General features: G+C 37.1%; 1 protein-coding gene across 1 annotated transcript; it reads left to right on the top strand.

The window, feature by feature from the left end:
* Positions 1–56330: 56330 nt before the first annotated feature.
* On the top strand, positions 56331–281376 carry ALMS1 (ALMS1 centrosome and basal body associated protein). The gene is made up of 24 exons (XM_081264701.1): positions 56331–56717; positions 87304–87429; positions 107330–107525; positions 115299–115416; positions 117033–118003; positions 118910–119028; positions 119275–119418; positions 122951–123110; positions 155414–166783; positions 167875–168008; positions 179447–181248; positions 197249–197487; positions 206264–206389; positions 215413–215583; positions 221593–221727; positions 223484–223687; positions 228992–230151; positions 266438–266555; positions 267638–267841; positions 268175–268416; positions 269017–269170; positions 270066–270126; positions 279989–280088; positions 281025–281376. Exons 1-24 carry the CDS (start codon positions 56337–56339, stop codon positions 281067–281069), a joined length of 18480 nt encoding a protein of 6159 aa, XP_081120827.1. The 5' UTR covers positions 56331–56336; the 3' UTR covers positions 281070–281376.
* Positions 281377–288358: the final 6982 nt, after the last annotated feature.

Below are 288358 nucleotides of genomic sequence, written 5' to 3'. Positions count from 1 at the left end.
TCATTTATTCTCCATGAAATATTTATTTGAGTATGTTTTCTAATGCAGGTTTAGTGGTTATGAATTCTTTTAAAAATATTTATTTTTTAGTTGTAGATGGACACAATACCTTTATTTATTTATTTTTATGTGGTGCTGAGGATCGAACCCACGTGTTAGGCAAGTGCTCTACTGCTGAGCCATAGCCCCAGCCCAGTGGTTATGAATTCTTATATCTGAATCTCCATCTTGTTACTAAGATTTGGAAAGTTTTCTAACATTATTTCATTGAAGAGATTGTGCATTCCTTTAGTTTGTATTTCAGAGCCTTCTTCTACCCCAAGGATTTTTTAATTTGGTCTCTTAATATTATCCCAGATTTCTTGAATATTTCTAGTCATGATCTCTTCACATCTTTTCTTTATTGTCGACAGTTATGGTTTAGATATGAGTTGTTCCTTGAAAGCTCATGTGTGAGACATGCAAGGATGCTCAGAGTGAAATAATTAGATGATGTGAATTGTAACCTACCAGTGGATTAATCCACTGTTATGTATTGAATGGATGATAACCAAAGGCAGGTAGAGTGTGGATAGAGGAAAGAGTCACTGAGGGTGTGCCTTTAGGGTTTGTATTTTGTCCCTGGTAGGTGGAGCTCTCTGTCTGCATCGTAGTTGCCATGTCCTGAGCTTCCCTCTGCCGCATCCTTCTGCCATGACATTCTGCATTGCCTTGTTCCCAGAGCTACCTATGGAGTCAGCTGACCATGGACTAAACCTCTGAAACCATGAGCCAAAAATAAACTTTTCCTTTTCTACATTTATTTCTTGTCAGATATTTTGGTCACAGTGGCCAAAAAGCTGACTAAAACATCAACTTTATTTTCAAGATTATATACTTTGTCTTCAAGGCCTGAACATCTATCTTCAAAGTGATTTAAGCTATTGGTGATGCTTTCCATTGAATTCTTAATTTGATTTATTGTTTCCTTCGTTTACAGGATTTGTTTGTTTCTTTTTCAGAATTTCTATCGTTTTATTGAAATGGTCTTTCACTTCCTGTATTTTCTAAGTTCATTTCTTGCATCTTCTTTTAACTCGTTGAATATTTTAACTATGAACTTTTAAAATTCTTTCTCTGACATTTCCTTCATTCTGATGTCAATGGCGTCAGTTGTTGAAGTGTTAAAGGCTATTTGGGGTGGTTTGTTCCTTTACTTTTTTATACTGCTTAGGATGATTTTTTTTTTAATGCAAGGGACTACTTAGTAAGCTTCTTTCTCTTAAGAGTTCCAGGCTGGGTGAATATCCAGGTATTGATACTTTCTCTGAGTGTGTGTCTTCTGCTGTTCCCAGTATTAGCACCACTTTGAGAGAAGACACTGAATCTTATTTACTACAGTCACTTCAGAGCAAAGCCACATACCAATCAGCCTTAGAAGAAACAAAAACTTGTTCATCATGTTCTCCACAGTTCCTCTAATCCAGGTAAGAACTTGTAGTAAGGTTCTGGAATAGGTCAAAAAATAGTTATTAAATATAGTAAAATTACTATAACATTAGACAGGGGCTGAAAAGGGGAGGAGTGAAAAATTGGGCAAAAGGAGAAAAAAAAGAAAAATAAAGATAGAAAAGAATAATGCATTACACATAGAATCTTTGAAAGTATAAAATATAGAAGCAAAGAATAGAATATTGGTTACCAGAGGTTGAGGTGTGGAGTGGAGTTGGGAAACATTAGTTGAAAGACACAAAATTTCAGTTAGATAAGAATACAAAATCTAAAAGATCTATTGTATAACATGGTGACTACAGTTAATAACAACATATTGTGTGTATGTGTGTGTGTGTGTGTGTGTGTGTGTGTGTGTGTGTTTGCATATGCTAGGCAAGTGCTCTATCTTTGAGCTATGCCCTCATCCCAGGACTCTTGAAAATTGCTAAGAGAGTAGATTTAAGCCTTCTCACCACAAATGGCAAGCATGTGAAGTAATGAATGTGTTCATTACCTCAATTTTGCCACTTATCCATGTTCTCCAAATCATGCTGTACTGAAAAATACAATTTTCATTTATTGGTTAAAATAAATAATTAATCAAAAAAATGTAGTGTACCAGAGACTTGATTTTGAAATAATTCATTTTCGAGGTCCTGGAGGAATAGCATTCACTCCAGGGGAGGCAGCCCAAGATGCACCCATTGTGGCCAACTTTGACCAGATGGCAGATGCTGTGGGGCTGAGACTGAGGCCAAGGCTGAGGCTGAATGAGAAGCCGGGACCATGTGCTGTGAACCTTGATTCCTTTGAACTTTAACACATAAGGACAAGAAAATTTGATTTTTGACTTCAAATTTCTTTGCACTTTAACCTACAAGGAAAAAATGTTATTTCCTTGGGAATTTGATGGCAGAACGGTTTGTAGCTTTGTTTTTTTTTTTGTTGTTGTTGTTGTTTTTTTGTTTACAACTGGGGCAACCACCAGTCAGCCTTTATTGCTGAAGAATGCCAATATTCTCATATAGTTTAATTGCAGAAGCTTTAATAGACCATGTTAGACACCGCTAGCAATTACTTGAGATGGGAAATAAGAGAGTGAATTCTCAGCCTTGGAGACAGTGGCCTGGTTGTGGGTTTAATTAACATTTTGTCTAATTCATTTCATGGATTTTTGGTGGCAGAATCTGCATTGCCATCATCATGGTCCTGCAGGATTCTCAAAGAACTATGGCTGGTGTATGTGTCTACAGGTGGGGCATGAAGGTGGGAACAGGGGACAGGCTGTTCTTTTAGTGTAGTTGGTAGCTTCCTTGTTAAACCATGTGCTATACACTAGCTTTATCAATAAAAAAGCAATATTTTGGTTTATTTCTCAGTTGGCTCAGAATCTGGATAAGAAATTAGGTGTTATTTGCAGGTCTCCTTAGAAACCCAACATTATTATGTTGGCTCTGCCCCTGACCCCACCCCTTACTTGTTACTAAAAAAATGGCTCCATAATTCTAGACATTACATCCTTGGTCAAGAAGGAAGAAAGGGGAAGAAGGTGGAAGCAGGACATCCTCTTTCATAAATAACTCCCTTTATCAGTCAAGAAACCACCCCCCACCCCCCATAGCATTTCCCCAAATCTCTTTCTCATCATATTTAGATTATTTAGTCCTCTTAGCTACAAGGGAAGCAGGGAAAATAGGTATCACTTTGCACCTTGGTAGTGCAGAAGGCAAAACAGTAACAGACTGGGATTTGTTGCTAGGTTATCTAGCCAACATCTGCCATATGAGCTTGATATGATTAATATGATTATTCACCCTGCTTGAAGTAAATGTCTCCATAGTGTTTCTCAGGAAGCTTAGTTAGTATCCACATAGCTCAAAATACTTTTCTATTTCATGTATATGTAGATTTCATTTTAGCCACTTGATTAGTCTGTCTGTTGCAGTAGGCAAAATTCTCAGTATTGTCATTGCTCCAGAGACACATACTCTTCAAGCCAAACACTGGACCTAAGGTGGTGGGGCCAGCTCTGATGCTGGAGAGTCACTCCTCATGCAGAGAGAAGGGAAATAGATGAGAGATGGGAGTCACACTACATGGGTTTCAAGTATGGCTCTGCTCTTTGATTTGTAGTGAGTTTCTGGAAAGTCGCCATCTCTACATGCCTGACTATAAAAGGGCCAGGCCTTGCACTTGGCTCCCTGTAGGGGGTGATGGTGAGCTCTCCAGGGCACTTCCTATAGCAGGTCAGATGATTCAGAGGAACTGGATTGTTTCTCTTTAATTTTTCTACTTTGGAGGCATAACTTTCAAATCCCTGCCTCATTCATATCCCGTAGCTTCCCATGAGCACTCTAACCTTCAGTGCATCTCTTCCTTCTTTAACTTCCATAGGATGTGTTTGGATTTATTGTTTCAACCCACAACCTCACATTGTCTTGAATTTTTAGTTCATCCTTTCACAATCTGAGACTCACTTCCCCAACCCATCTCTCTGATGTGCTCCCTGAGGGCAGTTCCATAGATTCCTTTTTTCCTATGCCTCCAACTTTGGTACAGTATCAGTACTCAGTAGACAGTTGATGAACTGAATCCTTGAAATCACAAAGATTAGAAAGAAAAATACCTATGACTTCTAAGGCCATGCCAAGCTAAATGGCCATTGGCACCCAGCAGTTCTCTTTAGCTCTATTGCCTTTTAATTCATCAGGATGCTGGAATTTTAGGGTCTAGTACCAGATGTATAGAAGTCCATCCTGCTCTGTTCATGCAGCCCCAAATTGCTGTTAATGTTCCCAAATGGATCTGCAGCTTAGACTCTATGAATTTCTTAGAACTTTCCTGAGCCTGTTCTCTAACTCAGAAATCATAACTTTCAGCATCTGTGTCCCATTCTGAATCAGAATTCACTTTTGAACCAGGTAGCAGATCGTGATTTTCCTCTGGGTCTATAGCCACTAAGATCTCTGACCATGGGAATTCACTTAGTTTTTCTTTTCTTTTAAATAGTTGCAGATGGATACAATGCCTTTATTTATTTGTTTGTTTATTTATGTGGTGCTGAGGATTAAACTCAGTGCCTCACACATGATAGGCAAGTGCTCTACCACTGAGCTACAACTCTAGACGCTCACTTAGTTCTTTTTAGTCACAATTTTATCAAGTCACAGAATTTGAGAATTGAAGGCTCATTTCACAAAAAGGTACATTTAGTTTTAAGAGTACTGGACTGAGAACAAGGAGAAGCTGGTAGACCTTCTGACCTTGAGTTTCTGCATATAGAGAATGAGAAGACAGGAATAAATAAACTTCAAGATTTCATTTCTCTCTAAATTAGGGAATTCTAGATTTTGTGGTCTGGATTAGAGTGTGAAGTGATTGGTTGCTGTGGTAGTCAGCTTTCTATCACTGTGACAATACATCTGAGAAAAGCAACTTAAGACTTATTTTGGATTGCAGTTTCCAAGGTTTCAGTCCCTAGTCACTTGGCCCCATCACTGTAGGCTTGTGGTGAGGCAGAACATCATAGCTGGAAGGGTATGGTGGAGCAAAGCTGCTCACCTACCAGCAGTGAGGAAGGAGAGGGAGGGGCCTGGGACTAAATAAACCCTTCATAGGCACCCTCCCGGTGACCTATTCCCTCCAACAAGGCCCTGTCTCCTAAATTTTCCATCACCTCCCAATAACTCCATCAGCTGGGGACCAAGCCTGCAACACATGAACCTTTGGAGGTCATTCTAAACCCAAACTATAACAGTTACTAAATCTGCTTTCCCCAGTTTCCTGGTGTGGGATTCTAGTCCTCTTGCTTGAGACTTGACTGTAGATTTCATCTTTGATTCTGTAGCTTTTTCGCCTCTTAACTCTTGGAGCTAGGGCTATGGGACACAGTGTGTTTCTAGACTTTCTCAAACCTCTGGGGACACTGTTTATAGCACTGTGTTCTTTGAAAAGAGTGTTTGCATCTATCATCTGGCCAGAACCTGACAGTCTCTCTCCATTTGCCAGGTGTCTTTTGGAGAAGTTTAAGAACCCAAGATCTCAAGGCTACTGAGTAGGGGCAGAGCTGGGCAAGAAGCCAGGTTGACTGAATTCCAGCCAAAGGTTATTTACGTATAACACTGGAGGGGTTTGGAGGAGAAGATATCATGGCTCAGTTCAGGGAAAGAGAATGTGGAACCAAGGAGACTTGAAGTAGGACTCAAAGGAGCAGGAAGGAGGAGGCAGTTGCCTACCCCTGGCTCCTTGTCACTGCAGCCAGGCTTAATGCCTCGGTTTTCTTTTAGTCACCTGCTTTTTTTTTTTTTTTTAACTTTTTTTTTGTAGTTGTATATGGAAAGAATGCCTTTATTTTATTTATTTATTTTTATGTGGTACTGAGGATCGAACCCAGGGCCTCATGCATGCTAGGCAAGTGCTCTGCCACTAAGCTACAGCCCCAGCCCTCAATCACCTCTTTTTTTTTTTTTTTAATTGTAGAAGCCGTCTGTGCTCATCATGAATGGTTTAATCAGAACAAAATGGGAGAGAGTAACAAGAAAACTTCTGCTCTGCCCCCCTCAGGCACCATCTCAGAATGTACTATGAATGTCACTGTCTGTCATGATCCCTTATAGGTGTCAGGTACTGTGTGTGTGTGTGTGTGTGTGTGTGTGTGTGTGTGTGTGGTGCTGGATATTAAACCCAGGGCCTCGTGCATGTGCAGCAAGCACTCTACCAACTGAGCTATATCCCCAGCCCCCAGGTACTCTTGAATATTGAGGTATAGCCCACAAATTCTCTGTTTGGATTTGGGGTTGAATGTTGGCATCTGGATCATCTATTTGCTCCTTCTCCATTTCAGGATTCCCTCCCTCAGTCATCCTGGAAGTGGGAAAACACATCTTCACTTTTAATAGTGCACAAGTAGATGCCACCTGCCAAGAAGCAGGGCTTCTCGGGAGTTCAGGCACAAAGCTTAGTTCTGAAAAACTGGTGGTGGGGGGCTTTCTATACTCTTTTCTGAAATGGGGCTAGTTAAGCCAACACAGCAACCCCATTCCCCTCCCTCCTGTGGGTTCAGGAGAGAGGGTGGAGCATGGGAGGTTGACCAGAAGGATTACCAAACCTGCTCTGCTCACTGTATGGAGGCAGGGAGTGAAAGAGAATGGAGCCCCCACTTTCACCTGTTATGAAACATCATTCTGCCACTAAAACATGGCTCAAGAGTGTCCTTGGCTTTGAGCAGCTTCTCCTTTCCTAAGAGAGCTAATAACATGGTGTTGCTTCTCTTAAAGGAAAAGACAAATATATGAGGAAAGTATGTGCCTTGCACATGACTTTTACCTGTTAAAGCGATTCTTTTTATTTAGAGCACAGTCCTCCCCAAAGCCCTGTTGAAAGATACAAATATGCCCGAGGCAGAATGTATTATTAGCTGCTGTGTTAGAAGTTGGAGATCAGAGACAGCATGTAGTCTCTGCTCTCCAGGAGATTTCAATCCAGAGTGGGAGTCAGGCAGCCACCTAAGAGTTGAAATATTATTATAAAGCTATGATGACAATCACAATAGCTAAATACTCATGGAACACTTAGTAAGTGCAGATATTTTGCTGAGCATATCACATGCATTATCTTGATTCACTCTCACAATAATCCTACTAAGATAATTAGTTGTCCCAATTTTTAGATGGGGGAACTGAGACCTAGGAGAGGTTAAGCAGCTTGTCCAAGGTCACACACCCAGCAAGAGGCAGAGCCAGGAGTTGCACCAAGCATTCTGACCATAGTCTCGTGTGTAACCACCACATTGCATTCCTGTGACAGAGGACAATGTGGGTGCTTCAGCAGCCCAGATTGCAGAGTTGAGGAGCTCAGAGAGACATATACTCCATGAATGCTTGAGCACCTCTTAGGTAGCAGCTAGATACGTGGGGGAAGAAAGAGGGAGCATTAGTAGGTCAGCTCTGCACAGGAGATCTCAGCGGGAGCAGGAGGGGAGGAGGATGCTGAACAGGGCAAGTAGAGTACAGAAAAGGCTGATGTGAAGGTGGAAGTTCATAGGTAGCTCTGAGCAAGTTCCTTCAGGTCAAGGTTAATCCAGAAGCATTCCATCATGACCCTTCTTGGAGCTAGTTAACATAAAAATATTTATCTCTGAAGAGAACACAAATGAAAATATCTCAGAGAGGAGGGAGGGGAGACATCAGGGCATCAGGAGCCGGAATCTCAACCATCTGGAATCCTACTGAGATTTGGCGGCCCGTTCCAGAGTCTCAGGTACCTTGCCAAAATCTTTTTTAAAGGAGAAAAAAAAAAAAACAACCCACAATAATGTAGCCTGCTATAATAACCCACCAGATACTCCTCACATTGGCATTTATAGACTTCCTGCCAATGACCAGGAGAGAATATAATGGATGGATAGCAAAGGCAGCAAGTGGGGGGAAAAGCAAGTGAGCGATTGAGCTGTGCCTCCTCGGGTTTTATTATCATTGCTGCCTTTAGCCATATGCTCCTCAAAGGCACTGACAAGCCTGGACCGATTTCAAAGGAATTCCTAAACCCAGATTTCATTATCGTCATTACATCTCCGGATTGTCAGTGCTCTGCACAGGAAACACAAATTTATGGAAGTTCTTAAATGTTTCTCTGTAAATGTTGATCAGCCTTTCCTGTCATTACAGGAGATGCCTGGGATGTTGAAATGGATGCTAATAAACAGCCAATCCAGCTTATTGCCAAGTAATGAAATGCAGTTCTCTCACTTGAAATAGGTTAGCTTGCTACTTGAGTAGGTTCCAGAAACTGCATCAGAAAGGGAATAAAATGATTTTGTTTTTAGTCTGTTTGGTTGTTTCTTACCACCCTCACCCCACTGCCACTTTTTAAAACAGAATGAAAACAGACTCAATCTGCTGAGGGCACCAGTGTTTGAGTACAGCAGGGATGGACCCTGTTTGTGCAGCCGCTGTTTGTTGTTCTTTGTCACCATGGGAGATTCCATTTTGGTTATGACTCTCCGTGCCTTCTGGGTCTTTCCCCATCCTTTTTCTTGTCCCCCTTCCACATACCAACCTTGCTCAATTTCACAAACAGGAAAAAGGACACCAGAGCTCTAGAGTCAGATGGTTGATGAGTCAGGAGCAGAGCCTGGAAGACCCTATAGGCAGCATCCCTGACCCCATCTCCATCACAAAGGACAGTATGCTTTTTTACAAAAATAATGGCTTACCGAAGGTTCTGGTATTTACCAAAGGTTCAGGTATTTGGTTCAGACTTGTGTAAAGGGAGCAAAGCAAAGGGATAAATCTTGTGAAAACACAGGAATCTTTCAGGAGTTCTTCGATGGAGTGTGCAGAGATCTGGAGCATGTTGGATATTCCATTCCAAATGAAGGCAAGTTCTTTCACCTAGTGCCTCATATTAGACATGCAGGACTAAAGAGAACCAATGCTTCAAGGATAACTTGGATACTGGAGACAAAATAATAATGTGTTCAAATGTATGATTCAAACACTTGTGTTCATCAGATAACATGAATACAAAGTCACATTCAGCACCTTGAGATGAAAGCACAGGACTATTGGATGTTTTTTTGATCACATATATTGTGTGCCAGGAATTTTCAAATATATGCATTATTTTATTTAGTCCTCACAAGGACACACAGGCAACATGGAAGAGTCAGGATTTGACCCCAAGCCATGTAATCTACAGAGACCATTATTCTCAACCACTGTGCTTTTCTGTGTCATTTTCAGAACCATTAGTTGATCTTGCAATTTTCAGGTGATGCTTATTCCTCATCCAGTCTATTATAATTCCAGCATTCTTCAACCTATGGAATGAATGATAAATTTAACTACCTCCTACACACCCACTTACAATAGTGAGAGGTAGGAACGGGTAAGAGAAAGAAATTTACCATAACTAGTATTTTAAAGGAAGGAAAAAGGGAAAGGTAATTATTCAATCTTCAAATATTCTCAAAGCAATACAGAAATATGCAATTGATTTTGAATATGGCAATCCACACATGAGTTTTTGTCCTTTTTTTCTTCATCACTACCTCAATTAGGAAAGTATGTAATCTACAAAATTTGTGGGTTATTCCAACAACCAATCATTTTTTTTAAAGAGAGAGTGAGAGAGGAGAGAGAGAGAGAGAGAGAGAGAGAGAGAGAGAGAGAGAATTTTTAATATTTATTTTTAGTTCTCGGCAGACACAACATCTTTGTTGGTATGTGGTGCTGAGGATCGAACCCGGGCTGCACGCATGCGAGGCGAGCGCGCTACCGCTTGAGCCACATCCCCAGCCCCAACCAATCATTTTTAAGTTCATATTTATTCCATGTTTTCTTTCAGAATTAAAGCAATCCTTGTTTATTTATTACATGGCCTTGAGTCCTTTCTGGTCATGGTATGATTCTTCCTTTGGCTATACTTCCCTCCTACCTATGTAAGGAAACACCTTGCTCCCAGCCTGAGGTTTCCTCTTCAACCTCTGCTTTCACTGTTGAGTAAATAGAGGGTCCCTAAAGTCAAATATTCAAGGCTTATTCTGTGGAACAAGCCAAATGTGATAGAACAAAATGTTGCTATTATTTTTTAACCCCCCACTTCCCTCTAAGGGTGGTGGGGTCTTTTGTTTGCTAAGTTTAAATAGTCATCATCCTTAGTATACTAATCTTGTACATTCTTGACGATATAATTTAATGCTGGGGTGGGGAGGGAATCTACAATTTTAGATGTAGAAGCTAGAAGAAAGCAAAATTACTGTGTTTAAGGAATAAGGAACTATAAAATAGGGGAAATAATAGTTTCAAGACAGGATTGTTTTGAGAGCTAAATGAGATAATTTAAAGTGTCTGGGCACAGTTTTCAGCACATAGCAAGAGTGGAACTAAAGTGAAAACATTTTGTACTGTTATCATTATTGTTGTTGCTGTTCTTATCTAAGCCTTTCTTGAAAAATTATGCTAATGATAGAAATAGATCAAGAAGAGAATCAAAATAAGAACTGGAAATGATGTTCAGAAGTGTTATTTGCAATATCAATTTAAACAGAGCTAGAAATAAATACTAAAGAAGCTAAGGCTATAGAATGAAATGTACATGTTATAAACCTTAATAATGAAAAATAACAGGTATTAAAAGTCAGGAAGTGGGAAGAAGTTTAATAGTACTAATTTGTTTTAGGTGTGTCTCCAGGATGTAGCAGATAGGTGTGTTTTTTCTTGTAAGCCAATTGGGAAGTCTTTTAGTCTGAGTACCTAATTTTTACTCATTTGCAACAATTAATATGACTTGTTTGGCTTTGTTTCTGTTATGTATTGTTTTATACTTTCTCTTTTTTAGGTTTAAAAACCTATTGTTTTGGCAAAGACTTTCTCAAGGACCCCTAAAACTCAGGAAATAATGCCAAGAGTTAATAAATGGAATGGCCTCAGATTAAACAGCTTCTGCACAGCAAAGTAAACAATTAAGAATATGAAGAGAGAACCTACAAAATGGGAGAAAATCTTTGCTACTCTTCTGACAGAAGATTAATATTTAGAATATATAAAGAACTCAAAAAACTTAACACCAAAAAATAAATACCCAATAAATAAGTGTGCAAATGAATTAAACAGACACTCCTCAAAAGAATATAAATGACCTATAAATACATAAAAATGTTCACAATATCATTAGCAATTAGGGAAATGCAAATAAAAACTACACTTAGATTTCAACTCGTACCAGTCATGGAAGTTGTCAAGAATATAAGCAATAATACATGCTGGAGAGGATGTGGGGGGAAAAGGAACACTTTTATACGGTTCATGGGACTGTAAATTAGGATAACCTCTTTGGAAATCAGTATGGATGTTCCTCAAAAGACTAGGCATGGAACCATTATATGATCCAGCTATACCACTCCTTAATATTTGTTATTTTAAAGAATTAAAGTCAGCACACACTGGGTACTGTGGTGCATACCTGTAATTATAGCAGCTCAGAAGGCTGAGGCAGGAGGATCATGAGTTCAAAGCCAGCTTCAGCAACTGTGAGGTAAAAGCAACTCATTGAGACCCTGTCTCTAAATAAAATACAAAATAGAGATACGGATGGGGCTCAGTGGTTGAGTGCCCCTGAGTTCAATCCCTGGTACCAAAATACAAATAAAAATAAAGTCAGCATACTATAGCAATACATGCATACCCATGTTTATAGCAGCACAATTTACAATAGCCAAACTATGGAACCAGTCTAGGTCTCCATCAAGGGTTGAAAGGATAAAGAAAACCGTGTGTGTGTGTGTGTGTGTGTGTGTGTGTGTGTGTGTGTAATGGAGTTTTATTCAGCCATTAAGAAAAATGAAATTATGTTATTTGTAGAAAAATTGATGGAACTTGGAAACATTATGTTAAGTGAAATAAGCCAAACTCAGAATGTCAAGGGTCGTATGTTTTCCTTCAGATGTGGAAGCTAGAGAGAAAAAAGGAAAAGAGAGTTTGTATGTGTGTGTGTGTGTGGGGGGTTTGGTGTGTATGTGAGTATGTGTGTGAATCTCATGAAAAATCAAAGGGAGATCAATAGAACAGCAGGAAGAGACCAGAGGTAAGAGGATGGAAAGGAGGAGGAAGTGTTAGGGAGTGATATTGGACAAATTACATTGTTACATCATGTACATGTATGAATATGTAACCACAAATCCCATCATTATTTATAAGACACCTATAAAAATGTGGGAAAATAATTAATAGAAAAAAAACCCTTTTGCTTTCTTTTCTTTTTCATGAAAAATTTTGTGGAGAGAATTGTAGATTCACATGTACATTATTTATAAGACACCTATAAAAGTGTGGAAAAATAATTAATAGGAAAAAACTCTTTTGCTTTCTTTTCTTTTTCATGAAAAATTTTGTGGAGAGAATTATATATTCACATGTATTTGTAAGAAATAATACAGAGATCCTTTGTGTCCTTTAACCAGTTTCTACACAATGGTAATGTTTTACAAACTGTAATACAATATCATAGCCAGGATATAGTTCATTTTATAGGATCACCAGTCTTGTTCAGATTTCCTCAGTTGTTTGCTTTGAGTGTGTTTCTTCTAATAATTTGGAAGTTTTGGAAGATTTCTATTATTTTCTAGTTTTTAGTTTTGTACTTTTGTGTATCTTAATTGTTTTTTTTTTGTTGTTGTTGTTGTTGTTTTTTGTTCTGGGGATTGAACCCAGGGAGCAACTCTGAACCACCTCACCTATCCTTTTATTTTTTTTATTTTTGAGACAAGTTCTCACTGTGTTGCTCAGGGCTTGCTAAATCGCTAAGACTGGCAGTGAACTTTCGATCCTCCTACCTCAGCCTCAGGAGCTGCTGGGATTACAGGTGTGCACCACCCACAAACCCAGCTTTATCCTCTATTTCTTTATCCAGAGTCCATTAATTCCCCACTATGAGCAATGATGAAATTAGAATATTCTGTTTTTCCTCTTTCCTCTCTTTCTTCCCTCATCATCTTCTAGCTGATAGTCTCTTTTCCCCTTCTTCCTCTCTCCTCCTCCTCCTCCTCCTCCTCCTCCTCCTCCTCCTCCTCCTCCTCCTCCTCCTCCTCCCTTTTCTTCTTTTTCCTTGCACTGGGAATTGAACTCTGGGACATTCTACCACGAGCTACATCCCCAGACCTTTTTGCTTTTTATTCTGAGACAGGGTCTCCCTAAATTGTCGAGGCTGACCTCTAATTTGGGATCCTTTTGCTTTAGTTTCCCAAGTCACTGGGGTTACAGGTATATGCCAACACACCTGGATCGAGAGTCTTATTTCTCTGGACTTAAACTATGTATTATTAAATATATTTATTTTCATTTGATTTAGCAGCTATATAGCTCAAACTATTAAACATTTATACCACAACATGTTGACATTTTATCCTGCCTTTGTTTTCTCTTTCCATCTGAATTCTATCTAGAAATCTGCTTCATTTGTTTTTAATTTTTTTTTAGTTGTAGATGGACACAAAGCCTTTATTTTATTTATTTTTATGTGGTTCTGGGAATCGAACCCAGTGCCTCACACATGCTGGGCAAGCACTCTACCTCTGAGCTACAACCCCACCCCTCATTTCTAGATCATTTGTAATCCATTCTTCCGTGATAGTCATAGCATGTGTTTTGTCTTGGTCTTCAGTAATATAAACCCAGTCCTCTCTGCCAGTTCTTTTATTGGAGCTTTTCCAGTAATTTCTTGGTAGGTCTAAATTTATTCTCTCACAGATTCCTTCATTAGAACTCATAGAAATTCTCAGAATTCTTTTATGTTTAAAATGGTTTATCTGTTGCCTGTACACTTGAATAACAACTTGGTTTGAAATAAAATAATACACTTATTTTCCTTGAGGCTTTTGTGATTCTTTCTTTACTGTTTTACAGCATTTAGAAGGTTGCAGCAAAGTCATTACTTTTAGTGACAATGAAGTTTTAAGAATATGAAAAATGAGTCATAAAAAGCATAAGTGAATATATTAGGTATGAAAAATACAATAGTTGAAATATTAGATGGGATAAACAGTAGGATAGATTCACCTGAAGAACAAGAAATTAAGAACAACATTAAGAAATTCTTCCAAAAGGAAAGAACAAATGTAACATATAAAATACAAGCTGATATCTGAAGAATAGAAGTTGAAATATTAACATCTAGATGGCAAGACTCAGCATGAAAGAATAAAATAATGGGAAAGTAAAATTTGGAGTAATGATGATAAAGTTCCTGGGACTGAACAGACTCATTACATGTCAAGCTAAATAGGTATAAAAATTCCTACCTAGATACTTTATAGTAAAACTTAAGAAAATCAAATATGAAGAGAAAATTATAAAATCTTTAGAAAATGTAAAAAACAATGAGCCTTCAGAGAAGATCAGCTATAAACAATAAGAACCATATTAATATTGATTTCAGACAGAAAAAGTAGGATCCAAGAAGTCAACAAAGTAATGATTTTGAAGTTTTAAAGAAAAAAATTTTATGCATTCAAGTTATAATCTATATGTAAGACTATTTTAAAAATATTTTCTGGGGCTGGGGCTCAATGGTAGAGTACTTGCCTGGCATGTGTGAAGCACTGGGTTCCGTTCTCAGCACTACATATAAATAAATTAATTAAAGGTTCATCAACAACTAAATACATTTTTTAAAAAAGATTGTTCTCAGCACTTAAAAAATATTTTCAGCACAAGCCTTATAAGATTACCACTTTGGAAAGACTCTAGAAAAGAGTTCAAATAAGTAGAGAAACCAAAAGAATAGTGCAAGGTATTTGGTAAATGTAGGGATGATTAACTTAGCAAATATTACTATTGTTTAAAACTCAATGACCAAGCCAAGCACAGTGGCACATGCCTGTAATCCCAGCAGCTCTGGAGGCTGAGACAGAAGAATCATGAGTTTAAAGCCAGTCTTAGCAATGGCACAGCACTAAGCAACTCAGTGAGACCCTGTCCAAAAATACCCAGTTCCAAAAACAAAAAACAAACAAATTAAAAAAAAAAAAACCTCAATGACCAAAGGGAAAAAAGAGAGAAAAAGAATGTAAAAATCTGGAACTGATCTTCTAGATAGTATCAACACAATCTTGATCATGATGGACATGAAAGTATGCTAGTGTTATTGTTTTGCTTGGAGGGTAATTATTGATAAATTAATAGTAATAAACATGCATATGGAACTTAAGGCAATCATATAACAAAAAGAAGAAAAAGTCAATTTTACCTATGTAGTGGAAAGTAAGAAAGAAAGCAAAGAAAGAGAATGAAGTACATGTAAAAATTGTGAAATTTCCCAGAAAAGACAATAAATATAAATGGGTAAAATTTGTAACTTAAAATCTAGAAACTCTCAAATAAGATTGGAAATACATACAAGATCCAACAATATGCTATCTACATGAGATACACAGAAAGCAAAGATGATAGGTTGAAAATAAAAGAATAGAAAAAGATATGAACAAAAAAGGAAATTGGATAGCAATCTGATGAGACAGACTTTTAAACAAAAGTAATAAAAGACAAGGAGAATTGTTAGATGCTAGGAAAAGGAACCACAGAATATATGGTGTATATATACATGAATATGTAGGCAGAAAAAATATAGCCTCAAAATACATAAAATAACAAACTGATGGTACTCTGAGATAGGTAGATTATCAATATATTCATAGGTTTTAACTACAAATTGAAGGTCAGCAAGCAAAAATAAGAATCTGAATAATACCATCAAAAATGACCAGTTCTTAAATATATATTGAATTCTACAATAGGCAAAGAATACATTATTTTTTCTAGTCCACATGTAATATTTATAAAAATTTACCACATACATACTAGGCAATGAAGGAAGCCCTTCTTAATTTCACAGAATCAATACTACACATACTGCTTTTTGTAAAGGCCCAGATAGTAAATAATATTTGGTTTTGTGGACCAGATGGTGTCTGTATTAACAACTACACCCTGTAGTTATATTACAAAAGAAACCATGAACAATACATGAATGAGTAGGTGTGTCTGTATTCTAGTAACTTTATTTAAAAAAAAAAAAACAGGTGGCTGAAGAGGCCTGAATCATGGACTACAATTATTGAAAGCTTGGTGTAAACTAACACAGACATTCTAGAGAACAATCTGGCAGAACTTAAGCAAAACACATACATTATCACTTGTGGTTTAAAATCTCTCTATTTCTCTCTCTCTCTCTCTCTCTCTCTCTCTCTCTCTCTCTCTCTTTCTCTCTCTCTCTCTCTCTCCATATGTATATAAATAAATATATGTATATATATACATGTATATATATTTTTTAAAGAGAGAGCGAGAGAGATAGAGATAGATAGAGAATTTTTAAATATTTATTTTTTAGTTTTCAGTGGACACAACATCGTTGTTTGTATGTGGTGCTGAGGATCGAACCCGGGCCACACGCATGCCAGGCCAGTGCGCTACCGCTTGAGCCACATTCCCAGCCTATATATATATATTATATATATATATATATATAATATATATATATTTAACAAAGAAATTCTCAAGCAAATCCATAAGGGGACATATTTTGAGATATCAATGCTCTTTCCAGGAATTTGGGGGACAATATAAGTGTGATCACTGGGGAATTGGATAAGTAATGTGCAGTGGATAAATTCCATGGATGTGCCCAAGCAACAGGTATATATATTAATATCAGAGTGCTGATTCAAAAACATAAGAAACAGAATGAGATCCAAAGCACAGTGACAATGATTTTAAAAACATATACAAATGAATACATGTTTTGTGAAACATATAAATTTTATTTATTTTGCAGTCCTCTACCACTGAGCTACATAAATAATTAAAACAAATTTTAAAAATTTAAAAAAGAATTTACTTTAAATTAATTAGAATTATTGCAAGGTGCTGTGGTGCACACCTGTAATCACAGCAACTCAGAAGGCTGAGATAGGAGGATCACAATTTAAGATCAGTCTTCACAACTTAATGAGACCCTGCCTCAAATTAAAAAACAAAGAGCTGGGAATGTAGTTCAGTAGTACAGTTAAGTCCCCAGTACCTCCTATATTCAATCCAAATAAAAAAATTAGTGCCAAATAAAAAAATTCATTAGAATTATTGCCAGTGTGTATAAGTAGGATGGTGATGTGAATTCAGAGATGGACTTTGGGGAATAAACAAACTCAAGAAGTCCCTTACCCCAAACAGGCATGATAATGGCCATGAACTGATGGGGAATGATTAACCCTGAGGTCCAGGATGTTACAGATCAATTATGTTCAAATATGTTCAACAGCCCATTTCTCTCTGAGTGCACTGATGTTTCATCATCTGCCCATTTATCAATTAACTTTGTTTAAGCAATATCATAATGTTGTAATTCATCTTTTGGTAATTTTTTGGTATAGCTATTTTTTGCAAAAGCATATTTGTAACTGGTTAGAACTACCTAATCAATTGATATAATTGATTTGGCTTCTGATGTATCATAGTAATCAAGAAAATATTGTCCAAATTTGTACAACTCTGTGAACAATAAGAAACAAAAATGGTTGAATTTTAAAACTTGATAAAGACTTGTGATCATTCTTAAATTGTATCATAAAAAATTGTCTTTATTTGCTTTTGTTCTGCTAAGATAAGCCCCATTATTCATCCATAGCAAATGAAATTGTTCCTGCAAATTCTTTTAAAAACAGATTTGAGGGGCTGGGGATGTGGCTCAAGCGGTAGCGCGCTCACCTGGCATGCGTGCGGCCAGGGTTCAATCCTCAGTACCATGTACAAACAAAGATGTTGTGTCCGCCGAAAACTAAAAAATAAATATTAAAAAATTCTCTCTCTCTCTCTCTCTCTCTCTCTCTCCTCTCTCTCTTTTAAAAAAAAGATTAAAAAAAACAGATTTGATTTTAGTGTTAAAATATATTTGCTATCTCAGGCTAGGGAAAAGGATCTTATTTGAAGCTAAAGTTATATTATTACCTAGTGGGGTTTCAATTAATGTATTACATATGTGCTAACTATATCATAAAGATCAATGATGAAGTGATACTCAATGAATTTATATAGCTGCAAGATTTCTGTACTTTATGTGAAATAGTAAAAGTTTACTCTAAATAATTTGTGAAATGTTAAATAAGTATATTATAATTGTACAGTAATCACTACAACAGACTAATTTGTAAAAACAACAAAGTTCTAACCAAATAAAGATAGTCAAAAAGGCAATTGATGGCTGGGCATAGTGGCACACACCTGTATTCCCAGTGGTTTGGGAGGCTGAGGCAGGAGGATCCCAAGTTCAAAGCCAGCCTCAGCAACTTGGCAAGACAACTCAGTGAGACCCTATCTCAAAATAAAAAAAAAAAAAAGGCTGGGAATGTGGCTCTGTGGTTAAATGCCCCTGGGTTCAATTTCCAGTAAAAAAAAAAAAAAGCCAATTGATGAATTAAAATGAAATATTATAAAATACTAAAATAGCCCAAAAGGAGACCAAAAAAAGGGGGGGAATTGAAGGGACCTAAGACAGTAGAACTAAATTATTGATAACCATATCAATAATTAGATTAAATGTTGGACAATTAACACATATAAGTCAGTGGAATTGAAAGTCTAGAAATAAACCCTTATGTTTATGGTCAATTGCTTTTCAACAAGTTCACCAAGCTAATACAGTGCATTAAAGAATTGTCTTTAGGGAGCTGTGGTTGTGGCCTAGCTTGGGTGAGACACTGGGTTCGATCCTCAGCACCACATATAAATAAATAAAGATAAAGGCAATGTGTTCACTTACAACTAAAAAAAAATTAAAAAAAGAATTGTCTTTTAGAACAAATGACTCTGAGTCAAGTGAGTATCCACATGCAAAGAATGAAGAAGAGAAAAAGAAAAAAGAATGAAGATGGACCCCTACTTCCATACTATATATAAAAATTAACCCCAAATGGGTAATGGATTATAGAGCTAAATATGAGAGCTACATTAAATTTTAACATAAATTTAAGTCACTGGGTCAATTTCTACAAAGAAGCCAGTTGAGATTTTGCCAGAGATTGTATTGAATCTATAGAAAAATTTGGAGATTATTTCTATCTTAACGGTATTATATCTTCCAATCTATGAACATCATGTCTCCTATTTACATAGATCTTCTTTAATTTCTTTAAACAATGTTTTATAATTTTCAGAGTATAAGTTTTGTACTTTTTATTTTTTGGTACTGGGGATTGAAACCAGAGGTGCTTTAATCACTGAGCCACATCCCCAGGTCCTTCCCCTTTTTTGAAATGGAGTCTTACTAAATTGCTTAGGGCCTTGCTAAGTTGCTGAGGCTGGTTTTGAATTTGCAATCCTCCTGCCTTAGCCTCCCAAGGTACACCTGACTTGTACTTCTTTCGTTAAATTTATTCCTAAGAATTTTATTCTTTTTTTTTTAAAAGAGAGAGATAGAGTGTGTGTGTGTGTGTGTGTGTGTGTGTGTGTGTGTGTGTGTGTGAGAGAGAGAGAGAGAGAGAGAGAGAGAGAGATTTTTTAATATTTATTTTTTAGTTTTCGGCGGACACAACATCTTTGTTTGTACGTGGTGCTGAGGATTGAACCCTGGCCGCACACATGCCAGGCGAGCGCGCTACCGCTTGAGCCACATCCCCAGCCCCAAAGAATTTTATTCTTTTGATGCTATTGTAAATGAAATTGTTTTCTTAATTTTATTTTTCATTATTCATTGAAATGTACATAAATGCAATAGATTTTTTTATATTGATCCTGTATTCTGAAATATTGTTGAACTTATTAGTTTTAGTGTTTTTTTTCAGTGGATTCCTACATACAAAATTACGTTTTATATGAATATATACACATATATATTCATATATATATATATAATTTTCTACATACAAAATTATGTTATATATGAATAGTCATACTTATTCCTATCCAATATGGATGCTTTTTATTTCACTGCATTGCTTAAATACCCTAGCAGCACCTCTAGTATAATGTTGAATAGAAGTGATGAAGTGGACATCATTGTCTTATTTCTGATCTTGGCATGAAAGTAACCATCTAGCTGGGGATTTTTTTCAGAGATATTCTTTACAAGGATATCTTAAAGGACCTTAAATTGTGCATTTAACAAAGTTTCCTTCCAGTCATGGTTTGTTGAGTGTTTTTATCATGAAATTCTATTGAATTTTGTCAAATGCTTCTCCTGCATCTATCGAGAGAATAACCATGTGAGTTTGTCCTTTTTGTCTAATGATATGATTTCTGAATGTTAGACCAACATTACATACCTTGGATTAATCTTTTTGGTCATTGTCTTAGTCATATTTCTATCACTATAAGAAGATAGATCTGAGATCATCAGCTTACAAAGAAAAGAGAAGAGGTTCATTCTGGCTCTTCGTTGTAGAGGTTCTAATCTATGACCAGTTGATTCTGTTGCTTTGGGCCTGTGGCAAAGCAGCACATCATGGCAGGAGGGCATGGCAGAGCAACACTGTTCACCTCAAGAGCCAGAGAGCAAAGAGAAAAAGGGGCCAGTATCCCAAACCTTTTAAAGGCATATTCCCCAATGACCTAAGCTCCTCCTGCAATGCCCCACCCCCCAAAGTTTCCTCAACTTACCAAAATGGGGACCTTGACCAAGCCATTTATACATGGTTTTTGGAGACATTCAAATCTAAACTATAGTAGTCAAAATATATAATCTTTTTAAGGAAATGATTTATAATATGACACCAAAAGTATTAGCAGCCAAATTTAATGTTGATAGATTTTACTTCATATCCATTAAACAACTAAATAAAAAAGACAAACAATAAAAGCATTGGTAGAGATGTGGAAAAAGTAAAACCCTCAAACATTACTGGTGGGAATGTAAAATGGTAAGAACTACTTTGGGAAATAGTTTGGAAGTTTCTTAAAAAGTCAAACATAATCAAATTTATAGAGACAGAATTCGTGGTGGATGGCAGGGATTGGGGGAAGATAGGAATGGGGGTGGGGATTGTTTAACAAGTGAAGAGTTTCAGTTTTGCTTGATGAAAAATTCCAGAGATGGATGGTGGTGATGATGGGTGCACCCCAGTGTGAGTATATTTAATGACACTGAACTGCACACTTAAAATTAGTTAAAGTAGTTAATTTTATGTCATGTATATTTCACACAATTAAAAAAATTAAATGTAGTATTACCATATGATCAAGAAATTCCAATTCCATTTGCCAGATATCTACCCAAGAAAAATAAAAATGTGTGTCCATACAAAAAAAAGTATATGAATGTTCATAGGAGCACTGTTCCTATGATAACCAAAAGATGGAAACAGAATGAATGTCTATCAACTGATAACTGGGGACAGAGAGGTGTGGAGGATGACTTCTAATGGTAATAGGATTTGGGGTTTTTTTTGGGGGGGGAGATGAAAATGTTCTAAAATTAGATAGCAGCAATGGTTTGCACAGTTCTGTGAAAACACTAAAAATGACTGAATTGTATACTTTCAATAGACAAACTGTATGCCCTGCAAGTTATATCTCAGTAAAACTTGTTAAAATTTTGCACATATGTATAGAAATATACAATCTAGAATGACATTTACCAAATGTATGCATTTTGGGGTGATTTGTCACTTTTATATATCTCTTGGGTTTTAAAATAAAAAATGTGAATTCATTTTTGTAAAAGTAAGTCATCAGTTTCAAAGAAGTAGCAGGGTAAATCAATCCAAACTGTAGAGGTCTCAGAACTTGCAAGAAAGGAAATGGTTGTTTGTTAGAAGAGGAGTGGATTGTAGAGAGAAAAATCTTGTTTCCAGTGACTGTTATCTACTGTATCTATGCTTGCTGAAGAAATGCAAACTTCATTAGCATGATTACAATTAGTAACATAACTTCATTTTATGTTCTCCTAGGCTGAGTAATTTTCAAATTAAAAAAAAAACTCTTCATGATGCAATTTCACTGCACTCAAAGAGGATCTGTTGGGACAGATAATTTAGTGACAGAAAAGCCAATTTCAAAGAGGCAAGGACAGAAATATCTCCTTTCCATGGTGTGCTTCTGATTTAATCATGGAAAAGTATGCCTGCAAACATTAACTCAGCAGGCCCACCCATAATTAGAGCTCTAATTTTCTTTTAGGCACTTTCTCCTGAATTGTTCAAGGGATTCAATGAGAGGTGCCTATAACACCATGATAATGGTTCTAACCCTTTTCAGTGCCAGCATACTACAGAGGGAATGAGTGGGAGGCGGGAAGGTGCATGGTGCTATGGGAGAAAGCCACCGCATGACCACAAGGCTTGTATCCAAATTCCTCCCTCTGGCAAGCTTTGCCTGGAAGACCCACAGAACCCCCATAAACACCTTCTATGCAGATACTTTCCTTTGAAGTACCCAGAGAAAGTTTGCCTTGGTCATCAGAGTATCCAGAACAAAAGAAGGTAATCAGCAAAACCAAAAATGTATTGAGCAGGTATTAGGCAACTTCCTCTACAGCAAGACTAATAAGTTAAACCAATGACAGGTCAAAGGACAGGTATATTGATTTCAAGCATCCTTTTCTTGGATTACCACCTCCTATCCTTCCATCAAGCTTGCTCTAATATTACAGTAACCACCCTGAGTTCTCTATCCATTGATTTTCACTGTTGATCAGCTGCTTCATGATCTCACTTCAGTTCTTATTGAGCCTGAGCAGCTAAAATTGAGGGAAGTTATAAATCTAGATGTTTATTTATTTTTAGTTGGCTCATTTCAGTTCACCTACTTACAAAACCAGTTTAAGATGGATTGAAATAGCAATACACCCATGATAGAGCAGAGTATGGAAGTGGAAAAGGAAATCAAGATGATTTAAAATGTCAATCAAAAGGGAACTGATTATGTAATCAAAAGAGAAAACACCTTTTCTCACCTACACTTTCACTATCAGGAAGTGGAAGGAGGCTAGGTCTTGACCAGTAGTTTCATTAGGCTGAGAGTAAAGAAAAAGGGCAGTTCCAAAGACAGCTCCTTACATAACTAAGCAGTGGTTATGAAGAGGTAGGTAGTTTAGTGGGGCTGTGACATGGGGGACATAACTTTACTGGTTTGAAGGCACAAAGAGACAAGGAAGTAAGATCAGCAAGAAGAACTCACATTTTCCAGCATATTGTCAGGTGCTCTTTTTCTTGAGTCTAGGGGCACCACTAAATGGATGTGGTGCTAAGCAAAACCTTTCTCCTTGGCAATGCAAACTTAGACTGACTGTACTGTTTTCAAGAAATTAGTATTTGCCCTTTGAAAAAGTGTGTGTGTGTGTGTGTGTTTCATAAATAATCACCTGTTAAACACCAGGAAGACACAAAAGACTAGCCACCACTTACCATGGGTGGACAGACTCTAAGGTGGTTCCCATAATTTCTGCATTCTGGCATTCGAACTTTTTATAACCCCTCCCTTGAGTGTAGGTAGGCCCTGTGACTTGCCTTCAACCAGTAGGATATGGCAAAGACTAAGGGGAGTCACATTTGTGATGACATTATATTTCATAAAATTTCTTCTTGCTAGCCAACCCACACCAGAGAAACTCCTCTTCCCTGGCTTCGAAGAGGCAAGCTGTCATGAAATAAGTGGTTGTATGGCAAAGAATTCTGGGCAGCCTCTTAGAGATGAGGAGAGCCTTCAGCTCTCCTTAGGCCTGCAACTGCAAGGAAATTAATTCTTCCAACAACCATGAGAGTCTGGCAGTGGATCCTTCTCTGGTCAACCGCCAATGAAGCTGCAGTCTCAGCTGACACCTGGATCGTAGCCTGGCAAAACCCTGAGGTAGAGAACCCAGACAGGTCATGCCCAGATTTCTGAGCTACAGAATCTGTGTAGTAATCAATGTGTGTTGTTTTAAGCTGCTAAATTTGTGGTAGCTTGTTACAAAGCAATAGAAAACTGACACACTTTGGATGGTGTTAGCGTTTTGGGAGGCAGCAAACATGAGAGAAATAGGTTAGAGACATTGTATAGAATAAAAATTCTGTCTTAGTCATGTTAAGCTTCAGCTTCCTGTTATGTATCTAAGTGAGATGTCAAGGAGGCTATTAGATAGGTAACCCTGAAGCTTAAGGAAGAGATAAAACTAGCATACAATTTTGGGAGTCATTGGAGGATGGCATCGAAATTCACAAAACTAGATGAATTCTCTATAGAGAAAGTGGAGTGAGAAAAGGGAGAGGGCCTAGATTGAGCACAGCCCACCAACACTTAGCAGTTGGTCAGAGGAGGAGCGGCAATTAAAGGGGAGAGGAGAAGAGGTTGAAGGAGAACCTGATACTCCAGAAAGAAGGAAGGGTCATCTGTGTTGAAAGCTGAGGTTGAATAAGATAAGGCTAGAGAAATGCTCACTGGATTTGACAACATAGAGGTCACTGATGACCTCAATTAAATCTGGTTCAGTGGAATGGAGGAAATGAAATAAGGGCCAGATGTGAAAGGGAAGAAGAGGGAATAGAATGTGAGGGATTGGTAAGAGTGAGTATAAGGAATTTGTTTGCGAAGTTTTGTTTTGAAGAAACAGCTGGAGGAAGATGTAGGTGGATTTTTCAAAGATGGGAGGTCCTAGGACATGTTTGTAAGCTGATAGGGATAGATGAGTAGAAGGAGAGAAATTAATGACAGAAGAGAACAAAGAAATAGTTGCAGAAACAAGATCTTAAGACCAAATGGGATGGGATTCAAGCTCGGTGGAAGAGTTGAACTTAGATAGGGTTAGGGACCCATCCACTGTGAAAGGAAGGAAGTCAATGTATGGATATGGATGAGGTGGCAGATCTGGTGGTGGAAAGGTGAGGATGTTCCTGTCTGTCACAGTGATTAGTAACATATGTCATGAGGCCTTCAGCTGAGAAAAAGGGGGTGGAAAGGGTGTTGAAGTTTTCAGGAGATGGGAGAACTGTTAAAACAGACTCCTCTAGAGAAGCATCCCCATCTCTGTAAAGATCCCACTGTAGATTTGCACTAGTGAATTTAACGTGCAACAGTCCAAATAGTAAGACAGAAACACAGGAGAGAAACAGGTCAAACAGTATTTTTCAATGCCTCAGGTGAATAAACAGGGAAATAGTTGAGTGTGATCAAGTGCATTGAAAGAAGAGAGGGTCAAGAAATTAAAGTTGCACCTGGCATGGTGGTGCATGCCTGTAATCCCAGCAGCTGGGGAGGCTGAGGCAGGCAGGAGGATCACAGCCAACCTCAGCAACTTAGTGTGACCCTTTTAACGAAAAAAAAGAAAAGAAAAAGAAAACAGGCTGGGATGTAGCTCAGTGGTTAAGGGGCCCCTGGGTTAATCCCTATTGTACACGAACACACATACACACACAAAATTAAAGTTTCTTGCAAACAAGTTTATGTAATGACCATTGTAAGGAGTCTGGGTTCGGAGGTTAACAAGACAAAGGAAAGGAGAATGAGAGAGGGCAGAATCACTCGATTGGATGTCTCAATAGGTCCAAAAAATGCCTTAAGTGGGGTTCTTAAATTGTACCAGAGGATGGGTGGTGGTCAGAGGGTGATTTTTGGAGGCAGCATATTAACTGATGGCAGCTATTTGGATACTTGTCCTCTTGCCTTATCAACTTTCTGAACCTTTGAATTCTTAAACTCATGATTCACACAGACCACAGCCTCCAATTATTTAAGCTCACTCATTTTCTTATTCCTAAAATAGTGGAATCACATCATTCATGTTTTTAACTAATTTAAATTTGGTTCTACAGTCTGGGGAAAAAATGAGAATGGGAAAGAAAGAACAGTTTAAATAGCACAGTTGCCTCACTGCCTTTCCCTTCGAGGGTATGTGCTGGGGAGTGAGGCTGAGGTAGGAGCCATGGATCTGCTGTTTCCTGGGTTGACCTAAGTTCCCTTGCTCTTCTTATTGTGGGAGTGTCTTGTGACCCCTGGTGCGATTTTAAGGTTTAAAGAGCAGTCTCTGTTTCTGGTCAATACAGCCTCTAAATACCTGCCAACTACTTTCTGGGTTCCAAGACAGAATTCTAGGCTAATGTCGGCCATGTGGTTCTTAGTGTTAAACTGTATGTTGGGCGGGGCATGGTGGCACACGCCTTAATCCCAGCAGCTTGGGAGGCTGAGGCAAGAGAATTGTGAGTTCAAAGCCAGCCTCAGCAACAGTGAGGTGCTAAGCAACTTGGTGAGACCCTGTCTCTAAATAAAATACAAAACGGGGCTGGGGATGTGGCTCAGGGGTTGAGTGCCAAAAAAATGAAATTAAAATAAAATAAAATATAAAACAAGCAAACAACAACAACAACAAATTCTTAATGTTGGGGTGTCAGTGCAAATTATGTCTTAAAGCATTTCCAAAGGTAAAATTGACCTCATAAATTTATGTGCCAAGTGTTAGCTCTAGAATCCAATCCCTCCTGTGATGTACTTCTATTATATCCCCATTTTGGCCCTAATCTGAGGCTCACACCCTTGTCTACTCCATTGTCTAGCAAATGAAAATAGTATCCTCAAGCCATGATTAATTTCCTGTTGGATCTGGAACCCAGAATCCTCCTGTTAATCCTTTCCATTTCCCTAAAGTCTCTTGCCTCTTGTTCTGCCAGTGTTCTTGACCTAAAGGATCCTGAGTCTCAGTCAATCTGAATTCTGTTATTCAGCAGAGTGTTGCTGAAGAGATTCATGCAAAAGGGATTTCCAGTCACATTTTCCAACTTCTTTGGGGTCCTCTGTCCTGCCCATGAATACTAAGTGTCAGAAATCATGCTATTTTCCATATCTGGGGAAATTATTCTAACCTCTTCATTTTCTCCTCAAATTCTCTCCCTTACTATCTCTCTGTTAGCAAAGGGCTTGCCTGTTCCATTGGGAATGTTCAAGCCAGCAGATGAGAACTCTCTAACTTCTTTCCCAACTACATACAGACTAAACCCTCTCTCTTTACCCATCCTACCCCCCACCACTTCCCCACTGATTTACAGAAAGGAATCTCTCCATCTGCTGGGCTTGAAATTCTTCTCACTTTCTCAGGAACTTATGCATCACCAGCAATTCTCCCCTCTGTGTTTTCAATTCCTTTTTACTCATAGTGCTTTTCCTTCAGCACTTACTCAAGTCAAGTCCTCTTTGGTTACTATCCTGTAACTCTTCATTTTACAAATAGCTAGGCTATTTGAAGTGTCGTTTGTAAGTACTGTCACCAGTTGTTGCACTCAAAAACCTCTGTGTCCATGTTTCCATCTCCATCATTCCAGGAAACTCTCCTCCCTAACATCACCAGTAACTTCCAGGATGCCAAATCCAGAGGACCATTATCTTTCCTTCTCCTCATTGGAACTCTCTTGTTTTGGTTTCTGTGATGGAAAACCAGGACAGTGTGGTATCACTGGTTTTCCTCCCCACCTCTCTGAACTAGCCTAGCATCTCTAAAATGTTTTTCCTCCTGCTGGTCATGGTGGAACAGGATGCAATTACATTCTAAAAGTTCCATATAGTTGTGGTCAATTGGACCAACATCTTAGGCTGTTGGTTCTCAAAGTATGGTCCTGGACTAGCTGCTCAGCATCATCTGGGAACTTGGTAAAGTGCAAATCATTGTATTTTACTCTAGATCTATTAAATCAGAAACTCTAGAGATGGGGCCCAGAAAATTGTGTTTAAACAAGTCCTCCAGATGCTTTTGATGTAAGTTTAAATTTGAACTTTAGGACTTAACTCCTCTCTCTACTCTCCCAATTAAAATGTCTTCATTTATGTGGTTATATCTTGGGGGGCAATTCTAATTAGTAACTGAAAAATCAATGATTGGAAGGCTCTCTTCTAGAAGAATTTATCATTTTGTCTTTGCCATTATGTTATTTATTTTAAGCTGAGCCTTGGACATTTCATGGCAGCATCTTGAATGTCCATAATTCATCTGGATATTAGCCTGATACATTGACCAAAACAGACTTCTTAGTTGCTGGGTATCCCAAGCAGTCCTCAATGCCTGCTGAAGTGCTTCCTCTGGACTAGCTGGAAAAATGGGAGTCTGGTAGTTCAAAGTAGAGTCTCTAAGGTCTTATTCTATCCAGTCAACAGGGGAGCATATTTAATAACAACAACAACAATAACAGAAAATGACATTGGTTTGAAGTGGCACCTCCAGCGCCATAAACAACCAGTCGTTTCTAAAGATTGCCAGAATCTCCCTATAGTTCATTCCTGACATTTTTACCTTCATTCTCCCAATATAAAACTTCTGTCAGTAGGGAAGTGACAAAGATTTGTATGTGGAAGATGCTCTTCATGGCAATTTTGCTAGTACTCCCCTCTCAGTGGATGATTCTTCCTTGCTGTTGTATCTTGGCTTTGCAATTTACTAACCAGGTGGACTTGGTTAAGTTAATTAACCAATCTGAAGATCAGATTCTTTTTTTTTTTTTGTACTGGGGATTGAACCCCAGGGAACTTAACCATTGGGCCACATCCCCAGCCCTTTTTCATATTTTATTTAAAAACAGGGTCTCCCTAAGTTGCTTAAGGCCTCACTAAGTTGCTGAGGCTGGCTTTGAACTCACAATCCACCTGCCTCAGCCTCCTGAGTCGCTGGGATTACAAAGTGTGCACACCAACCCCAGCTTGAACATCAAATTCTTCATATGTAAAATAGATATAGAAATACCTACTTCTTAAGGTTGTGAGGATTCACTAATGTTAAGCTTTTAGCCCTGTGTTTAACAAATAGTAGGTACTTTGCACATGGGGTCTAGTATGATCATTATTCCTTTTTTTTTTAATGTAAGTCACCTATTCTAATTTATGTCTGGAGATTTTGTGGCTGTGTATCTTTTTTTTTTTAAAGAGAGAGACAGAGAGAGAGAATTTTTAATATTTATTTATTTATTTTGGTTTTCGGCGGACACAACATCTTTGTTTGTATGTGGTGCTGAGGATCGAACTCGGGCCACATGCATGCCAGGCGAGCACGCTACTGCTTGAGCTACATCCCCAGCCCTGTGGCTGTGTAACTTATAGATGGAAAAAAAATCCAAATGCTGGGGGCAAATACAGAGAAACATTGATTTTAAACCCAAGTTTCAGCAAGCCACTGGGAAGAGAATATTAGTAGAGAGAGATCAGATGTGAGAAACAAGATCACACAACAGGAAAGCTGGGAACTGAAACCATTTCAAAATTCAGCTTAATGCTTTACATGGTGGATTTTGTTATTCTGTCTGATTCAGATATCATGGGGTGAATAAAAGATTACTTTGATAGAATTAGAGAATATATAAAAAGTAGTTAATGGAGTGCCAACACAGCTTTGAATAGATTTTCTTTTTTTAAACATTTCTTTTGCATAAGTAGAACATGTTTATTATAGGAAAATCAAAGAACTCAGAAGAGGGAAAAAAACCCCAACAACCCTGTAATCACATTACTCAAGAGACAAATATTATTAATATTTTGGAGAGAATCATTCCAAGTTTATTTGTTTGAACACACACACATACACACACACGTACACACACTCCAAAACATATATCTTTTTCAACAAATAGATTTGTACTAAATATACTGTTTTGTAACCTGATTTTTCCATTTAGCAAAGTGTTGTGAAAGTCTCCTAAAGACATTATTTTATATAACAACCAAGTATTTCACTTCCTGAATATGCCTCATTTTTTTAAACCAATACCATTACTGATGAACCCAATGACACTATGTAAAATGAAATAGTGAATATTTTTGTGTGTACAAATTTTTATAAATAAAATTTTAATTGAGCTATATCCACAAAAGTATAGAAATCATAACTACATAGCTTGATAAACCATCAAAAAATAAATATACTCAGGTAATACCTTCCTGATCAAGAAATAAGACAATCCCAGCATCCCAGAAGCCTGGCTTGCACTCTACCCAAATACTACTTCTTCCTTCTTTCTCAATCTTAAATACTATTCTGATTTTAAAATGTGTCCATTTTATTGTTAATGTGTTGTTTCTAGTTCTTATCTATTATAAAAATGTTCGTGAGTATCTTTTACTGTCTTTTGGAACACATATGTGCACATTTCTGGAGTATAGAAGATGAGAAATGTTGACTCATAATATATTTTCAACTTTTTATTTATTTTCACTTCCAAAAGGGTATATCAATTTAAACTCCCATCAGCAATGTGTGAGAATTTTCATAGCTTCATATTCTTTCCAACAGTACACTGTCAGTCATTTAAATTTTAACCATGTGGGTGGTTATGAGGTAATATCTCATTTACTTGTTTTGCATGAGGTTGATTATTTTAAAATATGTTTATTGACTATTTGTTTTTGTGAAATGCCCATTCAAGTCTTTTAATTATTGTTCCATTAGATTGCCATCTTTTTCATTCTAAGACTTTTTCGGTAATACATATAAGAGATTGTGTTGCAATCTTTGCCAGTGTATGATTTATGCTATTGTAGTCTTTATGGTATCCTTAAGTTAGAATAACCTAAGGTTATATCACTTGCAGGAAATAGGACAGCGGAACAAACTGAACTTCATCATGAATATTTAAGTAACAAAATCCAGACTACCGGTCACAAGGCTTATAAGCAAAGAAAGAATGGAAGTGAAGCATACAGATTAAAAGATGCATGAAAGAATGTCCATAAAACAGACTTCTCAGTCTCTGATCTTAAGAATCCAATTTACTAATCTTTTCCTTCCCAATTAAGTGCTTTTTGTGTACTACCTTAAACATTTTTTGCTAACTTGAAGGTCATGAAGATATTCTATTGTAAATCTTTTTTTTTTTTTAACCTTTTGCATTTAGACCTGTAGTCCACCTGGAATTCGTTATTGGGTCTGGTGCGAGATGGGATCGAGCCTCATTTTTTGGGTGGGTCTATTCAGTTGGCTCAATATCACTTACTGAGAAGACTGCAGCCCTGATTTTGTCACTAATTGATTGTCTATATAAGTTTGGGACTATTTCTGGACTCCATTCTTCTCTGTTGATTGATCAATTGATTTTTTACCCAGATCACACTGTCTCAATTTCTATAGTTTAATAATGAATATTAGGGCTGGTGTTATAGTTCAGTGGCAGAGCACTTGCCTAGCATGTGTGAGGCACTGGGTTAGATCCTCAGCACCAATAAAAATAAATAAATTAAATAAAGGTATTGTGTCCACCTACAAATAAAAAAAAAATTTAAAAATAATGAATGTTGATATTTGATTTTTAGACAAGGAAGAGGAATTCTTACATACTGTTTGTGTGAGTGCAAACAGATACACACACTTTGAAAAACAGTTTGGCTATACATATTGAAGTTTCATACATGTTTTGGTCCAAAAATTCTACTTGTATGTGTATATTTAACAGAAATGTGTGCACGTTTACACCAATAGGCTTGCACAAGAATATTGGTAGCAATGTAATTTTTAAGAACAAAAATTTGAAAACAACCCAAATGTTCATCAACAATAGATGAGTGGATTGCGGTACATTCATAGCCTTTCACATAAATGGGTCCAAGTGTGAGAGAATGCATCCCTCTGTAACAAAAGCTCCTCTCGGGCGGCTCCCTCATAACTTTGGCTCTCTCTGGGCTCCAGTAACACATTTTTCTCTCTCACTTTATAGGCTTAGGAGTGGTAACAACTTCACTGTGAAGTCTGTGAGTACAGAATTCTGCTTACACCCCTGTGTATAGTTCCTTCATTGAATCTCTTCCCTGAACTATATATGGCAAATTCTCTTCTGTGCCAGGACTCTGGATGACATACATGCACACACAAACTTTTCATATGGATGCATACATAAGAACATACCACATACGTAATTGTTAAAAAGCTCCATACCATGCGTGTGGCCCGGGTTCGATCCTCAGCACCACATAAAACAAAGATGTTGTATCCGCCAAAAAAACTAAAAAAAAATAAATATTAAAATTCTAAAAAAAAAGCCCCATACAATTAAATAATTCTAACATAATTCTACTTCTTTTTACTTAAATGATCACTTTTTGGAAGACAGAATGACTTCAAAAATTAACCTGTCTAGTCTCAACTTTGGGTAGATAAACTATTTTCACCATGTAACAGATGGGCTGCCATGATCCAGAAAACTTAAAACTTTTATTCCTAGCCACACAGCTGGATTGGTGAGTTTGGATGTAGAATGTCCCTCAAAGGCCCTCATTTAAAGGTTTAGTCCTCCTATTGGGAGGTGGTAGAACCTTTAGGAGGTGGAGCTAGAGGGATATCTTAGGTTACTGAGGGTGTGCCCTGGAAGAGGATTGTGGGGCAAAGAGTATCTTCTTCGTTTTTGCTTCCAGGTTCATGAAATGAGCCATTTTCTCCACCATATTCTTCCTGCCATTGTCATTCAGGACCCCCTATTATAGGCCTAAAGCAATGGGTTTGCTTGGTCTTGTACTAAAATCTTCAAAACCAGGTGGCAAAATAAACCTTTTGGGGGGGGGGAGTTAATTATCTCAGGCATTTCATTATAGTCGAGTGAAGTTGTTATAGTAGTTACTTCAGGTCTAGAATGTAGGCCCCTGACACTAAGCACAATGAAGTGCCATTCCTCTTATACATGGGTTCTCAAATTTGGCTGCATTTTAGAATCACCGGGTAGCTTTAAAGGATACAGATGGCTGAATTTCACCTTCAGAACTTGATTTAGTTAGGGTGCAACTTAGAAATTTTTTAAAAAAATATTACAAAACACCATAGCAGAGCACTACACAAATCAAATGAATGGTTTAATGAGTTATTTTAAGGTTAATTCCATCTAGACGAAAATTTACCAGCCACTCCAGAAGCCCTTCCATGTAACTCATTCCAATCACAATTTCCCTTCTTCATAAATGACACCATCCTAGCTTTTACAGTGAGCACTTCTTTGCACTTTTCTTATTATGGTTTTATTAACCAAATGTGCACCCATAGACTCTATAGGATACTCTGTTGATCTGTGTTCTCCTCCTCCATTCTTTCTTTGCTTATAATCCTTGTGACTGGTAGAGTCTCCCTCAGTCTGGATTTTGTTAACTTGAATACTTGTGATGAAGTTCAGTGTGCTCCTTTGTCCTATTTCTCATAAGTGATAGCTGATACAGAGACTGGATTAATCACAGGTTCAATTCCTCTGGCAAAAGTATGGGTCTTGTATGGCAAGACTATAGGGAAGCCCACATTGTCCAGTTGTTATTTTTTATGTTAATAGAAACATAGTGTCTATATCTATTATTCATCATGAGGTTCCCAAATGTCGATTTTCTAATACTATAATTTATGTTTCATTTATTAATTGGGTTCTTAAATAAAAACATACTTTACCTTATCTATTGTTTTGTTAAAACTCACATAGCAAAAAAAGAAAAAACTCGTAGAAAATGGAGGTGCTATAGTCTGAATGTTTGTTATGCTAAAATTTTAACCCCCAAAGTGATCATGTTAGGAGGTGCAACCTTTGGAAGGGATCAGGGCCATTATAAAGAGACTCTAAGAGCACTAAGCTTGTCCCTTTTGCCACAAAAGGATACAGAAAGGGGAATTCTATGAATTGGGAAGAGAGCCCTCACCAGAGCCTGATCATATTGGCACATTGATCTTAGACTTCTAGCCTATAGAAGTGTAAGAAACAAATTTCTGTTATTATAAAGCTTCCAGTTTATGGCATTTTGTTCTAGCAGGCCAAACAGACTATGACAGTAGGATAAATGTGATATTTATTCCTTTTTTTGAAAACTATTTATTTTTTAGTTGTAATTGGACACAATACCTTTATTTATTTATTTTTATGTGGTGCTGAGGATCAAACCCAGGGCCTTGCACTTGCTAGATGAATGCTCTACCACTCAGCCACAACCCCAGCCCCTATATATTTCTTTTATTTACCAATTTTTAAGATAATAAATTAGTTCCATATTACCCTTTAAAGAGTGAACAATTCCTTTTCTAAAAATATAACTATGAACTCTTAGATACAGGCATATTTAATGAGTTTCAAAGTTGTAATTATTATCATTATAGAACCTCAAATAGTTCTGTGGCCAATGGGTATGCCTCCTTGGGTTGGCTCCTTTTGACTCTAGAAGTGCCTGGTAATTTCCTTGCAATCTAGTATTGCAAGATACTCCAGGTTCATCTTGTACATTTCTTTCCCCAAACTTGGGATCAGCCATTTCTTTGGAAGTCCTAGTTTCTTTTATTGAAAAATAATATTTCAAGGACACAGTCAGGGTGCTAAGGGATGTTCATTAACTCATGGCTAGTCATTGTCTTGAGGCTTTTTCCATGGACAGAGCCACATAATTTGTGAGTTCATATTCAATATTTGCAATTTCTATTCAAGACTATAGAGCCTTTACTTAGTCTTTTATAGCCTTCTCTATGATGATGTCGTCTTTCTTTTGAGTCAAGAATTTTGGTTCTTGAGGATACAGGGGATGATACAATTAGAACACATTGCAATTACTCATTTGTTTTATCTCATATTACCCATACAAGGGTGTTAGAACCATTTTAATACTACCACTAACATGATTGCTGAAAACATTTTCTCTGTTGTCCTTCCTCACTTAAAAATAGGACTATCAGGAGCTGGGGATGTGGCTCAAGCAATAGGGAGCTCGCCTGGCATGCGTCCAGCCCGGGGTTTGATCCTCAGCACCACATACAAATAAAGATGTTGTGTCCGCCGATAACTAAAAATAAAATATTAAAAAATTCTCTTTCTCTCTCTCTCTGTCTCTCTCTTTAAAAAAAATAGGACTATCAGGACAACTTGGTATTACAAGCAAATGAATGAAGTTGGGTCCCTATCTTATACCACAGACAAAAGTTAACGTGGAGATAAAAACAAGAAAAGAGCTAAGGTAATAAAACTCTCACCACATACCAACAAAGATGTTGTGTCCGCCGAGAACTAAAAAATAAATATTTAAAAAATTCTCTCTCTCTCTCTCTCTCTCTCTCTCTCTCTCTCTCCTCTCTCACTCTCTCTTTAAAAAAAACTCTCAAGTTTCTGCAAATTTCTGTGATCATGGATTAGGTGACAGTTTTTTTGATATGATATCAAGAACACAAAAAAGAAAAATAGATAAGCTAGACATCATCAAAGTTTTTTTTTTTTAAACTTGTGTGCTTCAAAGGATACTATCAACAAAGTGAAAAGATAACCCATCAAATAGGAGAAAATAAGATAAGGGGCATGTAACTATATAAATTATTACTATTCAATAATAAAGACACAAATAGCCCAATTTAAAAATAGGCAAAGGATATCAATATAAATGTCTTTAAGAAAGTGTATAAAGGGAGAATAACACATGCAAAAATGTTCAACATCTTTAGCCATCAAAGAAATGTAAAAACCACAATGAGATACCATTTCATGCCTACTAGGATGGCTATAAAAAGAAAGGATGTGGAGAAACTGAACCACAACTCAATACTAATGGGAACATAAAATGGTACAGTGGCTTTGAAAATAGTCTGACAGTTCCTCAAGACGTTAAACAGAGTTACCATATGACCCAGCAACTCTACTCATAGATATCTACCCAAGAGAAATGAAAACATATCCACACAAAATTTGCTTATAAACATTAATAGCAGCATTATTTGTATTAGCCAAAAGTTAGGATAAAATGTCAATCAGTTGATGAACAGATATATAAAACATGGTGTACCCTTATGATGATATATTATTTAGTCATAAAAAATAAAATGAAATACTGATGCATTCTACAACATGGATAAACTTTAAAAACATACTCAGTGAAAGTAACCAGTCACAAGGAACCACATAATCTCTAATTTCATTTGTGCAAACTATCTAGAGTAGATAAAGCCATAAAGTAGATCAGTGATTGCCTAGGGCTGGTAGGTGAGGGTGAGGGGTTTAGGAGGTGACACCTAAGGGATAGGGAATTTCTTAGTGGGGGGTAAAGAACATATTTTAAAATTGTAGTGATAAATGCATAACTCTGAAAATGCACTAAAAAGACACTGAATTATACACTTTGTATGGGTGAACCATATGGCACGTGAATTATATCTCAATAAAGCTGTTTTTAAAAGGGAAAAAATTTTAAAGTTGTACCATATGTATGCTGTTAGAGCACATGGCCATTATATATAATACTCTTGGTTTCTTAGCTCTCATCTGTTGTGGTTCTGCAGGTAATTATATATTGATTGCCTGCCACCTGTCCCTATATCCATATCCCTCTAGTTATTTTAGTGGTCTGAAGCGTTCTCTCTGATAGATTTCTTGGGAAAGGCTCATGAGAATAATATTCCCCAGTTACAAGTTGGTAACAGACTGTGTCCTCATACTTGAAAGTAATGTTTGTTGGATATGAAAACCTTGTTTCACACTGTCTTTCCTTGAGTATCTTAAATGTTACTCCTTTTCTTTTTCCCTGGCATAAATCACTAATCTGACCACAATCTAATTTTGTCTTGCTTAAAAGTCACATGGTCATTTCTTCTAGATGGTCCAGAGAACTTAAAGTCAAAGAACTTTGTCAGAGTATGGTTGTGGTGTTAGGTATTCTGGGTCAGTAATCTTGGCATGTGGTGTGATCTTTCAATATGCACTTTCAAATATTTTTTATTTTCAGGAAAGATTTTTCTTTTAATTCGTAGGGTTAACATTTATTCCATGTCCCTCGTTTTCTTCTTTAGAGAGAGCCATTACATCTGTGATTGCTCTCCTTTATCTTTCCCTCTTCCTTTTCATCTCTCTTAATTTCTTTTTAAAAGTTTTTTCTCTTTCTAGAAATTTCTCTTCAGGAATTATTTGTTGCTTTTACTTGCTCTTTATAGTTCAGTCTTCACTTATGAAATGATTTATTTTTTCTTTTGTTACCTTTTCTTGAGTTTTGTCACCTAATTTTTGAGCTTTTCTGATTCTGGTTTATGTTGTTGTTTCTGTTTTTTTCTTTTTTTTTTTTTTGTCAAACTATTTTATTGATTGTTTAAAGCATTACATAGCTCATGATATATCATCTTTCATACATTTGACATGTTGTTGTTTCTTAATGTCCTTTATCTTGTCTTGAAATAATAGGTTACAATTTTTAACTCTTTCATGGGCACATCTTTTTTGGCACTCTTTCATTGCTTTGAAGTATGTTATTCTGTTCCATATTCTCTCTCTTTGTTTTTAGTTGTAGGTGGGCAAAAATCTTTGTTTTATTTATTTTTATGTGGTGCTGTGGATGGAACCCAGTGCTTCACATGTGTTAGGCAAGCGCTCTACTACTCAGCCATAACCCCAGCTCCCCTCCTCTCTCTTTTTTAATAAAAGTTTTGTGTGGGATATGATCTTGGTGCTGTTCTGTTTCTTTTGTCCTTTTCCTTTTTTTTCTTAGTACTGGGTATGAATTCAGGGGCACTCGACCACTGAACCACATCCCCAGCCCTATTTTGTATTTTATTTAGTGACAGAGTCTCACTGAGTTGCTTAGGACCTTGCTAAATTGATGAGACTGGCTTTAACTCACAATCCTCATGCCTCAGCCTCTCCAGAGTCACTGGGATTACAGGCACGTGCCACCACACTTGGCTTCTATTTCTTATTTTTGTGTGAAATTAGTTTTTGTGTGACAGCATTGATGGATCTGGAGAAGGTTATGTTAAGCAAAATAAGTCAGGCTTAGAAAGATAAACTCTGAATGATCTCACTCACATGTGGAATTGAAAAAAAAAGCTATCTCTTAGAAGTTGAGAGTAGAATAGGGGTAACCAGAAGCTGGAGAGGTAGTGGAAATGAAGAATGGAGAATGATTGGTTATTGGTTATGAAGGGTACACATTACAGTTAGATAGGAAAAACAAGTTCTGCGTGGTAGACTGATTGGAGTTAACAATTTTGTACTGTATATTTCAAAATAACTAGAAGATAGGATTCTGAATGTTCTCACTATGAAGAAATGATAAATGTTTAAGGTGATGGATATGCTAAGTACTCTGATCGTTATACAATGTATATACGAATTGAAATATCACATTTTACCTCATAAATATGTACAACTAATTATGTGACAATCAAAAATAAAAAAAGAGAAAGAAAAGGCAGCACATTAAAAAAAAAAAAAAAGCAACACTAACAAGGTTCAGGAAAGCTTTTCTAATTTCACAGAGCTCCCTCTTCTGTTATTTTTGTGTAATGCCAAAATACATTCTACTGTCAGGTATATCTAAAAAGAACAAATAAAATAAAAAATATATAAAAAATACAGTGTTTGGCTTTCTGGGATTTTCTGGAACTGTTTCCCTCCCCAATTTATGTCTGGTCTTTCTATTTCCTTGTAAAATTTGGAATATACCTTTATTTAAAATAATTTGTTTACATGAAATTCAAATTTACTGAGCATCCTGCACTTTTATTTGCTACATCTTGCAATCCTACTTGTGAATATTTTCCATGTGCCTTGGTTTTGCTATATAGTCGTTCTGCTGTTTTTCTCTGGAGATTTTTAGAGATTGAAACACTCTGCTGCCGCTGCCATTGCCCCCTTCCCAGAGTCCATCATGTAATTTTCACATTTACCTGTGTTCTTCCCTGTCTCGTGCCCCTCCCTGTAGGCTTCTCCTTTCCCTCAAACATATGACATTTTACAACTCCTCAGATGACCCATGTTCTTAAACCTATGTGCATATTTTCTTGTCTTATTATATTTATATAATTATACACAAATTAAGCATTATATATGGTTTTCTGTTAATTTTTTAAACATCACATAAACTTTTCTTCATCTTTTTTTCCTGATCAACAACAACATGAGGAAATCCCTCCAAGCCACCTTATGGACCTCTTTTTCTTTCTTTTTAATAATAACACTTAAGAGATGTCCCTGAACTTAATTATTTTAACAATATTCTTAGTGTTGGCCTTCACTTTGCTTATAGAATTTTGCTATTACAAAAACATCTGCAATAAATATCCTTACATAGATCTTCACATGTGAGGACTTTTGTTTCCTTAAGAGAGACTCCTAGGAGTACATTTTTTTTTTTTGGGAGGGGTACCAGGGATTGAACTCAGGGGCACCTGGCCACTGAGACACATCCCCAGTCCTATTTTGTATTTTATTTAGAGACAAAGTCTCACTGAGTTGCTTAGTGCCTTGCTGTTGCTGAGGCTGGCTTTGAACTCGCAATCCTCCTGTCTCAGCCTCCACAGCCGCTGAGATTACAGGCATGTGCCACCACTCCCGGCTCTTAGGGGTACATTTACTGGGCAAAAGTGTTTCTGATTGTTGCAGAAATGAAGATTGAGTCACTCCACATTATTTTATCTCTCTTCTAGCGTGCCTTCCCATAGAAGAGAGAGTGGAAAGGTTGTAAAGCCATGTTAGGAGTAGCCATATATATCATATGGCAGAAGCATTCGACTCTGGGTAGATGATTTGTTTTCTTGTTGATGAATTTTTGCCTTGTCTCTAGCCTCGTGTCTGTAAACGGTAGTGGTAGGAATGGGATTTCCACTGAGACCCTCCATAGTAGGTAGAGTAATTCTTGTTATTCTCTTCCTCCTCCTCCTCCTCCTCCTTCTCCTTCTTCATACTGTAGATTGAACCCAGGGCCCTGCACATGCTAAGGCAAGAGCTCTACCATGATCTACATCCTAATCTTGTCAGAAATTCTTAAGACACTATTCTAAAGTGAATATATTTTCATTAAAACATGCTAACATATAGATTCTTTTGGTTAAAACAAAGAACTTTGATCAATATCAGCTGTGATTGCAGGCAGTAATACATCAGGAAGGTGGTTGTGCTTATCCGTTCAGTGGCAGCTGATTGCAGTCAAAAGCTGTGACAATGTATTTAACATTAGGGGATGGGTTGCTGGTAGTGCATCATACATGGGGTGACCGATTATTTTACCTGTTGTCTGTGCTTACCTGGAGAGAAGTAAATACTAAAGACTGCTTGCTGCAATAGACCATGTGAAGGGAAGAAGGAAAACAAAGGTTGCAACTTGGGATGGCTATTTTTAATGGTGCCCAAAGAAAATGAAAGTTTAGAATTTTAAATTCTTCTTCAAGGTTTGGTTAGAGAACCAGAAAGTTCCCATGACTGCCCTAAAAGAGTCTCTTCAAGTAGTCCTACATGGCTGAGGTTAACTAGGTTGCTAGATTAACATAGATTGAATCCATAATTCAATCCATATCAGTTGCCTGATACTTTAGGTAAAAGTTAAGGCACTGATTGGGAAAGATGGTAGGTACCATGGAATTAGAATGGGGAAATTTGGGAGGATCTGTCTAATATAAAGTACTTCAAACCTCACTGAGCCTCTCTTGATAGTACAAACCCTCCCACACCACCTCACCCCACCTGATGTGCCTGTTCATGTACCTCCACCTGAGATGGTTTTCTTGAAAGTGGATACTAATTCTCATTTACTTCTTTTTTTTTCGTATTCTATAAAAATATATAAGTAGAGTCATATTATCCCATTTCCTAGGGATGATTTGTAAATCCAAACCTTACTTAGCAAAGGAATTGCAGGATCTTTCCAATTTATTTCCACAAGGTATGAATAACATATGCGCACACAGAGTCCAGAGATAATGATCACACTTTTATATTTGTTTAATTTATTTAATTTTTAGGGTCTAATTGTTTGGCAGTTGATTGAAAGTTGGTGTGGCTATGTAACAGGAAGTTGAGAAACCAGAAATTCATATCAGAAACATTCTTGCCTGATTGCTATGGTCAATGTTTTGAGGATTATTTTAACTAGGAGTGGTGAGAGTAGACAGACTTGTATTGTTCCTGATTTTAGAGGAAATGCTCTTTTCTCCATTCAGTATGATGTTGGCTTTGTGCTTGTCATAAATAGACTTTATGATGTTGAGGTAAGTTCCTTCAGTCTCTAGCTTCTCCAGAGTTTTTAATATTAATGGGTGCTGGATTTTATCAAAGGCCTTTTCTGCATCTATTGTGATGATCATGTGGTTCTTGTCCTTAATTTTATTTTATTTACTTTTTTGGTACCAGAGATTTAACCCAGGAGTGCTTAACCACTGACCTATGTCCCCAGCCCTTTTTTTTTTTTTTTTTTTTTTTTTTTTTTGAGACAGGTTCTCTCTAAGTTGCTAAGAGCCTCACTAAGTTGCTGAGGCTGGTCTCAAACTTGTGGTACTCCTGTTTCAGTTTCCCAAGTCATAGGGATTACAGGAATGCACCCACCATATCTGGCTCCTTAATTCTGTTTAAGTGGTGAATTACATTTATTGATTTGTGTATGTTAACCATCTTTGAATCCCTAGAATGAAATCCATTTGATCATGGTGAATTATCTTTTTGATATGTTTTCAAATCCAATTGGCTACTATTTTATTAATGATTTTTGCATCTATGTTTATCAGGAATATTGGTCTATAGTTTTCTGTCCTTGATGCATCTTTGTCTAGGTATCAGGGTTATACTGGCGAATGTTTTTGGGAGTGTTCCTCCTTTTAAATGTAATGGAATAATTTAAGAAAATGGTGTTTATTCTTCTATAAAGGTCTTGTAGAATTCAGTTGAGAACCCATCTGGTCTCAGGCTTTTCTTTTTTGGAAGATTTTTAATTGCTATTTCAATTTCATTAATTGATATTGGTCTGTTTAAGTTTTCTATATCTTCCTGATTCAATTTGGGTAAGTCATATGTGTCTAGAAATGCCTTCCAGATTATTGGGATGTAAATTTTCAAAATAGGTTCTGATACTTCTCTAGATTTCAGAAGGGTCTGTGGTGATATCTCCTTTTTCCACCTCTGATTATGTTGATTTTGGTCTTTTTCCTCTTCCTTTTGGTTAGTTTGGATTTGTCAATCTTATTTATCTTTTCAAAAAACAAACTCTTTGTTGCATTGATCCTGTGTATTGTTTTCTTATTCTTAATTTCACTGATTTTGACTCTGATTTAATTATTTCCTGTCTTCTACTGGTTTAGAAGTTAGTTTATTCTTCCTTTTCTAAGACCTTGAGGTAGAACATAAGCTTATTTATTTAATATCTATTTTTTAAATGTAATCTCTCTGTGCTATTAATTTTCCTCTTATAACTGTGAAGTGTGGATTTTTCACTTACCCCCTCCCTTCCTAAATAAATCACCTGAGAGGACTCAGAATATTCCTTTCATTATGGCATAGAAAAGTAAAAATGTAAATGGAAAATGAAAGAATGGATGAGGAATTCTGCTTTTGAAATGCATTCATTGACTTCAATAAGATGAACATATCTTACAGTGGCAGAGGCCTTAGAGTGGCATTTAACCCCGGAGAAAAGTTGAACTTGGCTAAATAATAGGCAGCAGGGCCACAGTGGTAATCAGAATAGCTTGGCCCATAGGAAACTTTGATGTAGTTCACATGGGGTACTCAGGGCCAAAATAGCCCACTAAGGTTCTACCTATTAAATTTTAAAACTAGAAAAAAATTTTACGTGTATGAAAGGAGTTCTGACTTAAGTTATCATAATGAAAAGTCATGGCCTCTCACCCTCTTTTCCATTTCTGAGTTAATTCAATGTCCCAGGATTCCCCTGAATGAAGGAGCAATCAGGACCTTTAAGGAAGGACCCTGTGATACCCACTAGTATTCTTAGTCTTTCCTAAAGGGACTCATGCCTGTTTATTATGATAACTGAACCTGGTGAAAGAGAAATACCCAGAACTCTCAGGAATGATTAGTTACTGGCTCTGAACCAAATTTGATTCCCAAGGACTCTGAATTCCACTGTGTTTCATCATTGAAGGTGGGATTTATGAGAGCTAGCACTGTTCTCACAGTAGCTTTCAGTGGGTTTTCAAATATATCCTGTGTTTATTTTCCTAGTTTTTGAGTTTATAGTTGAAGCTGAGATTTTAGCTACTGATAGAGAAACAGAAGGGGCTAAATAGAAGTATTTGGAGATTCCCTGCTCTACTGAAAATTATGAACTAAAGAAAATTATTCCAGGGCTGGGGATATAGCTGAAGCGGGAGCGCGCTCGCCTGGCATGAGTGCGGCCCGGGTTCGATTCTCAGCACCACATACCAACAAAGATGTTGTGTCCGCCGAGAACTAAAATAAATAAATAAATAAAAATTTAAAAAAAAAGAAAATTATTCCAGATGAGATTTTTGTGTGTGTTTGTGGACTGAGTGGGGAAGATCTGCTCTCAGTATGGGCTGGCAACTTCTAATCAGCTGGGGGTCTGAATAGAATAAAAACAAACAAAAAAACCCCCGATTTCCTCTTTTTCTCAGGAGCTGGGGTACTCTTTTTCTTTCCCTGGACATCAGATCTTACCTTTAAACTGTATAACTTACACCAGCAGATTCCAGGTTCCTCAGGCCTTTGGCTTATAGTTGAAAGTTATCCCATCAGTTTCCCTGGTATTGATGCCTTCCAACTTCGTCTGAGCTACCCTACACCAGCATCCTTGGGTCTTCAGCCTGTTGTGGGGCTTGTCAGTCTCCATAACCACATAAGTCCGTTTCCCTAATGAATGTCCTTATCATCTCTATTTATCCTATTGGTCTGTCTTTCTAGAGAACACCAACTAGTAAACTGACTGAGAAAATAACAAGGCAATGCATTGGTACACAACGAAATTGCTGGTCTTATCATGTAACTTTTCACTCAGAAACATCTGGGTTTATAGAATGGTTAAATGGCTTATTAAGACTCAGTTATTGAGCCAGCTGGGAGACAACCAAGGAAGTCAGGGGAGGGGGAATGGGTGCTGTACAAGTTCTGAAATATATACAGTGCTCTTTCTCCTGCGTTCAAAATTCATGGTTCTGGGAACTAAAGAAATGGAAGTTTAATGTTACTTTTCAATATTATATCAATGATCCATTAGCAAAATGTTTGCTTCCTCTTCTTTGAATTTTTGGTTCTTTTGATTTAGAGTTCTCTGTAACCAAAGAATTAATGTTTCTGCAATTGGACACAAGGTCTTCATGGAACTGGAAGCTGAATTTGTCACCTGATCATTTTGAACTCCTCATATACCTGGATTAACAGGCCTAAAAGGTAGTTTCTATTTGGCTGGGGTAATAGATCCTGATTATCAAAGGGAAATATAAATATTGCTACAAATACTTGAGTGAAGGATGAATATATTTGGAACATAGGTGATCTTCTGGGACACTTCTAGGAATGGCATATCTAGTCATAAAATTTTATGAAAGACTATAGCAATACTACATAAATAAGAGTTGAAGTTTTTGGTCAACAAATGGGTAAAAGACCTAACTCACTGAGTTGCAGAGAAAGAAAAGGGAACATGGAGTAGGAATAGTATTATAGTAATGTTCTATAATTTGTGCCCAGCTGCAGAAATGGGGACTCTTGGACCCATCTTATTGTTTCTTTTATTACACCTATGCATATGTAATTAGATAATCTAGTTTGAAACATATATTTTAACTTTCTTTGTAAGTTTCTTCTATTATTTTTATAAGGTAGATATTTTGGTTATCTGATTAATATGTTAAAACTAACAATTTATTAACTTTCACAATTCTGTGAATTGCCTGAGTAGTTCTGATTTGCATGATGAGTTAGATTACATCTTTCCAGTAAATTTTTTTAAAATTTTTTTTTCTATAGTTGCAGATGGACTGAATGCCTTTATTTGATTTGTTTATTTTTATGTGGTGCTGAGGATCAAACCCAGTGCCTCATGCATGTTAGGCAAGTGCTCTGCCACTGAGCTATGGCCCCAGCCCTAAATTTCTTTTTTAAATTAAGTTTATCCAAGAACTCTCTCCTCCTCCTCCTCCTCCTCCTCCTCCTCCTCCTCCTCTTCCTGCTCCTCCTCCTCCTCTTTCTTCTCCTTCTTCAGATGGGGATTTAACCCAGGGTGCTCAACCACCTCAGCATGCAAAGCACATGTTTTATTTATTTTATTTTGAGGATCTCTCTAAGTTGCTTAGTGCCTTGGTAAATTGCTGAGGCTGGCTTTGAACTTAGTATCCTCCTGCTCCAGCCTCCTAAGCCTCTAGGATTACAGGTGTGCACCACCATGCCCAGCCCTGACAAGTCACTTCTATTGCATATAATCAAAGAATGCTGATACAGAAATTGATACCTGGTAATGAGTTCCAAGCAAATGGTCCTCAAAATGTGATATATTTGGAATTGACCATCAGACTGGATAATTCAAAAGGCAGTGAGACTTCAATTTATATTTGGGGAGAGAAGAGTAATATAGCCTATGGAACCCAGTGGAGAAACTGTAGAGTTCTAGGGAACTGGGGAGCAGGTGTCTACAATGTACTCCAGAGCATGCTCAACTGGTTACCTTAACAAAGTGGTGCTGGTGGCAGGGTTAGATACTCTATGTGAGCTAAAATTTATGGACTTCTCTTCACTAAGTTAGATCTGGTTACTTCCTCTGTTAAGTACCTAGTTGCTGACAAGAGCTGTAAGACAGCTTTAGAGGAGTGAGTTAAGGACATGGGCCCCTTATATCATAGAAGAGACAGTAATTTCATAGTCATAGGAATAGGAAGTTTTTATCTATTCCATGTTGTCCTTATCAGTTTATATTATGTCTATTGATTTCTCTATATATACACAGGCATGGGCACACATGTATGTACATATATAAGACTAAATTTCTCTTTACATATGCCATATATTAACTTTTATAACTTTTTTTCTGATTACAAAAATGAAGCTATTAATGGATTAGTTTAGCCATCAGTGGAAATGATTCATCCTAGGGAGGGTTTGCCACCAGGAGTCAACTGCAAGTCATAATCAGCTTCCCCTCCACCTACTCAAACACCTGGAGATGCACTTCATTTTCCGCCTACTTATTGTCCCCAGGAGCCAGCTGGGAGAGGAAATCAAAAGTTCTTCAGTAGGCAGACATCTATATCAGCTCCAGGGGAAACTAAATTTATTCCACATTCTATTTAGAATCTTTCAGCTAGCCAATACAATTTGATCTCCATTCATTTTATTCAATAGTGTTTACCCAGCGCCTCCTTTCCTTAAATGTCGGAGACTATTTTAGATGCTAGATGTACAGTAGTACCTAAAGAAGACAAACTCTTCTCTCATGGACCTTGCATTCTAGTGGAGGGGAGGGTGATAAACAATAAATAAATAAGTGTTGGGTTGTGATAAGTGCTAAGAAGAAAAATAAAGCTTGAGTTGGGGCATGGATGTACTGGGTTATCACAGAAGGCCTCTCTGATAGAGTGAGCAGAGTCTCTGTGGAGGTTATGTTCCAGGTAGTGACAAAAGCCAGTTCAAGGGCCCTGAGGTGGGAATGTGCTTTGCATGTTGAGGACAGTAAGGAGATCAGCATGGATGGAATGGAGTAAGCAAGGGGGTTGGGCAGTTTATACCTGAGTGGAAAACAGATCACATAGGCTCTTACAGGCCAGGAAACTATGGATTTTGGATTTTATTATGAGTGCATTTGAAAGTCCTTTCAGGGTTTTGAATACAGACATGAACTGTTCTAATTAATGATTTAACCATATTACTCTTGCTCCCCTGTAGGAAATGATCTATGATGGAAACCAGTTCCATGCCCCTAAGTCTTTTCATCCTCAACTACAATCTGAAAATGTAAGCTCCTCCCATTTCCTCTCTGCAGGACCTATTTCTGCAAGTTTTCCTCTCTGGCTCATCATCCATTGCTGACATAATTCCTCCAAATCTGTCCTGCAATTGTAGACAAACTTCCCTGTCCCTACAACCTCTAACCTCCTCCCATGTTTAACTGACATCTGTCTTGCTCCTTTGAACATGATTGTCATTGCAGGGGAAATTGATACTTTTCCAAGTTGGGCTGTGCTTGCTCCTACTGTCTCACTAGAAGCTTCTACACTGTATGGCTCAGTGGTAAGGAGCATAGATTTTGCAGCCAGACAGAAGAGACTTGCCTTTAACACCCCTTCTTACTGATGGGACTATTTTGGGGAAATTATTTGACTTATCTGAACTTTATTTCCTTGTCTGTGAAATGCACTGATGAATTGTGAAGGCAAGAGGAGGCAATACTTGTAAATACCCATGATAGTGCCTAGCACTGAAGAAAACAGTCTTCTTTTTCTTCCTGTTCCTTTGATATCTATATGGCCTGTGTCACCTATCTGAATAGGGAGCAGCAGCTAACTCATCTTCTCTCTATCCAGATAGTGTGTCCATCTTGAATGATCTATTTTTGGAACTCATTCCTATAGCCACACATTGGTCTTTGAAAATCCTAATATTTTAGACATCTGGAGGGACTGGTAAGGGTGACATGCAGTAGGAGCCATAGCTGGGAGGCACCTTTACTTTTTCATGAATGGCAGGATTTTTTTTTTGCCAATTTACATGCAAAGACCTAAGGAGAAGAACGGAAAACAATAAACAAAAAAACCTCCAGTATTTTAGTATTTAGTCAGAACCTCCTCTCTCCCTCCTCATTCCTTTATGCTATTTCTTTTTCCCCTTAGAGATATGTTGTGCACTCTGGTCTCCACATGTCCCTTCTCCAAATTTGACAGCTCCATCCTTGGGTTCCACCTCCTTCTCTCTATGGCCTAGGCTTCATTCTTTGGATCAGTGAGAGGTTTTTGGCTTCAAGCAACAGAAACTGACTCTGGGTAGCTTCAGCAGAAAAGGATCCTGCTGGATGTCATGGGACTCCTAGACAGTGGAAAAGCTGGAAACCAGATATTAGGTTTACCACTTAGCAAATAATATTTATTTCCTTTCTTGTGTCAACCTTCATAGGAGAAATAACATTGGATTTTCCTGTGTGATTTTCTTTGGCCAGTGACTCGTGGGGAGAAGTAGCAGTGTGCTTACAGCCTCGAGCAGCATTGGTGTTCCTACTCACTTCTGTTATGGAAGGAGCATTTTCTGGGTAACCAGAAATGAAAGACTTGTGGAGTAGAGTCACTCCAGCCAACTCACATACTGTAGCCTGAAACAGATTTCCCCAGGCAAGTGACCAGCATAGGAGTAAGAAACAATGCTTTTTATTATAGGTCACTGAGCTATTGTGATTATTTGTTGCAGAGTATCAGTAGGTGCAAGAACTAAGGAAGACTGGGGAGTGGTACTCATAATTAAAGCCATGCCATAGCAACCAGTTGGTGAGAATAACTCATATTACTCTTGCATTGAGGGACACAAATGTTCAAACTATACCAATTATGAATTAATAGCTTTGACAATCCTCATACACAGGATTGGTGTGACTCCTTTGCTTCTTTGATTGTTACTTCTGCTGGACTCCAATTTCTGGCACTAGGAAAATGTTCTGAGCCAGTGCTTTTCAAACTTTAATGTGCCCATAAATTATCTTGGATCTTGTTTCAATTTGGATTCATTAAATCTGACTGGGCCCCAAAAGTCTACATTTCTAATGGTCCCAAGTAATGTCAATAGGACTGGTTCCCAGACCATGCTTTGAAACCAAGATTTGAAGAGCTCCTGCTTTACCCCTTGAGAGTCAAAGTCAATAGATGGGAATGTCCAAAGTGAATTAAATCTAGGTCATATGTACAGGCTCTGGCAACTAGGAGATTCTGAAGTGCGTGGGGAAGTACCATATCCCACTAGTGCTGTACAATGGGAAATAAGAACATACAGAGTCTGAACAGCCAAAAATTTGACAAATTTCTACTCTAGACCCTCTAAATCACTCTAATCTTTCTCTTACACTTGATCTTTCCATTGAATTTGTTCTGTAACTTCTCATCTTAGATCTCTTCTTTGGTTATCTTCTCTACGCCTACAACATTAATTCATTTAGTTGTATTTTCTGAGTTCTCATAATATTCTAGTCATTAGTGATAAATTAGTAGAAAAGAATGACAAAGATGCTACCCTCATGTGGCTTATATTCTAGTAGAAAGAATTAGAACAAAATTAAGAGTAAACCCAGAGTGTTAAATGTGCTATGAAGAAAATGTCATGCTGTGCAACTGGGGGCTGCTCACTTCAGTTAAAGAAGCTAAAATACCTCAGGGAATAGTCCGAGAAGGGCGATAGCTGGGTCAAATGATGGTTCCATTCCCAGCTTTCCCAAGAATCTCCATACTGCTTTCCAAATTGGCCGCACCAATTTGCAGTCCCACCAGCAATGTACAAGTGTATCCTTTTCCCCACATCCTCGCCAGCACTTATTGTTGTTTGACTTCATAATGGCTGCCAATCTTACTGGAGTGAGATGGTATCTTAGGGTGGTTTTGATTTGCATTTCTCTGACTGCTAGAGATGGTGAGCATTTTTTCATGTACTTATTGATTGATTGTATGTCCTCCTCTGAGAAGTGTCAGGACTATTCCCTGAGGACCTTAAAAGAGCGTACTATAGGATACTGCCACATCAATGATCATAGCAGCACAATTCACAATAGCTAGACTGTGGAACCAACCTAGATGCCCTTCAATAGATGGATAAAAAAATGTGGCATTTATACACAATGGAGTATTACACAGCACTGAAAAATGACAAAATCATGGAATTTGCAGGGAAATGGATGGCATTAGAGCAGATTATGCTAAGTGAAGCTAGCCAATCCTTAAAAAACAAATGCCAAATGTCTTCTTTGATTTAAGATGAGCAACTAAGAACTGAGCAGGGAGGAAGAGCATGAGGAAAAGATTAACATTAAACAGAGACGAGTGGTGGGAGGGAAAGGGAGAGAGAAGGGAAATTGCATGGAAATGGAAGGAAACCCTCAATGTTATACAAAATCACATATAAAAGGTTGTGAGGGGAAATGGGGGGAAAAACAAGGGAGAGAACTGAACAACAGCAGATGAGGTAGAGAGGGAAGATGGGAGGGGAGGGGAGGGGGGATAGTAGGGGATAGGAAAGGCAGCAGAATACAACAGTCACTAATATGGCATTATGTAAAAATGTGAATGTGTAACTGATGTGATTCTGCAATTTGTATTTGGGGTAAAAATGGGAGTTCATAACTCACTTGAACCAAATGTATGAAAGATGATATGTCGTGAGCTTTGTAATGTTTTAAACAACCAATAAAAAAATAAAATAAAAAAAGAAGCTAAAATACGAATTACAAGCCAAGAGAATGGCTGTAAGGGGAATGTTCAAGGACATAAAGGAGGCCAGTGCAACTGGTGTTACCGAGCAAGTAGGAGAGAAGTGCCAAATTAGGTTGGAGAAGTAGACAAAAACCAAGAATGCAGGCTATGCTAAAGAATTTAGATTTTATTCTGCACACAACTGGTAGGACTGATGGATATTTAAATAACAGCAAAAGTGAATACATTTGCATTTTGAGAGGTCATTTAGGCTATTGAGGGAAGAATGGATTGTAAGGGCAGGAATGGGGGGCAGGGGACCAAGGAAGAGACCACCAGTGGTCCAGGCAAGAGATTCTTGTGGCCTGCTAGGGGATGCCTACCAGAAGAAAGAGAAATGAAGGTGTATTTGAGATATATTTGCTATATTAAAGGAATCTAGTCACCCTCATGTGGCTTATATTTCTCAGTACAGCACCAGTCTATGTTTAGACTAGTGCTATTCTGAGTAATGGTACCTTCCCTTCTCAGGGGTGTTCTTGGTGATTCATTAACATTTCTATACTTCCCTAACCTTAGTAAACATTCTACTCTGCCTGCCCTGCACTCTCAATAGCTGATCTCCCTTGATATTTCACAGAGAAAAGAGAGTTGATCTTATATTATTACAGTGTATGAGGATTGTCAAAGTTATTAATTCATAATTGGTATAGTTTGAACATTTGTGTCCCTCAATGCATGTATGGAAATTTTAACACAAAGTGATAATATTAGGAGGTGGAGGCTTTGGAAAATAATTAGTTCTCTTATAAAAGAGGACCAGCAGAGCTCCCTCATCCCTTTAACCATGTGAAGTTACAGTGACACAAATACAGTCAATGAGGAAATATTGATACCTTGATCATGGACTTCCCCTCCTCCAGAACTGTGAGAAATATATTTGTGTTGTTTATAAGCTATCTAATCTGTGGTCTTTTGTTGCAGCAACCCAAAAGACTAAGAAAATAATTTTATGAATGGCTTCATGAAAAATATCCCCAAGATGGTTCTAGGAATCCAATGGAAGCAAACCTAGATACTGTGATTTCTGATGATCAAACTCAATCCTCTAAAAGGAGGAAGGTGTTATCCAATTTCTGTTACTTTAGCTTCTGGCAAAGTGACTGGCACTTGGTTTCTGCACAATAAATATTGGTTGAGTATGAGAGATTGAACATACAGATAATGACCAAACTATATATAAAGGTAAAATTCTGACTCACAACCTGCAGCAATCTCCAGGAAGTTAGCCCAATGTTATGGTTTGGACGTGAGGTATGTCCTAAAAGCTCACATGTGAGACAATGCAAGAAGGTTCAGAGGAGCAATGATTGGGTTGTGAGAGTCTTAACCCAATCAGAGAATTAATACCCTGATATCGATTATCTGCATTTCATCTATCATAGGCAGTGGCTCATTTTGATGGCTCCCGTCACTGCTGTTTTTTTTCCATGCTCTCAGAATGTTCTGGCTTAATGGTTTGTGGAGTGTGGTGACTGAGATTGGAGGTTCCTGACTGCTTCATGGCTGTGGCATGCCTGCTGCCTGGGAATATTTCTGTGCAAGGGTACAGGATGCCCAGTTGTAATGGTGACACAGCAAAGAGGCTCTGTGCCAGAGTCTTATCAGTCTCCACCTTGACCTCAGGCACATAGCTTCCAGGGATAGAAAAAATTCTGAGCTTGAGGAGACAACCACAATGTTTCACCAGCTGCTACTTCTGAGCCCACCTGCTTAATGGTAACTTTAGACAATGGGTTTCCTGAAGTGCTGCAGGAAGCTCCAAGCATTGCAACAATGAAATAGCTACAAGAATGTTTATAGCCCTATAACTTTCTAGTGCACAAGAACAATGCCTCTGTAGTCCTTAACCTCTTGATTATGAGACCCTATATAAATAAACGTGCTAGGCCAGCTCTACAGTCTCTGTTTCTCCATCAGAGTGCAGTGTTCCATCTGATCCTACCTCTTCCTCAATCTCTGTGTGTGTGTGTGTGTGTTTTTCTTAATCCCCCTTGCTGGTTTCTAGGGTTCAGTTGTGCAGGTCACGGCAAGGGTTGTCAGAGACCCTTTCCCTGGGTTGCTTTTAGCATAGTTCCCATAAGCTGAAGTTTCATAATGTTTTTATGCCTACATTAATAATAATCTCCCAATTCATCAGCTCTAATATTTCTTCATATGGGACCTCATCTCTTCTTTGCCTCCAGGTATTGGTGATATTAAAATTATTTAACATCTGGAATGGGAAGGACATGGGCTAAGATATCCAAGATATACCAGGCGTTTGCCCTTTAGTTTTTATATCCTAAGGAGATTTGAGCAACAGAAGGTAATGCAGTTGGAGAGTGAAAGAGTATTTTTTTCTGTGCTCCTCTCATAAAAGAGATTTTATCATTTTAAATAGCTTTTATTTATTCCTTCATTGGGTGTTACAGTTAATGCTATGAAACAGGCTCTCTGCTTTTGTGAAGCTTATATTCTAGTGGGTGTAGACAAAATAGATAAACACATGGAATGTTGGTTAATGATAGATATATAAATAAGAATCAAGCAGAGAAGTAGGCTGGAGTATGATGGAGAATATAGAGATAGATATCTTACTTACATCTTAGATGGGTGATCAGAGAAGACCTCTGAATTTGATCAGAAATCTTAATGAAATAAAAGAGGGAATAATGGGTATGTAGGAATAACAAATTTGAAGGCCCTGTAGGGGTGTGCATGTGCTCCAGTCTTAGATTTTTTTAAAAATTTATTTTTCAGTTAGTTGGACACAATACCTTTATTCATTTATTTTTATGTGGTGCTGAGGATGGAACCCAGGGCCTTGCACATGCTAGGCAAGTGCTCTACTGCTGAGCCCCAACCCCAGCCTTTTAGATTTTTAATGGACCAGTTTCTTAATTTTTTCCTTAAATCTGCCCTTTGCCTTGTAGTTGAACTTCAAAACCCTAATTAAGATATCTTTCCTCTGTAATAGATTTTTGCTTCCATCACCTCTGTTTATTCAGAAGGAGAGGGAGAGGGAGAGGGAGAGGGAGAGAATAAGAGGAGGAGGAAGATGAGGAAGAAGGGGAGGAAGAGTTGGTAGAGAGGGAGGAGAACTAAGAAGAAGAAAGAGGATGAATAAGAAGAGGAGGAGGAGGAAGAAAGGGTGGCAACAATGATAGAGGAGAAGAATGGGAGAACATAATGGTGTCACTCTTTCATCGTCTCTTGGCACCTACATGAAGAAAGAGCTGCACTATGAGTAAGGCAGGTCCAATCTGAGTAGCTCCTTGGGTCTGTATGTAGATTAGACATAAGGCAGTAGGAATTGACTTTATTTTGGGTTGTCTGATCCAAGTTTTATGTATATAAATAATACCAAAATACATTTGGGTGCATTCCTGCTATGGGAGATGAAAATTGGGAACCCAAATCATGTGTAAGTCCCAGAATCAGGACCCTCTGTTCAAATTGTATGGATAGGTCCTATCCTCCCCATGGGTCTTGACCTATCTTTTTCTAATTCTCTGGGCTTCTGCCTTGACAAATAACTATTATAAATAATGGTAATTTCCCCTTCAGAGCACATCAGACCTTAATTTATGGTTACCATTTTTAGCTAGAGTCTTTTGCCATAATCTTAGGCAGTATAAAAACTCTATCTATCTATCTATCTATCTACCTACCTACCTACCTACCTACCTATCTATCTACATTTGGGCCAGAGATGGAATTATGCAGTGAGTTTTGAGTGATAAAAGTGTATGTGTTGGGGCTGGGGTTGTGGCTCAGTGGTATAGCACTTGCCTAGCATGTGTGAGGCATTGTGTTCAATGATCCTCAGTGCCATATAAAAATAAATAAAATAAAGGTATTGTGTCCATCTACAACTAAAAAAAAAAGTTTCAAAAATAGTGTATGTGTTGGGGGAGCAGTTTCTGATGCCTCCAAAACTCTCTACCATATCTTTCCCCGAGAAGATCTCAAACGTTATGTCTAAATGGCTCTGAGAGCAAATGGAGCCAAGAAACGAAAAGATACATGGTACTCAGAATCAACATCCCAGATAAACAGGAATGTCTGAATATTGATTTGGGCAAGAGTTGAACCTCCCAAGGGGGTAACGAGCAGGACACACAGGTAATAGGAAGAGTCTGAATGACAAGGCCTGGGTTGTCAGATTGCTCTGTACTTCACTGACTGAGAACTCTCTGCTGCTATCCTTTGGCAACTCCATCTTAACACCTACTGCTACGAGTACCAGAGGAAAGACCAACCAGGGCACTTACTTGGCCATGGAGATTGGTACTAGGAGGCAGCCTGGAAACTACAAAAGCCTTAATAAATCTTTGATGAGGAGGTACTGTGCTTCAGAGCAGAAATCAGAATTCTGTAAGTGGGCATGCACCCCACTCACAGTAAATTTGAAATTGTCACAGAGCTTACATCATCACCATCTTTTATCACTGGTCTTTGGCCAAAGATCACCAGAAACACAAAGTTGGATTTGTTTGTTGCAAGGGAGAATACATTGGGATCATGTTAGGTGATTTGAGGGGAAGGTTTAAAGAAGTAGGGCTTAATTTTTTTTTTCCCCCAAAGAGGCAGGGCTTTGCTCGGAAATGGATGCTGTCAAGGACAGAGGTAATTTTATGATTGAATATCTTAATGAATCTTACCTAGAAGAAGGGAAGAATATAGTGATGCCAGAGCTGTTAATTAGTAAAATGCTTAAATGAGACGAAAGAGAAAGATGTTTGGCATGTTTGTGATTTGCATAGCAACATCATTTTTGCCTGTGCTTAAAAGTAGTGGTCTTGCTTTTCGCCTCACTTCACCGAATGATGTTCGTGTTTATTATGATATGAAAATGATTTGTCCCCTTTGAAACTCATATTGGAGTTTAATCACCACTGTGAGGTATTAAGAGAGTGGAAACAATCTAAATATGGTGTTTAGGGGAGGGGCTTTTAGGAGGTGACCAGAATTAGATAAGGTCATCAGGGTGGAGTCTCTATTATTGAATACAGGTGGCTTTATAAGGGGGGGAGATAGAGAGATAGATAATGGGGGAGGGGTAGAGAGAGAATATACACACAACACGTGCCTCTTGCTATGTGATTCCCTGCACTGCCTCAGGACTCTGCTAACAAGGTCATCACTGGATACTGTCCTTTGGCTTTGGACCTCCAGAAATGTGAACCCAAATAAACCTCTTTATTTAAGACATACCCAGTGATATTTTGTTACTAGCAACAGAAAACAGATTAAGACTGTGTCTTTGGGGCTGGGGCTGGGGCTGGGGCTCAGCGGTAGAGCGCTCACCTGGCACGTGCGAAGCGCGCTGGGTTCGATCCTCAGCACCACATAGAAATAAATAAATAAAGATATTGTGTCCAACTACAACTAAAAACAAAACAAAACAAACAAACAAAAAACTGTCTTGTGAGCACGTTTGGGCTCAATAAAAGGATGCCAGGCCAGCTCCTACTAACACTGAATCTATTAGTGTTAGACCAGTTCCCAGATGCAATAAATTTCTCAATTCCATCCTATCCCCTTTTTAGTCAACGGGAGACAAAGTCAGGACACAGGTCATTAATCTTCAATTTTCATCATTGCTGAGTTTATACTGATTTGGTAATAATTTTATCTAACAGTAGGTATTACTTTCCCTCCCCTCCCCCTCCCCTCCCCTCCCCTCCCCCTCCCCTATTTCTACATTGGTTAGTTCCTTTAATTAGCACAATCATCCTATTATCCTCATTTTGTAGATACTTAGAGCTACACTGTAAGTGGTCATACCAGGATTCTAACTCCCATCTTCCTATGCCACCACTCTATTCTTTTCTTAACCCCTCTCCTCTCCACGTTAGGTTTCAAGCGCCCCCTATACAGCCTGTCACAACGGCACCAAACCTTTAAAAATCTATAATTTGCAAGTTTAGTTATCAGGGGTTTACCCTAGGGTCTAACCTCTCCTCGGTGCAAGGTCAAAAATCCAGGCTAAATTCTCTCTGTGTGGGTCCCTCCGCGCCCAATAGGAGCCCAGTCCGGGTTTATTGTGAGCTTACAGTACTATGAGCAAGGTCTCAGCCGGTGACGGGGCAAAGCGGTGTAGTCGCCTCTCGCGATTGCCCCCACCTGGGGCCTTCTCGCCCGCCCCGCGGGGCGTCCTTAGCAACCCGCGCTCTCTCCCAGCCCCGCCCCGTGGGAGGCGGTGGCGGTATTTGCGCCTGCGCAAGGCCACAACCGCCAGCGAGCCCTCTTCCCCTCCCCTCCCCTCCCCCCCCCTCCTCAGCCGCCTGGAGCGAGAAGCCAACATGGAGCCTGAAGATCTGCCGTGGCCTGGCGAGCTGGAGGAGGAGGAGGAGGAGGCGGAGGTGGCGGCAGCGACCGCGGCGCAGACGGATAGGGCCCCTAACTCCGAAGAGACCGTGATGGGGAAGGTGGAGGAGGTGAAAGAGGTGGAAGAGGTGGAGGAGGAGGCGGGGCCGGGGCCGGAGCGGGAGCCCGAGCGGGAGCCCGAGCGGGAGCCCGAGTTGGACTCCGGCTTAAACTACCAGTACCAGCCACTGGAAAGTACGGACGACGAGGAAGATGAGGAGGCCAAGGCTTGGCTGCTGGCACGCCCCGGCGTGACTTTTCCCCCATTGCCACCGCCGAGGCCGCGCTACTCACAGAGCGAGAGTACCTCTTCGGAGGTGAGGCGGCCGCCGTGGGGTGTGGGGCGGCCGAAGGGTCGCGGGGACCCAGGGCCCTGAGCGCGCTGCTCTGCGCGCGGCTTGTCGCGGGACCTGACAGCTAAAAAGCGCGCCTTCAAGGCTTGTGGGTGTATGCTCGCCTTCAGGTCCCCGACTCCAGCCCAGGTGTTGTCCGACTACTGCAGATCCCCGGTTCTTTCTCCTGTTTCCTTCCTCTGGTTGGGTCTCGGGTCTTTTCAACTAGGACAGATGTTCGGGGGAGCCAGTATTTCCCAGGGGGTATAGTTAAAAGCTTTAGAGAGCAGGTGGGGCTTTTTGTGCCCCGAGGGAAGGGAAAAGGGCGGCGTAGGACTGGGGAGAGAGAGTGGCCGCACTGGGAATAACTTGCAAGGAGATAATTAGCAGTTTAATTGAAGTGCAGGAGTCCCCATAAAGAAATAGAGTGAATGTGTTCTCTGGTGGTCTTGCCAGGCTTCCTGCAGACTATGTTTTTCCGGACCCCCGTTTGTGTCAATAAATGTCCCCCCAGCTTTTGGGAGGGACTTAGAATGCAAGAGATTTGGGATACAGCCCAAAACATAATGTAATTCAGAATAGATAAAGAGCTTTTTGTGGTTGGTCCGCAAAGATCATTTTGAAAGTAATCATACATATAATTTATTGCTTTACAAGAAGTAAGACCTGTGCTGTTCACCGGAACCACTAGCCACCTGTGGGTCTTTGTATCTTAGTTAAGAATAAATAAAGTTACAGGGTTTGGAAGGCGTTGTTCAGTGGTGGAGTGCTTGCCTAACATGTGCAAGACTCTGGGTTTGATCCCAAGCAAGAAATTGGGGGTGAGGGATAAAATTAGACATTCAGTGTCTCCATTGTTTTAATCACTTGTCAAGTGCTCTTTAGCCATGCTTGGTTAGTGGTTAACACTGGACAGAGCAGAAATATATAGACCAGTTCCATCTCATAGACCAGTTCCATCATCACAGAGATGCTCTAGACTGGTGATCAGTAAAGAGCAGTTGTTGTTTCGCTTGGTAAACATTCCAGGGGGTATGTAACTCATTATGCAAATATTATTAAGAATTCACCATGTGGCACACATTGCTGGATGCTAAGGAAACCTTGATGAACACAAACATTTTTGGTCCCTACCTTCCTAGTGTTCGGAGGCTAGAGAGGGAGGCAGATAAAATTCAGATGATCACTTAAAAGTAAAACCCATGTGATGCTAAAGTACTATGAAAGTAATTATTTTAGTATTTGCTAAGGTAACCTGGCCTTGTCGGTGAAGGTGGAGAAATTCCTTCAGAAGGTTATGATAAAACTGATATCAGAAGACAGACTAAGGTTAACTAGACAAAGCGCAAGAAAGAGCCTTTTAGTTGAGGAAAAAGCATGAAGAGAGATAATGTTGGTTGGAGTAAGCCTGGAATTTTCAAGGAACTAAAGGCCAATGTGGTTTGAATACAGACTGCAAGGCTTTGTGTGCTGTGTCAGGGATTTAGGAGCTTTATGCTTGGAGATTTGGGAAATCAGTGAAAATGTTTTAAACAAAGGGGTGTATAAGATTTGTGCTTCAGAAAGATCACTGTAGGCAGAGTGAACTGCTGTGATAGCAGGGTGGCTTAGGGAACAGCAGTGATAAAAGGCACACTAATTAGGAGGCCACTGCAAAATTGCCATGCAAAGATAATGATATTTTGGAATAGGAAAGTATTGATATAGGGGAACAGTGGACAGATTCAAGAGGTACTTTCAAAGCAAAATCTTCACCCCTAATGGATTGGACAGGACATGTCCACGAGTTAGGTTATAGAGTGAATGTTGTGCTAATATTGAGATATGGCCAAGCTTATGGTGGGTTGGTGGCCATGGGGGAGGTAATGGAATTGGTTAGGTGAGTGCTAAGATTATTAATTTAGTTTTGAAGATTAGAGGAGAGGTTCTGACTGGAGATTTTAAATTGTAAGTCATCTACACTTAGACCATAATTGAAGCCATATTTTTTTTAAAAAAATATTTTCTTTTAGTTGTAAATGGACATAATACCTTTATTTTATATACTTGTTTTTTTTTTTTTTTTTTTTTTATGTGGTGCTGGGGATTGAACCCAGGGCCTTACGCATGGTAGGCAAGCGGTCTACCATTGAGCTATAACCCCAGTCCCTGAAGCCGTACTTTTGAATGAAGTCTCCTAACTTATTTTGTTTTATGACCTCTTGTTTGAATAATGATGAATATTTAAATTTATACCTTCAGGACTTCAGTAGGAATTCTAAATGAACTCATTACAGGCAGTGTAAGAAAATTATAACAGTGACTTATCTGAGTATTAGAAGAATCTTGCTTCTTAGAGACCAGTGTTTCCCCCAGGGGTTTTTTGTTTGTTTTTGTTTTTTAGAGAAATCAATTATTTCCTTAGAAAATATATGAAGATGTAGGTGGTCTTCTGTATTAAAGATAGTATTAAGGGGATGTAATGAGTATTAAGCTAACTTTTCCTTTAGTTCACTGACATAAAAACTTCTTGGCATAAGTTGGAAAGTGTTTAAAGGAATAAAGCTCAGTGTTCCTTGCTAGAAATTTATGAACTATGAATTTTTAAATTTTTATTTTGCAATGCCAAGGACCAGACTCAGGCCCTTGCTTATACTTAGGCTGAAGCACTCTGCTATTGAGCTATACTCTCAGTTCTGAAATTTTTTGAAGATATATTAGTTGTGTAGCAACTAATATATAAACTAAATGTGCAGTATAAAGTGTTCAGAGGATGAGATCAAATAATAGGAAACATTAATTTCACTTAATCTGTTCAAAGTAAATAATAAAATTCTAATACTTGATTTCCTCTTTTACACATCTCTCACTAGGTAGGAAGGGTGTTTTAGTGGTAGTTTAGTGGGCATTAATTAAGTTTCTAGTCCTGTTATTGAGACTGAGATAAGCCATGGAACTGTTTAAATCCAAAGCAAAATGTTACCAGTGTCTTTTTTAAGAGTTCAGGGAAGTGAGGGATTCAGAGCCTTTACTGTTTTTGTTTTCATGCTGGTCCCCTAAATACCTGAGCCAGGCTGGCGAACATAATTCATTGTGGACTGTGTCACTAGAATTTATTAGTTTTCAATTTTAACTGAGTTATAGACAGTACTTGGTAATCTGTTTCCTCTGTCAGCCTCCAGCACTCTTCACTGTTATTCTCAAGCCCCCACTCCAGCAGATTACTATTTCACAGATGAGAGAGAGAATACAAGACTGAACCTTTTACCTTGTTGGTATTATGCCATTTTCATAAAAGGCCTAGGATGTTTTATTAGTCTGTGTCCTGAATTGGTTTAAATCTATATGAATTTTCCCCTTAGTTTTGAAATTTTTTCGCCAATGAAACTATGCCTCTGGATTCCTCTCAGGGTTATAGTTTAGATGCACTTTATTTTTCTTTCATTTTGGTACTTTGTGATTTTCTGGGAAGGATTTCTAATTAATGATAATGGAGTTATTAGTCTTCAATTTTAACTGAACACAGTGTTCTTTATTTTTCAATTTTATGTAGTTATTTTCATTTCTGATTTCTAATTTTGTTTTATTTTTCTCTTGATTTGAGTTGGTAGGGGTTTATTTTTCACCCAAGGAAGCAGCTCTTGAATTTAAGTTTAATGCTATTGCTTTTCATTTTTTAATAATTTTATTTTCATATTTTACTTTTTCCTTATGTTTGCTTAGATTTTTTAACCTATTATGTCAAGGGCTTAATTGTCTTATTTAAAAACATTTTAACAGCTTTATTGACATATAATTCACATACCACACAATTTAACATGACAATTCAGTGCTTTCAATATATTCATAGATAAGTTCCATTGTTATCATAGTCAATTTTAGAACATTTTCCTCACTTCTGAAAGAAATATTGTACACTTTAGATAATATCCCCCATCTTTCATTCTCCTGTGCAACCATTATTCTATTTTCTGTCTCTGTAGATTTGTGTCTTCTGTGTATTTCATATAAATGGAATCATACTGTTTGTTTTTTTGTGACTTACTTCTTTCACAGCGTAATTGTTTTCAGGATTTAGCCGTGACATAGCATGTATTTTTTTCATTCCTTTTTATGCCTGAATAATGATATATTGTGTAAATAAATAATATTTTGTTTATCCATTCATTAGCTGATGAACATAATTTTTTTTTTCTCCCTATCTTTGTCTGTTAGAAATGCTGCTGCTGTCAATGTGTGTACAAGTTTTTGTGTGGACATGTGCTTTCATTTCTCTTGGATATATATCTAGGAGTAGAATTGCTGGTACAGGTGGTAATTCTATATTTAACCTTTTAGAACCTAACAGATTGTCTTTCCAAGTGGCTGCACCATTTTATTTTCCTACTAGCAGTGTACATGAGTTTTAGTTTCTCCACACTCTCACTAGCACTTGTTATCTGACTTATTGATTATAGCCATACTAGTACATGTGAAGTGGTACCTCATTGTAATTTTGATTTGTATTTCCCTGTGGCTAATGATGTTGAACATCTTTTCATATGCTTATTGGTCATTTGTATACCTGCTTGGTAAAAATATTTAGATCTTTTGTCCATTCTTTTAAAATTTTTTTTATTTTTTATTCTTTTTAGTTAAAAGTGACAGTAGAATGTATTTTGACATATTATACATAATGGAATGTAACTCCCCCCCTCTTTTTTTTTCTTTTTGAAAAAAAGAAAAAAGGTTTATTGCTTTGCTAGCAAAGGAGAAACAGAGGGGACTCCTGTCCCAAAGATTGTGATTCTGCCCATCAGCAGGAACAGGGGGCTATTAAAGAGGCTACATTCTACATGTTCTCTGTCTGAAGTTGTAATTCACTTGTTAATTTGGGAGATAGTCATTTTTAAGATCTTCTGGTACCATCCCTAAAGTCTGTATTACCTGTTTCTATGGTGGGTTGTACTCAGGGACAGATAACTCTGCCTAGGATGGGAAAGAAAGGTAATCCTGTTTTCCCTGAGATTAGGGAGGGAAAGAGATTAGGAAAGCTGGGAGAGAGGTAGAAAAAGGAACAAGTCCATTTAAAAAATAAGTGGCAGTGGCAGAGTAGCAAGGGTTATATTCAAAGGATAAAGTGGACTACTGTTACATTTCCCTACTGTCGATTTCTACATAACATTTCTATGGAAAAATAGGAGACACATCTCCAAACTGCTTCCTGCTGAAAGGGGGCTAAGTTGGGGGAAGTAACCCAAAGTCCTTATTCTCTATCAGGTGGGGTGTGGACAGTTAAGGGGATTCAGCATCAGAGCAGTCCTGAGTTATACAGGGGCAGATGGTGGTGACGGGACAAGGCATACGTGGGGCAAGAATCATGCTAAGACAATAAAGACAGCAAAGCATTACTTTTTTGTAAATAATTAGCACAAAACAATCAATATTTCAGCCAGTCTCTGAAAACCATGAGTACAGTAACTCAGAATCTTATCCCTAAAAAATGGATCAAGTTCATCAAGGTGTAGGAGGTTAGGAAGATTTGTGAGTCTATGAAATCAGACTCAAATTAACTCAGGACAAATTTGTGACTCTTGTGATCATTATTATTAAGCACTCTCACACAAGGACCCTTCCTTTATAGCCTCCAGCTTTACTTTTGGTGGGGCTGATACAAGTGTACATCTTCCCATTTTTGTGATTGTACATGATATGGAGTTGTACTGGTCACGTATTCATATATGAACATAGGGAAATTTGTCCGATACATTCTACTGTCTTTCCCATTCCCATCCCTTTTCCCCTCATTCCACCCTGTCCAGTCAGGTGGCCAAACTGCCCCCCTCCCCATGGTGAGTCAGCATCTGCATTTCAGAGAGAACATTCATTCAGCCTTTGTTTTTCTGGGATTGGCTTATTTTTTGCCCATTTTAAAATTGGGTTATTTGTCTATTATTGAATTTTAAGAATTGTTATATTTTCATATGTTTCCCTTGTCAGATATATAATATGCAGATTTTGATTTTTTTTAACATTTTTTTATATAGAGTATCTTTCTTTTTAAAATTTTTTTTTAGTTGTAGGTGGACACAATATTTATTTTTATGTGGTGCTGAGGATTGAACCCAGTGCCTGACACTGACACGTGCAAGGCAAGCGCTCTACCACTGAACTACATACAACCCCAGCCCTCTCTTTTTTTTTGAACTGGGGAGCGAATCCAGAGGTGCTTAACCACTGAGCTATATCCGCAGTCCTTTTTTGATATTTTATTTAGAGACAGGGTCTCACTGAGTTACTTAGTGCCTTGCTAAATTGTTGAGGCTGCCTCAGCCTCTGAGCCACGGGGATTACAGGCATGTACCACCATGCCTGGTCATATAGGGTCTCTTGAAGTATGAAAATTTTTATTTCTTGGGCTGGGGATGTGGCTCAAGCGGTAGCGCGCTCGCCTGGCATGCGTGCGGCCCGGGTTCGATCCTCAGCACCACATACCAACAAAGATGTTGTGTCCGCCGAGAACTAGAAAATAAATATTAAAAAAATTCTCTCTCTCTCTCTCTCCTCTCCTCTCTCACTCTCTCTTTAAAAAAAAAAAAAAAAAAAAGAAAATTTTTATTTCTTAAGACGTCCAATGTATCTATTATTTTTTTTTTTAAATATGCTTTTGGTGGCATCTAAGAATTTATTGCCAAATACGAGGTTACAAAGACCTATCCCTATGTTTTTCCTTTTGAAAGAAATTTCTAGACATTTTTATTTTAAATCTCTTTTTCTCCCCTCCTCCAAAAGACTTGGATGGGTATAGTAACCATAAAAGGAGACAAGAGTCAAATGCCTTCCATGGTAACACTTAGAATAAACCAGAAATTTTATATGATGTTTCCTAACAGGACCTGCAGCAGCTACTAACGTCCTTTTATAAGAGTTGAACAGGTCTGTTAATGCAGTGTATATGGGTACCCCATTCTGGAACTAATCTACAGGGACATCCCAGCATCTACCCCATTAGTACCCGGAAAAATACTCAAAACACACCATTTGTTTTGTTTAAATCAAAAAGTCCTTTTCTATCCCATCCTCAGACCTTTCTCCCCATTTAAGATTGACTTTTATTCTATTTTAATTAATAATTTTTTATAGTTCATAAAAATTAATTATATGCAACTGTTTTAATAAATGGAACACAAAAAGGGAGAATAAAGGACGAAAACAAATGGGAAGATAAAAGCCAGACCATATTTTGGCTTGGAGGAGGGCAGGGTATAAAGAAGACTAAAAAATAAATTGTTGCAGGGGTATGGCTCCCTTTTGGGTGAAGATTTGGCAACCCCCCAACCAAGAATAACATTTCTTTTCCATGGAGTTTCTGGAAAAAAAAAAAAATTCAGTAGTGCCACAATAGCACCACTTTGGGCATTCTAACAACCATCCCCTCCACAGAGTAGTGATACCAAGGTTCTGGGTCTACTAGTGAGGGATAGGTTCCTTTTCAAGGGAGCACCAGGGATGGAGAGTCAGACCAAGCTTCCTGGCCTGGTTAGGGAGCCAGAGTACAGCTGTGAGGGATAGGAGGAGTGCTTTGAGATTACTTCAGATTCTGATGAAGAGTGTCCTAAATTTCCTTACACTCAGTTTCTATGAGTAACTACATTTGCAGTTCAACTGCAACCAAATATGCATGTCTTCCTGTCATGGCTGGCTGGCTGGCTGGCTGCTCTTAGCCTGCATTGCAGAGTACAGGATAGTTCCTATTATCCTCTAAACCCTACAAAAGAGGAAGTGGAGTGAAGGCATATCGCTAACTCAGCATACAAAAGTGCTTCCTGGGACGTAGTTGAAGGTATCAAGGAATGGGAGACTGGGTAGAGAGGACAAAGGGAGACAGGAAGAAAATGGATAATACCTATTGGGAAAATAGGTTAAAATAGACTTGCAGGCCATTTGCAGGTCCTATTGGAGGATAGGACAGGGGAAGATGTTTTGATATAAACAAAATAAATGCACTTTGGTATTTTGATATTTTTTTGGATATTGAAGGGATGGATGCTGGGAAATCCCTGTAGATTAGTTCTAGGATGGGATATCCATATATACTACATTTATAGGCCTGTTTGACTCTTGTAAAGGGACAGTAGTGGCTGCTGCAGGTCCTGTTAGGAAGCCTAACATATAATTCCCGCTTTTGTCTCTTGAGTTTGTATGTACTGGGAAAGTCTAAAAGCAATTGAAAGGGCAAAGACAATAGGAAGTCTGGGTCTTTGCCAGAATGATTAGGGAATCAATATTTTAATTACAACTTATCACTTTATTTACACTGTGGTACCTGAGTTTCCATCGCCTGTTCCTATGTTCCAACTTCCATTTCACTCCTCTGGAGATTGTTCATTGTCTTTTTAAGGCCTTCTGTCATTTTGTACTGAGTAAGAAGGCTTCTGTGTCAAAACAATATATCATGTGAACTTGAAGATGTAGCCCAATTATCCTATAGATGTCATTATGTGTGTTTGTGTGTCGGGGGGTACCTTCTTTCTTTTTCCTGGTTCTGGGGATCAAGTCCAGGGCCTCTTACATGCTAGGCAATTGTTCTACCACTAACATACAACCTGAGCCCTCTTTTTCTTTTGTGAATGAAAAAGGTTTTACTCCCCTGCATCAAATAGATCATTTTGAGCTACTGATAAATACTGCAGCAGTCAAAAGAAAGATGGCTACAAGAATGCAGTAGCACAAATTCAGTGTAGCACAAATGACAGCTGTATTGTGATTAGAGATACCATTTCCCTCTTTCACAAACCCAAACAAGAGGATGCCAACAGGAAAAAATGCCTACCTAAAATCTCCCTAAGGATAGGCCTATTATTCTCTTAAATTAGAAAACAAATGCCAAGTCTCTGCCAATGAAGAGGCTTACAGTGCCCCAGTTGGTGTCAGGACTTCTGCAAATGAACACATGTACACATTCTTGCATTCATACATACAGACTGTCAGACCTCCCTCTAGTGACCCTAGAGCTACATCTCAGTGTATAGTCCTCTTTCAAAAATTAAGGGAGAGGTAGTAGGGAAGGGAAGAATCTAACATCAGGAAAAAGTTCTTGTTCCAACTTCCTGCTGCAACCAGAGGGCTTTAGGCAGGCCATTCTTTTCTGAGTTCTGAGAAGGCTATCACCACAGGGCACTTCTGGGCTGTATTCTGTTCTCTTATGCCTGTATCTGGGAACTCCAACCACCCTGCACTTCACAGTTCTTCCTGAATATGCACTGGAGAAATGTGCAGCTATTGCCACCTCATTCCTAACCTCAATAAGGGGCTTACACTATCAGCTCAAGTGGAAAGTAGGAAAGTAGGGAGTAGAAACCATGGAGGCTAATTCTTCACCAAGCTTTTTTTCTCAGGAGGCTGGTGATGCTGTTCATGGCTCACATTTCAGATATTTCAGAATATTATATTCACTTTACTTAGGCACAGTCACTTCTAGTGTTCCCAGACTCCTTTAAGGGCCAGTTGTCACCTACTTATCTAGTCTTCCACACGAGCCACCCACACCCTTATCGCTGTGTTCCCAACACAGTAAATACATTGAAAGGAACAGTAAATTGTAGCAGGAGTTGTCATGAGATCACATTGGTTCATACCTTGCCTAAAGAAGGTTACCATGGGAAGTCATAAAGTGAAGTTTATAAACATAGGATTCACCCACAACTTAGTAATCAATGACCGGTTCCTTAGAAGTGAGAGCTGTCTGTGACTTTAAAATACAACAACCAGAAAGGAATACGTTCCCTCCATAGATTGCATTTCAATTAGCATCTCACAGTATTGGCAAAGGAGGGGATACCCTGTCAGCAGAGATGAAGGCAAAGTACTGAAGGCTGAGCCTTGTTCCTTCTCCCACTGTTGAGTCTCTGGCCAGGCTACACCTCAGACAACCATCCATCCTTGTTCTTTCTCACTCTTTCCTATTTTGCTCTACACAGTGCCACCCACACAGGCACCAAACACTCATAGCGTGTAGAGACTATCATCTTTTTTGCAGGCTTCTCTCGCTGGTAATTGATATAAGATTTTTATAATGTTTACTTTTACATTTAGGCTTTGGATGTATTTTGAGTTAATTTTTTATATGGTGTTAAGAAAGAGTTCAACTCCATTCTTTTATATGAGATAACCCAGCATGATTTGTTGAGGAGACTATTTCTCCATTGAATGATCTTAGCACTGTTGTTGAAAATCCCTTGGCCATAGATATATGGATTTAATCTGGAATCTCAGTTCTATTTCATCTGTCTCTGTGTCCAACCTATTAGGTCTGGTTTGTTTAGAATGTTGTTCCCATCTTTTATTTCCTCTATAGTCCTCTGTCCAGATGTTTTATCCTTTTTAAATAACATAATATGCCTTTTTGGGAAGGAGTTTTATGTCTGTAAAAAAATGCAAAAAGTGCAGAATTAACTATTTTATCCCTTTCTTCCTCACCTATTCCCTTATTGTATTACTGCAGAATGTTTGTTACAGTTGGTAAACCAATATTAACATCCTTATTAATTAAAGCGCATTAGATTGTATAGTGCTTTTGGTAGTATGTTCATTTTGATAATATTAATTCTGCCTATCCAAGAGCAAGGTAGATCTTTCCATCTTGTAAGGTCTTCTTTGATTTCTTTCTTTAGGAATCTGTAGTTTTCATTGTATAGATCTTTCTCCTCTTTCGTTGATTCCCAAGTATCATTATTTTTATTATTTTTTGTGGTTATTGTGAATGGGGTAGTTTTCCTCATTTCCTTCTCAGAGGCTTTGTTACTGATATACAGAAATGTCTTTGATTGATGGGTGTTGATTTTATATCCTGCTACTTTGCTGAATTTACTTACTAGTTCTAGAAGTTTTCTGGTGGAGCTTTTTGGGTCTTCTAGGTATAGAATCATATCGTCAGCAAATAGTGCCAATTTAAGTTCTTCTTTTCCTACACATGTCCCTTTGATTTCTTTCATTTGTCTAATCGCTCTGGCCAGTGTTTCAAGAACTATGTTGAATAGAAGTGGTGAAAGAGGGCATCCCTGTCATGTTCCAATTTTTAGAGGGAATGCCTTCAATTTTTCTTTGTTTAGAATGATGTTGGCCTGAGGCTTAAAATAGATAGCCGGTAATTTGAGTTCTCTCCTTCTCTTCATTAGCGTGGCTAAAGGTCTGTTAATTTTATTTATTTTTCTCAAAGAACCAACTTTAGTTTTGTCAATGTTTTTAATTGTTTGTTTTGGTTTCATTGATTTCAGCTCTAATTTTAATTATTTCTGCTTTGGCTGCTGGTTTGTTGTTCTTTTTCTAGGGCTTTGAGATATAGGATGAGGTCATTTATTTGTTGACTTTTTCTTCTTTTAAAGAATGAACTCCAGTAATGAATTTTCCTCTTAGTACTGCTTTCATAGTGTTGCAGAGAGTTCAAAATGTTGTGTCTATGTTCTCATTTTCCTCTAGGAATTTTTTAATCTCCTCCTTGGTGTCTTCTGCGACCCATTGTTCATTCAGTAGCATATTGTTTAGTCTCCATGTGACGGAGAAATTTTTATTTTTTATTTTGTCATTGACTTTCAATTTCCTTCCATTGTGATCTGATAACATTGCATGGTAGCATTGCTGCTTTTTTGTATTTGCTAAGAGTTGCTTTGTGGCATAGTATATGATCTATTTTAGAGAAAGATCCATGTGCGGCTGAGAAGAAAGTGTATCCCTTTATGCAGGTTGAAATATTCTGTATATGTCAGTTAAGTCTAAGTTATTGATTGTGTTATTGAGTTCTATAGTTTCTTTATTCAACTTTTGTTTGGAATATATATCCAGTGGTGAGAAAGGTGTGTTAAAGTCACCCCAGATTATTGTGTTGTGGTCAATTTGACTCTTGATCTTGAGAAGAGTGTGTTTGATGAACATAGCTTCACCATTGTTTGGGGCATATATATTTATGATTGTTATGTCTTTTTGGTGTATGGTTCACTTGAGCAGTATGTAATGTCCATCTTTATCCCTTTTGATTAACCTTTGCTTGAAGTCTACCTTATTTGATACGAATGTGGAAACCCCTGCTTGCTTCCGCAGTCCATGTGAATGGTATGATTTTTCCCAACCCTTTCACCTTCAGTCTGTGTATGTCAGTTCTTATCAGATGAGTCTCCTGGATGCAACATACTGTTGGGTCTTTTTGTTTTTAATCCATTGTGCTAGCATATATCTTTTGATTGGTGAGTTTACACCATTAACATTTAGGGTTACTATTGAGACATGGTTTGTATTTCTAGCCATATTTGTTTATTTTTGTTATTTTACTTGAGTTGGGTTTCCTCTTTGATTAGTCTTTCCTTTACTGTACTAATTCCCTCTGCTGATTTTCATTGCTGTTTTTTGTTTCCTCTTCATGAAACATTTTGCCAAGGATGTTTTGTAGTGCCAGTTTTCTAGCTATAAATTCTTTTAACTTTTGTTTATCATGGAAGGTTTTCATTTCATCTTCAAATCTAAAGCTTAATTTTGCTGGATACAAGATTCTTGATTGGCACCCATTATCTTTCATAGCTTGATATATGTTGTTCCAGGATCTTCTAGTTTTCAGGGTCTGTGTTGAAAAATCTGCCGTTATCCTAATTGATTTTTCCCTTATATATAATCTGATTCCATTCTCTTGTGGCTTTTAAAATTTTCTCCTTATTCTGCATGTTGGGCATTTTCATTATAATGTGCCTTGGCCTGGGTCTGTTGTGATTTTGTACATTCAGTGATCTGTAGGCTTCTTGAATTCGGATTTCCAATTCATTCTTCATGTTTGGAAAGTTTTCTGATATTATTTAATTGAATAGAATATTCATTCCTTTGGTTTGGACCTCTATGCTTTCCTTTATCCCAATAACTCTTAAATTGGTCTTTTTATGCTATCCCATATTTCTTTTTCTTTTTTCTTTTTTTAGAATATTTTTTTTTATTGGTTGTTCACAACATTACAAAGCTCTTGACAAATCATATTTCATACATTAGAATCAAGTGGGTTATGAACTCCCATTTTTACCCCAAATACAGATTGCAGAATCACATCGGTTACACATCACATTTTTACATACTGCCATATTAGTGACTGTTGTATTCTGCTACCTTTCCTATCCTCTACTATCCCCCCTCCCCTCCCCTCCCATCTTCTCTCTCTACCCCATCTACTGTAATTCATTTCCCTCCATGTTTGTTATCCCATTCCCCTCATAACCTCTTATATATAATTTTGTATAACAATGAGGGTCTCCCTCCATTTCCATGTGATTTCCCTTTTTTTATCTCCCTTTCCCACCCGCCTCATGTCTCTGTTTAATGTTAATCTTTTCTTCCTGCTCTTCCTCCCTGTTCTGTTCTTAGTTGCTCTCATTATATCAAAGAAGACATTGGTATTTGTTTTTTAGGGATTGGCTAGCTTCACTAAGCATAATCTGCTCTAGTGCCATCCATTTCCCTGCAAATTCTATGATTTTGTCATTTTTTATTGCTGCATAGTACTCCATGGTGTATAAATGCCACATTTTTTTTATCCATTCATCTATTGAAGGGCATCTGGGTTGATTCCACAGTCTAGCAATTGTGAATTGTGCTGCTATGAACATCGATGTGGCAGTATCCCTGTAGTGTGCTCTTTTAAGGTCTTCAGGAAATAGTCCGAGAAGGGCAACAGCTGGGTCAAATGGTGGTTCCATTCCCAGCTTTCTCAGGAATCTCCATACTGCTTTCCAAATTGGCCGCACCTGTTTGCAGTCCCACCAGCAGTGTACAAGAGTACCCTTTTCCCCACATCCTCGCCAGCACTCGTTGTTGTTTGACTTCGTCGTGGCTGCCAATCTTACTGGGGTGAGGTGGTATCTTAGGGTGGTTTTCATTTGCATTTCCTTGACTGCTAGAGATGGTGAGCATTTTTTCATGTACTTGTTGATTGATTGTATGTCCTCCTCTGTGAAGTGTTTGTTCATGTCCTTGGCCCATTTGTTGATTGGGTTGTTTGTTTTCTTATTGTCTAATTTTTTGAGTTCTTTGTATACTCTGGATATTAGGGCTCTATCTGAAGTGTGAGGAGTAAAAATTTGTTCCCATGACGTGGGCTCCCTATTTACCTCTCTTATTGTTTCTCTTGCTGAGAAAAAACTTTTCAGTTTAAGAAAGTCCCATTTGTTGATTCTTGTTATTAACTCTTGTGCTATGGGTGTCCTGTTAAGGAATTTTGAGCCCGTCCCCACAATCTGTAGATCGGAGCCAACTTTTTCTTCTATCAGATGGAGAGTCTCTGATTTGATATCTAGCTCCTTTATCCACTTTGAGTTGACTTTTGTGCATGGCGAGAGGAGGGGATTCAGTTTCATTTTGTTGCATATGGATTTCCAGTTTTCCCAACACCATTTGTTGAAGATGCTATCCTTCCTCCATTGCATGCTTTTAGCTCCTTTATCAAATATAAGATAGTTGTAGCTTTGTGGATTAGTCTCTGTTCTCTATTCTGTACCATTGGTCCACCCGCCTGTTCTGGTACCAGTACCATGCTGTTTTTATTACTATTGCTCTGTAATATAGTTTGAAATCTGGTATCGCTATACCACCTGATTCACACTTCCTGCTTAGAATTGTTTTTGCTATTCTGGGTCTTTTATTTTTCCATATGAATTTCATGATTGCTTTATCTATTTCTACAAGAAATGCCATTGGGATTTTGATTGGCATTGCATTGAACCTATAGAGAACTTTTGGTAATATCGCCATTTTGATGATGTTAGTTCTGCCTATCCATGAACAAGGTATATTTTTCCATCTTCTAAGATCCTCTTCTATTTCTTTCTTTAGGGTTCTGTAGTTTTCATTGTATAGGTCTTTCACCTCTTTTGTTAGGTTGATTCCCAAGTATTTTATTTTTTTTTAGGATATTGTGAATGGAGTGTTTTTCCTCATTTCCGTTTCAGAAGTTTTGTCTCTGATATACAGAGATGCCTTTGATTTATGTGTGTTGATTTTATATCCTGCCACTTTGCTGAATTCATTTATTAGTTCTAGTAGTTTTTTTTGTAGACCCTTTTGGGTCTTCTAGGTATAGAATCATGTCATCTGCAAATAGTGATAATTTAAGTTCTTCTTTTCCTATTTTTATGCCTTTAATTTCTTTCGTCTGTCTATTTGCTCTGGCCAGTGTTTCGAGAACTATATTGAATAGAAGTGGTGATAGGGGGCATCCCTGTCTTGTTCCAGATTTTAGAGGGAATGCCTTCAATTTTTCTCTATTCAGAATTATGCTAGCCTGAGGCTTAGCATAGATAGCTTTTACAATGTCGAGGTAAGTTCCTGTTATCCCTAGTTTTTCTAATGTTTTGAACATAAAGGGATGCTGTACTTTTTCGAATGCTTTTTCTGCGTCTATCGAGATGATCATATGGTTCTTATCTTTAAGTCTATTGATGTGGTGAATAACATTTATTGATTTCCGTATATTGAACCATCCTTGCATCCCAGGGATGAATCCTACTTGATCATGGTGCACAATTTTTTTGATGTGCCTTTGTGTCCGATTCGCCAGAATTTTATTGAGGATTTTTGCATCTAGGTTCATTAGAGATATTGGTCTGTAGTTTTCTTTCTTTGAGGTGTCTTTGTCTGGTTTCGGAATCAGGGTGATGTTGGCCTCATAGAATAAATTTGGAAGAGCTCCCTCTTTTTCTATTTCCTGAAATAACTTGAAAAGTATTGGTATTAATTCTTCTTTAAAGGTTTTGTAGAACTCCGCTGTATACCCATCCGGTCCTGGGCTTTTCTTGGTTGGAAGTCTTTTGATTGCTTCTTCTATTTCATCTATTGATATTGGTCTGTTTAAGTTGTGAGTTTCCTCCTGACTCAGTCTGGGCAAATCATATGACTTAAGGAATTTATCGATGTCTTCACTATCTTCTATTTTATTGGAATATAGGTTTTCAAAATAATTTCTAATTGTTTTCTGTATTTCTGAAGCGTCTGTTGTAATATTGCCTTTTTCATCCCGTATGTTAGTAATTTGAGTTCTCTCTCTTCTTCTCTTCGTTAGTATGGCTAGGGGTCTGTCGATCTTATTTATTTTTTCAAAGAACCAACTTTTTGTTTTGTTAATTTTTTCAATAGTTTCTTTTGTTTCAATTTCATTGATTTCTGCTCTGATTTTAATTAATTCTTGCCTTCTGCTACATTTGCTATTGCTTTGCTCTTCCTTTTCTAGGGCTTTGAGATGAAGTGTGAGCTCATTTATTTGTTGGTTTTTCCTTTTTTGAGGAATGACCACCAGGCGATGAATTTCCCTCTTAAAACTGCTTTCATTGTGTCCCATAGATTCCGATATGTTGTGTCTGTATTTTCATTTATCTCTAAGAATTTTTTGATTTCCTCCTTTATGTCTTCTGTAACCCATTGATCATTCAGTAACGTATTGTTCATTGTCCATGTGATGTAGGATTTTTCCTTCCTTCTTTTATCATTGATTTCCAGTTTCATTCCATTATGATCTGATAAAGTGCATGGTATTATCTCAACCCCTTTATATTTACTGAGGGTTGCCCTATGGCATAATATATAATCTATTTTTGAGAAGGTTCCATGTGCTGCTGAGAAAAAAGTGTATCCACTTGATGATGGTTGATATATTCTATATATGTCAGTTAAGTCTAGGTTATTGATTGTGATATTGAGTTCTATAGTTTCTTTATTCAACTTTTGTTTGGAGGATCTGTCCAATGGTGAGAGAGGTGTGTTGAAGTCACCCATGATTATTGTGTTGTTGTCTATTTGATTCTTGAACTTGAGGAGAGTTTGTTTTATGAACGTCGCAGTGCCATTATTTGGTGCATAAATATTGATAATTGTTATGTCTTGTTGGTGAATGGTTCCTTTTAACAGTATATAATGTCCTTCCTTATCCCTTTTGATTAACTTAGTCTTGAAGTCGATTTTATTCGATATGAGAATGGCCACCCCTGCTTGCTTACGAGGAGCGTGTGCGTGGTATATTTTTTCCCAACCTTTTACCTTGAGCCTGTGTATGTCTTTTCCAATCAGATGTGTCTCCTGGAGGCAGCATATTGTTGGATTTGTTTTTTTAATCCATGTTACCAGCCTATGTCGCTTTATTGGAGAGTTTAAGCCATTAATGTTTAGAGTTCCTATTGATATATGGTTTTTATTTCCTGCCATGTTTGATTATTTATCTCTTTTTTTCCCCTAATTTAGTTTGTTTCTCCATGATTAGCTTTCCTCCCGTCCTCTGTCTTTACCGAGGCACTTCCCACTGATGGTTTTGGTTATCGTTTTCCATTTCTTCCTTGTGTAGAGTTTTGCTCAAGATGCTTTGCAATGCTGGTTTTCTGGCTACAAATTCTTTTAGCTTTTGTTTATCATGAAAGATTTTTATTTCGTTGTCGTATCTGAAGCTTAATTTTGCTGGATACAGAATTCTTGGTTGGCATCCATTGTCTTTCAGTGTTTGAAATACGTTGTTCCAGGATCTTCTCGCTTTCAGCGTCTGTGATGAAAAATCCGTTGTCAACCTTATTGGTTTACCCCTAAATGTAATCTGCCTCTTTTCTCTTGTAGCTTTTAATATTTTCTCTTTGTTCTGTATATTGGATAGCTTCATAACAATGTGTCTTGGCATTGGTCTACTGTGATTTTGTGTGCTTGGTGTCCTGTATGCATCTACAATTTGTATATCTGTTTCCTTTTTTATTTCTGGAAAGTTTTCTGTAATTATTTCCTTCAGCAAGTTACTCATTCCCTTGGCATGAATCTCTGTGCCTTCCTCTATCCCAATGACTCGTAAGTTTGGTTTTTCTAATTATCCCAAATCTCTTGGATGTTTTTCTCGTGATTTTTTACCAGCCTTTCTGAGTTGGCTAGACTCTTTTCAAGATGATATATTTTGTCTTCATTATCTGACGTTCTGGCTTCTACTTGCTCCACTCTGTTAGTGATACTCTTGATTGAGTTTTTAATTTGGTTTATCGTTTCCTTCATTTCTAGAATTATTGTTTGATTTTTTTTTATAATCTCTATCTCCTGATAAAGATGCTTAACTTCTTCTTTTATATGTTTATGTAATTCATTTTCAATGTGCTCTTTAAGGTTCCTTTCCATCTGTCTAAGGTGTTCCTTGAGTTCTTTATATGGCCATTTTTCTGATGACTCCAGGTCCTCCTGAATATTTAGGCTGTCTTTCATTGTTTGTACTCCTTTTCTTCCTTGCTTTTTTATGCTCATGATACTTCTTGTTCTGTTTGACTGCTGAGTTACTGTTTACTCTTATAAATTTATTTGATGCTTGGGAGGAGAGGTATTAGAAGGGAAGGGAAGAAGTGACTAAAGAGAGTGAGTGTAGGCAGGTGGAATTCAAGAGAGGGGGAATAAGAAAATTGAAAAGAAATGAAAAGACAAAAGAAAAAAAAGTGAAAAGAAAGAAAGAAAAAACGAAAAAATAAAAATTTAAAACAAACAAAAAAATTATAATGATAATAAAAAAATGGAAATTGAAGTTTAAAAAAATAATAATAGAATGAAAAGAATTAAAAAAATTGAAACCATTAATAAGAAAGTTAATAGAACAACAACAACATCAACTACAAAAAGTGAGAATAAAAAAAAATACTAATAATAATCATTAAAAAAAAATAATAAATGCAGTCATAGAGCTCGATTAACTTCTCTTCCAGTAGGTGGAGCTATGCCCACTGGGCCAGGCTTCTCCTCGTGATAGGTGGGAACCAATCACTGTGCCTCAGCTCTTCTTCCCAGACTGTGCGAGTCTCCAGTCCTGAGTGCCTAGGTCCTTGTCTTGTGGTTCCTCAATCCAGGCCCCACTCACCTGTGACGCTTACCACATTACTGGCTACACGCCGGGTCTGCTGCTCCTGGGAGCCCTGTTTTCACGGATGCCTGGGCACACCCTTTCTGTTTGCCTCCCTCGGACCCTAAGTTTGTAGGGCTTGGGGCTGAGGATCCTCAGCGATTTTGTTTGCCCTCAGGTAGCAACTCCCCTGGTAGCTGGTGCAAGGGACCTCTGTTGTCAGCCCTGGTGGGAGCGATAGCCGGGGGTTCTGCGCCGCTAGTCCCACGTCACTCCTGATTCCCTGGGTCTGGCTATGGTGCTCAGTTGGCTTTTACCTCTGTGAGATCAGGTGGGCCGACTAGTTATTTCAGCAGGATCGTTAGTGCTGAGTCACGAGAAGCAGGCGATCCGGGGCTTAAATGCAGCAGATTCGTGCTCAGTGTGTGTTTTCTGAGGGGCCCAAAGTGTACACCCTAGCTCCACGTCAGCTCAGCATTGCCTAGTGATCCTGAGCAAATAGGCTTTAGATAATTTACAGCTCCCTATGCCCGCGCAGTTGAAGAGGTCAGAGACTTGATCTCTCTGCGCCTGCCGCCATGTTTGACCTCCTCAATGATATTCATGTTACCCTTACAGTTTCCTGGCATAAGCAAGATCTTGGGGTTATACAAACTGCTGCTTCTGTTTCCAGTCCAGTTTTCTAAAACTGAAACCCTGCTGCCGTCGCCTCCACCTCTGGTCCGCGCTCTTGGGCGCCGCGCTTGTCCGCGACCTTAGCAGCGCCGCCGCGGAGGGCCCAAGTGGCTGGCGCCGTGGTGGGCCCAAGCGGCTGGCGCCGCGCCTCTCCAGCCCCGTCCTCCGGAGCACGGGTCCTCTCGCAGGGGGATGCCGAACGACCCCAGAGCAGGCTATGCCCCAAGGTGCAGCAGGGAACAGGCGACCGAGGCACTTGAGGCCGTGGTCCAGCCTTCGGAGGACAGGGCTCGGCACGCAGCCCAGTTCCAGTCTCTAGATGCGGCAGCTGGACCGTGTAGACAGGGCCATCAAGACAGCATGCAGAAAGCAAATGGCGGCTCCCTCGGAGTGGATTTTCGGCCCCGAAACTACAGCCCCGCCAACAATTCCAATCCACTAACTCTCCCTGTATAGACAATATTCAAAAAAAAAAAAAAAAGGGCGGGGTGTACTGAGCTTTCTTTGCCTCAGGTACTTACAATCCACTGCTGATTACCCATTCAGCTTCTCTGCCGGGAGCGAAGTGAAAGAGGAAGCAGATGGGCGCAGAGCGCCCGCGGCTCTCTATCCCATATTTCTTGAATGTTCTGCTCGTGGTTTCTTATCATTTTTGCTGTGTTCTATGTTCTTTTTAAGATGATTTATTTCATCTTCATTGTCTGATGTCCTATCTTCCAAGTGGTCTACTCTGTTGCTGATGCTTTCATTTGAGTTTTAAATCTGTTTTATTATTTCTTCTCATTTCAAAGATTTCTGTTTTTTTTTTTTTTTTTTTTTTTTGTATAATCTCTCTCTCTCTCTGTTGAGGTGATCTTTTGCTTCTTGGATTTGTTTATGTAGCTCACTGTTGAAGTGATCTTTCACTGCCTGTATTTGTTCTCTTATGTCTTTGAGATCCCAAAACATTTTAACCATGAATATCCTGAAGTGTTTCTCTGTCCTTTTTTCTGCTGTATATTACAATTATTCTAATGATCTGTTGTCTTGATTTATTTGTGGTATTTTCTTCCTTTGTCTTTTCATGTTGCTCATGTGTCTTCCTTTCCTGCTCTATGGATCTGGTGTGTTATCGTGTTTACCCTATAAATTTGTAGTGCTCTTGTAGAGTTCCAAGATCTCTCCTGTTCAAACAGTCATCGGATCTGATAGCCCCGCCCACCACAAAATGGCGAGGAAGGTTTTTCCAAGATGGAGTCGGTGTGCTTCCAGCACCAGGGTGTCTGGTGATGTGGTGGGAGTTGGGCGATGGACTTGTGCTGTGGCTAGGTAGCAGCCAAGTGATCTGCGTGGGAGCGGCACTCAGTCTGGAGTTCTGCAGAGGTGCTGATAGGTGTTTCTGCTAAGTCGCTTGTGAGCCATGCATGAGCTAGAACTGCGGGCTTTGGGTCTGGAGTCCGGAGACTTACTGGGGCCCAGAGGCTCTGATTTCTGTGCGGGTGGTCGCAGTGCTGGTGATTTCTGTGAAAATCCACTGGCCCCTGGAGATCCAATCTGGGAACTACCCCACCTAATATGGCAAGAATGTTGATCTAAGATGATGGTGGTCTGCTTTCAGGACCGGGGTATCTGGTGAGGTTGGGGGAACCAGGCAGTGGCGTTGTGTTGTGGGTAGGGAGCAGCTGAGTGACCTGTGTGGGAGCGGAGTGAAGTCTTGGAGGTCTGTAGATGTGTCGATAGGTGATTATGCTAAGGTGCTTGCCGAGTCTTGCCTGAACTGGAACTTTGGGTTTTGCCTCCTGCTCAAACCCTGAGGCCCAGAGCCCTTTGCGGGGTCACAGCCCTGGTAATTTCTGCAGAGAGTAGCTGTATAGGGGTCCTATAACACTTTCAGAGATGCAGTATTCTGACTAGGTGAGATCTGGATCACAGAGCAACACAAAATGCTGCCTCCCTCTGGTCCTCCATCTTGAAATTCCCAAACTTTCATTCCTTAATATTCCATTGTGTGTGTGTATATGTGTGTGTGTGTGTGTGTGTGTGTGTGTGTGTGTATGTATATGTATGTATGTATGTGTATGTATGTGTGTGTGTGTGTGTGTGTGTATATATATATATATATATATATATATATATATATATATATAAATAAAATCACATTTTCTTTATCAATTCATCTGTTGAAGGGCACCTAGGTTCGTTCCATAGTTTGACTATTGTGAATTGAGCTGCTAAATTTTGTTGTGACTGCATCACCTCGGAGTGAGAAAACTGGGTCAAATGGTAGTTCCATGCCAAGTTTTCTAAGGAACCTCACACTGCTTTCCATAGTGGTTGCACCAATTTGCAGTCCCAACAGTAATGTATGAGTGAATCTTTCCCCCCACATCCTTGCCAATATTTATTTTTACTTGTATTCTTGATAATTGCCATTCTGACTGGAGTGAGGTGAAATCTCAGTGTAATTTTAATTTGCATTTCTCTAATTGCTAGAGAGATTGAACATGTTTTCCTAAATTTGTTGATCATTCATATTTCTTTTTCTTTGAAGTGTCTTGTTAAGTTCCTTTGCCCATTTATTGATTAGGTGATTGTTTTTTTAGGTGTTGTTTTTTGAATTCTTTATGTATCTTGGAGATTAATGCTCTATTTGAGGTGCAAGTAGTAAAGATTTTCTCCCATTCTGTAGGCTCTCTCTTCACACTTCACAAAGGATTATTTCCTTTGCTGTGAAGAAGCTTTTTAGTTTGATAACATCCCATTGATTGATTCTTGATTTTATCTCTTGGGCTTTAGGAGTCTTGTTGAGAAATTTGGTTCCTAAGCTAACACGATGGAGAGTTTGTCCTTCATTTTCTTCTAGTATATGCAGGGTTTCTGGTCTAATGCCTAAGTTCTTGATCCACTTCATGTGAGTTTAATGCACAGAGAGAGATAGGGGTTGAATTTTATTGTACTACATATGAATTTCCAGTTTTTCTAGCACCATTTGTTGAAGAGACTCTCTTTTCTCCAATGTGTGTTTATGGCATCTTTTGCTAGTATAAGGTAACTGTATTTATGTGGGTATGTCTCTGTGTCTTCTATTTTGTTCTGTTGGTCCTCATGCCTGTTTTTGTTACTATAGCTGTGTAGAATAATTTAAGGTCAGGTCTTGTAATGCCTCCTGCATCACTTTTCTTGCTGAGGATTCCTTTGGCTATTCTGGGCCTGTTATTTTTGCATATTAATTTGATGACTGCTTTTTTATTTCAATGAAGATCGTCATTGGAATTTTGATGGGAATTGCATTGAATCTGTATAGCACTTTTGATAGTATGGCCGTTTGACAATATTCTGCTTATCCAAGAACATGGGAGATAGTTCCATTTTCTTAGGTCTTCTTCAATTTCTTTCGTTACTGTTCTGTAGTTTTCATTGTAGAAGTCATTCACCTCTTTTGTTAGATTAATTCTCAAGTTTTTTTTTTTTTTTTTTTTGAGGCTATGGTGAATGGGATCCTGTTCCTGGTTTCTCTTTCAGCTGATTTGCTTTGGTGTATAAGAATACAGTTGATTTATGCATGTTTATTTTGTGCCCTTCTACTTTGGTGAACTAATTTATGAGTTCTAGAGTTTTTTTTTGTGTGTGTGTCTTCTAAATATAGAAGAGCTCAAACTACCCCTGTTGGCAGTGAGGGATAGTTTGAGCTCTTCTTTTCCTATTCGTATCCCTTTAATTTCATTTGTCTAATTGCTCTGTCTAGGATTTCAAGGACTATGTTGAATAGAAGTGGTGAAGGTTGGCATCTCTGTCTTGTTCACATTTTTTAGAGGGAATGCTTTCAACTTTTCTCCATTCAGAATGATGTTGGCCTTGGCAATCCCCCCAAAACAAATGCCAAATGTTTTCTCTGATATAAGGAGGCTGACTCATATGGGGTAGGGAGGGAGAGTATGGGAGGAATGGATGAATTCTAGATAGGGAAGAGGGGTGGGAGGGAAAGGGAAGGGCAGGGGATTAGCAAGGATGGTGGAATGTGATGGATATCACTATACAAAGTACATGTGCCAGGTTTCTGTTCTCGGGACTAAAAGCCTCAGGGATCCCTCCAATTGAACTGTGCTAATTAGGCTGTGCAAAATAACTACATGAGACACAAGTACCCTTTTCTTTGGGGTCGCTGTGACGGCTCCTCTGACCTTAAGGGTCCGCAGGAAGAGAGAGAGAGAGAGAGAGCGCGCGAGCGAGCGTGCGAAGGAGCGAACACATGCACTGACCCCTTTTATTGAGGAGAAGCTATTCAAATGAGGCAAGGGGTCAGGTTTCAGGGGGCTGAGGCCAGCTTCATGATGTCTTCTGTCAGCAGGTTGACTGACATCTGGGCACAGTAAGAGAAGGGGACACACACAAGGCACTTCCATGGAAGATTCTATCCTAAACAGGGCAAGGGGTTATTATTACAAAGGAACAGGTGAGCGTACCTTCACCCATGGGGCTGTAGCATGACACACCCATGCACGAGGCACCATCCCTCTAACCCAAGAAGGGTAGGGAAAGCTCTGCCACATTTCTGTGACTGAGCGCCTCAGCACCCAGCTGGGGAGTGTGACTCAGTCATGTGCAAGGTTGGTCTCCCACATACATGTATGAAGACACAAATTGGGTGTCAGTATACTTTATATACAAACAGAGATATGAAAAATTATGGTATATGTGTAATAAGAGTTGTAATGCAAAAAAAAAAGTACATGTATAAAGACATGAAAAACAAAAGAATGATGTTGGCCTTGGGTTTATCGTATATAGCTTTTTTAATGCTGAGAGCCTTAGTTTTTCTAGTGTTTTGAACATGAATGGATGCTGAATTTTGTGGAATACTTTTTCTGCATCTCAAGATAATCATTTGATTTTTTTTTTTTTTTTTTTTTTTGGACCTAGGGATTGAACTCGGGCACTTGACCACTGAGCCACTTCCCCAGAGTATTTTTTTGTATATTGTATTTTATTTAGCGACAAAGTCTCACTGAGTTGCTTATTGTCTCGCTTTTGCTGAGGCTGGCTTGGAATTCATGATCCTCCTGCCTCAGCCTCCCAAGCTGCTGGGATTACAGGTGTGTGCCACTGCACCCAGCTAATCATGTGCTTCTTGTCTTTAAATCTTTTGATGTGATGAATTACATTTATTGATTTTTTGTATGTTCAACCAACCTTGCATCCCTGGAATGAACTCCACTTGATCATGGTGCACTCTCTTTTTAATAATGTTTTTGTGTGCGATTTGTCTCTATTTTGTTGAGAATTTTTGCATCTGTGTTCATGGATATTGGTCTAGTTTTCTTTCCTTGATGTGTCTTTGTCTGATTTTGGTATCAGAGTGATACTAGCTTCATAGAATGAATTTGGAAGGGTTCACTCCTTTTATATTTCATGGAATAATTTGAGGAGTATTGGTTTAAGTTTCTTTGAGGGTCTGGTAAAACTCTGCTGAAAATTCATCTGGGCCTGGGGCTTTTCTTTGAGGCAGGATTTTGATGGTATCTTCAGTTTCCTTACTTTAAATTGATCTATTTAAATTTTCTGTGTTCTCTTGATTTAATTTGGGTAGGTCATATGTTTTTAGAAATTTATCAATGGCTTTGTGATTTTTTTATTTTATTGGAGTATAGATTTTGAAAATAGTTTTATTATCATCTGTATTTCAGTGTTATTCGTGGTGATATCTCCTTTTCCATCGTGTATTTTAGTAATTTGAATTTTCTCTCTTTTTCTTCACTAGTTTGGGAACGGTTTATCAATTTTTTATTTTTTTCAAAAAATCAACTTTTTTATTGATTTTTTTTGAATTTATTTTTGTTTCAATTTCATTAACTTTTGGCTCTGATTTGTTTCTTGTCTTCTCCTTTTGGTGTTGATTAATTCTTTTTCTAGGGCTTTGAGATGTAAAGTTATTATTATTTATTCAGTGACTTTCTATTCTTTTAATGAATGAGCTTAATGCAAAGAACTTTCCTATTAGAACTGCCTTCATAGTGTCTCAGAGATTTTTATATGTTGTATCACTATTCTCACTGACTTCTAAGTATTTTTTATTTCATCCTTCATTTCTTCAGCTATCCATTGGGTATTATTTAGTCTCCAAGTGGTAGAGTAGCTTCAGTTTTAAATTTTATTGTTGATTTCTAATTTCATTCCATTATGATGTGATAGAATGTAAGGTATTATTTCTAGTTTTTGTATTTACTAAGAGTTGCTTTGTGACTTACTATAAAATGGTCTATTTTTGAGAAGGATCCACATGCTACTGAGAAGAAAGTGTATTCAGTCATTGATGTATTAAATATTCTATATATGTCTATTACATCTAAATTATTAATTGTATTGTTCAGTTCTGTAACTTCTTTATTTTTTACTTCGAAGACTTTTCCTTTGGAGGGAGGTGTGTTGAAATCATCCAGTATTATTGTGTTGTGATCTTTTGATTCTTTGATTGTGAAGGATTTGATGCACATAGATTCTCCATTGATATAAGGAGTGTGTTTATGTCTTATTGATGTATATTTCCCTTGAGCAGTATGAAATGTCCTTCTTTGTCCCTTCTGGTTAATTTTGACTTGAAGTCCACTATGAGGATAGAAACGCCTGGTTGTTTACAAGATCCATGTAAGTGATATGTTTTTCCCCATCCTTTCATCTTCAGTCTGTTCATGTCTTTATCTTTGAGGTGTGTATCTTGGAGACGCATATTGTTGGGTCTGGTTTTTTATTCCAGCCTGCCAGTCTGTGTGTTTTGATTGATGAATTTAGGCCATTTACATTCATTGTTATTGAGAAATGTATTTTGTTCCCTGGCATTTAGATTTATTTCTGGTTTTTAATTTGAATTAGTTTCTCTTTCGATTGACTATTCTTTTAGTGCAATTCCCTGCTTTGCTGGTTTTCATTTTTATTTTTCATTTCATTTTCGTGAAATATTTTGGTTGGTAGGCTTTGTAGAGCAGAGTTTCTATTTCTGAGTTCTTTTAACTTTGATTTTTTATAGGGTTTTATTTTATCATCATCTCTGAAGCTTAGTTTTTCAGGGTATAATGTTCTTGGTTTTACATCCATTTTCTTTCAGAGCTTGGTATGTATTATTGTAATACCTCCTATCTTTAAGGGTCTGGGTTGAAAAAATCAGATGCGATCTAAATTGGTTTCCCTTTAAATGTGACCTGTTGTTTTTTTCCTCTGAGAGTCTTTAGAATTCTATCCTTATTCTGTATGTTAGTCATCTTCATAATAATGTGCCTTGGTGTAGGGTCTATTGTAATTTTGAACATTTGGCATCCTGTATGCCTCCTGCATTTGATTTTTCATTTTATTCTTTAGGTTTGGGAAATTTTCTGATATTGTTTTGTTGAAAAATTTGTCCATTCCTTTGGTTTGAGCCTTTATCTATCCCAATAAATCTTAAATTTGGTCTTTTTATGTTCCATAGTTCTTGGAAGTTCTCTTCATTGCCTCTTAACATCTTTTCTCCATGTTCAACTTTATTTTCAAGATTATATGTTTTATTTTCATTGCTTGAAACTGTGTTCCAAGTGGTCCATTCTGCTGGTGATATTTATCAATGAATTTTTTTTAATCAATGAATTTTTGATTTGGTTTATTGATTCCTTCATTTAGAAGGTTTCTGATTGTTTTTTTTTTCCTCCTAGAAACTCCGTTTCTTTATTGAAGTGATCTTTGCTTCCAGTATTTTGTTTCTTACATCATCCTTTACCTCAGATTAATTTAAATATGATCATTCTAAAATTCTCTGACATTTCTTCCACTGTGGTGTCAGTAGATTCTGTTATCGAAATATTTTCTTTTATTGGAATTTGTTCCCTTGCTTTTTCATGTCATTTTGTATGTCTACCCATCTAAGGCAGTTTATATTCTGTAGACTTATAGTGTCCAATACCTCACAGTTTACAACAACCAATGCAAACAGTTTACAGAATTAAACCAAATAGCTCTTGATATGAAATCTACAGTGTTGATTGTCAGAACAACCAGAAATGATATGATCAGTTATTGTCCATAATGAAAACAGTAAGTTTACAAAATGGTTTATAATTTCACATAGTGAACAAGGATAAAACAGAAGTGATGTAGGATGTGATGAGTATGAGGGAGGAGGAGAGAAAATAGAAGTAAAAAATTGAAGAAAGACAGGGCTGGGATTGTGGCTTAGTGGTAGAACGCTTGCCTAGCATGTGTGAGGCACTGGGTTTGATTCTTAGCACCACATATAAATAAGTAGATAAAATAAAGATCCATCAATAACTATAAAAATATTTAAAAAATTATGGAAAGAATGAAAGAGAATAATAGATATTGGCTGTTAGGGGAGGAAAAGAGAAAGAGTTGAAGGAAATGATAAGTGTGAGAAAAAATGTATAAAATAAAAATTAAATAGTAAAAAAATAGAGAAGTAAAAGATTACAAGAATAAAATCAATATATTCTAATCAAACATCTTAGTCTTCAAAATATTGTTCCATGAGAAATAACTACTTTCAAGAAAATGCTAGAAATGAGAAACAATAAAGATATATGAATGTCTTAAGTGTCCAGTTGAAGATAGTTCTTTTTTTTTTTTTTAAATATTTATTTATTTTTTCTTAGTTCTCTGTGGATACTACATCTTTGTTTGTATGTGGTGCTGAGGATCGAACCCGGGCTGCACGCACGCCAGGCGATCGCACTACTGCTTGAGCCACATCCCCAGCCCGAAGATAGAGTTCTTTAAGAGGAAAGAAGAAGAGATGGGGTAGTAGATAAGGGTCTGTAGATTCAAGAAGTAAATAGAGCAAATGCAGAGGAGACGATGTTTTTAAGAGATGGGAGAACAAAAAATAGAAGTAAAAGAATTAAAGACAGTGAGAAAGAGCAATAGAATTTGGCTGTTGGCAAGAACAAATAGAAACAAAGGAAAACAGTTGTGAAGGATATATTAGAAAATCAATCCAAAATATAGTAATTAAAAATCTTAACCTACTAAAAAATATCTGCTTTCAAGAAAAGCTAAAAATGAAAAAGCAGACACAAAAATGTATGAGTTCAAATGCATAAATGTTTATTATGTATCAAAAACAATACAATAGAACAAAAACAAAATAACAGAATATCAATGAGAGTATTTGCCTACTGTCTGTGCCAAACTGCCCTTCTGTTTCTCAGCTTCCCTTCATAGCAGGATGGGATGAAGAGCTGTGGAAGATACTTTTGTCTTTACTTCCAGGGTATTGTTGCTGCTGTGTTCTGTGAGATGAATTTCTGCAAGTGAAGCTCCCAGGGGTGGGGATTAGGTCTGGTAAGCCCCAGGTGTTTTATGGTGTAGGGATATTGTGTGGGGAGTTTTCGGACATCAGTGAATCAACCACTTCTAGGACTGTACCCCCACTACTTTCTCCAGGACACCACTCCTGGGAAGAGGGAGTCAGTATTTTGTAGATTCTGATGTTTAGAACAGTGTTCAGGGACACTGCCCTTGTTTGGTCTTTCAATGACTGTTTCTGATCACTGAGCTCAGTCACCCTGCCCGTCTGTTCATTTTCTCTCTGCCACTGGTCCTTTGGTGCTGTGAGGTTGAAGCGGGGAAAGGGAGGACGAGCTTTCTGAGGCCTCTCTAATCTGTATTACTCCCAGGCGAAATGGTCTTCGTGGCTGAAATTCTTTTTTTTTTTTTTTTTAATATTTACTTTTTTAGTTGTAGTTGGACACAATACCTTTATTTCATTTATTTATTTTTATGTGGTGCTGAGGCTTGAACCCAGGGTCTTGCATGTGCGAGGCGAGCACTCTACCGCTGAGCCACAAGCCCAGCCCGTGGCAGAAATTCTTAGTGCCAGAAATTCTTCTGCTTTGCTAGTCTCAGTTTACATCTTGCTGTTGGCGTCTGCCAGATTCAAGTGTTGGTTTCATCCCTGAACTCACGGATATAAGTTCCGGGTCGAGTTTGTGCCATTGTCTCACAGAGGTATTAAAGTGCTTGGGCTCTCCATGCACTCTGGCAGATTGTGACTTTTGTGCTCTAGCTTAATGGGTCAAACAACCTCTGAATCGGCCCAGGGCAGGCTGCCCCACCAATCCTGGGATTTCCTACTCCAAGTTTTCCCCAGTACTTTTTGATAATTTGTGACCTTGAGTATTAATTTTCCCCACTCCCACCTGGAGCTCAGGTCCACTTCTGTTCCTTAGCCTTGTCCGAAGTACTCCAAATTTCCAATGTTCAAGGCTTCTGTCCAATATTGCATATCATTGGAGTGCCCCCCCCCCTCCCATCTCAGAGAAGTAGTTTTCTTGCATCTGAGGCACTCAGCTGGGAGAAAAGCCACTTCCCGCTAATCCACCATCTTGTCTGTCTTGTAATCTTGTTTTTATAGAGAGCATTATTTTGTTTACTCTTTGCACTGTTCTCTCTGTTGTTTTTGTGGTTGTTTCCTCCTTGCCGCTGTGCCATCTTTTAGAACAAAATCTCATATGCGAAGCTTTGGGTTCTTGTTCTGCAGGCTTATTGGAAACTTCTCTGGAACCATTTTCTGAATTAGGGGGTGGTTTGATCCAGGTCATTTTGTTTGGTTCCTTTGATCTTTGCCATTTGCACAGGTTTAACCTTGGGAAATGGCTACAACTTCTCTTTCCTTTTTTAACAGGCAGGAGAATTCTTTTCCAACCTCTGACTTCACACAAAGGTCATGGCTTTTGTTCTCATTCTCTATTATGAGTTGATTTTAACCCCTACTGTTAGAATCAATGCCTTAGCTATAAGCAGTAAGATTTAAAAATAGACAAATTGCTTGTTTCTGTCTTTTTTTTTTAACCTCTATAGATATAGGAGGTTATGGAACTGTGGAACTGCTGTGGTTTATTGGAAAGCATATTTGGTCCTAACTGGGTAATCTTAAGTCCCTGGATCCTTATTTTTAGGTGAGGATAATAAATTAGATAGAAGTCTTGAAGCCAAAATGTTATTTATGTGTAAATGGTTTATAAACTGAGAAGTATATTTATGTATTAGGTTATTTTTATTGTTGTATAATTGCAGTGGTTGTGTTACTAATGTAAGTCTGTTTTTGACTTTCAGGTTGTTCCATTGACTGATAATATTTGGCAACAGTCATCTTATGAAGGTGATATTAGGAAAAATATTTCTGATAGTAATGTAGCCTCATCAGAAACAACAGTTCAGTGGGATTCTGGGGATGATCAGGTATGTCTGGGGACGAATTGGCAAACCATTTTTCTTTTGGTTAGTATACAAGAAATTCTGCTATGAAGAAGTGAGAAGAGGTAAGTTACTATTCCAGTTTTTTTTTGTAAATTTTATATGGAATAGCAGTTTACTTTTGTTGTGGGGCAGGTCATTCAGAAAACACACCAAGTCCCAATTTTGCCCAAATTGAAGAATGTATATTTAGCCGGCCAGCCAGCGACTGCTCCCCGCAGGAAGGACCCATTACTGTCTCTGCAAGGAACAGCCCCAAGACTGAGCATTTTAGGATATTTAAAGGCAAAAATTACATCTGGGTTGATGTAGCTGTAAGCAAGCAGGTACAGAAGCAGGATTGCGCAGTTTGCGAGACAATGCAATGGGTACGTTGGTATTTCCTGCAGGACTTTCCAGGTTGGCATAGCAGCAAGCAAACAGAAGGGAACTGGGACAAAAATGACTCTAATTCAGTGCAAGTTAGAGAGTGGTTACTAACGTCTATACAATCAATCTCTGACAAGGTACATTGCCCAAGAAAAATGGAAAGCAAAGAGAATAATTTTACATTGTATAAGAATTACTATTTTGTGTTGCCAAGTACACTATGCTAGGTAACTATTAATGGGTACCGAGGTGGGGCTTTCCCACGGAAGAAGCATTTTTTACACGATATGGAGTCTCAGGGTAAAATGGAGTCTGTTTGGTCATTGCCCATTTAGAATGGCCCATAACACTTTATTTTTTGTCCTTAGGACCCTTTGCAATCTCAAGTATTCGAAAGAGCATCTGTTTACATGGGTTATGTATATATTAGCATGAAATAAATTTAAAAAAATTAAAAAAATATTTAGTTTAGAATTACAAAATGGGGGGGGGGCTGGGGCTATAGCTCAGTGGTAGAGTGCCTACCATGCACATGTGAGGCACTGAGTTTGATACTCAGTACCACCAATAAAAAGAATTATAAAATAGGTTTATAATACTACCAAAAGTGTGTTTTAAAATGAAAAATGACTGTTTCTCAAAAAGAAAGGGAGAATAGCATTGTTTAACATTTTTATAGATTTCTTTAATGTATGGTTTAATTGGAGACTATTGGTGTATTAGGCTTCTTCAGAGAAATAGAAACAATAGGATAGTGATATATACACATACCACACACACAGATTGGCTTTATTTTAAGGAATTGGCTTATATGATTATGGAGGCTGGGAGAAGTCCCAACATCTGTAAGCTGAAGACCCAGAAAACAGTATATAGTTTCTGTCTTGAGTTCAAAGATATGACAATCTTTAGGTAAGATTGTGTAAGTTCCAGTCTGAGTCTGAAGGCAGAAGACCAATGTTTCAGCTTGGAGATGGCAGAACTAATTCTCTTTTGACTTCCTTTTGTTCTTTTTGGTCTTTTACACAATTAGATCAGGTCTACCCACATTGGGGAGGGCAAATGCTTTGTTTAGTCTTCTCATTTAAACACACCCAGAGTAATGTTTAACCAAATATCTGATTACTACCTGATTCACTCATTTTGATAAATAAAATTAACTATCATAATCATGTTTTTACATGTGCTTTTGCATTTAGTCTGTTGGGATATTTTGTTTTGGTTTAAGTATATGAAGGAAATCTGACCTGCCATATATGGTTAGAAAAGGGTGGCCATCATTGATTGCTGGGAGACTTGTCAGTGACCACCAGGGATCCTCAGACCATGCTTTGAGAATGAGCTAGAACGTAGTCATAAACTTAGAAGAAATAGAAGAATCAAGAGCAGATGGGGGAAAGCTCATGTATCTTTTGGAAGAAATGCAGCCTTAGTCATACATTTAAATATTGAAGGTTGATTTTCTAGTAACTTGAGTATTGAGAATTCTTCCAGTATCTCCAACTTCTTCTAAATTGCAGTGGGTACCTATTAAATGTAAGATAGAAAAGGAGAGAGAGGAGTTAAGAGTAAGTCCTGATCAGACTACTCAGGGGCCATTAAATAAAAGGGAATTGTTATGGGTTAAATATTTTGTGTCCCTTTATTGATGTGTTGAAATCCTAATGCCCAGTACCTCAGAATGTGACCTTTTAAGAAATAAGTTGATTGTAGATGTGCTTATTACGTTAAGGGGCCACAACGGGGTAGGATAGCCCCTTCATCTAATATCCTGGGATCATTGTAAGAGAATGCCATGAGAAGAGAAAAACACACAGGGAGAGGACAGCCATGTGAAGCTGGAGGCAGAGATTGTAGTTATGCTTCTAGAAGCCAAGGAATGCCAGGGCTTTGCAAATTAAAAAGGAATTCCCCTAGAAGGTTCAGAGAGGCAACACCGTGATTTCAGACTTTTGGCTTTGGAAACAAGAGTAAATTTTTGCTGTTTTAAGTCACCTATTTTTTGTTTTTTCATTTTTTATGGTAGCCTTAGGAGACTAATACAGTTTATATTCCTAAATAGACTGATATTCCCTGAGAACATGTGTATCAGTCTATTTTGTGTTACTGTAACAAAATACCTGAGGCTGAGCATTTTATAAACAAAACAAGGTTTATTTACCATACAAAATTGTAGAGGTTCAAGAGCATGGTACTGACATATACTTAGCTCTGGTTAGGGCCTTATGGTAGATGGCTTCACAGTGGTGGGAATGTGTACAGAAGAGATCAGATAGTCAGAAAGGCCAACAGAGGGTAGGAACCAGTCTTGCTCTCATAACAACTTGTCATGAGAACTATCTTTTTTTTTTTTTTTTTTAAGAATTTAAACTTTATTTTATTTATTGGTTTTTATGTGGTGCTGAGGATCAAACCCACTGCCCCCTCTGCACTAGGCAAGTGCTCTATCATTGAACCACAACCCCAGCCCAAGAACTAGCTATTTTTAATAACTTACTTTCATGAGAAGAAACTCACTCTGTGATATTAGCTTTAATCTCTTCTGAGGACAAATGTCTGTAATGATCTAATTACTTTGCATTAGGACCATCTTTTAAAGGTTCCTCTTAATACCACCACATTGGGGACCAAGCTTCTAATACCTGAACTCTTAGAGGACAAACCATGGCCAAACCATAGTAGCATGTTTATGGTAGAGCACGGTTTAAAAATTGATGCCTTCTTTTTTTCTTGATTTATAGAATATGAACCCTGATGAAACTTAAAGCATTTCAATTTTGCTTTTATGCCTCTGTTCATTAGAATAGCCAAATATTATTCTACTTTCTCTTTTTCTTCTTTTTTTCCTTCTGATTATTCTGTGCATTATTTATCCTTGATGCCATCATGTGAATTACCGCTCTCTATTCATTGGAAACTATAGCTATTGCTACGTTATCTTACTCTCTTAGTTTTTTTTACTTCAACGTACATTACCCATTTAGTTTGAATGTGTCTCCCAAAGTGCATGTATGAGAAACTTAATCCACAGTGCAATAGTTTTGAGAGGTGGGAATTTCAGGACCTGATTTGGTCAAGAAGGCTTGAGTCTCATGAAAGGATTAAGGTCATTATCTTGAGGGTAGTTTTGTTATAAAACCAAAGCAATTTCAGCCCTTTCTCCCCTCCCCTCCCCCCTCCTCTCCCCTCTCCTCCCCCTCCTCCCCCTCCTCCTCCATTTAAATTCTACATAACAGTACAATCCATTTTGATATAATTATACAAGCATGGAATATATCTTATTCTAAATCAGACCCCAGTACCTCTCTTTCCCCTTGCCTCAGAGGTACTGGGGTCTCCCTTCCCTCTATTGATCTTCTGCCATTTATCCATAGTGATTTTTTTAAAAATTAATTTTTTGTGGATGTACACAATGAGATTCACTGTGGTGTATTCATATATGTACATAGGAAAGTTGTGTCAGGTTTGTTCCTTTTCCTATCCCCTTCATTCCGCTTTGTCTAATCTACTGAATATTGATTCTTCACCCCCATCCCTCTTATTGTGTGTTAGCTTTCAAATATTAGCAAAAACATTTGACCTTTGGTTTTTGGGGACTGGCTTATTTTACTTAGCATATAGTCTCTAGATCCATCCATTTACTGGCAAATATCATAAAGCCATTCTTCTTTATAGCTGAATAATACTCCATTGTGTGTATATATATCACATTTTCTTTATCCATTCATCTGTTGAAGGGCATCTACGTTGGCTCTATTGCTTAGCTATTCTGACTTGAGCTGCTTTAAATATCACTGTAGTATGCTAATTTTAAATCTTTTGGATATTAACTGAGGAGTGGCATAGCTGGGTCAAATGGTGGTTCCATTCCTAGTTTCTTGAGGAATCTCCACATTACTTTCCAGAGTGGATGCACCTATTTGCAGTTCTACCATCAATGTATGAATGTACCCTTTTTCTTGCAAACACTTATTGTTGCTTTTATTCTTAATAACTGCCATTCTGATTGGAGTGAGATGAAATCTCAGTGTAGTTTTAATTTGTATTTCTCTAATTGCTAGAGATGTTGAACATTTTTCATATATTTGTTGACCATTTGTATTTCTTCTTGAGAAGTGTCTGTTTAATTCCTTTGCCCATTTATTGATTGGGTGATTTTTTTTTGTGTGTGTGTTCTTTTTGAGTTCTTTATATACCCCAGAAATTAGCGCTGTATCTGAGGTGCAGGTAGCAAAGATTTTTCTCCCATTCTGTAGGCTCTCTCTTCATGCTCTTGTTTGTTTTCTTTGCTGGAAGAAGCTTTTTAGTTAGATACCATCCCATTGATTGATATTTGATTTTACCTCTTGCACTTTAGGAGTCTTGTTAAGGAAGTTAGTTCCTGAGCCAATATGCTGGAGTATTGGCCTACATTTTCTTCCAGTGTGTGCAGGATTTCTGATCTATTCATAGGTTTTTTATCCAAGTTGAGATTTGTGCAGGGTGAGATATTCTACTACATATAGATTTCCAGTTTTCTCAGCACCATTTGTTGAAGCTAACACACAATAAGTGAAGAATCAATATTTGGTAGATTAGACAAAGGGGAATGAAGGGAGAAGAAGGGGATAGGAAAAGGAATAAATCTGACATAACTTTTCTATGTACATATATGAATACACCACAGTGAATCTCATCATGTATATCCACAAGAAATTAATTTTAAAAAATAACTTTAGGTAAATGGCAGAAAGATCAGTGGAGGGAAGGGAACGGGAACAGGTAGTGGGGAAAGGCAACATACACTTTTTTTCCAGTGAATGTTTTTGACTCCTTTGACTAGTAAGAAATAACTGTATTTCTGTGGTCTTATCTCTACGTCTTCTGTTTCATTGGTCTTCATGTTTGTTTTTGTGTCAATATCATGGTGTTTTTGTTACTGCAGCTGTGTAGTTAATATAAGTTCTGGTATTGTAATGCCTCTTTTATCACTTTTCTTGCTGAGGATTGCTTTGGCTATTTCAGGCCGCTTATGTTTGTTTTGAATTTTTAATTTAATTTACTTCTAAAATTACGGTTAAGAGTTTTATTATCAAAATTATTACATCGCTTGTGAAAGTTCAAATGTTACAGTAAGGTGTAAACATTCCACTTGAGAAAGAAGTGAAACTTCTTCCCTTCAAAGAATCCCCCCGACCCCCACCCCACCTCAAGGTCTTGACAGCACCCTGCCTACTAGAGTGGCTGGCGTCTGTGCACATGCCAGGCAAGGTGAGGACCACCTGCCCGATCACCTCTCCCCTTGGTTAACAGCCAAGGGGAAAATGCAAACCCCAGCCCAAATGGAGAGAGCATATAATATACAAAGAACCTGGCATCTTAGGCAACATGATGTTCACTTCCAGTGCTCTCCCAGACTGATGGGTTTGTGGGGGAAACAACAAAAAGAAAAGTACTTTGCTGAGGTTTCAGTATTGAAATAAAAAGAAAAACCTCCCCCTATTTGGTCAAACACCTGATTTCAATCTTGAAGAGTGACCTTTTGTAACAGTCACAAAGAGAGAAGACTGTGCATATGGTAGTTGTAGGGCAGGATGAAAAGAAAGGGCAGCAAAAGGCTGGTTAAAGGAAGGAGAAAACAAATTAGAGGGAAGAAGGGAGACTCACAGTGTTATCTTGTCCAAAAGAAAAGAAGTAAGGTCTGTTGCAGCACCAGGGATACATTTGTCATATACTCAATACCCCTGGTTATAATTGAATACAAAATTAGATAAATAAAAACATACTGGATATTACAGTAAACAAGTGAAAGAAATAAGCTGGAAACCACATGTATGGAGTTCATTCCTTAAATGAAGAAAAAGTCAACAAATAAATAACCTAATTTTATATCTCAAAGCCGTAGAAAAAGAAGAACAAATCAACATGAAAAGTAGAAGAAGACAGGAAATAATTAAAATCAGAGCTGAAAATCAATGAAATTGGAACAAAAGAAACAATTGAAAACACAAAACGATAAGTTGGTTCTTTGAAAAAAATAAATAAAATTGACAAACTCTTAGCCACAGTAATGAAGAGAAGGAGAGAGAAAACTCAAATTACTAAAATCCATGATGAAAAAGGAACTATCACGATGGATTCAACAGAAGTACATTAGATAATTAGAAACTATTTTGAAAATTTGTACTCGAATTAAAATAGAAAATCTTGGGGCTGGGGTTGTGGCTCAGTAGTAGAGCACTTGCCTAGCATGTGTGAGGCACTAGGTTCAATTCTTAGCACCACATATAAATAAAATAAAAGTTCATCAACAACTAAAAAGAAATTAAAAAGAAAGTAGAAAATCTTGAAGACAAGACAAATTTCTAAAGACATGACTTACTCAAACAATTAGGCTGATATATACACAAGTTAAACAGATCAATTTCAAGCAACGAAATAGAAGATGTCATCAAAAGCCTACCAACCAAGAAAAGCTCAGGACTAGAAGGATTCACCGCTGAGTTCTACAAGACCTTCAAAGAGACTTAAACCAATACTCCTCAAATTATTCCATGTATGATATTCAAGACCTTTGTAATGTTTTGAACAACTAATAAAAAAAATTATTCCATGAAATAGAAAAGGAGGGAACACTTTCAAACTCATTCTATGAGGCCTATATCATCCTGATTCCAAAACCAGATAAAGACATATTAAGGAAAGAAAACTTCTGAGCAATATCTGTGATGAACATAGATATAAAAATTATCAATAAAATTCTGGCAAATAGAATACAAAAACATTTTGAAAAGATAGTGCACCACAATAAAGTGGGGTTCATCCCAAGGATGCAAGGTTGGTTCAACATACGGAAATCAATAATTGAAATTCATCACATCAGTAGACTTAAAAATAAGAATCATATGATCATCTCAATAGAGGCAGAAAAAGAATTTGACAAAATACAGCACCCCTTCATGAAAAACTGGGGATAATAGGAACATGTCTTAATATTGTACAAACTATCTATGCTAAGCCCCAGGCCAACAGCATTCTAAATGGAGAAAAACTGAAAGCATTTCCTCTAAAAACTGGAACAAGACAGGAATGGTTATGTTAATCAAGGATATTGGTCTGAAGTTTTTTTTCCTTAGCATATCTTTGTCTGGTTTTGGTAACAAGGTAATACTGGCTTCATAGAATGAGTTTGGAAGGATTCCCTCCTTTTCTATTTCATGGAAATATTTGAGGAGGATTGGTATTTATTTTTCTTTTAAGGTTTGGTAGAACTCTGCTGAGATCCATCTGGTTTTGAGCTCTTCTTTGTTGGTAGTCTTTTGATGGCTTCTTTATATTTCTTACATCAAATTGATCTGTTTAAATTTTCTGTTCCTCCTAGTTCAATTTGGGTAGGGCATATATGTTTAGGAATTTGTCAATGTTTTAAGATCTTCTGCCTTTAGTATAAGTTTTCAATAATTAGTTTCAGAATAGATAGTAGTAGTGCTGTGGAGATATTTCCTTTTTATATCATGGATTTTTAACAATTTGTGTTTTTTCTTTCATTTGGTTAGCCTTGGGTAAGGTACATAAAAACGAACTTTTTTTTTTGTCGATTTTTTGAAATTTTTTTAGATTAGAACTTCATTGACTTTGGCTCTGATTTTAATCATTTCCTGTCTTCTATTGATTTAGGTGTGTGTTTGTTCTTTTTATTCAAGGGCCTGGTGATGTAACATTAGATTGTTTATTTAGTATCTTTTTATTTTTTAGTGAATGCTCAAAGTTGTGTTCCTTCATTTTAGCACTGTGTTCATTGTGTCCTAGAGATTTTGATATATTGTATCACTATTCTCATTTACCTTTGTGTTAATGTATTTTTTATTTTATCCCTGGTTTCTTCTCTTATCCATTGATCATTCAATAGTGAATTATTTAGTCTCCAGGTTTAATTTCTATTTTTTATCTTATGAATTTCTCATTTCATTCCATTTTGATCTGATAGAATGTAGGGTATTGTCTCTATATATTTTTTGTATTTCCTAAGAGTTTCTTTGTGGCCTGTTTTAGAAAATATTCCATGTGCTACTGAGAAGAAAGTATATTCAGTCATTGATGGATTAAATATTCTATATATGTTGGTTAGGTCTAAATTATTAATTGTACTTTTTAGTTCTGTAGCTTCTTTGTTTAGTTTTTAAAAAAATATTTTTTAGTTGTAGTTGGACATAATACCTTTATTTATTTATTTATTTTTTATGTGGTGCTGAGGATGGAACCCAGGGCCTTGCATGTGCTAGGTGAGTGCTCAACCGCTGAGCCACAACCCCAGCCCCTTTGTTTAGTTTTTGTGTGGATGTTCTATCCAGTAATGAGTATTATTATTATCCAGTATTATTGCATTGTGGTCTTTTTAATTCTTGGCATTGAGAGGGGTTTTGATTATGTATGTTCCATTATGTGGGGGACAAATATTAACAATTGTTATTTCCTGTTGTTGTATGATTCCCTAACACAGTTTGAAGACTTTTTTTTTTTTTGTCTCTTCTGATTAACTTTGGCTTGAAGTTCACTTTATCTGATATATGGAGAATAGAAACCCCTGCTTGTTTATGAGATTCTTGTGAGTGGTATGTTTTTTTCCCATACTTTTACTTTTATTCTGTGCATGTCTTTGCCTGTGAGGTGAGCCTCTTGGAGAGAACACATTGTTGGGTCCTGTTTTTTTAATGCAATCTGCCAGCCTATGCTTTTTGATTGATGAGTTTACTCCATTTAAATTATTATTATTGAGAGATGATTTTTATTCCCTGAAGTTTTGATTTATTTCTAATTTAACTTGAATTTGACACTCGTTTGATAGACTGTCCTCCCTCTGCTGGTTTTCATTTTTAATTTTCATTTCTAATTCATGAAATAGTTTAGTACTTACTAAAGTATTGTAGTGCAGGTTTTCTAGTTGTGAATTCTTTTAGCTTTTGTTTATGGTGGAAGGTTTTTATTTCGTTTTCAATTCTGAAGTTTAATTTTGCTAGGTACAGTATTCTTGGTTGGCATCCATTTTCTTTCAGAGCTTGGTATGTATTATTCTAAGATCTCCTAGCTTTTAGGATTGGGTTTAGAAATCAGTTGAGATCTGGATTGGTTTACCGTATAAATGTGACCATTTCATTTTTCTTTGGCTGCTTTTTAAAATTCTATTGCTATTGGTATGTTTGGCATTTTCATAATAATGTGCCTTGGGGTGGATCTATTGTAATTTTGTATATTTGGAGTCCTGTATGCCTCCTGGATTTGAAGTTCAATTTCCTTCTTAGGGCTGGGAAATTTTTCTGATATTATTTTATCGAAAAGATTGTGCATCAACACCAGGACTTAAGACAAATGGAACTGATGTCATCTTGAGCACATTTATTTTGACCGTGATTTATTTGGAGTGGAGGCATTGTTTTTTAAGAAAACATGTCATGTAGGTTGTCTAAAAATAAAGTGCATTTAAACTAAAAAAAAAAAAAAAAAGATTGTGCATTCTTACTTTGTATTTCAGAGCCTTCATCTATCCTTATATATCTTAAATTTGGCCTTTTAATGCTACCCCATATTTCTTGAATATTCCATTCATGGTCTCTTAATATTTTTTCTCTATGTTCAACATCATATGCTTTGTCTTTGATGACTGAAATTCTGTGTTCCCAATGGTCTAGTCTATTGGTGATGTTTTCCATTGAATTTTTAATTTGGGTTATTGAGTCCTTCATTTTGAGGATTTATGATTGATTCGTTTTCAGAATCTCTATCTTCTTGTTGAAGTGTTCTTTCACTTGTGTATTTTCTCTCTGATTTCACTCCTTACATCATCATTTACTTGTAGAACAGTTGCACTATGAACTTTCTAAATTCCTTCTCTGATATTCCTCCATTGTGGTGTCATGGAGTCTGTTGTTGAGGCCTTTGGGTTGTTTGAGATGGTTTGTTCTCTTGCTTTTTCATATTGTTTGTGTGCCTACTCATCTAACAGTGTGGTTCTGAAGTAGCAGAATTTCTACCCTATCAACTTGTAGTGTCCATGCAGGTTATAGTACCTCACAAATTAGGAGGAGAAAAATAATTGCAACAATCAAAGCAAACAATTTATAGCATTGAACTAAATACTTAGTTCCTACTATGACATCTACAATGTTAATTGATACAATAAACAGAAATGGTTGGATCAGCAATTACCATCAGTAAAAGCAGTAAGTAATCATGTATTATATTGGCATTAAATCAAACAATAGGAGTCACCTATGGCATCCACGAAGTAATCATTGCAGCAGCATTAATGGTGGGGACAGGTGATATATAAGCCAATTAGTGCTAAAAGATGTTAACAGTAGAGTTAATGGACTGCAGCTCTGGCTCAGTGGCAGAGCACTTGCCTACCACGTGTGAGGCACTGGGTTCGATCCTTAGCACCACATACAGAAAAATAAGCAAATAAAATAAAGGCATGCTGTCCATTAAAACTACCCAAAGAAACAAACAAACAACAAAAAAATAGAGTTAATTAAGAGGAAAGAAAATGAGCCAGGTGGGTAGAAAAGAGTTTACAATTTCAAAAGGTGAACTGAGAGAATGCAGACGAAATTTAGGATATGATAGTTATGAGGGAGAAGAAGAAAAAATAGAAGTAAAAAATTAAAGGGAGAATGCAAGAGAGAGCAATAGAATTTGGCTGTTAGTAAAAAATAAAGAAGTGAGAGAAGAAACAAGAGAAACCGACAAATGAAAAACATTATAAAACTAAATCAAAGTGTACTAATAAAAACCCCTTATCCTCAAAAGACAAAAATAACTACATTAAAAAAAGCTACAGATGAGAAAAAGGAAACATATATATGCATAAATGTTCATGAAACATTCCGTTCATACACACACACACACACACACACACACACACAGGGAGAGAGAGAGAGAAAGAAAGAAAATAAATAAAAAGAGATTTTTTTTTGTTTGTTTTTTTGGTGGTGGTGGGAGAACTAGAGATTGAATTCAGGGGCACTCCACCACTAAGCGACATCCCAGCCCTGTTTTGTATTTTATTTAGAAACAAAGTCTCACTGAATTTCTTCATGCCTTCCTTTTACTGAGCTTGACATTGAATTCGTGGTCTTCCTGCCTTAACTTCCCTAACTGCTAGTATTATAGGTGTGCACCACTGCTCTGGGCTAAAAAGAGATCCTTGATGAAATTATGAAATCATTTCCACTGAGTTGGTCAAAATTGTCAGTGTAATATATGTGTTCACTGTCTGTGCCCAACTGTCTTTCTTTTTTTTTTCTGGAGGTATGTACTAAGCGTAAAATAGGGGCTTTGAGTTGTTAAATCCTTCCTCTTTTTGTGTTGCTCACAAAGTTGCAGCTGGAGTTGAAAAATTCTCAGCTTTCCTTCTTGGCAGTATGAGGTAGGGTGGGATGGGAAGTACTGCCAGTTGGAGTTTTGTCTACACTGACCAGTTTGATGCACTCTCAGGTTGGGGCTGCTACAGAGTTCTCTGAGAGGAGTTCTCATAGGTGGAATTCCTAAAGGTAGGACTTAGGTTTAGTCAGGTCTCAGGGGCTTTGCACGGTGGTGACTGCTCTGATAGATTAGATCAGTGCACCTCTAGGGCTCATCAGTTGCCAACCTACAGTGGGAGACTGTATCTCCGTAGTCTCCCCAGGGTTTCACTCGTTGGGTGGGAGAGCCTCTCATTTGCCTGCTTTATTGCCCCTGGACCCTTCTTTTCCAGGCTTCGGGTCTTAGTCCCCAAATGTAATCAGAACCTCAACCCCTTCAGGTGATTCTGTGAGCCTGTAGACTCAAGGGATTAAGGGAGCCAGCTCTCCTTTTCTTCTCTCTTGTGTTGTTCTGGGTGCAGTAATCTCTGTGCCTGTTTTACTTTTGTTCTGTTAGGCACAGTATGTCTCAGGGCAGGTGCCTGCCAGGACCATGTTTGGACGGAGCTTAGAAATCCTGGTTTTTGTATCCTCCTTGCAGAGTTTGTGTCACCACGGCTCCTGCCTTAGTGCTTCGTGGACTGTTGGGATGCACGAGACATCCTACATGGAATTGTGTACTAAACATTATAGCCTCTGGTTTAGCCTAAGACAGGCTGCCCTTGAAATCCCAGGTTTTTGTGCACTACAATCATCCATTGTAGTTTTCAGCTTTTTCTCTCCCTCTGAGCTGTGGCAGCAAGGAGCAGTATTGCTGCCACAAATGCTATCATTTTGGCTCTAATGTTGCCTTTTTCTCTGTTTAATATACAAAAGGTTCTGTCTGTAAGGCTCTCTGACTGTCTGGTATTGAGATTTAGTGAAATCCCTCTTTTACCCATCTCTCAGGGAAGCAATATTAACTGATATTTGAAACCCAGGTCATGGAGTGGCAAGAAATACAACTTTCCTCTAGCCCACTGTGTTGCTTACCCCTTCAGTCCTTTCTTTCTTGTATTTGTATATTTCTTTACCACTATGTGATGCCTTCTATTGCGTTATGATGATGTTAACAGGGTTCTCACTAGATGGAACCCCTTGATCGTGGACTTTACAGTCTCCACAGTTGTGAATCAAATAACATCTATTGTTTATAAATTACCCAATCTGACAGGCCTGGGGGCATACACCTATAATCCCAACAAATTGGGAAGCTGAGGCTGGAGGATTGGCATTTTGAGGCCATCCTTAGCACCTTAGTGAAACCCTGTTTCAACATAAAAATGAAAAAGGCTGGGGTCGTAGCTCAGTGGTAAAGTTCCTGGGCTTCAATCCCCAGTACTATCAATCAGTGAACCAACAATGAACAAATTACTTAATCTGTGATTTTTTTTTTTTTGTCTTAACAGCAGAAAAAGTGGACTAAGGTACTATCTAGTACCTGAGATTCTTAGGTCTTTGATCTAGCCTTCAGTGTTCTTTATCTCATTACCCCATTTTAGCCTTCTCATACCTCCTCTTTGTTACTAATTCTGTGGTCACAGGTTAGACCTTGTCATCACCAGCAACTTCAGTACAAATGTCTCACTTTCTCTTCCCTTTTAGCTGTGGCTCAATTTTATATTCTGCTCCCTGTTACAGTGAAATTTACAAGAATTGTCTATAGTTTCTATTTCCTTTTTCCTTACTCTCCTTTTAAAAAGTCAGGGTTGTTGATGTATAAATTAAGTATAGCAAAATTCAATCTTTGAGGCATATTGTCTTTCATTGAGCTTTGAGAAATACTATGGTCATGTAAACACCAATTACCTTTGAGATATATAACATTGCTATCATCCCCCAGAAGTCTCTCTGTGTCCCTTTTAAAAAATATTTATTTTTTAGGTGCAAAAATGGACACAACACAATGCCTTTATTTTTATGTAGTGTTGAGAATCAGACTCGGGTCCTGCCTGTGCTAGGCAAGTGCTCTACAGCTGAGCCACAATCCCAGCCCTCTATGTCCCTTTTTAAGTTATCAATTCCCGTGCTGATTGGATTTCTGCCCCTGTAGTTTTTGCCTCTTCTGAATTATACAGTGTGTAGACTTTTGTAACAGACTTATTTCACTTGGTGCATGCTTCTGAGATTGACCCATGTGGCATGTATCAATAATTTGGTCCTCTTTAATTTTTGATGCTAAATAGTATTCTGTTCACGTACAGATTTTTGAATAGACATACAGCTTCATTTCTTTTGAGTAAATACCTAGCAATGGATTTGCTCACTGTTATAGTAATTGTATATTTAACTTTATAAGAAAAGGTCAAAATGTTTCCACAAGTAGCTGCACTATCTTTAATTCCCAGAATTTTATGATAGTTCTGGTTACTCTATCTTGGTATTGTCAGTTTAAAAAAATTTTTTTAGCCACGTTAAAATGTATGGTGTCACATTGTGGTTTTAATGTGTATTTACCTAGTGACGAATGATATTGAGGATGTTTTTTTTTTTAATTTATTTTTTTAGTTGTAGTTGGACACAATATCTTTATTATTTATATATTTTTATGTAGTGCTGAGGATTGAACCTAGGGCCTTGCATGTGCTCTACCACTGAGCCACAACCCCAGCCCACTGAGCATGTTTTTATGTGCTTATTTGCCTTCCATGTTTTGTTCTTCAATGAAGGGCTTAACCCTCACCTCCTTTTATGGATAGTTTTTTCTTCTCGTTGAGCTTGTAAAGTGCTTCATATATTCTAAATGCAAGTCCTTTATCATATGTGGACCTTGTAATCATTTTCTCTGAGACTCTTGGCTTGCTTTGCATTCCCATGTCTTCAAGGAATGTAAGTTTTTATGAAATTGGCTTATAGATGTTTTTTCTTTTGTGGTTTATGCTTTCTTGTATCCTGAGGAATCTTTGTGTCATCCTAGTCCACAAAGATTTTTGCCTATGTTTTCTACTAAAAGTGAGTTTCTTGACCTTGTCACTACTAGCATTTTTGGGCTGAATAATTGTTTAGTGTGGGGGGCTGTCCTGTGTATCACAGGACGTTTAGTGTCCCTGGCCTGTACCCATCTTGATATCAGTAATACTTCTCCAGGCCGTAACCATCAAAAATATCTTCATCTTAGGTGTAATAAATAGCATTTGACAATATTAATCATTGCATAACTTCTTTTTATTTATTTATTTATTTATTTATTTATTTATTTATTTATTTATTTATTTAAGTTTTCAGCGGACACAACATCTTCGTATGTGGTGCTGAGGATCGAACCCGGGCCGCACGCATGCCAGGCGAGCGCGCTACCGCTTGAGCCACATCCCCAGCCCCTGCATAACTTCTTAAAATCACTTCTTTTCTTGGGTTTTTCTGATTTTTCTCTCTACTTCCCTGGCAGTTTTCTTTTAGTATACTTTGCTGTTTTATCTTCCTCTCATAAATCCCAGAATTATAGTTCGAAAGTTGCTGAGGAGTATGATTCAAATGTGGTTTGCAAGAAGAAAATTTTGTTTGTATGATGTTTTAAAAAAAATTGAAATAGAATATAGTGAACATATAATGCATAGCTGGTCACAGGTGCGATTGCTCTATTCCAGAACAGAATTATTTATCTTTTTGAGTTTTTAACTTGTGCTTAAAGTATTGGAATATTTTTGTTCTCATCCACATTGAGGCTTTAAATATATTTGGGCTATGTGCAGTGACACGTGGTTGTAGTCCTTACTACTTGGGGGACTGAAGCAGGAAGATTGCTGGAGTCCAGGAGTTTGTAGAAGCCAGCCCAGGCAACATAATATAGAGGGAAAAAAAAGATAAATATACATATACAACCCAAATTTCTATGTTCAACCTTTCCTTCTCTCTCAAACTTTGTCCGAAAACTTGTCACCCTTATATCTATCAAATATATTTAGAGATTTGAGGGCCTTTTGACATTATAAAGGTATAACACCAAAATTCTTTATATGATGGAAACATTATAACAAAATACATAATGTAGAAAGGAAAGGAATGTTGAACAGAGGTTACTTAAAATTTATGAAGAGAAGTTAGTATGAGCATGTTTGCATGGTGAGAGGAATGGTTCAGTAATGAGAGAAAAATGGAGGAAGGAAAGTAGGAAAGAAATTTTTCAAAAAGTATGGAAAGGAAATCATTGAAAAAATGATGATGGGGCTGGGGTTGTGACTTAGTGGTAGAGTGCTTGCCTTGCACATGTGAGGCACTGGGTTTAATCCTCAGTGCCACATAAAATATAAATAAATAAAAATAAAGTTAGTAAAAAGTACGTCTTTGTTAACAATGTGATGAAATGGGAAGGACTTTGATAGTCTTTTTTTTTAAACATCATAAGATAGAAATCTTAGTAGGCAATGGGGTTGTAGATATGGTGGTAAGAAGACCTGGGAGTTCCTGTTCTTTGAATAATGGAGTAGGAGATGAAGTCACGAGTTCAAACCGAGGAAGGAGAGTTCTGTAGTAGTCACTTGAAAGAGTTAACTCACCAAGAAAATGTATTAGGAGTTCCAGGTGATACTGAGTACCCTTGAGGTTTAATGTCATCAATTTAAAGAAAAAACAGTCTGTCTAATGGGGGGGGGGGGTTTCTCTAGCACTGTGCTGCCATTTGGATTGAGGCAATGAGAAGCTTCAGCCATTGCTAGCTTTTGTCTGGCAAATAAGGCAATGGAGAAGGCAAGAAGATAAAGAGCGTCTGTAAGGTGGTGATTCTAAAAATGTCCATCAGTTCTCAGTGGTAAAGAAGGAAATACAGATAAGAAAGACATGATGACAAATGTAAATGTGATAGGATAGTTATCTGTGTGAGATTAAAGAATCATAAATTAATAAAGAATTAGAAGTTCTCATTTATAAGTGGAAGGAGTAAAGAATAGTATAGTGCTTACCAGTGTCTATGAATGGTGTAGTGGAGAGGGAGATAGAGAGAGGATCATTATTTGGTATAAGGGTGCAATTGAATAGCAGGAGGAATAATTTCTAATGTTTTATATCACAGTAGGATAACTATGGTTGACAACAGTTAAGCGACTATTTCAAAATAACTAGAGGAGATGGGTTTGAATGTTCCCAACAAACAGAAACAGATACATGTCGGAGGTGATAGATATGTCCATTCATATCATCCCATCATTACACATTATATACACATGCTGGGTCATATTGTATTCCATAAAATGTAATATTATTTTGTGTAAAATATATAAGAGAAATAATGAAAAGCATAAATATGGTAGAATACTTGCTTGAATGAGGTTAAAGAATTACTAATGTTGAAGAGTTAGAGTAAGTCAATTGTTGTGTCTCATATATGTATAATCCCAGAGACTCAGGGGGCTGAGACAGGAGGATTGGAAGGTCAAGGCCAGTCTTAGCAACTTAGGTCATAAGTAACTTAGTGAGTCAGTCTCAGAATAAAAAATGAAAAGGAATGGGAATGTGGCTCAGTAGTTAAGTGTCCCTGGGTTCAATACCTGGTTCCAAAAATAAAAAAATAAACTAAATAAATAAAAATAAAATAAGTGATTTGTGGAGGTCAGAGGTTGGGTAGGAGGACTAATGGATATGAGAAGAGTGAACTAAGAGACCCAGTCATTGTCAAAGAGATTGAGAGATGATTTGGGCCTAGAGATTTTGTTATAGTGAGAGTCAAAATAACTGGAATCCCCTTGCTTTAAAACCTTCCATTGGTCCACTATCCCCTATTGAATGGAGTATTCTCAAAGTAGAGGAAGAAAAACCCTACAATTAATTATTCTCAGATTTAATTTTCAAGTATTAGAAAGGTAAAAAGTATATTTTTAGCATCAATTTCATGTTGTATATTTGACTAATTTATCATAGAAGTGGTTGAGATAATTTGGGATGTCAAGGGTCTACTATTCTGTAGTTCCACAGCCATGGATGAGTATTATTAATATTTTAAAATATTTCTTTCCAATCTTTTTTCTTTGTATATATTTATATAACTTATACTATGTGTGGGTAGTTGAGTTTCTTTTAAAATCTTTACTAAATAATCATTTTACTAATGCATTTAAATACTGAAAATATCTCCTCCAAGATTTTTAAGAGTCTTGTTGGAAAATGTGAAAATCTTTATAACATATCTTGTTCTTATGGATTTTATGTTATCTAGAAGTAAAAATATGTCAATATTCTCTTAAAAGCATTTGAGTGGCTTAAGGAAGAAGACAGAGTCCACTAATGGACTATTTTCAAAATAATAAAAACCAATGCCATCCATGTTTTTAAAGTAAAATTGAATCCAAAGATTTTAGATAAATAATGAAAAACTGCAAGTAGAGGAAGCATGGTAAAGGGAAAAACAAATAAATTAGAAAGTATAATAAAATTAAGTTCAAGAAATATGGAAAAATAAATGTATTCCTAGCAATTACAATTAAGAAAAAGAAAAATAAGTAGATTTTATATTTTAAAAAGCTCGACTAGTATAGTTAAAAAAGGAATTGAGAAATAGTATTAGCTAAGGCTCTTTGACCTAATAAATTTACTAGTGAAAACATTTACATTCTTAAGAAATATTGAATTTTCTTGTATTAAAAAATATAGAAAAGTTAGAAAGTAAAGCAAAACATTCTAAAATGCTAATTAATCTTATTTATGACTATCTATGAAAATAATAATGTTAGTAAATATAATTTATAAATCAATACAAAGATGTTTTAATATAAAGCAATTTATTGCCATATTTAAGTTGAAATAAGGAAAAGAAAGCTGCTACAGTGTAGTTTGATAAAAGTTACTACTTATTTCTAAATTATTTAAAAATGACAATGAAAGAATACTTTTCATAGCAGGATTGGAAAAATGTACTTATTAACTAATATCAAACATGAGAGGAAAACACTTTTAAAATTGGTTACTTTCAGTATTTAATTCAACTTTAATTCAGTGATACTAATTAATGTGGTGCCAGTTCATGAATTGCTTGTTACTGTTCTGTCAAGAGGTAAGTATAGGATCCGGGGTTGTGTATCCCAGTGGTAGCACATCCTAGCACATGTGAAGTCCTGGGTTTGATCCTCAGCACCGCATAAAAATAATTAAATAAAATATAGATATTGTGTCCATCTACAACTGAAAATAAAAAGAGGTAAGTACAGCTGGGCACAGAGGTGCATGCATGTAATCCCAGCAGTTTGGGAGAATCCTGAGTTCAAAGCCAACCTGAGCAACTTAGCAAGGCACTAAGCAACTCAGAGAGACTCTGGCTCTAAATAAGATTAAAAAAGGGCTAGATTAGGCTCAGTGGTTAAGCTCCTCTGAGTTCAATTCCTAGTCGTGTCCCAACACCACTCCCCCAACCCCACCCCACCTGGTCAAAAAGAATAAGTATAGAAATTGAGAGGAAGTATTTATAGTAGTTTGACAGCAATTTTATGGGTTTGTTTTTGTTTTTAAGAACTAGAAATCAAATATTTAAGCCTGAATTTTATATTTAGGGTTTATATAGTTTTAAATTACATTTTCTAGTTACTTTTACTAATTAAAAATAGTTTATTATTGCTTATTAATTTTAATAAATTATTAGTGTGATGAATTGAAAGTAGGAATACTAGTCTTTTACTATAGTTTAAAGATCAAAATTCTGAATCAAGCTGCTAATGCAAGAGTAAGTATTTAAAAAGATACACAAATGTATCACTATTCATGGATGATACCATAATACTAGAAACTAGTAAAGTGATCACATTAGAGAGTTCTGTACCTTTATGTTTGGAAAAATTTTTCAGTTTTGTTGTAATTAAATTCTAAAATTTTCTTATGTAGAGCCAAATCCATTGATTTAATGAACTAACTTAAAACACAGCAGAAACAGAACTAACTTAAAACATAGCAGAAACACCAATGATTCTTTAGGACTTTAAGAAATGATTAGTATTAGAAAGTGTAGTTAATAACGTAAGAAACACAGAAAGAACAGCTTTACTTTTTCCACTTATTTAGGAGAATGTCATAAAATAGGAAGCTAAATACTCATGGATGGACATTTTAATTTAAATGTTAATATGTATATTAACTCACTTAATGATGTGGCATGTTTTCCTTTAAAATTACTGTTATAGAAAACAGAATCTTGGAATTATTTTCCTCAAGAAATGGACTCTTCTCAAAGCTTGGATATATCACAGACCAGAATTAACATTGGAGCGGAAGGGTCTGAAGTGATAGAGTTCCCGTCTTTGGAGGAAGGTATATTGACCCAGTCAGAAGAACATGTAAAGGAACGAAACAGAAATCTCTTATGTTCTCCATTGCTAGGTAATGCCTTTGTATTTTTTAACTAGTAGTAATACCTCACATTTGTAAAGTAGTTTTTGGGGGACTGTTAGTCCTGTACATAAGTAAATCCTTTTTGAGTTGAGGAGCTCTGTAGAGTTCTACTCAAGGGATTCGTTTGTTTTTTGTTTTCTACACTGGCCAGCTGGTGTAGTTATGTCAAATGTGCATTTACCCTTCATTTTATCATGCCCCAGTGCTCATAGAAAGCAGAAAGGTGCACTTCCTCTTTAGTGGGTATGCCTCTTCAGATACTGAATTGGTAGAGTTGTTCTTGGGTAATGGAGATATTATTCTTTGACTGGTTCTCTCAGCAGTGGAGACTCCATGTTTCCAAAACCAACAAAAAAATGTCTGTATTTATCTTGTTCAATTCTGAGAATTTTTTAAGACTTAGGTTATTATCTTCAGCTTTGAGACCAAAAAACTGAGATAAAGTTAATGGCTTAACTCAGGTAGATCTTACTACTTTCCTTTGTTTAGGTTTAGAACAGTTTTATTAGTTTTAAAAAGATAAACTTTTATGCACCTTTCACATCATCAAAGGATTAACTGAAATGATTTTATAGAATTTTGTAGAGAAGTGTGATAGGATTTGATTCAGCAAGTTCTTTTCAAACATAAGCTTATATTATCTAAATCAAGATGTTAGTGCTAAAGTATTCTATGATGTAGATCATTAAAGTCATTTAAGTCCACATTTTAACATGTTGACAAAATTGGAGTACTGTTGTTGGAGAGGTGAAAATCATAGTAGATGAAAGGGGTGGGGTAAGGGGAAAGGATGGTCAAATATTTGAAAGGCTGTGATGCTAAAGAGGAAGCAATTCATTTTTTCCCACATTTTTAAAATTGGTGCATTATGGGTTATATATGGTAATTGGATTTGTTGATATATATTCATACATGCACACAATATAACAATATAATTTAGCCAGTATAATTCCCCAGCACTTCCCCTCTCCCTCCCTGGCAACTCATTTATTATTTTTCATTCATTTATTTATGTAACAAGTATCTTAAGTGTCTACTTGTTTGATTCTATGGATAGATAGATGAAATCCACTTTTTCTAATAACAAAACAGTAGTACCCTAGGATGAGTGTTATAATGGTCTGTAGGGCAAGAATCTAAATGAAAGCCCTCAGATCAAGGCTTGATTTTTTTATTTTTTTATTTTTTAATTAATTAATTAATTTATTTTTTATTGGTTGTTCACAACATTACAAAGCTCTTGACATATCATATTTCATACATTAGATTGAAGTCGGTTATGAACTCCCAATTTTACCCCAAATGCAGATTGCAGAATCACGTCGGTTACACATCCACAATTTTACATAATGCCCTATTAGTAATTGTTGTATTCTGCTACCTTTCCTATCCCCTACTATCCCCCCTCCCCTTCCCTCCCATCTTCTCTCTCTACCCCATCTACTGTAATTCATTTCTCTCCTTGTTTATTTTCCCATTCCCCTCACAACCTCTTATATGTAATTTTGTATAGCAATGAGGGTCTCCCTTCATTTCCATGCAATTTCCCTTTTCTCTCTCTTTCCCTCTTATCTCATGTCTCTGTTTAAAGTTAATCTTTTCTTCCTACTCTTCCTCCCTACTCTGTTCATAGTTGCTCTCATTATATCAAAGAAGACATTTGGTATTTGTTTTTTAGGGATTGGCTAGCTTCACTAAGCATAATCCGCTCTAGTGCCATCCATTTCCCTGCAAATTCTATGATTTTGTCATTTTTTATTGCTGCATAGTACTCCATTATGTATAGATGCCACATTTTTTTTTATCCATTCATCTATTGAAGGGCATCTGGGTTGGTTCCACAGTCTAGCTATTGTGAATTGTGCTGCTATGAACATCGATGTGGCAGTATCCCTGTAGCATGCTCTTTTAAGGTCTTCAGGGAATAGTCCGAGAATGGCAATAGCAGGGTCAAATGGTGGTTCCATTCCCAGCTTTCCCAGGAATCTCCAAACTGCTTTCCAAATTGGCCGCACCAATTTGCAGTCCCACCAGCAATGTACAAGTGTACCCTTTTCTCCACATCCTCGCCAGCACTTGTTGTTTGACTTCATAATGGCTACCAATCTTACTGGACAAGGCTTGTGAGCTAAGAATGGTTTTTACATTTTTATTTTTATTTTCTTTCTTTCTTTTTTTGTTTCAGTGCTTGCTATTAAACCTAAGGGCCTCACAGCTATATCTCCAGCCATTTTTATTTATTTTTTAAAATATTTTTTTTAGTTGTACACAGGCACAATATCTTTATTTTATTTATTTGTTTTTATGTGGTGCTGAGGATCAAACCTAGTACCTCACATGTGCTACCAACTGAGCTACAAACCCATTTTTATTTTTAAAGGATTGTAAAAACAAAATATAAGTGATAGTCCACTGTGACCAACAAAACCTAAAATATTTACTCTGTCTTTGCAAAAAATGTTTGCAGACATTTTTATAGGAGTTAAAATGAGAATACAGCACTTATAGGGGGCTTTTTTCAATTTTCTATAAGAAAGGATTTTCTAAAAGAGGCTTAATAACAACAAAAAAAAGTGAGTTTTGTGTCACAGCAAAGTATCAAGCAAAATTCCATAATAAATTTTAGTAGGGGTAAGAGACTACTGTGACTTCTATAATGTTTTAAAATGTAAAGTAGTATAATTCCAGTTTCTCACTTACTAGAGATAAAATAGAACATTTAAAATTATTGAGTAGATCCCTGGATCTGATGGCTAGAGTATATTCCATTTTACTATTTTGTTATGCATTAATTCTGTCATTGGGTATTTAGGTTCTCACCTGTGGCGAATATCACTGATGATGCAGAATGGTTAAATAAAAGAGAAATCAAGGCTGTCAACAGTTGTCTAAATGTGAGGAAATAAGCAGTTGAAAGGTGTAAGAAAAAGGCTTGGCCATACCACTTAAGCACATATATATGCCATGCCATGCATGTGAGATTTATCACTTGTTAACTCTGGCCTGTTCCTTTAGAAAAATACATTTTCCTATTTACCTGGGTTAACTCTCCAACTCCATCTTGGAATAGTGTTAAATATTTAACAATATGCTGAAATGCTGCTTATATTTATTTATTACTTGCTCTTTCTTAGTTATACTTAGGTAGTTATTTAAGATAATAAGGATTTCTAAAGGCTAAATGTTGTGTCTATATGCAGATACTAACATACAATAAGGGGAATGGGGAGGGAAGAATAGAAGGTCATTGGATTAAACAGAAGGGAATGAAGGGAAAGGGGTGATGGGAATAAGAAGGACAATAGAATGAATTGGACATAACTTTTCTATATTCATATATGAATACATGACCAGTGTAACTCCACATCAAGTATAACCACAAGAATGCAAAATTGTACTTCATTTATGTATGCCAAAATACATTCTACTGTTATCTATATCTAAAAAGAACAAATTTAAAGAATTGAAGGGAAAAAATTTTGATGGATATGAATAAGCTATATTTATGTAGCTAGAAGCCTTGCGTGCTCAGTGGTACTTGTAGTTCTTAAAAATGTATCTCATAGGGCCTGGGTTGTGGCTCAGTGGTAGAAAGTTTGCCTAGCATGTGTGAGGCACTGGGTTCGATCCCCGGCACCACATAAAAATAAACAAATAAAATAAAGATATTATATCCCATCTACAACTAAAAAAATTAAAAAAATACATCTCATAAAATATATATTATATGAAAAGTAAAAATAAAAGATAATATGGATTTCTGTAGGTTTGGAACCTGATTTTTAAAAATATTTTTAAAAAATATTTATTTTTTAGCTGTAGTTGGACACAATATCTTTATTTTATTTATTTTTTTTTATGTGGTGCTGGGGATTGAACCCAGGGCCTCGAATGTGCTAGGCAAGCGCTCTACCGCTGAGCCACAGTCCCAGCCCCGGGAACTCTTAATATTTTTTAGAAAAGATTCTTAGATTCTTTAAATGCTCAGCATTTAATTGAACAATACATTTTTATACTTGCCCAAGGTTCCCCCCTGTAGCATTAACCCTGGTGGCTGTGTTAAAAAAAATCTTCATCATTCTTCAAGGGGTAAAGGACATCTATTTTGAAAGTTTAAGACTGATTTTCTAAGTCAAAGGCCAAAGGAAAAAAATATCAGTTGTTCCTGATGGTAACATCAGTATTTATCAATTTCTCATTTTTAATTAGTTAATTCAGTAAATAAACACTTCTGTTTTGAATATCTACTAAGTGTACAGATACTTAGCTTAACCGTTGAGGATATATCTGTGAACAAAGCGGAGGTAGAGCTGACAATTTTAATGGAAAACAAACAGACCAAAAATGAAAACAAGAGTGTGAGGAGGTATGATAGATAAAGTATGCAAGGGTATGAGAGTATACAGGCACATCTAGCTACTTGGGAGGCTAAGGCAGAAGGATTACAAGTTTGAGGCTATCCTGAGCCATTTAGCCAGATCCTATCTCAAAATAAAAAATAAAAAGGGCTGAGATGTAGTTCAGTGGTAGAGTACCCCTGGGTTCAATCCCTAGTACTGAAATAAATAAATAAATTGATAGAAAAGTGTTAGAGTACATGGGTATGTAAAGTGAAGGGCTCTGTGAAACATGGCATGTCAGCTTTTTAAACTATGACTAAAATATCTGGTAAGAACAACTTTTAGAGGAAGAAGAGTTCTTTGGGCTCATAGTTTCAGAGGTTCAGTCCAGGATGGTCAGACTCTACTGCTATGGGCCCAAGGTGAGGCAGAGCATCAGGCAGAAGAGTGGTGAAAAAGTGCTTAACTGAGTAGAGCATAAAGGGTTAAACCACAATGCAAAGAAAAGACCACCAACTCCAATTGAAATCAAATTAAAGCTAGCTTGTAATTCAGACCATCTGGGGCTGTCTCTCCCAAAAATCGTGGGAACAGAAGACAGCAGCTCTAGGAGTACAGCTTTATAGTCCAGAAAGTTACAAAAAAGGGGGGTGTCTTGAGAACTTACAGATAACACAATTTTGACAAGTATAACCCAAAGGCTGGTTAATGATCTACTGGTTCAGCACTTAGGGAGTAAATTAGATCCCAACATCGGAATTTATGAGGCGCCATTAGAGCTTCAGAGAGGGTTGTTATCTGGCCAGGGAAAGCCAGAATTTATGAGGCGCCACTAAGTTTCAGAGAGGGTTGCTATCTGGTTAGGGAAAACCAGGCATGGGTGAGTTTAAGGCATGGGCAGGCATTCCAAGCAAGTTTAGAAATTGAAGTAATTTATAGTAAAGCTGAAATTAACTTTTCATGCCTCTGTGGCAAGATGGCTCCCAATCTTAGGAGGGAATTAGGCTGGGTTTATCAAAAGGAGCCAGGAACAAAATATATAATCCCCAAGGGCAGGCCCCTAGTGACCTGACTATAGTTACTACCTAGTAATCTATTTAAATTATTAATCCATCGACGAGATTACAGATCTCATAATCTAACATTTCACCTCTGAGCTTTTCTGCATTGTCTGTCACAGTGAGCTTAGTGGGGGACACCTCATATCCAAATCATAACACTTGGTTTGCAGTAATTTCAAGGTAAACAGTGGTGAGAGGGTGGAGACTGCCTTTTATACATAGTATTGCAGGAATTCTGATTTTGTTGTTGTTGTTTGGTAGCAGGGATTAAACCCAGAGGTGCTTAACCACTGAATCACATTCCCAGCCCTTTTTTTATGTTTTATTTTGAGATGGGGTCTCCCTAAGTTGTTCTGGGCCTCACTGAGTTGCTTGAGGCTGGCCTTGAACTGGTGATCTTCCTGCCTCAGCTTCCTGAGCTACTGGAATTACAGGTGTGAGCCACTGCACCTAGCAATATTGCAGGCATTCTGAAATTAAGAAATTATAGTGTGGCAGTCAATATTGCATCATATTGAGAAAGCAATTTAGCTTAGCAAAATACCACTCATCAAGATAATTTTAAATAAAATTTTGTTTTGGTAATAAAGTTTTTTTTTTTGTTTGTTTCCATTGATATTTAATTTGCAGGGGGGCAGAGGATTGAACTCTGGGGCACTCAGCCACTGAACCACATCCCCAACCCTATTTTGTATTTTATTTAGAGAGAGGATCTCACTAAGTTGCTTAATGCCTTGCTTTTGCTGAGCCTGGTTTTGAACTCGTGATCTTCCTGCCTCAGCCTCCTGAGCCATAGGTGTGCATGACCACGCATGGCTAATTTTTTGTTTTGTATTGTACAGCTGTTAAAGAGTAAGAACTTAGTACCTAGTTTATGCGTATTGTAAAATTAACTTTATTTATTTTTTAGCACTGGGATTTGACCCAGGGCCTTGTGCATGCATGCTAGTCAAGTTTTCTACCACTGAGATGTACTCCCAGTTCCTCGTTCATAGGTATTTAAGGGCATTGTCATGAATATGATTGAAGTTGACAGGAAATCACAAGAATTTTTTCCTTTAAAGCAATAGCTTTCAAACTTTTTAGCTAATTGGCATCCTTGACACATTTTAAAATTATTGGTAGCTCCAACAAGCTTTTGTTTATGTGGGTTATTGATAATTTCCACGTTAGGGGACTTAAAATAGAAATTTATGTTTTAATTTAGTTTTTTAGTTATAGATGAACACAATACTTTTATTTTTTTATTTTTATGTGGTACTCAGGATTGTATCCAGAGCCTCACACGTTAGACAAGTGCTCTACCATTGAGCCATAACTCCAACCCCCTTAAAACAGAAATTGAGAAAATATTTAATGATTCATTTAAAAATAGCAAGTAAATATTTAAAATAGTAAAGCTGAAAATTCCTCATTGTATATTAACACAAAGTGCAGTTTTGTAGAAAATTATTATTTTCCAAAGCAAAAATATTTATGAGTAGCCTTATTTTACTTAACTTTAAAATCTGACTTAGAAGACAGCAAGATACTCATAGCTACTTCTGCATTCAGTCTGTTGTTGTATCATACATGTCATAGAAAATGCCACTGTTCCCTTTTAAGAGAATGAGAGTGAATAAGGCAAATTATATTTTTAATATTACTTAAAATATAATTTTGAATCTAGGTATCTTTTAAAAGTGTCTTAGGACCTAGGAGTTCCTTGGCCACACTTTGATGTAATGGATATGTCTTTATATTACTTAAAATTGAAAGAAACACTCAAAATAGTTATGAAACAAATAGTGTTGTACTGGCTAAAAGTTAGAATGCTTAGGTTCAAATATCATTGGCATTTAAGCTGTTTGAATGTGAATAGATTTCTTAATACTTTTTTTTTTCCCCTGGGGTGGGTAACCAGGGGTTGAACTCAAGCCACTGAGCCATATCCATAGCCCTATTTTGTATTTTATTTAGAGACAGAGCCTCACTGAGTTGCTTAGTGCCTCGCTTTTGCTGAGGCTGTCTTTGAACTCACTATCCTCCTGCCTCAGCCTGCCATACCGCTGGGATTTCTTGCATGTGCCACTGTGCCCAGCCAGATTCCATAATACTTTTTAAGTTTGGAAATTATGTTTCTTCATGTATTATGTAGATATAATTGTACCTGTCCTGAGGATTAAATGAAATATCGTATGTTAAGTGTCTGGATCTTGCTAGGCCCAATAAATGGTAGCTGCTATTATCATATTTTTATTCTAATGATTGTAGAAATGTCCAGTTAGCAGTATATTTAAGTACTTTATAAAGTATTACATGTGTAAGCTAAACAATCCATTTTTATATTGCTCAGCATTTTTATATTTGAAATTTTACAGTCATACAGGATAACTTTGCTTCTCCTGATTTGCCTTTGCTGACGTGTTTGACACAAGACCAGGAACTTGGGTCTGATTCCTTATTTCACCAAAGTCAACTAGATTTTGCACCTCTGAGGTAGGATGATTTATTTATTTTCCTCTACCCTTTCTACTCTTATCATGAGTTCTTTCTAATATTTATGACTTCAGGCCAAGGCAGGACTTTGAATTAGAGGTAAGATATTAGTACACACTCTGAAGGTGGTAGTAAGGTGGTAAATGTGTATATTAATTTGGCATGGTAATGTATGTTTAGAGATGTGCAGGTGACTAGTTTATTTTGAAATAATTTCCAATATATTCTAGTATTTAAGGCATATTTTAATTATAAGGCACACTGTAATTTCCTTTTTATCAACTTTCTCATATGTGTGCTACCATCATTTCTTCCCTTCTTCTTACTTTCATTCTTTAAAAAAGTATTCATTTCTAGATTACTTGTTCTACACTCTCATTTTGATCAGTTGGTATTGAATCTGCCAACTTAATCTCTTTTTTTAATGATTTATATTTCTATTTTTTTTTTTTGAGAGAGAGAGAGAGAGAGAGAGAGAGAGAGAGAGAGAGAGAGGAGAGAGGAGAGAGAGAGGAGAGAAAGAATTTTAATACTTATTTTTTAGTTTTCGGCAGACACAACATCCTTGTTTGTATGTGGTGCTAAGGATCGAACCCGGGCTGCACGCATGCCAGGCGAGCGCGCTACCGCTTGAGCCACATCCCAGCCCTATATTTCTATTTTTTAAAAAAAATATTTATTTTTCAGTTGTAGTTGGACACAATTCCTTTATTTTACTTATCATTTATTTTTATGTGGTGTTGAGGATTAAACCCAAGGGCCTCACATGTGCTAGGTGAGCACTTACCATTGAACCACAACTCTAACCCCAACCCTTTACCTTGTCTGTGAATATGAAGTTTTATAACATATTCCAAAGTCCTTTAGAGTAATCATAATGGGAAAAAAGTCTGGAATTCCTTAAAACAAAATTAAACTTATTCAAGAATATAATTCTCCTGCTTTTAGAACTGAAAGAAAAATCCACCTTAAATTAAAAACTATAGATATTGGGTTGGGGTTATAGCTCAGTGGTAGAACACTTGCCTAGCATGTACGAGGTCCTGGGTTTGATCCCCAGCATTGCAAAACAAACAACACTGTAGATGCGTAGGATGTAAAAAGTAAGCTCTGCCCTTATGCTGTATATTTAGTTTTAGTAACTTTATTGAAAAGTGTTCTGTACACGTTTGATTGTCAACCTATGATTAAGTTACTATGGTATTTTTTTGGGAATGTATCTCTTGAAATGGTTTTCACAAGAATAATAAATACTGGTAAATGAATTAATACATGGTAGGTGATAAACTAAATATTTAAAATAGTAAAGCTAAAAAGACTATTTTGAATTTTTCATTAAAAAACTTTTTTTGATAATATGAAAATCAGATTCTGTTTTGTTTAGGAGAAGTCTGAGATAATATCAGGATCATAGTTTCAATAGTTCGCCTTGTGTTTACAAAGATTTTGCTTTATTCTGTTGTTAGCCACTTTAATGGAATTCAAAATTTGTTTTTTTACATACTTTCAAATAAAATTGATATCAGTGAAATATCAGTTTTGTGTTTTTATTTTAGTGCTTAAAAATTAAATGTTATTAAAGTATTACTTATTTATATATGATTATATATTTTCAGAGGAATCCCTGATAAGACTGAAGACATTGAATGGTTTTCTCGGCCATCGGAAGTTAGTGAAGCTTTGTACCAGGCTACTTCAGAAGTATCTTCAGACTTAGTTAACAGTTGCTTTAGTGTATCTCAGCACGTACTTACAGGTAGCACAGCCATTGGGTCTCAGCGCTCTTTTTTATCTCCTGAACAAGAGAATAATAAAGAGAATACTTCATCCAACACTGTTGATGAACTGAAAATCCCCAAAGATTCTGATAATTATGATGCTCTTTGTTCATATATGTCATGGAAGACACAAAAAGACATACAGCAGCCAGGAAACAATTTTGCTGATAAAGATCAAGTTTCAGTTTCAACTTTATCTGATATTAGTGATGAAAATATAGCTCCTAAAAGAAGTGACAGTTTTAATGCTTCTGGTTTACATGTGCATTGGGAACAGGAGCCTTTACAGCAGACAGAACCAGGTCTAACCAATAAGGACCATGTTTCTTTTCCACATGAAGTTGCTTATGATAATAAAATGTCATATTCTTTCTTGCGAGTTTTGTTGGAAAGAAGAGGAAAAGCAGTTCCCTTGACATCTGATAATCATAATTTTGAGAGTGTGTTTTTAAGTTCTTCTGCTGAGAATGAGGTGAAACAAAAGGTGAATTCTTTGGAGGGATATGAAAGAACTGAAGGAGGTCTACAGAAAGAATTATCTCAATGTTTTAAACAAAAGGAGTCTACAAATAATTTGCTATCTTCAGAGGTGCATCCCAGATCTTTAGATGTAAAGTATGTTGGGAATGTTGTAGTTCCTGATAATTCTGTAAAAGTTTCAGAAGCACATATACTCTCTGGAGGACATGATATCTCTAAGATGGAGGCTTCTGGTGGTCCCCTTCAGACACCTGCATCCAACTTGGATGAGACATCAGTACAACTGTATTTTCAAGAGGAAAGAAACCAAAAGGAAACATCTGCTTTTGGTGAGAAAAATGTCATTGCTACTGAAAGTGTAGCCTTTGAGGCAGTTATTGCCTCTATTGAGCCTTCCGAGAAAGTGAGTACAGTAAGTGAAATCCAAAATGGCATCAGTAAGTCTTTAACAGATGACAGCCACAAGAGAGAATCAAAAAGTTCAGATCTTTCCTCATTAAATTATATTGATGAAAACTCTTTGTTTGATACACTTAAGTTTCCAAATTATCAGTCTACTTCTGGGGAGTTTGAACCAGAAGTTTCACAACCATTATTGCATAAAAATGATGATGATAATAGTTCCCTATGTTGGTATCCAAATTTAAAATCACCCCTTAATTCTCCTCAGAAAATGTTCATTAAGCTACTTTCTGTTATTCCAGAGCTTAAGTCATCTGCTTTTTTAAGTGGAAAACCTTACTACCAGGCTGTTGGTCTTGGCAAAACACAATCAGCTGTATTTCAGCATGATATATGCAATGAACCATTTCTTCCCACTGGGAAGATAAAGTCTGTTTCTGCTCTTGACCTTGCAGAGAAGGTAGGATCTTCAAACATTATTTATTCAATGAAAGTATCAACTTCAGATTCTTTGGTTTTACAAGATTTAAAGCAGCAAACCTTTGAAGAAGTTGCTGATTCCTCAGACTATAATTTGGGTAAGAATGTAAACTCTAGTAATGTCATTGAAGGTCCTCTTGCAGCTGTAGGAAGCAGCTTTTCAGCAACCTCTGTGGCGTGTGATGCAAAGTCATTAGGTGCTTTACCACTGACTGCTGATGCGTCATTAATTATAGTCAGCCAAGAGACATTGCTGAAAGCTGATATAGACCAAGGGGAAATACCTTGGCCTGTGGGAACTGAGTCCATTTTTACCATACATAGAGTTATGCAAAATGACTCCTGTTTTGTAGAGGAACTGCAGGAGAAGGCTGACTCTGATGACATTACTATGGATAATGATACTGAATGCTGTAGCCTAGATGAAAATGATGTTGTATGCAGTGAAAGTGTTGCTGACCTACAAAGAGAGGTGAGACACAATAAAGTGATACTTGTTGGGAGGCTGGGGTTGTGGCTCAGCGGTAGAATTCTCGCTAGCACATGTGAGGCCCTGGGTTTGATCCTCAGCACCACGTAAAAATAAAATAAAGGTATTGTGTCCAACTACAACTAAAACAAAATTTAAAAAAAAATGATAGTTGTGGGAAACATGGTCTTTTCAGGTATTATTTCAGGAAATTGTATTTGTCTTTATTTTGCTTTTTACTACTTCTAGACATGTGATCAACATGATTTGACTGGTGAGTATGGTGAGCTGGAAGTTTTAGAGAATTTGCTTGATGATCTTTGTGATAGCTCTCTGCCCTGGCAACATACTTCACAACTACTATCTGAGGAGGAAAGCAATTTTGAAAAGCCTGTAAGTGTTTCTCTTTGACATTTCTTATTGTTGGGTAAAGGAATATTTTAGTGAAAAGATGATAATGAAAGTAAAGGACCTATTATTAAACATCCTGTAACACTAATGGGTGACTTGTAACCTGGTCTTCATCTGATATCCATTAATATGCTCCATTAAGTTGTTAGAGGCTGGCATAAAAGAAATGTTTATGTTTTATAAACCATAAGACCTAGTAATTTCTGTAGTGTCTTGGAAAGAGCATCTTTTGGAGCTCATAGGCCTTTTATCTTGAGATATCCAAATTCATGTCATGCAGCAGCAAGTCTTTGGGACAGTGTTAAGATTAGATGCATTTACAGGGACATTCAAATGATTGTGCTTCCTTCTGCTGGTTTTCAATGTATTGGCTTTGATCTTAGCCAAAAGGCTAAGAAGTTGGAGCTGGGGTTGTGGCTCAGTGGTAGAGTGGTTGCATGTGTAAGGCACTGGGTTCGCTTCTCAGCACCACATATAAATAAATGAGTAAAAAAAAGGCCCATCAACATCTAAAAAAATATATAAAAAAAGGCCAAGAAACAATCAGTGTACAAGCCTTGAAATTGGTATTAGAATATTCAAGTATTTTTATTTTGAAAAAGAAATCATATCATACCAGATATGATAGTACTCTTTCTGTATGGCTCATCATGCATTCAGGGGATTTGCCTGCTCCTTGGATTTTTCCTTGCTCTCCTCATCTGTCTCTTAAGACTAGTCATTCATACTCCTTTACTTACTTTGATATCTACTAATTGTTCTTCTAAGTGATTGAGTAGCTACTTATTTGTGATGTAGCTTAGAGCTGTGAAAAGGGCATAAAGATTGGGGTCAAATTTCAGTCAATTTATTTTTTAAGGATAAGGATATAGAAGTGTAGCTCAATGATAGAGAACTTGCGTAGCATGCTCAAGCCCTGGGTTTGATCCCCAGTAGTGCAAAAATAAATAAATAAATGAAATTAAAATAAAAAAATAAATAAGGGCTGGGGATGTGGCTCAAGTGGTAGCGTGCTCGCCTGGCATACGTGAGGCACTGGGTTCGATCCTCAGCACCAAATAAAAATAAAATAAAGATATTATGTCCACCTAAAACTAATAAAATAAATATTTAAAAAATAAACAAACAAATAAATAAAATTTAAAAATCCAGTTCATTTACTTTCTTAAACCTTGTGCTTTGAGCAAATGACTTTGGAGGCTGACTTTCCTGATCTAATCAATCTCATATATTTCCATATTAAATAAGGTAAGGTATAGAGCACTTATGGTGCCTGTCTGTTACCAGTGGTTTCCTACTCTTCTATCATTTTCAATGTCAGATGCTGCTTGGTGTGTGTGTGTGTGTGTGTGTGTGTGTGTGTGTGTGTGTAACAAGTTTCTCCTTGTTCTTGATAGCAGTATGTAATAAAATATGATTTTAATATCACTTATTTTGGTTAACTCAAAAAATTACATAAGGTTCAGTCTTAGATTTGTTTTCTTTCTTCCCCTTCCTTTTTTCTTTTCCTCCTTCCCTTCCCTTCTCTTCCCTTCCCTTCCCTCCCTACCTGCTTGTACACCTAGTTTCTTCTCGAGATTTAAATGCCTGTCTCTGTATAGATGGTATCATCTCTTTTTGGTTCCTAATATTAATTGCCTTGAGTCAGGCCCTTATGGTATTTTTACATGAGGTTTTCTTGTGAAGATTATCATCGTCTCAATTTCAACTTTATATAAAAATAATCAGACTGATCAGATGAAAGTTGACTTCCTAAGTTCTTGTAGAAATATTAGCACTTTTCCTAGTTTCTTTGTCATCTATCTTTCTTTCTTCATTGTGGATTTAAGTGTGGGAAACAAAACAAATCTTGAGATTTTCTTCCTGATTCCTCCAATTTTCAATTAGTAATGAAGTTTTTATATTTTCAATACTTCCCATCTTTTTTCACTCTACATTTTATTTTGGATTACTTTCTCTAATGGTTCTATGTTTTGAAGTTTTGCTATAATGAAATTTTTATTGAAGTCAATATCATGATAGAAGTTTCTTTTTGTATTTCGAAGCTGAGGTGAAAAACTACTGTTAAATACACATACAGTATGTATATCATATATGTTTATATTAATGAACTATATTTCAAAAGAGTTACTTAGGAGTGGAATAATTGAAAACAGTGCTGTATGTGGAGTGGGGTTCCTTGGCAGCATCATCATTTTGGATTAGGTAATTCTTTCGGGGGGGGGTGTCTATTCTGTGTATTTTAGGATGTCTTGCAGCATCTCTGGCCTTTACTCACTAGATATCAGCAGCATTCTTTTCTCCCCAAGTCATAACAGTGAAAAATGTCTCCTGGCCTTGTGAAATATCCCTTTGCAAGGTGCAAGATCTTCCTCATTTGAGAACTACTAATCTAGAGAAAACTGTATAGGTAGTAGATGTAGAATATTCATTTTCCCATCCTGACAACTTCCTGAGAATTGACAAAAATGATAAAAGAGGATAGAACACTTTGTGCTTATGTGCATTTTTAGACGCCTTCCTGAGAGGGTATAACTAGACCAATCTTTTTAGGGACTTACAAAACGTAAAAGTTGTATATGTTTTCATGTAAGTATACTTTGAATTTGGTGAAAAGTTATACTTTATGTATTAAAGTCATCAATAATGATTGTATTTTCTAGCAAGGAAATATTTGGATCTGCTGAAACATTAGGGACTTCTTTTCAACAATTAACTTTTACTTCATTATCAATTTATATTCCCAGCTAGGGTTTTTTTTTTTTTTTTTTTTTTTTTTTTTTTTTTTGGTACTGGGGATTGAAGTCAGGGGTACTCAATCACTGAGCCACATTCTCAACCCTATTTGTATTTTATTTAGAGACAGGGTTTCACTGAGTTGCTTTGTGCCTCGTTTTTGCTGAGGTTAGCTTTGAACTTGCTATCCTTCTGCTTCAGCTTCTGGAGCCTCTGTGATTACAGGCATGTGCCATTGTGCCCGGCTCCCAGCTACTTTTGATTCATGAAGTTTGAGGACTTTGGGGGTTTGATAAATCAGCACTCTTGTAGTTCTTTGATGCTCTGATTTTTTCCTCTAAATATTTGTGAATGTCTAGAAATATTACTGTTCTGTCTGTACTTCTTACTCTTTTTTTCCCACAGCACACTTCTCCCCTTAAGAAAATTCTTGAGTTTGTCAAGAATAATATCATGGTTCAAATATTTTAATGGTGGTTATTATAAGGAGCAAACTTAGGTAACAGAAGATTTTTGGGCCTACTATCTGTAATATTCTATAAGGCAGATTTTAAACCCACAGGATGATTTGTAGATCTTCTCAGACTTTGACCAAACCAAACAATATATGAATATATATATGAATTAAGTATATATGAATGTGTATGATTTCAGCAGAGCTGAGTATATTGATTATAAGTAAATGTTGACTACTATTAGTTCATTTTTTATAATAATGAGGTTTGTTTTTAACAGGTGAAGACTGAAATTAATCTTTTCTTCTTTTCTCTTTTCCTAGGTAGTTCATTCTAATCTGAGCATTTGTGAGTCTTTTTCATCTGTTTTGCCTCCATTTGTTCCTCATGAGCCAATCAGAGAGTCAGATTACCATGCTTCAAATCTCAGAATGTTGAGGGTGTCTCTTGATACTGTGCCAAAGACTCCCCAACATTTAGCAGGTATGTAGAAAAAGGAGGTAGTAAATGTCTTCCTTATGGTTAGCTTGTGAAAAATACCTTGCTATAAACTTTCTAGCAACTTGGTTAGGGATACCTAGATAGTTGATAAAGTATTATTTCTGGTTATGTTTGTGAAGGTGTCTGTGGAGGAGATTTGAATAAGTAAATGGAGTAAGGAAGATCTGCTTTCACCAGTATGGGTCCTGCTGGTTGGCTGAGGCCTGGATAAAACAAAAAGGGAGAGGAAAGGCAAATTTGTTCTCTCTCTTGAGAGTTGGGACATGTTCCCTAGGACATCAGAACTCCAGGTTCTCTGGCCTTTGGATTGCAGGGCTAACACCAACAGCCCCTTAGGTTTTAGGCTTCCCTAGGCTGACAGCAGTATAAAATCATTATCTCCAGCCGTAGCTTACTTCTCAGAATTACTTGCCAATCCTTTTACTCAGTTAGCTCCATCTCATATTGACTTTAACATAAATTCTAAGTCTTCTAAGCCACCTTCCTCAACCCCCCCGACCTACTTCTATCACTTCCCTCCTCTCTTAGCAGATAATCTTACTTTCTGACTCAGAATCAATCCCCCTCAGTTTCCTTTCTATAAGATTATATGCATCCACTCTTGTCCTCTTTAGCTCAAATAATTTTTTTTCTTTCCAGTTATATAAAATGTTTATCAAATGGCTTTGCTTAACTTTTTAAAATTGATGCATTGTAATTATACATAACAGAAGGATTCAGTATACTGTATTCATGCATGCACATAACATAATTTGATCAATCTCATTCCCCAGTTATGGGGATCTTCTATACCCTGAAATTTATATATTGAAATCCTAACTCCCAAGGTGATAGTATTAGGAGGTGAAGCTTTAGAGAGGAAATTGGATTATATGGGCTTTTTTTGGTGTCAGTTATAAACAAGACCTCACAGATTTCTTTCCTCTTCTACCATATGAACACACAGTAAGAGAGCATTGTGTATGAAGAATAGGCCCTCACCAAACTCTGATATGCCAGCACTCTCATCTTGGACTTTTTAGCCTCCAGAGCTGTGAAAAATAAGTTTACATAGTGAGGATAGGAGTGATGAAGCTCTTCATGTCTTGGACCAGAAAGGACTCCTTTACTTTTTTTGTGTTCAGATAGATAATAAGTACAACTAATAAATATCTAGACCTCCAAATATTTAGAGCTTTGGAAGGAAAATGATGTATTTACAATGCAAATTAAAGCCATCTATCTATTATAAAAGCTTTGTTGAAATATCACACCATACAATTTACTCATCTAAAGTGTACAAATCACAAAATTGTGCAAATATCACCACAATTTAAGAACATTTTCATTCCCCCAGAAGAAACCCAATTAGCTATAACTTCTCATTTCATATCTCTTCAACACCCGTAGCCCTACATAACCACTAATCCACTTTTTCTATAAATTTGCGTATTTTGGACATTTTCATGGTAAATGCAGTAGTACAGTTAGCGGTCTTTTGTGACTGACTTGCTTCACTTATATAATGTTATCAAGGTTTATCCATGTTATAGCATGAATTGGTACTCTTTACTGAAAATAGTAGTCCATTGTATGGATGTATCACATTTGTTTATCCATTCCATAATTGATAGTATAGATATAAACACTTGACTAGTAGGAATAAGGCTGCTATGAAAACCATGTTCAAGCTTTTGTGTATGGAGTTTTTCTTTTTTTTTGCTAGGAGTAAAATTATTTATTGGTTCCTGGAACTGTGTTTATCATTTAGAGAAACTGCTAAATTGTTTCCTAAAGTCTGTGTCATATTATATTCCCTTCAGCAATATTAGGATTTCAGTTTCTCTACATCCCAACAATGCTTGTTATTCCTGTCTGTTTGATTACAATCACTCTGGTTGTTGTTAAGAGATATCTTAACTGTGGTTTTGATTTACATTTCCTTAGAGGTTAAAGATGTTGAACATCTTTTCTTGAGTTTATTGGTGTTTTGTGGATATTTTTAAGAGAAATGTCAGTTTAGATCCTCTGTCTATTTTTTAATTGGGTTATTTATCTTTTTATTGAGTGTTTTTTAAAATATGTTGGATGTACAAGTCTCTTATTAGGTGTGCTGCTTAAACTTTTTTTTTTTCTCCTAAGTCATGGATTTTCTTCGCTTTCTTGATGGTATTAATTGAACTACAGCATTTTTAGTTTTGATGAAATGCACTTTCTCCGATTTGTTTTATATTTATTTTTTAGTTGTAATCGGATACAATAACTTTATTTTATTTATTTGTTTTTATGTGATGCTGAGGATTGAACCCAGGACCTTGCACATGGTAGATGAGCACTCTACCACTGAGCCACAACTTGAGCCTCTCTCTGATATTTTTAAATTAAAAAAATTAAAACAAAATTTAATCAATAATTATAATGTAAAAGTTACTTTCTCATCTATATTTTAGAATACTTTTTTCTACTCTATTGGTTCTCTTTAGTTATACATGACAATAGAATCCATATTAGTATAATTATAAAAGCATGGAATATATCTTATTCAAAATCAGACCTCAGTACCTCTCCTTCTCCTTCCCTTTCCCCACACCTCACTCCCTTCCTTCTGTTGAAGGTTTTTTTTTTTTTTTTTTTGAACTGGGGATTGAACTTAGGGGCACTGGACAACTGAACCACATCCAGGCCTATTTTGTATTTTTATTTAGAGACAGAGTCTCACTGAGTTGCTTAGTGCTTATGATTGCTGAGGCTTGCTTTGAACTCAGCATCCTCCTGTCTCAGCCTCCCGAGCTGCTGGGATTATAGGCATGCGACACTGCGCTTGGCTATAGTTATTTTTTTAAAGTTAATTTTTTGTGGGTGTACACAATGGTGAGATTCACTGTGGTGTGTTCATATATATACATAGGAAAGGTGTGTCAGATTCATTCCTTTTCCTATCCCCTTCATTCCTCTTTGTCTAATCTACTGAATATTGCTTCTTGACCCCATCCTTCTTTGTTTTTTTGGGATTGGCTTACTTCACTTAGCACGATATTTTCTAATCCATTGATTTACCTGCAAATGCCATGATTTTATTCTCTCATAATGCTGACTAATATTCCATTGTGTATATATATACCACAGTTTCTTTGTCCATTCATCTCTTGAAAGGCATTTAGGTTAGTTCCACAATTTAGCTATTGTGAATTTTGTGCTGTGAACATTTATGTGGCTGCATTACTGTAGTATCCTGTTTTAAAGTCCTTTGGGTATAAACCGAGGAGTGGTATAGCTGGGTCAAATGGTGGTTCCATTTCAAGTTTTCTAAGGAATCTCCATACTGCTTCCCAGAGTCCTACTAGCAATATAAGAGTGTGCCTTTTCCCCCACATCCTTGTCAACACTTATTGTTGCTTGTATTTGTAATAACTGCCATTCTGACTGGAGGGAGATGTAATCTCAGTGTAGTTTTAATTTGCAATTCTGTAATTGTTAGAGATGTTGAACATTTTTTCATGTGTTTGTTGACCATTTGTATTTCTTCTTCTCGAAATATCTGTTTAGTTCCTTTGCCCATTTATTGATTGGATGATTTGGGTTTTTTGGTGTTAAGCTTTTTGAGTTCTTTAGGTATACTGAAAAGTAGTGCTTTATCTGAGGTGCAGGTGGCAAAGATATTCTCCCATTCTGTAGACTTTTTAGTTTGATGCCATCCAACTTATTGATTTTTTGATTGCACTTTCAGAATCTTATTAAGGAAGTTAGTTCCTCATCCAGTATGCACAGGTATTGGGCCTACATTTTCTTCTATTACGTGCAGAGTTTCTGGTATAATTCCTATGTGTTTGATCCATCTAGGAATTTTGTTTTTTGCAGGGAGAAGGGTAGGTGTTGAATTTCATTTTGCTGCCTGTAGTTTCCTTTATTCACAGCACCATTTGTTGGAAAAAAAACTAATTTTTTCTCTAATGTATGTTTTTGAATCCTTTGTCCAGTAAGAGATAACTTTATTTTTGTGGGCTTGTCTTTGTGTCTTCTATTCTGTTCCATTGGTCTTCTTGTTTGTTTTGGTGCCAGAACCATGCTGTTTTTGATACTGTAGCTCTGTAGTATATTTTAAGGGCTGGGATTGTGATGCATCTGCTTCACTTTCCTGGCTAAGGATTGTTTTAGCTATTCTGGCCTCTGTCCAGATTTATTGCATGATTGCCTTTTTTTATTTCTAGAAAGAAGATCATTGGAATTTTGATGGGAATTGCATTGAAACTGTATAGCAGTTTTGGTAGTAAGGCCATTTTGACAATATTAATTTTGCCTGTCTAAGCACATGGGAGGTCTTTCGATTTTCTGAGGTTGTCTTCAACTTCTTTATTTAGTGTTTTGTAATTTTCATAGAATTTACCTCTTTTATTAGATTGATCCCTTTTTTGAGGCCATTGTGAATGTGATTGTGTTCCTAATTTTTCTTTCAGCTGATTCATCATTGGTGTATAGATATACAATTGATTTATGGATGTTAATTTCACATCCTACTTTCCTGAATACATTTGAATTCTGGAAGTTTTCTGGTGGAGTTTTTTGTGTCTTCTAAATATAAAGTCATGTCCTTGGTAAACAGAGATAGTTTGAGCTGTTCTTTTCCTTCCTATTCGTATCCCTTTAATTTCCTTTTTTCAGCCTAATTGCTCTGGCTAGAGTTCTAAGGACTATGTTGAATAGAAGTAGTGAAATTGGCCATCCCTGTCTCATTCTTGTTTTTAGAGGGAATGCTTTCAGTTTTTCTCTGTTTAGAATTATGTTGGCCTTAGGTTTGTCTTATATAGCTCTTACAATGTTGAAGTGTGTTCCCTCTATTCCTATTTTTTGAGTGTAGTAAACATGAATGGATGTTGTATTGTGTCAGATGCTTCTTCTGCATCTATTGAGATAATCATGTGATTCTTGTGTTTAAGTCTCCTAATGTGGTGAATTACATTTATTGATTTTTGTATTTTGAACCATCCTTGCATCCCTGGGATGAACCCCACTTGATCATGGTACACTGTCTTTTAAAAATATTTTTGTATGCGATTTGCCAGTGTTTTATTAAGAGAATTTTTGCATCTATGTTAATCAAGGATATTGATCTGAAGTTTTCTTTCCTTGATGTATCTTTGTCTGTTTGGTATCAAGGTGATTCTGGCTTCATAGAATGAATTTGGAAGGATGTCCTCCTTTTCTATCTTGTGAAAATGTTGAGGAGGATTGGTTGTTTATTCTCCTTTAAAGATTTGGTAGATCTCTGCTGAGAATTCATCTGGCTCTTCTTTGTTGGTAGTCTTTTGATGGCTTCTTCATATTCCTTACTTAAAATTGATCTGTTTAAATTTTCAATGTCCTCCTAATTCAGTTTGGGTAGGTCATATGTCTTTAGGAATTTGTCAGTGTCTCTAAGATTTTCTAGCTTAATGCAGTCTAAATTTTTGAAGTCTGATAATCCTCTGTATTTCAGCAGTGTCTGTGGTTATATGTCCTTTTTCATAACAGATTTTAATAATTGAGTCCCCCCCCCATTTGTTTTGATTATTTTGGCTAAGGGTTGACCAACTTTGTTTATACTTTCAAACAACAAACTTTTAGTTTAGTTGATTTTTTTAAATTTTTAAAAAATCTCAATTTCATTGATTTCAGCTTTAATGGTAATTATTTCTTCTTCTGAATTTGGTGCTGATTTATTGTTTTTTTTTCTAGGGTCTTGGGATGTAATATTAGATTATTTATTTAGTGTCTTTCTTTTAATGTATGAGCTCAGTGCCATGAACTTGCCTCTGAGTACTGCCTGTGTTGTGTCCCAGAGATTTTGATATGTTATATCACTGTTCCCACTTACCTTTATGTATTTTTAAAAATTTCATCATTGGTTTCTTCTGCTCTCTACTTATCGTTCAGTAGTGTATTATTTATTCTCTAGGTGATAAGTGTTTTTATATTTGCTAAATTTGCTTTGTGGCCTAAAATATGGTCTTTTTAGAAAATGTTTCGTGTGCTGTTGAGAAGAACATGTATTCAGTCATTGATGCTTTAAATATTCTATATATGCTTTTAAATCTGAATTACTAATTGTATTTTTTATTTCTGTAGATTGTTTTTATAGTTTTTGTTTGGATGATCGATCCAGTGATGAGAGAGGTGTGTTAAAGTCACCCAGTATTATTGCATTGTGGTCTCTTTGATTCTTGATATTGAGAAGGCTTTTATGTATAGAGATGCTCCATTATTTGGGGCATAAATATTTATGATTATTATTTCTTGTTCTATGATTCCCTTAAGCAGTATGAAGTGAACTTCTTTGTCTCTCCTGATTAACTTTGGCTTGAAGTTCACTTTATCTGATATATGGAGAATAGAAACCCCTGCTTGTTTATGAGATTCTTGTGAGTGATATTTTTTTCCCCATCCTTTTACTTTTATTCTGTGCATGTCTTTGCCTGTGAGGTGAGCCTCTTGGAGAGAGCATATTGTTGAGTCCTGTTTTTTTAATGCAATCTGCCAGCCTATGCTTTTTGATGGATGAGTTTACTCCATTTAAATTATTATTATTGAGAGATGATTTTTATTCCCTGAAGTTTTGATATATTTCTAATTTAACTTGAATTTGATACTCCTTTTGATAGACTGTCCTCCCTCTGCTGGTTTTCATTTTTAATTTTCATTTCTAATTCATGAAATAGTTTAGTACTCACTAAACTATTGTAGTGCAGGTTTTCTAGTTGTAAATTCTTTTAGCTTTTGTTTATGGTGGAAGGTTTTTATTTCGTTTTCAATTCTGAAGCTTAATTTTGCTAGGTACAGTATTCTTGATTGGCATCTGTTTTCTTCAGAGCTTGGTATGTATTATTCTAAGATCTCCTAGATTTTAGAAATCAGTTAATATCTGGATTGGTTTACCCTTTTTAAATTGATTTTTTAAAAAAAAAAGTGACAGTGGAATGCATTACAATTCTTATTACATATATACAGCACAATTTTTCATATCTCTGGTTGTATATAAAGTATGTTGACACCAATTTGTGTCTTCATACATGTACTTTGGATAATTATGTCTATCACTTTCCACCATCCTTGCTAATCCCCTGCCCCGTCCCTTTCCCTCCCACCCCTCTTCCCTATCTAGAATTCATCTATTCCTCCCATGCTCCCCCTCCCTACCTCACTATGAGTCAACCTCCTTATATCAGAAAAAACATTAGACATTTGTTTTTTTAGGAATTGGCTAACTTCACGTAGCATTTTCTTCTCCAACGCCATACATTTACTCTTTTATTGCTGAGTAAAATTCCATTGTGTATATATGCCACATTTTTTTTTTATCCATTTATCCACTGAAGGGCATCTAGGTTGGCTCCACAGTTTAGCTATTGTGAATTGTGCGGCTACAAACATTGATGTGGCTGTGCCCTGTAGTATGCTTTTTTTAAGTCTTTTGGGTATAGACCCAGGAGAGGGATACCTGGGTCATATGGTGGTTCCATTCCCAGATTTCCAAGGAATCTCCAAACTGCTTTCCATAGAGATGCTCCATTGTTTGGGGCATAAATATTTATGATTATTATTTCTTGTTCTATGATTCCCTTAAGCAGTATGAAGTGAACTTCTTTGTCTCTCCTGATTAACTTTGGCTTGAAGTTCACTTTATCTGATTTCCAAGGAATCTCCAAACTGCTTTCCATATTGGCTGCACTAATTTGCAGTTCCAGCAGCAATGTATGAAAGTACCTTTTCCCCCAATCTTTGCCAACACTTACTGTTGTTTGTCTTTTTAATAGCTGCTATTCTGACTGGAGTGAGATGATATCTTAAGAGTAGTTTTGATTTGCATTTCTCTAATTTCTCAAAAATTGCTAGAGGTGATGAACATTTTTCATATATTTATTGATTGATTGTATATCCTCTTCTGACAAGTATCTATTCAGGTCTTTGGCCCATTTGTTGATTGGGTTATTTATTTATTTTTGGTGCTTAGCTTTTTGAGTTCTTTATATACTCTAGAGATCCTGAAATAAATTGTAGACTGTTGGTATTAAAAATTTGTTCCCAGGATGTAGGCTCTCTGTTCACCTCACAGATTCTTTTGCTGAGAAAAAACTTTTTAGTTTGATTCCATCCCATTTATTGATTCTTGGTTTTAATGTTTGCGCTATAGGAGACTTATTAAGGAAGTTGGGGCCTAATCTCACATGATGAAGATTAGGGTCTACTTTTTCTTCTTTTAGACATAGAGTCTCTGGTTTAATTCCTAGGTCCTTGATCCATTTTGAGTTGAGTTTTGTGCATAGTGAGAGATATGGGTTTAGTTTCCTTTTTTGCATATGGATTTCCAGTTTTCCCAGCACCATTTGTTAAAGATGCTATCTTTTCTCCAATGCATGTTTTTGGCACCTTTGTTTAATACAAGATAATTATAATTTTGTGGGTTAGTCTCTATTTCCTCTATTCTTTACCATTCGTCTACCAGTCAGTTTTGGTGCCAATACCATGCTATTTTTGTTACCATTGCTCTGTAGTATAGTTTAAAGTCTGGTTTAGTGATGCTACTTACTTCACTCTTCATGCTAAGGATTGCTTTAGCTATTTTGGGTCTCTTATTTTTCCAGATGAATTTCATGATTGCTTTTTCTATTTCTTTGAGGACTGCCATTGGGAGTTTGATCAGAATTGCATTAAATAGTACAGTGTTTTTGGTAGTATGGTCATTTTGATAATATTAACTCTGCTATCCAAGAACAAGGTAGATCTTTCCATCTTCTAAGGTCTTCTTTGATTTCTTTCTTTAGGGTTCTGTAGTATTCGTTGTACAGATCTTTCACCTTTTTTGTTAAGTTGATTCCCAAGTATCTTTTTTTTTTTTTTTGAGGTCATTGTAAATGGGGTTTTCCTCATTTCCTTCTCGGAGGCTTTGTCACTGATATACAGAAATGCCTTTGATTGATGGGTGTTGATTTATATCCTGCTACTTTGCTGAATTCATTTACTAGTTCTAGAAGTTTTCTGGTAGCGCTTTTTGGGTCTTCTAGGTACAGAATCATATCATCAGCAAATAGTGCTAATTTAAGTTCTTCTTTTCCTATATATATCCCTTTGATTTCTTTTGTCTATCTAATTGCTCTGGCCAGTGTTTCAAGAACTATGTTGAATAGAAGTGGTGAAGGGGGCATCCTTGTGTTGTTCCAGTTTTTAAAGGTAATGCCTTAAATTTTTCTGCATTTAGAATGATGTTGGCCTGAGGCTTAGTATGGATAGCCTTTACAATGTTGAGATATGTTTCTATTGTCCCTAGTTTGTGTGTTTTGAACATAAAAAGGTGCTATTTCTTTTGTCAAATGCTTTTCTGCATCTATTGAGATGATCTTATGATTCTTATCTTTGAGTCTAGAAGTGATGAATTACATTTATTGATTTCCGAATTACATTTATTGATTTCCGTATGTTGAACCACTTGATCATGGTGCACAATCCTTTTGATATGTTTTTGTATTCCATTTGCCATAATTTTATTGAGAATTTTTGCATCTATGTGCATTAAAGATATTGATCTGAAGTTTTCTTTCTTTGATGTGTCATTGCCTGGTTTTGGGATCAGGGTGATATTGGCTCATAGAATGAGTTTGGAAGTGCTGCCTCTTTTTCTATTTCCTGAAATTAATTGTAGAGTGTTGGTATTTGTTTTTTAAACTAACTCAGGCTGTGTATCCATCTGGTCCTGGGCTTTTCTTGCTGATCTTGGTTGCTAAGCTTCTGATGGTGTCTTGTATTTCATCACTTGATATTGGTCTGTTTAAATTGTGTATATCTTCCTGATTCAATCTGGGCAAATTGTATGACTTAAGAAATTTGTTGATGCCTTCAATGTCTTCTTGGAGTATAAATTTTCAAAATAATTTCTAATTATCCTCTGTATTTCTGTAGTTTCTATTGTGATATTATCTTTTTCATCATGTATGCTGGTAATTTGAGTTTTCTCTCTTCTTCTCTTTGTTAGTGTAGCTAAGGGTCTGTCAATTTTATTTGTTTTTTAAAAAACCAACTTTTTGTTTTGTCAATTTTTTCAGTTGTTTCTTTTGTTTATATTTCAGCTCTAATTTTAATTATTTCTTGCCTTCTATTGCTTTGGCTGCTGGTTTCTTGTTCTTTTTCTAGGGCTTTGAGATGTAGTGTGAGGTCCTTTATTTGTTGACTTTTTTTTTCTTTTAATGAATTTTCTTCTTAGTATTGCTTTAATAGTGTCGCAGAGATTTTGATATGTTTTGTCTGTGTTCTCATTTACCACTAGAATTTTTTAATATCCTCCTTGATGTCTTCTGTAGCCCATTGTTCATTCAGTAGCATATTGTTTAGTCTCCAGGTGATGGAGAAATTCTTATTTTTTATTTTGTCATGGACTTCCAATTTCATTCCATTATGATCTGATAAAATGTATGGTATATCTCTACTTTTTTGTATTTGCTAAGAGTTTCTTTGTGGCATATTATACTGTCTATTTAGAGAAAGATCCATGTGCTGCTGAGAAGAAAGTGTATCCACTTGATGCAGGTTAAAATATTCTATAAATGTGAGTTAAGGTATTCATTGTATTATTGAATTCTGTAGTTTCTTTATTCAACTTTTGTTTGGAATATCTATCCAATGGTGAGAAAAGGTGTGTTAAAGTCATCCCAGATTATTGTGTTGTCGTTAACTTGACTCTTCAATTTGAGAAGAATTTGTTTGATGAACATAGCTTCACCTTTGTTTGGGGCATATATATTTATGATTGTTATGTCTTGTTGGTGTATGGTTCCCTTGAGCAGTATTTGATTAATTTTGGCTTGAAGTCTACTTTATTTGATACGAGAATGAAAACCCCTGCTTGCTTCCACAGTCCATTTGAGTGGCATGATTTTTCCCAACCTTTCACTTACAGTCAATATATGTCTTTTCCTATCAGCTGAACTTCCTGTAGGCAGCATATTGTTGGGTCTTTTTTTTTTTTTTTTTTTAAATCCAGTCTGCTAGCCAATTTCTTTTGATTGGTGAGTTTAAGATATTAACATTCAGGGTTATTATTGAGACATGGTTTGTTTTTCTAGCCATACTTGTTTATTTTTGTTTATTTAACTTGAGTTAATTTTCTTCTTTGATTAGTTTTTCCTTTAGGATACTATCTCCCTTTGCTGATTTTCATTGTTGTTTTTTGTTTTCTCTTCATGGAATATTTTGCCAAGGATTTTTTGTAGTGTTGGTTTTCTAGCTATAAATTCTTTTTTAACTTTTGTTTATTGTGGAAGGTTTTTATTTCATCTTCAAATCTAAAGCTTAATTTTGCTGGATACAAGATTCTTGGTTGGCCCACTATCTTTCAGAGCTTGATATATGTTGTTCCAGGCAGGATCTTCTAGCTTTCAGGGTCTGTGTTGAAAAATCTGCCGTTATCCTAATTGTTTTTCCCCTATATGTAATCTGATTCCTTTCTCTCATGGCTTTTAAAAATCTCTCCTTATTCTCTATTTTGGACATTTTTATTATAATGTGCCTTGGTGTGGATCTGTTGTGATTTTGTACATTTGGATGTCCTGTAGGCTTCTTGAGTTTGGATTTCCAATTCATTCTTCATGTTTGGAAATTTTTCTGATATTATTTCTTTGAATAGATTGTTCATTCCTTTGGTTTGGACCTCTATGCCTTTCTCTATCCAAATAACTATTAAATTTGGTCTTTTAATGCTATCCCATATTTCTTTAATGTTCTGCTTGTGGTTTCTTAACATTATCACTGTGTGGTCTAAGCTGTTTTCAAGATTATATATTTTAACTTTATTGTCTAATGTCCTATCTTCCAAGTGGTGTACTCTGTCATTGATGGTTTCATTTGAGCTTTAAATTTGGTTCATTGTTTGTTTCAGTTCAAGGATCTATCTCTCTCTCTCTCTCTTTTTTTAAAGAACCTCTCCCTGTTGAAGTGATCTTTTGCTTCTTGGATCTCTTTATGTAGCTCACTGTTCAAGTGATCTTTCACTGCTTGGGTTTACTCTTATATCTTCCTTGAGTTCACAGACCATTTAACCACGTATATCTTGAACTCTTTGTAATTTTTTCTCCTGTGGCTGCCAATGATTCTAATGATGTGTTGCCTTGATGTGTTTTGTGGTACTTACTTCCCTTGTCTTTTCATGTTTCTCTTGTGTCCCTTTTTTCCATCTCTGGTCTGGGGTGTTATTGTTTTCACTCTATAGGTTTGTAGTGCTCTTCAGGGTTCCAAGATCCCTCCTGGTCAAATGGAGATCCGATCTCTGAGCTTCTCCCACCAAATATGGCGGGAAAGGTCATCCAAGATGCACTTGGTCTGCTTCCACGGCTGGGTTGTCTGGTGAGGTGGGGAGAACTGGGCGTTTTGCTGTCGATAGGTAGTAGCTGAGTGACCTGCGTTGTGAACCAAGTACATTCTGGAGTTCTGCAGAGGTGCTGATAGGTGAACCTGCTAAGCAGCTTGAGAGCCCTGCGTGAGCTACAACTGAGGGCTTTGGGTTTTGGGAGCCAGGGTTCCGGTGTCCTGCTCGATCACTGAGGCTCTGAGTCCTGCATGGAGGTCACAGCGCTGGTGATTTCTGCAGAAATCAGCTGTATGTGGTACTCTTATACTCTCTGAGATGCAGTATTCCGACTACATGAGATCTGGGTTTCATTTTTATTTTTTATTTATTTATTTTTTTACTTTTTAAAAATTTTAATCAGAACTGAGTATTCAGTTTTTTTTATTGTTGGTTGTTCAAAACATTACATAGTTCTTGACATATCATATTTCACACTTTGATTCAAGTGGGTTATGAACTCCCATTTTTACCCCGTATACAGATTGCAGAATCACATCAGTTACACTTCCATTGATTTACATATTGCCATACTAGTGTCTGTTGTATTCTGCTGCCTTTCCTATCCTCTACTATCCCCCCTCCCCTCCCCTCCCCTCTTCTCTCTCTACCCCCTCTACTGTAATTCATTTCTCCCCCTTGTATTATTTTTCCCTTTCCCCTCACTTCCTCTTGTATGTAATTTTGTATAACCCTGAGGGTCTCCTTCCATTTCCATGCAATTTCCCTTCTCTCTCGCTTTCCCTCCCACCACTCATCCCTGTTTAATGTTAATCTTCTTCTCATGCTCTTCCTCCCTACTCTGTTCTTAGTTACTCTCCTTATATCAAAGAAGACATTTGGCATTTGTTTTTTAGGGATTGGCTAGCTTCACTTAGCATAATCTGCTCTAATGCCATCCATTTCCCTCCAAATTCTATGATTTTGTCATTTTTTAGTGCAGAGTAATACTCCATTGTGTATAAATGCCACATTTTTTTTTTATCCATTCATCTATTGAAGGGCATCTAGGTTGGTTCCACAGTCTTGCTATTGTGAATTGTGCTGCTATGAACATCGATGTAGCAGTGTCCCTGTAGCATGCTCTTTTTAGGTCTTTAGGGAATAGACAGAGAAGGGCAATAGCTGGGTCAAATGGTGGTTCCATTCCCAGCTTCCCAAGAAATCTCCATACTGCTTTCCAAATTGGCTGCACCAATTTGCAGTCCCACCAACAATGAGCAAGTGTACCCTTTTCCCCACATCCTCGCCAGCACTTGTTGTTGTTTGACTTCCTAATGGCTGCCAATCTTACTGGAGTGAGATGGTATCTTAGGGTGGTTTTGATTTGCATTTCTCTGACTGCTAGAGATGGTGAGCATTTTTTCATGTGCTTGTTGATTGATTGTATGTCCTCCTCTGAGAAGTGTCTGTCCAGGTCCTTGGCCCATTTGTTGATTGGGTTATTTGTTATCTTATTGTCTAATTCTTTGAGTTCTTTGTATACTCTGGATATTAGGGCTCTATCTGAAGTGTGAGGAGTAAAGATTTATTCCCATGATGTAGGCTCCCTATTTACCTCTCTTATTGTTTCTTTTGCTGAGAAAAACCTTTTTAGTTTGAGTAAGTCCCATTTGTTGATTCTAGTTATTAACTCTTGTGCTACGGGTGTCCTATTGAGGAATTTGGAGCCTGATCCCACGGTATGTAGATCGTATCCAACTTTTTCTTCTATCAGACGCTGTGTCTCTGATTTGATATCAAGCTCCTTGATCCATTTTGAGTTAACTTTTGTGCATGGCGAGAGAAAGGGATTCAGTTTCATTTTGTTGCATATGGATTTCCAGTTTTCCCAGCACCATTTGTTGAAGATGCTATCCTTCCTCCATTGCATGCTTTTAGCCCCTTTATCAAATATAAGATAGTTGTAGTTTTGTGGATTGGTTTCTGTGTCCTCTATTCCGTACCATTGGTCCACCCGCCTGTTTTGGTACCATTACCATGCTGTTTTTGTTACTATTGCTCTGTAGTATAGTTTGAGGTCTGGTATTGCTATACTGCCTGATTCACACTTCCTGCTTAGCATTGTTTTTGCTATTCTGGGTCTTTTATTTTTCCATATGAATTTCATGATTGCTTTCTCTATTTCTACAAGAAATGCCCTTGGGGTTTTGATTGGCATTGCATTAAACCTATAGAGAACTTTTGGTAATATCGCCATTTTGATGATGTTAGTTCTGCCTATCCATGAACAGGGTATATTTTTCCATCTTCTAAGATCTTCTTCTACTTCTCTCTTTAGGGTTCTCTAGTTTTCATTGTATAAGTCTTTCACCTCTTTTGTTAGGTTGATTCCGAAGTATTTTATTTTTTTTGAGGATATTGTGAATGGAGTGGTTGTCCTCATTTCCATTTCAGAGGATTTGTCGCTGATTTACAGGAATGCCTTTGATTTATGCGTGTTGATTTTATATCCTGCCACTTTGCTGAATTCATTTATTAGCTCTAATAGTTTCTTTGTAGACCCTTTTGGGTCTGCTAGGTATAGAATCATGTCATCTGCAAATAGTAATAATTTAAGTTCTTCTTTTCCTATTTTTATGCCTTTAATTTCTTTCGTCTGTCTAATTGCTCTGGCCAGTGTTTCGAGAACTATGTTGAACAGAAGTAGTGAGAGAGGGCATCCCTGTCTTGTTCCAGATTTTAGAGGGAATGCCTTCAATTTTTTTTGATATGTTTTTGAATCCGATTCGCCAGCATTTTATTGAGGATTTTTGCATCTAGATTCATTAGAGATATTGGTCTGTAGTTTTCTTTCTTTGAAGTGTCTTTGTCAGGTTTAGGAATCAGGGTGATGTTGGCCTCATAGAATGAATTTGGAAGTTCTCCTTCTTTTTCTATTTCCTGAAATAGCTTGAAAAGTATTGGTATTAGTTCCTCTTTAAAGGTTTTGTAAAACTCTGCTGTATACCCATCCGGTCCTGGGCTTTTCTTAGTTGGTAGTCTTTTGATGGTTTCTTCTATTTCCTCAATTGATATTGGTCTGTTTAGGTTGTCTATATCTTCCTGACTCAATCTGGGCAGATCATATGACTTAAGAAACTTATCGATGCCTTCACTATCTTCTATTTTATTGGAGTATAAGGATTCAAAATAATTTCTGATTATCTTCTGTATTTCTGAAGTGTCTGTTGTGATGTTGCCTTTTTCATCCTGTATGCTAGTAATTTGAGTTCTCTCTCTTCTTCTCTTCGTTAGCATGGCTAAGGGTCTGTCGATTTTATTTATTTTTTTCAAAGAACCAACTTTTAGTTTTGTCAATTTTTTCAATTGTTTCTTTTGTTTCGATTTCATTAATTTCAGCTCTGATTTTTATTATTTCTTGCCTTCTACTTCTTTTGCTGTTGTTTTGCTCTTCTTTTTCTAGGATTTTGAGATGAAGTATGAGATCATTTATTTGTTGGTTTTTTCTTTTTTTAAGGAATGAACTCCAAGCAATGAATTTTCCTCTTAGAACTGCTTTCAGTGTGTCCCATAGATTCCAATATGTTGTGTCTGTGTTTTCATTTATCTCTAAGAATTTTTTAATTTCCTCCTTGATGTCTTCTATAACCCATTGATCATTCAGTAACCTATTGTTCATTCTCCAAGTGATGCATGATTTTTCCTTCCTTCTTTTATCGTTGATTTTCAGTTTCATTCCATTATGATCAGATAAGATGCATGGTATTATCTCTACTCCTTTATATTGTCTAAGAGTTGCCCTGTGACATAATATATGATCTATTTTTGAGATGGATCCATGTGCTGCTGAGCAAAAAAGTGTAAATGCTTGATGTTGGGTGGTATATTCTATATATGTCAATTAAGTCTAGGTTATTAATTGTGTTATTGAGTTCTATAGTTTCCTTATTCAACTTTTGTTTGGAAGATCTGTCCAGTGGTGAGAGAGGTGTGTTGAAGTCTCCCATGATTATTGTATGGTGATCTATTAGACTCTTGAACTTGAGAAGAGTTTGTTTGATGAACATAGCTGCACCATTGTTTGGGGCATATATATTTATGATTGTTATGTCTTGTTGGTGTATGGTTCCCTTGAGCAGTATGTAGTGTCCCTCTTTATCCCTTTTGATTAACTTTGGCTTGAAATCTATTTTATATGATATGATATGCTTGTTTCCGAAGTCCATATGAGTGATATGATTTTTCCCACCCTTTCACCTTCAGTCTATGTATATCTTTTCCTATCAAATGCGTCTCCTGTAGGCAGCATATTGTTGGGTCTTGTTTTGTGATGCATTCTAGTAGCCTGTGTCTCTTAAGTGGTGAGTTTAAGCCACTAACATTCAGGGTTATTATTGAGATATGGTTTGTTCTTCCAGCCATATTTGTTTATTTATGTTACTAAACATGGTTTGTTTTCCTGTTTGATTATTTTCCCCCCTTTATTGTCCTGCCTCTCACTGTTGGTTTTCATTGTTATTTTCCATTTCCTCTTTCTGAAATGTTTTGCCAAGGATTTTTTGAAGAGATGGTTTTCTAGCTGCAAATTCTTTTAACTTTTGTTTATCGTGGAAGGTTTTAATTTCGTCTTCCATCCTGAAGCTTAATTTCGCTGGATACACGATTCTTGATTGGAACCCATTTTTTTTCAGTGTTTGAAATATGTTATTCCAGGATCTTGTAGCTCTCAGAGTCTGTGTTGAAAGATCAGCTGTTATCCTGATTGGATACCCCTAAATGTGATCTGCTTCCTTTCTCTTGTAGCTTTTAAAATTCTCTCCTTATTCTGTATGCTGGGCATCTTCATTATAATGTGTCTAGGTGTGGATCTCTTATGATTTTGCACATTCGGCGTCCTGTAGGCTTCTAGGATTTGGGATTCTGTCTCATTCTTCAAGCCTGGGAAGTTTTCTCGTATTATTTCATTGAATAGATTGCTCATTCCTTTGGTTTGGACCTCTATACCTTCCTGTATCCCAATGACTCTTAAGTTTGGTCTCTTTATGTTATCCCATATTTCTTGGATATTCTGCTCATGGTTCCTTAACAGTCTTGCTGAGCTGTCTATGTTTTTTTCAAGTTGAAATGCTTTGTCTTCATTGTCTGATGTTGTATCTTCTAAGTGTTCTACTCTGCTGGTAGTATTCTCAATTGAGTTTTTAAGTTGGTTTATTGCTTCCTGCATTTCTAGGATTTCTGTTTGTTTGTTTTTTATTACCTCTATCTCCCTGTATAATTGATCTTTTGCTTCTTGGATTTGTTTATGTAATTCATTGTCGAAGTGATCTTTCATTGTCTGATTTTGCTGTCTAATGTCTTCCTTGAGACTCCAGATCATCTGAAGCATGTATATCCCGAATTCTTTATCTGACATTCCATCAGCTGCAGCTATTACCTCTTCTAAAGTTGAGTTGACCTGCATTGCTTGTGGTCCTTTCTTTCCTTGTCGTTTCATACTGCTCGTGTTTCTTTCTGCTTGGTGAAACTGTTGTGTTTTTGAAATTTTCCCCCTATATATTTATATTGCTGTTGTATAGTTGACAAGTCTCCCTTGCAGGGCGGGCTGCGGCTGTGCTCCTCCTCCAATTGGGGTGATCTGTCTACCATGCTGGCGGCACGCTGGGTCTGTTCTGCCGGTCGGTTACAGGTCTGCCTACCTTGTAGGCGGAGGTGGCGGCTCTGCTCTGCCTCTCCTCCAGTTCGTGTGACGTGTCTACCACGCCCGCGGACCCCTGGGCATGTTCTGCTGATCGGTCGCAGGTCTGCCTACCTTGCAGGCATGGGCGGTGGCTCTGCTCTGCCCTTACTCCAATTGGGATGATGTGTCTACCACGCAAGCGGGTCGCTGGGCCTGTTCTGGGCGTGGGCAGTGGCTCTGCTCTACCCCTACTCCAATTGGTGTGACGTGACTACCACGCCGGCGGGCCGCTGGACCTGTTTAGGGTGCGGCCGCGGCTCTGCTCTGCCCCTACTCCAATTGGGATGACGTGTCTACCATGCCGGCAGGCTGCTGGGCCTGTTCCTCCGGTCGGTCGCAGGTCTGCCTACCTTGTGGGCACGGGCGGCGGCTCTGCTCTGCCCCTAGTCCAAATGGGGTGACGTGTCTGCCGCGCCGGCAGGCCGCTGGGCCTGTTCCGAGCGCGGGCGAAGGCTGTGCTGTGCCCCTACTCCAATTGGGGTGACGTGTCTACCACACCGGCCGGCTGCTGGGCCTGATCCACCGGTCGGTCGCAGGTCTGCCTACCTTGCAGGCGCGGGTGGCAGCTCTGCTCTGCCCCTACTCCAACTGGGGTGACGTGACTACCACGCCGGCAAGCCGCTGGGCCTGATCCGCCGGTCGGTTGCAGGTCTGCCTACCTTGCGGTTGCGGGTGGTGGCTCTGCTCTGTCCCTCCTCCAATTGGTGTGACGTGTCTACCACGCCGGCAGGCCGCTGGGCTTGTTCCGCCGGTCGGTCGCAGGTCTGCCTACCTTGCGGGCTCGGGCGGCGGCTCTGCTCGGCCCTTACTGCAGTTAGGGTGAAGTGATACCATGCCGGCGGGTCGCTAGGCCTGTTCTGGGCGCGGGCGGCGGCTCTGCTCTGCCCCTACTCCAATTGGTGTGACGTGTCTACCACGCCGGCAGGCCGCTGGGCCTGTTCCGCCGGTCGGTCGCAGGTCTGCCTACCTTGCGGGCTCGGGTGGCGGCTCTGTTCGGCCCCTACTGCATTTGGGGTGAAGTGATACCACGCCGGCGGGTTGCTGGGGCTGTTCCGGGCGCGGGCGGCGTCTCTGCTCTGCTCCTCTGGCCTCCACAGTATTCAGCAGGATCCGGACCGAGAAGCAGTTTCCACGGGTTCCTTAGCCCTGGGCCAGAGCAGTTCCGGGAGCCAGAATTCGGCCGCACCGGGCTCGGTGTATGTTCTCATAGGAGCAGGCTCCAAGAGGCAGTTTCCGCGGGTTCTTTAGCACTGAGCCTGAGTACTTTGTCTGCAAGATGCAGGCGAATGGCAGCCTGAAATTACCTGTTCTATAGTTGAATGAGAAGATCCGGGTTTTAGAACGATACAAGATGCTGCCTCCCTTTGGCCTGCCATCTTGGAATAGCTTCAGAATCTCTTCTTGTCAAAGTCATCTTTCACTTCTGTATTTTCTCTCTGATTTCACTCCTTACATCATCATTTACTTGTAGAACAGTTGCACTATGAACTTTCTAAATTCCTTCTCTGATATTCCTCCATTGTGGTGTCATGGAGTCTGTTGTTGAGACCTTTTGGGTTGTTTGGGATGGTTTGTTCTCTTGCTTTTTCATATAGTTTGTGTGCATACCCGTCTCTAACAGTGTGGTTCTGAAGTAGCAGAGTTTCTACCCTATCAACTTGTAGTGTCTGTGCAGGTTTACAGTACCTCACAGATTAGGAGAAGAAAAATAATTGCAACAATCAAAGCAAACAATTTATAGCATTGAACTAAATACTTAGTTCCTACTATGATATCTACAATGTTAATTGGTACAATAAACAGAAATGGTTGGATCAGCAATTACCATCATTAAAAACAGTAAGTAATCATGTATTATACTGGCATTAAATCAAACATTAGGAGTCACCTATGGCATCCACGCAGTAATCATCGCAGCAGCATTAATAGTGAGGTCAGGTGATATATAAGCCAATTAGTGCTAAAAGATGTTAACAGTAGAGTTAATGGACTGCAGCTCGCTCAGTGGCAGAGCACTTGCCTACCATGTGTGAGGTACTGGGTTCGATCCTTAGCACTGATAGACCCAGTTTGATTCCCTCTTAAAATTGGCAGCCATCTCACCACAAAGACATGAAAAGCTAATTTCGGCTTTACTATAAATTACTAAAAATTCTGAACTTGCTTGGAATACTCATGTTCCTTGAACTCACCCATGCCTAGCTCTCTCTGACCAGATAGCAGCCCTCTCTAAAACTTTAGTGACGTCTCATAAATCTTGGCCTTCCCTGGCCAGATAATGATCCTCTCTGAGGCTCTAATGACGTTCATAAATTCTGATATTGGGGCCAGCAAAAATATAAACTAACATTTGTGTTATGCTTCTTAGAGTTTTAATTTCTGTAACCCCCCTTTGTGTAACTTTCTGGGCTATAAAGCTTGGCTGCAAGAAACCTGCAGGGCTATCTTATTCCCGTGTTTTTTGTCTGGAAAGGCAGCCCGGCCGGACAAAATAATCAGCTTGCTTTAATTTGATTTTAATTGGAGTCAGTGGTCTTTTCTTGCGTCCTGGTCTAACATTTTGGAGGCCCCAGCAAGATGAACCTGCCAGACGAAACCATAAGACCAGACTGCTAGAAATTCTAAAGCTGGACCTTTGCTCCAGGGCTCTGGGCTGGAGAGCCACTCTAGGGAGGTGCACCTGGAGACCTTCCAAGGCTTCAGAGTGAGCCTTCAGTCCCGGAGTACTGCAGTGAACTGCTGCCCTAAAACAATTAGCAAGCATCTGGTGGAGGAGGCCTTCATAATTAAATTGGTGCCTTTATAACATCTGGTATTTGGTTAAGGGAGATCTCTTCTGAAGACAGAGAGGTGGCCTGGCGAGGCTTACATATACTCCTGTCCAGGACAGTAACGAGATATCGTTCTGTCCTCTGTACTGGTTCTATAGGGAATTCCGATGGGCACATACACGCTCCTACCTTGGAGCTTTAGCAAGACGTTCCATTGCTCCTCAGTTTTTCAGTTTCAGTGCTAGGTTTCTGTTTCCTTGTGTTTTGTTCTGTGTTCTATATATATATATATATTTTTTTTTTTTTGCCTTTTGTTGTGTGACTTCTGTGGTAAAAACTTAAGGAAATTGGACATGAAAGTCGGTTGTAAAGCAAGTAAGCCTGACACCCCTTTGAACTATGTTTTAAGGAACTGCGATAAACTTTACCCTGCTTTGTTAAGCAGGATTAGGGAAGCAACTTTCTTTCCCTAGTTGGCTGCCTGGAGCACACCCACTGCAGAGGGAAATGGCTGCTGGGGATCTAAGAACTGAATTTTTCCCAGATTAACAAGTGAAACTCCTTTAAAACCCCTTGTCCTTCCAGATCAAGAGATTCATAACCTTTGGGGCGGAGTCCCCTGTGTTTCTTCTTTGTTAGCTAAACAATAAACCTCCCTTTTTGTTTTTCTCAAAACCCTGTTCTCATTATTAAATTGGCATTAATTGGCTTCGAGGACAGAAATGGAACTTTTAGTTACAAATTTTGACACCCCAGGGAGTACTCTAGAGGAGCCTCTGCTCTGCTTTCTTGGGGAGCTTAGCACTCCAAACAACTGGATTATAATGAACTTTAGAGAGCTGACTACTGGAAATTTAGGAGATATGGAGTGTGCATGGTGCCTGGGGTCAGACCAAACAAGAGGAACTAATCCTGTAAGTTAAAGGAGGGACTGAGGGACTCCCAGCAGCTGCCAACGCACTTTTTTGCTTCAGGGAACTCCCACCTTCCTTCCCTGCACTGTAAAGATTACTCTACCTCTGTCTACTTAAAAAAAAGGGGGACACAAGGCAGCAAAGTTACCACACCGAGACCCTTGATTTTACACTTCTGGTTGCCCCTCTGGGAGAACATCTGGTCCACTTGTAGGGACATGTATGGTGCCACTGGTGTAGGAGTCATAATTAAATGAGAGTTAGAAACTTGGGGAGATTTTTCTCTAATCTGTTTTAAAGGTTCCTGTGTTCAGCCATCGTCTGGAGCTCCTTTCTGTCTGTCATTATGTCTTTTTTATTGTATCTTTTTTTATTGTGTCTCTTTTATCTATTTCTGGCCCTTTAAGACATGGGCAATAATATATTGATATTATAGATTGTTTCTTGGGAATGATCTTGGCTGAAAGTGTGTCTAAAAGATGATTTTTATTGTAACAATCTGGTCTGAATGGGTTTTTGAAGCATTGCACAATCTTGCAGTTAAAAGTTGGGTTTAGGTAATTGTTTAATTTATGATTTCAGATAATTCATGCCAGAGAACTTAAATATTTAGGATGGAAAACTAAAGAACTCTACTTCCAAGTTGTCAAGTAACTCCCAATCATTCAGTTTTTTCACCAGTTTTTGAATTGGGTAGCCTGGGAAGATTTCACTAGGTGTACCAGTGCATTAATTTGGGCAAGGATAGTAAATCATGGTATGGTATCTGTTCCCCTCAGTGTGTATGGCTTGGGGAAGGAAAGTGTTGGATTGGGGATTGGTCTGGCTTATTGGAATGACATTGAATAACAACAGTCTTGGGAATTTTTAAAGCTTAATTTTGGATATAGATGGTAGTGTGTGGTTATCTTTTGGAACTTAATACTACTATAGGAACTTCAAAGCAAAGGAAGTGGCTTAATGATTCTGAAGGGATTTCTTCTGATGATAGCTTTTATATTATTAAGTAAGATCCTATTTTCAGTTTTGTATGAGCAAGTTTTTCTAGAGTAGGAAAAATTTTTCCTTTGCCAAAACAAGATGGAAAGGTGTGAAATTTTATGAATTGTATCTTAAACTTGTATCATAATTTTCAACATCCAAACCTGAAAATTATAACTTAAGGTTAAAAATGCCTTAGGCATGAGGTGTCTGCTCAGAATAGCAGTTTTCCCTGCTCCTTCCAGACCTCATCCAGGACTTATGTTGAAATGCAAATGGAAGAAGCCTGCAAGCTCAGTAGGAGACTGCTCTGAGGCCTAAAGGGTGGGGGGGGGGGGAGAGTAAAGGTGTCTTTTACCTGAACTCAAAATAGACTAAACCAAAAAGTAAATTGTATGGTATTTACTAATTACTGGCCGGTCATTTTTTCTAGGACTCTTGCTTTTTCTTAGTTTCTGTATTTTTTGAGCTCATGATTTTGATCTTATAGACCTAGCTTAAGGTTTTTCTGATGAGTTCTATTTTTGATCAATTGTGGAGTTTTTAAACATTGCAATGGAGATTTCACCTGTGAAAAGCTACAAGCCTTTACTGTTGTGTTAGGTGTGCACACTTGTGTTATGTGTTGTATGTCTGTATGTGCGTATGTCCATATATCATGCAAATGATATGAAAATTGGCAGATATATGAGGAGCGCTCATAAAAATTAAAATGGATCCAAATATCTTTGATTCAAGTGATTTAAACGGTTCAATTTAAATTGGATAAACAGATGAAAATAAAAATGTCTTAAAATTAAGCTTAGAAGTTTTTCTATATGTTAAAAAAACTAATAAAATGTTGATGTCTATGAAATGTCTGATATGCTTTGATTCTAGGACTTTTCTTCAACAAGGAAGAAATGGCTAACACTGTTCAATACACTCGTCTGATGTTTTGATAAAATAAGCAAAGTAAATTTGACATGGGATTCCTCATTTATGAATACTTTTGTTAGATATCTGATTGATTTACAAGACTAAAATGTTAAATGTTAAATATACCATTAAGTTACTCTTAACTCCTTAAATTACATTGAGTAACATTATTGATGTTTTCATAAGTTGGTTAAAAAAAAAGATATAAAGTTTCTTTGTCATCCCTGATACTTAGACATGGTGTTTTCATAAATTGGTAAACAGATGTGATTCTAGATAAAAAAAAGTTTCCAGAAGATTTCTATATACAAAAGCCCAAAAGTTTCAGCTGTTTTAATTAAGAGTACTATAAGTAAAATGAAATATTTCTTTTTATTCAAATGAAATAAGCTGCCTAAATTTCAGAAATTTACAAGGATTGTTTCAAAATGTGAACAGAAAAGGAGGTTAACAGATGGAAAGGAGAAATTAGAAGGTTCTAGATATGGAAATAATTTTTAATGGAAGAGAAAAAAGTGTTCCTGGATAAGAAAGTCTTTATGTGATGAAGTACATAAGAAAGTTTAAGTAAGTGTCAAAGAAGGACTGTGTAAGTTTGTCTTTACAATCAGTCGTATGTTAAAAGGACAAAGATTTATTAAAATATTAGTTTACCCATAACATTGTGTTTATTAAGTTTTGTTTCTTGTTTCTAGAACAAGTAATCTTAAAGGAATTAAACAGCTGGTTAAACAAGAACTTTTTTTTTTTTAGAAAATTGTGCTAGTGTATTTCTTTAAAAGCTAAACTTGGTTAATATAAAAACATCAATGTAATTGTGGTGCTATTAATGTGTTCATATCTTCCAGGTACAAGTCAAATCAGAGAGACCGGTTTTGGGTGAGTTAAAAAAAAAAAAAAAAGTTGGAGACTTTTACCTGAGGGATTAAAATTCCCTCAGTGTTCTTCCCCTGCCCTATCAAAGACTTGAAAGGGACACATAAGAAAAGGGGGGAATGATAGACCCAGTCTGATACCCTCTTAAAATTGGGAGCCATCTCACCACAAAGACATGAAAGCTAATTTTGGCTTTAGTATAAATTACTGAAAATTCTGAACTTGCTTGGAATGCCTGCCTGTGCCTTGAACTCACCCATGCCTGGATCTCTCTGACCAGATAATAGCCCTCTCTAAAACTTTAGTGACACCTCATAAATCTTTGTTTTCCCTGGCCAGATAACGACCTTCTCTGAGGCTCTAATGACCTTCATAAATTCTGATGTTGGGGCCAGCAAAAATATAAACTAGCATTGGTGTTATACTCCTCAGAGTTTTGTTATCTGTAACCCCCCTTTGTGTAACTTTCTGGGCTATAAATCTAGGCTGCAAGAAAGCTGCAGGACTGTCTTAGTCCCATGGCTTTTGTTGGGAGAAGCAGCCCGACCAGTCAAAATAATCAGCTTGCTTTAATTTGATTTTAATTGGAGTTAATTCTTTTCTTGTGTCCTGTCTAACAGCACCACCAAAAAAATAAGCAAATAAAATAAAGGCATGCTGTCCATTAAAACTACCAAAACAAACAAACAAACAACAAAAAAATAGAGTTAATTAAGAGGAAAGAAAATGAGCCAGGTGGGTAGAAAAGAGTTTACAATTTCAAAAGAAATTGTAAACACAGAGAATGCAGAAGAGATTTAGGATATGATGGTTATGAGGGAGAATAAGAAAAAATAGAAGTAAAAAATTAAAGGGAGAATGCAAGAGAGAGCAATAGAATTTGGCTATTAGTGAAAATAAAGAAGTGAGAGAAGAAAAGAAACAAGAGAAACCGACAAATGAAAAACATTATAAAACTAAACCAAAGTGTACTAATAAAAACTCCTTATCCTCAAAAGACAAGGAAAAATAACTACATTAAAAAATGCTACAGATGAGAAAAAGGAAACAGATATGTATATGTATAAATGTTCATGAATTATTCACACAAATGCACATAAATAAATAAAGGAAAATGAGATTCTTAATGAAAAATTCTAGATTTATTTCCACTTAGGTGATCAAAATAGTCAGTGAGAATATATGTTCACTGTCTGTGCCCAACTGTCTGTCTTTTCTGTTTTTTTCTGGATGTATGTGCTGAGCACAAGAAAAGGGCTGTGCGTTGTTAAACCCTTCCTCTTTTTGTGTTTCTTCCCATGTTGCCAGCTGGAGTTGAAAAATTCTTAGTTTCACTTCTCAGCAGTATGAGATATGGTGGGATGGGAAGTACTGTCAGTTCGAGTTTTGTCTACACTGACCAGTATGATGTGCTCCCAGGGTGGGGGTGCTGTAGAGTTCTCTGAGAGGATTTTCCAGAGGTGGAGTTCCTAAAGGTGGCACTTAGGTTTAGTAAGGTCTTAGGGTCTTTGCTGGGTGGTGACTGCTCTGGATAGATTAGGGCTCTAATCTAACCTCTAGGGCTGGGCAGTTTCCTTAGGAGTCTCCCTAGGTTCCACTTATGGAGTGGGGGAGCCACTCCTTTGTTTGCTCTGCTGCCCATGGACCCTTCTTTTCCAGGCTGCTGGTCTTAGTGCCAAGCTTAACTAGATTTCTGACCCCCTTCATCTGCTTCTGTGAGCCTGTAGACGTACCTCTCTCACTTGTATTCACCTGGAGGCAAGACTCTGTGCTTATTTTACTCTTGCTTTGTTAAGCACAGTCTACATCATATGATAAGTGCCTGCCAGGACCTGTATGGACCCATTTCAGATCTTCCAATTGCTGCAGTGGTCGTCCCGGATGGCTTCTGCATCAGCTTTCCACATATAGTTGGGAACATGGGCTGCCCTTTGCATATGATTATATACTGGAGTACAGCCTCTGGACCAACCTAGGGCAGGTTGCCTCTATGATCTCAGGATGTTGCCAATAAATCTGTCCATTGTATTTCTCAGCATTTTCCCTCCTTCTGTGCTGCATTTGCATGGCTACTGGTACCAGATTGGCTTCTATGTTATCTTTTATCTTTATTTAATGTACCCAAATTTCTAAGTCTCTTAGGCATTCTGACCGTTCAGAATGAACGATGAAATCCCTCTTTCACCCACTTCACATTCAAGTAGTATTCCCATTGCTTGAATCCAGGGTCACAGAGAGACAAGAAATATATCCTTCCTCTAGCCCGCCATCTTCTTCCCTTAAACATTTTTTATGTATACAGTTCCGTAGTATTCATTACATTAAAATTGCTTGATTATCACTACCATACATCGACAAAACTCTTCATTTTATGAAACTGAAACTGTACGTGTTAAACAGTAATTCCCCATTCTTTGCTCTTCCCGGTCCCTGATAACCACCATTCTCCTTTCTGTCTCTGTGAATTTGACTACTGTAATAAGTGGAACCAAGTCTCTTTGTGACTGACTTAATTCACCTTGCATATTGTGTATTGTTGCAGCATATACCATAGTGTGTTGAATCTGTAACTTATTTAAATTTTTTTTTGTAGTTGTAAATGGATAGCATGCCTTTATTTTATTTATTAATTTTTTGTGATGCTGCGAATCGAACCTAGTGCCTCACAGGAATGGCAAGTGCTCTGCCACTGAGCTACAGCCCTGGCCCCCTTTTGAGAATTTTACTATCTTAATATCAAATGTTCATACGCATAGTGTTTCTATCCTTTTACTGTGGTCTTTTTCATTTCAACAATATTTTGTAGTTTTCAGCTTATAAGTCTTGTACTTTTTGTTAATTTTAAATTTAAATCTTCTTAATGATATTACACATAAGAATGTTAATGTCACTTTTGGAGAATTCATTGCTGGTATGTAGAAGTAAAATTGAATTTTTTATATTAATTTTGTAAACTATAGTCTTGCTGAACAGCTCATTCTCATATTTTTTGCTTGGATTTCTTAATTTTTAATATAATACTACATTATCTTTGAATAATCTTTGACTATAGATAGAAATTACCAGATGGGGCCATGGGTATGAGATTCAAGGTAAAGCCCTTAGCAATTTGGAATAAGCCCTGGAGTCTTAAGTCATAGAACGTGCACACCTATGCCATGAAACTTTGCTAATTTTTCTAAAATATGCAGCCCAATCACAGAGTGATAATAATAGCTAACATTTATTACTTGCTTACTTTGCTAAGCATTTACTTATTGTATAAAATTTATGTTAATATAATTATAAATTAATTTTATAGCTATACTTTTGGTGATGTCTACTGCTATTATTCTATTTGATCGTTGAACAAAATGAGACTTAGAGAAGTTAAATGACTTGCCCAAGGACCCATACATAGTAAAGTGGTGGGATGCCAGTCATGAACCCAAGCAGTCTACCTCCAGAGCTGCTTTTCTACTTCAATATCACATTTTGTTTGTTTCTTTCGGGGCTCTTTTTTTCAGTTACATTGGTCTACTTGTCTATCCTATCTTAAATATTACAGATTTCATCTTTTAAAAAAGCATTTTAAAAGTTAATTTTTAATTTCAACATAAAAATTATATGTATTTATGGGGTTCAAGGTGATGTTTTGATACATGTAGACATTGCAATAATTAAATCAAGCTAACTAACATTTCTCACCTCACATTAAGATGAGAACATTTAAAATCAGAGCTTTATTATCCACCCCCCCCCCTCCTCCTTTTCTGTGCTAGGGATCAAATTTGTGGTCTTACATGTGTTAGGCAAGTCAGAGAGCTATTATTGTGTTTTTTGTTTATTTGAAGTTATTTTAAAAACAAGAAGAGGGCTACAAGCAGTAGAGAGAAAATCACTTTACCCTCAGCAAGGTGGTTTCAGGAAGGCTGGTGGATATAGAGATTTATATGTATATATTTATATATTGTTTTATAGGTTTTGGTTCTACCCTATGTTTTTATCAAACCCTTTATGTTTTTAATCAAAAATTTTTTTGACAGATTTAATTCTCACTACCTTCTAAGGCTGCCTCAATATTAGGTATCCCAATTTTGAAAGGGAAATTATGCAAGACACATAGAATGAACGAGAGTGAGAGCCTGGTAGCCTGTGCTGCCATCTCGGGCCACTCATTTCATTCATACTATCTTTTATCTTCTATAAACTCAACTCCTTGAATATTGATGATATGTTCTCCTTTCTCCATGTCAGATCTCAACTCTATCTGATTGATTACCAAGACTTTCTATTTATTCAATCTTCATTTTCTTTCCTGTACATTTTGGTACCAGGCAAGGCATTTTGTTGTTGTTTGCATTTACCTTCCTACCTGTAGAGTTGTGTTTGTTCTTTTGATATTTTACTTCTGGTTTTCCCTTTCCTGGGATGACGTTTCCTTTCTTCTCAGTCTTTTTACATTCTAGTTGTAATTTCAGGCTTAGCTTAAGAGTATTTGATTATTTCATTTCCATATTGTTCTCCCCCCTCCTTTTAAAAAAATTTAAATGTCCCTCTTACTTTTCATAAATATAGCACACCACTATTTATAAAAATTTTCTTCTTCATGGGCTGGGGTTGTAGCTCAGTGGTAGAACTCTTGCCAGCATGTGTGAGGCACTGGGTTCGATTCTCAGCATCACATATAAATACATAAAATAAAGGTCCATTGACAACTAAGAAATTTAAAAAAATTTTTTTCCCTCCCTCAGAACATCATATTTCATTTCAATTAATGCCGAATACAAATCATGGTACATACTAAAGGCAGGGAAGTTTTAATGATTATTTTTCTAAAAGCATCAGTTATTGTGGTACAGTACTGATTGTCTTTAGCTTGTTTACAGAAGCAGATAGAAACATGGTGGGAAATAATGCTTTGTGCAAAAAGTGATCTTAATTTTGAGATGTTATCTATACTTAAGGCTTCAGTTACTTTCTATAGTACCAGATGTAGGACTCCCATCTAGATGTGTCTTGTACTCCAGATATTTCTATCTGATTGTCTATGGAATATCTTCATTTGGTTGTCTCAGAGGCACCTTAACTTCAGAACTTCAAACACTGGACAAATCATCATCTCTTCAAACCTAATCTTCCTTCAGTATTTCTTCTAATTGTGTGAAGGTCTGCTAAGCCAAGTCAGAAATTTGTATTTTTTCAACTTCATCCTTCTTCAGTTACCCAATACTGTTGATTCTAATTATTATACTCTCAATTTCTCTTTTTGGGATTACTGCGTTAGTAATAGAAAACAGGTCATCTTTTCTGCCATTCTATTTTTTTATAAAAGCCAGAATAGTCTTTTTTTACAAGGCAGACTTGATAGTGTTACTTTTAGTTTGAAACCCTTGTTTTACCTCAGGACGAATTATAAATTCCTTGGGATAATTTAAAAACTCCTTGATATGTTGTAAAAGGTCCCTGCGCATATCTTTAGCTTTACCCTTACTTGCCTTTTTAATCATATTGAACTACTGTCATTTCCTCATGCTAAACCCTCTTGTCTCCTCAACCTTGCAGATACTGTTTGCTCTGTTTGTAACATTTCCTTTCCCCACCCTTTATGCCCCATCTTTGCCCAACGTGTTTTTTTTTATCCTTTTATTCTTAGTTTTTTTTTTTTAGGCGGGGGGGGGGGATCCTTCCTGGTTTTTACTTTTAGCAGCTTACTCCAATTATTCAGGTTTTCTTTACTAACCTTTTTCTTCCTCGTAAGGTATTTCTACTTAAGGTATTGCTATCTTATATAAACTGTTATATCTTTCAAGAATCTGGGTTCTGTATTTTAATTCCTTGGCTGTTTCTTAACTCATTTGTTCCCTTCATGATATCACTGATAATTTGTAATGATCAAAGAAATGTAAAGTCAAAAAATTAGGAAGTTGTTTGGAATAAAAAGATTTTGTGTTATTAATCTGTTTTGTTTTTTTTTTCTTGACTTGGGCCTATTTTATTTCCTCACAAAATATTCATAACCCATATTACTTCTCAGGTTGCAGTGCAGTTTTTACATATTTTCTTTTGCTTTCAGTTTTTCTGTATAGTTGGTACTTCTAATTCTACGATTCATGCCTCAACTCATCTTCTTCTGTATTTAGCTACTTTGAAGCTCACCAGAGGCCTTTTAGGAAGGGCAGTCAGTTGTAGTGAAAAGAGTTCAGAACTCAGAGTTAGAATTGAAGGGTTAAGGTACTAGTTTTTGTCATTTGTGTTAGAACTCTAGAAAAATTATATATCTTCACTATTCAACATGTGGTCTAAGGACCAATATATTGCATTGAGTATCACAAGAGAACATGTAAAAATGGAGAATTTCAGATCTCATTAAATCTGCCGAATCAGAGCCTGCAAGTTAACAAGATAACTCACATTGAGAAGCACTGTGGTATAATTACCTTGGAAACTCAGTTTTGCTGTATGTAAAAGATAGGTAATGTGTGCTGTGTATAGCAACCATATTATATCTAACATACCGTATTTTGCCTCCTCCTCTTAGGATGGAAACTCTGTGAAGTAGGAATTGTCTGTTTTTTTTTATTATTGTATTTACCTTTATCTAGGATGATGTCTGGCACATCATAAGGATTCATATTTTTTTGAATGAATAAATGAATTAATATACAACTTGTTAAATCCTTTTATTGTGTTGTAGTCATTCATTTACACTGCTATTTAGAACTACTTTGATTTAGATTTACTCTAGTAGTGAAAATACAGAACATTTGTATTATTGCAGAAAGTTCTGATGGGTTGTTCTGTTTAAACACTCTTATTCCCTTTTTATCTGCCTTGAATCTGTATTGATACATTATAGTTCTTATCAAAGTGGTCAACAGTTCCCCATGCCTATAGAATTAAGTTCAAACTTCTTAGTGTACCTTTAGTCTTATACAGTTTCATATACTTAATAAAAAACATGCCAGTCACCATGGTACATGCCTATAATCCCAGCAGCTCCAGAGGCTGAATCAGGAGGATTGGAAGTTCAAAGCCAGCCTCAGAAACTTAGTGAGGGCCTAAGCAACTGAGCCAGACCCCATCTCTAAATAAAATATAAAAAAGGGTTGGGGATGTGGCTCAGTGGTCAAGTGCCGCTGGATTCAATACCCAAAACGAAAAGAAAACAATGTCTATATAGATCTCTCTTTCCATGTAAAATATATGTAATATATAAGGAGTTGGTCAAACTCACTGCATGCATAGCATCTGTATTGCATTGCCCCTGTGGCACTTGAGGCTGAGAGGAGCCCTTGAAAATAAGCTAATAATAAAAGAAATTTCCCTGACAAAGAACTTATGTTTTCTGTCAGCATTCATGACACAACAACAGACTATTAGATTGCAAGCAGATTGAAATCAAATCCCAGACCCAATGGTATTTTGCTGTCCTATTGAAAACTCTTTAAATAAATTTTTTAAGATCTATAAAGTATTTCATTAAGTTGATATTACTATTACTCTATTGTTGATAATTTTCACTTTAGTTTGCTTTGTAATTAGTGTCTTCATGGACATTTGTTTCCTTTGATGATTATTTCCACAGGATTCTTTTTATTTCTTTTTTTGGTACCAGGGATTGAACTTGGGCACTGGACCACAGATCCACATCCCCAGCCCTATTTTGTATTTCTATTTAGGGACAGGGTCTCACTGAGTTGCTTAGCGCCCAGCCATAGATTTCATTTCTAAAAGTTTAGAGGCCCAAGGAGGTGAGGCTTGTTTGATTTCTTTTTTTTTTATTGACAAAATTTATAATATTAACAAATCTATTTCTTTAGGAGACTCTTCTGAAGGAAGCATACCTGAAATAACTCAATCCAAGTTGAAATTGGGTATCACTACCACTACTGAAGATTCAGACATTGAATCTCATTTATCCTTATACCCTGAGGACTTACCTCAGTTGGCTATAAGTTCTTTACAAGGGAATACTATTGGTCTACACACTGATGCTCCTATCCAAATGGCATTGACCCATAGTCATCTAACTGAAGAGAGTCTAAAAGTCTCAGATAATTCTGAACCAGCTGACCAGAAGTATGGGATGCCAATAGAACCTCCTCCTTCCTACCCTTATAGGGAGAAGCCCAGTATTTTATACCAACAGGGCTTGCCAGATAGTTATCTAACTGAGGAGGCACTGAACGTTTCAAGTATTCCTGGATCAGATGACCAGAACACTGGCATACCAACTGTACCATCCATTTCTCACTCACCTAGAGAAAAGACTGGTATTTTCTACCATCAGGCTATGCCAGGTGGTCAGATACCTGCAGAGGCCCTGAAAGTTCCAGCTGCTCCTGGACTAGCTGACCAGAAGACTGGCTTACTACCTGCAACTTCTTCCTACTTACCAAGAGATAAGGCTGGTATTTTCTACCAACAGGCCTTGATGGGTGGTCAGGTACCTTCAGAAGCTCTGAAAATTTCAGCTGCTCCTGGACCAGCTGGCCAGATGACTGGTATACCACCTGTTACCTCTGTTCCCTACTCACAAAGAGAACAGCCTGGTGTTCTCTACCAGCAGGTCTTATCAGGAGGTCAGATACCTGCAGAGGGTTTGAAAGATTCAGTTGCTCTGGGACCAGCTGTCCAGAAGACTGGCATAACACCTGCAACCTCTATTCCCTACTCACAAAGAGATGAGCCTGGTGTTTACTACCGAGAGGCCCTACCAGGTGGTCAGATAACTGCAGAGGCCCTGAAAATTTCTTCTGCTCCTGGACCAGCTGGCCAGAAGATAGGTATATCACCTGTAACCTCTCCTTCCTATTCACCAAGAAATCAGCCTGATATTTTCTACCAACAGACTATGTCAGGTGGTCAGATACCTGCAGAGGCCTTGAAAGTTTCAGCTGCTTCTGGACCAGCTGGCCAGAAGACTGTCATAACACCTGCACCCTCTCTTCCCTACTCACAAAGAGACCAGCCTGGTGTTTTATACCGACAGGCCTTGCAGGGTGATCAGATACCTGCTGAGGCTCTGAAACTTTCATCTGCTCCTAGACCAGCTGGACAGAAGACTGGCATACCACCTGCAACTTCTCCTTCCTATTCACCAAGAGATAGGACTGATGTTTTCTACCAACAGACTGTGTCAGGTGGTCAGATACCTTCAGAGGCCCTGACAGTTTCAGCTGCTTCTGGACCAGCTGGCCAGAAGACTGGCATACCACCTGCAACCTCTGTTCCCTACTCAGAAAGAGACCAGCCTGGTTTTTTCTACCAACAGGCTGTGCCAGGTGGTCAGATAACTTCAGAGGCCCTGAAACTTTCATCTGTTCCTGGGCCAGCTGGCCAAAAGACTGGCATACCGCCTGCAACCTCTCCTTCCTATTCACCAAGAGACAAGCCTGATGTTTTCTACCAACAGGCTGTGCCAGGTGGTCAGATAACTTCAGAGGCCCTGAAACTTTCAGCTGCTCCTGGACCAGATGACCAGAAGAAGACTGGCATAACACCTGCACCCTCTGTTCCCTATCCACAAAGAGACCAGCCTGGTGTTTCATACCGACAGGCCTTGCCGGGTGGTCAGATACCTGCAGAGGCCCTGAAACTTTCAGCTGCTCCTGGACCAGCTGACCAGAAGACTGGCATACCACCTGCAACCTCTGTTCTCTACTCACAAAGAGACCAGCCTAGTGTTTTATACCGACAGGCTTTGCTGGGTGATCAGATACCTGCAGAGGCCCTGAAACTTTCAGCTGCTTCTGGACCATCTGGCCAGAAGTCTGGCATAACATCCGAACCCTCTCTTTCCTACTCACAAAGAGACCAGCCTGTTATTTTATACCGACAGGCTTTGCCGGGTGATCAGATACCTGCACAGGCCCTGAAACTTTCAGCTGCTTCTGGACCATCTGGCCAGAAGTCTGGCATAACATCCGAACCCTCTCTTTCCTACTCACAAAGAGACCAGCCTGTTATTTTATACCGACAGGCTTTGCCGGGTGATCAGATAACTGCAGAGGCCCTGAAACTATCAGCTGCTTCTGGACCAGCTGGACAGAAGAGTGACATAGCACCTGCAACCTCTGTTCTCTACTCACAAAGAGACCAGCCTGGTGTTTTATACCAACAGACCTTGCCGAGGGAACAGATACCTGCAGAGGCCCTGAAACTTTCAGCTGCTTCTGGACTAGCTGGCCCGAAGACTGGCATACCACCTGCACCCTCTGTTCCCTACTCACAAAGAGACCAGGCTGGTGTTTTCTACCGACAGGCCTTGCCAGGTGATCAGATACCTTCAGAGGCCTTGAAACTTTCAGTTGCTTCTGGAACAGCTGGCCAGAAGACTAACATACCACCTGCAAGCTCTTTTCCCTACTCACAAAGAGACCAGCCTAGTGTTTTCTACCACCAAGCCTTGCTGGGTGGTCAGATACCTGCAGAGACACTGAAACTTTCAGCTGCTTCTGGACCAGCAGGCCAGAAGACTGGCATACCACCTGCACCCTCTGTTCCCTACTCACAAAGAGACCAGCCTAGTGTTTTCTACCACCAAGCCTTGCCAGGTGATCAGATACCTGCAGAGGCCCTGAAACTTCCAGCTGCTTCTAGACTAGCTGACCAGAAAACTGTCGTAACACCTGCACCCTCTGTTCCCTACTCACAAAGAGACCAGCCTGGTGTTTTATACCGACAGGCTTTGCCGGGTGATCAGATACCTTCAGAGGCCCTGAACCTTTCATCTGCTTCTGGACCAGCTGACCAGAAGACTGGCATAACATCTGCGCCCTCTGTTCCCTACTCACAAAGAGACCAGCCTGGTGTTTTATACCGACAGGCCTTGCCCGGTGGTCAGATACCTGCAGAGGCCCTGAAACTTTCAGCTGCTCCTGGACCAGCTGGCCAGAAGACTAGCATACCACCTGCAACCTCTGTTCCCTACTCACAAAGAGACCAGCCTGGTGTTTTATACCGACAGGCTTTGCCGGGTGATCAGATACCTGCAGAGGCCCTGAAACTTTCATCTGCTTCTGGACCAGCTGACCAGAAGACTGGCATAACATCTATGCCCTCTGTTTCCTACTCACAAAGAGACCAGCCTGGTGTTTCATACCGACAGGCCTTGCCGAGTGGTCAGATAACTGCAGAGGCTTTGAAAGTTTCAGCTGTTCCTGGACCAGCTGGACAGAAAACTGGCATACCACCTACAACCTCTCTTCCCTATTCACAAATAGACCAACCTGGTGTTTTCTACCAACAAGCCTTGCTGGATGATCAGATACCTGCAGAGGACCTGAAAGTTTCAACTGCTTCTGGACCAGCTGACCAGAAAAAGACTGGCATAACACCTGCACCCTCTGTTCCCTACTCAAAAAGAGAGAAGCCTGGTGTTTTCTACCGACAGGCCTTGCCAGGTGATCAGATACCTGTAGAGGCCCTGAAACTTTCAGCTGCTTCTGGACCAGCTGACAAGAAGACTGGCATAATATCAGTGCCCTCTGTTCCCTACTCACAAAGAGACCAGCCTGGTGTTTTCTACCAACAAGGCTTGCTGGGTGATCAGATACCTGCAGAGGACCTGAAAGTTTCAACTGCTTCTGGACCAACTGACCAGAAAAAGACTGGCATAATATCTGCACCCTCTGTTCCCTACTCAAAAAGAGACCAGCCTGGTGTTTTCTACCAACAGGCCTTGCCAGGTGATCAGATACCCGCAGAGGCCCTGAAAGTTTCAGCTGCTCCTGGTGCAGCTGACCAGAAGACTGGCATACCACCTGCACCCTCTCTTCCCTACTCACAAAGAGACCAGCCTGGTGTTTTATACCAACAGGCTTTGCCGGGTGATCAAATACCTGCAGAGGACCTGAAAGTTTCAGCTGCTTCTGGACCAGCTGACCATAAAAAGACTGGCATAACACCTGGACCCTCTGTTCCCTACTCACAAAGAGACCAGCCTGGTGTTTTATACCGACAGGGCTTGCCGGGTGATCAGATACCTGTAGAGGCCCTGAAACATTCATCTGCTCCTGGACCAGCTGGACAGAAGACTGGCATACTACCTGCAACCTCTCCTTCCTATTCACCAAGAGACAAGCCTGATGTTTTCTACCAACAGACTCTGTCAGGTGGTCAGAAACCTGCAGAGGCCCTGACAGTTTCAGCTGCTTCTGGACCAGCTGACCAGAAGACTGGCATACCACCTGCAACCTCTGTTCCCTACTCTCAAAGAGACCAGCCTGGTGTTTTCTACGAAAAGGTCTTGCCAGGAGGTCAGATACTTGTAGAGGCCTTCAAAGTTTCAGCTACTTCTGGACCAGCTGACCAGAAGACTGGCATAACTGCAACCTCTGTTCCCTACTCACAAAGAGACCAGCCTGGTGTTTTCTACCGACAGGCCTTGCCAGGTGGTCAGATACTTTCAGATGCTCTGAAAGTTTCAGCTGCTCCTGGACCAGCTGGCCAGAAGACTGGCATACCACCTGTTACCTCTGTTCCTTACTCACAAAGAGACCAGCCTGGTGTTTTTTACCAACAGGCCTTGACAGGTGGTCAGATACCTGCAGAGGATTTGAAAGATTCAGTTGCTCTGGGACCAGCTGGCCAGAAGACTGGCATACCACCTGCAACCTCTCCTTCCTATTCACCAAAAGAAAAGCCTAATATTTTCTACCAGCAGGCCTTGCCAGGTGGTCAAATACCGGCAGAGGTTCAGAAATTTTCAGCTATTCCTGGAACAGATGACCTGAAGACTGGGTTACCAAGTGTATTGTCACCCTCTGACTTACAAAGAGAGAAGCCTGGTGTTTTCTACCAACATGCCTTGCCAGGTGATCAGATAACTGCAGATGCCCTGAGAGTCTCAGCTACCCCTGAACCAGGTGATCAGAAGACTAGCATACCACTTGCACCCTCTGCTACCTACTCACAAAGAGACAAGCCTGGTGTTTTCTCCCAGCAAGCCTTGCCAAGTGGTCACATAGTTGCAGAGGCTCTGAAAGTTTCAGCTGCTCTTGGATCAGCTGGCCAGAAGATTGGCATACCACCTGCAACCTCTCCTTCCTATTCACCAAGAAATAAGCCTGATGTTTTCCACCAAAAGGCCTTGCCAGGTGGTCAGAATCCTACAGAGGCTCTGGAAGTTTCAGTTGCTCCTGGACTAGCTGACCAGAAGACTGACATATCACCTGCAACCTCTCCTTCCTATTCACCAAGAGATAAGCCTGATGTTTTCTACCAGCAGACTTTGCCAGGAGGTCAGATACCTACAGAGGCCCTGAAAGTTTCAACTGCTCCTGGACCAGCTGGCCAGAAGACTGGCATACCACCTGTTACCTCTGTTCCCTACTCACAAAGAGATGAGCCTGATGTTTACTACCGACAGGCCTTACCAGGGGGTCAGATACCTACAGAGGCCTTGAAAATTTCATCTGTCCCTGGACCAGCTGGCCACAAGACTGGTATACCACCTGCAGCCTCTCTTTCCTATTCACCAAGAGACAAGCCTGATGTTTTCTTCCAACAGTCTGTGCCAGGTGGTCATATACCTGCAGAGGTCTTGAAAGTTTCAGGTACTTCTGTATCAGCTGACCAGAAGACTGGCATAACATCTGTAACCTCTGTTCCCTACTCACAAAGAGACAAGCCTAGTATTTTCTACCACCAGGCCTTGCCGGGTGGTCAGATATCTGCAGAGGCTCCGAAAGTTTCAGCTGCTCCTGGACCAGCTGGCCAGAAGACTGGAATACCACCTGTTACCTCTGATCCATACTCACAAAGAGACCAGCCTGGTGTTTTCTACCAACATGCCTTGCCAGGTAGGCAGACACCTGTAGAGATTCAGAAAATTTCAGCTATTCCTGGAAAAGATGAGCAGAAGACTGGGTTACCAGCTGTAACATTACCCTCTGACTTACAAAGAGAGAAGCCTGGTATTTCCTACCAGCAGGCCTTGCCAGGTGGTCAGATACCTGCAGAGGCTTTGAAAGTTTCAGCTACTTCTGGACCAGCTGGCCAGAAGACTGCCAAACCACCTGTAACCTCTCCTTCCTACTCACCAAGAGATGAGCCTGATATTTTCTACCAAAAGGCCTTACCTAGTGGTCAGATAGCTGCAGAGACTCCAAAACTTTCAGCTGCTCCTGGACCAGCTGGACAGAAGACAGGCATACCACCTGTTACCTCTGTTCCCTACTCACAAAGAGACCAGCCTGGTGTTTTCTACCAACATGCCTTGCCAGGTGGGCAGATATCTGCAGAGATTCAGAAAATTTCAGCTATTCCTGGAAAAGATGAGCAGAAGACTGGGTTACCAGCTGTAACGTTACCCTCTGACTTACAAAGAGAGAAGCCTGATGTTTCCTACCAAAAGGCCTTGCCGGGTGTTCAGATACCTGCAGAGGCCCTGTCAGCTGCACCTGGACCAACTGAGCAGAAGATTGGCATAACACCTGCAACCTCTGTTCCCTACTCAGAAAAAGACCAGCCTGGTGTTTTCTCCAAGCAGGCCTTGCCAGGTGGTCAGACAGCTGCAGAGGCTCTGAAAGTTTTAGCTGCTTCTGGACCAGCTGGCCAGAAGACTGGCATACCACCTGTTACCTCTCCTTCCTACTCACCAAGAGATGAGCCTGATGTTTTCTACCAAAAGGCCTTGCCGGATGGTCATATACCTATAGAGGCTCTGAAAGTTTCAGCTGCTCCTGAACCAGCTGACCAGAAGACTGGAATATCACCTGCAACCTCTGCTACCTACTCACAAGGAGACCAGCCTGGTGTTTTCTCCCAGCAGGCCTTGCCAGGTGGTCACACAGCTGCAGAGGCTCTGAAGGTTTCATCTGCTTCTGGACCAACTGGCCAGAAGACTGGCATACCACCTGCAACCTCTCCTTCCTATTCACCAAGTGATAAGCCTGATGTTTTCCACCAAAAGGCCTTGCTAGGTGGTCAGATACCTGCAGAGGCTTTGAAAGTTCCATCTGCTCCTGGACCAGCTGGCCAGAAGACTGGCATACCACCTGCAACCTCTGTTCCTTATTCACAAAGTGACCGGCCTGGTGTTTTCTACCAACAAGGTTTGCCAGGTGGTCAGATACCTATAGAGACTCAGAAAGTTTCAGCTGTTCCTGGAGCAGCTGGCCAGAAGACTGGCATAACACCTGCAACCTCTCCTTCCTACTCACCAAGGGATCAGCCTGATGTTTTCTTCCAACAGGCCTTGCCAAGAGGTCAGATACCTATAGAGGGTCTTAAAGCTTCAGCTGTTCTGAGACCAGCTGGCCAGAAGACTGGCATACCACCTGTATCCTCTGTTTCCTTCTCACCAAAAGGTAAGCCTGGTGTTGTCTACCAACAATCCTTGCCAGGTGGTCAAGAGGCTCTGAGAGTTTCATCTGTTCCTGGACCAGATAACCAGAAGACCAGGATACCAACTCTAACTTCTACTTCCTATTCACCAAGAAATAAGCCTGGTGTTTTCTACCAAGAGGTTTTGCCAGGTAGTCATATACCTGCAGAAACTCTGAATGTTTCTCTTGCTCCTGGAGCAGATGACCAGAAGATTAGTATACCTACTATAACTTCTCCTTCCTACTCATATAGAGGGGAACCTGCTATTATTCTCTACCAACAAGAGTTGCCAGAGAGTCATTTAGCTGAAGAGTTTCTTTCATCTGCTCTTGGACCAGCTGACAAGAAGACTGGGATAACCACAGTGTCCTCTGCTTCCTACCCACATGGAGATAAATCTTATGCTTTATATCGTCAGGCCTTGCCAGAAAGTCACGTAACTGATCAAGCTCTGAAAGTGTCAACTTTTCCTAGGTCTGCTGACCAAAAGGTTGAAACAGCAGTCCGCTCTACTTCCTACTCACATGGAGTGAAGCCTGGTACTTTTTACCGGCAAGAGTTACCAGATAGTCACGTAACTGAAGAGACTGTGAAAGTTTCAGCTATTCCAGGACTAGCTGACCAGAAGACTATGACAACAAAAGTATACTCTAGTTCTTACTCTCAGAGAGAGAAGCCTGGTGTTATTTATCAGCAGGCCTTGTCAGATAGTTATCCAACTAAAGAGCCTCTGAAAATTTCAGCTATTCCTGGATCAGCTGACCAGATGACTGGGATACCAATACTAACCTCTACTTCCTACTCACAGAGAGAGACATCCAATATTTTCTATCGGCAGATGTTATCAAATAATCATCTAAATGAAGAGGCTCAGAAAGTTTCATTTGTTCCTGGACTAGATGATCATAAGACTGGGATACCAATAGGACCAACTACTTTCTACTTGCATAGAGAAAAACCTATTATTTTCTACCAACAGAACCTGCCAGATAGTCATCTACCTGAAGAGGCTCTCAAAGTTTCAGCTACTCCTGGAACAGACCAGAAGACTGGCATACCAACCGTAATCCCTCCTTCCTACTCACAAAGAGATAAGCTTGGCATTTTCTACCAACAGTCCTTGCCAAGCAGTCATATACCTGAAGAGTCTCTGACTGCTCCTGGACCAGCTGACCAGAATATAGTGACACCAACATTATCTTCAAGTTCCTATTCACTTGAGGAGAAGCCTGTTATTTTCTACCAAAGGGCCTTGACAGATAGTTATCTACCTAAAGAGGCTTTGAAAGTTTTATCCTCTCCTGAACCAGCTGACTTGCAGGCTGGGAATCTGAGTGTATCCTCCACTTCCCCCTACTCGTTTGGAGAGGAGCCTATTGTTCTCTACCACCAAGTCCTGCCGGATAGTCAGCGAAGTGAAGAAAATCTGAAACTTTCAGTTATTTCTGAACTAGTAGATACCACAATACCTACTGAAATCTCTCCTTCCTACTCACCTATAGATCAGACTGTTATTTCCTACCAACAAGAGTTAGCACGTCGTACTGAAGATGATTTGAACATTTTAGGTGTTCCTGGAGTTTCTGATCAGAATACTAGGATACACATTGTGCCCTTTACCCGCTATTTACATGGAGAAAAGCCCATTATTTCTTACCAGCAGGAGTTGACAGATATTCCTGAAGATACTTTGGAAGTTTTAGAGGATCCTGAACCAGCTGACTATAAGACTGGAATACACACAATAACCTCTACTCCCTATTCACAGGGAGAACAATCCATCGTTTCTTTACAGCAGGAATTGCCAGATCTTACTCAGGTCACTTTGAAAACAGTAAAGGTTCCTGGACTTGCTGACCAGAAGACTGGAATACAAACAGTATCCTCTAGTTCCTACTCCAGTAGTTTTCATAAGCAGGAGTTGCCAAATATTTCCAAAGAAGCTTTAGACGTTCTTGTTCTTCCTGAACCAGATGACCAGGAGACTGGAATATCAACAATGCCTTTAAGTTACTACTCACATAGAGAGAAGCCCAGTGTGTTCTCTCCACAGGAGTTGCCAGAGAGCCATCTCACTGAAGAGGCTTCGAAAGTTTCATCTGTTTCTGTTCCAGTAGAGCAGAGGGCTGGAACACCCTCTAGTTCCTACTTCCATAGAGAGAAGCCTAGTGATTTTTCTCAACAGTCCTTTCCTGATAGTGATCTAACTGAAGAATCTCTGAAGGCTTCAACTGTTTCTGGATTAGGTGACCAGAAGAATAGGATACCTGCAGTACCATCGAGTTCCTACTCTCATCAAGAGAAACTCAAGGTTTCAACTGTGAATCTACCGGACAACCAGAAGACAGAGTTACCAACAGTTACCCATAGTTTCCATTTAAAGAGAGAGAAGCCCAGGATTTCAACTGTGATTGGACCAGATGACCAGGAGACTCCATTACTGACAGTTTTTCGTAGTTCCTATTCTGAAAGAGTAAAACCTCATGTTTTTTTCCAACAGCAGTTGCCAGATAGAGATCAAAGTGAAGATATTCTAAAGATTTCAACTGTCCCCGAGCCAACTGATGTAAATACTGGGGCACCAATAACTCTCTGTGGTTCTTATTTACAGAAAGAAAAATCTAATAATTTGTATCTACGGGAATTGCTAGACAGATATCAAACTGAAGATGCGCTAAAGGTTTCGACTGTTCCTGAACCAGCTGACCAGAAAACAGAGTTACCAACAGCTCCTCCTAGTTCCTTTTCATACAGAGGAAAATTGAATATTTTCTATGAAAAGGATTTGCCGTGTAGACATCTAACTGAAGATGATCTGAAGGTCTCGAGTGGTCTTGGGCAATCTGATCAAATTCCTGGGTTATCGATAATTTCCCCTGGTACTTATTCACCTGATGAAAAGGACAAACTTGTTTCAGAACATGTCCAAAGACTAATAGATAATTTGGATTCTTCTGATTCAAGTGCTTTCTCAAAACATATGCCATTAAATTCTCAAGCTAATGATGGACTTGTAATAATTAAGCCTGAATCTATAGGTTTTGAAGATAATGGTTCAGAGGAAATCCAGGATACATATAATAGTTCCAAAACTCTTAAAGAAATTCGGACACTTTTAATGGAGGCAGAAAATATAGCACTGAAACGATGCAATTTTCCTGCTCCCCTTGTCCCTTTCAGAGATGTTAGTGATATTTCATTTATACGATCTAAGAAGGTGGTTTGCTTCAAAGAACCCCCCACAACTGATGTATCTGATGGTGATTTCCTTCATAGACAACCATATATAGAGGAGGAAAGCCCAAGCAATAGAAGCATACAGAAAGATATTGGCACACAAACGAATTTGAAATGCCAGAGAGGCATTGAAAATTGGGAGTTTATTAGATCAACTACAATTAGAAGTCCTCTACAGGAAGCGGAAAGCAAAACCAGAATGGCATTAGGTGAAACTCTTAGGCAATATGAAGCAGCCAAATCTGCAATGAGGTCTGAACCTGAACGCTATAGTAGAACCATTGGGAACAAAATTATTATCCCTATGATGACTATCATAAAAAGTGATTCAAGTAGTGATGTAAGTGATGGACATGGTTCCTGCTCATGGGAGAGTAATTTACCAGAGTCTTTGGAATCAGTTTCTGATGTTCTTCTCAACTTTTTTCCATACACTTCACCGAATCCAAGCATAATAGATAGCAGAGATGAACAGGGTATGTCAGAGAGTGACGATGGTGGTAGTGTAGATTCACTGGCTGCACGTGTGAAAAATCTTCTGCATTGTGAATCCTCATTAAATCATGCTAAACAAATACTTAGAAATGCAGAGGAAGAGGAATGTCGGGTACGAGCACGAGGTAAGAGCTGTCATTTGTCATATAGGCATGTTTAGGCTTATAAACATTGATAAGTTGAGAAATATAAAAATTGATTAACCTTACATATTTGGAGTTCTTAATTTCTTTTTCCTATAAACTGTTAGAATGTTTATATTTTCTACAAGCAACCTAGAAAGATTCATCTAACCAATTATGTAGCTAAGTTATAGCATTAACAGTGCTAGTCTAGGTTACGGTTTTAGGAAAAGTAGACTTTGATATCAGAGAGTTAAGAAGGAAGTTTGGGTTTCAAAGCTCCTAAAGCTTTTATTTTTTCCTGATTCTCCCATTATAATAAACTTATCTTGGGGGCAGGCAAAAAAAAAAAAAAAAAAAAAAAAAAAACTCCAGATTTCTGTGCTCTAAATTGTTTTGTGTTCCAAAACTACATACATTTTTTCCTTCCTATTTCTAATAAAATTTTTGGAACTGATCTCAGAGATTAGAAGAAAAAGTATCAAGGTATTTCATACTAAAACTTGGGTTAGAGGTTTGAAAGAGAATTATTTACTAATCCCATTAATATCTAATAGTAGAATTCTATTAAAAGAGGAAATAAAAATCTTTAAGACATATGGGAATAATATTTTTGGGGGGTGCGTTATATGCAGTTCAGACCTACCTATGAATCTTCCTTTGAGGTTAATTTTCTATACTGTTCTTATACATTTTGATTCTCAAAAAATCTTTCTAGTTTTATTTACCATTTTAAAATACTAGTTCTCATACGAGTGTCTGTAACTGTAGTAGGTGCAAAAAGGGGAGGAAAAGGGGACTTCTTTGGTTGGAAGGAAGATTAGGATAAAAATGATTGAATACCGTATTTGAAGTGGACTCTTTGTAGAAATATTTGTAGAGTATGGTTTTTTAGAAATGAGGCTTTTCAAGGAAATTATTTCTTTCAAGAACATTAGGGTATATAATTTGAGAGCATATGCTGAGCATTGTGGTAGGCATTAATTAAGTTGTGTATACAGCATAGCTTGCTAATTTTCTGGGCTATTATAATCACTGAAAATTATCACTTTTGGATTGTATTATCTCAAGTGGTTTTTATGCTCTCTTCCCAGCCTGGAATCTGAAGTTTAACTTAGCACGTGAGTGTGGATATTCCATTTCAGAATTAAATGAAGATGACAGGAGGAAAGTAGAAGAAATCAAGGCAGAATTGTTTGGTCATGGAAGAACAACTCATGTATCTGAGGTATAAGAGAAATCTAGTAATGAAAACAGAAAATTTAAAAAAAATGATAATAGAAATTGATCTCTTACTTGGGCATTGATGACTCCAGCTGAGTCATTGCTAATCTTGAGCTGAAGTGTTAGGAGTCTTAATTTTTCAAAAGTTAAGATTTAAAGATTTGATTAATTTGATTTTTAGAATTCCAAAGAAGTTTTGATTATTTCCAAATTCATCTATTCAGAAAAAGTTATCTTCTTGGAAAGAATAAGAATTGATTTGCTTGTATCAGTATATTTTTAGAACAGAAGACTAAATATCAACCTTCTTTTTTCTTAAAGTAGACGTCTTGAAATATAGAGGAAATCTGGCTAGTTTCAGATGTATATTCTCTGATTAAGAACACAGAGTTATGATACTATCAGGAATATAGCTCAGTTGGTAGAGTGCTTGCCTTGTATGCATAAGGCCCTAGGTTCAATCCCCAGTACCACCTAAAGAAAGAAAGAAAGAAAGAAAGAAAGAAAGAACACGGAGTTATGATAGCTTACATAAAATGACTTTCTTTTTAATAGAAAAAATATTTTTCTTGTAGTATGAACCTTTTCATGCATAGGAACACTTACATAAAGTGTGGAGAGAAGTATAAATAATTTCTGTATATCTATCTACTAGATTCACCTTGAGAAATAGAACATTACCAAATATCGTTGAAGTTTTTTGTGTCCCTATCACCATTATATCTTTTTTTAATTGGTTGTTCAAAACATTACAAAGCTCTTGACATATCTGTGTGGAGAGAAGTATAAATAATTTCTGTATATCTATCTACTAGATTCACCTTGAGAAATAGAACATTACCAAATATCGTTGAAGTTTTTTGTGTCCCTATCACCATTATATCTTTTTTTAATTGGTTGTTCAAAACATTACAAAGCTCTTGACATATCATATACCATTATATCTTTTTTTTTTAAAGATGGATACAACACCTATTTATTTATTTATTTATTTTAAAATGTGGTGCTGGGGATTGAACCAGTGCCTCATGTATGCTAGGTAAGTGCTCTGCCACCAAGCCACAACCCTAGGCCAACAATCATATCTTTTTTACTTATCTTGACATGTATTGACTTCCCTGCTCTTCAGCATGGTTTTGAATTTTATATAGAAGGGAATTTGCATGATAGATCTTTGAAAACTGATTTGTTTTGGATTGTATAATCTCAAGTGGTTTTTTTCAGATTCTTCTAGGTAATGTACATAGTTTTAATTCATTCCTTATTACTGTACAGTATTCCAGTATATGAATGTATTCCAGTTTACCCATTCTTCTGTGAATAAGGTATTTTGTCTGCTATTATTGATAATAATGGGTATATTAGCACTTATCTTATAGGGTGTTGGTATGATTTATATAAGACAATGCTCATAAAATATTTAGTAGAATATGTGATATCTAGTGATTAATAAATGTCAACTATTAGTCCAATAAGAATTGATAGTACATTGTATCCATGGACTTTATCAGGTGAATCATACAGAGTTTCTTAGAAAATACTCTTTAGTAATATAGCTTAATTATTTGTTTTGTCTTATTTTTGGAAAACTTTTTTAAAAGTATAAATTAGATTGGATTTTAGGTTTTGCATATGTGCCTGTGAAAAATAAAATAAACAAATAATAAATGGATAGTTAATTGTTTTTCCTAGCACTGCTTATTTAAAAGTTCATATTTTCTCCAGTAACCTTCATTTCCCTATTTATAAAATGTTCACATATTGTTATTTTCAGACCTCTCAACAATCAAAAAGACTTCCTTTGGGTAGACTAGTTTGTGGTTTTATTAAAGTGTCCTGAGTTAAATTATATACGGAATTTTACATGTGATCTAACCAACATGAAATATATTTTATTATTTTCTTTCTACTGATGATTCTCAGAATTTTAATGGTCACCTCATACACTGGCACTTTTGTTGTTATTGTTGTTCTATATCCCCAGCCCTTTTTGTTTTTTGAGATAAGATCTTGTTAAGTTGCTCAGGCCTCACTAAATTGCTGAGGCTGCCCCTGAACATGCAATCCTCCTGCCCCAGCCTCCTAAGAGACTGGGATTACAGTCATGTGCCACCATGCCTGGCTTGGCATTTTTTCAAAAACATGAGGTACCACCAAAATTTCTATCCCATTTCTTTTGTCTATATACTGCTTTTTTTTTTTTAACTCTGCTGTATTTCTTTTTACTGATTTCATAACAATGTTTAAGCACATTAGAATGATTTTGTATATAAATTTGGTCATTTGTTCTATTATAAATATATCATTTATCTTTGTGGCATTTGTTTATTTGGTATCTATTATTATCCAAGTTTTTGATAAAAATGTTTTCTAAGACAGGTTTTGGAGAAAAAGTCTAAAATTTTTTCAGTAAGCTTATTCTAATACTTATGATGAGTACTTCACCATATTATCAGTCAACCGGCAATTCACCTTATATTTGACTTTATCTGTTAACATAATGATTTTGAAATATAGTTTCTCTAGTATGTCTTGTCCTTAGAGAACCCTTAGTGACCAGACTGCATATATTTTTGGAGGCTTTTTTCTTAACCAATATAGTATCATTTTCCTTTAAATTTTATCTAAAAGTTTAATTGTATATAATATCTATTGTGTGAGTTTAACAATTTAATCATTACTCGCTATTGGACATTCATTGATTACACAAATACCTACTAAATATCTGCTGTGTGCCATCACTTGTCTTTATGTTCAGGACACTATCAGTGAACAAATGAATAAAAAATTTCTTTGTCATGGGACTTATATTCTGGTGACAGGTATGGAAGGCAAACAAATAAATAAAATACATAATACTTCCAGTTGGTGGTGTTAGAAAGACAAATAAAACAGAATAGTCAAGGAAGGATCTCAGAAGGAGGTATTGAATCAAATATCTGAAGAAAGTAAGAAAGCCATTTGGATATGAGTGGGGAGAGTATTCCAGATAAAATAGCATATACAGAATCACTTGAGTCTAAAGTGAGTTTGATATGTAAAAGAATACCAAGGAGGCCAATGTAGTTGTAAAGAGAATGTGAAAACAGATTGTGAAGAGCAGTGATTCTTGTGTTCGTCAGAGGAAATTGTGCGGATGAGGTTATCAGTTTTTGTTTTTATTTTTTTTTATTGAGATGGGATCTTGCTCTGTTGCCTGTCTGTCATTGAATTCCTGAGCTCAAGTGATCCTCCTGCCTAAGCTTCCTGAGTAGATGGGAATACTGGTACACATCACCTGGCTTCCCATACAATTTTGGAATGCCCCTCTAGATATTAGTGTTGATAAAACACCTGTTATAAATTATTTTAGTGTTTCATTTAATTTTCATGTTTCTTTAGGTTCCTTATTTAGAACAGTTTCTGTTTTTCTTTCTTTCATGACATTTTTTAAAATATAGCTTTTAGATGTTAATGAAACTTTATTTTTTATTTATATGCAGAGCTGAGAATCGAACCCAGTGCCTCACACATGCTAGGCAAGTGCTCTACCACTGAGCCACAGCCCCAGCCCTCATGACATTTTTTTAAAATATATATATTTTTTAGTTATAGGTAGACAGAATATTTTTATGTGGTTCTGAGGATCAAACCCAGTACCTCACATAGCTAGGCAAGCTTTCTACCACTGAGACACGACTCCAGCCCTCATGACATGTTTTTTTTAGTTGTTGATGGACCTATGCTTTATTTATTTATGTATATATGGTGCTGAGAATTGAACCCAGTGCCTCACACATCTGAGGCAAGTGCTGTACCACTGAGCTATAACCCCAGCCCATTCGTGACATTTTTGAAGAATGCAGCCTAGTTACTTTGTGTATGTTTCTCAAATAGAGCTTGTCTGTTATTATATTATGAGTAGATTTGGTTTTTGTGTAGGAAAGCTACAGAAGTGACATGCTTTTCATGATGTATCATACTAGGAGGCACATTATGTGAATTTGTCCCAGTACTGATAATGTTAGCTTATACTACTTAGGATGGTATCTACAACTTTTTTATTCTTTTTAAAGTTAATAATAAGTGTGATTTACACATTAACAGTAATGAACAAAGATCAGGGAGAGATATTTCAAGGTGATGCAAATATCTTATTCTTACACTTTATTTTAGCACCTATTTGATGATACTTATTTCAGTATTAGCTATTTATTTATTATTAGCTATAATTTTATAATTTAAAAAATTTCCTTCTTTCCTTGAACATTCATTAATTGGGATTCTGTGGTGAGTTAGGGGTTTCCCTTCTACCCCATTTATGTCTTACTTATATCAGTGTGAACTGTTGGATTTTTCTTTTACTCAGAGCATCATAATCTGTTACTTTTTTTTTTTTTTTTGTACTGGGGATTAAATGCAGGGGTGCTTAACCATAGAACCTCATCCCCAATCCTTTTTATTCTTTATTTTGAGAAAGAGTCTTGCTAATTTGCTTAGGGGTTTGCCAGCCTTGAAGTTGTTATTCTTCTGTCTCAGCCTTCTGAGTCTTTGGGATTATAGGCATGTGTCACCATGCCTGGCTATTATTATGTATTTTTAAAAAAATATTTATTTTTTAGTTGTAGTTGGATACAATATCTTTATTTTACTTATTTATATGTGGTGCTTAAAATTGAACCCAGGGCCTCACACATGCTAGGCGAGTGCTCTACCGCTGAGCTACAACCTAAGCCCCCCCATTATTATGTATTTTGATATTCAAATTATTTTACACTTATCAGTGAGAGCTTTGCTGAGCTGTTTTTATCTTGCAGAACTGAAAGTACATACCCATTAGACAACTTGCTATTTTTCTTTTCTCTGACCATTGGCAACCATCATTCTAGTTTTTATCTGTATGAATTTTACTACTATAGTTACCTCAGATAGGTAGGATCGTACTGTATTTGTCTTTGTGTGACCAGCTTATTTCAGAATCATGTTCTCAAAATTCATACATGTTGTAGCCTGTGTCAGTTTTCTTCCTTTAAAAGACTTTATAATATTGCATTATAAAGATTTTACATTTTCTTTCATCATTATGTTGATGGACATTTGAATTGGTTCTTTCTTTTTCACTGTTGTGAATACTATTGCTATGAGCATGGTTGGGTAAATATCTCTTTGAGATCCTGCTTTCACGATTCTTTTGAGCATAGAATCAGAAGGAGAATTGCTGGATCATATGGTTATTTCTATTTTTTAAGTTTTTTTTTTCCACAGAGGCTACATACACCGTTTTTACATTCCCACTAACAATGTATGAAGGTTCTAATTTCTCCACATCCTTGTCAACAGATGTTATTTTCTTATTGTTTATTTGGTTTCTATAATGGCCATACTAACAAGTCTGATGTGGTTCTGCATTGTGGTATTGATTTGCATTTCCCTTATAATTAGTGATACTGAGCCTCTTTTTGTTAGCTTATATCTTCTTTGGAGAAAGTCTGTTGTTTGTCCATTTTTTAATTGAACTATTTGATTTTTGTTCTTAAGTTATAGGGATCTTTATATATTCTGAATATTAAACTCTTATTAGATAATTTGCAAGTACAGTATTTTCTCCCATTCCATAGGTTGCCTTTTTTCTATGTTATTGGATATATAGAAGTTTTACATTTTTATTTATCCCATTTTTTCCATTTTCACTTTTGTTACCTACCCCCTTTGAGGTAATTTTCATGTAGGCACGCACATTCACTCTTTCCATGTGAGTGTTCAGTTACTGTTTTTTGAATAGGTGAGTCTTTCCTGATTTTCTTGACCTCTTAAAGATCAGTTCACCATAAATGTTAGTGTGTATATCTGGACTGTCAGTTTTGCTCCATTGATCTGTATGTCTGTCTTTGTACCAGTACCACTCTGTCTTGATGACTGTGTTTTGTAACAAATTTTAGAATTGTCAAGTATGAGTATTTCAATTTTATTAACCATTTTCAAGATTATTTTGGTTATTCTAGGTTCCTTGAATTTCAGCTTTCGTATAAATTTTGGGATCTGCTTGTCAGTTAAAAAACAAACAAAAAAATCCTGTGTGATTTTTTTTTTTTCTTATACTGGAGTTAACATTGGATCAGTATGATAATGTGGGATAGTAGTATAATATGGGAAATATTACAGTAAGTCTTTCAATCCATAAACATGGGGCAGTTTTCCATTTATTTTGATTTTTATTCATTTCATTCATCAATGTTTTATAGTATACAAGGCATACTCATTTTGTTAAGTATATTCTCAAATATTTCATTCTTTTTTATGCTATTATAAAGGAATTACTTTCTTAATTTTGTTTTTGGATTGTTAATTGCTAGCTTATTGAAATATAATTGATATTTGTATATTGAGCTGGTTTCCTATATAGATTGCTAAAGTTGTTAATTAGTCCTAGTTGGTTTTTTTGTGTGTGTGTGTGATTTCCTTGGAATTTTTAGCAAGAAGTTAATATAATATGCAAATAGAGCTTTACTTCTTCCATTACATTCTTAATTTCTTTAATTTTTTTTTTTTTACCTGATTACTCTGCTTAGAATGTACACTGTGGTAATGAGTACGAGATGTTAGAATGGACATACTTATATTCTTGATCCTAGGGGAGTAGCTTCTAGTCTTTACCATTTAATATTATGTTAGCTTTGTGTCTTTCATAGATGCCCTTTGTCTGGTTATGAAGTACCTTTCCTAGTTTGGAAGGTAAATTTATGAGGATAAATTTTGTCATAAATCAGTATTGGATTTTGTTAAGCTAAACAGCAGCTTAACATTAAAAAAGTAAAAACCAGTTTATGGAGATATAATTCCCATACCACATAGTTCTTCCACTTAAAATGTATCCAGTGATTTTTACCATGTTCAAATTTTTGCGCAGGCTTTAAACCATTAGTAGTCATTCTCCATTTCTCTGCTTCCCACTCCCTGGCCCAGAATGACTTAACTACTTTCTGTCTCAGTCTCTATATATTTGCCTGGTCTTTTCTTTCTTTCTTTTAAAAAAATTATTATTCCTCCTTTGTAATTATAATTATATATTCTTTTGACTAATATCTCCCTATCCCTTGTTCCCCTACTCACCTAAGCCCCTGATAGCTACCATTCTGCTCTCTCCTATGAGATCAGCTTTTTTAGATTCCATATATGAGTAGGCATAATTAATACTTAGTCCAATTTCTGTTAGTATAAATAAAATACCTGAAGTGTTAGGTATTTCATTTTAAAAATATTTATTTAGCTCACAGTTTTGGAGGCTGAAAGTCTAGACAGCATGGTGCCAGTCCTGGCAAAGGTCTCCCTGGCTGCATTATCTCTTGATAGATGGCATCACAATGGTTGGAGCATGTGCAAGAACCATTACAGGGAGAGACAGGAAGCCAGAGCACAAGGAGGGCCTCTTTTATAACAACTTGCTCTTGAGAAAACTAACTCAGCATCCCACAAGAACTACCTTAATCTCTTCTAAGAGCTGTGCTCCCAGTGACCCTGTAATCGGGAGGGAAATGTTTACTGCTCATCATGTTCCACAAAAATTCTGGAGACAGGTTGGCGAGGAAAATAGGCTTTAAGGAAGTCAGAGGAGAATTTTCTGTTTCAAATCTCCATCTTTGGGAACTCAGGGGTTCTGAAAGCTTTTATAAGAGAAAAGAAAGCACAGTGGGACAAAAGGCAGGTAATCTACATATGTAGATTTAGCTAGCTAGAGAATTTGTCAGTATTAATTTTCCTGTTGTCCTCAGCATGAAGAAGCTTTTTATTCTCAGCATGAGAAAGTTTAGGATTTTTTATGTTTTAACCAAACTAATTCCCACTAGGTCCCATTTCTTAAAGGCCCCACTACTTTGCACATTATCACACAGGGGATGAACCTTTCGACACACGAACTAGGGACCCACTTCAACCATATGTAAACCATAGCAGTGAGATCATGTGGTATTTATCTTTCTGTGCCTGGCTTATTATAATTTTCTCCAGGTTCATCTGTGTTGTTTCAGGAGACATGATTTTGTTCTTTTTATGATAGAATGATATTCCATTTTGTATATTACCACATTTTCTTTATCCGTTCATCTATTGATGGATACTGAGTTTGGTTTCATATCTTTGATATTAATAGTGGCTTTTTCAGAGTCTGTTAAATATCTAGTAATAAGTTGCTGGTTTTCCCATCCAGAAACAATTATGTGGATATAGTAACATACATACATACACACGTTATATATAGTTCTATATATAATTTAAAAATGGTAAATTTATTACGAAATGTGTTTATTATGAAAGCTTAAGAGATGTCTTGGGGGCTGGGGAGGTGGCTCAAGCGGTGGCGCGCTCGCCTGGCATGCGTGCGGCCCGGGTTCGATCCTCAGCACCACATACCAACAAAGATGTTGTGTCCGCTGAGAACTAAAAAAAAAATGAATATTTAAAAAAAAAAAAAGAGATGTCTTGGGGGGAGATAGATAGACCATTGAGTATAAATCTATTCTCAGGTTGATGTATTTGTTTTCCAGTGATATGTCAAGATAATAAGCTGCAGATTAAAAATGGTATTTTTAAAAGTATTTGATCCAGTAGTATTTAACAGATTTGTTTTTGTTTTAAGTCAACAGCTTTTTTTTTTTTTTTTTTTTTTTTTCCCCAGTACTAAGGAGTGCTTTACTGCTGAACTTTCCCCAGTCTTTTTCTTGAGACAGAGTATCACTAAATTTCTGAGGCTGGCCTCAATTTGCAATATTCTTGCTTCACCCTCTGAGTTATTTGGTTTATACGTGTGCACCACACAGCTTCAATGTTTTGTTTTTAAATAATTGTAGATTCACATGCAGTTTTAAAGAAATGATCTGGGATATAACATATTGCATACCTAGTCATATATCACAGTCATGATATTGAGGCTAAAATAATCAGGATAGTGAACATTTACCTTGCCACAAGGTTGCCTCTAGTTGCTTTACAATAGCTGCATCTGTTTCTCTCATCATCCACCCTTTCTTTAACCACTGGCAACCTCTGATCTGTTTCCCATTCTATAATTTTATAATTTCAGTAGTGCCATATAAATGAAATCATACACCATACAATTTTTTTTTGTATGTTGGCTTCTTTCATACCAAATAATTCTCTGAATTATTCAGAATCCAAAATATTTTTCTGGACATTCATCTAGGTTGTTCTGTTTATCAGAAGTTTCTCCTTTTTATTGTTGTGTAATATTTCGTGATAAGTATATACCAGAGCTTAAATTTTCACTTACTGAAGAACATCTTGGTGGTTTTCCCATTTATTTTTTATTTTTTTGGCTTTACAAATAAAACTGCTGTAAAATTCATGTGCATGTTTTTGTGTGAACGTATCTTTGTTTCTGTGGAATACATGTCCATGAGTGCAAACAGCTGCCCCATTTTTCAGGGTGGCTATGCCATTTTTACATTCCCAACAGAAGAATATGAATGATTTGCTTATTCCACATTCTCAACAGGATTGATGTTGTCACTATTTTTAATTTTAGCCGTCTTGATCGGCTTGTAATGATGCTTCGTAGGGGTTTTAATTTGTATTTTCTTATTGGTTTCTAGTGTTGAACATTTTTTCATATCCTCATTTCTTTGTGTCTTATTTAGTGAAATGTCTCTATGTGTGTTTTGCCCGTTTTCTAATTAGAACTCCCCCCCTTTTTTTGTTCTTATCTGTTGAGCTTTGTTTGTGGTGCTGAGGATTGAACCCAGAGCTTTGCATATGCTAGACAATCACTCTACCCTGAACTAGTCCCAGCCCCCCTATTGAGTTTTGAGTTCTTTATGAATGTTAAATACCAGTCCTGTATTGGATATGAGGTTTGCAAATATTTTCTTCTAGCCTGTAGTTGGGAAAGAGGAGGGGCACGTGATAGTGCTGAATAGGAATCAAAGTCCAGGCTCCCCACATGGATTTCACTGATACCATGGGGGAGGATTAGCTCATTATCAGTCAGTAGGGATGAATAAGTCCTGTTTTCTGCTTGGTCTTTTCTCATAACACCCTGGCCTAGGTATAGGGATGCCTCATTTTAATTTTGCAAGAGTGGAAGTCTTGGTTTCTTACTTGGATTTTGCTAGAGTTTATGTAGGTTGGGCTGGAGTTTTTTTGTTTTGTTTTTTTCCTGTGGTGATAGGAGTACAGCAATTATTTTCTAAAGGTTTTCTGTCTTGTTTTGCCATATCTTTCCTGGATTTTTAGCTGTGAGAGCAGATTTTTGTAGGGCTTTTGTCTGTGTCTATTGTTCCTTGTTGCCCCAAATCTGTATATATGAGACAAAAAGAAAACTCAGGGATCTCACCACCAAATCATCCTCAAGTCCCAGGATCCCTAGCTTGTCTGCCTCCTTCTATGCATCTTTCAATTCTTCTTAAATTGGTATCATATAATGTCCAGAGTATTTAGGTCTACTTAGAAGGAGAAATATGGAAAAATTCATCCACTCCATCTGTGGGAAAAGGCATCATAATTTAAAATATTTGTATATGAAATGAAATGTACTATATCATCAAATGGAATGCCAAAGTATAGTATCTTTCTTTTTTAAAAAAATATTTATTTATTTATTTTTTACATTACAATTCTTAATACAGATTATAGTACCTTTCTAGGTAAACCACAGAAACCTCAAAGAAATTTTATATTTATGATAGCTTTGGGCATTGACTCTAGGCCCCAGCAAAAGGTTTTTCTTGTTCTTGGGGGCATAATAGTAGGAGTAGCTCAGGCCTCTGTAATAGCCCAAAATAAACTCCAATGAGGGTTGAATGGCTTAAATAAGGTAGAGTTTCATTTTTCTTTAATGTCATAGTCCAGGTTAGGGAAGTGAACTGTGTTCCCTGAGGTCATCTTAAACTGGCTATCCTTATGCATGTCTTCCATGGTTGTTCCAGGCATTCCCATATTTAGATATCAAATGCTGATGGTAATGATGGTGGTAGTGGAAACACTTGGAGGTCAAGAACTGGATTTTAAGGACAAGAAGCAGAAGTTGCACTTACCACTTTTGATCATATCCCATTAGATTAAACTTAGTTATATGATCAAAACTAGCTTCAAAACTAGCTGCAAAAGAAACAAGAAACATCCTCAGTTTGGTGGCTATATGTCAACAAAAGTTTGGGTGACTTCTATTACTACAAGGAAGAAAGTGAGAATATATACTGGGGGACAATAGTAGTTTTTGTTCTAGTACTCTAGTAGATTTTTTAGAAGAACTCTATTGGGTGGTCTTGGTTATGAGTCATTTTATTCTATAGTTAACTGTCATTTTTTTTTTTTACTGTGTTCTTTGACCTTTTTTATTATAAAATAATGATAAGACTTTTATGGTCATATCCTGATCTGGATAGAAAACTGATTAGTATAGTATACAACTAACTATGTAGACCACTTAAAGAACCTACTTATATCTTCTAGGGATCACAGAGTCCACGGGGAATAGGATGCACACCTGAAGCTGTATGTAGTCACATTATTATTGAGAGCCATGAAAAAGGATGTTTCAGGACTCTTACTGCTGAACAACCACAACTGGAAGACCATCCTTGTGTTTTTACATCTGCTGAATCCTCAGAAATGATCAGAGGACGACAGAGCCCATCATCGTGGAGAACCAGGCACATCAATTTTTCCAAATCCTTAGACCAGAACAACCCGCATTTGAAAGTTTGGAATTCCTTGCAGTTACAAAGTCATTCCCCACTTATATCTGATGACTTCAAAATTAGCAAGGGCCTTCGAATGCCATTCCGTGAGAATATGGACCCTTGGCTGTCAGAATTAGTAGAAGTAGAACCTGCTTGTTTGCCACCTAAAGAAGTGGAATTTCCTTCTTCATCACAAATACTGCCCCCAGAACCCATGAAACAGTTTACTACCTCCATCACTTTTTCATCTCACCGACATTCTCAATGCATTTCAGATTCCTCTGTTTTTAAGGTTGGTGTTACTGAAGGTAGCCAGTATACTGGAGCATCTATGGGGGTATTTAATTCTCATATCACTGAAGAGCAAAATTCTCCTAGAGATTTTAAACAGAAAACCTCTTCCCCTTCATCATATAAAATGCTTAGTCATTCACCACATAAAGCTGTGACCTTTTTAGCAGAAAAAGGTAGGCAAAACGAAAAATTATTTGTTGATTTTGAGCCTTCTCATCGAGAGGAAACACTCTTAGAAAGATCAGATTTTAATGTCAGTCATTCTGAGCCCAGTACCAATGCAAATTATACATTCAAGGAAATTCAGTTTTCTGATAACCATACCCACATTAGTATGGGCAGACCAAGTTCCACACTAGGAATAAAAGAGAAGAATGTAACCAAAACTGCAGATCTTCCTTCCCACATTTTTCTTGAACAACGAGAACTCTTTGAAAAAAGCAAAGCCCCACATGCAGATCACCATATGAAAAAACACCATTCTTGCCTTTGTCCAGACATTCCTTCTTGCATTTTTCTTGAACAGCAAGAACTCTTTAAACAAAGCAATGCCCCACGTGTAGATCATGAGATGAGAGAAAGCCATTCTCTCTTTTCTCAGGGTCAGGATTATATAGCTTCAGACCTTCCTTCTCCCATTTGTCTTGAACAACATCAAAGCAGACCCCTAGGTGTAGATGACCACATGAGAAAGCACCGTTTCCCCTTTTCTCAAGGTCAGGATTGTGTAGTAGAAAAAAATCAACATACACCTAAATCACACATTACTAGTATGATAAATGTTGAAGTCAATTCAGTCTCCCAATCTGCCCCTGATCACTATACATTAGAAACATCTGCATCTACTCCACCTTCAAATAGAAAAGCACTTTCATGTGTTCGTATAACTCTGTGCCCCAAGACTCCTTCCAAGTTGGATAGTGGAACCTTAGATAAAAGATTTCATTCTTTGGATTCTGCTTCTAAAACAAGGATGAATAGTGAGTTTAACTCTGACCTACAAACTATATCTTCAAGATCATTGGAACCAACCTCCAAGTTATTGACTAGTAAACCTATAGCACAAAATCAAGAATCTTTAGGTTTTCTAGGACCTAAATCACCACTGGACTTCCAAGTTGTACAGTCTCCTCTTCCAGATAGTAATATTATTACTCAGGACTTGAAAGCCATACCTTCTCAGAATAGCCAGATAGTAACCTCAAGGCAAATACAAGTGAACATTTCAGATTTGGAAGGATATTCCAAACCAGAGGGGACTCCGGTATCTGCAGATCGGTGAGTCTTGTGATAACAAGCAAGCTGATGGAATTTGTGATAAAGAGTTTAAAATACTTAAGCAAATGTAATTCTCTTGGGGAAGAGACTATGATTTTTTTTAAGGGAGGTTGTATCTGACTAATCTGCTAGAAGTCTTTCAAGAATTATGTAAATAAGCAACAACATGTGATGGTAATATGTTTATACTTTCAAAGGTCTTTTGGTAAGACTTGACATCAAGTGTAAGACAAAATTGAATTACTTTCAAAATAATCTTGACCATTTACCTTTTTTTCCCCATGTTGGAGATTATCTTGAAGATTTTTGGGAGGTTGCATGTGTGTGTGTGTGTGTGCATGCTTTCTCTTTGTGTCTCCCTCTTCTCAATTTGATTCATTTTCATAATTTCCCTCAAATGTTTAGCATTTAAAAAGAAAAAAAAGAAAACTTTACAATGGTGAACAATGGCAGATAACCACTTCAGTGAGATGATGTAAGACTAACATCACCAGTATGCATGTCAACATAATGTGCTAGCCACATTGTAAATGTGGGAAAGGAAACCCAATTCAGCAATAAATGTATTAGATTTATCTTATTCAGCCTAATTTTTATCATCATTCAGTTTTTACCTTAAAAAGTCTTTTACAATATGGCTAAAAAGAATTTCCTGTATGTTTATGCCGTATGGTTGGGCATAATATAAACATACATACAGCAGCACACCAGAGTAGAGAGCACTTTGCTTGGAAAGAAGGAAGGGAAAAATCTTTATTCAAAATCCTTATGTGGTAGTCATTGCGATGAGAGTCTTTTTTTTACTGTCTCCTTTAGTCCTCATTATGACCCTGTAAAGTAGGTGATGATACCCCTATTTACTCACTGGGAAACTGAGACACTGACATTGCTACTTGGGCCAAGTGAGGCTGTCTGTAAGGAAGAGGATGGGCATTCAAATGCAGTCTGATAGTTGGCATGGTGGTACACTTCTGTGATCCCAGCTACTTGGGAGGTTGAAACAGGAGGATCAAAGTTCAAGTCCAGCTAGAGCCTGGGCAAGTTAGTGAGACCCTGTCTCAAAATAAAATGTGAAAAAGGGCTGGGGATGTAGCTCAGTGATAGAGTGTTCCTGGATTCAATACTGTTACCAAGAAAAAGAAGAAGAAAGAAAACAGTCTGTTAAATTAAAGCAACAGCTTACTTCCCTACATTCTATTGTCTGTCAGAATCTTGAACACTACTTCCAACCGTTCTTCTAGCCATGATCTTGGACAAGTCATTTCATATCTTTGGCACTCACATGTGAATGGTGGTGGAAACGGGGTTGGAAAACTGAAAGATTCCTTACTGATCTGCAAGTGATTGAGAATTGGATTGGAGCACAAAAACAAGGCCAGTCTCTGGTTTCAGTATTATAAGTATTGGGAGGCTATAGTTATTTTAAAACTTTGGGTGTGTGGGGGGGGTAATTTTATTTTATTTCATTTCAATTTTATTTTCATTTCATTTCATTTTTATTTTTAGCCAGGGTCTTGCTAAGTTGCTTAGGGCCTCACTAAGTTCCTCAGAATGGCTTCCATCTTGCAGTCCTTGTGCCTCAGTCTCCTGAGTCACTGGGAGTAGAGTTGTGCACCACCATACCTGTTTTTCTTTCTTTCTTTTTTTTTTTTTAATATTTAGAAATTAAAGGTTAGACGATTTCATGTACAGTGTTTAAGCCCTTCAAAGTTTAAATGCCCAGTTATTGGAACTGAATTCCTTGAAAATCAGATAAAGTTATAAATGAGAAAAATAATAAATTATTATAAACATATTTATAACTGATAATAATGCCATTTGTTCATAATGTAATAAATGTCAGGCTTTATAGTGAATATTCATCTTATTATAATGATCAGAGAGAAATATTATTACTTAACCATTTGGGGCTTAGAGAAATTAAGTAATTTAATTCAGTATCATCATATGGCCATTCTGTGTTGGAGTTGGCATTTGAAACTGGATGTGTCAACTACAGAGTTCATAAGTAATGACAACTGTACACACATGTATCTGTATAGAGAGATGCATAAAAGTATGTGTATATATGTGCAAAATATTTTTAAATTTTTAAAATTTGAGTTAATTTTGGATTTACAGAAGAGTTGCATAAATAGTACATTAAATTCCTATATTAGTTGTCTATTTCTGCATAACATATTACCTTGAAATGAAGCAGCTTAAAGCAGTAAACCTCCCAGTTTCTACAGGTCAGAAATCTAGGCATAGCTTAGCTGGATCTTTTGGCTCCCATTGTTTTACAAGGTTGCAAATAAGGTAGTGGCTGCAACTCTGGTCTCATCTCAAGGTTTGAGTAAGAGGGTATATTTCCCAGATCACTCAGTTGCTTGGCCACAGATGTTAGTTTCTTGTCTATTTAAGGCAACTCACATTATGACATCTAAATTTATAAACTTCCCTTAGAGTGAACAGGTAAAAGAACAAGAGAGGCAAGATAAAAGCCAGCCTTTTTGAAATCTAACCTTATCTTTGCTACTTTGCTTCCAATAGAAATGAATCACTATATCTAGCTCACATTCTGATTCTGGGCATGAATACCGAGAGGTAGAGATTATTGAGAGATAGCTTATTTTAGAGGTTTTACCCATTCTGGATTTTATTGAAGTTTACTGTTATGTTAATATTCTATGATAACATCGTAACATAAAGCATTTATCAAATGCTTTATGGTTACATCCTGCTTAACCTTAAAATGTACATGCTGCAAACTTCATTTTTTTTTTTTTTGTGGTATGCAGTTATATCCATTGATCCAGTTCCAAATAAAGCAGTTGCATTAATCCAAAAATTCTCCCATGCCATCCCCTTTATAGAGAATCCCTCTTATGAACCCTGGCAATCCCTGGTCTATTTTCTTCTCAATAGTTTTGCCTTCTCATATAAGTGGACTCATAAAATACATAACAACCTTTTGGATCTGACTTCTTTCATTTTGCAAAATGCATTTAAGATTAATCTTGCATGAATCCATTGTTTGTTCCTTTTTGTTGCCTTATTAAAAGGAATATCATTGCTTTTATTGTTCCTTATAATTCCATTGTACTGATTATCATAGTTCCATTTAAGCACTGAGAAATATTTGACTTACTTCCTGTTTGGGGCCACTAAATTTTTAGCTTCTATAAACATTCATGTATAGGTTTTTGTTTCTCTAGGATACTTGGGAAGATTTTTTTCTGAGATGGTCTTATAATTTTGCATCTTCATGGAAATATGTGGGCATTTTAGTTACTTTACATTCTTGTCAACCTGTGGTACTGTCAATAGATATTAGTGATTTTGTAGTTAAACAGTGGTATCTTGATTTGCATTTTCCTAAAGGCTAGTTATTATAAATACCTTTTCATATGCTTCAAGGGCATTGGCTGTTACTTGAGGCATATTATAATAACTGCTTTATAGAGTTTTTGTACTAACATCTCCTTCATCCCAGCATTGATTTGTTGTCTTTTCCCATGTGAGTTGAGATTTTTCTGATTCCTCATATGCTGAGTAACTTTGGATTGTATTTCATAGTATTATATTATGAAATGACAGTTATTTAAGTCCCATAAACATTGTTGATGTTTTTGTTTTAGCAAAGAATTAACCAAGCTGGGTTAAAAATTGCAAACAGCCTTTGAGCCTTATCTTTCTTGGTCAGGTCAGAGAGCAAAGGCTTGTTTTACTTCTCTGTGTTCTTCCTGATACTGTTTTGTGTCAAGGCCAAGTGGCACAGAACAGAGGGAGACAAACCCACATGGGTTTGCCCCACTTTGAGACAACATCTCTTCTGGTAGAAGAGTAAGGTTTACCTCCCTCAGAATTTTAGGCTCTCATTATTTATATTGCTGCTGTACCATTGCCACCATGGAATTACTTGGGCACTGAGGCTAAATTGAACAGAAAAAAAAAAAAAAAAAGAAAAAAGAGAGAAAAGGAAGAAAGGATTTCTGACTCTTCTCCCACTCCTCAAGCAGAAACTGGAGGAATTCGCCTGGGAGTCTTTCTTTTTAAATTTTTTATTCTAATTTGTTATATATATATATGAAAGCAGAATGCATTACAATTCATATTACACATATAAAGCACAATTTTTCATACCTCTGGTTGTATACAAAGTATATTTACACCATTTGTGTCTTCATACATGTACTTAGGGTAATGATGTCCATCTCATTCCACCCTCATTTCTACTCCCATGGCCGCCTCCCTTTCCCTCTCATCTCTTTGCCTTATCTAGAGTTCGTCTAATCTTCCCATGCTTCCCATCTCAACCCCATTATGATCAGCCTCCTTATATCAGAGAAAATATTCACCATTTGTCTTTTGGGGATTCGCTAATGTCACTTAGCATTATATTCTCCAACTCCATCCATTTACCTGCAAATGCTGTGATTTTATTCTTTTTTATTGCTGAGTAATATTCCATTGTGTATATATACCACATTTTCTTTATCCATTCATCTATTGAAGGGCATCTAGGTTGGTTCCACAGTTAAACTATTGTGAATTGTGCTACAGTAATATTGATGTGTGCTGTTTTTAAGTCCTTTGGGTATAGACTAAGGAGTGGGATAGCTGGATCAAAAAGTGGTTCCATTCTCGGTTTTCCAAGGAATCTCCATACTGCTTTCCATATTGGCTGCACCATTTTGCAATCCCACCAGCAATGTATGAGTGTGCCTTTTCCTCTATATCCTTGCCAACACTTACTGTTGTTTCTATTTTTTTTAATATTTTTTTTTTAGTTGTAGGTGGACACTCAATATCTTTATTTCATTTTTATGCAGTGCTAAGGATTGAACCCAGTGCCTCATGCGTGCTGGGCAAGCACTGTATCATTGAACCAGATCACCAGCCTAGTTGTTTGTATTCTTAATAGCTGCCATCCTGACTGGAGTGATGAAATCTTAGAGTAGTTTTGATTTGCATTTCTCTAATTGCTACAGATGGTGAACATTTTTTCATATATTTGTTGATTGATTGTATATCACCTTCTCAGAAGTGTCTGGTCAGCTCCTTAGCTATATATTGATTGGGTTATTTGTTTTTCTGTTTCTAATTTACCCTAGAAATTAGCACTCTATCTGATGTGCAAGTGGTAAAAATTTGCTCCCAAGTTGTAGGCCCTCTATTCACCTCACTGATTGTTTCTTTTGCTGAGAAGATTTTTAATTTCAATCCATCCCATTTATTAATTCTTGATTTTAATTTTTGGACTATAGGACTCTTATTATGGAAGTAGGGGACTAATCCAATATGATAGAGATTTGGGCCTACTTTTTTCTTCTATTAGATGCAGGGTCTCTGGTTTAATTCCTAGGTCTTTGATCCACTTTGAGTTGAGTTTTGTGCATGGTGAGAGATAGGGGTTTAATTTCATTTTGTTGCACATGGATTTCCAGTTTTCTCCAATGTATGTTTTTGGCACCTTTGTCTAATATAAGATAACTGTAATTATGTAGGTTGGTCTCTGTGTCCTCTATTCTGTACCATTGGTCTACCAGTCTGTTTTGGTACCAGCACCATGCCATTTTTGTTACTGTTGCTTTGTAGTATAGTTTAAAGTCTGGTATTGTGATGCCACCTGCTTTACTCTTCTTGCTAAGAATTGCTTTGGCTATTCTGGATCTCTTATTTTTCCAGATGAATTTCATGGTTGCCTTTTCTACTTCTATGAGGAATGCCATTGGAATTTTGATTGGAACTGCATTAAATCTATATAATGCTTTTGGTAGTATGATCATTTTGACAATATTAATTCTGTCTATCCAAGAACAACAGAGACCTTTCCATCTTCTAAGGTCTTCTTTAATTTCTTTCGTTAGTGTTCTGTAGTTTTCATTGTAGAGGTCTTTCACCTCTTTTGTTAGGTCGATTCCCAGTATTTTAATTTTTTTAAGGCTATTGTAAATGGGATAGTTTTCCTAGTTTCTCTTTCAGAGGAGTTGTCACTAATGTACAGAAATGCCTTTGATTTATGGGTGTTGATTTTCTATCCTGCTACTTTGCTGAATTCATTTATTAGTTCTAGAAGTTTTGTGGTGGAATTTTTTTGGGGGGTTTTCTATGTATAGAATCATATCATCAGGAAATAGTGATAATTTGAGTTCTTCTTTTCCTATCCATATCCTTTAATTTCTCTTGTTTCTAATTTCCCTGACTAGAGTTTCAAGAAATATGTTAAATAGAAATGGTGAAAGAGGGCATCCCTGTCTTATTCCAGTTTTCAGAGGGAATGCTTTCAATTTTTCTCCACTTAGAATGATATTGGCCTGGGGCTTAGCATAGATAGCTTTTATAATGTTGAGATATGTTCCTGTTTATCCCTAGTTTTTCCAGTATTTTGAACATGAAGGGGTGCTGTATTTTGTCAAATGCTTTTTCTGCATCAATTGAGATGATCATATGGTTCTTATCTTTAAGTCTGTTGATACAATGAATTACATTTATTGAAATCCATATATTGAACCACCCTTATATCTCTGGGATGAACCCCACTTGATTGTGGTGTACTATCTTTTTGATACGTTTTTGTATTCAATTTGCCAGAATTTTTTGCATCTATGATCATTTGAGATATTGGTCTGAAGTTTTCTTTCTTTGAGTTGTCTTTGCCTGGTTTTGGAATCAGGGTGGTATTGGCCTCATAGAATGAGTTTGGAAGTACCCCCTCTTTTTCTACTTCCTGAAATAAATTGAAGAGTATTGTTATTAGTTCTTCTTTAAAGGTCTTGTAGAACTTGGCTATGTATCCATCTGGTCCTGGGCTTTTCTTGGTTGGTAGGCTTCTGATGGCGTCTTCTATTTCATTGCTTGAAATTGATCTGTTTAAATTGTGTATATCATCCTGATTCAATTTGGGCAAATCATATGGCTCTAGAAATTTGTAAATGCCTTTAATATTTTATATCTTATTGGAGTACAAGTTTTCAAAATAATTTCTAATTATCTTCTATATTTCTTTAGTGACTGTTGTGATATTATTTCCTTTTTCATCATGTATGATAGTAATTTGAGTTTTCTCTCCTTCTCTTCGTTAGCATGGCTAAGGGTTTGTTAATTTTATTTATTTTTTCAAAGAACCAATTTTTTATTTTGTCAAAAATTTTTTGAATTTTTGTTGTTGCAGTTTCTTTGATTTCACTCTGATTTAATTATTTCCTGTCTTCTACTGCTCTTGATGTTGATTTTTTTTCTTCTTTTTCTAGGGCTTTGAGATGTTGTAACCTCAAGTCATTTATTTGTTGACTTTTTCTTCTTTTAAGGAATGAACTCCATGCAATGAACTTGCCTCTTAATACTGCTTTCATAGTGTCCCAGAGATTTGGACACACTGTATCTGTGTTCTCATTTCACCTCTAAGAATTTTTTAACCTCCCAATGTCTTTTGCAACCCATTGTTCATTCAGTAGCATATTATTTAGTCTCCTGGTGTTGGAGTAGCTTTTATTTTTTATTTTATTATTGATTTCTAATTTCATTACATTATGATCTGATAGAGTGTAGGGTAGTATCTCTACTTTTTTATATTTGCTATGAGTTGCTTTGTGGCATAGTATATGATCTATTTTAGAGAAGGATCCATGTGCTGCTGAGAAGAAAGTGTATTCATTCATTGAAGGATGAAATATTTCTATATATGTCAGTTAAGTCTAAGTTATTTATTTATTTTTAAATATTTTTTAGGTGTAGATATTCACAACACAATACCTTTATTTTTGTATGGTACTGAGGATCGAACCCGGGCCCTGCCTGTGGTAGGCGAGCGCTCTACCGCTGAGCTACAATCCCAGCCCCCAAGTCTAAGTTATTGATTGTATTATTGACTTCTGTAGTTTCTTTGTTTAGATTTTGTTTGGAAGATCTATCCAGTGGTGAAAGAGGTGTGTTTAATTCACCCAGAATTATTGTGTTGCGGTGTATTTGACTCTTGAAGTTGAGAAAAATTTGTTTGATGAATGTAGATGGCTCCATTGTTTGGGGCATATAAATTTATTATTGTTATGTCTTGTTGATGAATGATTGCTTTAAGAAGTATGAAATATCCTTCTTTATTCCTTTGGCTTAACTTTGGCTTGAAGTCTACTTTGTTTGTTATGAGGATGGAAACCCCTGCTTGCTTCCACAGTTCATGTGAGTGGTATGATTTTTCCCAACCTTTTGCCTTTATGGTGTGGATGTCTTTTCCTATGAGATGAGTCTCTTGGAGGTAGCATATTGTTGGGTCTTTTTTAAAAATCCAGTGTGCCAGTCTATGTCTTTTGATTGGTTAGTGTAGGCCATTAAAATTCAAGGTTGTTATTGAGACATGATTTGTATTCCAGCCAATTTTGTTTATTTTTGATATTTAACTTGATTTGGTTTCTCCTTTGATTAGCTTTTTCTTTAGTGTAATAATCCCCTTTGCTGATTTTCATTGTTGTTTTTCAAACAATTTCTCTTCATGCAATCTTTTGCCAAGAATGTTCTGTAGTGCAGGCTTTCTGGTTGTAAATTCTTTTTACTTTTGTTTATCATGGAAGGTTTTTATTTCATCATCAAATCTAAAGATTAATTTTGCTGGATATAAGATTCTTGGTTGGCATCCATTTTCTTTTGGAGCTTGATATATGTTCCAGGATCTTCTAGCTTTCAGGGTCTGAGTTGAAAAGTCTGCACATAATCTAATTGGTTTCCCCCTATAAGTAATCTGATTCCTTTCTCTCATGGCTTTTAATATTCTCTCCTTATTCTATGTGTTAGGCATTTTCATTATAATGTGCTTTGGTGTAGATCTGTTGTTATTTTGTACATTTGGCATCCTATAAGCCTCTTGGATTTGGTTTTCCAAGTTCATTCTTCATTTTTGGAAAAATTTCTGAAATTATTTCATTGAATAGATTTGGTTTGGACCTCTATCTATGCCTTCCTCTATCCCAATAACTCTTAAATTTGTTCTTTTTATGCTATCCCATATTTCTTGAATGCTCTGTTCATGGTTCCTTAGCATTTTCACTGTGTGGTCTACATTCTTTTCAAGATTATATATTTTGTCTTCGTTGTCTGAGGTCCTGTCTTCCAAATGGTCTGATATGTTGGTGATACTTTCAATTGAACTTTTAATTTGGTTTATTGTTTTTTTCATTTCAAGAATGTTTGTTTTTTTTTTTCAGAACCTCTATTTCCTTATTGAAGTAATCTTTTGCTTCCTGTGTTTGTTTATGTAGCTCCTTTTCAAAATGATCTTTTGCTGCCTATATTTGCTCTCTTATAGCATCCTTTAATTCACAGAACTTTTAAATTGTGTACATCTTGAACTCCTTCTCTGTCATTTCTTCTGTGCTGGCCATGGGTTTTAATAATGTGGTATCTTGATTTGTTTGGGGCACTTTCTTCCCTTGTCTTTTCATATTGCTTATGTATCTTCCCTTCTAGTACTGTGGATCCAAGGTATTATCGTTTTTACCCTATAGGTTTATAGTGCCCCTGTAGAATTCCAATACTTCTCCTTTGAGGTGAAGGACAATGTTATCAGATCCCAATATAAACAATATACATCCTGAAAACAAAGGTTTGCTATTAAGACTTTTACAGTTTGGTCACAATGTACAGAAATGGTGAATTCAATTATTATCTACAATACACTCAGTAGGTTTGTAAAAGGGTTTACAGTTTCTGATGGAGGACAAAGAACCTGGGGTGAGGAGTAGGATGCTATGCTGAGGAGTTGGGAGATGAGGATATAGAGTTATTATATCTTAGGAAGTGTGAAAGAGAAATCTAAAGAAGATGATTAATAGCAGGAGAAGAAAGAGGAAGTAATTTTGGGTAGAAAAGTAAGTGGGAAGACAGTAATTTACATAAAACACATTATATATTAAGAAAAATAAACAATGTTAAAATAGTAGAAATTGGTGGAAGAAAAGGAAAAAAGTAAAAACAAAAAAGAATCTTGAATGAAGAAACAGGCATTGTTTTGGTTGGAGATCAGTATCTTTCCTGCTTCCCTTCTCATCTAATAGGTAGGGTCGTCAGTTGTTAGCTGGTATCTCTGCGCTCAGGGTGGTGAAGGTAACCGGTTGTCACTGTGCCCGGCTAGTGGCTACTGAGGAGAGGGGGAAGTTAGAAACTGGGTACCTGGTCAGCTGGAGTTCCAACTGGGAGTTGCCCCCCCCCCCCAAAGATGGCGATGAAGGTGACCCAAGATGGAGGCACCTGCTTTCAGTGATGAGATGTTGAGTGGGGTTGGGGGAGCTAGGCGATAGCTTTGAATGGTGATTTTAGAGATGAGCTCTGTAGTGTGCAGTGTGTGGCTGTCGGCTGACTTCAGAGCCTGTGTGAAGTTTTCAGGTGCAGGCAGGCTACTCTGCGTAGGGGACTATCTCCGCTGCTGCAGAGTCCCAAGATGGCAGTGACTGGGGGAGCCCCTTGTTGGTAGATGGGTTCTTCTTGGGAGTGGCAGCCAGAACTGCCAGCTATTCTGCATGGGAGCGGCCTCTGTGATTTCTGCTGGGTAGGTTGCTGAAAGTTCTGTGCAGATGCTGATGCTAGTCCTGCGTGGGAAAGTAGTTGGGAGACCTACTCTGACACTGAGGCCTGGAGTCCTGGACATGCACGTGACCTGAGAAGCAGTTTTCTCACTACTTGAGTCCCAGAGTGACACTGAATGCTGCCTTCCTCTGGCCCACCATCTTGGATCTGCCTGGGGGGTCTTTGTGTCTGTGCTAATACTCTCTTCCAGATTCTAGGCTGTATTGAATTCAGGTGAGTCATACCAAAAGATGCAAAAATGATGGTGAATTCATCTTCATTTTGATACTTCTAAGCTTTATAATCTTCCCCAATCTATCTGCTCCTGTTATTTTTCCATCCTTCCAATAACTGCTTCACATAGTCTGTCTAGGTTTGTAGCTGCTGTGCATTCAGAGGGAGAGATGTCCTGAGTTATACTTACCTGGAACTGGAACTAGAGTTATATAAACTTTTTGTTGTTCCCATCAGCAACATATGCAAGTTCCATTTACCCCACATACTCTCCCAACACTTATTATTTCTAAATATTTTTAATGTAGTTATTCTGAGTGTCAAAAAGTTTGTTACTTAAGAAGATTCTGTTTACTTTTGTCTGTTGGATTGTTTCTTTCATTATTATAAGAAATTTGTATATATTATGGGTACAAATCCTCTGTGTACTATGAATATTTACTTATAATATGTGATTTGATTTTAATTTTCTTAATGGTATCCTTTGAAGAACAGAAAATTTTAATTTTGTTAAAATCTGGTTTGATTATTTTTTTGTATGGTTAGTGCTCTTTTCATGTCCTAAGGAAATGTTGAGTGTTATGAAAATTTTCTTCTGTTTTCATCTAGAATTGCTATAGTTTAAGCTATAGTCTATGATCAGTTTCAAATTAAGTTTTGAATATGGTATAAGTTTCACAGTTGAATATCATTTTCTTCCATATGTATATTCTTGCACCACTTTTGAAAAATGATTATTTTCTTACCAAATTAAGTTGATTTTCTTGTCAAAATCAGTTGGTATTATATGTGAGTTTATTTTGGGAGTTTCTATTCTGTTCCTTTGTTCTATTTACCTTTATGCCACTCCTGTCATATCTTTGTTGTAATTTTTTCAAAGTCTTGAAATCAATTTGTATTCTCCAATTTTGTTTTTATTTTCAAAATTGTTTTTCTATTTTTAAGACTTTTGTGTTTCTATATAAATTTTAGAGTAGACTTTTTAGTTTCTCAACAAAAGTCTAATGGTATTTTGTTTGAAATTGCATTAAAATATAGATCATTGTGGGAATTACTGACATTTTAATAATATTGGGTCTTCCCATGCATGGACATCATTATTATTATTATTATTATTATTATTATTATTATTATTATTCTCATTTAAGTCTTCTTTAATGTCTCTCAGTGACGTGTAATTTTCAGTGTATAGGTCTTGTACATCTTTTTAAAAAACTTATTTCTATTTGTTGAGACTCTTGTATATGACATTTTAAAAATTTGCATTTTCTAGTTCTTTGTTGCTTGAATGTAGCAATGCTGTCAATTTGCAAGTTCCAACAAGTTACTTTTAATTTATTGCTCTTTGGATTAGCATTTCCATGTCCACTATGTGATATTTTTAGACAGTGAGCATTAGGAAATTTAGTCAAGGCAATAATTAGAATGGTTGAGACATACCTATATATCCTATATTTCATGTTCTGTAGCTTCCCTAAGAAGTCTTTCTCTGTAAGACTTCAGAGGTACCATGTTAATATTTGGTTGCCCTCAGTTAATAAATCTATTCTATGTCGACAATCATGTTGCCAGATTTACACTGTCCTTTCCAATTTTCTTGCCTTTTGTTTTCTTTTTCTCATCTAATGCACTGGGTAGGATATTGAATACAATTTCAAATAAAGGCAGTAAGAGCAGACATCTTGCCTTGTTCTCACTTGACTACTGCGCCACATCTCTGGCCCTTTTTACTTTACTTTTTGAGACAGGTTCTCATTAAGGTATTTAGAGCTTCAACCTCCCAAATTTCTAGGATTCCAGGTGTGTGCCACCACTCATAGCTTGTACTTAGACTTTTGATATCTGTAACAATGTCTAATTTATAAATTGGGCACAACAAGAAATTATCAATAACTAATAATGAAATGGAACAATTTTTTTTACAATATACTATAATGAAAATTATGTGAATGTGGCCTCTCTAAATATGTTATGTAATATTTTGAGACTCCAGTTGACTGCAGGTAATAAACTGTAGAATGAGAAACTGAAGATAAGGAGGGAAATCTGTAATTTGCTACTAAAACCATTAAATTAGTTGATTTCAGACACCTTGATTCTTTTTTGTTCCATTTTTTTTGTTAAGATTCTCCATATTTTCACCTGTTTCCCCCCATATTTTTTGCTCTTAATATTTTAATAATCATTTTAAAGTTTCTGAATGGAGTATGTCTTTGTATTACCAAATCCCTACCTAAAAGTATCAAAAATATGTCTCTCTAGCATGTTAATTAGCAATGTGGTAATATTTCTTGATTGCTTCTATAGCTCTATGGCTTTTTTTAAACTCTGATTTTTGTAATGTATTCAGTTTTGTTTGTTTGTTGCAGTAGGAGTGATGGCCTGTGGCTGCCTATTATACCCTGTTATGTACTACTTGAAGTGGAAGTGTCCTTTTCAGATAACCTTTAATTTCTCTCTGTATTAATAGAATTCTTATATCTTTTATTAGACTTATTAAGTATTTGATATTTTTATGATACTGCATATGACTTTTTTTAGATTTTAATTTACTTTTCTGATAAGAAAAATTTAGTGACTTTTTAAAAATTTGATGTTTTATCTTTCCAAAATTTACTTATACTCTAAGCTGAATATAGATTATTTTGGATTTTCTGTGCACACATTGTATGAAATATGAAATTATTTTTCCTTCTTTATTCATATACATCTATTTCTTTTTTCCTGCCTCCTGCAAATATTATTTATCTCCTTAACTAAAATACATGGTGAGAATTGGTATTCTTGTTTGCTCCAAACTTCACAGGGAACATTCTTAGTATTTTGCTATTAAATATGATGGTGCATAACTATTAAGTTTTATTAAATTCTATTTCTTCCTATGTTGGTATGGTCATAATGTGTTTTCTCCTTTATTGATGTGGTGAATCGCATTGATTGCTTTTTTTTTTTTTTAATGTTAACTCTCCTTGTATTCCTCTGGTAAAACTATCTTGTATGAATTCACTTACACACATCTGGGTGGATGTGTATACAGTGATAGAACAAGCAAGCACATAATACGCATACACAACATTTTGTTTGGGATTTTTACATTCTGTGTGCAAAAGAGATTGGTTAAGTTTTTTTCTTTTTTCGTGATTATCCTTTTCAGTTAGTGTATATTAGGCACAGAGTAGAGATTAAAAATTTTTTGTTTTTATGAATTTTTTCTCTCTCTTTTTTTAAACAGGAGATTGAACCTCAGGGAGCTTAAACACTAAGCCACATCCCCAGCCCTTTTTATTTTTATTTTGAGACAGGGTCTCACTAAGTTGCTGAAGCTATCCTCGAACTTGAAATCCTTCTACTTCAGCCTCCCAAGTCTCTGGAATTATAGGTGTGCGCCACCATGCCCAGCTTGCTCTATTCTTAATATTGTTCTAATACTGTACAATATTATTCCCTCTCTTTGTACAGATTTTTTTTGTATTTTTTTTGAATAATTTTAGATTTATAGAAAAGACACAAAATAGAGCCCTCTATAGCCTTTTCCTTGTTTTTCCTGTTAATATCTTACATTGTCATAGTATATTTGACAAAGGTAAGACACCAACATTTATATGTTGTTTTAACTAACTTGCAGGTTTTAATTACATTTCACCTGTTTGTCCATTAATTTTCTTTTTCTGTTCCAAAACCTCGTCTGGTAATATCACATTCCATACCGTTGTTGCTGTGGTCTGAATGCCTGTGCCCTCTCTAAATTAGTATACTGAGCCCAGTCCTCTAAAGTAATGATTTAACAGGGGAACCTCTGAAAAGTAATTAGGCTGTGATGGTGTTTCTTCAGTTTGAGTTAGCATTCTTACCAAAGAAATCGCAGAAAGCTGTCTGTTCTTTTCTTCTATGTTAGGACATGATGAGAAGGTGCCATCTATGAACCAAACAGAGCATAGTCAGTCAGCACAAAATCTGTCATTGCCCTGGTCTTGGACTTTTCAGACTCTAGAACCATGAGCAGTAAATTTCTGAAACCACATAGCATATGGGATTTTGTCACAGCAGTCCAGATGGAGATAGACAGTTGTTAATCTTAGCCACTTGTGGTATATGGTATTCTTCCTTGTTTTTCATGAACTTGGAAGTTTTGAGGAGTACCGGTGAGAAATTTTGTAGATAGCAGCTCCTGTTGGGTTTGGCTAATGTTTTTCTCTTGATTAATTTTTTTTTTTTTTAGGTTTAGGGAAAGAATACTACAAAGATGAAATATGCTTCTCTTACATCATATGGAGAATATGATATCCATATGTCATTACTGATGTTAACTTTGCTAACTTGGATAAGGCAATGTTTTGCTAGGTTTCTCCACTGTGAAGCTACTCTTAACATTCTCTTCTTTTGAAATCTAGTTACTAAGTTCTGTCTGTACCCAAGGGGGAAGATAGAGTAAGCTTTTACCTCCTTTGGTGGGAAGTATCTAACATATGTTATTTGAAATTCTTAAGCAAAATTTGTCTGTTCTTCCTAGTTATTTATTCAATTGTCTATGTACTCTATTGTTTTAATATGAATTCTCTATAATCTTAATATATTTATCTAACATTGAAAACTTCTGATTCCCCTCTTCTCCCCCCTCTGCCCATTGACACATAAACAACTTGAGGGTAGGATCTGTTTCTTCTTCATCTTTGTATTCCTAGGCTTTTAGCATGATGCCCTAATCTTACAATTAAAAATAAATAAATGAATTATATTCACTTCAAATGAAAAGTACCATTTCCTTTGTTAAATTACATAATGGCATTATAAATTAAAATTAAGATTAGGTTTTAAAATAAAATTAAAGCCAGGCACGGTGGCACATGCCTGTAATACCAGCAGCTCAAGAGGCTGAGACAGGAGGATCATGAGTTCAAAGCCAGCCTCAGCAAATTAGTGAGGCCCTAAGCAACTTAGTGAGATCCTGTCTCTAAATAAAATATAAAAAAGGTCTAGGGATATGGCTCAATGGTTAAGCACCCCTATATTCAATCCCTAGTACATATATATATATATATATATATATATTTTTTTTTTTTTTTTTTAATTAAACACACACGTGATCACATTTTAACATGTATCTGATAAAGTGAATGGTATAACTACCTTAATAGCATTTGAGATTGTTGTGTTCACAAAATATTCCTTGTAACTACTTAAATGTTCCTGACTAAGGATATGACCTGCTATAATCCTCTTTTTTGTTCAGTTCACCAGAACAGAGTAAGACCTCGTTATTTGCCTCTGAAAAGTTATCATCAGATGCGGTCACTCAGATAACAACAGAAAGCCCAGAAAAGACCATGTTTTCATCTGAGATTTTTATTAATGCTGAAGATCATGGAAGTAAAATTCTAGAGCCACATACTAAAAATCCACTGAAAGGTCCTGTCAAATTTGCTTCATCATCTTCAGTGCAACAAATTACTACTTCTCGTGGCACAGATGGTAAGAGAATATGATTGCATTGTAGGTCATTTTATCAACTTTTACATGTGATTACCTTAGAAATTTATGATATTTGTCTTCCAGGTTCTTAAATTTATTTTAATTTAAGATTTAGGAGCCACATGATTATTATATCCATCTTTTATTTATATAGCTTTGAAAAGAATATGATTTACTATTTACTATTTTTTTAATCCTTCCTTCCTTCCTTCCTTCCTTCCTTCCTTCCTTCCTTCCTTCCTTTCCCTTCCTCCCTCCCTCCCTCCCTCCCTCCCTCCCTCCCTCCCTCCTTCCTTCCTTCCTTCCTTCCTTCCTTCCTTTCTTTCTTTCTTTCTGTCTTTCTGTCTTTCTGTCTGTCCTTCTGTCTTTCTGTCTTTCTCTGACACCAGAGACCATTGTTTATTATGGTACTAGTTGAAGGTAATTACAGGCAATATATTCAAGTGAGCAAACAGTTTTTGGCTTAAAGATCTCACCCTTCCAATATAAAGGCAACCAGTTTGAACACATAAATTGACTAAAAGTTATAGAAGCTCCTGTTGGGCAGGGTAATGACACCAAATGGGTGGGCCTGGCCTAGAAAAAATTGCCAGATAATCTCTTGACTATTGAAAACAGTCTGATACACAAGGTGACCATGTTTCCAATTGTTGAAGCTGTTTAGGTTTTCAGAATCCAAATCAATAGCAGTTACTGATCCCTGAAACTGACCATCCTTTGAGGGGTATAGCCTCCCCCCTGGGCTTAAGTGCTGCCACTAGGTTTATAACTTGCACTTCAGTGTTCTATTCTCAAATCCTCATGAAAGGCCAATGCTCCAGGCTCCAGTACTCAGCTGTTGGTGATCCTTTTGCTAATATGCAACCTTATGACAGGCTGCTCCCTTCAATGTTCTATATTCTATATTAAGCCCACTGTCCAGTTTTGTCACTCCTCATGGCAAGCCGGGGTTCTGGGTTCTTAAATTTGCAGACCTGAGGCACCTGCCGTGGTAGCCCTCCATAAAGTCCACAGTGAAAAGCTTACCTTTATTTCTAGTAGAGTTAACATGTTTGGAATTATGCTGCTTGTGGTTGACTTATCTTTGTCACATGATATTTGTAGTTTTGTAATAACATAAACAATTAAGATCTGCCGTTAGGTAGGCAAAACATTATTGGCATTTTAGATTATATTAATGTATAACTACAATTAACAGATGTAAATATATGTGATAGTGCAAACAAAATAGTAGTTTATTTTGTGCTTATAATCTCTGATTAACCTAGGTTGACTACTTACCCCGCTGTCTTTAAAATGTAGAACCTGAAGTTATTTTAGATTCGCCGTTATAGTCAACTGGAATGAATGAGCAAAAAAGCATGGAGCACATGTGGGAGGTTTTATAGGCAAAACCTAGAAATGTCCCAAATCACTTTCACTAGGAATATAATTTAGCTGTATTTTTCAGAATGAAGAAGAAATGGATTTTGGAAAATAGCTAGCAGTCTATATCATAAGGTCTATATTTAGAGTGTTTTTTTGTGCTATGGTTTAAGTGATATTTAAGTATAAGTGATATTTTTATAGAGTTTATACTATATAACATTTAAAATTAAGTTATAAATTATTTCCCTTTTTAAGTATACAGTAGGAAATTTTAAAAAAATATTTACTTTTTAATTGTAGTTGGACACAATTACTTTATTTCACTTATTTATTTTTATGTGGTGCTGAGGATTGAACCCAGGGTCTCGCACATTCAAGGCGAGTGCTCTGCTTCTGAGCCACAACCTCAGCCCAACAGTAGGAAAATTAACATTTAAGTTTCTATTCTTCCTCATATGAAGGTTAGAACCTTACTAATTTTAAAATATTTAACATTTTATTTTATTTTTTTTTATTGGTTGTTCACAACATTACAAAGCTCTTGACATATCATATTTCATACATTAGAATCAAGTGGGTTATGAACTCCCATTTTTACCCCAAATACAGATTGCAGAATCACATCGGTTACACATCACATTTTTACATACTGACATATTAGTGACTGTTGTATTCTGCTACCTTTCCTAACCTCTACTATGCCCCTTCCCCTCCCCTCCCATCTTCTCTCTCTACCCCATCTACTGTAATTCATTTCCCTCCATGTTTGTTATCCCATTCCCCCCATAACCTCTTATATGTAATTTTGTATAACAATGAGGGGCTCCCTCCATTTCCATGTGATTTCCTTTTTTTCTCCCTTTCCCTCCCACCTCATGACTCTGTTTAATGTTAATCTTTTCTTCCTGCTCTTCCTCCCTGTTCTGTTCTTAGTTGCTCTCATTATATCAAAGAAGACATTTGGTATTTGTTTTTTAGGGATTGGCTAGCTTCACCAAGCACAATCTGCTCTAGTGCCATCCATTTCCCTGCAAATTCCGTGATTTTGTCATTTTTTAGTGCTTCGTAATACTCCATGGTGTATAAATGCCACATTTTTTTTATCCATTCATCTATTGAAGGGCATCTGGGTTGATTCCACAGTCCAGCAATTGTGAATTGTGCTGCTATGAACATCGATGTGGCAGTATCCCTGTAGTGTGCTCTTTTAAGGTCTTCAGGAAATAGTCCGAGAAGGGCAATAGCTGGGTCAAATGGTGGTTCCATTCCCAGCTTTCCCAGGAATCTCCATACTGCTTTTCAAATTGGCCGCACCCGTTTGCAGTACTCTTGTACAAGTTTGTTTGGACAGATCCTCCAAACAAAAGTTGAATAAAGAAACTATTGACCTCAATATCACAATCAATAACCTAGACTTAACTGACATATATAGAATATATCAACCATCATCAAGTGGATATACTTTTTTCTCAGCAGCACATGGAACCTTCTCAAAAATAGATCATATATTATGCCATAGGGCAACCCTCAGTAAATATAAAGTGGTAGAGATAATACCATGCACTTTATCAGATCATAATGGAATGAAACTGGAAATCAATGATAAAAGAAGGAAGGAAAAATCCTACATCACATGGACAATGAACAATACGTTACTGAATGATCAATGGGTTACAGAAGACATAAAGGAGGAAATCAAAAAATTCTTAGAGATAAATGAAAATACAGACACAACATATCGGAATCTATGGGACACAATGAAAGCAGTTTTAAGAGGGAAATTCATCGCCTGGAGGTCATTCCTCAAAAAAAGGAAAAACCAACAAATAAATGAGCTCACACTTCATCTCAAAGCCCTAGAAAAGGAAGAGCAAAACAACAGCAAATGTAGCAGAAGGCAAGAATTAATTAAAATCAGAGCAGAAATCAATGAAATTGAAACAAAAGAAACTATTGAAAAAATTAACAAAACAAAAAGTTGGTTCTTTGAAAAAATAAATAAGATCGACAGACCCCTAGCCATGCTAAGGAAGAGAAGAAGAGAGAGAAGTCAAATTACTAACATACGGGATGAATATTTGACATTTTAAATAAATCTACATAAAATATATTTTAAGTTTTCCTTCTAATGCAAAAAGCTTACCCATCTGCAACTATTGATAGAATATGCCTAAATTGGTTATAATTCTTAAATATTTTATTATGAAAGAAAACCATACCAAAACTGTATAATTTAGTCAATAATCTTGAAGAGTACCTTTCTGTATCAGTTGCCTCTTGTCACAGTGATGCTGTATAACAAGCAACCTCAAATATCTTAGTGGCTTATAACAAACATTTGCTTTTCTCATACCTGGGCTTTGGGTCAGTTGGACTTTGGCTGGGCTTGGCCTGCAGAAATGGTTTGGGCATGTTCCAGGTGTTTCTAAGATCCAGGATACCCAGGTATGTTGCTCTCATGATGGTGGCAGAAACATGAGAGAGAAATCTCAGTTGTGAAAACTTATTTTTACCTCTATTTACATCCAGTGCATCCAGTGAATCAGTATATAGAGACCATGGTTAATGTTTTTTCTTTTTAATATTTATTTTTTAGTTGTAGTTGGACACAATACCTTTATTTTATTTATTTTTATGTGGTGCTGAGGATCAAACCAGGGCCTTGCACGTGCTTTTCTGCTGATCCACAACCCCAGCCCCATGGTTAATGTTTTTTATATGCATTTATTCAAGGATTATCTTATTTAATTTACAAATCCAAATTTATTATTTTGAATACTGTGGGTCAAAATTTTAAAAATTGAGGCTTTTAAAAAATCTCATTTAAAAATGTACTTTAAAGTACAAAGAATTGTATTTTAAACTTATTATTTTTTACCTACTATGATTTAAAAGTTCAAAACAATATACTATATGTTTATATTTTTCTATTTTCAAAATTTTAAAGGAATTTATTATTGAATTTTCTTCTTTACCTTTTTCCAGTTCTTTCTTTCTTTTATAGAGGTAAGCATTATTTGCTGAGTACTCACTTGTTCTCCCCAGGCACATGGTCCAAAGTAACCTTAAGACTGTTATGGAGAGGGGAAGAATAGAAGTTCAGTAGATTAGACAAAGAGCAATGAAGGGAAGGGCGGGGGCAGGAAATAGGAAAGACTGTGGAATGAATCTGATTTAACTTTCCTATGTACATATATAAATACATCACAGTGATTCTCTACATCATATACAACCACAAGACTGGGATCCTAATTCAAATAAGATGTATTCCGTGTTTCTATAAATTTGTCAACATATATTCTACTACTGGATATAACTAAAAACAACAACAATAAAAATGACTGTTGTATCCAGAGCTGGGGATGTGTACTCTGTGGTAGATTGCTTGCTTCACTTGCACAAGTCCCTGAGTTCACCCTCCACTAGGGGGATGGAGGTGTGGGGGACATGACACGTGGACCAGTTATCTGTCTCAGAATCTTCCATCTCCATATAATAGCCATTGCACTATAGTTTTGCACAGTTAGCCATTACTATCAAGCTTTATGTACACTGGTGAAGAAAGAAAATGAATAAATCAGTATTCTAATAATAATGACTACAACAGTAACCAATAGAATGGAGGCTGCAACCCTTTTTTAAGAAAAATTTTCCTGTTTTATTATGCCTGTAAGAGTGGTATAAAATTCTTAAGTCAACTGAGACTTCACTAGCCCAGCATATGTAGGATAAGTTAATTTTTTGTTTATTTCTATCATCAGGCATGTTAAGTAGTCTCCCAAGTGTTAGTTATATTCCTAATGACCATGATTTTTAAGGTCACTTTATTTCTTCTTGATAATTCAGGTCAACCAAGAGTTAGTCAACACTATGCATACTACTTTATTTATTGCTTTAATGAAAGAAAAAAATATAAAATGGCTAGATAGCTTCTGTCCCTTGTGGAAATTTCCCTGTCTCATTTCTGAGATCTTCCATCTAATAAACATCAGAGTCGCAAAGATTGAAAGAAAAAAAAAATTTCTGAAAGGGCTTCTACCTTTGATTCTAAATGCATGTATTCTTTCTGGCACTTGAGGTAGGCAAATACAATATATGGTTCAGTACATACATATACCATATTCTGTAATGTAGCATTCTAGTCCTAGAAAGTGTTGTCCCTCAGCTAGTACCATAATAGTAATTAAGTTAACTTTTTTTTTTTTTTTTTAGTTTAGCATAGTTGTGGGTGATAAGACGTGGTAAGTACAGTGAATCCCCCTTTAGGCATCAGCATTTTGTCTTACTTCCTTTGATGTAAATGTTCTTACTTACTTTTCTGACTTGGACAGTTAATTAACTGTAGAATTCAATGCCAAAATAAGTCATCAGAACTGTCAAGGATATTAACACAATTCTAAGGATATAAAGGTTGTTATTGTTCATTGCCGCAGTCTGGCTGGGCAGAATTCAGGAGCCACTTGTCAAAAGAAACGAACTTTATTTTTAGAACCACACACACCACACCAACAGCTCCTCAGGAAAAACCCTCAGAGCCCAACTGCCACCACTGGCTTCCCACAAGCCTCTCCACCTCCCCGCCTCCTCCTGCTCTTGAAGCCGATTAGCTGGGTCGCGTGGGCGGAGCCAAAAAAGTCCCCCAGTGAGCAGCTCGGTGGTCTGAAAGGGCAGGGAAACAGCCCAATGAGCATCACTGCAGAGGAGCCAATCAGTTGGCAGCTAGAAGTTGCTGGGGCCGCTGTGAGCCAATCATCAGCTGGCAGCTGGAAGTTTGCTGGCAGCTGGAAGTTTGCTGGGGCCCCTTTCGGCTGTGGCTCTCAACAGTTCATAATGAAGGAAACCTCATTCTACTGCAGGACAGTTAGACTCTATCAAGAGCATTTTGATTTTTATACAGATGTGGGCAACTAGAAATCCATCTAGCTGTGGTAGATAATAAGAGAAATTAAAGGAGATTTGAGGTGTTCAGCCAGGAGATAGTGTTCATCATAATTCTGTTTTTATGAGTATATAATACTGAAAAATAACCTAAATGAATGTTTTATATGTCTTGTATACAGAAAATATTAATCCTTTGCGTAGAGATTGAAAAGAGAAAATAATAATTGACTAAATTAAGAGAAAGATGTTTCTGGCTGGGAAAGCTGAATATTGTAAAGATGCCATTTGTTTCCCAGTAAATATGTACTCTAACAGAGTTCTGCTCAGATTTCTAATGGATTTCTTCTTTTGGACTTGTGTATTTGACTTTTAATTTTATCAGGAAGAATAAAAGAAAATCTGGAGAAAAAAAGAGTAACTCTTTTTGCTCTTATTTCTCATAATGGTGAAAATAGGGTACATATAATGTGTTATTCAAATAAATATGTTACTTAGAGCAAAGAGGACTGAAAGAACTCAATGCTTTACCTCTAAACATATCAATATTACTCCTTGATACACTTTATATTTTTAAATTCATTTACATTTTTACAATAACCCTAAGTGGTAAGTGTTGTCATCCAAGCACATTTTGTAGGTAAGGAAAGTAAGGCAAAAAAGGGTTTTTGCTCGGGATCAGTAGTGATTGTTGGCTCCAGTTGATATAAAATTGATCAATTGCTTACTGACTAGGTATTAATGTAATAGCAGCTATTTTATCATAGAAATTCTGAACTGCAGGTAGGTGATGGTCTAGGTTTGGTAGCTGTGCTCCACCTCTGGAGGCTCTGACTTTTTTGTTTGTTGGGGAAAAAAACATGCACTTTACCACTGAGCTACACCTCCAGCCCTTCCCGCATCCTTTAATTGTGACTCCCAACTCTGCATGGAAGCTACCGTGATATGCAGTGCCTAAAAAGAGGTGGCGCTTATAATGGGATCCCTTTAATGGAATGCCTGAAATTTGTACACATTCTTCCTTCGTCCTGTAGACTGAAACTTGGTCACATGTTCAGACATGGTTGTTGTAAGGAAGATTGGAAAATATAATGTATAGATGAAAGGAGAAGGAAGGATAAATATTATTGACCACTTGATGGTTAATACCACACCATGAAAGAAAAATAAGTACACCTGCCCCTCCATATCTGTGGGTTCTACATCCATGAATCCAACCACAGATTGAAAATATTCAGAGAAAATAATTGCACCTGTACATGTATAAACTTTTGTCTTCTCTTTATTCCCTCAACAGTGCAGTTTAGCAAATACAAGAAATCTAGAGATAATTTAAAGTATTCAAGAGAATGTGCAAATACTGTGCCATTTTACACAATTTTACTTAAAGGATTTGAGCCTCCACAGATTTTGGTATCTGGGGAGGTCCTGGAATCAATCCCCCAGCTACCAAGGGACAACTATGTATAGAAAAAAAGTTTAGCTCTACACTAATCAAATAAGAGCACATTTAAATAATTAGCCATATTAGCAAAGAATTATTTCTTAATGACTATACATACTGTATTAGAGTAAGAATAAATTGGCACAGACATTTGAGAAAGTATTTTTACAGCTGGACTTTTAAAAAAAATTCATACATGGTATAGTTTTTCACTCTATAAACAGAGAATGTAACTGAGGTGGGTGGGCAGCAGGGAAGAATAAGTATGCTATAAACAGAAAACTCTTCACTATAATTGAAAATTTTAACTCCTCCTAAATTTTCAACAGTAAGAACAAGGTTGAATACATTTTGTCTGTGGTATTGCCATAAGAAATAAGAAAGATAGGATAAAATGAATGTTTTATTAATGTAAAGTAGAAAAGCTGAATTCAAATTATACTTACTATATGACAATTATGTAAACAAAACCCGGGGGAAAGATAGGTAGGATATACATTAAAATACCATGAGTGGCACAAGACCTTGTCTTTTTTACCTGTATTTTCTTAATATTGAGAATTTATACTTTTATAATGGAAACTTTGTTTCAAAACAATATCACAAGAAAAGAACTATGTTCTGTGACTCTGGGAGTAGAATAAGACTCGCAGGAGATATTAACAATGACCAGATTTTGAGTTCAATGTAAGAAAACCTGTTTTTTTAGTTAGAGCCATCTAAAAATTCATTGCTATAAAAACTCATCTTCTCAATGAGACCTGCCTGTGTCATCCTATTTTAAGAGCATCCTGTCCTAATTTTTGCTGTATTACCAACCTCTCACAATATTTTCTAATTGATTTTTCATATCACTGATAATTTATTAAAATACTAGAGAGTTTGCTCATTTAGTTTAGTTGTGTACCATGTATCTCCCACCTCTAGAATTCTGACTCCTTTTGAAAAACAAAGATTGATTTCTGTTTAGTTCATTGATACATCATTAAGAAACTCAAACACTGTCTTGTACATGGAATGTGCTAAATATATATTCAATGAATTAATCTCTTTTTTTATTAATTGTTCTTATCTTTACCTCTTTAGCCCAGCCTTTACTGTTGCCATATAAACCATCTGGTAGTTCGAAGATGTACTATGTTCCACAATTAGAAACAGTTCCTTCATTTCCAGATTCCAAATCTGATACCACCGTTGAGAGTTCACATTCAGGTATTATGCAGAAATTAGTCAAATTTTTATTTTTTTGCAAATTTATTTGTGTGTTGGCTGGTTTATTATAAAATGACAAATTAAAGTTCCTTCTTAATCTTCAGTGAAATATGTAGCTTTGCATGTCTTTTATCTTTGATTCGGGTAGGTAAGTTATTTGATCAGGTTGCATGAACAATTATTTGTTTAGGTTAGTGGATTCCATTTATGAAAAAGGTTTCTAAGCTTTCTTGGTTCACAGTGCCCTTAATATTTCAGTGCTGTTTTCTCCTCAAATTATGTCTGATGCAGATAAGTACAAAAAGTATTTTTTCAAGTAGCTACTAGGTTATTAGGACATAAATACTGTTTTGATCTGACAACTTAGTAAACAAAACTTATTTCCTATGGCTTTGGTTTTTGAAAAAAAATTTTGTTCATAAGTAACCACGGTTCCTAATGATATATGTGCAGCTGTTAGGTACTGTTAGGTACCTGAGATCCATTTGGATAGCCTCTCTTATTTCCTATTTTTTATAACAGCAAATGCCCAAAAGCCAGCTTTACAAAGACACGGTAAGCATTGAAAGGGACATAACACTATCAGATGTTGACATATTAAACTACCTTGAGTATAGTTTATGGAATACATCAGATATTAATTATCACTATCTTCCCCTAGAATTTTAAAATATCCTGCAACATTCCTGTAAGCACATTATAAGGGAACTGCAAATTTAGGAAATGTATAGCACCTTCTGGAGGTGGACTTTGGGATTTTTTTTAAGTTATACATGACATTAGAATGTATTTTGACCGAATATATGTACAAAGAGTATAACTTAAATATTATATTTAGAATCCAAGGCAAAAACGTTTTGATTGATGGAATAGCATTTTGGGTGTTCTGTAGGATATTACTCGGTTCACTTTAGACAAATGATTTTCTTCTTGATTTGTCTATAAACAACTTTGTGCAGAAATGGAAAGAAAATAAAAGTTCCTGCAATTGGGCAGATTTTTGGTTAGTTTTATATGAAAATGGAACACAGACTAGTTTCTCATGGCAACTACATTAACAGCTCTGATACAACCTCTAATCTCCCACTATAAAGGAGCTGAAATGCTGAGGATTAAATCTATAGTCAGAAACTGAGAAATTTTCACCTTCTGCAAAGCTTTGTTTTTTAAAACACACTTACCAGAAATAAAACAGGCTCACTTAGTTGATTGTCAGTAGGAAAATCTTTTGATACCTTTTATTGCTAGTTCAGAAGATAGAATATCTATCTACAGTAGAAATCTGGTCAGGTGTCCCAGTACTTTCTGAGGACTTCAGTGTCCTGCTATCCATTAACATCTAGTTTATAGAAGGATTTGGCAGCCAAAGAAAGAACTTGGAAGACTCAGTGGAAAGAATTTGGACATTTTATTACACACTCTTCAGTGGTGAAAGGCTGGACAAAATGGAGGGCCACACTGTGCTCACAAGCAAGGGAAATATAAAGAGGATTGGTTGTATGCCTACTGCACTGATGAATTTCTTCAGATGGTTTTTAAGTATATTCTTTTTTTAATATTTAATTTTTAGTTGTAGGTAGACAAAATACCTTCATTTTATTTTTATGTGGTGCTGAGGATCGAACCCAGTGCCTCATGCATGTTGTGCGAGTGCTCTACCTCTGGGCCATAACCCCAGCACTTGAGTTCATTCTTTAACTTTACAACCAAGTTTGCTCTGCTTTGATACCCGTCTAAAGATTGGAGACCAGGGAAGTAGTCAGTTGTCCTTCTCTTTACCTTTGTTATTCTTTTAAGTCCTTCTTATCTCACCACCCTGAATAATAAACCTTCCTAGGCACTGACTGGTGTTTACCCCAACAGCCTCCGGCTTCAAGCAGCTTGACTCTGGGTCCCAACAGACAGCTTGGTCACTTATCTTCATTTGGAGTCTAGTTAACAAAAGAGAGAAATGATGATAAAGAATTGAATTTATTTTTGGTTTGACAATAACTGGGAAGACAGCCAACCTAAACCTGTCTTCCCAGAAGCCATACTAGCATTAGAATTTAAAAGAAGAGGACAAAAGCCAAGAAATATGCATAGCATGTGATTATAAATCTGATTCTTTGATTTTTGGTACCTGGGGCTTGGACTCCCAGCTTGAGATGAGGCTGGCAGGAAAAAAACCATTTACAGAGTCTTTCAATTTTAAAGGACCCCCTGTTGCAATTCCTCCCTTTATCCATTCCTCAATCTTGAGGGATTTGAGGCTACATATCATCTGACTATTTGTTTTTGGATTGGAGTGTAGATCCCATCAAGGGCATCTGAAGTGTATAAGTAAAAGGAGTCAGATGCTTGAGCCTAAAAGTAGAAGTACCAGTGTAGATTGTAGAGATGGCACCAGAGTCACAAGATACTTGTTATGGTTTAGGTACTAGGTGTCTCTCAGAAGCTAATGTGTAAAACAATGCAAGAAAACTTAAATGTGAAAGGATCGAGTTAGGAGAATCTTAACCTAATCAATGCATTGACATGGATTAACTGGGTGATAACTGTAGGCAGGTAGGGTGTGGCTGGAGGAGGTGGGCATGGGGGCATGACTTTTACTTTTAGGGTATATATTTTGTGTGTTGTGAGAGGAGTTGCTCTCTCCTTTCTGGTGTGATGTCCTGAGCCACTGTCCACCACATACTCTTCCAGTATATGATGTGTTCTGCCTTGCCTGGGTCCAGAGCAATGGAGCCAGCTGCCTATGGACTGAGACCTCTGAAACTGTGAGCCCTCAAATAAACTTGTCCTTCTCTAAATTTGTTCTTGTCAGGTCTTTTGGTCACAGCAACAAAAAAACTGACTAAAACAATACCCAATTAAATACATTATGTGGAGGGTCCTCTCTGTAAACGCATGGCTACCAAAAGACTGAGGCAGGAGACTGGAAGCAAACCTTGGATCAGCAAGCTTTCCTTTATTCTGCAGTGAAATCAATCAGCATCTCTTCCTTTATTCTCAAATTCCTGTCTCATGAGGAAGTTTCCCAAAAGGGAGGTGGATCTCAACTCAGATCATAAGGGTTATTGACATCATCACAGAAAGAATGTAAGGACAGATCAGGGTCAAAGTGAAGCACAGATTGATTTTATTGAGAGAAAAAAAAAATAAGAGACATGATAGAGCATGGGTATTGGAGACGAACATGCTAATCACATCATAGGCATATTGATGTGTGTAAAATCTGTAGTACCAAGACATGATCTGAGAGGGTATTTTCAGTCCTCCTTTCTGTTGCTAACTGGACATGTCAGTTATTACTTACTAGGGATCATTTTCTTTTCTTCTTTGTTTAGGATGAAAAATCACTGATAATTTCACATCAAGGGTGTTTTATTGTTCTGTTTTGTTAATTAAACAGTACCACATTGATGTAACATTGATGGTGTGATGCAGAGTATGACATATAGATTAAGTACTTTGATCCTAAAGATACAAATCTTATGAATATCTGCATGTTGAACAAAAGCATTCTTGGACCTGTTTTTCTTTTAGGGCTGTGTCAGAAAAGAAGTTATTTATGAACCTGCAGATAAGTTCTAATTATTGATTTAATTGTGCTGTTTCTAATGAGAGTATCGTGAAAGTGACTTTTCAATTTCGACTTTTAATCCTTGTGAAAATGGACTTTAAATCATGGCCACTCTTGTCCCATATGTCTCCTTTCTACCTGTTCTGATGTCTTCTATCGTACCTCACCAAGATCACCACACTTTTGTAAATTTTACAAAATTTTAGAATATTTGTATTAATGACACGTATGCCATCTAATTGAAAAAACAATCATAGTTCATTTAACCAGAGTAACAAAGTGATTATTTAAAAGATTTTGCAACAAATAAGTGCTTAAATAAACCCTCTTTTAAAGATTTAATTTCCCCAAGTAGTCAAAGTCTAACAATAACCTGGAGAAAACACAAGAAGTTATTTTGATAAAACATAAAACTTTTGGGGCTGGGGATGTGGCTCAAGCGGTAGCGCGCTCGCCTGGCATGCGTGCGGCCTGGGTTCGATCCTCAGCACCACATACCAACAAAGATGTTGTGTCCGCCGAGAACTAAAAAATAAATATTAAAAATTCTCTCTCTCTCTCTCCTCTCTCAATCTCTCTTTAAAAAAAAAAAAACATAAAACTTTTGATTTTTAAAGTTGGTTCTTTGTAAATTTTACTAAGAGCAGATCAAAGTCTTGTTGCTGTAAACTTAAATAACGAGATTTTGGCTTTATATCAGTGTGTTCAATTTTGATTTTAGAAAAGCTTATAAATAATTTTTATTTATAGTCAACACATACAAATTTCATGTAAGATCCATCCTTTATAAAACTTCAGGTTTTTTTTTTTAAGAATCTATGTTATTTAAATTTTTAGTTCTGCTCCTCTCTTTTTCTCATTTTGAAACAATTCAGCCATTTTACTTTAGGACAGAAATCCTTATCAATATAAAATCTTTTTGTTCAATTTAAAAACATTTTGTATTTTAATGATTTTTTTCTCTCATTACATTTAAATGTTTTACTCAAAAAAATATGTAAATGATTGCATATTTTGATAGTATGTTCTGAAAGTACTACAAAGATATATGAGTAATTTACAGCAAAACAAAATGGTTAGATTTGTAATTCTTAGACTATTACAAAACGATGTCATCCCAGAAGTCAGAAACCCCACATACGCTGTCAATACTTTTTAAAATCATCTGTTATTTCTCTCAGCCTATTTTGGGCTTGGGATAAGGAAGGATACATGAAATAAAATTAAATTTCTTATGTTTAAGATTTCAATATGTTTTAAACATCACTTGATTATAAACTTTTTATAGGAACTAGTACTTAACAACAAGGCCTCAAATATGTAGAAAAACTGGCAGCTTCTTTTCAAAAACCAACATAATTAAATGTAGAAATGAACTAAAACAATTCAAGCCAGCCAGAAAAAGGTTACATGTTGTGTGATTTCAGTTATGTGAAATGTGCAGAATAAATTCATACAGACAGAAAGTAGAATACTGATGATGGGCAGAAGCTATGAGAATAAAGGAATGGGGAATAACTGCTTATATATACAGGGTTTCTTTGTGGAATGATGAAAACTTACAAAATTAGAGTGCAGTATTCACTTTGAATACAATAAAGATTGCTGAGCTATACTGTAAATGGGTAAATTTTATGTAGTAGATTATATCTCAACTTTTTTTTTTTTTAAAGAAAGGGGCACAATGAACAAGGAAAGACTGCCTGTAAACTTAAAGATTTGATAGCAGATTTAAAATATATTTTGCAGGCAAAAAAGGATAAAATTAACGTAAAGGAAATTGAATTGCTGATGTGGATAAACTTGAATAAGTCTCTGGAAATACTAAAGAAAAAGGAAACAAAATTGGGATATGAGAAGGACATAAGAGATACAGAAGCACAATTAACAATATCAAACCAAGAATTATATTTGTAGACAGCTGAATTAAAGGTTTATTTAAGGAAAACTTTTTCTCTCTTAAAAAAATAAAAAAGAACATAGTATGTAGATTGACAGTTTGCATATAATCCAGGCAAAAACCAGTATTAAGAGACTATGATATATGCTACTGAAAGATTTTAACTTAAAAAAGTGTTGGGGGTTGGGGGGAGTTAAACCTATTAGCATGCGTATATATTTTAAAGTTATTTAGTTTAAGGAGCAAAATTTTCTTCCTTCTTTAAAATACTAAATGTGAGAAATGAACTCAACAAAATCTATATTTAGTTGGAAAGGATATAATTATAATTCAAGGATTGTGGACCCAAGTGCATATTCATCAAGCAATATGGCGATAAAAACATTTTCATCAATATGCAAGAGCAAGAAAATATATTCTGCTTCCAGATCTTCTTGAAATTCACTTGAAGACTCAACCAACTGAAAAAATGAATCAAAAAGAAGCATTCAAGAATGAGAAATAAAACATTGCCAAAAGTGACCAATGCTGACTTTGAAGCCAGTTTACATAAATTTTAGTCTAAATAATAGAATATTTAGCTAAAAAGTGGGAGAAGTACCAAAAGATATTTGGAATGAAATTCATAAGAAGAAAAACTAATTTAATCATATTTTTAATCTTAGTAGGAGATATTAAAGATGTTTTATTTCAAAATTTGGTTGATGCATTTGATGAATGAAAAGAAGGGCAGTATAGCTTATTGAAAAAAATTTTCAATAAATTTAGTTAAAGATTCATTAATCTGGGAGCAACCACAGCATACCTTAGAAGAGTTGCCCCACTGAGCATGGCAGAACAGTTGGTTTTGATAAGGTATCCAAACCAGGAACAAAGAAGTAGACTAATATCCCAAAGAAGTAGACTAACACCTTGGTGTTAGGTTACTTTCTACGTGAGGATAAAAGAAGAGTGGACTTCCTTTTTACTCCTGCTCAGACTGAGTTTCAGTTGGTTGCTGTAAATCATCTGTTTTTATGAAAACTGATCTATCAGTGGAAAGTTTCAGCTTGATTGCATTGTACTTAGCACAAGTGACTCTGGATTGGACTGTTGGGACAGAGTGTAGGAGCTCAGCCCAAAACAATGGTCTTCTATAAATTTTATTTAACAGAGTAAAGCAGAATGGTGGGTAGATATGGTTAAAGATAGACAAGTACAAGATTATGCAAGGTTTTTAAACCATATTAAGGCATTTGGATTTTATTCTAGCAGGCAATTGTGGTTTTATTTATTTTTGTAAAATTTATTTTGGCTGACTTGTGTAGAAATGGATCATACAAGGGAAGTCACAGACCTGAGTTGGAGAGGGTCAAAGTGTAAGTTGGGGACTTCAGTTGGTTAGAAGGCTGTTACAGTAGTCAGTACCAGAGATGGTAGCATCTATGATTAGAGTGATGTCGATGAGATAAGGTGAAGTAGACATAGTCAGCTTATTTTTAGGAAATTATTCTTCCTGGCCTTGGTGGTTATAGAGAGTGAGGGAGAAGAAGCTGGATAAAAGTGACTTCTAGTTTTCTAGAGTATATAATTAGGTAAATTTAGTAAGACAGAGATTGAGCAAGAAGCAGGTTTGAGGAAAGATGATCAGATTATCAGATTATCTGCTTTGAACATATAAAAAGTGAGACTTCTGTTATACATTCACATAGAGATCTGTGGTTGAGTATAGACAGAGTCAATGTACAAGTGTTGGGGTTGAATGCATACAACATATGAGGTTGTACTATTTACCTAATAACATACTCTTGTATGAAAATACACAGGCGTGAAGATTCCCAATCATTGCTGCTTAGAGTCCTGGGGCAATAATGTTTACTCTTGTGCTGCTCCAAATTTAAATTCATACTCAAGTATACTATAGCTATTTATAGATGCACTGGTATATACACATATCTGCAGTCTCTTCCTCTGCCTTTCAACTCCACTGAGGTTTATTCTCTTGCTTATTCATTTACTATTTTCAGAGACTTAGTTGTCGTTCCCCACCTGACTGTGAGCCTGACCTGGTTACCTCTCTTGGAGAATGAGAGATGGTGGACAGAATATGCATGTGCATGCTGTTCTTGGGGTGTGTTCTCTGGTGTCTGACAGTGTCTGTGAGGAGAATTATTACCAGTTACAGTTGTTTGTGTTGTAACATAATATATAGTAACTTAAATTTTTGTTATTTAAGGAAGGACATCTTTTACTTATTTCCACTAAAATGCTATAAGGGTTAGTTGTGTCCTCTAAAGCTCAGAAGAAAGGTCTCAGCCATGATGTATATTTGTTGGTCACCAGCTTATCTTGATGGTCATTGAGTTTAGCTAAGAAGAGAGTCCATTTCTGACCCTTTGAAGAACTCAAGCACTGAGTAACTTGATAGAAGGAAGAATAATAACGATTTGCCAGAGAGGAGGTAAGAGGCAAAATGATAGAAAGTGATGATAAGGAACCTGAGAAAGAGCCCAATATAATTTGTAAATCTGACCCAGAAGCCATGGGTAGAATCTTCACAATCAACCCTGACAAACCCTTCATGACTTTATTTGCTCTGTATTAGTAAGACCAGTACTTACTCAGGTCTTATTACCATATACAGAAGCTCCAGAAATCCATGAAGTACTGGGTCCTGGGTTAGAAAGAAAAACCGTTTTGTAGAAAATAATTCTATAGTTCCTACAAACCTTTCTATATCCAGAAATGTTCTTTTGCCTGTTAGATGTGGCTTACATAGTAGATCTCTTGTCAACAGATATAAATGTATTGAAATATATTTTAAAAGAAATTTGAATACTTTCAAATCTTTTGTTTGTCACATATCATTTTTCTTTTTGTCTGTCTGTCTCTTATTCAGTACTAGGCATTGAGCCTTGCATATGCTAAGAAAGTCCTCTACCACTAAGCCATGCCAGCCCTTACTTTCAGTATTTGTCTTTGTATTATCAGATAAATCTACCTGAAGCAGCTGATGATGTTATCCCATTATGAAGAAATCTTCAACAATGTTGCATTTCATGTACAATAAAATTTTTACTCTTCAGCTTGGGATTCCATGCACTGCTGAATTTTGTCCCAATTATTTTTAAATATTACCCATCTTCTTAATTTATCCTATAGTCTAGCCTGACAATAAAAATGTCAGTTATTCTTATGTATTCCTTGTGTTTGTTTATGTAGTAACTTCTGCTTTAAATGCCTTTCTACCTTTCTCTCCATACCAGAAGGCCTATTTTTTAATGCAAGGTATACTTTTCTTTTTCCAAAACCTTCCTGAGCTAGAAATAATCTCCCTCCTGAACTGATCAGTGTTCCTCTTTATGTTTTCTTATGTCTTTGTTTCTCCACCTTGTGTTATTGGCATTTATTCTGCGTGTTTCATAGCTTCAGTTTGACTAATGTGTCTTGACATTGTAACACTCCCATTGTAGTGCTTTTTTCATAGAAGTGGTCTAAGAGGCAGATTTTTAAAAAAGGTTTGTCTTAACTTCAAGTGTATGTTTGTGTTAATTGTATTAACTTCCCATTTTTCTCTAGGGTCCAATGATGCTATTGCTCCAGAGTTTCCCGCTCAGGTGCTAGGCACAAGGGATGACGACCTCTCAGCCACTGTGAACATTAAACATAAGGAAGGGATCTACAGTAAGAGGGCAGTACCTAAGGCACCCCTGTCACTGGGGAAAAAACCCTTTCAAAAAGATAATGCAGGTAACTGCAATGGCTTTGTGTATTTTGTGACTTGTTTTCCCTGTTGTCTCCTAAATGAGAATATTATCTAGTCTTTATCCTTTTTCTGATTTGTTATGCAAAATTTCCTTTGTTATTATATTGGTATATACAAGAAGGTAAATATTTATAAATGCTTTTAAGTGCTTCAGGGATATTTTTCACCATAGGAAATATAATATGTTGCAACTTTTGAAATAATACCCAATACAGTATGTTTTATAGATGAAAATTTATAGAAAATATTGGTTAAATTGCCTCGTGAATGTATCTCCATCAGATGTTAGAAACTAACTTATCAGGCTGGATTCTTCAAGAAAGTATGTGCTTACACATGTCTTAAATTTTTTTTTTGATGTTGTCGCCAACATTTAAAAATAAGATTTGGTATTTAGAGCAAAACCAGGCAATTTTGGCTGGCTTTGTAGAAATGAACTTGTATTTGGACAGTTTTCACAGCAAAGCTGGAACACGTATACCCTTCCCACAGAGTTGTTGTGAGAATTATGGGGAACACTCTTTTCAGTGATCAAAGGCAAACTATTACTATTATGACCTAGTTGCTTTGTGAGTATCCATGGACTTCTCCACTTTGCACTCATGATTTTTGTTTTTCTCTTACATTCACTGTTTGTTTTGTTCTCTTATTAAATAACATATTATCTGCAAGAAAGAAAAAAGAAAGAAACACTTTTAAAAGATTTTTAAAAAGAAGAAGATGATTTTGGAGTGGGGTGTGGTGGTGCATACATAGCCACTGACTTGAGAGGCCAAGACAGGAGGATCTCAAGTTGCAGGCCAACTTCAGCAATTTAGTGCCCTAAGCAACTTAGACCCTATCTCAAAAGATTAAAATGACTATGGATGTACTTAATGGGGCCCCTGTGTTCAATCTCCAGTACCACAAAATAAATAAATAAACAAACAAATAATACATAAGATTTGCAGCGTCCCTTGAAAACTCATAGTATCAGGTTACACTCAGCTCACGTTTCTCTTCAGCAAGTGTTTTACTCAAATTTTTTTTTATTGCTGCAATTCAAAGGCCTGACAGGAACAATTTAGAGAAGGAAAAATTTATTTGGGGGCTCACAGTTTCAGAGTTCTCACCCTACAGACAGCTGATTTCATTCCTTGGGGCTCCAGATGAGGCAGAAAAATCATGGCAGAAGAGTATATGGAGGGAAGCCCCTCACACAATGATCAGAAAGCAGAAAGCGACTCCTCTTACCATATATAAAATATATACCTGCCTTCCCCCCAAAGACATGCCCCTAATGCCAACTTTGGGGATAAATTCTCTGATTGGGTTAAGGCTCTCATAACCCATTTAAGGCTCTCATGACTTTCATTTCACTTCTGAATGTTCTTGCATTGTCTCGCACATGAGCTTCTGGGGGACACCTAATATCTAAACTATTACAGCAAGATTTGTTCAAATCTTCTCTATTTTATAATCTTTCTGTTTCTAATACATATTGTTGAACATGTTATCTATACATTCCTATCATTTTTACTGAATAGAAATTTGAATATATGCATATAAATAATTTATCTTCCTGGTGTATTGGGTCTTTTTGTTATTGTGATTTAAACTTCCTCCTCTATCTTAATGTTTTTTTGACCTGGAGCACTGTTTTGTCCATTTTAACATTGCTCACTAGTGTACCAGATATGAAGACTTACTTTATATGTAGTTTATTTAAGATATCATTTGCAAAGGAGTAAATAGAAAAATGCAATAACAGTGACCCAGAACACGTACATGAATATGGAAATGAAATATATACAAAGATGGAATAACAATATGGATAATAGATGAAGATGAACTAACCATTGAGTATGACTTGGACCACTGATGATATGTGTAGGAGAAATAAAATTAGATAAATCCCTATTACTCATTGAATTTTTTCCAGGCATATTTAGTCTAAAGGAATGTGTTAACCTTTTAGAATTTAGGCAGTCTGTCTATCTGGCTATCTATCTATTTATTTATTCACCCACCCATCCATTTATCTATCTATTTATTTATTAAAATTTATCAGTTTTGACATGCATGTAACCAATACAATCAATATAAAAAGCATTTCCATTACTTTTTTAAAATTTGATATCATGCACACCGTGTTTCCTGCATGATTTATTACATTAGGAATCAATCACCTTAAGATATTAGACAACCCCACTCCCACATGCCAACTACTATAAAATTAAGATACTTATAAGTATCTTATAGGTCAAGGAATAAAGCACAAGAAAGGTAAATAAAAGGTGCGTGAAACCAAGTGATAATAAAAGCTTAAAATATCAGAATCTATGGGCTGAAACAGTACTCAGATGAACATTTATAACTTAAAAGTAATTATTATCAGAAGCTAGATTAACAACAAGTTATTTTCAAAAAGTAAGGAAAAAATAAGAGTTGGAGCAGAAATATATGAAATAGAGATGAAATAATACAACTGCAAGTTGATAAAAATCAAACAAGTTTAATCTCTTGATTAAAGGAAGCAAGGATTAAAGGAAGCAAGAACACAAAAATTAATATCAAGTGAAAGGGAGCTATAAAATAACCCTACAGATTCTAAGGGTAATATTACAATTACATGTCAACATATGTGATAGTTTACATAACATGGTGCATATTAGAGAAGGATCCTTGTGCTGCTGAAAAGAAAGTGTATTCAGCCATTGACAGATGAAATATTCTGTATATGTCTGTAAAGTCTAAATTGCCAATTGTATTTCATAGTTTATAGCTTCTTTATTTAGTTTTGTTGGGAGACTCTATCCAGTGGTGAAAGAGTCATGTTAAAGTTACCCAGTGTTATTGTGTTGTTTCTATTTGATTCTTGAAACTGAGAAGGGTTTGTTTGATGTATGCAGATGCTCCATTATTTGAGGCATAATTGTTATCCCTTAAGCAGTATGAAATGTCCTTCTGTCCCTTCTAATTAACTTTGGCTTGAAGTCCACTTTATCTAATATGAGGCCAGAAACCCCTGCTTTTGTTTATCAGTTCCATTTGAGTGATATGTTTTTTTCCCGTCCTTTTACCTTCAGTCTGTGGATGTCTTTGCCTATGAGGGGAATCTCTTGAAGACAGCACATTGTTGGGTCTTGTTTTTTTAATCCAATCTGCCAGTTTATGTCTTTTTGATTGATGAGTTCAGTCCATTTACCTTCAGTGTTATTATTGAGATATGATTTTTATTCCCTTCCATTTTATTTCTGGCTTTTACTTTGAACAGTTTCTCCTTTTCTTGACTGTTCTTCTAATGCACTTCTTTCCTTTGCTGGTTTTCACTTTTATTTTTCATTTCTTCTTCATGAAGTATTTTATTGAGAATGTTTTGTAGTGCAGGCTTTCTAGTTGTGAATTTTTTTAACTTTTTGTTCATCATGGAAGATTTTTATTTCATTTTCAGTTATCAAGCTTAATTTTGCTGGGTATAGTATTCTTGGCTGGTATTCATCAAGATCTTGGTATATATTCACAACTTGCTAGCTGAGGGTCTGGATTGAGAAATCAGCTGAGATCCGGATTCGTTTCCCTCTAGATGTGACTTGCTGTTTTTCTCTGGCAGCCTTTAAGATTCTATCCATATTATTATCCTTATTCTATCCTTATGTTAGGCATTTTCATATAGTGTGCCTTGGTGTGGGTCTGTTGTAATTTTGTATATTTGGGGTCCTGTAAGCCTCTTGTGTTTGATTTTCCATTTCATTCTTTAGGTTTGGGAAATTTTCTGTTATTATTTCATTGAAAAGATTGTGCATTCCTTTGGTTTTTGTCTCTGAGCCTTCATCTATCCAGATAAATCTTAAATTTGGTCTTTTCAGGTTATCTCATATTTCTTGAAAGTTTTGTTCATGGTCTCTTAACATCTTTTCTCCACAGTCGACTTTGTTTTCAAGATTATATATTCTGTCTTTATTGTGTGAAAATCTTATCTTCCAACTGATTTAGTCTTTTGGTGATGCTTTCCATTGAATTCTTAATTTGGTTTATTGATTCCTTCATTTTGAAGATTTCAGCTTGATTTCTTTTCAGAATTCTATCTCCTTGTTAAAGTGAACTTTCACTTCCTATATTTTCTCTCTGATTTCACTCCTTACATCATTCTTTACTTTGCAGATCAGTTTGACTATGTCCATTCTAAATTCCTTTTCTGACATTTTTTTAGGTGATCTATTTTGTGACCATGGTATAATTCAGGATTTCTTAAATAAGACAAACAAAACACAGATCCTAAAGGAAAAATAAGTAGATCTTAACATTGTTAAAATGGAAAGTTTTGTTCCTGAAAGATACCATGCACAAGTCACAGATTGAGAGAAGATATCTGCAACTCATTATTAAAAATTCAACAGAAATCTTCATTCTAGTGCTTTTCAATATTAAAAAAATTGGAAATAGCCTTAAGTTGACCAATAGGTTAGTTGGTATTTTAATGCACTAGAATACTGTAAAGCATTGAGAATCAGTTATAATCATATACTACAAATCATAATATCCAGTGAGAAAGGCATGTTGCATAAAAGTACATACAGTATTTGTACCTTTTATATAAAGTCTAAAGACATTTAAAACAAGATTGTACATTATTTATATTGATTATTTTTATGATTCATACTAGTGCAGTGTAGTAAAGAATTCAAAAACATCCTTGAGACTGATAATTTAGTATAAAGGTTGCTGCTGAAAAGAGAGAATCATTGAGACTTTACACAAGAAGTCATCATGTCTGTGGTGTTTTTATTTCTTAAGCTCAGTTGTAGATACCTTGGTGTTCATGTTATTTATACTTTTATAGGCCTAAAATATTTACTCTTCTTAAAAAATTAGATATTCTAAAAATTTCAGAAGATTTTTTTTTTTGTACCAAGGATAGAACCCAGGGATGATTACCACAGAGCCACATCCCCAACCCTTTTTATAATTTATTTAGAGAGAGACAGTGTGTCTCTGAGTTGCTTAGGGCCTCCTAAATTGCTGAGGCTGGCTTTGAATTCGCACTCCTCCTGCCTCAGCCTTCCAAGCTGCTGAGATTACAGGTGTTTGCCACTGCGCCTAGCTCAGAAGAAATTTAGAACAAAGAGATTAGGAAAATTGAAGTAATAGAAATAAGAAAAAAATAGAATTTAAAAGAAAAGAGCTAGCATGATAAGTAAAAACAAGACTGATTCTTTGTTTTGTTTTAAGTAATCTCGAATGCCTTTTTGATTTCTTTCTCTTTTTAAAAATGTTTTTAGTTATACATGAGTACAATATCTTTATTTTGTTTATTTATTTTTATATGGTGCTGAGGATCGAACTCAGGGTCTCACACGTGAGAGGCGAATGCTCTACTGCTGAGCCACAACCCCACTCCCTGATTTCTTTCTTGAAAAATATTAATAGAAATAGGAAATTACATATAATCAAGATAAAAAAAAGAAAGAAGAAACAAAGTATTAGGAAATGAGAGTGCTATATTTAAAATCTAGATGATATACAAGCTTTTTGTAGCCTATATGGAATGCCAAAAGTGGCTTCATAAATGATAAAAACTGAGTAGGCCAAAGAGTTTGAAAGTCTTGTTCAAATCTACTTTTTTTTTAGTTGTAGATGGACCCAGTACCTTTATTTTATTTTTCTATGGTGCTGAGGATCAAACCCAGTGCCTCCCACATTCGAGGTGAGCGCTCTACCACTGAGCCACATTCCCAGCACCTCAAATCTACTTTTTTTACTTTGAAAAACATTACTTGATCTATACCTTTTTTCTTTTTGAAACTGTTGCATCATATCATCATAGAACAAATTTTATTTAAACTTTGAATTCATGTAACAGTTTTTATATAATGGAGTCTAAAATTCTTTTTTCCTAATTTATAAAGGGCTTCTCGTCTTGCATGTTTTGGATGGAGGTGGGAGGGTTGCTTGTCTTATTGTGTTTATTATCTTTTAATTCTCTATGGGATTGAATGATGTCATTATTCCAGAGGTGCAAGTTCAAGTAGCCATCACCACGGATCAGAACCTCTCAGATGAAAAGCAGAAAGAGGAGAACTTAAGTCAAATGGTATTAACTAAGACTGACTGGCCTGAAGAAGAATCCTTGCAGAAAGATACTGGAGGTAGCTGAATGGGATTGTCTGTATATTATTTTCTTCTGCTCTTCTAAAATGTGACTATTCACTAAAGAATATAAAGAAAAATATGTTCTTTAGTCTCTTCTTGCTATCTTCAAACTGTCTCTGTTTTGCTCATTTTTGGTGTGTTTTGGCAGGGGTTAAACTGACATTTTGAAAACTCTTTTGAGCTATTCCTAAAAAACTTGAATAAATTAAACAAATTAATCTAATTGTCAGAAATTCACTCAATGGACTTTCCCCCTTTACTGTTAATATATTTCAGTTCACAAAACTCTAATACCATTGCTTTATTCTAAAGAATAAGCCTTTATCCCTAGGAATTCAACTTGTTTACTTCTGAACTACCTTTCCAGTTATTTTACTTCAGCAGGATTATGCTTTTTAAAGTGCCTTTAATAGCATGTTTAAGTTAGGATTATCTTTGGCTCTGAGAGATGAAAGCCAAAAAAAAAAAAAAAAAAGAATATTCCTCATAAAAGTTCAGGATTTTTATGATGCTTCCATGTACCAAGAAACAATGCCTTTCCTCTTCTATTCATCTCCATTCTTAAAGTGTAGCTGTCTGCCCATATTCCAGCCAGTCAGCATAAAGAAAGGGAAAGGAAAAAGAAAAGCATAATTTCTTCCTTTTTCGATGCTTCTCAGAAGTTACATGTTCTCTTCCTTTTGCATCCTGCTTGCCAGACTTACTCACATGGTCACATCAAACTGCATTGCCAGGGAGACTGATGGTCTTCATTTTGGTAACCATATGCCCAGCTAAACTTTGGACCTTATTTTAGAGGAAAAGGAAATGGGTATTAGAGGACAGCTGGTATTTCTGCTACAGTTATAAACTAGAAACATTTTAGTGCAGAATTAGCCACTTCTCTTTTTTATATATTGGGGTTTTTTTTTTTTTTGTTTTTTGTTTTTCGTTTTTTTTTTTTTTTTTTAGTTTTTTGGAGGACACAACATCTTTGTATGTGGTGCTGAGGATCGAACCCGGGCCGCACGCATGCCAGGCGAGCGTGCTACCACTTGAGCCACATCCCCAGCCCTATATATTGGGTTTTTAAAAAAAGAAGTTCCATTGTATTCTAGAAAGCCCTTCAAATTTTTATTCATTTTTTTACTCTCACTAAATGATGTTCTGGAAGCAGTTTTGATCATGTTAGTCTCCTAATAAATTTTAGTATTCATTGCCCGTGAATAAAAATCTAGGGTCTTTTAGTATCATCTTCCAGAACATTAGAACCAGTTCCCAAACAACCTTTTGAAGGCTCGTTCTTACCTCTTTTCCTTATAGATTCAATAAACAAATAAACCATATACATTCACTATCACTTAGATACTCACTTGTTTTCCCAACTCTATTCTTTTGTTATGTATTCACATTTGCTTAAAATGCCTTTCTCTCTCCACCTCAAGTTGTATCCCATCTTCTAATACCCAACTCTTCCAGAGTTGTTCTATTATATTTCTTGCTGAAATTAGTTTTTTTTTTTCCCCCTTTGATACTTATACCTCTTATCTGTCTCTTCTGGTATAGTCTTTAACACAACTGTTTATGTATATGTTCTTTTTATTACTTCAATTTAGATAGCTTGCTAAACACATTTCTGATTGATCTTTTTATTTTTATTTTTGACACTAGTAGCACAATGCCTTCATGTTTTTCACATAAATATTCTTAGAGGTATTTAAAAATTTTTTGTCAGCTTCTTGTCAGTATAAGTTAGTAATTTTTCTCTCTTAGGTTCCAGTGATGCTACTGCTGCTAAGCACTTAATTCAAGTACAAGATACGAAGGCTGAAAACCTACCAGACATGAAACCCATTGAACCCATTTGTGGATTCAACCAACAGAAAGAGGAACAGAAAGAGGAAATCTATATTGATAGAACAGTTTCTAAGGAAGCCTGGACAGAAAAGAAAGAATCCTTGCACATAGACATTTCAGGTAACGGAATTGTCTATGTGTGTCTGTCTAAAGAATAAGCCTTTATCCCTAGGAATTCTTGTCTGTATGTTTGTTTCATTCTAATGAGAATACAGCTTCATTATTTAAACAAAGATCCATTTTTTTCTCCCTCCGTTTTTTAAACTTAACACAAATCATTTCAATGCTGCTTTGTCTGTGGACATATGTATTGATTTGTAAAATAATTTTTAAATAAGTCCTGGGAAAAACTTTAAATAACTCTAGCAACTTAGAAACAGGATTATAAGAAACTACAGTCAGCCCTCTCTGTATCTATGGATTTTGCATTTGTGGATTCAACCAACCCAGGATCAAAAATATTGGGGAAAAAATTGTTACTTTATTGCACATGTACTTTTTCCCTTGTCATTAGTATTTAACAATTATTTATATAGCATTTCATTGTATTTAGTATTATGAGTGATCTAACAATTATTTAAAGTATAAAGGAAGATATGCTTAGTTTATATGCAAATTCCTCCCCATTTTATATAAGGTACTTAAGCATCCACAGATTTTGGCATCTGTGAGAGGCCCTGTGTCCAGTCCCTACAGGATATTGAGGAATAACTGCACCTAACACTGATGGTAATAGAAATAAAATATCATGTCTCTACTGAAACAGGTAAAACCAAAAGGTATTCCAGAAGACTATGACAAAGACAGTGACAGCATCAATACAAATTTTTAAAAAAATTATAGTAAGAAAGAGCTCAAATCAAATCCATTTATATTTGCCCATGGCCCTATTTTTATGACATAAAAGCATACAGAACACAAACTATTACTACCTGGTTGTGAAGCTTTACCTCTCAGATGAAGCTAGAAGAGTATTCAGATAAGCTCCTAGACTCCTTTCTCTCCTTATCTCTGTATCCTGTATGTTGAAAAAGGGTAAGAATTTCAACAAGGTAACAGTACTATGCAATGAGGAAAAGATAGTCTCTTCAATAAATGGTGCTGGGAAAATTGGATAACCACATGCAAAATAATGAAGTTGAATCTTTACACTATATACAAGATTAACTCAAAACAGATTAGAAACATAAACATAGCCTGAAAATTATAAAACTCCTGAAAGAAACCATAATAAAAAAGCTTTGGGAAATTGGATTTGGCAATGATTTCTTAGGAGATCATACCAAAAATACATGAAACAAAAGCAAAAATAGTCAAATGAGACTATATCAAACTTAAAAACTTTTGCATCTCAAAGGAAAAAAGAATGTGGATTGACAACCCACAGAATGAGAGAAAATACTTACAAATCATATATCTGATAAAGAGCAAAAATCCAGGATATATAAGGAACATCTGCAACTCAACAACAACAAAACCCAAAAATCAATAACCAAAAATAAATAAATAAGTGGGCAATGGATTTGATAGACAGTTATTCAAATTAAATATATGAACATAAGCAAATGTATGAAAAGATACTTGATATCTCAAAAATGCAAATCAGAACCACAATGAGATATCAGTTTATCCCATTAGGATGACCACTATGATATAAGGCCAGAATCACAAATAGTAGAAGGGATATAGAGAAATTGGAATTTGAACTCATGCACTGTTAATAAATGTAAAATGATATATGGAAATTTCTGAAAAACTTGGGACGGGAGTAACCAGGGATTGAACTCAGGGGCACTCAGCCACTGAACCACATCCCCAGCCCTATTTTGAATTTTATTTAGAGACAGGGTCTCAGTGAGTTGTTTAGCGCCTTGCTCTTGCTGAGGCTGGCTTTGAATTCTCTATAAGAGATAACAGAAAAATAATAATTGAGCCTGCAATTTAAAAGAACATGCCAAGTTCTAGAGAAAAAAATACATATAAAGACCTGTATTGAGATGTATGTTGATGATAGCACTGCATTTCAAAGGGTAAAAAATGAATTGTATAGGCATCCACACAGAAAAAGCAAAAAAGAAAATCAGGGGACAGGCAGAGGAAAGGGAAGTGAAAGGAAATATAGTTTAAAGTTGATAAATCAAGAAATACATGTACAAGTACAGTGTTTGAAATAATAACAGTTACCCCTAAAAGAGTTAAACTATAAAACATTCAAAATACTTGGAAAAACAGTGGCAGTTGGCATGGGGGTAGAGGGAGGAGCAAGCAAAACAAAGTCAATTTCTGTAACAAAAGAAAAAACTAATCATAAAAATTAAGGAATGGAAAGTATACCAAATATAAACCAAAATTACCTGCATTAAAAATTGTTCTGAGAGTAGATTAAAAACAAACTTATTTCTATGCTATATAGCAAATTCTTTGAAAACACAATGATCCAGAAAGGTTGAAAGTGAAATGAAAACTTAAAGGCATGTCAGAAAGAACTTGGGAACATTAATATAGATGAAGTTAAATTCAACACCAAAAGTTTTGCAGAAGTTAAAGAAGAACATTTTTTTATCTGTAATCCACAATAAGAATATATTGCGTAAATCTTTAAATGTATGAAATAACATAACATGAAAAATACATAAAATGAAAGCCAGGAAATTTATGTTGCCTTAAAGAATGAAAATATGGAATTATGTGAAAATGTTCTTAAGGTTTATTGTTAGGCAAAAGGTGCTTAAGGTTGGGGCGGGGGGGAGTTGTGGCAGTGGTAGGGCACTTACCTAGCATGTGTGAGGCACTGGGTTCTATCCTCAGCACCACATAAAAATAAGTAAAATAAAAAATTTACAAAAAGAGAGGAAGGTGGAATATGCATTTTGAGAAAAAACAGTAAAAGAGAAAATAAACTAACAGAAAAACTTGGACATTCAAAAAGAAAGGTCTAGGGGCTGGGGTTGTAGCTCAATGGTAGAGCGCTCACCTAGCATGTGCAAGGTGCTGGGTTCCATCCTCAGCACTACATGTACATAAACAATTAAAATAAAGGTATTGTGTCCAACTACAACTAAATAATTAAAAAGAAAGTTCTAATATAGAATAGTAGCAGGCACAGAGCTTCTCATAACTTCATGTTTTCAAGGTTTATATCAATATTTCATTCATTTCAGTGGCTGAATTGTATGTGTATGACACATTCTGCTTATCACTTTGTTCATTAATGGATATTCAAGATGTTTCTGTCATTTTGCTATTATGAATAAATGCTTCTGTAAACATTCATTTGCCAGTAATGGAATTGCTGATACATGAACTAATAATGATTAATCATTCTGCCAAAGCAGCTGCTCCATTTTACATTCCCATCAGCAGTTCGTGAGAATTTTGATTTCTCAATAACCTCACCAGCATTTATTATCTCACTTTTTTTTCTTATAGCCATCCTGGAATGTGTAAAGTAGTATTTCCTTCCTTTTTATTTATATTACCTTCATGAAAAATGAACATCATTTTTCATGCGTTTATTAGCCAGCTGTGTATCTTGGAGAGATATTCAAATCCTGGCCTGGTTTTTAATTAGTTTGTCTTTTTATTATAGAGTTCTAAGAATTCTTTAAGTATTCCAGATATTACCCCATATCAGATATGTGATTTGCAAAGATTTCATCAAATTCTGTGGGCATCTTTTTATTTTCTTGATGGTAGTCTTTGAATCACAAAAGATTTAATTTTGATAAATTCCATCTATTTTGTCTTTTGTAGTTCATGTTTTCGGCATCATAGCTAAGGATCCTTTGCTAAATCCAAGGTCATGAAGATTTATTTACCCCTATGTTTTCTTCTAAGTGTTCTGTGTGTTTCACTTTTACATTTATGTCATTGATCTATTTTGAGTTAATTGTTTGTGGTATGAGGTAAGGGTTCACCTTCATTTCTTTCCATGTGGATATCCAGTTATACCAGCACTATCTGTTAAAAAGACTATGCTTCTGTCCTTTCTTTGCCAAATAGTCTTGACATACTGAAAATACGTCCATCATAGATGTATAGTTGTTTATGGACTCTTAGTAATATCAAAATAGTAACATATTGATGTGTATGTTTATTCTTATGACATTACTACCCTGTCTTGATTACTATTTATTTGTAGTAAGTTTTGAAATTAGGAAGTATGAGTCCTTCAGCTTTTTTTTTTTTTTCTGACTACTCTGGGTCCCTTACAATTCCATATGAATTTTAAAATGATCTTACCAATTTCTACAAAGAAGCAAACTGGGATTCTGATAGGGATTTTATTGAATCTGTAGGTTAGTTTGAGGAGTGTACCTTCTTAAGAATGTTAAGTCTTTCAATCCATAACATGGGAAGTTTTCCATTTATTTAGATCTTTAATTTCATAACAATGTGTTGTAGTTTTCAGAGTATAAGTTTTGCATTTCTTTTGTTACATTCATTCCTAAGAATTTTATTTTTTATGCTATCAGGCTTAGAATATTTTAAAATTTGGACATAGATGATTTAATATTATAATTCTGTTTATTAATGAATCAACATTTTTATAGTACCTGTTTTTCTTTCTTACAAGGGTATGTGTACACAAAAAAGCCACATGTAACCAAAATACCACATAAACTTGTTTCTTATACTTCTGGAGACTGAGACATCCAAAATCAAGGGGCTGGCATATTTGGTATCTGGTGAGGGCCCAATCTCTGCTTTTAAGATGGTGCCTTGTTGCTTTGACCCCACATGTAAGAAGACATTTAGCTATGCCCTTTATAAGGGCTGTAAGTCCCACTTGTGAAGATGGAGCTTTCATGACCTAATTACCTCCTAAAGGTCCCACCATTAAATGCTATTACATTAGCAGGATGCAGTTTTAACATGAATTTCAGAGAGACACAAACATTCAAACCATAATATGTTGTAAGATATTGCATTAAAAATGACTTTTTGATAAGAGTAATGAAACTTTAAGGTAGTGCATTTTACATTATATATATTTTATTACAATAAGAGAAATCAAGGGGGAAAGTAAAGATGTTTTACAAAAAAAGGACTTTTAAAAGACTTTAAAATAAGAGAACACATGTAATAATACCCCACACATGACAGGTAGCGGTGCAAATAGCAGGTGAACTTATGATCAAGTGCCTTCCTTGAAGTCACATAGTTGATCAGTTTAGCCCCCAAACCCAAGTGTTTTGACCCCCAGTTCCATACTTTTACCATGTCAGTCTGGCTGCTGAGTACAAAGTATGAGTCTTTTGGGCAGGCAATGGATTTTATAAGACTTTATATAAATAAATTAATTCTTTCCTTCAATCTTTGTTCTGTATCTAGAGAATTCAGTACCAATAGTATTTCTAAAGGTAATGCAAATGTTTTTTTTTAATTCTTTCAAAATATTTTTTTTCCTCTATCTCTTTTCAGAGTCTGAATGCCATTCAGAATTTGAAAATACAACTCATTCTGTCTTCAGGTCAGCCAAGTTTTATTTTCATCATCCAGTGCACCTCCTAAGTGATCAAGATTTTTGCCATGAATCTTTGGGAAGGAGTGTTTTTATGAGACATTCTTGGAAAGATTTCTTTCACCATCATTCAGACAAAAACAGAGAACACACTTGTCTTCCTCCTCCTTATCAAAATGTGGACAAGACTAAGATAGATTATACCAGAATAAAGAGCCTCAGCATCAATATGAATGTGGGAGACAAGGAAGTGATACCTACTACTAAAAGTCAGGTCAAAGACCATCTAAAAAGTAATGGACAAACTAATGATCCAAAAAGGGATCATAAGGTCACCCCAGAAGTAACAACTTCGCATACTGCAAGTTTGAATGAACTCTGGAACAAGTACCAGGAACGACAGAGACAACAGAAACAGTCAGATGTCAGTGACAGGAAAGAGCTGTCATTGGTAGAACGGCTTGATCGTTTGGCTAAACTTCTTCAGAGTCCTATCACACATTCTCTCCGGACCTCAGAAAGTGTACAAGATGATAACAAAAGGGAACGATTTAAAGAATGGAGTTATAAACAGAAGCAGCAGAAAAGCAAGTTTCAGAAGCAGAAGCGTTATAAAAGCGTAGAGAAAGGCCATAGAAATATATGTGATCTTAAAAAAAGCAAGGTACTTTCTCCTCATCAAACTGGGAGGTCCAATCAAATTAAGATTGAACAGATTAAATTTGATAAATATATTCTGAGAAAACAGCCAGATTTACATTATATCAGCAACACTTCTTCAGATTCTAGACCCTCAGAGGAAAGTGAACTGTTTACAGATACTCCGACCAACATTCTTTCCACCACCACTTCTCCTGTGGAATCAGATATATTGACCCAAACAGATAGAGAGGTGACTTTGCATGAAAGGAGTAGTTCTATATCCACCATTGACACTGCCCGATTGATCCAGGCTTTTGGCCATGAAAGAGTATGTTTATCACCCAGGCGAGTTAAATTATGTAGTAGCATCACCAACCAACAGAGGAGATACCTTGAGAAGCGGTGCAAGCACAAGAAATCATTGAATACAGGCTATCCCCAAATGACTTCTGAGCACACCAGAAGGAGACACATCCAGGTACATGGCTGCAAATACCATCTGGCAATGTGACTGCCTTTTTCATGGACTTCTTAGTTAATCTTTGCATTCAGGTGAAAAAAAGCCATTTGCCCTTTCCTCACTATAACATTGCTTACCAACTGGAAAAGAGTGAGAAAGTGTAGTACAGTGCTATTGTGAGTTGTCATTCTTTTCATCAACATTCATTTACTGATCGTCTTTTGGATGAAGGGCTTTGCTGCTAGATGCTTCAGAATCAGCTAATCCCCCTGACATGGGGGAGTTTCGAGTTTAGAATGACCTGTTCTGAACAGTGTTGCCTGTTTTTTCTTATTTCCTCCTGTCTTCCAAGAAATATTTGAGATGCTTTTAAACACACACACATGCATGCACGCACACAGGCACAAATGGTACAATGTGCTTTTTAAAAAGTAAAAGGAGAATTGGGATGATAGAAAAATTAAAGTTGAGGTGAATTGCAACATGATTTTTTTTTTAAATGAAGAATTGTGAGTGGTGGATAGACAAGCTGAAGCCAGAGGGAGATTTACCTGGTGGATATGTTTGCTAGAAGCTAGCTACAAATTGGCATTATTTTCTAGTACATAGTGTTGCCAGAATTTTGTGATCAGTTAAATCATATGAAAGGAAACCAAATTTTCAAAAGCATTTTACAGATATTTCTAATACAAATACCTAAGAGAAATTTCCTTAGCTGTCTTTATAAAAGGCACCTCAGTGTAACTGAGCCTTCTACAAACTCCTTATAATAATACCATAAGAATAACTGTAAGACTGTTATCATATTCCTTTGATTAGACAGTAAAGGCAGCTCTAATGGGGTTGACAAATGTAAATCATTGTTTTACCCAAGAGTAAAATTTAGGCTACCTAGAGAAGTACTTTCCAAAGAGAGATGCTCTGTGCATTGAGTATGGAAAGAAAAATACTAGAATTTATTTTCATTTTACTCAACCTTTTAAAATTGATATTTTTTATGTATTTTATAAAATATGAGCACAGTAGTAACAATTTAAAAATAAATATGTTTTGGCAGTGTCTGCTCAAAAATATTTTGATATTAGGATTGTATGACCAAAACAATCTAGAGACCATATGTCTAGAGAAAAGGAGGTACAAAGTGGTCAGTTTACCATAAGTAGTATTTCTCATAGTGGAACTTTTGGTAGGAATTAAATGCCAGTGATTGTATATATTAATGAAATATGATTATTTTAAGTAATGAAGAATTAGGTATAGGGGAGATAGGGGAAAGGATCCAGGAAGAAGGTTTGTGTGTGTATGAAAAAACACAAAATTTAGTTTGGACCATTTTAAAGTTAACAGTTCTGTGGCATTCAGTATACTCACAGGGTTTTACCATTACTACTGTTTAGTTCCATATATATATTTTTTTATCACCCCAGTGGACTCCCTATTCCCCCTTCCACTAGCCCCTGGCAACAATTTATTTCTTACTCTGCATTTTCCTGATCTTATAAATATATAGATAGTTATTTAGTTTTGTGTAGTTATAGAAAACTTCTACATATTCTGAATATTACCTGAATATTCACCTCTTATCAATATGATCTGCAAATATATTTTACTGTTCTGTAGGTTTCTTCTTGTACAATCAATTGTGTTCTTTGACAATTGAATAGAGTTTTCAATTTTGATGTAGCTCAATTTATCTGGGTTTTTGTTGCCTATGCTTTTGATGTCATATCCAAGACGTCATTGCCAGATCTAATGTCATGATGACTTTCTCTTATTGTCTGCTAAGAGTTTTATAATTTTATTTCTGACATTTAGGCCTTTGATTCATTTTGAGATGTTTATATATGATATAAGACAAGGATCAACCTTCATTCTTTTTTTTTTGAAACCAGGGATCAACCTCAGGGGCACTCAACCACTGAGCCACACCCCCAATCCTGTTTTGTATTTAGAGACAGGGTCTCACTGAGTTGCTTAGTGCCTCTCTTTTGCTGAGGCCAGCTTTGAATTAGTGATCCTCCTGCCTCAGCCTCCTGAGCAGCTGGGATTACAGGCATGTGCCACTGTGCCTGGCTCTCCTGCCTCCATTCATTTTTCTTATAACTGAGTCAATCCCTTGTTATAATTCTATTCAAAATACATTTTTTAAAAAAAATATTTTTTCCAGTGCTAGGGATTGAACCACCAGGGCCTCTTGCAAGCCAGGCAAGATCTCTACTACTGAGCCATGTCGCTAGCATTCTATTTCTTATTGAGTCAGTTTATATTTTGTGTTTCTTGAAATTTGTTCTTGTCTTTGTTTTTCTATTCTATTTTATTTACCTCCACTATAATCTTCATTATTTCCTCTACTTGCTCTGAGTTTAGTTTGCTCTTTTCTAATTCCTTGCAATTTAAAATCATTATGAATTTGAGATTATTCTTTTTTTAATGTGGGCATTTACAACTGTACCTTTCCCTTTGAGCACTTGCTTTTTGCAGATACATATTTCCTCCTAAACTTTGCCTTCACTGCATCTCATATATTTTGGTATATTTTGTTTTTTCATTTATCTCAAAAAAGTATTTTCTAATTTTCCTTCTGATTTCTTCTTTGACCATTGAGTGTATAAGACTGTATTTTTAAATTGCTACATACTTTTGAATTCCCCAGTTTTCCTTCTGTTGACTTGTTTTCATTCCATTGTGATCATAGGTATACTTTTTATGATTTTAGTCCTTTTAAATGTATTGCACCTTCTTTTATGGGTTACCATGTAGTCTTTTTTGGAAAATGTTGCATGAGCACTTAAGTAGAGTGTTTATTCTGCTTTGTTGGTTGAAGTGTACTGAATATACATTAGATCTAGTTGGCTTGTAGTGTTGGTCAAGTCCTTTATTTTTTCATTGATCTTTTGTCTAGCTTTTCTATCCATTTTGAAAGTGAGATATTGAAGTCTCCAACTATTACTATGGAATCATCTGTTCATTCAATTCTGTTGGTTTTTGCTTCATATATTTTAATTCTCTATCATCAGGTAGATGTATGTTCATAATTGTTTATCTTCTTCATGGATTGACCCTTTTAGCAGTATAAAATTCCCTTTTTTTCTCTTGTAACCATTTTTTAACTTAAAATCTATTTTGTCTGTTACTAGGACAATGACCCTAGCTCTCTTTTGTTTACCATTTGCATGGAATATCTTTTTCCATCTTTTTGCTTTTAAACTCTTTGAATATGTCAGTCTAAAGTGAGTCTTTTTAAGAAAGCATATTGATGATGATGATGATGATGATGATGATGTGTGTGTGTGTGTGTGTGTATGTGTGTGTGAGAGAGAGAGAGAGAGATTGAGATTGATTCATTCATTCTGTCATCTCTGCCTTTTAGTTTAAGAATACAATCCAGGGCTGGGGTTGTGGCTCAGTGGTAGAGCACTTACCTAGCATGTGTAAAGCCCTGGGTTTGATTCTCAGCACTGCATGTAAATACACAAAATAAAGGTCAATCGACAACTAAAAAATTATTTAAAAAAAGAATACAGTCCATTTATATTCAAAGTAATTATTCATAGGAAAGGGCTTATTTTGCTTTGTTTTCCTATGTCTTATGTATTTTTTGTTTCTCAATTCCCCATTGCTCGTTACTGTCTTTTGTGTCCAATTTTTTTTTTTTTTTTTGTCCAATTGATTTTTTTTTTCATGAGACTGGAGATTGAATCCAGAACCTAAAGCATGCTAGGCAAGCACTCTACCACTGAGCTACATCCCCAGCCCTTTAAAAAAAAAATTGTTTTGATAGGCTGACTACTTTTGTTTATCTGAGAATGTCTGAATTTTTCCTTCATTCTCAATGATTGATCTGCCTCAGTCTCTTGTATAGTTGGGATTACAGACCTGCACCACTGCACCCCGCTCATTTCCTTCAATTTTATGTTTTTTTACTTTTTGGGTGGGGGGATTATGATTAGCATCTTAAGCATATAACAGGCTAATTCTGAAATAATGCCACTTTAGTTTGAGTTTTATTAAAATCTGCTGATATACGTCTTCCTCCCTCTGTCTTATCTTCCTATCTTTATACTCACAAATTACATTTTAATTTGTATTTATTAACAGATTTATAATTATTATTTTAAGCATTTATCTTTTATATCATGTTGGGGGAAAGGAGAGGCTATAAACCAGAAAGAATAATATTGCTTTTAAATTAAAAAAAATTAAAAATAATTACCAATGTAATTACCGTTAGTAGTAGTATTTCTTTATATAGCTTCAAGTTATTGTTTAAGTGTCCTTTTTAAAAAATATTCTTACTTGTAGTTGAACATTTATTTATTTTTATATGATTCTAAGGATCAAACCCAGTGCCTCACATGTGCGAGACCAGCACACTACCACTGAGCCACAACCCCAGCTCTGTTTAGTGTCCTTTTATTTCAGCATAAAGGATTTCCTTCCCCTGCAGGTGTACTGGTAGTGAATTCCTCCTGCTTTTGTTTATCTGAGAATATTTTAATTCTCCTTCATTCTTAAAAGAAAGTTTTGCTGGATATGGTTTCTTATTTTATACTTTTTTCTGTCCTCCATGGTTTCTGATGAGAGATTGACAGTCAGTCTTACCGAGTATTCTTTCTATATTATGAGTCTCTTTGCTTTTGATCTTACTGCTTTCAAGATTCTCTCATCTTGGTTTTTGATTGTTTGATTATAATGTGTCTTTCTTGGATCTCGTTGATTCTATCCTTTTAGGGCTTCAGTGTACTTACATGTTTAGATTCATGCCATTTATGAATTTGGGGAGTGTTTGGCCATTATTTCTTCAGATACTCTTTTTGCTTCCTCCTCTTATTCCGGGACTATCCATACATAAAATTTTAGGTAAACTGGATGGTGTCCTAGAAGTTTCTTTGGTTCAGTTAATTTTTCTTCATTCTGTTTTCTTTTTGTCCTTGCACTAGACCATTTCATTTCACCTATCCTCAAGTTCACTGATAAAATTCACCTTTGTGATCAAATCTGCTGTTGAACTGCTCTAGTGATTTTTTTTTTCGTTTTTATTATTATACTTTTCAGTTTTGTAATTTCTATTTAATTCCTTTTTATTTCTCTTTATCAGTATTTCCTATTTGGTGAGACATTATTCTTCTGTTTCCTTTCGTTCTATTTTTTGAGTTGTAGATGGACACAATATCTTTTGTTTATTTATTTTTATGTGGTGCTGAGGATTGAACCCAGTGCCTCACATATGCTGGGTAAATTCTCTACCAACTGAGCTACAAAACCCCAGCCCTCCTTTAGTTCTTTATTGATAATCTTCTTTAACGCTTTGAGTATATTTTAAACAGTTGATTTAAAGTCTTTGTCTAATAAGTTCAATGCCTGTGCTTCCTGAAGGGCAATTTCTGTTCACCTCCATACACTTCCCTCTTGTGAGTGAGCCATACTTTCTTGTTTCTTCCCATGCGTCATAATTTTTTTTTTTTTTAGAAAATCCGACATTTTGAATGGACATCAGATTCTCCCTCCACCTAGAATGTGTAGTTATTACTTGTGAATAAGGCTGTTAACTTTTCAGTGACTTTTCTAAAATACATCAGTAAATAATGTATTTTTTGTTGGTATCTGATGCCCATCTCTGTTCTGTGATCTCAGTAGCTACTTTTTTGACAAAGATTGCCTTAAATGCCTGGAGTCAAAAAAAAAAAAAAAGTGGGAGGAGAGAAGAAGAGATGGGGAAGGAAAGGAAGAAAAGAAAATTCCTCAGGTCTTTGCACATTGTCATCTGTGGTGAGCAACTTCAGTGCTTAGCCAGGCTATTCAAAACTCTGCCTTAGCCTCACTTTCTGCTTGCACTAAGCATAAAGATTAGCCAGTGGTGAAAGTTTATGGTCTTCTCGGCCTATTCTGCGCATGCACTCTGTTGTGTGCACGTACTTTCTAATTTCCTTAGTGTACACTTCTCCCAAAGAGAGCAGAGTACCTGGTTCTCTAATAATTGTGTGTGTTTTTATTTGTCGGAGTATTCCCTGAAGACTGACAAAAGGGGCCTCTTGTTCCACCTAAGTTGGAACTCTTGTGCCCCAAAGATTCCCTGCGTTTAGTGTGTTTCCCTCAACTTTTATTTATTAATGGAGTCAGAGGTGCCTTGTTCATTTGGTTGTCATTGCTTTCAGAGGACATCCATCTGTAAAGCAACTTTACCCTGAGAGAGTCCCAACTTAGGTGGAACAAGAGGCCCCTCATGTCAGTCCTTAGGGAATACTCTGGCAAATAAAAACAATTATTAGAGAACCAGTACTCTGCTCTCTTTGGGCTCAAGTACCCACATCCAGAATGCAGACTGCCATCAAGACTACCATGCTGGGAAAGAGATGGTAGAGGGACAAGTTAAAATGGTACAAAGTCTTCCAACCTTATGTGGATGGCCTTTTTCCCAGTTAGTGTATATTTGGTTTTTATAACCTCCAACCATCTTTCTTTCTTAAAAATAAATGTAGCCATTTTTTAATATATGTTTTTCATAACTTTATTTGTTTTTTATGTGGTGCTGAGGATCGAATCCAGTGCCTTACCTGTGCTAGCCAAGCACTCTACCAATAAGCTACAGCCCCAGGCCAACCTCCAACCATCTTTCATAGCCCTGATAAAGTTGATTTGGACAGTTTTGCCAGGCATTCTGATGTTTCTTAGAAAAGGATAGACCTCCTCCCTTTAGGTCTCTGCTCTACCATTTTTACGAAGTCACTCCTAAGTTGTGTAGTGTCCTTTTCCTCTTTCCCACATCTACACTGTAACAGATACTTAAAACTCTTTCATCTTTTTCTTGTCGGAGTTTGTGAAGAAATAGTCTGTATGAAGTACAGATTCCTCTGACTTCTCTGACTTCTGTAGCCTCCCTCTGAGGGCATCGTACTCTCACATGTGTACTTGAGTTCAACCATTTAATTGAATTTCCAGCCTTTTTACTGGTGTCTGACAGTATCTCATCCAGCTGATTTCATGGTTGTTTCTCATATGTCTCTGAAGGCACCAATCCCTCCTTAGGTTTTAGGTTAAAGTTTTCTTCTGACTTCCACTTTCTATCACCTTCAAGAAAAGCCATGAACCTGCATTTTGTTCAGTAGTGGTATTATTATGGGGCTGGGAACAATGCTTTATCCAGCTCTCTAGACCATCAAACCAAATATATGTATTCATTATATTTTGACCTATAGTATTTTTATTAGCAATATTTTCTAGATGTTCTATAATTGTAGTTTTGGATTTCCTATTTGGCCCAGAAAGAATTTAGGGGAGAATTTTCTTTTTATTTCTCTCACTTTTGATTTATTGTCACTAGTTATTGTCATTTTATTTTTTGTGATTTTATTCTGTTCTATTTATATTTAAAGAATACATAGAGGTTTTCTTTTTTTTTTAAATGACAGTGAAAAAGTTTTCCAAGGGTGTTACAAAGGAGGTAGCATTTCTATATAGAGTATGGCATTCTAGTTAAATCTACTAAATCATTTTTATTAATTTGTATTATATTTTTTCATGAATATTGGTTTTCTTCATCTGTTAAGGACTTCAAAAAGTATACTTAAAGTTTAACTCACCTTTCAGTAATTGAAAGTTTATGTATATTTTTATTTTATGTCTAACACATGAATATATATACATATTGGGGGAGTGCTAGGGATAGAACCTAGGGCCTCATACGTCCTAGGCAAGCACTTTACCGCTGAACTACATCTCTAGCCCTCTAGCACATAAATATTAATGATACTTCTTTACTCACAGAGAATTGTACCATAAATTATATAAAGTAACTTTTATTCCATTTTAAATATTTTTGCCTTTTATCTTTCTTCATCCAATGCAATTTTTCTAAATTTTACATTTGCAAAATTGCTTTTGCCTATCCTTTTGCTTCTAGCTTCTGAGTCATTTTGCTCAAGTGTAAGTAGGATCTAGTTGAATTTAACTATTTTTTTTTTCAATTTGATGATCTGTCTTTCAAAACAAATCTATCGAACATCAGTTCATTATTAATAACAATGTTTGGTTTAAGCTTTACCATTTTCCCCTGTTTTGGTATATTAAGTAAATGTTTATTAAACTAAATTTTATTTCAAACTGGGAGGAGGGGTAAATTATTTTATTATAGTAAGAAAAGCATATAACATTAACATTTACCATCTTACCACTGAGCTACATCCCCAGCCCTTTTCATTTTGCATTTTGAGACAGAGTCTTGCTAAGTTGCTTAGAGCCTTGCTATGTCACTGAGCTGGCCTGGAAGTTGGGATCCTACTGCCTCAGCCTCCCAAGTCTCTGGGATTGCAGGTGTGTGCCATCTTAACTATTCTGTCTCCTTTTTTTCCCCCCACATTTTTTATTGGTACAATATAGTTGTACATAATGGTAGAATTTGTTGTTACATATTCCAACATGCACACAAATATAGTTTGGCTAGTATCATTCCTTAGTATTTCCCCTTTCTTTCTTCTCTCTCCCCCTGGTTCCTTTCCACTATTCTACTGATCTCCTTTCAATTTTCATGAGATCTCCCCCAAGCTTTCTTTTCCTTTCTCCTCTCTAGCTTCTACATGTGAAGGAAAACATGAATTTTGACCATCTTCTGAGTTTGGCTTATTTCACACAACATAATATTCTCAAGTTCCATCCATTTTCCTGTAAATGACAATTTCATTTTTCTTTATGGCTGAGTAAAATTCCATTGTGTGTGAGTGTATATGTATATGTGTATGTATATACATATATACATATACATATGTATATGTATATATGTATATGTCTGCACATACACACACCACATTTTCTTGATCCATTCAATCATTGATGGACATCTAGGCTGGTTTTCTTAACCACTCTTGAATATATATGTCAGTAGTGTTAAACATGTTCACATTGTTTTGAAATAGATCTCCAGAACTTTTTCATCTTAAAAATCTGAAACTGAGCGTTGACTCACCTTTTCCCTCTCCACTAACTCTTGGCCACTACTGGTCTACTTTTAGTTTCTCTGAATTTTACTACTTCTGATACCTCTTGTTTCGGAATCATACAGTATTTGTTTTTGACACTTATGTCACTTAGCATAATGTCCTCAAGTTTCATCAGTGTTGTAGCAGATGACAGGATTTTATTCCTGAAGTTTGAATAATATTCCATTGTATGTGTATTCCATATTTTGTATATCCATTCATACATTGGTAGGCATTTGGGTTTCTTCCACCCCTTAGCTATAGTGCTGCTATGTACATAGGATGTAAATGTATTTTGAGATCCTGCTTTCCATTTCTTTTGGTTATATACCCAGAAGAAAAATTGTTGGATTATATGGTAATTCTATTTTTAACCTTTTGAGGAACCTCAATACTGTTTTCCATAGCATTGTTTTTTTTGTGTGTGTGTGTGCTGGGGATTGAACCTCAGAGGTGCTCTACCACTGAGTTGCATCCACATCCTTTATTATTTTTTATTATTATTTTTTTTATCTTGAGACAGGGTCTTGCTAAGTTGCTAAGGCTGGTCTCAAACTTGAAATCTTCCTGCTTCAGTCTCCCTAGTCATGGGATTACAGGCATACTCCACCATTCCCAACCAGTTGTATTATTTTTATAATGCCACCAGTGAGTTCCAATTTCTCCATATCCTCACCAACACTTTATTATAATAACCTCCCTAATGGGTATGAGAAGATATCTCATTATGGTTTTGATTTGCATTTCTTTAAGAAGAATTATTAGAAGATCTTTTCCTGCTATTTTGACCATTCACCTTTGGAGAATTGTCAGTTCAAATCCTTAGCCCATATTTTTAGTCAAGTTGATTTTTGTTTTGAGTTGCAAGTGTTCTTTCTATATTCTGGATATTAACTGCTTATCAGATACATGATTTTCATAATTCTTACCCATTTCATGGGTAAGAGACCGAAGCAGGAAGATCTCAAGTTTGAGACTTGAGATGGGTTGCCTTTCATTCGTTCAATGTGTCTCCTGATGCGCAAGTTTTTAATTTCTCATTTGTCTATTTTTGGTTTTGGTGTCATATCCAAGAAATTACTGCCAAGGTCAGTGTCATGAAGCTTTTACCTCTGTGTTTTATGATTTTAGGTCTTATGTTTAGGCCTTTGAGTTAATAGTTCTTCTGCATGTGGTTATCCAATTTTTCTTGCACCATTTATTGAAAAGACTATGCTTTCCCCATTGAGTGATCTTGGCGCCTTGACTAAAGTCATTTGACATACATGTGAGGGTTTATTTCTAGGCTTTCTCTTGTATTTCATTTATCTGTCTTTAGTCAGGTATCATACTGTCTTGATTGCTATGTCTTTGTTTATATTTTGAAATCAAGAAGTGCAAGTCCTCCAACTTTTTCTCTTTCAATATTGTTTTCAATATTTAGTATTTCTTAAAGTTTTAATGATTGCTTCTTGTTTTTAGTCTTGTTTTTTGCTATATAGTTCATGTTTCTTTTGAGTTTTTCTGATGAAGTAAAGCCATGTAATATAATTAACTAATTGCTTAAATCACTTTCTCAATCTCTTACACTCATATATGAAACAGTTACCTGTTGTCTGTCATAAGAAAAATTAAGAAACTGAGTGTACTTCTGCCACCTACCTCCACACACGCATACTTCCTAACCAACCAACCAATAATTGTTATGCTTTACAAATTTTATCACAGTTCATTATAGTAGTATTGTTACTACATTGAATTTTACTTTCAAGAATTATAGGGACTAAGGATGCAGCTTAGTGGTAGAGCACTTGCTTGGCACAAACAAGGCTCTGTATTCTTCCTTCCCCAGCACCACACACACAAGTGTTCTTGTGCATACACACAAAAACAGAAAAAGTGTGTATGTTTTTCTTCCTATTTTTACTTTAAGCAAGATTACCATTTATTTTAAATTAATTATGTTTTAAAATGTAAAATCAATTTTTACCCCAAGGTCTTCATATAACTCTTCACAAATTTGTTAATTTTAGATTATTTATTTGGGTAACTTGATTTTTAAACAAATGTTAGAAATGAGCATCTTTTAAAATACCCTTTTACAAAAAACAAATTGGTTGAACATAAAAGTTTTGGGTAACAATCCTTAAATCAAAATTCTATTAATTTTGCTCCTCCTTTTCTGGGCACATGTTTCAGCACTGATGTTATTTTTCCTCAGTATGTTTTCTGCCCTGCACTCGCCCTACCCCCCCAAATTCTTGTAACTTTTTGTTTAATTGATTGGCTGGGGTTTTTTGTTTGGTTGGTTGGTTTTTGGTTTTGGGTCTCATTACTTTTCCAGAGTATGCCTTAGTATTGGTCAATCTCTTAATTTTTTTTCTATTTGAGATAAAATTCATATGCTATACAATTCACCCTTTTAAGTATATGATTAGTGTTTTTTTTAAATATGTTCAAAGATCGTTCAGTCTTTACCACTAATACCCAAACATTTTTGTCTCTCCAAAAAAGAAACCCTGTGCCCATTAGAATCACTTCATATTTCTCCTCATCCCTATTCCACATACCTCTGCCCTGTACTAAACTGCTTTATGTTTCTATAGATTTACTTATTTGGGACACTTTATGTAAAGGGCAATTTGTGGCCTTTCATGTTTTAGCATATATCAGTAGTTCATTTCTTGTTGTGGCTGAATAAAATCCATTATGTGGTTTTAGATTTTGTTTATATATTCATGTATTAAAGGACACTGTTATTTCTACCTTTTTACTTTCATAAATAATGCTGCTATAAAAGAAGGTTTTGTGACCCCATTTTTTCAGTTCTCTTAGGAATAATACCTAGGAATGGAATTCCTAGGTTATATGGTGACTTTTTTGACTTTTTTTTTAAAGGGGCTCAGTGGTACTATGGATTGAACCTAGGGTCTCCACATGCTTAGCAAGTATTCTACCACTGAGCTATATTCTTAGACTTTTTGATTTTCTTTTGAGATGGGGTCTAGCTAAGTTACCCAGACTGGTTAAGTTTTGTATGTGGTGTGAGGTAGGAGATACAGCTTTATTCTTTTGCATGTTGATAGCCAGATGTCCTGGCACCATTTCTTGCAAAGACAATTCTTACCCCCATAAAACAGTTTGGGCACCCTTGCCAAATATATTTTCTAGTAAGAAAACATAAAAGTTGTTTTTGTTTAACACTAATAGAAGAGAGAATGGGAAAGGTAAATTCTTATGCTTCTCATGGATTTCTGAAAGAAGATTTTGAACCTTGAATATAGTCAAAATGAATCCTTCCAAAAGTATAGTGAAAGAAGTAGATAAGAGAAGTAATGTGTACAGTTTCCATATCGAGACAAAGTAGAATTTCTTTTAACATCAGGTGCTGAGGGTTGAGTTAAATGTGGCTTGTCAGTTTATGACTGCTTTTTAAAATATTTTTATTTGTTCTTTTTAGTTATACATGAAAATAGAGTCTATTTTGACATATTTATACCAACATTGAGTATATCTTATTCTAATTAGGGTTTGTGACTGCTTATTTAAAAATTTTCCCTTTATACTTATCCCTGCCTCCCCACAGGTAACTGTCCTTATTATGTAAATATCTTTTGGTTTACATGCATACTTAAAATATTTATTTGATATATATGCATGTATTTTTAATTTATATAAAAATATCATTATTTTTCTTATGCTTACTAAAGGTATTTTCAGGATCCTCCCACATTGCTTTAAGTACATTTAATCCAAGTTTCTAATTATAATATATGAGGTATCTATCAGTTAGCCCATGAACTTTCCCTGTGATGAACACCCAGGTTGCTGTCAAAGCCTCAGCACCACAAAACATATCTGGACCTTTTTAAACTTGTCTGAGAGTGTCTTAATGTATATAATCAGAGTTTTAGGAATATAAGCTGCATGTATACTTAATTTCTACCAAATACCAAATTTCTTTCCAGTCTACATTTCTGCCTGGAATGCTTGAAAATGTCCATTTCTACTTCTCTGCCAGTAATTTCCAGTTTTTTGAAGAAGATGAAATACAACGGACCTTTTTTTTTTTTTTAAATTAGATGCTGCTTGTCTTGAGCACCAACCATATCCCCATTATGTAATTCACAAAGGAAGAAAGAGTATCTTTTAGAGACCCTGCTCTGCTTTCAACCAGAATTCATTCATTTGTTCATTCATCCAAATCTGATCATAATAAAGAATATGACAAAAGTACAATGAGTGAGATACTTTAATATGCTTTTCTCAGATTTGAACATATAACATAGATGAGGAAAGATATGAAAGATTTTAATGATACCAACAAGGTTTATTTAAAATGTCTTCATGAAACTTCATTCCCCAAACATAGCATCCATAGTTTTTCCAAATACCTATAGAATATTTATTAAAATTGATTGTATATTAGGCAAAAGGTTGATAAATCCTAAAAGTAGACATTTTATAAGTAAGCTTATATTCTTTAACCACGATACAGCAAAATTGGAACTTAACAACTATAATTTTTAAATTATATACATGAAAATTTGAAAACATTGTTCTAAATTTATATAAACTTCCAGGTTATATAAGAATCAAAAACTGAAATTACAGTGTTTTTTTCCCCCATTTAAATATAGCACATCAAAATTCATGGAATGTGGCTAAATCTATAAAGAGGAAAATTTTCAGTTTTAAATAGTATTGAATAAAATAAACTAGAAAATAGAATTATGCATTCTAGACTGGAAAAAGACTACCAAATAAGTAAAGAAATTCAGGAAGTAGTAAAATGAATGTATAAGTTAATAATCAGTCCCCAAATTGATCAGTATAGCGAAGATCTGATTCATTCAAAAGAACAGTAAGCCAGTCTTTGTTTATTATTACCAGGGAAAAATGGATATCGACATTAGTCATGTAGGAAGGGTATAATATTTTTATTTAAAGTATAATATTTTAATATAAAAATATTAAATATAATATACTATGCCACTTTAAGCTAATAGGTTTTAAAATTTAGGTTATAAATAAGTATGATTTTCTGAGAAAATTAAGAAAATTGGGCAAGAAGTTTTAAAACTTAAGTGTATCACTAATAGAAATGGAAAGACTGGGGCCAGGGATGTGGCTCAGTGGTAATGCTCTCACTTATCATGTGAAGGTGCTGATTTCGAGCCTCAGCACCACATAATAAATAAGGTATTGTGTCCATCTACAACTAAAAAAGGTTTTCAATAAAAGGACATGGAAATACTGTGCCCTCCAGAAACTTTACACACAATCAAACTAAAAAGAAATGAAAGTACGTGTTTCTTCGTCCCCTGCCAACTCTTGAATAGTATCAGTCTTTTAAATATTTGCCAATGCTTTAAGTTGAATTTTTAAAATATTAGATTTTAGATTTGCCCTTTATATTTCCATATAGTTAATTGTCAATAGAGATTTTTTTAAAATTAGAAAGTAAAATTCATAAATTATTAGAAAAATCTAGACTTCTGTTAAGCTAAACTCTAATCAGTTGGGTTTGGTACTTAATTATCATGGTTCTTTTGACATTTTAATCCAAAACAACTATAATAATATGTGGACACCTTATGAAAATGGAAAGATGTGAAGAGGAAACTAATTCTTACTGGAATATGAAGATTGGAACTTTATTTATTAAATCAGACATGGGACCAGAACAGCCATGTGAAAATATCTAACAAATTAGATGTATCTGGTCTCAAGTGAAATAAAGATTTTAGAGTCATGCATGTTAGGGTGATCATAATCTTCATAGTTCTTAATCAAGAAGAAAGATATTTGGGGAGAATCTGAAGAAAAAAAAGTTACTTCAAGTTTGTAATTTTCAAACCTGACATGACATGAAAAAAAAAAAAAAACCAATCCTTTGGGACCCATGTCTTCTAGCTCTGCCACCCTCTATACTATTTTTATGATGATTTGTCAACATTCTGCTTTTTCCCATGTGTTAATTGATCCTTTTAGCCCTGGGCTCATTTTCTTGCTCTGTACCCTAAACTCTTGACATACATATAGTATAACTTCCCATTCTGTGGTTATAAGTCATATGGAGTTACACTGGTTGTGTACTCACATATGAACATAGGAAAGTTATGTCCAGTTCATTCTACTGTCTTCTCTATTCCATCCTCTCTCTCCTTCCTTCCCCTTTGTATAATTAAGTGAATATCTACCACTCCCCCCACCATTGTGTATTAATATCTGCATGTCAGAACATTGTGCCTTTGGTTTTTTGGAATTGGCTTATTTCACTTGGCATGATAGTCCCATTTCCATCCATTCACTGGCAAATAACACAATTTCATTCTTCTTTATGGCTGAGTAATATTCCATTGTGTATATATACCACATTTTCCCTATCCATTTATATGTTGAAGGACACCTTGGCTGGTTTCATACCTTAGCTATTGTGAATTAATTGAGCTGCCACAAACACTATAGAATGCTGATTTTAAGTCCTTTGGGTATGGGATAACTGGATCAAATGGTAGTTCCATTCTAGGTTTTCTGAGGAATCTCCATAGTGCTATCCAGAGTGGTTGTACCAATTTGCAGTCCCACCAGCAATGTATGAGTGTGCCATTTTCTCCACATCCTTGCCAAAATTTATTATAACTTGTATACTTGATAATTGCCATTCTGACTGGTGTAAGATGGAATTTCAGTGTAGTTTTAATTTGCATTTCTCAAATTGCTAAAGATGTTGAACATTTCCTCATATATTTTGTTTATCATTGGAACTTATTCTGAGAAGTGTCTGTTCAATTCCTTTGTTCATTTATTGATTGGGTGGTGGACTTTTTTTTTGCTAAGATTTTTGAATTCTTTATATATTTTGGAGATTAATGCTCTATCTGAGGTGCAGGTGGCAAAGATTTTCTCCCATTCTGTAGGCTCTTTCATCACACTTTTAATTGTTTCTTTTGCTGTGAAGTTTTTAGTTTGATACCCTCCCATTTACTGATTTTTTAAATTCTACCTCTTGTACTCTTGGAGTCTTGTTAAGGAAGTCAGTTCCTGAGCCAGTAAGTTAGTAGGTGCAGGGTTTCTGATCTAATTTCTAGGTCTTTGATCCACATTGAGTTTGATGGAGGGTGAGAGATTAGGGTTTAATTTCATTTGGGATACCTATGGATTTCCAATTTTCTCAGAACCATTTGTTGAAGAGGCTCTTTTCTCTAGTGTGTTTTTTCACCTGTCTAGTATGAGATTACTGTGTTTATGTAGGTCTGACTCTCTGTCTTCTGTTAGGTTTCATTGGTCTTCATGTCTTTTTTAGTGCCATACCATGCTATTTTTGTTGCTGTAACTCTGTAGTATAATTTAACGTCTGGGATTGTGATGCCTCCTGCTTCACTTTTCTCACTAAAGATTACTTTAGCTATTCTGTGCCTCTTATTTTTCCAGGTGAATTTCATGACCACTTTTTTTTTTTTGATTCTGTGAAGAATATCATTGGAATTTTGATAGAGATTGCATTGAATCTCCATTGCACTTTTGGTAGTATGTCCATTTGACAAGATTAATTCTGCCTATCCAAGAAGGGAGGTCTTTCCATCTTCTAAGGTCTTCATTTTCTTTCTTTAGTGTTCTGTAGTTTTCATTGTAGTGGTCCTTCACCTTAATTCCCAAGTTTTGTGTGTTTGTGTGTGTGTGTGTGTGTGTGTGTGTGTTTGAGACCATTGTGAATGGGATTGTGTTCCTAATTTCTCTTTCAGCTGATTCATCATTAGAGTATAGGATTGCAGTTGACTTATGGCTGTTAATTTTGTATCCTGATACTTTGCTGAATTCATTTATGAGTTCTAGAAATTTTGTTGTAGAGTTTTTTGGGTCTCCTAAGTATAGGATCATGTTGTTGTCAAATAGGGATAGTTTGAGTTCTTCTTTTCCTATTCATATCCCTTTAATTTCCATCATTTGCCTAATTGATCCGGTTAGATTTTCAAGGACTATAGAGTAGAAGTAGTGAAGTGGGTATCCCTGTCTTCTTCCAGTTTTTAGAGGGAATGCTTTAAATCTTTCTCCATTTAGAGTAATGTTAGCCTTGGGTTTATCTTATAGCTTTTATAATGTTTAGGTATGATCCTTCTATTCCCATTTTTTTCTAATGTTTTAAACATGAATGGATGCTGTATTTTGTTAAATGCTTCTTCTGCATCTATTGAGGTAATCATGTGATTTTTGTTTTTAAGTCTGTTTATGTGATGAATTACATTTATTGATTTCAATATGTTCAACCTTGCATCCCTGGGATGAAACCTACTTGACCATGGTGTCTATGTTTTTAATGTATTTTTGTGTGTGGTTTACCAGTATTAAGAACTTTTGCATCTATGTTCATCAACTATTTTGGTCTGAAGTTTCCTTTCTTTGATGTGTCTTTGGTTTTGGTATCAGGGTGATATTAGCTTCATAGAATGTGTTTGGAAGAATTCTAGCCTTTTCTATTTTGTGGAATAATTTGTGGAGGATTGGTATTAGCTTTTCTTTAAAGTTCTGTTAGACCTCTGCTGAGAGTCTGTCCAGTCCTGTGATTTTCTTTTCTGGTGAGCTTTTGATAGCTGCTTCAATTTCCTTACTGGAAATTGATCATTTAAAATTTTCTGTATCCTCCTGGTTCATTTTAGGTAGGGCATATATCTCTAGGAATTTGTTAATGTAATTAAGATTTTCTAGCCTATTGGAGTATAAATTTTTAGAATAATTTCTGATTATCCTTTTTATTTAGTGTTTGTGGGGATACTTCCTTTTTTTATCACAGATTTTAACAATTTGAGTTTTATCTCTTTCTTTTGGTTAGCCTGGGTAAGGGTTTATGAATTTTGTTAATTTTTCAAGGAACCAACTTTTTGTTTCATTGATACTTTGAATTTCTTATCTCAATTTTGTTGAGTTTTTTCCTGATTTCTATTATTTTCTATCTTCTATTGATTTGGGTGTAGGTTTTTTTTCTCTTATTTTTCTATGGCCTTGTAATGTTAGATTATTCCTTTGGTACTTTTCTGGTTTTTTAATGACTGAGCTCAGTGCTATGAACTTTCCTCTTAGAACTGCCTTCATAGTGTCCTAGAGATTTTGATGTGTTGTATCTCTATTTTCATTTGCTTCTAAGTATTTTGTTATTTCACCCCTGATTTCTTCTATTAATCCATTCATTATTCAACAGTGAATTATTTATTCCCCAGATGTTTCTATTTTTTATCATATAGTAGATTTCTTATTTCATTCCATTATGATCTGGTAGAATACAGGGTATTATCTCTCTTTTTTTATTTACTAAGAGTTGTTTTGTGGCCTAAGATGTGGTCTGTTTCAGAAAGTATATTCAGTCATCGATGAAAGAAATTCTCTCTATATATATACATGGTTCTGTAGCTACTTTATTACGTTTTGGTTTAGAAAATCTATCTAGTAATGAGGGAGGCATGTTAGAGTCACCCAGAATTATTGTGTCATGGTTTATTTGATTCTTGAAATTGAGAAGGGTTGGTTGATGTACATAGATGCTCTATTGTTTGGGGCATAAATATTTAAGATTGTTATTTCCTGTTGTTGTCTGATTCCCTTAAGCAGTATGAAGTGAGCTTCCTTGTCTCTTCTGATTAATTTTTGCTTAAAGTTCACTTTATCTGATATATGAGAATAGAAACACCTGCTTGTTTATGAGATCCATGTGAGTGATATGTTTTTTTTCCCCCATCCTTTCACTTTCTGTCTGTGGATGTCTTTGCGTATGAGGTGAGTATTTTGACGACAACATATTGTTGGTCCTTGTTTTTGTTGTTTTGGGGCACTGGGGATTGAACTCGGGGGCACTCAACCCCTGAGCCTTATTGCCAGCTTTTTTTTGTGTTTTATTTCGATACAGGGTCTCACTGAGTTGCTTAGCACCTCACTTTGTTTAGCTGAGGCTGGTTTTGAACTAACAATCCTCCTACCTCAGCCTCCTGAGCCACTGGGATTACAGGTGTGCACCACCTTGCCCAGCTTGGGTCTTGTTTTTTAATTCAGTCTAGCCTGTCTTTTGATTAATGAATTTAGTCTATTAACATTCAGTGTTGTTATTGAGAGATGAATTTTATTTCCTATTATTTTCATTTATTTCCCTTTGCTTTTCTATTCTTCTAGTTTAGAGTTTCTCCTACTGGATTTCATTCTTATCCTCCATTTCTTCTTCATGAAATATTTTATTGAGAATATTTTGTGGTTCAAGCTTTCTAGTTGTGAATTAAATTTAACTTTTGTTTAGCAGCTTTCAAAATTCTATTCCTATTCTGTACGTTAGGCATTTGCATCATAATGTGCCTTGGAGTGGGTCTGTTGTAATTTAGAGTCCTCTATGCCTCCTATATTTGATTTTCCATTTCATTCTTAATATTTGGGAAATATGATATTATTCATTGAAAAGATTGTGCATTCTTTAGTTTGTTCTTCAGAGTCTTCATCTATCCCTATGAATCTTATATTTGGCCTCCTAATGTTATCCCATATTTCTTCAAAATTCTTGTCATGGTCTCTTTAACATCTTTTCTCCATGATCAACTTGATTTTTCAAGATTGTATACTTTGTTGCCTGAAACTGTCTTCAAAATGATCCCATCTATTGGTGTTACTTGCCATCAAATTTTTAATTTGGTTTATTGATTCCTTCATTTTGAGGATTTCTGATTGTCTTCCAGTTCTCTATCTCCTTACTGAGGTGAACTTTCACTTCTTGTATTTTCTAATTTCATTCCTTATATCATCTTTAATCTGATAGAACAGTTGCAACCCAGACCCTTTCTAAATTCCTTCTCTGACATTTCCTCCACTGTGGTGTCATGGAGTCTGTTGTTGAGGCATTCTGGGTTGTTTGGAATGATTTGTTCCCTTGCTTTTTTATATTGTTTGCATCTGTTCAAATGTATCTGAAGAAGCAGAGTTTCTACCCTACAAACTTATAATGTCCCTGTTAGTTTCCAGTACATCACAGATTAGGGGGAGCCAAACAGTAGCAACAACCTATGTAAACAATATATAGCAATAAACTAAGAACTTGGTTCTTATTATGACATCTACAGTGTCAATTGGCACAATAAACAATTGGTAGGATCAGCAGTTTCCACTAGTAAAAACAGTAAGTAAGCATTTTATGCCTGGCATAAAATCAAACGATAGGTATTATCTTTGACTTCTATAATATTACTACAGCATTAGTGGCAGGGTCTGGCATTATATATACCAATTAGTGTTATATAAGATGTTAAGAATAGGGTTAAAGAGGAAAAATGAAGAGATGTGAGGGTAGAAAAGGTTTGTGATTTCAGTAAGTGAATGTGGAAATTAAAAATGTGACATAGGTTGTGATAGTTATATGGAGGGAGAAGAAAAAAATAGAAGTAAAAAAATTAAAAAAGTAAAAACAATAGAATTTGGCTGTTAGCAAGAGAAAAGGGAGAAAGATAAACAAGAGGAAAAGAATTATGAAAATACAAAACAAAATTGAATATACTAATAAAAAATCCTATCCCTCAACATACAGAACAAGACAAAAAGACTACATTTTTTAAAAATACTAGAAATGAGAAAACAAATAGGTATATGTACAAAAGTTCCTGAATCATTCAACACTCTAGGGGGGAAAAATCCTGATGCAAAATTAAGTAGTTGTTTCCATTGCAGTGGACAAAAAGTTAATGGGAAATATGTTTGCTGTCTGTGCCCAACTGTCAACTGTCTGTCTTTCTCTTTCTTGAGGTATGTGCTGGGTGCAAGAGTAGGGACCACAGGTTGTCAACAACTTCTTCTTCTTTTTTTTTTTTTTTTCTTTTGTTGCTCACGGGATGCTGGTTGGAGTTCAAAATCCTCTGCTTCCCTTCTTGGCAGTAAGACCGAAGTTTGGGGTGGAAAACACTATCAGCTCTGCTCCAGGGTGAACCACAGCTGGGTTCTATGAGTACCTGTAGCTGGAGGTCTTGGGGGCAGAGCTTAGGTTCACCGAGGCCCTAGGTGCTTATTGCACAGCTAGTTTTCTGAAAATATTGAATCCACTCACCTTTTAAGAGCCCATCAGATGCCCATGCTGGGAGACAATACTTCCAAGAGTCTCCGCAGGCATTGACTCCTAAGTCGAGGGAGCCAGTCCCATGCAGCTTCTGTGGCTTGTGGGTTCCACCCTTTACAGCCTCCTGGGCACAACCACACCTGTCCAGGTTTCCAAACCCTCACTTTGGTCCATGGACACACCAGCCCATTAAAGTTCTCAACCTACTACTTTCTCAGCCTCCCGGGGTCAGTTTCTGAGAGAATCCTCCGCAACTGGTCCTTTTAGCCGCAGATCTCAAAGCGCGGAGGAAGCCAGATTCCCCTAGCCCCCCCGAACTGGTATTGTAAGGGTCCGGCGAAACGTCAGAGGAAGAGACCACAAGAGACTGTCTTATGCAACAGCAGAAGGGAGGGTTTATTTGGAGACCAGCATGCTAGGGCCCAGAGCTCTCTATAGCAAAGAGAGATAGAGCCCTGAGAACAGCTTGAGCAGAGCTTATATACTTTCCCTGGAGAGGGCAGGGAGAGAAGTTACATTTTGTAGTTTGGCAGTTGGGGACAGCTCATTCTGAGAACAAGATTAGCAGACAGTCCACAGTTGGGGACAGCACATTCTGGGAACAAGATTAGCAAACAGTTCTTAAGATTTCAACAGTGTTTTGTTAAGCATATAGAGAAATAGAGTGACAAGTACCTATTTTATTAACCTTTCATTTTCCACTTCTTCTGGCTACTTTTAATCATAAAAGTGATCATTGGGGGGTGTCACATTCTGTGTCTGCTAGTGGGGTATATTGTTGTCTGATTACCGTAAGTTTGATTTGTCCAATTTGGGCCTGGAGAAAGGAAACTACACGGTTGAGCAAACAGGGTCCTAGAGTTAGCAACAATATAAGAATTATTAGAGGACCGGCCAGGGCTGATAAAAGCGTAGTTAACCAGGGGGACTGTGTGAACCAAGACTCATACCACCCTTTTTTGGGCCTCTCTCTCTCTCTCTGACGCTCTTCAAGGCATCTTTTTAGTTTACTCATAGATTCTTTTACAACTCCAGTATGGTCGGCATAAAAACAACATTCTTCCCTCAATGCAGCACAAAGGCCCTTTTCTCTCATGAAGAGGAGGTCCAACCCTCGCCTGTTCTGTAAAACAACTTCAGAGAGAGAGGTTAAAGATTCCTGCAAAGCTGTGATGGAGGTTTCTAATATCTTTAAGTTTTGGTCCATTGCTGTGTCTAATTGGGTCATTTGTTGTGTCCCACGGACCAGGGCAGTGGTCCCTGTGCCCACCCCTGCAGCAATTCCCATTCCTAATAAGATGGCTAAAGTGAGGGATACAGGTTCCCGGCGGAACCGGGTTGTATGCCCCCCTATTTGATCTTCAAATGAATCTGCGTCATGATAGAGCACTCTGGGAAATATCTGCACCATTACACAATAATTTACAGAGTTGGCAAATATCTGGGCTGAAATGCAAGGAGTCAACCCTGTGTCACATGCCCACAAAGTTCCATTATCAGGAGTAAGGAAACCCTGTGTGATGTCAATATTTTTTGTCTGGGTACATAAGTGTTGTTTACTTTTAGGTGGAGATCCTATACATAAGCCTGCCCCGGTTACTTCTGGGAGGGTTAACTTAGGATTTTCACCCCAATTACAGGAGGAACTCTGTGCTTTTACTGCATAAGTCCCATCAATTGCTATCCCTTCATAATAAGGAGGAGCAGAAGAGAGACAGAGCCAACAAGACTGAGTGAGGTCTGGTTGTGTGAAATTCAGCACCGCAAAGGTTCCTTCAATTAGCCTCCAGGGGAAGGGGTTGACTTCACTCTGAATTGGGGAAGTAAATGAAGGTGAAACTTGAGTATGGGAAAGTGAAAGGTCCCTAGTAGGTTTAGGTTCGGGTGGTCTATGAGGCCTAATTACTGGCTTGAGGGGATTGGGCCCTATGGCCAAGGGAATTTCTTTTCTCTCAAACCTGATAGTGAACCAAAGGCCAAAATCATATCCTGTGGTGTAAAATCGCATTCCATAGGTTTTTCCTGAAAGCCATGCCCAGATATTTTGGTTTCTTCCTTTGGAGGTGAAGGTTATATTTAGGGGATTGCATAGGCTATTTGTGTCACATGGAGTAGGGTCAACTAGTCCAGAAGTCCCCGCTTGGGGGCTCCGTTTAAATGGGAGACATTGTTTGGGATTTAACTTAGTCTGATTTGGGTAGGAAGAAATAATACTATCAGTGGAGTTTGGGTTCCACCAGACAGCCCCTGTATGCTCATATCCCCATGACTTACAGAAGAAGTCGGTTTTTCCCCCACACAGCTGTAACTGTTTGCGGCTTCGATAGTCCGCCGGGCAAACATAATAATCCAGGCCAGCCAACCTACATCTGGCTTGCATGTCCCTACATCCATAATGTTTGTTTCCATTATCTATGGTACGGCGGGGATTTAATGGAATTTTAGTGGGATCTTTTTCATCAGGGATATCCCAATAGGAAAGACCTATAGCCAACTGACAAATATCCGGGTGGAGAGATGGCCACCAGGTCCCTAAGGGGGCTGTGTGCGAGATAGACCATACTTCCTGTCCAGTAGGATTTATGATCAGCCATCGCTGCTGAATGGGCTGATGAGGGTTAGGACTACTGGTGGTCAAGGGGAGAATCCATAGCCCTATCCACACGGCGAATACGCAATTTGAGAGGGTTACCAGTCTTTTCCAATTTCCAGCCAGAGTCTGGACAAGGCACAGGCTTGAGATGAGAGGCATGGATCCAGGAAGTGATTCCGTCTACCTTTACCGCTGTAGGTGTTATAAGTAGCACCTGGTATGGTCCTTTCCAGCGGGGTTCTAGGGATGACACCTGATGTCGTCTTACGTAGAGGAAGTCTCCTACTTGATATCGGTGTGGAGTCCCTTCGTCCCCAGGTTGGTAGGCAGTGGCCAGCTGTTTCCACAGGTACTGCTGGGTTCTTTCAAGAGCTTTAAGTCTGTCAAGCAAGGGGGTGTGAAAGGAATCGTTAGGTCTTAGAGTTGGGGTCAGGTCTCTTACTGGAGGAGGGGCACCATAGAGAATTTCATAGGGGGTAAGGTTACACAAAGAAATGGAGTATTTCTTGCACGAAACAGTGCATAAGGCAGGAGCATAGTCCAATCTTTTATGCCGGTCTCCAAGCTTAATTTCGTCAAGGTCTCTTTAATGGTTCTATTCATTCTTTCTACCTGTCCTGAGCTCTGGGGTCTATAAGCGCAATGTAACCTCCAATTAATCCCCAGGGTCCTGGCTAACCCCTGACTTACCTGGGCCACAAACGCCGGTCCATTATCAGACCCTATTACCTTAGGCAGGCCGTATCTTGGAAAAATATCTTCCAGGATCTTCTTGACCACCATTTGTGCCGTTTCTTTTTTTGTGGGGAAGGCTTCAATCCATCCTGAAAATGTATCTACAAAGATTAGGAGATATTTAAGTTCATACCTTGCTGGCTTAATTTCAGTAAAGTCCACTTCCCAAAATTGTCCTGGTCTGGGCCCTTCGAAGTCGTCTTCCTACAGGAAGCTTGGAGGGGTAAGCATTAACCAATTGACAGACCTGACAGGCTTTTGTTACTTGTTCAGCTATTTTCCTTCGCTGTGAGCCGGTTAGTGGAAAACTCTGTTCTTGATCCTTTAGGAATGCCTGCAGTTTCTTTGTACCAAGGTGAGTGAGTTGATGTACATTTTTAACGTAGTGTAGGGCTTTCTGAAATTGCAAGCTGGGCTTAGTGTAGTCAAGGAGTTCAGTGTCAGTGTCCTTAGATGTTAAGTTGTCGGGGTGCTCTGATGTAGTTAAATCTCCTGACTCATATTTCCCCCGTGTGGAAAGTGTTAACATGGTTACTCCGTTTAGGGCTGCCAATTTAGCCTCTTCATCCGCCCTCCTGTTCCCGACCGCTACGGGATCGTTTCCTTTCTGGTGTCCTGGACAATGCACTATAGCTAGTTCTTTAGGGCTTTGCACTGCTGAGAGGAGGCGGAGGATCTCATCTCTATTCTTTATTTCTTTTCCCGCCGAGGTTAATAGTCCCCTTTGCTGGTAGATAGCCCCGTGTATATGAGCAGTAGCGAAGGCATAGCGGCTATCTGTGTATATGGTGGCCTTTTTGCCTGCCGCTAGCTCTAATGCCTTCGTGAGGGCGATCAGCTCTGCCTTTTGAGCCGATGTTCCCTCCGGGAGGCTAGAGAACCAGATGACTTTAGTTCTGCTAACTATTGCTGCCCCAGCCCATTGCTTAGCATCCTGGAGAAAGCTGCTGCCGTCAGTGAACCATATGACCTCAGGGTGGGGCAGTGGCTGATCCTTTAAATCCCGTCATATACTGGTTTCTTCTGTCAGTATATGTTGACAGTCATGAGTGACGGGTTCTGATGATTGTTCAGGTAGTAGTGTAGCCGGGTTAAGCGGGGCGGGGGGTCCCAGTATTATTCTGTCCTTGTCAAGCAACAGGCTCTGATAATGTGTTATTCTAGAGTTTGATAACCATCTGTCTGGTGGCTGGCGGATGATGCTCTCTAGGGCATGGGGGGCTATAACGGTTAGCTTCTGCCCCAGCGTTAACTTATCAGCATCTTTGATTAGTAGGGCTGCCGCTGCTATAGCTTTTAGGCAATGGGGCCATCCACTAGCCACTGGGTCCAGCTTTTTAGATAAGTAGGCTACAGGCCTTCTCCAAGGTCCTAGAGTTTGAGTAAGCACTCCTCGTGCTATTCCTTTCTTTTCCGCAATGTAGAGAGTAAAGGATTTTTCTACATCTGGGAGTGCTAAGGCCGGAGCAGATAGCAGCACCCTTTTGATGTTATCAAAAGCTTGTTGGTGTTCAGGGTTCCATTGGAATTGGGCATTTCCCTTTAACAACAGGTATAAAGGAGCAGCTAAGGTTGCAAACCCAGGTATCCATAACCTGCAAAAGCCAGCAGTCCCAAGAAACTCTTTGAGTTGCCTCTTATTAGATGGGGGTGGTATCTGCACAACAGTTCGTTTTCTGGGCTCAGTGAGCCATTGTTTACCGCCCCTAAGGGAATAGCCCAGGAAGATTACTTCTTGCTGGCAAATTTGGGCCTTTTTGACAGAAGCTCTATACCCCAGTTGAGCAAGCTCAGATAGTAGTGCTTGGGTCCCAGACTCACAGTTTTCCTTGGTGTCTGCTGCCAGTAGCAGGTCATCCACATATTGGAGTAGGGTGACTTCGGGGTGCATGGTTCTGAAGTTATTGAGATCTCTGTGAACTGCTTCATCAAAGAGACTGGGGGAGTTTTTGAACCCCTGTGGGAGTCTGGTCCAAGTTAGTTGACCAGATGTTCCGGTTTCTGGGTCTACCCACTCGAAAACAAACAGCAACTGACTATCTTTATGCAGAGGCAAGCAAAAGAAAGCATCTTTTAAGTCCAGGACAGTATACCATTTTCGCTCAGGGTTAAGGGTGCTAAGCAGATTGTACGGATTAGGTACTGTGGGGTGAATGTCCTGTACTCTGTTGTTGATCTCTCTTAGGTCTTGAACAGGGCGATAGTCCCTGGTTCCTGGCTTTTTTACTGGCAGCAGGGGAGTGTTCCAGGCCGATTGACAGGGCCTTAGGACCCCCAAGGCCAGATATTTCTTAATATGGGGCCTTATCCCATCTTTAGCTTCTTTGCTCAGAGGATATTGTTTAATATTAATTGGGGAGGCTGAGGTTTTTAACTCCACCATTATTGGAGGTTGTTTTACGGCTAGGCCTAACCCAGCAGTTTTTGCCCAGGCATCTGGGTAATCTGTTATCCATTTCTAGGATAGCTTGTCTGTTTGATCAGTCTTGGGGTGTGTGAAGAGTTGATGTTTATCTTTTACTGACATAGTTAAAGCTATGACTATAGGAGTTTTTACTGAAGGATTTAGAAATTTCATTTGGGGGCCTTCAGGGTTAAAAGTTATTCTGGCCCGGAGTTTGGTGAGCAGATCTCTGCCCATCAATGGGGCTGGGCACTCTGGGATCACTAGGAAGGAGTGATGGACTTTTCCTTTTCCCAGGTCCATGGTCCTCTTAGTTGTCCAAGCCTGATATTTACTGCCGTTAGCCCCTTGAACTAGAGACCTTTTAGTTGATAGAGGGCCCAATGGGGCCTTAAGGGCTGAGTATACTGCCCCTGTATCCACTTCAAAGTTTACTGGGGTCCCCTCCACTTCAAAAGTTACCCTGAGCTCGGGGAGGGGATCCGAGCCCCAACTCTCCTAGTTATCCTCTAGAGTTAGAATGGCTGGCTGGCGTGGCTGTTTCTTTCTAGGGCACTCTTTGACCCAGTGTCCTTTTTCTCTACAGTAGGCACATTGATCTGAGGCCAGATGTGGCTTCTGGCGTGGGCCCCGGTATCCCTTTCTGTCTCCCTGTCTCTTAACTTCTGGCCTATTTGTTGTTGTGACCAGGACCTTAGTCAATGCCTCAGTTTGTCTTTTGCTTCTTTCATCCTCCCTTTGCTCCCTTTCTTTCTCCCTCCTTTGTTCCTTCTCTTCCTCAGTTTCTCTCTTATACTATACCTTCTTGGCTTCTCTGACTAAATCTCTCAAAGTCATATCTTGTAATCCATCTAAGCGTTGTAACTTTCTTTTAATATCCAGGGCAGTTTGCCCAATAAAGGCCATCGTGACAGATGCCTTTTGATCCTCTGCCTGAGGATCAAAAGGAGTATATTTCCTATATGCCTCCATAATTCTCTCCAGAAACATAGAGGGAGATTCATTAGGGCCTTGAATAATTTCTCTTACCTTGGCCAAATTAGTTGGCCGTCTAGCAGCTGCTCGGAGACCCGCTATTAGGGCCCGGCGATAAGTGGACAGATGCTCCCTACCTTCAAAGGTGTTGGGGTCCCAGTTGGGTCAGTTCAAGGGGAAGTCGGCTTCGATTATGTTGGGAAGTTGTGTCGGTCGCCCATCTGGTCCGAGGATATTTTTTCTTGCTTCCAGGAGGATTCTCTCTCGTTCCTCTGTCATGAAGAGAGTGCCTAAGAGTTGTTGGCAGTCATCCCAAGTAGGCTGGTGTGAAAACATCAATGACTCAATCAGACTTGTGAGCCGGGTGGGGTCCTCGGAAAAAGGGGGATTGTTATTTTTCCAGTTATATAGATCTGAAGAGGAGAAAGGCCAATACTGGTAGGTTTGCATTTCTCCACCATGGCCATCTTTTATTATTGGCCCATAAGGACGGAGGGGAAGTATCACGGGGGCTTCAGGGTTTTTAATCATTCGCTGCCGGCAAGTTCCTTTAGCCGGGCCAGCTTCCTCCAGGGGAGGAGGGGCTGTGTGTGCCTTGGGGTAGTCATCTGGAGGGCACTGGGCTGGCTTAACCTCCTCCAGTGGTGGAGAAGCTGAGTCAGCAGCAGGGGAATCACTTAGAGGGTGTTGGGGGTTGGGGAACGAAGGCAGGGGATAAGGAAAGGGAGGAGAGTCCAGCAGAGTCAAATCTTGAGACTCAGGGAGAACAAAGGGTGGAGGAGGATGTTTGAGAGATAGAATCGTTGGGGGAGGGGTAGGAGCAGGAGCAGGGATAAGAAAAGGCTTCACCCATGGAGGAGGAGATTCACAGAGGTCCTGCCAAGTAAGATATTCAGCTGTTGATCTGGATGGCTATGTGGCCCCGGCTGAAAAACAATATCTCTGACTTTTTGAATTAGTGGAGAGTAGAAAGATCCTTCTGGAGGCCATCTAACTCCAAAGGTGGGCCATTCTGTGGCACAGAGAGTCTGCCAGGTCCGGCGTTTTACTGAAAAAGAAAGATTCTGAGCCCTTAAGCGGACTTCAGTCCAGTGATCAAGGGTCAGGGACAGAGGCATGGAATGATTCTGTCCCATAATGAAAGTTACTTGAACAAAGACAGGGACAATATAAACGTGACACAAACATGGACACACAGTAAACAGTAAACATGTAACACAAGTTCAGAGGCAAAGATTAAAAACAGTGAATTCAACCTGAGAGAAAGAATTGTTGCCGGCAAAACCAGACGGGTTGGCAGCAGAATATACCAGATGAGGGCACCTCTGTCCCTCCCAGATGAGAGCACCTTCCTCTCTCCTAGAATCTCTCAAAGCGTCCCTTGAAAGACGTGGTCTGTGGCTTCAGGGACATGTCTGTCCACCACCGCCAGGGGGAGCTCACGCTCTCCGCTGACAACCACACTCTGCCAACCCAAACCAAAAAAAACAGAAGGCTCTGAGAGCTCACGCTCTCCGCTGAGCCAAAAACCAGACTCTGCGCGATCGCAAAGGAAAAACAAGAAGGAGAAGGAGGAGGAGGAGAAGAAGAAGAAGAAAAGGCGCCTTACTTATCCCCCTAAAGGAGTCTTGTTGAGGTCTCCCTGTCTGTCGATGTGCAGTTCCCGGCCAATGCACCAAATGTAAGGGTCCGGCGAAACGTCAGAGGAAGAGACCACAAGAGACTGTCTTATGCAACAGCAGAAGGGAGGGTTTATTTGGAGACCAGCATGCTAGGGCCCAGAGCTCTCTATAGCAAAGAGAGATAGAGCCCTGAGAACAGCTTGAGCAGAGCTTATATACTTTCCCTGGAGAGGGCAGGGAGAGAAGTTACATTTTGTAGTTTGGCAGTTGGGGACAGCTCATTCTGGGAACAAGATTAGCAGACAGTCCACAGTTGGGGACAGCACATTCTGGGAACAAGATTAGCAAACAGTTCTTAAGATTTCAACAGTGTTTTGTTAAGCATATAGAGAAACGGAGTGACAAATACCTATTTTATTAACCTTTCAGTATTACCCAAGGTAACTGCTTTCGGTGGCTCATTTTATCCAGATTTTCCTTGGCTCAAACTAGTTCATGTGGCTGTTATCTTACCTGTACTGTTTATCGGAGCCAGCCTCATTTTCTAGGATCCGATTTCTCGGTTCCTCTATCTGCTGGCCACCATAGTGCATTCTGTTCCAGATGGCTCCTGCCTCGGTTCACTGTGGATGATTGTTAAACATGGTGCATCAATTGCATACCAATTTATTGTGTCCAACAGCCTCCGGATCAGCCTATTGCAGACTACCCCTCCAATCTCGGGATTTTCCATGCCGAGACCATCCGTTGTATTTATTGACTTTCCCCATCCTTGTATGTTAATTCCACTGCTCCTTCAAGCAGCTTAGCCTTTATTCTTGTCCCTTTTCCTTGTTTCTTGTTCTCCAAGTTTCCAAGTCTCTAAGGCACTTAGGCTTCCAGTTTTGTTGAGTTTTAGTGAAATCCCTTTCACCCACCTCACAAAGAAGCAGTATTCCTTTTGCTTGAATCCCTGGTCACCAAACTACAACAAACGCTGCTTCCCTTTAGTCTACCATTCCCCATCCCCCGCGCCACCAACCTCCCCATTGTTCTTATGTCCCCTTTTCAGTAACAGGAGTAATCAACCATAAAGCATGTTAAACTTTTTACTCCCAAACCTTAATATTCCACATTTGTTTGCATACCTAAACAAACATTTTCATAGCTTTCTTTATAATTCACGTCATAAAATTTAACTCAAGTATATAGTGGTTTTTAGTTTATTGATAGAATTATGCAACCATCATTTTTTACACCCTTCCAAATAAATTTTTATGTATCAGTAGTCTTCATTTCCCATTTCCCACATTTGTCCCAGCCCACAGACAACAACGAATTACTTCCATCTGTATGGATTTACCTGTTCTTCATATTTCATATAAATGGAATCATATAATGTGTAGTCTTTTGTGACAGACTTTTTTCATTTAGCATGTTTTCATGCTACATTGTAGTCCATATTCGTTTCTTTTTATAGACAAATAATATTCCATTGTGTGAATATAACACATTTATCCATCAGACCATTTGGGTTGTTTCCACTTTGGGGCTATCATGAACAAAACTACAGTGAACATTCATCTACAAGCTTTTGTGTGGCCATATGTTTTCACTTCTCTTAGGTATATACCCCAGATGTGGAATTATGGGAACATATGACAACTCTATCTTTAACCATTTGAGGAACTTCCACACTGTTTTCCAGAGCACTTGCACCATTTTTAAACCCCCATTAGCAACCTGAGATTCCAATTTCTCTGTGTCCTAGGTAAGCATTTGTTTTTGTCTTTTTTATCTTCCCACCCTAAGGGCCTGAATAAATGTATTTTGTTGATGGAATTTATCTTTAGACTGTTTTCTGTTTTTGAATGACTACAATATTATTAGCAGGAATTAAAGAAGATTTTAAGCAAAAAAATAGAATTGCACACTCCAAGGATACACAGTAAATGGGATTTTTCACCTCTGTGTTGCATATGATGCATATCATGGCTGGTTACCTACTCTGGAAGTGCCAGAGACCTTGGAAGACACCACAAGAGTCCTGTAGTCCTCCCACTCCCATCACATCCACACGAATCTGCACCAGCCTGTGCTTCAACAACTCCATTGTTCCCTTTCTGTTCCTAGGACAGACATTCTATTTTCTCAGGCTGCAGTTGTTGAAAGTTTTTGTTTTAAAGGTCCAAATTCTACTTATGTCTGGTGCTGTTTCCAGAATAGCTCTCCAAAGGTCTAAGAAATAGGTCGGGTCATCTTCTCAGGACCCTTCTTCCTTCCCCAAAGGGTTTGTTTTTAGGTCTTCATTCCAAACCATTCCTCATGGGTCATGGTTTCTTCTCCCCTTTCCAAATTTGGCAGCTTTCTTGGGTCCAAGTTCATCAATATCCAATTTTTAAACATGTTCCTTTGAACTAAATGTGCTGTGCTTCAGGTGGTGAGAGCATATTGACTGAGCCAATTGATCACCTTTCTGAAACTGGAACATTTCTGTGGCCCAACACATGTTTTATTCCCTTCAGCTCACTGTTGAATTCATTAAATCTTTATTGCCACACCCTCCCCTACAAGTTTTTGTTCTCATTTCTTGAACTGATAGTACAGTTCAGATGCTACAAAATTTAAACTATGAAAACTTTTTTTTTTAGAAAGAGAGAGAGAGAATATTTTTTAATATTTATTTTTTGGTTTTTGGCGGACACAACATCTTTGTATGTGGTGCTGAGGATCGAACCCAGGGCCGTGCACATGCCAGGTGAGCGCGCTACCACTTGAGCCACATCCCCAGCCCAAAACTATGAAAACATTTGATAAAAAAAAAAAATCCTTTCTACTTCGGTCCCCCAGGAATTAGCTGTCCTTCCCAGAAGCAGTGTTTCCAGTTATTTACATAACAGAATTGTGCTGTCAACGCCACTATCCAGTTTTATCACCCTCAAAAGTTCCTTTATACCTGTTTGCAATTATTACTCATTTCTAGCCCCAGGCAACCACTAATCTGCCTCTTCTGGATATTTCATATAAATAGAATCATATAATTTGTGGTCTTTTGCATCTGGTTTATTTTCTATAACATAATGTTTTCAAGGTTCATTCAGGTTGTAGTATTTATCAGTAGTTCCTTTTATTACTGCATAGTATTCCATTATATAGATAATCAATATTTGGTCTTCTCCAGTAGGTGGACATTTAGATTGCTTCCTGTTTAATAACATGAATGCTGCTGCAAACATTCTTATAAAAATTTTAGTCCTTTGTAAATTTTCCTTTCTTTGTGGTATTTATCTAGATGTGTAATTACTGAATCTTATAAATTTTTAATTTTTTAAGAAACTACTAAAGTGTTTTTCATAGTAGCCATACCATTTTAAATTCCCACCTGCAATGTGTTTAGGGTTCCAGTTTTTCCACATCATCCACAATTGCTATTGTCCATATTTTTAGTTTTAGCCATCCTAATGGGCTTGAAGTGGTATTTGATGTTGAATATCTTCACATGTGCTTAATGGCCATTCTTATATGTTCTTTAATGAAAAGTCTAGATCTTCTGCCCATTTTTAAATTAGGTCATTTGTCATCTTATTGAGTTGCAAGAGTTTTATATGTTTTGGTTACAAATCTTAGATTATGATTAACAAATAATTTCTCCCAGTCTGTTACTTGTCTTTTTATTTTAGAAATGTCTTTTGACCATTGAAAGTCCAGTTTAAAAAAACAATTATGGACTGTGCTTTTGGCATTATGTCTGAGAATTCTTTGCCTAACTAGTCACAAAGTTTTTTTCCCTGTGTTTTCTTTTAAAGGTTTTATAGCTTTAGTTCTTATTACTTAAGTCTGTGATCCATTTTGAGTCCATTATTGTATATGATGTGGTGTCTACATTCATTTGGTATGTGAGATCCAGTTGTCCCAGCCTCATTTGTTCAAAAGACTATCCTTCCTTCCATTCAGTTGCTTTGGCTCCTTTGATGAAAACCCATTGATCATAAATGTAAGAATTTGTTTCTGCACTCTCAGTTCTGTTTCATTTATTGATATGTCTGTCTATTTTTGTACTAATACCACAATGTCTTGATTACTGTAGCTTTATACTAAGTTTTGAAATTTTAAAAAATAAGTGTTAGTCGTTGTTCTCTTTCAATAATTTTTAGCTCTTCTGGTCCTTTTTACTTCCATATAAGTTTGAAATCAGTTTATAGTTTGCTTCCAAAAATCTTGCTAAAGCTGGACATGGTGGCACACACTTGTAATCTCAGCTACTTGAGAGGCTGAGGTAGGATCACAAGTTCCAGGCTGACCTTGGCAATTTAGCAAGACCCTTTCTCAAAATAAAATATTGGGGGATGAAGCACAGTGGCAAAATTTTGAATTTTCCATTTCATGTAGATGGGATATCTCACCATTTCTTTAGATCTTTAATTTCTCCAAGCAGTATTTCATAGTTCTCAGTATGAAAACTTAGCATATCTGTTGTTAACTTTTTTCCCAAATATTTCATTCTTTTTGATACTTTTGTGAATGGAGTTGCTTCCTTAATTTCCTTTTTCAGATTGCTCATTATTAATTATAGAAACATCATTGATTTTTTTAAAAAATTGTACATTTGGATTGTTTCTTGATTTTATATCCTGCATCCTGGCTAAACTTAGTAGTTCTAGTATTTCTTTGTGAATTATTTAGTATTTTCTGTAGATAGGATCATGTCATTGCTTCTTTCCAATCTGGATTCTTTTCTTTCACTTATGTCAAACACAAAAAGGCAAATACCTACATAGATTTTGTAACCTTTTTTTTTTTACAAAAATGTCAGCATACTTTGCTTTTTATACATTAATATCTGTCTTGAAGGTTAGTGCATTCCAGCACCTACATGCTTTTTCTCTCATTTTTACAGCAACAGAAAAGACGTAGTGTATTACTTGTCAAATCATTCCCACTGTCCTTTCTGCATTTGTACACTTTTTTTTAACATCCTTGTAGACTCATAGTTTTATATTAGTTTCTTATAGCTTACCATCTAAATCATTTGTTCTTTCTAATGCCTCTGTAACTTCAAAAATGAAAATTTTATTCCTACTTCCTAATGGAGAAACTACTAGCACAAAGCAATTGTGGTGTATGTGAGAACTGGTAAAGGAAAGATCTTAGACTGGCTCAGGTTTTGGGACTCCAGATCACAAGTTGCTACCATTCTTGCATAATATGCAATCCTTTATAATTATTCCTGCTAAATATCCTCTTGTTTGACTTGGCCCATCATTCCTATTATTATTTGGAATCCTGATAGCTATTAAAGGCACACTTGTGCATTATATAGAATTTCTCCTCGTTTCCATACCTTCAAGACATTTACATTTTCCATCTGTAAAATGTTAAGAAGGAATATCTAGAGCCAAATCCAGTGACTAGAACATTATAGATGCTAGGTTAATATTTGTTGTGAAATACAAGGTATACTGCTCCATAAAGAGTTCTCTCTGTGTTAACAATATTTGAGTAAGGTTGGTTTAACCAGTTATCATTCAACCCATATAACTCTATCTTGCCCTTAACTGTGCCATGAGATGTTTTGTTCAAATCTAGCTGTATTCTACTATACATTCTTTTTGTCTGCCATATTTACTAGGGAAAACAAGGCTAATGTAGTGGCGCTTGTTTTGCCTGCCTTACTGAACCCAGGCTGAAATTTGCTAATCTTTTCTTTGACTTTCAAATGCTTTCAGATTATCAGATTGGTGATCAGGGGTCTAAATTTTATAAGGCATCAGTGTCAAACTCATGTTTGCAATGCTCATCTTTCTGAAAATCAAACATAACTCTTTTTCTCCAGGATTTTGTTGGAAGTTCCCTGGGTATCTTGGATTATAGTTTATCTGCTCCAAGGGAGTAAATTCTCTGTTTCCTCTCCTGACTTGGTCCTCAATTAAAATCTATGAAATTTGCTTAAGTAAAAAAAAAAATCACTTGGCATTTATTCAAAATATAGATGTCCAAATCCCTCCCGTAGACATTGCAAATTATTGTTCTGGGTTACCCACCTCCCAGGACATTTTTTGTGATGGCAAGTTTAAGAAATACCCTTTTATACTCTATTCATTCAGCTGTATTTTATGGTCTTTTTGTCATCCACAAGCCTTCCAATATCAGCTTCTATCCCTTAACTTATCCTTCATTACTCTACTTGCTCTGAACATAACTAAAATGGTCTTTGGGTCTTTTTCATGCCTTTTACAATACTCCCTTCATACTTCTCATGGAGCCTTGCAGCTCTTTGATGTTTGGAGAAGATCTTAATCTGCTTTATTGGAGAGCACTCTCTGCAGCACATCAATTTCTTTAGATCTCCTAGACCTTTTTATCTCACATCAAAATGATATATAGGTGTCAACTGAGAATTTCATTCTGCAGATGCATCAGGCTACGTTTGGTTAGCATCTTTAAGTTTCTTCAAGCCCTGGGAAAACACCCAGCCCCTTTTTCTTTTTTTTTTTATTTTTATTTTTTTTATTGGTTGTTCAAAACATTACATAGCTCATGACATATCATCTTTCATACATTTGACTCAAGTGGGTTATGAACTCCCATTTTTACCCCAAATACAAATTGCAGAATCACATCGGTTACACATTCACATTTTTACATAATGGCATATTAGTGACTGTTGTATTCTGCTACCTTTCCTATCCCCTACTATCCCCCCTCCCCTCCCCTCCTATCTTCCCTCTCTACCTCATCTGCTATTGTTCAGTTCTCTCCCTTGTTTCCCAGCAGCCTGGGCCCTCTCCAACTACAATAGCATTCTCCTCCCTATCATGTGGTAATGTGTCTCAAGCTTCCTCCAACTGCATCTCAACAATTTGAATTGGATTAAAAGGGACTTTAGAGGACCTGTAGCCTTGTTTATGTTGTGGTTAACTATGTCATTGATCATAGGGAACTCTAATGTAGACCTTTATGTTTTTCTAGGTGGCAAACCATATGATTTCTTCTGACTCTGTTTCATGTGCCAGTAGTTTCTTGAGCTTGAACTCTACTCTTTGCAACGAAGAAAATGTGCACATGTTAAACAAAGGCATACAAGCAGGTAAATCACTTGAATTCAAACTTTTCCATTGAAAAGCCTTTCTATGCATATAAGATAGTTAAGTTCGCTCATAATAAGGGAAATGAAGATTAAAATTACCTGCATGGCCAAATACCATTTTCACCCCTAAATTGGTAAAAACTCAAGTTTATGAACAAGAATATCTGGAAGGCAGCACTCTCAACCATACTAGTGGGAGTATGAGTTGGTACAAATCCTGTGAAAGGCAAGTTGGTAGTTTCTATTAAAATTCCTTTGACCCAGCATTTTTACTTTTGGAATTTAGCCTATAGAAATACTTGGATATGTGCAAATTGACAAGAATGACAAGTGTCCAAAGTAACTATTAACTGCTTGTTATAGCCAAAATTTAAGATAAACTGAGATATCCATCAGTAACTGAATCGTTAAATAAATTACTGTACTTCCACTAAAGAAATCCTACATAGTATGAGGAAGCTCTTTCTATACTCATAATGAAAGATATTCAAGATACACGATTTAAAAGAAAAACAGAGGTATGGAATAGTATATATTATGCTACTACAAGTATTTTTTAAAAATAAAGGAGGGAAGAGAATTGCTTGAATGTACAAAAATAATTTTATGGAATCCTGAGGTTGTAAATAAAGTAAATGGAGAACTAGTGAGAAGGAAGGTTTCAAGTTTATGCCTTTCTGTATCTTTTGATTTTTTTTTTGTAAACAAAGTTTAAAAAAGAAAAACTTCCTTCTTGGGTGTTTTTCCCCCCCAACCTCCTCCCCCTTAAGTCTTCTCTTTACTGCTATCAACCTCTTAGCTGGGTGACTGCCAATAGGACTGTACAATTTTACTGTCTTGGGATTGGAACCAAAATTCCTTACCTACTAAATCCATTTCATTCTTCTTTTTCTCTGATTCTGAACCGGCTTAGAAGTTAAAACCCGCTTTCTTTCTCCCTTTCCCTCCATCTCTTTCTCCCTCTACATCTCTCCATTTTTCTTCCTCTCACTCTTCTCCCACATACCCCACAAAAAAGGCAATATGTCTTTGAACTAAACCTCGAGAATGCTCCCACAGACATCTGTGATCTTTTCCCTCAGGTAACTTGGAGATTGTACATGGTGATGGAAAACACACTCGTGATGTTGGGGTGACTTTCCCAACTCCAAGCTCTAGTGAGGCTAGATTAGAAGAGGATAGCGATGTAACTTCTTGGTTAGAAGAAAAAGTTGAAGAGAAAATACCTGTTACCAATTATCTTGGGGACAAAAAGTTAAAGAAGAACAAGAAGAACTCCTGTGAAGGTCAGATTCTACTTCCAGGTTTTACAGCAGAAAAACTAGTGAATTAAACCTGTTGCATTGCTAAGATTCTTTGTTTCTAACTAACTCCATATTGACTCCACCTACCCTCAGCCACCATGATGGTAAATTTTCAGAATATCTAGAACTATATTTACAGAGTCATACCTGCAATTAAAACAGATTTAAGGGTACCCTGGGGGCCCCTGATAGCTGAGCCCCCTGGAAATCTTTATTTTTATATATATATATATATATATATATATATATCTTTGATGAGAACTGGGTGGGGTGATAAAAACAATTTTTTTTCCTTCTTAAAAATATTTCCTGTAGGAGTTTCATGGTTTGTTCCTGTGGAAAATGTGAAGTCTGGATCTAAGAAGGAAAATCTGCTGAAGAGTTGTGGTCCTGGTATCTCCTGGTTTGAACCAATAACCAAAACTAAACCCTGGAGAGAACCACTGCGGGAACAGAACTGGCAAGGACAACGCATGGAGGGTTGGGGATCACTGGCAGACCCAGGCAAAGATTATGGCCGAGGTCTACTGAAGCCATTTGTGAGAGCAACCCTGCAGGTGCAGTGACAAATTAACTTCAGCCATGTGTTTATGGGGGGGAGGGCAAGACTTGAACAAGTAGTATCTGTGACTTGACATTCTGAGGCTTAGTCACATGACCCTCTTTCTTCAGCAGGTCTGCAGTTTTTTAATCATATATTTGTTTGAAGAGAAATTTAAAATAGCACAATGGACTGAGCTCTGCGGGATTAACATTTGGAAGAGTTGTAATTGCCGCAGTCCTAGTTCTTGGCTTATTCCAAAAGCACGTCTTAGATCCCTTTGATTTCTCTGCTGGAGCTCCCCTGCAGAGAGGTATCAGGTATTCTCTGAGCATTAGAAACAGGTCCCATGGGCTGGGATTGTGGCTCTGCGATAGAGCGCTAGCCTAGCATGGGCAGGACCCGGGTTCGAGTCTTAGCACCACATAAAAATAAAGGCATTGTATTGTGTCCATCTACACCTAAAAATATAATAAATGTTTTTGTTTTGTTTTGTTTTTTTTTAAAAAAGAAAGAAACAGGCCCCTCAATGCTGCTAAGCAGGTACTGTTTTTCTGGGCACTTGGAAAGCAGACTACATCATTAATGTGAGGCTGAGGCTTTTTCTCCTTTGTAGGAGGCACTTCATTTTCACAGACCTGATTTCATCTCCCGCTCTGGGGAGCGGATAAAGCGCCTGAAGTTAATAGTCCAGGAAAGGAAGCTGCAGAACATGTTCGAGAGTGAGCGACATGTGCTGTTCAATACCATGCAACCCCAACCTAGGAGAGGTACGCCTTCTTGTCATTTTCCTGTCATTGGCTAGAGAAAGCAAAGCTGCTGCTCTGCTGGGGAACATAGTTGAATGCTGGGCCACTCAGAAGAACTGGACACAACATTTTGCTTGCTGAGACTCAAATCTTGTCAGTTAGCAGAATTGGCCCAACCAGGTTTTTAGCATTTTCATGATCCAAGTCAGCCCAGCTATGCTAACGCTGTTGCTGCATTTCAAAAAGAGAACATTCAGTGAAATTTTCTTTTTTTAAATAAACCAGCTCTGTGTCAGTGGGCAAGTTAATTCCAAAAATATAATTTTCTTCCTCTAAAAATGGAGCCAGTTCTGACTTGCCACCCTAAAGTGGTAACAGTAATAATACCAATAATAAACATGTAGTCCTTACATCTTGCCCACTGTTCTGACAAGACTTTTCTAAGGTAGGTGTGATTCATATCCATTTTCACAGAAAACTGAGGCAGAGAGAGATTAAGTATTTTGCCCAAGTTTCACACCTAAGAGGTAAAAGAACTAGAATTTAAATGAAGGTAGACTGGCTCGAGAGTCTGTGCTCTTAAAAATTATACTAAGTCTAAGATCTCAATAAAATTATATGTGAAAACTATAAAATACTAACAAGGCTGTCATCATAGCCTTACCTATAAACTGTTTCGTTTATCAGTTCCAGCTATCTGGTCTATAGAGTACTATATCTTCAGGGGCCTTAGGCTACTGTCACAATCATCCTATTCTAATCCAAGCTTTGGCCTTACCTTGTTCATTGCTCATTGCTCACCACCCTGTACTGCACCCTCCTTAGGGCACAAAGTCCAGCATCTCTCTCACACAGCCCTAGAGTGCCACCCTTATTAAGTCACTATCCACTGAAAACTGCTTCTTCTCTTGCTTAGTATTCATGGCTGCCCAGAATAAGCCTATTGGAAAGAAGGAAATGATCCAGAGGTCTAAACGGTAAGACCAAAATGAAAATGTTAATTATGAAAGAATAAAAGTATTATGGTCAAGTGAAAACATTATGAGAAAGATGTGAATGTAGCTTCTTACTTTTTGCACAAAATAGATAACAGATATGGTATGAATGATTCACATACAAAAGATGAAAGAATCCCCGCTGATTTGCATGCCTTAGGCTCATCTATATTGGAAACCTAGATAATAGATTTCTGAAGTAGAATTAAACATTTATTTGAGGCTGTACCTCTTATCCTAGCAATCTTATTTCTAGAAATTTATTTAATAGAGTGAGAAATAATGGAGTGTTCTTCAAGACATTAAGTTAAGCTTAAAAAATCAAGTTTTAAAAGCTCAGTGGTAGAGTGGTTGCCTTGAGGTTTTTAAAAAGAAATACTTGTGCTCATTAAGATGTGTACACTTTTATATGTATAAAATGTCTCTGGAAGATACAACAAACTGGCAATAGAGGTTGTCTTTGGGAAAAAGAACTGAATGGCTGGCGTGCCGAAGTAGGGGAGAGAACAGTTTTTCATTTCCTTATACTTGTTTAATCTTGTGCCATTTCAGGCATTAGCTACTCGTTAATTAACTAAATAATTTGAGATAGGCATATATATATATATATATATATATATATATATATATATATATATATAAATTGTTAAATCTTTTTTTTTTAGATAGGCATATATTGATTGTGAGAATGCCATGCAAAACTAGGTTAACTAGGTTAAAGTGTAACCACACTTCAGGGTTTTGTTAGAGGTTTGTTTTAATAAAAGTTTTGTAGTTGGCACAATGCATCTGAAGTAATGGGTTTTTTTTTAAAGTATGTATTTCTTTAGTTGTAGATGGATACAATCTCTTTATCTTATTTTTATGTGGTGCTGAGGATAGAACCCAGTGCCTCACTTGTGCTAGGCAACCACTCTACCACTGAGCCACAACCCTAGCCCATGAAGTAATAGTTCTTTTTTTAAAAAAAAATTTATTTGTTTTAATTAGTTATACATGACAGTACAATGATCTTGACATATCATACATTTGAATCACATGGGGTATAATTTCCCATTTTTCTGAGTATACAGGTTGCAGAATCACATTGGTCATATAGTCACATATATACATACAGCAATAATAATGTCTATTTTATTCTGCTGTCTTTCCTATCCCCCCTTCCCCTTTCCTCCCCTCCCATCACTTCTCTCTACCCAATCTAATGTGACACACTTCTCTTTTTTTCCCCTCAAACCTTCATACATGTATTCTGTATAACAATGAGGGTCTCCTTCCATCTTCCATGCAATTCTCCTTCTCCCTCCCTTTCCCTCCCACTTCTCTTCCCTATTTAGTGGTAATCTTCTTCTCATGCTCTTCCTCCCTACTCCATTTTGAGTCACCCCCTTTATATCAGGTAAGACATTTGGCCTTGTTTTTAGGGATTGGCTAACTTCACTTAGCATAATCTGCTCTAATGCCATCCATTTCCCTGCAAATGCCATGATCTTGTTATGTTTTAGTGCTGAGTAATATTCCATTGTGTCTAAATGCCACATTTTTTTTTATCCATTCATCCATTGAAGGGCATCTAGTTGGTTCCACAGTCTAGCTATTGTGAATTGTGCTGCTATAAACATTGATGTAGCTGTGTCCCTGTAGTATGCTGTTTTTAGGTCTTTGGGGTATAGTCTGAGAAGGGGAATAGCTGGGTCAAATGGTGGTTCCATTCCCAGCTTTCCAAGGAATCTCCGTACTGCTTTCTAAATTGGCTGCACCAATTTGCAGTCCCACCAGCAATGTCTGAGTGTACCTTTTTCTCCGCATCCTCGCCAGCACTTGTTTTTGTTTGACTTCATAATGGCTGCCATTCTTACTGGAGTGAGATGGTATCTTAGAGTAGTTTTAATTTGCATTTCTCTGACTGCTAGAGATGGTGAGCATTTTTTCATGTATTTGTTGATTGATTGTATATCCTCTTCTGAGTAATGTCTGCTCAGGTCTTTGGCCCATTTGTTGATTGGGTTATTTTGTTGTTGTTGTTGTTTAACTTTTTGAGTTCTTTGTATATTCTAGAGATTAGAGCTCTATCTGATGTGTGAGGGGTAAAAATTTGTTCCCAGGATGTAGGCTCCCTATTCACCTCACATATTATTTCTCTTGCTGAGAAAAAACTTTTTAGTTTGAATTCATCCCATTTATTGATTCTTGGTTTTAACTCTTGTGCTATAGGTGTCTTATTAAGGAATTTGGGGCCTGACCCAACATGATGGAGATTAGGGCCTACTTTTTCTTCTATTAGACACAGAGTCTCTGGTTTGATTCCTAGAACCTTGATCCATTTTGAGTTAACTTTTGTGCATGGTGAGAGAAAGGGATTCAATTTCATTTTGTTGCATATGGATTTCCAGTTCTCCCAGCACCATTTGTTGAAGATGCTATCATTTTACCATTGCATGCTTTTAGCACTTTGATTAATATAAGGTAGTTGTAATTTTGTGGGTTGGTCTCTGTGTCCTCTATTTTGTACCATTGGTCTACCAGCCTGTTTTGGTGCCAGTACCATGCTGTTTTTGTTATTATTGCTCTGTAGTATAGTTTAAGATCTGGTATAGTGATAGCACCTGTTTCACTCTTCCTGCTTAGAATTGCTTTAGCTATTCTGGGTCTCTTATTTTCCCAGATGAATTTCATGATTGCTTTTTCTCTTTTGCAAGAAATGCTGTTGGGATTTTGATCGGAATCGCATTGAATCTGTAGAATGCTTTTGGTAATATGGCCATTTTAATAATATTAATTCTGCCTATCCATGAGCAAGGTATATCTTTCTATCTTCTAAGGTCTTCTTCTATTTCTCTCTTTAGGGTTCTGTAGTTTTCATTGTATAGATCTTTCACCTCTTTTGTTAAGTTGATTCCCAAGTATTTTTTTTTTTTGAGGTTATTGTGAATGGGGTAGATTTCCTCATTTCCATTTCAGAGGATTTGTCACTGATATATAGGAATGCCTTTGATTTATGGGTGTTGATTTTATATCCTGCCATTTTGCTGAACTCATTTACTATTTCTAGAAGTTTTTTGGTAGAACCTTTGGGGTCTGCTAGGTATAAGATCATATCATCAGCAAATAGTGCTAGTTTAAGTTCTTCTTTTCCTATAGTTATACCTTTAACTATAGGACCTTTCTTTTGTCTGTCTAATTGCCCTAGCTAGTGCTTCCAGAACTATGTTGAATAGAAGTGGTGAGAGAGGGCATCCCTTTCTTGTTCCAGATTTTAGAGGGAATGCCTTCCATTTTTCTCCGTTTAGAATGATGCTGGCCTGAGGCTTAGCATACATAGCTTTTACAATGTTGAGGTAAGTTCCTGTTATCCCTAGTTTTTCTACTGTTTTTAACATAAAGGGATGCTGTATTTTTATCGAATGCTTTTTCTGCGTCTATTGAGATGATCATATGGTTCTTATCTTTAAGTCTACTGATGTGGTGAATTACATTTATTGATTTCCGTATATTGAACCAGCCTTGCATCCTGGGGATGAATCCCACTTGATCATGGTGCACAATCTTTTTGATATGTTTTTGTATCCAACTTGCCATAATTTTATTGAGGATTTTTGCATCTATATTCATTAGAGATATTGGTCTGAAGTTTTCTTTCTTTGAAGTGTCTTTGTCTGGTTTGGGAATCAGGGTAATGTTGGCTTTGTAGAATGAATTTGGAAGTACTCCCTCTTTTTCTATTTCCTGAAATAGATTGAAGAGTATTGGTATTAGTTCTTCTTTAAAGGTCTTGTAAAACTCTGCTGTATATCTGTGCGGTCCTGGGCTTTTCTTGGTTGGTAATCTTTTGATGGCTTCTTCTATTTCCTCACTTAATATTGATTGGTCTGTTTAAGGTTGTGTATATCCCCCTGACTCAATCTGGGCAGATCATATGACTTAAGAAACTTATCAATGCCTTCACTATCTTCTATTTTATTGGAGTATAAGGTTTCAAAATAATTTCTAATTATCTTCTGTATTTCTGTAGTGTCTGTTTTGATATTGCCTTTTTCATCCCGTATGCTATTAATTTGTATTCTCTCTCTTCTTCTCTTTGTTAGCATGGCTAAGGGTCTGTTGATCTTATTTATTTTTTCAAAGAACCAATTTTTAGTTTGTCAATTTTTTCAATTCTTTTATTTCGATATCATTGATTTCAGCTCTGATTTTAATTATTTCTTGCCTTCTCCTGAATTTGCTGCTGATTTGCTCTTCTTTTTCTAGGGCTTTGAAATGTAGTGTGAGATCATTTATTTGTTGGATTTTTCTTTTTTTGAGGAATGAACTCCATGCAATGAATTTTCCTCCTAGTACTGCTTTTATAGTGTCCCATAGATTTCTATATGTTATGTCTGTGTTTTCATTTATCTCTAAGAATTTTTTAATTTCCTCCTTGATGTCTTCTGTAACCCATTGTTCATTCAGTAGCATATTGTTCATTCTCCAAGTGATGTAGGAAATTTTCTTCCTTATTTTATCATTGTTTTCCAATTTCATTCCATTATGATTGGATAAAATGCATGGTAATATCTCTACTCCTTTATATTTGCTAAGAGTTGCCCTATGGCATAATATATGGTCTATTTTTGAGACGGATCCATGTACTGCTGAGAAAAAAGTGAATCCACTTGATGATGGTTGATATATTCTATATATGTCAATTAAGTCTAAGTTATTAATTGTGTTATTGAGTTCTATATTTTTTTTATTAAACTTTTGTTTGGAAGATCTGTCCAGTGGTGAGAGAGGTGTGTTAAAGTCACCCATGATGATTGTGTTGTGGTCTGTTTGTCTCTTGAACTTGAGAAGAGTTTGTTTGATGAACATAAACTGCACCATTGTTTGGGGCATATATATTAATGATTGTTATGTCTTGTTGGTGGATGGTTCCCTTTAGTAGTATGTTGTGTCCTTCTTTATCCCTTTTGATTAACTTTGGCTTGAAGTCTATTTTATTTGAAATGAGTATGGAAGCTTGCTTCTGAGGTCTATATGAGTGGTATGATTTTTCCCAACCTTTCACCTTCAGTCTGTGTATATCTTTTCCAATCAGATGAGTCTCCTGTAGGCAGCATATTGTTGGATCTTTTTTTTTTAATCCAGTCTACTAGCCTTTGTTTTTTGATTGGTGAGTTTAAGCCATTAACATTTAGGGTTACTATTGAGATATGGGTTGTACTTCCAGCCATGTTTGTTTATTTTTGTTATTTAACTTGATTTGTTTTTCCTCTTTGATTCGTTTTTCCCTTTACTGTGCTGTCTCCCACTGTTTATTTTCATTGTTGTTTTTCATTTCCTCTTTGTGTAATGTTTTGCCCAAAATGCTTTGCAGTGCTGGTTTTCTAGCTGCGGATTCTTTTAACTTTTGTTTATCGTTGAAGGTTTTTATTTCATCATCAAACCTGAAGCTTAATTTTGCTGGATACAAGATTCTTGGTTGAAACCCATTATCTTTCAGTGTTTGAAAATCATTGTTCCAGGATCTTCTAGCTTTCAGCTTCTGTGTTGAAAAATCAGCCACTAACCTAATTGGTTTACCCCTAAATATAATCTGCCTCATTTCTCTTGTGGCGTTTAAAATTCTCTCCTTGTTCTGAATGTTGGACATTTTCATTATAATGTGTCTTGGTGTGGGTATCTGGTGGTTTTGTACATTTGGCGTCCTGTATGCTTCTAGGATTTGGATTTCCATTTCATTCTTCATGTCTGGAACGTTTTCTAAAATTATTTCATTGAACAGATTGGTCATTACTTTGATTTGGACCTCTATACCTCTATGCCTTCCTCTATCCCAATGACTCTTTTTTTTTTTTGTTATCCCAAATCTCTTGGATGTTCTGCTCGTGGTTTCTTATCAGCTTTTCTGAGTTGACTAGACTCTTTTTGAGATGATATATTTTGTTTTCGTTGTTCTGACTTCTAATTGGTCTACTCTGCTGGTGATACTCTCATTTGAGTTTTTAATTTGGTTAATAATTTCCTTCATTTCCTGGATTTCTGTTTGATTTTTTTTTTTTTTTTTTGTATAACCTCTATCTCCCTGTATACTTGTTCTTTTGCTTCTTGGATGTGTTTATGTAATTCATTGTCAAAGTGATCTTTCATTGCCTGCATTTGCGGTATAAGGTCTTCCTTGAGCCTCCAGATTTTCTGAAGCATGTATATCTTGAAATCTTTATCTGACATTTTCTCTGCTATGGCTACCAACTCTTCTATTGTTGAGTTGTCCTACATTGTTTGAGTTCCTTTTTTTCCTTGTTTTTTCATGTTGCTCACATTTCTTTCCAGCTCTGTGTGACTGCTATGTTATTATTTTCTCCTATAAATTTGTTTTGCTTTTGTGTAGCTCCGAGATCTCTCCTTTGTGATGGAAGACAATATCTAGAGATGTTGGGTTCAAATGTAATTTAAAGTAAATTCATAGTTTCATAAAAGGCATACAGATTCTGGTGGCATATAGAGAACTAAGGGTTGGACATAGGACTTTATGTTTGGGGGAAAGATATAAGGATATGGGGGTTTATATTATCTTAGCTACTTTGGAGGAGAGCTCTAATAAAGGAGGATATTAACAGGAGAATAGACAGGAGTATTTTGGGGTAGCTAAGTACTTAGGAGGACTATAAAAAGCATAGAAACATTCACCTATTTGCATTTAGTAAATTACACTTAGTAGAAGTAGTAACACTTGGGAGGTTGGGAGGGGAAGAGAAGAAGGAAGAAAAGTACAAAGAAAAGAAGAAAGAGAGAAAAGAAAAAAATGCACTCTTAGAATTCTGTTTTCTTCTCCTCCAGTAGGTGTCGTTGTGCATTCCAGGCTGAGTCTCTGCCCTCAGGATGTAGGAAGCAATCCGTGAGGGGTGGCTCTCCCTCCCCTACTGGTCTCTTTGGGTTGCTCCCAGTCTCTATCCCCCTCACTTCTCCTGCCCACCAGGCCCCAATTACTTGGACACTTCTCCACAGCTCTGGTTTCACTCTGGGCATGCGGCGCCCTGGCCGCCCTGAACCTTGATTAACTGATCTCTCTCTTTGGTAATCACCCAGTCATCACAGCTGTGGAGAGAGGGAGTTGGAAACCCGCAACCTGTTCTGACTTATTCCCTCTGATAGCCACGCCCACCCAGAGCATCCAGAAAGGTTTTGGTTATTGCAGCTGGGGGGAAGGGGAGTTGGAGATCAGGAGCCTTTTCGGTTTTACTCGGCTCTGATTTTCAAGCCTACCGAGAGCTGGCAAGAAAGTTTTTGAGTTATCCTCGCTGGGTGGATGTGGGGATTCGGGGTCACACACCTGTTCTGTTGCCGATCTGCTGCCAGTGCGATCTGCCCAAAGCTGATGAGGTAGATTTTCCAAGATGGCAACTGCCCGTTTCTGCGCCTGAGTGTCCAGTGAGGAGGCGGGAACTGGGCTGTTTCTCAGCTAAGTCCAAACTTCAGTCCTTTAACCGGTGCCCTGTGGGGACGTGGGTGGCAGTCTGGCGCTGTATCTCCACAGGATCTGAAACTCTGCTTCTGTACGCTGCCAGAACTCCGCAGCGCTCAATTCCACTAATCTGTGGCGAGCTGCTTTCCCTCTGCATTTCCTTCAGACCCTTTGCAGTCTGTGAGGGAATTCAGTTCTAAGCAAACTTGGCCTGAGCTCACTTCTGGTCACACTCTCCTCCATTTCCTTTTCCAGTAGTAGTTCTTGAAAGCAGCTTATCCTGTATAATTGAAGCATTCTTCTTGACATCTTGTTTATTAAGTAAATTAAGAAATAAGTATTTTTAAGTTTTTAGTTTTAATTTTTAATATGCTCAATGGATAAAAGCCACATCAAGGTTCTCAATTTTTAGGGGTGTAAAGGATCCCTGCATCCAAAAATTTTGAGAACCATTGCTTTATTCTCTGTCACAAAATTTAATTTGGATAAATTATACAGGGTTCCTTGTGTAGCAGTTAATTACACTCTTATCTCAGCAAGAGAAGACCTTGCTTAAGAATCTGTGAAGCTTTCCTACAGGGACATAAGCAATGCATCTTCTCTAAGATACTGATTTTTTTTCTTTTTTTTGGGGGGGAGTGGGGGTATTAGGAATTGAACTCGGGTGCTTAACCACTGAGCCACATCCCAGCCCTTTTTATATTTTATTTTGAGACAGGGTCTCACTAAGTTTCTAAGGCTGATTTTGAACTCACAATCTTCCTGCTTCAACCTCCTGAGTCACTGAGATTACAAGTGTGCACCACCACACCTGGCCTTGATTCTTTCTATCATAAATATACTTACAGGAGGGGTTAAGCCTCCATCTTCTGGAGAAATCTGATTCAAGTTTTAAACTGATAATTTTCATTTTTCACTTTTATTTCTTGTGTGGCCCCTTTTCAAGGAAGTGAATCACTACCATCTGAGAATCATAGAGATCAATGGGTAGAGCAGGAGGTAACCCTGCAAGTTGGGGTTTGAGCTGGGGTTAGAGTGAAGGCTTCTGGCTCCCCATCTAGTACCCCTGCTGCTGCATCCCCTCAAGGGGTTGCATCTCTGGTGCTTATGTTATTCATCATCTTTCCTCATCACTCATCTCTGATAAAGATGTATAAAAGTTCTAGTGAGAAGAAAGATTCAGAGAAGAGTGAACTGAACTCTTCTATCTGGAAGTGTTTCTTCCATTGTTTTGTTCATTGTGTTTCTTTCATTGTGCCTTCACTGGTATATTTCCCATAGAGCTTCTGCTTTGTTTATTATTATTATTATTATTTTTCAGTTCATAGAAATATTTGAGAACTATTATTTTTTTAAAAGTAGGGTAAAATAAAGAGTTCTTCCTTCTAAACATATTAACACTTCTCCTGTTTCTGGAGACAGGAATAGGGGTTTTGCAGAGACCTGTATAATGCATGCTTTTTCCCCAGGTTGTCCATCGTATTGTATACACAGGTATGTGTCCTATTCTAGCTTATTCAACATTATGTTGTGAACATTTTCCCATGTCACTAAAAATTCTTTAAAACATCTGTTTTATGCTTTGTAATATTATCCTATTATCTTTATTTTCTGTTTATCTGTTCTTTTGTTGGACATTTAGATTTTTTCCAGTGTATTTTGAAATATACATTTGACTGTATTCATTTCAATTGCAAATCAGTGGCACCTAATCCTACACAGGATAGAACCTAATTTTTTATATGACTCCAAGACCCTCCGCAGCCCACCTTACCCTTGTGCCATTTGCTTCCCACCTATTCCTCTGCCCTGCTCTTCATGCAGCCCTGACTCCATTCTTACCAGTACTCACTTCCCCTGACCTGGGCACCCTTCCTCCCTTCTCCTCCTCTCTTTCAGCTTCTAATTATTCTTCAAGATCCATCTAAAATCTCTCTGAATCCTTCCCTACCCAGATTCCATTAAATCAATTTCTTTTTCTCCTATAACTCTGTAGCATTTTGTAGATATAAATATTATAGTTATTTCTCTTCCATTTTTTCCTTATATTTAAAAATACAATGGTAATACCTGTTTATAATCTTATATTGAAACATTTTTGCATGTAAAATGGAAAACAAAAATTCACTGTCTCCCCTTTTATCCTATACTTTTTCCAGATATAACCACTGTTAGCAATTTTTTATCATATTTTTATCCATCTCTTCCAGATTGTGAGCACCCAAGGGTCTCTTTGTCAAGTGTCTTAACAGGAAGCTGGGTGTGCAACAGGGGCTGGGCCTTTCTGAGGGACTGAATGTCTGGAGGGCAGTGGAACTTAGGGAGGTGCAGTAAGAGATCATGTTCCTCTGTCCTGGTAACCTCAGTGCTTTCTGTGTTTCTACTGGTACCATTCCTAAGGATTTACCAGCAACTCCCAGAAGTACAGAAAAAGAAAGAAGAGGAGAAGAGGAAATTGGAATATAAGTCCTATCGGCTGCGAGCTCAGCTATATAAAACGGTCAGTTGAGTCAATACTCCAACTAGAATGGAATCATCAGGCTTCTCTAGGGAGAGAGAAATGGAGAGAATTAGTCTGAGCTGTTTGGGCATTCAGTCAGAATTAACCACATTTGAGAAGTGGAGTGTACTGTTCCAATGCTGAAATTTCAGACATATGGCACCTGTGATTAGGTTTCATATCAGGTTTAGCTCTCCAGCCTAAGTTGTGTAGCACGTTTTACATGCTTTTGGAATGAAACCAAATTTCATATATAGGATGCAATTTAGATATTATGTTGGAAATGTCCAATACATCAGAATTGTCCAAGTCCCAAGTGGTGATTTTATACCTCTAGAACTATCTTAATACACTGGAACATATCTTAATGTAGCCTAAGAGATGTCAGTGGGGGGTGGTCAGAGGCCATAGCTCCAGTGCAGTCAGTGGGGCTGCAAGTCCAAGAACCTCCCAGGGAAGGGGTCTTGCCACCAGTTAGCTCCTGAAAGGCCATGTCCTTCACTCTCCTTGTTTCCCTCCCAATTCCCTCGCTACACCTCATAGGACTCTGAAAATCAGAAACCAAAAGACCAAATCGTACCAAACTGATGTGGGGCTGAACAGTCTCTGGAGCATTCCCCAGAGCCTGATTGACTGCCTCAAAGGGAAGGCCCCTGGTACTACAGAGCTTGGCTAATATGTTAGCATTGCAGAACTGGGTCCCTTGCTGTCACTGTGTACTGTAAACTAATTGGGTGGTTAGTCTAGGATCATCTTTCCTAAATGCTTCAGGAAATATTTTTGTCTAATTGCCATAGTTTATATGGTTGAGTAATGTAAACAAGATTTGGGTAGAACCATGTGATCTCTTCAGCAACGTGGCTCAGGTGAGGAGTAGCCACTGCCTCTGATGATGAGAGTACCTGACTTCTTTTCTGCCTTTCTTTCCTTCCACAGAAAGTGACCAATCGACTCTTGGGGAGAAAAGTTCCCTGGGACTGACATAAGATTATTTTCCTCTGAGCCTTGGAATTATATCTTAGGAACCTGAAGAAGTATAATCCTTGCTTTTATGGGTCTGGTTTAATAAAGCTTATTCTTTGTTCATGTGTAACAGAATAGTAACTTCTCAAGACTGGGGCAGAGTAGCAGTTAGAATGCAAATGGTTTGGGAGCAATCCTTTCTCCATAGATGCCTTGTCCACAGAGCTGTACATTATAATGATACTATCTCTTAAATTTTAGCCAAGAGTGAATCCCTTTTTATATGTGTTTTTATACTTTTTAGAAAATAAATAACTTTGATTGATTTATAGTAAAGCAAACAGCAGCGGGTCATTTCTTTCCCATCTGGAGAGGAGCAGGGAAATGGGCTATTAGAATGAAATGTGTCGTGTCTTTTTAGAAACACAACATGGGGTGGTAAGAAGCATGGTAAGAGCTCTGTGGTGAGCTTTGTGGAGGTGTCTGGTTAGGGGACACACTGGGAACAATGAGATTCCTCTCAGCCTCCCTCTACCTGCCCCAGTGGTTGGCTTTAGGGGCTGGGAAGAAAGGCCACCAACCACCTTCGGCAGGTTTTCCTCCACTCATCCTCTTGTTTGCAGGATGAAGCCTTATTCTTCACCACACATGAAACCAATATTTATAACTTAGACAAAAGTATGAAAAAGATGAATTGATAAAAAAGATAATATACATAAAGCACTTAACCCAGTGCCTGACAAAGTGTAGCAGAAATTTCCCCCTATGGCAACTTACAACTAAGTCCCAAGGTTGAAGGAGAAGGGTGCTGAGCAACTTCACTGTAAGTTCAACAAACCCCCAGCATTAGGGCACTTGGGGCCAGTAGCCTCCCCAGCAGGCTTCCTAGGGGCCTTATCAAAGAGCAGATGCTGCACCCCAGCACAATGCAGTGCTTTCAAATTATGCCACCTAGGCTCCTGCTTGAACTCCAGAGGAAGCCAAGAAGAAGAGGCAGAACAAAGAATGTGTTTCCTTTCTTGCTGGGCAAGGTAATTATCTACTTTGGGCAGCCTATAAATAAGGTTAGTGTCTCTAAACCCCTTTCAGCAGCCGTCAGGCTACTTTTCCCCCCTCCAGAAGCCACCATACCCAGCCCCTACACTAGGACCTTTCCATGAAAGTATGCCCAGGCCTGGCAGGACCTTGAGCTTCTTCTCCCTTGTTTTTGTTCTTACCAGAGTATCAGAAGCCCAGGCCAAGGCTGAACACTGCCCGGGTCCTGAGTTATGGTGGGATTCACATTTGAGCAGCTTCTTCCTAGACCTGGTTCACATTGAACCTGAGAGTCAACCACTCTGTCTCCTCTTGGAGGTTGGACTCCAGCCTACTCAGCAGCTCTCCTGAGGGCAGCTTCTTTCCACCCAGAGCAGAGACTTCCAGTAACCACCAATACATACAGTTTGGGGGTGAGGCCTTTATGATAGAGGTAGAGTGTTTTAACTATAACTCCCATGTGTTTTGTGTATTCCAAATGATTTCCTGGCCAGTTAGTTGTGCCAAGCTGAACTGTTAGCATGGTCTACATCTGTACCTGTTTGGGAGTTGGGTAATTTTAACTTACAATTTTAGTTTTAGTTTTATTGGCTCTGAAGCCTTCCACTTTCCTGATTTCTCACTAAATCTCTTGGAATTGGGAGTTTGCACACAAGGAAGTAAAACTACCATTTATAGCCTCTAGGGAGCACTCTGGGCTTATCACCACAGCTTTTGCAGCTCCTCAAAGTGGAGATACTCGTCTAAGGAAATTCTCCCACCCGCTCACAGGGAGATCATTTTCTAAATCTGACTTGACTATAGTTTATGGGGATTAGAGATACAAGATACATAGATGTGGAATCCTAATTTTCTTAGTCTGAACATCCCTACCCTGCCTGTTCCTCTCCTATACCTTTCAGAGAGCCATGATTGGCCCAGAAATACTTAGAAGCCTAAGCCATCCCCTGTTGGGCATTAGGGTAAAATCTCTGTGCATGCAAGTGTGTGTGTGTGTGTGTGTGTGTGTGTGTGCATTTCTCTCTGTTCTTGGGCATGTTTCCTCTGATGGTGGTGGCTTTACTTTGGTTGTGTTGATGAGATTAAGACTCCACTCTGGACTCAGAGAAACAGAGCTATTTTCACAGTTCAACCCAACTTTCTAGACTTCTGCATGGAGCTTGGGGTCCAAAGTTCCAACATGTTTCAAAGGAGGTATGGCTAAATTTACATATTCTTGCAGTTTCTGACCTAGTCTCATCACAATATTGTCCAGCTTCACGATTGTTGCCCACACAGAATCTCAACTATGAGGCAGATGGAGCTAGACTGAAAAATACTCAGCTTTGTTTCATGAGACAAGGGCCAACTGAGAAAAGGTGGAAGGTGCTTCAAAGCATTCCCACTATGGGAGGTTGTGAGTGTTAGGCAAGAAATTGGGAAGCAGCCCTTTCACACTCCAGAGACACACACACCACTGCCATTTCCGGACAGGCACCAACTCCAGAGCCCAGAAAATAGCTAGGAATAGGAAATTCATAGCTATGGAGTTTGTTGGGGGGTTTTTTGTTTTTATTTTTGTTTCTTCATGAATTTCCCATTAAATAGTAAGCTCCTGGGAGGCAGCAACCGTGACTGTTTTATTTCCTTTGTTGAACCTGAGCACAATGTTTAGTGGATTGTTGGCTCAATAAAAATGTGTGGATCTGGCAGTGGTAATGTACACCTATAATTCCAGCAATTTGGGAGGCTAAGGCAGAAGGATTGCAAGTTTCAGGCCAGCCTCAGCAATTTAGTGAGGCCCTAAACTACTTAGTAAAACCAGTCTCAAAAATAAAATAAAAGAGCTGGGGAATAGTTCAGTGGTAAAACATCCAAGGAAGGAAGGAGAAAGAAAGAGAAAAGAAAGAAGAAGAAGAAGAAAAAGAGAATGTGAGGAACCATGCAGAGAGGGTGATTAGTCCAATTAGAGGCCAGAAGCTCCGGAAAACAGGGAGGTTTAATTGATAAATTGTTTGAGGCATCTGAATGTTAATGAGAGACATTTAGACATAGAGTTTGAGGTTGAATAAGTGGCAAATGAATAAAAAACTGAGTACAATAAAAAGATCATTGTCAATTTTAAGAATAGGATACAAGGCAAAAACTTGCAGGAAAGGATAAGTAATTATAGTTTTACTGTGTAACTTAAAATAAACACAAATATTGGTGTAGCCCAAATGGCAATCTAATCCTATTGAGAAGCTGGGGAGTGGGAACTGTGCTGATTTGTTCTCTACTTCTGGAGCAATTAGGTACCACACAAACCACAACCAACTAAACACTCAAGGAGCCACATAAGCCCAATAAAGAAGGGCAGATAAGTAATTATAGGGAGTGGGTACAGTGACACATGCCTTTAATCACAGTTTCTGTGGAGGTTGAGGCAGGAGGATTTCAAGGCCAGCCTCAACAACTTGGCAGCTTAAATAAGCTTGCTTCCTGAAAATTCCTTGGGTGTCCAGCCTCATCTGTCTTACATCATTATAATTATCTTTTCCTATTTTGAGCCTTGTCTTTTTACTGTCTGTCTTTTGATAAAAAAATTTGCATCTATCCAAATTTATCAGTCTTGGGGAGAAAAGATACCCCCAAATCCCTGGTTGCACCTGGAAGCAGCATCCAGTCAATCCAAGGGGAAGAATTGTTGATGCCTGAAAGGATTTTTAAATCTGTGACTCTTGATTCATCTAGATTAGATTTATCTAATTCTTGTAGTAGAGTGCTTCTAGGTTCATGGAGTGTAGGGGCTGGCTGATCCATAGGCTCTATATGTACATTTATAATTTTGATAAAAATAAAAACAAACTAAAGAAGGCAGAAAACTAAAAAGGTAGGAAAAAAATTTTTTATGTTAATAGGCTAGATGTGTTTATTGGGTTACATGTGCTGTTGCTGCAGACCAGATTATCTCTCTGTGGCCCTGCTCCCAAAGGAGAATTATATTTTTAGGAGAAAATATAGAAGAGTCTTGAGAACTTAGTTAAGGAAAAATATCTTAAGGAATAAAGTGTAACCCTAAAGAAAAAGACTGATAAATTTGGATAGATGCAAAATTTTTTATCAAAAGACAAGATTCAAAATAGGAAAAGATAATTATAGTGATGTAGGACAGATGAGGATGGACACCCAAGGAATTTTCAGGAAGCGAGTTTATTTAAGCTACAGTGGTCCAGAGGGGTTAATGCCTAAAAATCTCTGGACCCCAAGTCTGGAAATTCTTTTAGATTTATACTCAGCAGGGTGGTTACATGATGGTGAGTGGTACATAACAGTTGCTCTTTGTCCCATATTCTTAGGCTACACAGAGGTCTTACTAGTTTTTACCAAGAAAACAGTATCTTTTGTATAGCAACAAGCTTGAGATGGTCTGTCATACCTTTTGTGTGCAAACCTGGCATTTATTAGAAAGTAGAAGCTTCAAACAATACTGAGCTGTATGTAGAAATCCTGCTGACATTCTTTGTAAAAATCTTTCTGACAAAAAGAGAAGCTTAATTATGGTGTGTGTGGGGAGCAGGGCCACAGAGAGATAATCTGGTCTGCAGCAATAGCACATGTAACCCAACAAACACATCTAGCCTATTAACATAAAAATTGCTTGATTTAATGGAGATGCACATTATGAGCAAAATAAAAATACCTTTTTATACTCAGTGGATTGGCAAAGATACTTAACTCTGATATTCCCAAGTGTTGGCAAGGAAGTGAGTCAAGGGATATTCACATACCACTTAAAGAAATGTGCCTTCCCTCTACAATTGAGAAATTCTAAATATAAACTCTGAAAAAAAGTGCACAACACTAATCCACCCAGGAAGCAACATCTTCATAGACAACTGGAAAGAACTGGAAACAACTAAATGTCTTCGTGAAAGAATGGATAAGTGACAAGTGGTATATTCACACACAAGAATTCTAGGCAGAAGAGAAAAATGAACAAAAGCCACACACATTAATCTTGGTGAATTTGAGAACTGTTGAGTAGAAAGAAGCAAACTGCAGAATACTTTGGGTGATGCATCATTGTAAAGTTGGAGAGAGCGCCAAGGTAAACATGGTGTTGGGGACAGATGGGTCCAGGTAGTTTTAGGATAGGCAGATTTAAAAAAAAAATCTCAAAATAGTGTTTGCCCCTTAAGGGAGATGGGATTGGGGAAGATCTAGTTAGCCTAAAGCTTTCTCCAGAAAACTGACAGCTTTCTAGTTCTTGGGTCAGTTGATAGGTTCATGGGTGTTCATTTTATTATGCATCACTATTTATGTAATATATTTTAGTGCATCAGATGTTTTCTAATCTTAAAGTTGGCATATTGTTAAACAGATTCATAACTAAATATAATTTCTGTTGTGAACAATGCTGCTCTGACTATCAGGACCAAAATTTATTTGTTCCTCACTGCTCTTAATTTATTTTGGATTGGTGCATTATAACTATACATAATAGTGAGATTTATGATGCTATATTCTTGCATACACATGGCATAATTTGACCAATCAATCCTGGTACCTTCCCTTTTCCTCCTCTTCCCTCTCCCCTGGATCAGCTTGCTAGCTGCCCACTCAGCAGTAGGTGGGATTCTTTTTTTTATGCTAAAGATCAGAACACAGGTAATCTCTTTACTGTTCTGAACACTTTTTAAAATTGTCAATGGGCCTTTATTTTGTTTATTAATTTATTTATATGTGGTGCTGAGAATCGAACCCAGTGCCTCACACATGCTAGGCAAGTGCTTTAACCACTGAGCCACAATCCCATCCCATGTTCTGATCACTGTTAGGTGAGTATACATTCTGTAGTGCTCACTTTTCATTGAAAACCCAGTCTCCACTCAGTAGGTGAAAGCATAATAACCAAAACTTACAACTTGAGTTTGAGCTCAAGTCTTCTCTCTTCACCAGCAAGGCCTTGCCATCCACCATCTCAGAGAGCCCAGTGCTCTCTGTCCCTGCCTGGTACCTCTTGCCTTACTACCCCCCATGTTTTTATTTTAATTCCAACAGTATTTTTATTTTAATAATTTTTTCAAAAATAGCATTTCTGATTAGCATATTATTGTAAACATTAATGGATTTGGTATAATTTTTTGTGTGGGGGTGTCTTGGGAATTGGGCATGTTTCATACATATATCTCCATGTGTCTGTGTGGGATTGAAGCTGGCTGGCTCATGCTCTCTCCCCAGGACTTTATTATCTCAAGCTGACTTTTTCAGGTGTTCTCGTGGTTCTTCTGACGCCCCACCTGGAATGTACCCTAACTGGTGGTGCAAGTGATGTATTTTTTTTTTCTTTTCTGCTTCTCCCTCTCCCCCAACCTGGTTTCCAGCAGTTGCTTCACCAACACAGTCTTCTTGACCAACCTCTTGCATAAATATGTGTGTCCTAGACATGGTCCTCAGAAAACATTCCTGCACTTCTGTCCAGGCTAAATTTAGAGTTCTTGCTGACCCCCAGCTAAGCTCCTACACCTGCTCTCTGGGTTTCTGGGGCTTGAGTCAGCCCCAGTCCACTGAACTCTGGCTGCAGGATTCATATCAAGTAACAAAGGCCTGCATCCAGATCTAGAACCATGTACACTTATTATTTCCTCTGAAATGGACTTTGCCATAGTAAATTAGCCACCAGAGGTTAACCCAGTACACTATGTTTTTCTTGAGAGTCTGGACCATACCCCTCCTCCTGGACCTCTGAGAAGGGTAGGCAACCTGTGGACTGACTTGATTTTTTTTTTTTTTGAAGAGAGAGAGAGAGAGAATTTTAATGTTTATTTTTTAGTTTTGGTGGACACAACATCTTTGTTTGTATGGGGTGCTGAGGATCGAACCCAGGCTGCACGCATGCCAGGCGAGCGCACTACCGCTTGAGCCACATCCCCAGCCCAACTGACTTGATTTTGGAATTCTGGATAGTATCCACAGTAGAGCTGCCAGATTTAGCAAATAAAAATATAGGACTCCTAGTTAAATTTAAATTCCAGATAAACAACAAATGATTTTTTTCATGCAAGTCTGTCCCAAGCTCTATTGGAGCCATAATTATCCTAAAAGAATTATTCTTGATTTGTGTGATATTAAAGTATATAGAGACATCCTGTATTTTACCTGGCAACTCTAGTCCTACAGGGCAGACCAAGCTGAAACCAGCAGCCAGAAGGACACATACAGGGGTAGCAGTAGGAAGCTTTCCAATTACTTGTGGGTTAGAGAAAAACTGTGACAAAGGGAGAGAAAAGATACCCCCAAATCCCTGGTTG

This window comes from Spermophilus citellus, assembly GCF_964194105.1.
Source record: "Spermophilus citellus genome assembly, chromosome: 13".
NCBI classification, from domain to species: Eukaryota; Metazoa; Chordata; class Mammalia; order Rodentia; family Sciuridae; genus Spermophilus; species Spermophilus citellus.
Note: the sequence above shows the minus strand (reverse complement) of the source record. Positions and strands in the feature narration are given on the sequence as shown.

What these genes read in the sequence shown, in the direction of transcription:
- ALMS1 (XM_081264701.1), top strand. Translation starts at nt 56,337, where the DNA reads ATGGAGCCTGAAGATCTGCCGTGGCCTGGCGAGCTGGAGGAGGAGGAG. An exon ending in ACTCCGGTATCTGCAGATCG is followed by an intron (nt 181,249 to 197,248) that starts GTGAGTCTTGTG and finishes TTTTTTGTTCAG; the next exon opens with TTCACCAGAACAGAGTAAGA. An exon ending in CTTTCAAAAAGATAATGCAG is followed by an intron (nt 215,584 to 221,592) that starts GTAACTGCAATG and finishes TCATTATTCCAG; the next exon opens with AGGTGCAAGTTCAAGTAGCC.